This window comes from Thunnus maccoyii, chromosome 11 (assembly GCF_910596095.1).
Source record: "Thunnus maccoyii chromosome 11, fThuMac1.1, whole genome shotgun sequence".
In the NCBI taxonomy this organism is placed as follows: domain Eukaryota; kingdom Metazoa; phylum Chordata; class Actinopteri; order Scombriformes; family Scombridae; genus Thunnus; species Thunnus maccoyii.
In genome coordinates this window covers 24,607,661-24,818,042 of record NC_056543.1, presented here as the reverse complement: position 1 = coordinate 24,818,042, position 210,382 = coordinate 24,607,661, and the positions used below count along the sequence as shown (strand labels likewise).

Genomic DNA, 210,382 nt, shown 5'->3' with positions numbered 1-210,382 from the left:
ATCCAACATTTTCTTCTCATCCACTCTTTGGTGCTTTTTGATGTATGTTTGGGGTCATTATCCTGCTGGAAGACCCATGACCTGCGACTAAGACACAACTTTCTGATAAGGCTCCAAAATGCACTGATAGTCCTCTGATTTCATTGTGCACCCAGGCACCCAGTCCCTGAGACAGCAAAGTAAGCTCAAAACATCACTGAGCCTCCTTCAAGTTTCACGTTAGGCATGGTGTTCTTTTCTTTGAAGGCTTATTTTTTCTCCTGTAAACATAGGGTTGGTGTGATTTACCAAAAAGCTCTAATTTTGTTTCATCTGTCCAAAACACATTCTCCCAGAAGGACTGTGGCTTGTCAACATGGATTTTGGCAACGTCCAGTCTGGCTTTTTTGTGTCTCCCTCTTAGAAGTGGGGTCTTCCTGGGTCTTCTACCATGGAGCCCATTTTCATTCGGACAGCGATGGATGGTGCGACTTGAAACTATTGTACCTTGAACTTGAAGATCAGCTTGGATCTGTGTTGAAGTTTTCCTTGGTTCACTCTTGACAATTCAAGCAATCCTTCTGTTCAATCTCAGGCCAATTTTCCTCTTGCAACCACATCCAGAGATGTTGGCTACAGTTCCATGGACCTTAAACTTCTTAATAATATTGGCAACAGTGGTCACAGGAACATCAAGCTTTTTGGAGATAGTCTTGTAACCTTTATGTTGACCATGCTTGGCTATTACTTTTTTACTAGTCTCTTTGCACCATTCTCTACTTTTCCTTCTGTTTTCCATGTTTAATGTTCAGGGCGAATGGTGCATTATTTTAATAAAATGGAAGGGTACCAATAATTTTGGTCATTTTTCCTGTAACCTGTAAACTGAAAAATCTAATTAAGATGATGGTTATGTTTGTTCATAAATCATAAAATTACCCTGTCATGGAAATCCATTATTAGACCCAGCAAGCAAAGCTGGATGGAGGGACTGGTTCATAGCCTGCCTATGGAAAAACTTACATACATATATACACATATTCTTATACATATATAGTAAAAGCAAAATCCAACCCTTTTGAAAAGATTTGGGGCTCATTCATGACATTTCTGGAGGGGAAATGTAATTGTTGAGGCCTTGCATTGAACCTCTGTGAATTTTCTTTATGTTTTGTTTTACCTTGAGTTTTAAGTGAATACTATATTATCCACTATCTATTATATTAGATCATTGATTTTTATGATTTAAGTATCCTATCTACAAATATGACAGCCGAACGTAACTTGGCCAAATTGTATTTAAAGTGGCTTTATGTGTTTTGTTTAAGCCACTTTTGTGTCTTTTATGTTCAATGTAAAGTGTATGTTATTTTATGTTATGTGTAAATACAATAAACATATTTGGGAAAAAATAATTGCGCATTTGTACCTTTGCATATCCCTTACTTTATCCTCTAAACATATTACAGTATGTCTTGACTTTCTAAAACTGCTTTGATAATAATCCTTTAGCTTCTAAAAAACACGTTAATCATTGATTTATCTTTTTTTTCCTACCAAGATAGATATATCGATAGACACTATATTTGCCTCCACTTCCCATCAGCCCCTGCGGTGATTTCTCCGGAAGAAAACCTTCGCTTTTCCCTTTGCACTTCCTCTTTCCGTCTACGGAGTTTAGGTAGGACAGCTTCGGTCTTATTCCCTTCACAAAATCTGCTTTAAATCATGATTTTAAGATGTCATCCGCTTTAAACGGACATTTCTAAATGTGTAGAAAATGTATAAAAACAACTCTTACTGAGTATTTTAGCGGCAGAAGTTGATATTAAAGTATTTTTGTAGTTCTGTCCAGCTCGTTGGTGACACGGTGTTTGTAACAGTAATGTGTAGCCGCTAAAAGGCCTCAAACGGAGCATATGTGTTAAATGTGAACCACTGACAGAAGCTAGAGAAAGCTTAATTTGTATTTGACTATCAAATTTGACAGCAAGTTCATCTGTGACTTTGTTAAAGTACCGAAACATTTACTAAACTGTTAACTGTTAACGCCGGCTAGCATGCTAACTAGCAGTAGCTGACACACATTCGCTATTTATACCACACTTAAACCACTGTGTGTACTAGTTATATCTTATATAGTGTTTTCACACTCATACTTCTGTCTATAGTGTTTATATATGATCTATAGTGTGTTCATCGTATTCTGATAAGACATCGAGCTGTTTACTCTGCATTTCCTAGCGTGTATACTTCATACTGCTAAGTTACTAGTGTTCACACTGTATATATCTAATTCATACCTACCCTTACTGTTTACTCTATTTAGTACTACACTGCACTTTACTACTACTTTTGCAGTTCTGGTTAGATGCTAAATTGCATTTTGTTGTCTCAGTACTTGAACTTTGAGCAATGACAAAGTTGAATCAAGTTTAATTGTTGTGAACTTCTTGCTTCCCAAATCTTTTAAATCTATCAAACAAGGCCGTTTTAAATACAGACAGAATAATCCTATAAAAAGACGCCAGTCAGCCACTTAGTATCAGTTGTAGGACTCGGTCATCATACACATGCCTACTTAGTAAGTAATGTGATAAACTGTCCTGTGTTTCAGTTCACGATGGGACGTGTGATCAGGGGACAGAGAAAAGGTGCGGGCTCCGTGTTTAAAGCCCACGTCAAGCACAGGAAAGGTGCTGCTAAACTCCGTCACATTGACTTCGCTGAACGTCATGGTTACATCAAGGGGATTGTGAAGGTAAGTGATGATTTTGGGAAGCAGAGTGAACATCTTTCTGGTTGTGGGTGAGTGTACATTATAATGGTGGGTTACCCTCTCTCTCTCTCTCTCTCTCTCTCAGGATATCATCCATGACCCCGGCCGTGGTGCCCCCCTGGCCAAAGTAGCCTTCCGTGACCCCTACCGCTTCAAGAAGAGGACAGAGCTCTTCATTGCTGCTGAGGGCATCCACACTGGACAGTTCATCTACTGCGGCAAGAAGGGTAAGACGCTGAAAGTAGGCTGTTTAGGATTTAAGATTTCTTTGTCATTTCTCAGTACTCCCATACATTGAAATGAAATTCTGTTCCTTCCAGACCAAAAACAGCGCACTTAAAGAATAAACAATTTAAACGAACATAACTACTAAAAATATAAGACTACTAATAATGTTTCGCCAAACATATTAAAGTTTTAGAAAGATAAAGTAAAGGGATTACATAAACACACACAACTACACAAAAGTATAAAAGCCTTTAAAATAGCAGCAGAGTTTGCAGAAAGGTGTTTACAGTTGTGAAAGTGACCGATGCAGTAGATACTGATATTGCATTTTAAGTCCATTTAGGATTCTTGTAACATGGATCTGATGAACTATGTAAACTAGCCTACATACATGTAAGCGCACATCCCAGGTAGATTACACTGTTATAGTAATAATAGTGATAATGATAATACATTTAATTTGTACCGCACTTTTCATTCTCAGTGAATCTCAAAGTGCTACAGTGTTAAAAACGTAAAGGAAATAACAAGAGTGAAGATGAAAAAGCCTTCCTGAATAGAAAGGGTTTTTTTTAGGTCAATTTTTTTTAAGAGTCGAGTGTCTGTGCTGCCCTCAGATGGTTAGGACGGCTGTTCCACTAGCGTGGTGCAGCAGAGCAGAAGGCTCGATCTCCCATGGTGTGGGGGGGTACTAAGATCAGATCTGAGGGTGCGGGTGGAGGTTTGTGGTGTGATCAGTTCCTGTAGGTAGGGAGGCACATGTCTGTTGACAGATTTGTATGTGAGTAGCAGGACTTTGTGGTCAACCCTACCGAACGCTGTCTTTCTACTGTTAACCTCATTGTGATGAAAGAATAAATAGTTGTGCCAGGATAACTCAGTATTACAAACAAGTGTGAAGTGTTTTTGTTTCTGATGAGGATTTCAACATATTCCGTTACTCCAACTGGACGTCCTGGATCATATTCCACTGTCTCACCGCTATCTTAAACCATGCAGGGCTGTTTTTGGTCTGAATCCCCACTAACAGCTGACCCACAACACAGTACAAACAAAAAGCCCTTTTCAGACATGGAATATGCAGAAGTTATGGCTTTCGCTGTTTCAAACATACGTTAGTTATGCACATGTTCAAAGCTGACTGGACCATTACAAATGTAGTTGCAACGCTCGCACACAAATTGGCACCTGATATGGGAATGCTGGAGAACAATGGGATGAGTTGGAAAGTAAGATCAATTAATGGGTTTCAAACTTACTTTGCAGTTGAATATGATCTGTTGCTTAATGAATGAATGTGATGTTTCCAACCTAGTAAGACTGCAGAAATGACTTTAATGGAAAAGTAACTTTGGAGGCTCAATCAAACATTAGACCAACATGTAAGATTGGTGGCACATAAGGCACAACATGTAGAGTACAAATTAATAGTTCAGAACTGTAAGTATGGAAGACATTTGGGAACTCTAGTGTGAGAAATCAGGGTCAGACATGTTCGTCTGAGCCATTGTGGTGGTTTTAATTCACTGTTGATAAATCCTGAGTCCCACTTGGATCTGAAATGGAGAACTTTTGAGCTAGATTAGATGCATCTCTGCCTTATTTGCAGCATCTGCAGCAAAACTTTCTTCACTTCTTGCATCTTTCTATTAACCTTGGACACATTAATGTGGATCAAAATGTTTTTATTTGTATCTGCCTGCATGTTAACAGTTCACCTGCTTTTTAATGTACCAGCCTACAGCAAGAGGTGACATCAGAAGTATTGGAATAATGCTGACAAAGCAGGATGTGGTTCATCATCTTGATAGAAATGTATTTTGGTTGTTAGTGGGTTCGACTAATTAGATACTGTGTGGAGCCGTTGTTTTACTCCAGCAGCTAACCATTTGTTCATCTTGTCTCCCACAGCTCAGCTGAACATTGGCAACGTCCTGCCCGTTGGCACAATGCCTGAGGGAACCATCATCTGCTGCCTGGAGGAGAAGCCCGGTGACAGAGGCAAGCTGGCCCGCGCTTCAGGAAACTACGCCACAGTCATCTCCCACAACCCTGAAACCAAGAAATCCAGAGTCAAGCTGCCCTCAGGCTCCAAGAAAGTGATCTCCTCTGCCAACAGAGCTGTCGTTGGTATGGACCCTTACTGCATTTTAGAACTGTGTATTCTTTGATGATGTGAAATGTGTTGTGTAGTGATGCACAGTTAATTTGAATTTTGTGAATTGAATGTAGTTGCAGCAGTGCATGTTTTGACCAGCTCTGCCCTGTTTGTTAAAGGTGTGGTTGCTGGAGGTGGTCGTATTGACAAGCCCATCCTGAAGGCTGGTCGCGCTTACCACAAGTACAAGGCCAAGAGGAACTGCTGGCCACGTGTCCGTGGTGTGGCTATGAACGTAAGTGAACACGAAAGGATATTCTCTACGATGGCAGCTGAGTAAAACTTGTGGACATTCATGAATAATCGTGAGACTTCGTGCAAAGTCTCAGTTACTGAGTACTGTAAGGCCTGAGGTAGCGGTCAACACAGAGTGAGGAATAGTTAACAGTATTGAAAGATGAGATTGGGGACAGAAAGTAAGTGCGATTCACTAGGAGCATGTATGAACGCAGTAGAGCTGAGTAAGATTGTTAAATATCGATTCTGTTACATTGTGAATAGATATATCTGGGACTAGGCTTTTGTCATCTGTAGCTTCCATCAAACAGCCTTACTCGTAGGTCATGTCTTACAGAGAGATTTAATTATGAGGGACTTAAATAATTAACTGTCTAATGAAGGATGAGGGAAGTGTGTTAATGAGCTAAGAAAGTAGGAGCCTCAGTTGTGAGAACCTGCAGGAGAAATGAAGGGAGGGAAGGGATTTTCTGTTCTACAGGTGATGAAGTTTAAGCAACGTCTTGTAGTTCCTGCCTGGTTGCTCACAAGTCCTCATCATGGTCATATTCTCTCCAAACGTGTGTTAATGTATCTAAGACACGTTATAGGAGTGTTTCAGAAAGTGCGCCGTCTCAGTAAAGCTCTTAAAAGCACCCGAGGATGTGTGTTGGTATAGTGGCCGCCTCAGACTGCTCATCTGACACGAGGACTGGGTCTTGAATCTACGTCACTAAACTTTTTCCTGACTGGATTGTGTTCGTCAACCCTTCAAGTGTGTTCGATTAGAAAATCCTTCACGTTCATGAAGTCCATATTAGTTTCTGAATCTGAAGCACTTTGTTGTGACCATCATGTTGTTTTATATACAATGATCTTAACTAACCAAAAAACAGCGTTCAGGTGATGTCTTAGAGGACAAGACTGTATCGTCTTGGAAGGTGTTATACAGTTGTCAAAATGAAAAGCATTCTGCTGTATCGGTTAGTTTTCTTATATATTGTGTTGGGGTCAATCTCTGAGGCAAAGTATTGAACAGGGAGTTGGAGGTGGAGTCTGGCTGCAACTTCAATAACATTTTAAGTTCCTCAAACTAATAACGTTTTCTCTTCTCTCCCCTCAGCCTGTTGAGCATCCCTTCGGTGGTGGTAACCATCAGCATATTGGCAAACCCTCAACAATCAGGAGGGATGCACCTGCTGGTCGCAAGGTCGGTCTTATCGCTGCCCGTCGTACAGGCAGACTGCGTGGAACAAAGACCGTCCAGGAGAAGGAGAACTAAGCCTGACTTTCTTGATAATAAAATCTGTTCCAAAAGAATCTGTTCATTTGCTTCATTTGCGGGTCGTCACAGTTCAAATGTGGGACAGATGTAGTGGTAAAATACTCAACTAGATGATAAATGCATAAATTATCACAATAGTCTGTCATGGAAGACATTTTGACTCGTCACAGTAGAAAAAGCACAGGTGTAAATATTAATGACTGAATTCCATGTAGCCACTTCAGTTTCAGGGTCCTGGTGCTGGTGCATACTGGTTTACTGGGACACTTCAACAGAACTGAACCATCATTATCAACACCTGTGCTTTTCCTACTGTGATGACAAAATGCTGTGAAAAGGGTGGATTACAGTCTTGTCTGCCACTAACACCAAATGACAGACTGGGACATTTTACACTTAATATAAAACATTAGGTGGTGGGTTTGTCAGCTGTACTGTGTCTTTTATAAATATCTGATGACAAAGATGAAAGGACTGATGAGAACATACTCTCTTAAACTAGACCATACCAGGCTAGCACTATATAAATAGAAGTATCAGTCTAATACAACAACCCTGCAAGAAATCAAACTTTAGTGAAGGTTATATTCAGTTTTTGACTAAACTGATTAAGTAAATTGACTCAGTGGTTGTTTTGGAGGTGGTAGGTTGTGGAGCTGTATTGAGTTACACAGAGGTGTTTCTCAATATGTTTTAATTTGATAGAGAAAAGACCACTTACCTCTGACTAAATACTAAACACACTGTTAAACTGAAGTGTTTCTATGTTTTTTGTCTACATGATAAAAATACCTCTGCAGCAAAATACAGTTAAACACCACAAACAACAGCCTCCAAAATGACAATCAAGTAGAATCAGCACATCTCTGAAACAGTTTCAACAAATATTTCACATAAAAACCTTCAAGAAAGTAAAGATTTGTAGCAGACATTAGTTTTAAATTTAAAGAGGGGTACCTAATAAATCGGGAAGCGAGTGCTTGTACACCAGAGGGAGTCCGTGTTACAGGAAAAGGTTTAGTCATTTCATTCCTGTGTGAAATGCATCCATTCACAAAACATCTGTATGTGATTCAGTGGTTTGACCTTTGTGTGGACAGGAGTTGTGAGCAGTTCATTCAGTGATTTTCATCATTTCTAGAGAATGAAAAGGTGAAAGTCTCAAGAAACAGCAAAATCAGGGGGAAAGATTGTGACAGTATTTGTTAATCCTTTAAATGTTTCTTTGGAGCCCATAATGAGGGGCCCCCAGTGTAGGAATCACTGTAAAATATGATTTAAGAGTCGCTCAAAACGCAACTTCACAAAAAATCGTCTTGTGTTACTTACCAAACCATACATGTCATAACTTCACAACTTAATACACAGTGATGCAGAACCATGAAATGTCAGCTGGTGCAAACGTCCATGCAACTTTTGAACATACTGATCATGTATGTCACTACTTTCTGGATGAAAACTGGTGACGCTTAGCAGGTGTTCACCGTTTATATCCACAAGAAAAATGAGACACAGACAAGATTCCATGTTCTTTATTTGCTAAGGGCGCAATGCTTTTTTTTTTGTTATATTTCTGTGCACAAAAAACCTCACAAAGTGAAAGTCCACATCGCGACTGTAGCTCCAGAATTCAACGTCACACCATGGCCAAAACAAAAGTCGGCAAAAAACAGGGCGCAGAACTCTGTACAGTCAATATCTTCTTTAAAAATAACACAAGGACAAAAATGTTCCTCTTAAATCAAATTCTATTTTTAGTGAAATACAACAAAATAAATTCTATAAAATAAGAGCAAAATATTTAAATATAATACGGTGGGCAGAATATTTTCATTTGCAGGAGTATTTGGTATGTTTTAGACAAAAAAAAAAAAAAAGAAAAAAAAAAAAGAAATTCAAAAAAATACACGCATTCAAGTTACCAATTAAATACAGTATTTACTGATGTTTACCTTTTACTCCTACAGAATTACAAGTTAGCTCAAGTTGCAACATGACTAACCAGCTGGTACAACCCTGCTGTTGATCCTTTTCTCCATGGAGCCAGATTGGTGAGGGTCTTGCCACTGCTCAGGATCTGCGAATTCATCCCGAGCAGCAGCCAGACGCCAAACCTGACCGGCTCCATGACAGAAAGGAAGCCGTCTGGGCAACAAGTCTGTCTAAGACTAGGCTCTATTGAAGAGACAGAAGCAAACCACACAGTCTATTATACACCAGATAGCCCAGTGCAGCTATTCTGTTGCATATGTGTTTCAGTTTTCAGAATTCCTATAGATGAAAAGCTAAGCTGTCTATCCCACCAAAACTGACTGCCAAATGTGAAGTTGGAGGATTATATGTGCAATTGAAAAGCCACTTATTCATACATTGGTTCAAAATATTGCCCTCATTGTAGATAGGGTAGATGAGTAGAAAAGAACAAAAACAAAAAACAGGAAAAAAAAAAAAACCTTAGGGTAATTCCCCTCTGGAGATGTGGATTAAGAACAGCTTCAGGTTGTTATGATCACAAGTCTTCCCTTGGGCTACACTATTCTGGTGAGAAGCCATGCTAAATGTTACAGCATATTAACTAGAGCTTCAAAAAGGATTGAATTAATTACCAGAACAAACAAAAAAAAAAAAGAAAAAAAAAAAGAAAAAAGAAAGGCAATGAGTTTCAGAACAATGTTGCATCACTGCTTTTTCACATCAACCAAACACCGTAAAAGTCCACCCAACCATTCCATATCTCACACTAAAACCAACCACAGCTCGTGAGTTGATCTGGCATGGGTCATAAGGTTGCCAAGGAGCTTAAGAATAATATAATTATGATAATAACAATGCGTCCTTCTACAGTTGAATGACCAGTAACCGTCCGATGGTAGAACAAACTTTACTGCTGAGCATGGGTGATAAAACAAAGAGGAGTTGTTGTCTTCTTACAGTTTTTTTTGGGCATTTTTCTTATTTATAATATCCATTTTGTTTTCCATAATATCTGCAACATCTCCCAACAGCAAACCACACAGAGTTATGCTACTGGGGGATTTGAACAGTCAAAAACATTAACATACTATGTACACCTTTTCGTCGTGTAGACAAGCGCATCAGCATCGTCAGCTCTGGGTACATTTGTTTTTCTTTATTAGAACTCTTTATCCACTCCCTCGCCTCTGCAGCCGCCAGCAGGCCCCCGTCACGCGGTCAGGCAGCCCCAGGCCAGGGAAGAGCACCTCCCCGCAGGCTGACGGGAGAGAGAAGTGGCCTGGAGAGGGGATGGGAGGCCTGGCTCTGCCCTGCCCTGGGGCCAGAGAGAGAGAGAGAGAGAGGCCCAACGAGGAGCTCTGTTGACCGAAGGATGAGAGGAGGGAGAGCGGGACGATGGAGGCTCGAGGCACAGCAGAGGGGGAGGGGATGTTACTCCTTAGGTGGGGCAGGCGCTGGGGTAGAGGTGGGGGCGGGGGCGACCTCCTCGGTGCTCTCCCAGTTCTCTTGTGCTCGCGGGCCTGGGCCAGGAGTAGGACCAGGGGCTGGGGTCGGGGTCGGGGTCTGGGTCTGGGTAGGGCCTGGAGTCGGGGCAGAGGCAGGACCAGGACGCTGGGGGTTGTTCATGTGCTGGGCAGCAGGCCCGGTGTACGGCTGCCCATGGGGGTGGTTGTTCTGTTCAGGAGGAGACGGTAAACAAAAATCAGGTTGTGCTGACAAGAAAGCGACTGACAACAACGTCAAACTGAGAAGATGAAACGATTCACTTTAAAAGTAAGAGATCTTTCAGGACTCGGCAACTGTATTTATTCTGTTTTCAAAACTGGACAAGTCTTCAAACTCTTCTTGTCATTGTATTAATAGGGTTGCATGTTTGTTATTTTTTGATTTATATCTATTTTTTAAAATATCTGAATAATAGTAGGTTTTTTTTTTTATTTGTCTGCAGAAAAGGAAGCAAAGTATGGCATAAAACTTGGGTCAGATGTATTGTAGTTGTATCACCATGTCTGAATGTGTGATAACATTCTTATGAATACATTTAAATGTGTGAATGTATAAAAAATATCTGATTTAATTAATTTTTTAATCCGTAATGAGGTCTGTAGCTGTGCATGATATTTGGTGTACAAGTGAAAAAGATTTCCAAACAATTTCCATTGTGTGAGTGCATGAAGAAGATTTGCACAAAAGTTTGCAGTTACACATCAATCTGTTTGTGGGTGAAAAAACAGAACTCAACTGTATGTCTCCCGTTAACAGCTACAAATCAAATCTACAAATACAAATACTTTTGTCTGACATTTGACACTTCCTCCTGAATAGCCACTGAGAATGCTCTGAAACGCTGGGGGTGTGTCCTTTAGGTGCTGAAAGGATGCCCCAACTAACAGCCTTTAAACTTAATGCTCATGTTGAAGTCCCATATAAAAATACACAATTTAAAATAGGCCTTGTTTGTACATGGAGGACAAACATGAATGGTATTTTTAAAAAGTAACATTAGGAGCCATTGTTTAACATGTCACCTATTTTGTAGGTAAATGTGGACTTATTTCAGTAAAAATGTATGACTAGATAACAAGTGATCCATCACCAATCATCTTTATGTTAAATTGTTTTTTTCCCCAATGGAGTTCGGTGTTAACGTTTCTCTGCTGAAGAGTCTGCTGATGGCTTCATTTTGGCCACCACCCTTGGAGCAAAAGCCTCTCACGCCGTGTTTTTTGGTGAAGTGGCGTCTTCTTCATGCACTCACACATTGGAAATTATTTGTGCAAATCTTTTTCATTTGTTCACAAAATATCATGCAAAGCTACAGATCTCCTTACGGATTCAAAAATTAAATCTATTTGTTCAGATATTTTCTATACATTCACACATTTGAATGTTTTCATACAAAATGTTTTCACACATTCAGATATGATGACACACAGCTATGATACATTTGACCCAAATTTTATTCCATAGCAAGTGTCTTTCTGTGTTGTCACAAACAACACTCAGGCACGAAATAACACTGGCTGCTGAAGTCAAAATCATTGTTGCCATGACTACCAGCATTATTCATGGCTGATGTGAGACTGGCTGTGGGAGATGACACCGCTACCATGTTCCTACCCTCTACCCTGCTATAATAATAGGTCAGACACAAACAGTAAATCAATCCTTAACACCAGCAGTATGAAAGAAGCCAAAAATGTCTTCTTACATCACTGGGTGACATGATGACGTGAGGTAAACATGACCAAGTCCTTACCTGCTGAAACTGGGTAGTTCCAGGAGAATGTGGGTACAGAGAGGTGTCCTCAGGTGGGGAGGAGTCTTGATCATCAGGTGCTTCCTGTTCATCTGGCTCCTAGCATGTCAGATAAATGTTATTTGTCACAAATTAAATTCAAAAATTCAAAGTAAATTAGAATGATTTAGACTGTATAAACATATATCTATAGAATTTGCTTATTTATTTGAACAAAACAATGGATAAGATTCTGAGCTTTGGCAATTCAGTGTGACACAGCAAGTAGGTTGCATGGGAAAGTCAAATCTCCAACTGTGTTACATTATGAAGTCAATGATGTTTAAAAGAGATTTGATTATGTGTGTGGGTGGATTCTACACCTGAGAGCATCCTGTCAGCAGGAGAGCTGCTGGTAATTCTTTAGAAACAAATGCTGCACATTAACTTCTCTACTGTAGATGTTATTTCAAACACTAGTTATAATTTTTCTTATGCAATTTGTTGAAAGCAAAATGTACTAAAGTCAGCCTCATTATTTATATCTGTGTGACAAAGTTAAGTGCACAGGATATTCTGTGTTACATGTACATATTAACACATTACAATGTGATGTTAAGTCAAAAATAGATAAACAACAGAACCTGTCAGGCTATTGACACAAATCTGTAGTATGTGAAGCTCATGTACTAACATTTGCCATCACACAGACCATCCTTGTGTTGTTTTAAGCTCAGATCAGCTTTAATCCAGCCATTATATAATATCTACAGAGTGTCTGAGCTTATAAGTTTGTTTTTTAACTATTATTGATTTGATGCAAATAGAAAAAAATAAAGATTGACAACATTTGTTAGAGGCTGTTTTATCAAATGGTGTCCTCATTTTCTAAAGGAAAAGTTCTCCCAACTAACAGGTTAGAACATTTAGGTTTTATATTTGTATCATGTACTTAATTTGACATGTATACATGTCACTAAATAAATTTACAAAAGCCTATAAAAAGCCTAAAAAAAAGCCTATAAGAGCATATTACCTACAATGGCAAAATGGACAACAAAGATTTTCCTTAATGAAGTCTCACAGCTCAAATACTGTAACTACTGCTGAATACTGGAGTTTAGCTGCGGCTAAGAGTTTTCAATCAGATGCAGGTGGCTGTTTGAGTTGGGAGGGAAGCAAAAATTGGCATGGATTGTTAAAAGAGCGCTAGACTGAGATGGAAGACTGGCTATGTCAGTGCTGTTGCTTTGGCGAATCACTGAGACTGGGCAACAGGACAGCACGAGAACAAAGATAAAGATCTGTTCACTGTGTGCAGCTGTGTAACATGATTTCTCATGTCAGTTACACTATAGAGCGTCTCACATATCACTCACTGGTAGCCAGTCTACCTTTCATTTTACTATACTAGTGGACAACAGGATGAAGGATGACTATTTTACTTACTATACTTGCGTACATAGCATTAGCTTTTACGAAGTTTGAGAGTCAACATACTTTTACAATATAAAACATCTCAAGTGGTGACAACTTTAAGTGTTAATAATGTTAAAAACTGCTCACTTTAGTGAATCATTGACTATAAATCATTATCAGTTTGTGTAAACATAGCCTTACTCTATCCTTCTGCACTTAACTGTTTAAATAACATTTGTGTCACAAATACAAACCAAGAGTCCAAAAAGAAAATAAAGCAAAAGTAGACAAATTGGGATCAAGTATGTAGACTCAACAAGACAGTGTTTCTAGCCTTGGCCACTGATGACTATCCAAGCTACAGATTGTGTAGTTGTATCTAAGTGTTGGTTGTGTTGGAGGCCTTGCCATTGGCCAATTGTTCATTGCTTCTCTGCTGATTCTTTAATTCAATTATTTTATTTCCTTCCTTTATGTCGTGGTGCCTGGAATACTGACCTTCCCTGGGCTTCCCTGAGTACACTTGAGCTGTGTATGAAATATTACAGGAGAAGTGTGTCATTTGACTGGATTTTTCAACATAAACAAATACAAGTAACTTATTTTTAGTGAGAACACAAAATTACATATGCATACATTGCACACTGCAGCCACGAATCAATACAAAGCCAATTCACCTTAGTGAACAACACTTTGTATGGGAGATTTTGTGGAGATTGGCAACAGGTTTTCCAAATGATTAGAAAACTGGCACTGCTAGCATATGATCATGTTAAATTAATCAAACATTACAATTAATCGCTTCTTGGAAACACAGAAATAATAGGTCCATGTCCTTCCCTCTGGCTTAAATACTGTGTGATTATATTTTTCTGTAAAATGTCAGAGAAGTCATCGTTTAAACTAATTTGTTGTACTGGCTGTTATGCCATTCAGTGGTTGAAGGTCCTCTGACTTAGTCTTACAGTATGTCTGTGTGATTTTTCTGTTACCTTCACCACTGTACACCATTGTTAATATATTGCCTTAGCAACCATGAACATCTACGTATGTTTTTGTGTGGTGTCTTTTGGTAAATTTCAATATTTATGTGGCCTTCTTGATTCTATTTGTATATAAACAGAAACACCCCGACCATCCTGGTGTTTGACTTAATCAGAAAATTCAGACGGAACTGTTCAGAAATTCTGATGGGTGTTACTAAACGTTCATATAATCTAAACTATATATGTATACATACATATATAGTTTATGGTGTGGCTACCTGAGCACCAACACTTTAAGATCACGTTTATGTGAAATCAGGCAAAAGTGTGTGTGTGTGAAGAGTAAAATGTCAATGCCATTACCTCCTCAGGACAAAGTTCACAGGCCTTGGCGAGTGTCATACGTGCACTGTGTGAACGCTCAAGGAAATAGCCGTTGGAGGTCTCGTTGCTCTGAACCGGAGGAGACCAGTTGTTGTAGGTGTACTGAGGGTTCCCTGTGTATGGCCTCCTCTCCAACTCATCCCCTAGCCACTCCACTGCCCACGTCCACTTTCGTTTCAGATCACCATTACTCTGTGTGTACACGAAGAACATATGGCTCCACTTAAATATATTTGTGAATGCAGACAATACAGTTTACTTTTCTTAGCACTTAGTTAGCAAGTGTTTGGTTCAGTCTGCACCCACGGGAGAGACAGAAACCATAGAAATAAACAAGTAAAATAAACTTTATTGCAGAAGATAAAAGCTCTTCACCCAGGAAAGGTAACTGGGTCAACAGGAGAACTGCATTTAGCATGTGCATTTTTTCCTTGTTGTTTGGCAGAATGGTTCCTCGTCACAGTGATCTCGTCATTTCAAATCACAAAAAGGACATTGATTTCCCACGTGTGACATGTAATGCATGAGACAACAGGAGAGAGAGAGCTTCATCTGTGAGTATGCGTACCTGTAGGATCTGGTAGGCCACAGAGCAGTTGCTGAAGAGGGCCACCATGCACTTGATGCACTGGTAGGCCCGTTTCTGGTAGTGGTTCTTGGAGCGCTGAATGGTGTCAAAAAGCCCATCTCTGTCATCAGGAATGCCCTTCAGCACATTGTGGATCCTACACAGCCAAATGAGGAGAATAGAAATTTAAATGAAGTTCACATAACAATGCAACACCCATGATTTACACACTGACCAATCAGACTGACCTGTGTGTCTGCCAGGAGTCCTCAATGAGCAGGATCTGTAGCAGCAAGTCCAGGTAAGGCCTCAGCTCATAGGTGTAGGAGTACGCCACCTTCACACAGACAAATAAATACACACATCTTATAGACACATACAAGTAAGCCACCCACGGATATTTTGATGTCCTGGTGATGATGTTCATTTACCTGCCAGAGCAGCTCGCTGAGCACAGTGGAGGAGAACTGGGGGTTCTCCCAACAGCTGAAGCGAAGCAGCTTTACGGTCTCTTCAGAGTTGCTGCAGTCCTCGATGATCTTCTTAACGTAGCTGGTCCTCACAAACAGGATCTCTGCCACCAGCTGCTGCACAGGCATCACTGGGGCTGTCAGGTTGGTGTCGCCATACGGGTTAGGGAGAGGAGGGTTACCTGTAAGGGGTAGAGGAAAAGGGCAATAAATGTGAGTAAACGTAATCTGAAATACACATTTTATTGGGGGAAAATGTATAGGTATTTTCTTTGCACAGTGTCTTTCATTCTTCATCTCATAAAGCCCTCAGCTCCAAGCTCTGCCTACACAGCCAAAGCTCAGAGTGGCTGCTTTTTCAGTCACCAGATCCTGAGCAAGGATGAAAATCTTCATTGGGCTTCCCAGGGGGCTTGACGAGTTATTACTGCCTCTTAACAGTTGAGTTCATATCAAAGTTTGATACACTCACCATTGATGGAGGATTGCATGCGTGAGGAGACGTCACAGCAGCGCACCAGCTGGGAGACGACAGTGTAGAGTTTGCCCAGCTCAGCGTACTGGTATTTAATGGGAGGGCCGGGTCCCTCATCCAGAGCAACCAACATGAACGTGGCAGGGACATTCAGCTTCAACAGCTGAGTCTTTTCTGCCAGGCCTGTGTGGGGATGGTGAAATGAGGCGAAAAAAAGAAAGAATAAAAGCATTTTAGGAATCACATCAATTCTTTTTTATATCTTGTATGAACATCGCCTGTTCAATCTTAAAAGTCACACTGAGGGAGCAGATGCACATGACAGGTGGGCGATTGCTGTGTGCTCCTTACCCAGATTGGCATACATGACAAAGAGGTTGAAGTACTGCTGCAGGTGACGGCCGTGTTCAGAAACCTCTCTTCTGAGCAGGTTGAGTACAGCTCTCAACAGGTGGTCACTTAGACTGAGGTTATCACAGCCCTGATACAGAGATGGAAAACAGAAACAGGATGAGAAACCTCTCTGTGAAAATCTGTGATACAAACTAAAGCATCTTCCAAGAAACGTACTCAAACTGCTTTAAGAATCCATACTGCTTAAGGTCATATTCAAAGCTAATTTTTCTCAGATCCTAGCTTGAGACTGGCACCAACCTGAGTAGAGGGTCCAGGCGAGGCAGTGGGGGAGGGGCAGGGGCCGTCTTGCAGGGAGAAGTGAGCAATGAAGACGATGAGCTTGGCAAACGCGCCACGCACCTCAGCGCTCGGGCACTCAAGCAGGTACTCAGAGAACCGGTTAGGGTAAGCAAACAGAACGTTGTGTGCAAACCAATAGCGTACATTCTTACTGTGTCTCAGCAGGATGCAGAGGGCGTCATACCTAGAGGAGAAGAGAAGGAGAATATTTATAGAGAAGGATAAAACACAGAGTAAGACAAAATTGGGTGAAAATCAACAACACTGTGGTAGACAGAGCTTACCAGTCACTGGCAGGACCCCGTACTACTTTCTTGGTGTGAAAACCTGTGCTGAAGAGGAACCTAGCAGCCAGCTGAGCACTTATCATAGCAATCTCCTCTGCCTCTGGCAGAAGATGGTCTTGTCCTGATAAAAAGAGAGCAACAATTAGCAAAACATCTTCCAAGTCATTTCCATGGGATTTTCTTAATTCACTTTAATGTAAGCTGACAAAAACCTTAAAAACTAATGTAAAAGGACAGTGACACATTTCCTTTGTTTTGGCTATGTATTCCAACACATTGTATTTGGGGGGGGGGGATCACTGAGGTTTTATTACTTTTAGGGTGTTTATCCAATTTCATTTTAATTTCGTCCCCTAAAATTTGAGCACTATTAAATAAAAAGGTCAACAGAAGTAAACATCCTCAAATTAAAGCTGAAAATTGTTGTGAAGGTCATTTCAATTTTAAAATCATAAATATGTTGGATTACAGAGTCAACACAATGACAAATGTGTGACTGTCCAACTTCTTTAAGACATTACTTTTATTACATCACATACCAAATTGTGAGGTAAAAGATACTAAACGTCAGGAAATCACAGAGTAAGAAGGACAAATTGCAAATACATAAGAACATAGCGATGGGGAAGTAGTCGGTTCAGAATGTAAGACAGCAGTGTTAAGGCCAAGAGCAAGCTAAATATGTGTCCACTGATCTATGGGATCATACATCCAAACTACATACCGGCTCAGCAGGTTCATCATCACAGTCTAACAATATGTTCATTTTTTAAATCCATTTGCAGCTGCTGAAAAGGATTCTGACAGCAATAACTTGCTATCTCAACTTGATACAAGGTACTGGGTAGAAATAAAACATACTATCCGTCCTTACACTCTATGTCCTTGAAGATGTGAATCATTCTGAATCGATGGCTGCCCTCAAACATTATTTCCTGTGAAACATTATGGGGCTCCGGGTCCATTAATAATGCATTGCAGAGGCAGTGCAGTGCTTTGCAGCCTGCACTTAACGTTACTGTCCACCAATTCTTTCCACAGGAATGCTGTGTATTAGCATCACTTTGAAATGTAATTTTTTTTTTAGAGAACCAAGTCTGAGAACAGTGATAAAATTATTATGGCAGCTTATATCTATAAGAGAGAAGCTTTGAAATCCACAGTAGAGATATGAGGAGGAATTCATCACTGTGCAAAAGATCAAAGAGCCCCTTTGGGGGTATCGAATAGCACTGTCATAACTGGAAGAGTGGCTCCGTGTATCTATAACAAATCACATGCCTTACATTTTGTCACTCCCACAATCGTGCACACACAAGATTAGTGTACGTGCTAGTGTCAACCATTCATTATCAGGTATGTTGTCAATGTCTTTACCCGCATTGTGCAACAAAGAGACATATAAATGACAACTACACTGTGTGCAAAAATTAAGTTTGCACCATCTGTTGCACCAGGTTAGTTGCAGTTTGTGTTTCAAGTGTACAGGGCTTCCAAAACGTCCCCCGATGTTTTAGTCGATGTTAAATGGCTAACCTACCAAGACACATTTAGTACTTTCCATCTATATTATACAGTAAGTAAGCAAATAATAATTTAGTATCATGCATACAAATGCATACCTGGAGGAGGGTTTAAATAGACACTGTTACAGGTCAGAAGTTTCTTAATGAACTGGAAATATTCCAGGCTGTATTGCATTCGGTTGTGCATGAATTGGACGTTCTGCTTGCGGACGCTGCACTCGATGACACCAGGCATCTTGACCTGATGTGGCTTGGTGGAGATGGTCAACTCCGAGATGTATTTGACAAGCTCGCTGTCCTTGTCTAGTGAGTCCATACGCTCATAGAACAGGATGTAGGCGTTCCACCAGCGCTTCTGCCTCCGGTACGACATCCGTTTCATCATATGATCGAACACCTCGCCCATGTATTCCCCACCAAAGCACTGGTTCTTCATCTCCTCCTCATCGTCCATCTTGCACTCAGTCACATCACCATCATCAAACTTATACCAGCGGTTCTTCTCGCCATCACCCCCGTTCCTTTGGATTATGTAGGAGTAGTAATGTCCACCACTGGCCTGGCCTGAGTGGACCAGCACCCCCACCAGACGGTACTTGGAGCTGCCTGGAGGCGTGGGTTCCGAGGGCTCGTTCTGCTGGATCACCTGGTTCTCTGGGTTGACGTCGTCCCCTTCTAGCTTGGCCACACCTGCTACCGTGTATGGCTCCATGTCCAGCTCCCTCGGGAACTCAAAGTAGTCATTGAACTTGATGGCACACTCCCTCTCCCAGTCATAGTCGAAGCGCTTCAGCTGGATGGCCAGGACAGGTGGCAGCTTCTTTATCAGCAGGCGCTTCACTGTGTCCACCTAACAAGGAGAGAAATCACCACAGATGAACTCTTTGACCCTTTAAATAAATCTTCAAGAAGTTAATTAGAAAGAGAAAGGAGGGAGATACTTTTTAATAAACCATGGGACAGCCATTAAAATCTCCTTTATTTTTGCTGGCACTTTATGATTATCACATTGTTACACTGGCTGACAACCAAGCGGGTGCTCCATTCTCACCTTCTTATTACACTTCTCACAGTGGTAGGCGTTGGCTCCCTCCAGCAGATCTCCTTTAACATACTGCTCCATGGAGTCCAACAGGTTCTGGTGGTTTCTGATGTCCACATTGAGCGTTGTGAACGACTCCTCACACTCATATCTGAAAATACAAACATTGTTTGGTACAAGAAGGCAGTCTGAAGTTTGACTTTCTGAAACATGTAAAATATTTCCAGGAACTATGCGCAGAAAAAGGGCTGTGCTCACCTGTGGGGGCATCCCTGACAGATCTTCTGGTCAGCGAAGGAGCCTCCTAGCACCTTGCTGAGCATGGCAGGGTGGCCCAGGGCTTTCAGAGCTTCATCCAGACTGTCCACCAAAGAATTGAAAAACTCCAGAGCATCATGCTGCTCCCTCAAGTTCACTGGCTCACCCCATAACCTAAAAAGGTTGTAACAGATGTAAAGCAGACAGAAGACAATTAGACATTAACAGCTTAACAGACAAAGCACAGAGACCATAAAAATGACTGAGACTCTGAAATACCTGAACTGTTTCCAGAATCCCCTAGGGACATAGTACTGCAGTCTGGATGCAGCCAGATGGCCAAAGATGACCTGTAGGTGACGCAGTACCCCAATGTTGTACTCTTTCCTGTCCTCTGACTTACTGGAGGGCTTGTCATCAAACTGGTGGTGATAGCTGAACACCTCATCACGTGGATCCACATTACTCTGTGGAGACAAAACATTCAGAAAAAAAACAAACAAAACATAAATAACCACCTGTCTAACTACTGTTCATTACTTTGTGATGATCAGATTTGCATAAATTAGTCTCTGGAACAATTTATCACTTGGAATTTTTCCTGTAATTAGGATGCCCTCAGCTCCAAGATCAGCCTACATGGCCTGCAAGCCTGGAGTCGGCCATTTTGTCAGTCACTAGATGCTGAGAAAGGATGAAAATCTTCATCGAGCAAAAGCTTCATTGCACCACAAACTCTCACAGTACCTCATTCTCCTGTTTCTCATCCCCTGACATGTCATCATCCACGTCAGTGCCTGTTCCCTCGATGGCCAGGATGCCATTGCGGATTGGTGGGATCATGTACAGCTGCTGAATGACTGAGTTCATATAACAGGTGGCCCCAGCGTTCTTCAGACCTACAAAGCCTTTGTTGGGCCGTGGGCCCACCGGAGGCAAGTACTCCCACTCTGTCAATGTTTCACAACCTGGAGGGAGAAAAAATAACAACATCCTCATGCATGCCGCAACTTACAAATTGTCAAGTAGGATGCATATGTAAAACTGTCTCCCTACCTAAGTAGTACATGTCAGTCAGAGTGTCGACTATTTGTTTGAGGTTGCGGACACAGCCAACAGCCAGTGCTACCAGGAGCTCAAAGCCAGCATTGATGGAAGCAGGAGTGCTGCACACTGGGATGGCCTGCTCTGTGGGGAACTCCCCACTCTTCATGTACTGCAGGTAAACATTAGATGCCGGAAAGATAAAGTCGTCGATCAGCTCCTAATGAGAGAGAAAGAGATAGCACAGATATGATGAGAAGAGAATATGCAGAAGTAATACAACTTTCCAACTGTTTCAGGTGTTGTCTGCCTATTGTACCTTAATGAGGTTAGCTCCACCCTTCTCACAGCCGATGTAATACTTCTTCTCTGGCGTCTGGAAGGCAAGAAGCTCCTTAGTGACCCCCAGGTGGCCCTCCAGGATGGTCTCCTCCACACCAGTCTCCCCTGTCCTCTTAACCTCATCCTAGAAAACACAAATATATTATGTACCATCAACTCTTGCCCACACTCAACTGTGAGGGCCAAACAATAGATAAACTCAAACTGGGCACATAATACAACATAATGTCTAAAATAATTAGGGTACTAAATAAAAATACTGTGGTGAACAGGCTGTTTTACCCTTATTCGTTTCAGCCAGTCGATCTCATTGTTGAGCAGCACCTCAGCGTTTGGCAGGTTGATGTTGCTATTATAGGCATAATTCAGAAGATGTCTGAGCAAAGTGAAGTAGTCCCCAGCGTGTTTGGCCCGCTCCTTGGCTGTACTCTGGACATAGAATACAAATTCAGGTAAATTATGATCCCATCTGCAGTTTTAAAAATGATTTTATTTACAGCACTGTGGTGATACATTTTACAATCCAGCAAAAACTGTGGGTGTAAAAATAAACATGAGGCATATAGCTACTCACCCCCAGCACAGTGAAGAGGAGAGTGATAAAGAAGAGGAGGGGTCGATGGCCCATACAGCACCTCGTTGCCATCAGGAAAAATTGTTCCTGGGCCATCTGACGCACAGATCTGTTGAGACAGTTTTAACATCAGCAACATGATATTCTCAGACAGTTCAATTGGTTGGAACAGATAGTGGTGTACTTACTTGCTGTGGCAGTGTAGCAGCAAGTCTATGATGAAGGTCTGCCAAGCCTTCTCCTTACTGAGTGTGTCCAGAGCCGTGGGCATGAGGGCAAAACACAATGTCATCACTTCCAGGGCCTCGCAGCACACCTGCTCATCTTCCCCATCTGGCTCCTTCGCTGCATTTGTCTAACAAAAGAGAGAAGGACAAAAAATAAAATACATCTGGCTTTTCACTTTTTAAACTGCCGATCCCTGTCAAAGGTTTAAGACTTTCTGAGACCAAGCTTTTGCTGTCCTGCCTCAACAGTCTGCATGTCCGTAACTAATGTGCTTCGGCTTTTTATTCAAGTCATTACATTTGTAATTTTTTCTAAAACAGAAAGCGTACTGTCAACAAAATCTGAAACAAAACAATTCACAAACGGCAAGTGTATACTTACCTTTTCATATATCTTGCTGATTTCTTCATTAGAACTGAAGACGAGCTGCACTGTACCACAGCCTGATGCCCACACTATTTTCTGTACCGCTCGGATCACACAAATGTCAGGGATGTACTTAGATGCCTGGAAGAAATTCTGGTAAAAACATTGTCCCATAAAAGCCATTATTACAGAAACTACAACTAAAACAGATTTGTTACATTTGTTTAACAAATGTTAAGTCCTCTTCTCATCTTTATATGCAAACACCTACATATAAAAAAACAACATTTTCAAGTGTAGGTATTTACTTTTGTTACCAGCTTTCTATTTAGATATTTACAGATAAATAGTGCCTATAAAAAGCATTAATTAAAATCCATTATCATTACTAGTTCAGGGTGTTCTAATCTTTAAAACCCCTGCAAAATGTATTCCCTTAAATTTTCCCAGTTACCTCATCAGAAATCTGCTGGGCCAGGCGGATGGCTACGTTGCGCAGCATGCATTCTGAGGCAGGGTTGGGGATGTTTTGCAGGGCACTCTGGAGGACCAGGGCCTGGTCATGAGTGGCCTGATTAATCTGTAGACAATGTGAGACAGGTGATGGGGTTGTGGAGAAAGATAAAGACATGTCAGTAAAAATAGGGCAGTCAACTACTGAGGAACCAGTTTTGAAAGTATGCCTTTGTATGAGTTATGAGCGTGGCCTAACCGGCGAAACTGGTATATTTCCCTCAGCGTTGGGCTGGCAGGCTTCAGCCACGGCCTTAACATGCCCAAAGCCTACAGCAGTGAGGAGGAGTTTGGCAATCTTCAACGCATTGAGGTAAGCCCCACGACGTGTCTCCATGTCCGCTGATGGCAGGAAGTTGTTCCTAGTGAGCATGCTCAACACCAAGGGCAGCCCGCCGCTCTTCAGAAAATTGTACTGGAAGTCACTGGCGTCCTCACCCAGAGTGGCACTGGCTGGCATCAGCAAAGCATACACAACCTGGAACATGTGCAGAAATAGTGTAAACCACCTTATTGATCAACAGACATGATAGATACAGATAGATAGAAACTATAAGTCTCACACAGCAGGATTACTGCGTGGAACCCCATCAATTACAGAACATGGCTCCCAAATTTTATTCACTGTAGTAATTCAACCAACTTAGAAATCTGATTTCATGAGACAGGTCACCTTCCTTTATACAATATTGTAAGTGCTAATAGAGTTGTAGCGTAGCACTGCTGTTCACACATCAAACAACACTAGGGTTTCCAACAGTGTTTGATAGCACAGGACAGGTGGTCCACCTCCACTAACATCATAAAAATAGGGCAGGAATGACGCATTGATGTAATTGATTACATCAATAACATAAATATGTCGATTTGTGTGGAATGTGTCAATACGTCACACTGTTTACGTTATCCCCAATCATGGCAGCTCCTGCTCGTGGGCATGGTGAAAATGAGACTTTATCCAAAAAAGCCTGAACCTGATTGTCAAAGGTGTGGGAATTTTTTTATACAAAGACCTAATAAAATGGTGCTCTGCAGGCTTCGTAAAACAGAAATGGCCTACCACAGCAGCACAACTGCTATGCACGAGCATCTCAAAAGAAAACATCCTGGGGCTCTCCGACCTCAAAATAACAAGACGGCAGTGCAAGTATTTGGACTATTACAGTGAATTTTGTCTGACTGTTGGACGGTAGCCAGTGCCTGGGAGTTGTCGTCACATCCTTATCTGTTGCGTTTCAGGCAAGAACTCTACGAAGACTCCTTATAGCAGAGGCTAGTGGCTAGTATGGCAACGCCGCTTTCCAGCGCATTTGTAAGTTGTAAGCAGTTTGTCTATGCACATATGGACCTATAAAACTAACTTTCCACTAACTTACTGTTACAGGCTGTAAGTTGGTGTGAGCAACCGCTGCAGATAAATAATACAAGTGCATTTCTGATTGCAATCGGCACTAACCATTAAATCATACTCAATACCATCTACGGTAATTAATGGCTGAACATAGTAAACTAGAAATACCGCCTTGTGGTTGTATGCCTCCACCAACCAGTCAAGTTGTAGTTTACATCCATGTCTGTCCAGACTCATATTATTTGTAGTGAAGACGTTGAAGGAATTTAATAAAAAGGTTTTAAGTGTATTTTCCTTGTATGTGTTCACATGCTTGGCCAGTACAGCTGATTCTGATAGAACACAAAGTTGTAGCCTTGACAGTAGACAATGCTTCAGATATAGATGTTGCTGCAAAGAAGCTACAAATTCTAAAATGGATGCTTCACACACAGAAGATTTACACAATGACCACAGTTTCAGGGTGTTCACCCAAGATTAGTGTCACCAATTCAGTATCCTGAAATATGGTCACAATCTCCCCTTCTGTTCCTGAGTTATGGCGTTGAATAATGATCAGAAAAGTGTTTTTGCAGAACATTATGATGTCACAGTGAAGTTGACCTTCGACCTTCTGGATATAAAATGTCATCACTTCAACATTTTATCCTATTAGACATCTGTGTTAAACTTTGTCATAATTAGCGTATAAACTCTTGAGTTTTGGCCAAAAACATGTTTTGTGAGGTCACAGTGACCTTGACCTTTGACCACCAAACTCTTATCAGTTCATCCTCGAGTCGGACGGACATACAGACAACCCAAAAATAAAATGCCACTGGCCACGCTGTCGCTGGTATGGAGGCATAACACCACCTTTCCTGATTAGGCCTACACTGAATAAATCTTAACTTTTGTGATAAATAGTATCATTAGGTAAAAGTTATAAAATTTGAAATGGCTCCTTCATTCATAGATTTCATGTTCAATTATGTCACTGATTTTATTTTGTGTGTCTTTTTGTGTCTTAGGGAGAGGCATTAATAGGATGTCACTATATGCTCACCCCACATATTGGAAAATTTGTAAAATAAGTATTTTTAATCAGAAAATACTTGAAAAAAGGTTGAAAGACTAATGGTGGAAGTTATGGTTATTATTTTTTGGTAAGTGGGTGGATTAATCAACTGATCAGAAAATAATGGATAGAATAATCAAAAAAATAATCGATAGTTGCAGCCTTAATAAAAAATGTATACTCTTGAATAAAATAAAGCAACAACCTTCAGGGAAAAGAGCAGTGGAGCCATTTCACACAGCAAATGCTATTTAATGAGTGTGGCTTCAGTTTAGTCATCTTTTAACTTAATTGATCTTGACATCAGATGCGTCAGTACCCGGGTGGCTAACCACCTCTGCTAAAAACATTCCTGAAGGAAAGCCTGAACACACAATAACAGACAACTACATCACAGGTACAACCATGTGGTAAACAGCGCACAGAAAGAATCACAATTTGTGATGCAAATCTGACACCCACCTCAATAAGGTAGAGAACTTGTGAGGGTGAGGGGCCGAAGAAGCGCGAGTCCAGTGAAGGACTGAGGCTGTTCTCACCAAGCTTGGCATGGTCCAGACACACAGCTCGCAGGTTCTCCACTGTAGTGTTATCTGAGGAGACACAAACAACACAAACATGACATTGGGTTACCATTGCCTGTGTGTGTTTGTGTACATTTCCATCCAGTGAAATGGCTGAATAATATTGAAAGCATAGGTCCATGTGTACCTGGAGGCATGAGTTTCATGAGAACTCTGGCCCCATCTCTAAGCAGAGGCATGTTGAGGTTGCAGCCCAGGTCAGCCACCTGCCACAGGAAGGAGATGTAGCGCAGATGCAGCGACATAATCTGTGAAATAGGGCAGAGGGTGTTACAATGCTACTGTTCACACAATGACACACCACTATTACTACTGAGGGATGCCAACATTTCATTGAAAATTTGACTTAAAATAATGTAATGTGTGATATAAGGTTCCCTAATTGACTAAAAGATAATAAATAAGAAATCTAATAAAAAATGTTGAGTAATAAGAAAAAAGGACTAGGTAAATTGCTTAAAATTACATAAATTGCTCTCCAAATGGGTTATGAAATGTATACGTAGACTAATCACATTCTCATACGCAAGATCTGTCACAGAGTTACTGATTTAATCGAAACATCATTCAGGCTTTATTAGCATGGCACAACTTAAGTATAAGCCAATGACACTGAAATAGCCTCATAGTGTCTGTGCTGTAAACTCACCACACCAGGAAGACAGCTCTCCACCTCAGGGTTGGGCCCATCGCTGTAGTGGTTGCCATGGTTACCAGGAGAGCCAGTGGATGAGTCAGAGGAGCTGTCTGGGCTTGAGGGCATGTTGGCACTCACCTGGGTAAGCTTGGCCGTGATCAACTACAAAAAAAGATGACGGTGAGTTAATGCTGATCTGATTGATGGAATAAAACTAACCATCAATTCTCTGATCAAAATCATGATTCGGATGTGAACACAGTGAATAGGATCTATTCATGAATTATTAATGAACATAAAAAATAAAAGTTCTTATAATATGTATGCACATACAAAATCAGAACAGAGCACAGCAAATTTAATGGAGATTTTTTTAAATGCAAAAAAACAACACCAGTCCAACATTCTCACCGTTTTGTCCTTCAGATTGAGCTGTCCAATCAGCTTCCTGTCGTCAGCTGGGTCAACAACCTCCCCACCAATAAAGAGCTCTATTTTAGTATGTGCAGCATTCGCTTTGATTCGGTTCAGGATGCCACGCCGAACTGAACCAATTGTGTCATTGGTGTGTGACCAGATATCCAGGTCGTCCACCTGACGCCCCTGGTTGGGGAAACGTACGATCAATGTGATGTGTTTCCCCCTGAAAGCTCTGAAAGAGAAATAGGCGAAAAAGATGCGAACCGGTTAAGACATGTAGTCTAAGCAGTGCAGACAAAGACATTTTTGATTCTTTGCAATTTTGGTGTTTATTTTTGTGTCAAGTTGATGTCAAATGTTAACATCTATTCATGCTAAATGAAGCACTGTGACATTATACCTTGACATCGGCAGTATAGTCCGCTCCTCATGGTAGTCACTGTCACACTCATTGATGTATTCTTTGAGCACAGTGAGAACCCGCACCATGCGGATAGCCTCCTGACGGGCGCAGTTGATACTGTCTTTGTCTCCATCCAACACACACAGGGTGTCATAGGATGCCTTCAGACGGTCAAAACATGACTGGATGAAATCTTCATGAATTTCCACCTACAGGGAGAGGAAATAGATCAGCACCTTGTCATTATAGCAGATGTCGATGACTTGAATTGACCTCTAAACAGTACATTTATTGACAGATGTACATAGACAGAGAGGAGAGACAGGAACAAGAAAAGAGAAAAAAGTAGACACAAGAAGATTAAACTGCTGCTTGGAGACAGAACTGTTCCTGTACCTGATTGACTTGCAGTTTTGGTCCGAGATTGGTGTAGATCTCTTTCAGCAGGTCTATAGCTCGGCTGGCGATGTCATCGCTTCCTTGAATTACCACCTGGGAGGGAGGAGAAAATGGAAAAAAATAGTCTTTTTTTCCCCAAGCAGGGATCTCCGAGCTGGGAGTCTGCTTTTCATGTATACAAGTCTGTGGAGGTCCGTTGCACTCAGTGGAGCTTCATTATTTACCACTCAGGACACAAGAGGGGGCAAGACACTGTGTGCTAACAGGAGTACTGTTTTTGTACATTTTTCTTTTGCATAACAGTGGTAAACAAAAGGAGGAGAGGAGGAGACAAGATACTAGGGGGTCTAGGGGACTGAACATGAGTATTGTAGATTTACAATGATCAAGGACGGTAGTTATTCTCATCCTCCTTACAGTCACAGTTAAATGGCCACAAAGTAAGACAGGATCTCAAAAACATGTCGACTGAAAAATCTCTTTGTTGTTGACAAAGCAATTCCTATCTTAAGGATATAAGTGTATAGTACTGATAAACTGCAGGATGCTGCTATGGAAAGAGTGAGCGTGACATGAGCCTTACCAATTACTGGGAAGAGGACCAGTAACTGGTCATATAGTCAAAGCAGCCTATACATATCACCAACGTGTGCCTTTTTGCAAAACACAGTTATTTAAAACTAACTCTGACCAGAAGCTTTCAGAATCAGACTGTAACTCTGTTAGTTATAGATATCTAAGTGGTGCTCAAGGTGACTATATGGAGATGTCTTTTCCAGTCTTCAAGATATTAGATTTTGTTTCTAAACCATATTATATAAGTGTACTGCACAAAAAGGAAACCAAAATAGTTTTCTGAAACATGCCTCCATCTCAAATGAATAGAAACATCTGTTTATGTGTGCCTGTTGCAACAAATCCCCTCACCCTCCATAGGTAGTCCAGGCCTATTAGTTCCAGGTCATCCATCATGTAGGCCCTGCGCTTTGCTACCAGTTTGCCCTCCCTGCAGTTGACTGCCTTGAAGAACCTCTCAAAGCACTTCATGCCATTCTCTGTCAGCAGAGATGGGTCCAACTGCAGAACATTGTTCTCAAAGAAGTCCTTATTGATGTCTGGGTCCAGGTCAGGCTCATCACCCATCAGCTTGGAGTACCTGTATCACAGCATTCAGAGTGGACAAGTTTTCTGGTTAACGAATGTAAGGGAGATCATTCAAACCAAAGGCAAGAAGATATCAAATCAGACATTACCATTTGAAGCAGGCCTCACGGTCACAGAGAAACACTGCATTCTCAGCAAGACACTTCCAGATCTGCTTGGCCTGAGGGGCGCACAGCCACAGCTGGCCATCTTTTAGAAGGAACCTGGCAAAAAACAAAGAAAAGAGTTTACAGCCATTTCTGTAACTTCTGACAGATTATCTGACATTCACATCCACTTCATGTCGTGATTGGCCATGTGTGTGGAAGTGAAAAAGGAGGCAGGGTCTGAACTTCTCTTCAGCTCTCTTTTTCATGTGAAACACTATGAATGCCTTCCAGGAGAAACTGTCAGTGTCTGAAAATGTGCCCAGTTATCCACATATCTTCAAAATATCACGTCTTCCACCTCTCTATGACTTTCGGCTTTTCGTGCCGCCTTAAAGTGTAGTTGTTCAACAACTACAACATGAACAAAAACTGAATAAAGAAATACGGTTTTGGCTTAATACTGGATGCGTGTGTGTGTGTGTGTTGAGAGTGCAGAGGGGGCAAAACATCGATGTATTATAAGAGCAGGATACCAGACCGAAAATGGTGCCCATTCAAATCAATTCAATTGCTTGTCTGGTGCATATGCCAAAAAAAACTTTCTAGCCTCTGGGTTTGTTTCAATGTTGTGCGGCCCACTGAATATGCACAGTGGTGTTTCCCCTGCTGGCCCTGCCTGCGAGTTCCCGCTTGGCCCATAGACTTTAAAAATCTGTGACGTCATCACAATGTAAATGGCCTCTCTCCGCTCCAGGAAAGTTTTACAAATAAAAAACCTCCATGGAACAAAAATTCATAATACAAAGAGTCATAATTGACATTTTTTGCAGTTTGAGGAGGAGCAGAAGAAGGAGGAGGAAAAAAGAAAGCTACAGTGCTGTTAGGGGGCATCTCTTGTTGGGTTCTGAGAATGAAGGGGTGCCAGGGTGAAACCAGGATGGGTCAGGACAGCTGGGCCAGGGCAGAATTGTATTCATTTATTTTTTCTCATTATTATTTATGTCTAAGTTATTATACGCCCCTTTCTCTCCTTCTCCCCCTTTCTTGCTCTCATTGCTCTCTCCTGGTTCTGGGTCTGGGAGCGACCTAAAACTTTAAATACTCTTGATTTCCCACATGGTTAGACAACACCTCATTCAAAATAGTTCTGAGAAACACGGTTCAGTAAACGTTGAGTGCAGTTAGGTTGGGTGATTTGTCAGTGTTTTGAATATACCCGTTTTCACAGGTTCATGAGAATTTGGTCGGACGCATATTGACTAACTAATTGACCAGTCGACCAGGAGACTACAGCCCTAGTGCTTATAGGCTGCATGTGAGTATTTTTCCATCATCACTCAAGGCCTGAGCTGTAAGTCTGTTTTTCTTTCTACATTATGATAAATATTACCCCAGATTTCGACAAAGCTGTAAAATCAAAACAGATAAAAATCAACTATGGACTGTCTAGCCACTGTCAACAGTTGCACAAATACAACAGTTTTGTTTTTTTAAAATAACTGAACACTGATATTCCATCATTATACCCATTTCAACATTATCTGTGCTAATACTGGATGAGAGCTAATTTTATAAAACTGACAAATGACAGATTTGTCTTTGAATGGGCATGATAGTGATTGGATTGATCTAGTGGCAATGCACTGGCCATTTTTATTAGAGGCTGAAGTATGAAAATGCATAAAAGGCAGAATATGCTTGATAATAAAGATTTTCACATTTATTTTATTTTTTTCTATTCCTAGCTGTAGTCTCAGCTTTCAGGGAAATATAAGATCCTTGCTTGTATTTCAGTGTTTCAAAGAGTTAAGGTAATATTGTACCTCAGGAAGTTGAGTCGCTCCTGTACTTCCTGGACATGGCTGTAGCGGCTTCCTGGCCTGACCGTCTGAGGGTCAAACTCGGCCTGTTCTTCTATAAAAGTAGACATACAACCAGTCAGACTGCAGGCAGTGCACGTTCCCGATTCAACAGCTGTATGGCAATGAAATGTCCAACTAACACAAAGGGCTATTTCTGGCCCTGACAGTGTACCTTTGGAGAACTGCCTCATTGTCTCCATGTAGGCAGAGAGGTTCTCAGCCACCAGGGTGACCAGAGCATGGTTATGTTGCAGCTGGTTGATCAGGTCATGGCGATAAAACACATGAGGACTTCTCTGGGTTTGACTGAAGAGAGAACAGCAGGAGGAGTGGTCGATGTAAGGGGGACAAAAACAGATATTAAGTGAGGATGCAAGCAAGATTAAAAAACAAAGTGAGAGTGAAGCTGACATTGCTTACTTTTAGTAACAATTTCTGATTACAGAAAACATAGCATGACTGATTTCTCATTTGTTTCTATCAGGGACATAAAGAAAGCAGCTTTTGGTATATTTGAGTGTGTGTATATGTATGTCATAGAATAACCAGCAGAAGACGCCATATCAATAAAGGCCATTTCCTGCCTTGCTTCCACATAAAAGATTTTTGACTTGAAAATCAAACTAAAGAACCAAATAATCCATGATTTAGTTTTGATAGCCACTGTACTAGAAAGAGTCACATGGCAATCTGCAACATACTAAAATCATTTCAAATTACCAATGAAAATGGTATTATACAGGAAGTTGGCTCACATTTATCAAACTGCTGCAGATGCATTAAGACTCAGTTTACTGAATAGCAGTGGCTAGATTATGCTCAATTGCACAACTACAATCTAAAAAAAAAAAAAAAAGACATTCTTGTGTCAACAAGTACATTTCCCAAATAAAAAAATCTACATGCATATTAAATGCATGAAAACAAACTGTTGAGTTAGAATGATACAAGCATAAGTTTGGATAAGTGGGTTCAAGGCATGAAATACCCCTGATATTTTGCATTGAATCATTTGAGCTGAAAGGAGCTGGCATCAGGAAGAATTGGGCTCCATCTCAAAGGACCTTTCATTTAGTTGTGTAACTGTCCAGATTAAAAGGACTATTCTGTGTATGGACTATGGCTTGGGTTCACAGTACTGAAAAACTGCACAAAAACTCCCACCAAGTGCACCTACAGAAATTAAGCATGTTAGATGGAGTGCACCCAAAAAATTCTGCTCCTCAGAACAATGACCATGCCTTGCACATTGTTTTGGACTTGGCTTGGATTCAGTAATCACACATTAATTTTATCTAACCTGAAATTGCATTCAATATGTTTAGTTAGTTTATTGCATCCCTGTTAGCTGCAAACAGTGCAACAGCTGGTCTTCCCGGCATCCGTATGAAAAAATAACTACAACAATTTTTATGTGATTATGTAAATAAAGAGCTATAATAACACTGCATACATACATAACTACATGTACATACAATATAAACACTTGTGCTTCAAGCTATTTTATTATATTTCTTGATAAGGAAATCAAATTACATGAAATTAAATAATCTAAGAATAAACTAGTGATGTAATTACCAGTACTTATTATATCATAATCATACACTATGACTAATAATGTAGCTTTTAGTACTGATCTATCATCTATGATCTCTTTAGGCCTCATCTTCAATGTCTTAAACCTAAAGTCAGGAGCTCCAACAAAGAATATGATGGACGAGCAAACAATTCTTTTACAAACCTTGGCAACGCAGAAGGCAGGAGCAAGGAAGGTGTAATTTAATGTTCCCCTGGAGCCCCTAAATTAGAACTACATGCTATTATTTTTGTGTCTTGATATACTGAACTACACATGTGCAGGACTTTGGACAGGAGCTTGAATGAGGAATGAGTCATTTGAGATGAAACCCAAGAAAGGATTGCTTAAAGCAGATTCATGACAGAGATTTACATTATATAGTACATGTTATAAACATGTCAAAGAGAAAGTTAGACTTGACGTAACACAGAAATAGGTAGAACCCTGGAATTAGCACTCAACTTACCCCACTAAGTTCGTTTGTATGTTAATTGGCATTTTCTTTCTGAAAAACAACAGGCATGTATACTACATATTTTCTACAGGGACTAGGAAAAAAACACTACTTCAAAATTAGTTACGATTAATGCCAAACAATATAAGCTCAAATCAATAATTACAATAATTTCACAAATTTACCATGGCAACATTGAATGAATGCTTTTGTTTGTTAGGGCTGTACATCCTGATTAAAAATTATTTTTAAACTACTACAGCTCCCTGACAACCTTCATGTAGCCTATATAGTACAATTCAGAGACAGAACGAGTTTTAAATTATGCTAGACCTACACACCTCTTCTTATCAGCATGTATGTAAATATGCCTTTTTCACAGAAGACATTTTGACATGTCATAGTAGGAAGAGCACAGGTGTAAGTACTATGACAAGTCAAAATGCCTGCTGTGAAAAAGTCCTATCATTTAAAAAAAATCATGCAAACACAAACAGTAACTTTAATATTAACTGAAAACTGACTGAATAAGATCGCTACCAGATTTTAGAGCTAACTGGCTAGTTAGCCATCTAATCTAGTAAGCTAACTAACTAGCTAGTTAGTTGTAGAAAGAAATGTGCATTTTGAAAGGTTGGATGTGATTGACTGGTTGAGTTTATGCAAGGGTTTGAGGTGGTTAAGGGCTTAAATATATCAACATAACCCAGCTCCATCTTTCAACAGCAGTTAGAGTTTACTTTAAGTATAAAAAAGCAAACAAAGTTAGGCTCAATTTACACTTGTCATTTCAAGTATCTCGTATGCAGATAGAATCCAGATGCAATTACAATACAATTTCTTGTACACTTAGCCACATATATGAGTCTGTTGGCCAGATCACAGATCTGATTGCAATCACTCTTTGTTTGTAAGTTATATCATCTTCACAGGCCCTCCCTCACCCATACAGGTCAATGTTCTCAACTACATGGATCATTCAGTGATTGGACTGATCAGGGATCAGACAGAAGCCACAACAGCCAGGTGTGCCTTCTGTATGATTGTATGTGTTGAAACTGCTAAAGTGGTTTTTCCTCTTGCTTTGATAAGACAGGGAGAACAACAACTAATTTCAGTGTAATTTTAACTGACTTTTATTGACTAGTTAACACTTTGAAGGAGTAAGGCATTCAAATTCAAATACATTTAGAGCTTTTTAACATCTGGCTAGAATGCATCTCAAACCAACTCCAGAGGATGTTCAGGAAATCCGATTTCGATCAGTCTCAAATACCTCTTGGATACATTTACACGTTGCTCTTTTGATATCCGACAGCTATCTGATCGGCCAAAGACACATAAAGTGGCTAAGTGTAAGTGGGCTAAGTGCACCTTTCAGCTCTTGTCATTGTACTCAAGAAAAATTTGCATCCCTTGCCTCAAACCATACTTTCGCAGAAAAAAAAGAGAAAAAAAACAATTACCGTCCAACTGTAATGCTTGATTTAAGGGGACTCATGACATATTTTCAGAATATACAAAAAAGTCTAAATCAGGTAGTTGATAGCAAAAATAGGTTTAGTGAGACATTTTTAATCTCAGTAAAAACCAAAAAAATATTGGGTGTATTTCCCAGTCCTGTCAGTTAGCACTGATGTTTAATTAGTGCACTGGGATGAGTTGCAGAGGGAAATTCTGATGTTATCCTGCAGTGGTATGAAGCTAAACTGCTGGGCCATTTACTGTGGGCACTAAGCATAAGAGCTGACTGCCTCAGCTCTTGCGCAAATGTGATTAAAATGCCAGGAATGTCAAATATGTGACAAATTAAATCTCAGGTCTTGTTGCTTCTCTTATGAGTGTTCATGCGTTATGTGCAAAATAAATGGGCATTATTCACAATAACATACTAAAAATACCAAGTAAACACTTCATACTTGCCAACATTAGCATTTTCCGGCATGTGTTCCTGTAAAATAATAGGGCTGGGTAGCGATTCACATTTCCCGAATCAATTTGATTCCGATTCACAAGGTCCCAATTCAATATCGATTCGGTTAGGGATATTTCAGTTACAATACCGATTTTGCTTGGACATGAAAGTGATTCTCAGAGAACCAATGATGTAAATTGTGCAAGGAACCCTCTACCTGGTGCATTACTAAAAATATTGTTTATATTAAGAATTGACCCCAAAGCAGTTACATTAGTGTACTTTTTATTTAACATGAACACACCACAGAAGTCAACATAATATGGTGCAACTCTACAGACTCTACAGTCTGAGTATTGAGTGACCAGATAAGTGCTTTCTTTAGTGCAGTGTCACCAGGCAGCCAGTGTAAATAGGGTGGCTACAAACAAATGTAAACATCACTAATACCTCAGGAAAATATACACTTTGCTGTGATTACCTCACAATGCTTCTGTGCAACAGGCTTGGCGGTACCTTCAGTGGAGCAGCTCCTGCCATGTTTAGTAAGATCTGGCCTCAAGACTTCGCACAATGAAATCTCGTGGCCAGATCTTGTTAAACATGGCGGGAGCGCCTCCACTGAAGGCACCGCCAAGCCTAAGGGAAGATATCTGGATTCATTTCGGATTTAAAATCCACTGAAAAAGGCATATATTAAAAGACTGATCTCCGATTTTATGAATCGATATTGGAAAATTTAAATGAAGACCAATTTGAAACGGAAATATCAATTTTTTAAACCCAGCCCTATAAAATAAAATTGATTTCTGCCATAACCTTACCTGAGGTTCTGAGGAGCTTCTCCAAAGAGGCTACATATTTCTCTGATTTGCTTCAGGGCAGGGATCACCCATTTGTCATTGGTTCGTAGCTCCTCTATGAAGCGATCTATCCACTGGATCTTCTGTGTGTCTCTGTCCTATGGGTGAAAAGGAACAAACACTTATCAGTATTTGTAGAGTTAAAAATGGCATCCATGTGTCATTTTTCATGCCATTCCCCTCTAAACATTATGCCAACTACTCCACAAAATGTACCTGTGAGCAACTGTAATCCAATATTTTGATGTGAGCACTAAGAGCCTGGTCCATGATGTCTACAGGCACATCATCGCTGTGTGCAAGGTTCCACAGCAAGTTGAGGACCTTGTGGGCCATCACCCCATCCTTATCATCCTCAGCCAGGCGCCGGATAAGTTCCAGCAGTTTTTCACGCTGCTTCTTGCTGGCATTGGTCCAGCTTGCCTGCACAAGAGGAACAACCAAGTCCAGAGGTTAGGATAGCAGACACAACAAGTAGTTGTTGTGATGTTACACTTAAACTGTACTGTGATAAAGCCAGAACTGAATGAAACTGTATGTTGTGTACAAAAACCCTCATAATTTGTGACCTGCCTGATTATTGAGACTCTTACTCACCTTGAAACAGTCAAAAAGGTGATCAAGCTGCTCAGGTGAGAAATCCCACGCCAGCTTGGCCAGAAGGTCATGGACATTCTTCACAATGGCCTCATGCTTACCAGCCTGCAGATGTACAGACACAAAACACCCGACTGTTGGGTTAGCATAACTTTTTACTTAAGATCCCATCAGCAGAAAACTTTGTGTTTGCAGTATTTATTGCTGTTGCGTTAGCATTACAGTAAAGTAAACCATAATCCCTACTGTGTACTTTGACTGGATGTTATTTTACCAATTTACATTTTAAATCTATATATAATATTAATGTATACCTAACCAAAACATAAAATATTGAACAAAGCCAGAAGCTTAAAGCTATTTTCATCTTAAACACTTTGAGAAATTAAAGATTACAACATGTGTCCCTTCAGTATAACACAAAATAACAAGGCCACACTCTAAAATCATGTTATGTTTTATCATATCAATATTGAATCAAGTAGCAGTTCTGACGTTTTATTCTGAAGATGACGTCATCAACACAATAATACTAAAATATTTGTAGCTGCAGTGCACCTGAGCGGCCCAGATGTTGTCCAGATCCTGCATTGTAAGAGCTTTCTCTTTGATAACGAAGCGAAGGATCTTCTCCAGTTTCTCGACATACTGTGGCTGGTGCAAACTGTCCCTCAGGACAATGGACAGGATGTGGTTCTGCTGGATCCACTCCTGAGGTAGGAAAATGAGACACAATGAATGTTAGATAAAGAGAACTCTTCAATATGAAGCAGAAAGGTAAAGAACCAGACAGTTGAGCTTACCGCCATGCGCTCTGCAGTCAGCCATTCCTCCTCTTCAGGGTTATGCCGATGAGTGTAGTAGGACACACTGGAGATCACCTTGTTAACTTCATTTAGTGCATTCATTTTGCCGTTAAAAGAAGAAATTTGCAATAACCTGGTGATAAAAATACACAGTTTATTTAGTTTACATGAAATCATGTTATATGTGTATGATGAGAATTGCACTCAAAATTGAAGGTCCCCGTTTAGTCAAAATTGTGTTTTTCTTCCCTCACTTCCATTGTGCAGAATGATTTATGTACAGAGTTTGATACTAGAAGGCTGTTTTCACATTCATCTGCTGAAAAAGGAATTTTTCTCTGTGCAAGAATGATTTGTGACATCACAACTAGTTTGGAGCCAATCATGGTACAGTATGCAATTTACACAAGTGTGATGTGGAAACTTGAAGCCTCCAATGAACAAACACTGAAAATGGACTTTACAGTGAAGTAGGAGACGTCTTGTGTCCAGCCGTTACATTTTTAAATTAACAATATTTACATATTCATAGATTCTGTAGTTTTGAATGAGGGAGAAGGAGTAGATGTAAGTAATTTTAGGGACTTAAATTAGCTAATTGAACTTCAGACACAAATATTTATTCCAAGTAGAGTATTTCTAAATACTGTATCTTGAAAAATGTCTAGAGGCGATCTTTACCAAAAATCTTAATTTCATGAGAAGAATTTAATTAGGATATGATCTTTTCATACTCACCTAAGAATCATTTTTAACCTAAAAATCTCTAAATTCTTCACGGTCTCCTCCTGTCCTGGTACACGAGAAGCCAGATTCTTCAGAGACTTGATTATCATGGACAGTGCGTCGTTTTTGGCTTCATTCTTGGCCTCTTTCTTAAGCTCCTCATCTGTGAGATTCTCTAGAAACTGGGGAACCATTTCGATGACTGGAAGGAAGTACTTCTTTACCGTGTGCAATGTGAGGAACTCGTAACACTGGCCAAAAGGCCTGTAATGAAGAAAACACAAAAATCAGCTCGCACAAACTACTAAGTATATTGCTAGCCCATGATATGTTAGGGAAAGTCCGTTGACATGGTGTTGAATATTGTGCAACTTCCTTAACAGGCTTACTTGATAAGTGCAGCGATGATCTGGACGTTCAGTGCTTGGCCACTCATGAAGCGATCGTGCAACATTTGAAACCCGTTTAACGTGCCAAATTTGTTTATTAAGTCCACCAGCCAGCCCTGTAAATAGGAAATGAAGAGAGAAAAATACATTGAAGACTCAGTAATCTTTAATTTGGTAACTCAGAGCTGGATTCACAAATTCATTGTCTTAAAATTCCATTAAAAGAGATTTTAAGTGGGGTTGTAACTGGCCCTATTTTATGAAAAATCAAATTTCCAGATTTTTTTCTCCGACTAAGTTCCCAATTAAAAGCTTGAAAAAAACCATTTGAGTGCAGCATTTTCTCTTTGAGACTCATTTGAGAAGGAGATCCCAGGCTTAAAGCAGAGATATTGTGTTAGAGGGGGACAGGGAGAGATTTCAAACAACTCCTTTTTAGCTAATAAATAATCTTAAACTAATAAAATGTTTACATTCTGGTTTGATATTTAGGGATGAATGATTTCAACCCTAAAAACAAAATAAAAGTCTGACTTTGTTGCACAGTGAAGCCCTAAGTAGACCTGGGCCCCATGCCAACAGATTCAGACAGGCAAGCAGTGCTGCAGTGCTGTTCATAGTGACCCATGCCCACGCTATATTCATCACTCTTTCACTGTGAAATTCCTATGCCCTGGTGTATCCACCTTCTCTTTTACACAATCTGCTTTCTGACACAAGCACTAAGTGTCTTATTGACTTTGAGTTCCATATTTTTCATTATCAGGCTACTCCAGAGACAAATTCTCTTTGTTTCACAGGGGCCCTTCGGGTAAGACTAAAATGCCACTCTATGGATTCCGTCTAGAAGGAAAAAATAATTTAACTGTCCTCTAAACTGTCAAATAAAATAGCCTGTTTTCTGCATAGCCGCTACTGATAAGATGGTTAGAATGTACTACATGCTTATACATACTGTATATTATATTTAAAGGTAATTTGTTAAGGAATATCACAAACAATCCAAACTATTAAGGGTATATTTTCTGACATTTATATAATCAAAGAATGTAGGCAAAAATCAATAAGGTCAGTTTTACAAAAAAGTGGCCAATTGAAAGAATAAGAATGAAAAAAAGTCGAAGATCAGCCTCAAATCTTGAGGTAATTTCAAGGGTACAATTTTCATGTTTGGTTGAAAGTTGCAGTGGTTATTCACCTTAGGTGAGCGTGGGTCTGGTGGTCGGGCGGAGAGCTCATCGTCAGCCAGCTGTGCTCCAGCGGGGACGGTCTCAGAGGGCCGTGTGCCATTGTAGATGTGGAACTTGCAGTGAGGGTTGGTGGCCATGGCCAGCAGCTCCAGTAGGGGGAACCAGTCCTGAGAGAGCTTGGCCACACATAGCTCCACCAACCGGTGTGTGTTATTGATGATACACCTCTGTGAAAAAGGATATGTGTGTTGAGGAAAAGAGCAATAAATTAAACATTTAACTACGAGAGACATAGAAAGAAACAAGAGAGGATGATGAAGAGAATTTCAATTCAAACTGGAAAATGTTCTTCCTCAGGAATTAGTGAGATAGTGAGATCACATTAGGGGATAAACAACCATTTGACTTCTGTGTTTTCGCCCGTTATATACGTTCATCCATTATGGCCTGAAACCTATACATATTTTGGCTGTACCCAAATCAGAATTGAATAAGTTGAGTCTGACTGTCCAGTTTGGGTAAAGGTTTAAAATATGTATTATTGGTTCTTTTACCACTCATTTTAGATATACTTTATTTCTAAAAACACAGAATGTCATTAAAGATGCCATTTCAATAACACCCTGTACTTGGTATGAGGAGAAATACTAGATTATTCATGGCTTCTGCCCAATTACCCTGCAGTAAAGCACACCATGATAGAACAGCTGCCACAGACTTAAGTCCTAAAATAGACTACCTGTCAAGTCTCACATTTTACTTGTAAGACTTATGTTTTAGTGCCTTTACTGGCATCATGATCATTATATCACCATACAAATTTTATTGTCAGTTTACATTGAAATTCATTTTGTAATCCTTAGACAGTTCTGTTCAAGAGATTTACACACAGATTAAACATCAAACAGTCATGACAATCATACATATCACATAAATCCTCTGGATTCAGATCTCAGTTACCAGCACTACTGCTGGTTTAGCAGCAGGATAGACTGATGTATAAAAAAATTCTTCAGCCTGTTGTATTTAAAATGAGGGACTCTAAATCACCTATTAGAGGGCGGAAATTGGTACTCTCCATTTAAAACATGTGAGGAGTCAGAAGAAATACTATTAGCAAGTCTAAGCTTGCTCTTTTTGTGAGCTACTTGAAAGGAGCATGCCAGAGGTTAGCCAATAATCTTCACATCTCACTTCATCAACACGAGTAATGTGAAAACTTCACAGATCACCACACACAAATAAAAAGCATGCCTGCTAATTATGTTATTAGGAAAATGCCAATCCACTGCCCCTCCTGCACGGCCCCTGGCTAGAGATGTGCTGGTATCAAATTTCCTTGCAATGATTATTGTGGCCAAAAATATCACAGTAAGTGATATTATCACAATTATCATCAAACTTTCATGAAATACTACTATTAATGCTGCAATATATTACTTCACACCATGATTGGTTGAACAGTGAACTGGGTATTGCTGTACCCTGAAAATGAACTGACATCAAAAACACTAAAAACACCACAAACAAAAGCAGGCTGGTTGTTTTCTCTTAGATTATATACACATGTCCTGATTTGTTTTGGGTATCAATAGTTGTGAAAGAACCAAAAAAAAAAAAATCTTGCACATTGTTGATCACTTGTATTTATGATGGTTTGGTCCTCAGACTTTTACATCAGGTAAAATTCATGAATTTCATTTTGGTTCTTTCACAGTCGAAGTGTTTATCATCTGTCTATAGGACTTTCTGTAGATCAAGAACTCAAGTGTTTCCTGCTGTGTGTTAATAGTTAAAAAGCAGAATGTAAGCGCATAATAGTTATAGACAGCAGTGCAGTTTGGGCTCTTACAAGCCACTAGCCCGTCTGCACACCATCTCTGCATTACTACTAACAAACTCCTCAGCCAGAGATGAAACTGATCTGTGAGGAAGAATGTAATGTGTGCGATCTCAATGCAGCTCTCTCTCTCTCTCTCTCTCTCTCTCTCTGACTCTGTGTACACAAACTAGCTGCACTTCAATAGGTTGACTAGCTAATAGCAAGTTATGTCCTGTTAGCTAGAGCTAACCAGACAAGGAGCCTGGTTCTCTGGTCTTGCAGCAGCTGCTGTGTTTCTGTTTGATTGGTTTACTTTTGGTTTATCAAAGTAAAATTGATAATAAAGACAGTAGAGCTGGGCTGTGTTCATGGTGCTCGGTAACAATCATGGTAATGATGGTAACTGAAAGGCTTGGTGGTATTGTTACCATTTTATATAGTAGAAACAGTATATTGGCACATCTCTACTCCTGACTGGTTTACAGATCCGAAGTTATAAATTATGAGATATTACAGCATTCCAAGGCAATTTTTAGATATTTCAGTCATGTAGTTTACAAGAATCTGGTTGCTTCATAGATATTTTTTGAGTGACTAATAAGAATAATCAGAACAGCTGTGGATCATAAAACATACTTATCAGATCTGTAATATACAATCTTGTGTAATGTACTAAAATATGTTTAGATTTTATGTATTTTTTTTTAAACCTGGTCAACATTAGTTCAAGTAAGGTTGACAGGAGAAACAAAGACATTGTGCCCCCATGTGTCCTTTCCAACCTTTCTGTCTCATCCGTTTATTGTGAAAAGGTTACAGAGATCAATCTCCCTAATACAACACAACAGCCAACCTCAGCTACTTCTAACAAAAAGAGTATTGATTACTGCTGGTGTTGCCTCTTTCCTCAGCTCTAGGAAAACCAAACAGAAAACTCAATTTGCAGGCAAGACCTTGGTCTGAAAACTGCATACTTCCAATAAGATAAAGTCAAAGATGTCAAAGAATAAATAAAGCTAAGCTGACTATACTGAATCATGCCACCTGACAATAACAAATTTCTGTCAATAACACCTTTGATTCCTTCCATTTAAACCAGTAAAGATTAGTTGTTGTAATCTGTGGGAACTAGAGGCGGCGTCAAATTCCAAAAACTGTTGATCTACTGTAAATCAGGGCAATTTTCACTTTTGAAATTTAGCTTGAAGATATGTTACACACACCAGCAAGTTTTTCTTTCATAAAACTGGAAAGTTCAATTTTAAACAAAAATAAAGTATCAAAGCTAGTTTTCCAAGTAAATGTAAAGCAATAATTCAGACTCACATGAATCTCAAACTTCCAGCCACTGACTGCCTCGTCCGTCAGGATCTTTGTGAAGGAGATGGTCAGACCATCTCGGAAAAACCTCTGACATGCCTCACACTTCACATCCAGTCCTGCAAAGAAAGACATCACTCATATTATACCTTACAATTCATATAAAATGCAGGGATGTCTACAGACATCAAAGAGCTCAATTACATTAATAATTATTTTTAATAAATAACTTAAGACCAAAAACAAGGAAATGAAAGACAACTTTTTGGATTCATTAAGGTTTCAAGGATGGGTTTATCCTGGTGTGGCTTTAAAATAGGGGGGCTTCTTCTTGATGATGAACATCTGGAGTCTTACGTCAGTCTCAATACAAAATTTCATATCTGACGTACAAAATGTTGTCAAGATATTTGCGATTACTGTACTGAGTCAATTCAGTCAACATGTAATATTTACAAGCTCTGCCTATCACAGCCTAAACATGAAGCAGAGCAGTGATGCAATTTATTTAATTTCATGTCATTTATTTATGTGACTCAAGACTATGATCACATGGTATGAAGCACAAACAGAACACACAATAAAATGTTGGTGTACGGCATGGTTCAAGTACAACAAATGTTACTTAAACAAAGGAAGCATATTCTTCAAAAAAGATACCTAATTTACAAATAACTTTCGGTTCATCTGATTGTAATAAAATTCATTTAAACAGACGGACAGTTTAAATACTTTGGCAAATACTTTTCTCTATAATTCATTATGCTTACGTTCAAACAAAACATGATATTTGTTTCCTAAATGGTTGTCATTACAAAGGTTACAGATCCTCTTGTTTCTATCCAGCCCTTTATATCTTCCAATGACTTTGAGAATTCTGGTGTTGTTCACCTTAAAGTTACAAATAGCCTGTCTGTATTTATGGTTTTCATACAACAGATACTCTTCAGGTTTAAGCTCTTGTTTGAATTCTACATCCATATCACAATGTCATACTTCTGAGCTCAATTTGCCATTTTTTCATGAACTGATCTTTCAGCCTCTGTTCAACAGTTATTTTCAATCAGTTGAAGTTGCTCCCCTTCCACGGAGCCCACCATATTTCTACAGTAGCCCAGAACAGACAAACCAAACACTGGCTCTTGAGAGGGACTTTCAAGTTTTTCATGAGTTTTGCGGCCACCTTAGGTTCTCCTACATGCTTGGAAGGGGAGGATGAGGGGAGGGGTATTCAGTTGATTGCAATCCACAACCTCCCCGCTAGATATGACCACTAAATCTTAGCACTGGTCCTCTTATATAACCTCATTGCACTTAAAAATCTTTCATTAGAGTAAATTTTCAACACCAAAGGGCAAACATTTGTTGGGTCCAGTTTCTAAAATGTGAAGACTTTCTGACAGATGAAAATAAAAACAATTATTAGTTACCACCCTGCTCTCTATACTTTCAATTTCAATTTGTGATTAATCTGTGCTGCATGATGATTCATTTTGTACATTCTTACCTTTTTTACTCAGATCTATAGCAGCTTCCAAGAGGACTTCTAACTCTCCTTTTGGCAAAACTGGAACGACCCAACGAGGCCTACGAGGAAGAAACCCACATGAATCAACAGAAAACCAACACATGAATGTAAAAGGCACAGTAATGGATCATGACTACCTGCACCCTGAAGAGCCCAGTCTACCTTGCTTTCCAATACCTTCACTGTATGAGTGCAACTCTTATGGTATGTTCTTTAAGTCAATTTTAGAGGTGGCATACAAAATTGATGGATATACAAAGATGCACCCACTCAATTTAATAATTTGCACTTACCCAAAAATGTACCAATACACTTTGTGAATATACAAAGAGAGAGAAGGAGGAGATTCTGGGAGATTCGGTTTTCAAGTCGTTGAACATCAGAGTCAACAGAGAGGAATTTGCCTTTTCACTTTCACTTTACAAGAAAAGTGAAATTCACTTAAGAAGGTACTCTGTGGACTTTTCAACCACTAAGCACTGTAGAGCGATATTTTTATGAGCGGGTTCGCTTTTTGTTTGTATGTCCTCCGCTGAATTAAGAGTGATGTAGGATGCAGCCTCTGCCAGCATGCGAGTAAATACCTGTTGATCATGTCATCTAGCTTAGCTAGGTCAGTGTGGGGGAAGGCGGGCTCCTCCTCTTCCAGCTGAGGGGGCCCATCCCCCTGGCCCTGTTCATCTGGTGGGCTCACTGGAGAGTTCTCATTAGATGAGTTTGGAGATGATGTCTAGGGAGGGGGGGGAGGGAATCACAGACAATCAGAGAGTATTTCAAAAACAAATACAAAGAAGTAATCAATGATAATGTCATACATTTGACTAGAATCAACGGTTCAGAATTCCTACACATCAATAAAAAGAGACTTGTGGACATCCTGTATACGGTATATACACACACATTTAATGTCGGAAAAATATAAAAACACCTATAGAATGTAATATTCTTGAAACACCGGCACAATGTAATGTAATAGAAATTATACTTTCCAGATTGTTTGATATAGGACACACTGGAACACTAACACAGTATCAATACACCTGAGTATGAATACACAAATCGACTCAACAACCCCAAAAATAGCCAAACAAGGTTTGTATTGCACTAATGTGTACCAAAGCAGCAGAGTGAGAGAGCGAGAAAGAAGAGTTAACAATGCAACAAGCTGTTTTACGTTGGCCTACATGTGCGCCCTAACGTTACATCTGCACTCCAACCGCTGTAACAGTGAAATCTGTGTAGGTAACAAAAATATACTGCGGCCATTTCACAATTAATTGGTAGAAAACCACCTATCACTGAGCTAAACAGTTTTCCAGCTCAGTTTGTTTTGTACCCAGTTCTGGTTGAAAGGTTGAGTTTTATGGTGAGAAAATACACCAAATGTACATGTTTCCAGTATTGTATATTAGTCTTTCACTTTTCAACACTGAAGTCAAGAAATCCCCTCCTATCCACACTCACTAGAGCAGTGGTTCTCAACCTTTTTTGGGTACTGGACACCCCTGCATATTTTGTATTTTGAGCAGTCCCCCCCCCCCCCCCCCCCCCCCCGCTTTATTTTGAGGAGTCCACCACCACACACACACACACACACACACACAACACAGGCAACGTCCAGGTTGAGCAATGTTCCTAACAACCTTTTTTTTTCCCTCTGTGACAGTACAGAGTCAAGACAGCATATGCCGCGTTCACGTCGGAGTTACTGTAATTATGAGTTTCCAACTTGTAAATGGAATTCACATCAACCTCCAAGTTGTAATTATAACTGGGAAACTGGGATTCTTCTGAAAGCTCCAATATATCCTACTTGGCACTTAATATGGAAGCGCCTGAAAACCAAGCAAACATGGACGTCTCACATCCGCCAAAGTCTGTCATTTAATGCAATTACATCCAAATTTAATTGGATATAATGTAATTTTGCCAATGCGCGGTATTTTAAACCCTCATACAACAACTTAGTTATCATACAACCTTCCTGAGTTTTCAGATGATGTGAATGCTCACAAGTCCTTAATATGGTGATCTTTCCGACCCTTCCCAACCATCCGACATAGCATGAACACGGCATTAAAACCCACTGACTAAGCCAGGAAATAAAAATAACATTTAGATAAAGAAACGACATAGCAGCAACTAACAGTATGTCATGGCGTTTCTAAGGCTGTGTTTAGACTGTCTTGAGCTCTGCGTGAAAAAACGCAGCCGTCTTATTCATTTGAATGGGGGCAGCTCACTGACAGTTTTCAACCAACCACATCATTTTAAAGGTGTGAAGTAATGCTGAAATAACAGCAAAGCAACCATTTTTTAAGAAATAACAGCTTTGCCTGTTAGCTGGCTGACACTCACTGTTGTTACAAATGTGTTAACCTCGTTCTTTACTGATAAAGTTTCTGGCATCAGTAACCAGTTCTCTGAGCCTGTCCAACTCAGTCTGCCACTGCCAGCTAAGAGGGCCTCACCCTTCTCATTCTCCCCTCTGACCAAGGAGGAACTCTCCAAACTTCTGCTGGACTCTCATCCCACCACCTGTCCACTGGACCCCATACCATCCTACCTCCTACAGACCACTTCCCCCGCTCTTAACCCCACAGTCACACACATCAACTCCTCGGTTACAGTGGGTGTGTTCCCCACTGAATTTAAGCAAGCCCGGGTCACGCTGCTGCTCAAAAAAAAAAAAAAAAAAAAAAAACTTACACTCAACCCAGTTCAGGATGAAAACTACAGACCGGTTTCACTCCTCCCCTTCCTATCTTTAACCAAGTCTCTGAATTCCTTTCTAAGAACAACCTGTATGATCTGAAACACTCTGGCTTTAAGCAGGGTCACTCTACTGAGACTGCACTCCTGTCGGTAATGGAAACACTGCATTCAGCTAGAGCTGCTGGTCAGTCCTCAGCTCTATTGCTGCTAGATTTGTCAGCTGCCCTCAACACAGTTAACCCTCCTCAAATCCTCCTCTTCACACTCACTGAACTTGGTATCTCGGGATCTGCCCTCCGCTGGTTCATGTCCTACCTCTCAGGGAGATCTTTTTGAGCATCTTGGAGGTGGGATGGGTGTCCAAACTGCATGGCTTATCCACAGAGGTTCCTCAAGGGTCAGTGCTTGGTACCCTTTTCTTTTCAGCATACACCATCTCATTCGGTGCAATCATCTGCTCCCATGGTTTCTCATACCATTGCTATGCTGACGATACCCAGTTTTTCCTATCATTCCCGCTGGAAGACTGCCAATATCTCGGCATGGATGAAAGAACGGGACATTAAGCTTAACCTCTCTAAGACTGAGCTCTTTCTATACCAGCCAGTCCCTCTATACAACAACAGATCACATGCCCACAAAGTCTGCCCGAAACATGAGTGTCACGATTAAAGAATAGTTGGTCACCAAAGTTTACATGGCCTTGATTGCTCGGTTGTGTTGATTTGCCCTGTACAACATCAGGAAGATTAGACCCTACCCATCTGAGCATTAGGGCTGTAGTCAACCAAAAAAAATCTTGGTCAACTAAAATCGTACATAATCTTCAACTAATCGATTAGTCTCACATGCGCGGGGGGGTGTGGGGGTTGGGGGTAACGGGAAACTTGGCAGCCACACATTTCTCTGTTCTGTATTTCTCTGTTTTGTGTCAGGTTAGGCTAACCCATCATTGCTAACTTTGGCGCTAACCCCCTTTACTTTTCCAGCATTTGGGGAAACAACAGATGTGACTTTTTAGCATTTATTAATTGACACAATGTAGTCTGTGCTGTACTGACAACTTACTACTAACCTTTACCTCTGCCACGCTCGCATCCACCGTCACTTCTCTGCCCCTCACTCTTTCCCACTCGCTACACAAACATACTCCTTAACAGAGCCACACTACCAATAGTTTCCCAGGCAGAGGACAGAGGTTGACTCCCGTACCGGTACAGCGCTGCACAGAGACTCCCAAACACTGTCGATTTCCGAATGAATGAATATTCATTTGGATATCAAATATTAAGAAATATTTTTTTGGCCTGTTGGGGGTTCTCGTTGTTATCATTATGGAGAAACACAGATTCAGTAAATGTTCAGTACGGTCAATAAACGTTGAGTACAATTAGACCCAGCAATCTCCATTAGGTTGGGCAAGTTCAAAGTTTTGAAAACAACGGGGGTGTTTTGAATACACCCCCATTTTCACAGGTAATTTGTTAGTCTGTCCCTCCCGCCGCAGGAAATAATGGATTACTCCTGGAAAGCTATTGATGTAGCACTTTTCTCCTTATGAAAATAACACGGAGATTATTCGACCAATGAGAATTTAGTCGGACGAGTGCATATCGACCAACTAATCGACAAGTCAACCAGCAGACTACAGCCCTACTGAGCATGCAGTGCAAGTCCTGGTACAGATTCTCATAATATCACAGATTGACTGCTGCAACTCCTCACTGGCAGGCCTCCCCGCATGCATGTTCAAACCTTGTCTGCATCAAATTGAAAACCTTAACACTCGCTTACAAAACAGCTACTAAAACTGCTCCCGCCTACCTGAACTCCCTCATTCAGGTCTACACTCTCTCACACTCACTACGCTCTGCCAATGTAAGGCACCTGTTACTACCATCACAATATGGCCTTAAGTCACTAAGTTACCAAACTCCATTCGATCTGCAGAGTCCCTCTCAATCTTTAAGAAAAAGCTAAAGACTCAGCTCTTTCATGAACACCTCTGCACCTGATGATTTGAAGAAAAAAAATTTCTATGCACTCTATGCATTGCCTCTGTGCACTGCCCGTTGGCACCTACATCCTATCAGACTTGAATTTAGCCTTTTCAGTTGGCTGTCTCTTTTCCATGGATGTGACACCCCGAATCTACATTCTCCATACGCCTGCTCACCAAAACTTTGCTTTGCGCTCCATAGGAGTAGTTAGTGTTATGATTGGATTGGATAATAGAGATAAAATAATGTTAAATGAAACATGATGCTGTGATATTGTCGCACCAAGCACAGACACAGACTTAAAAGGGAGCCGTTGCTTGAATAGAGGAGACATTGTATTAAATAGAATTTGAGTGTTTTTTTATTTCAAATGAAATGTTCACACTTTTGTGTTTATTCACGTAACTTTAACTGTATTGCCTTCATAAAGCCATATTTAAGGTTCGATTTTTTCAAAGCTCCGTCAGATGCTGAGCCATGCTCAAGCTCACTTAAGGTGGACTGACCTTTAAGGTGGACCAGCTATTCCCATTTAGTGGCAATCTCAGCCACCCCTAACCCAGTGGCCCTAACAGCGTCTCTCCTGAGTTTTGCTTACATCACTAGTGTAGCCGGAACAAACAAACAAAGGATCAGAAAAAGGTCTTGATTTATGTAGCTGACACCAATCCTAAAAAAAGAAAGTCTGAACTGGCCCAAATTTCAATGCTGCAGATTGACTCATTACATCCCAACAGTAATGCTTTTAATTTTACTAACGGTAAAACTACTACTTACTAGTTTTCCTGCATAAATTAATCCAAAGCAGGTCCACTTACAGTATGAGTACAGGAAAAAGAACAAACCTCAACAAACCAACATCATTAAAAAGGTGCACAACACTGAGTATCTTATAAACACTAGCTGCAGAAGTTCACTGTTGCTCTCACTAAAATGTATCGCACATTATACCATAGACAACCACAATCTCTTAAATGAATGTTTTCTCCCAGTCATTCATTTTTCAATCATCATGGAAATCTGATTCGTGTTGATCTGCCAAACAAGAGTAAAACTTAAATTGCTATTATATGCACCTGTTTCTATATGCAGCTGTTTCTATAGTGGAAAGGCAAAGCCCGCTTCTTGTATGTGGTTAGGGTTTCTATTGTTCTGGTCACCAAGTGTATATGTATATATGTTTATGGTACAGAGGCAGGTGTCTCTCCTTGAAAGGCCTCTGAACAAAAGCCATCCAAGTCGTCATCATTATACTCCGAGTATTTGGCATACAGCGCAACTGCTTTCACCCTTATCTTCCCGAAGGAAACAAAAAGTGCAGGCCGAAATGGTTTTGTTAGAAGTATAAATGTGTTAGTATGTGGGTGTATCTCTGTAATAGTGCTGTCAAATAGGAATTTTTGAAGGAAGAGAGTCAGAGGAACAAGTGAAACAATGTGCATATATAAACGTGCATTTAAGCACCAATGTGACCATTCTTTTTAATTTCATTCCTCAGCTGATGAGTGTGTATGTACATCAATAGTGGTGTGAGCAGCTGTGGGTGAGAGAGTGATACACATAGAACTGAGAGATGCACAACTGAGAAATATGAAATGTGGGGGTGTGTGGTGAAGGCTCCTTCTGCTTGGCTGACCTACATAGGCAGCTTGCCTCTCACGTCTCACCACGGCTCATCTCTAACCAACACAGGCCTGCACATGCACACGCACAAAGACACACACACACACACACACACATCCTTTATCCATCACTCAGGAGGCTCTGTTCATTGATGCCTCGCCTTCACTCCCTTTCTCCCTCTTTTCCGCTCCCTCCTCCCTCCTTTTTCATCCCCTTGGGCATCTGTGTGTGGTTAGGTACGAGCAATATCTGTTAAAAAAACTATGCTGCAGTGTCTGGACCAACAAAAAGAGAGATATCAAAGCACACATCATTCTTTATCCCTTCACAGGTTAATTAAATTACAGGTGTCTACCGTTGGAGAGGAAGTGTTATACATTTAAAACATACAAGAAGAGGGAATTGGATGAAAGTGGTAGCCAATGGGAAGAAAATATCAGAAACGTCCAGTATTAAGGACAAAATATAGTGGGTGTATTAAAGACAGTATGGGAAGGTCTAATTTTGAAGCTTTAGCTGGAAAGATGATGCTGACCTGGTTCTGTGGCAGTGGGGGTTGGCTCTGAGCATCAGGTGCCTGGCCCTGGCCCTGACTGTCATTGCCCCCCACCGGAGAGCCACGCGTGGTGGCCGTCATGCTCGCCACAGGGCAGATCTTGGCAATCTTGGCCTCTTAGGGAGCGCTGGCCAGGAGGGAAATCACAGCCACCTCAGCTGTAGAGCAGAGGGAATAGAGCCCGAACACACGAGAGAGGGACACAAGCACCTGGAGATCTGGATGTGCCGCTGAGACCATTGCATAACCTGGAGCAGGGAAGAGGGGTAAAGGTCAGAATTATTCGCAGGCTGGTTAAGTTACTTGCAATACACAAGCAAAACAGGTTAACAGATCGTTATAATCTTGTACTGCAGAAAATTACCCTTTAAATAAACTGAATTGAGCTTGGTAGTTCACCACTTTACCTTGCAAGCTAGTGCGACCTGACAAAAGTTCGGTGTACAGTGACCAAGTAAACGTGTTAGGGCCGTAATAGGGCTGCTCTAGCCATTCATTCTGATGCGAAACACTGATTGAATATCATTAGTTTCAGAATATCCAATACCAATCAAAGATTAGTACCTGGATCATTACATCTTAATTACACAGGACAAAATCACCAACTGGATTATCTAATCTTTACAATTCTAGATATGTTTCCTGCACGCTTTTATTAATTACCACAGAGAAGCTTCAAAGCTCAAATGATACTACTTACAGCAATTTTTACATTTCTTTCCAACACCAAGTAAATATGCTAACCAGGAGACAACACTGGCCTACTAGCCCATCTAGTCTTCTAATAATAATGCTGCCCAAAACTTGTTGCATTTCATGTACTACTGTTTTTTTTGTCACAGCAGCTGCAAAACTGCAAAAGATGCTTTGAGACAAGAAGCACCTCAATAAGGGCATGAGTCCATATAGCGTATTTCTCTGTCAGAAAAGCACTGGCAGGGCACTGAAGAACACCCAGCACTTTTCTGATGAAATGCTGTGCATGGGTTTTGTTTCTATGACAACAATATCTTAACATATTACCACTCTAACTGCCGTTGTATAATAGACTAACATCGCATCTTTGCTTTTTATTATCCATTTGTTATTCTTAGGCTATAATCTATTTGTTTAAATTGTCATTTGACTATGAGCAGCAACCGGAGGATGCCATACCTAATATATGATTGGTTGCCTGAAAAGGAGCGACAGTGACGACACCAGCGCTTTTTGGAAAGTTCATAGATTTTCAACAAGCAGCACTTGATGTGGCCGCACAAAAAAGTCGGAGCGCTCTGAAAAAAGACATTGAGTGCAGCACTTTTTCTCTAGGCGGCTGCATGCTGCCGCATATGCTCTCCTCATTGGGAACAACTGAAAATAGATGCTGGCGCTGTATGGTGCTAAACGCTATATAGACACTCAGCCTAAAACTTCGAGCAACCCTCAACACACATCAAATTCTGATACACCCAAAGGGTAAACCTCCAAAAGTCAATTTTCATTTGAACATTGAAATTCTGTTGCATCATAGTAACACAGGCTCCAAACAGGCGCTATGAACTAGCAGTGTGAAGATACTGCATGCCTGAATCCATCTCAAGTCCCACCACATTCAACAGCACATCTCAAGTTTGTGTGAGGCCAGACATGAACATACAGCTTCAGGAGTGTATTGTGGCAATAGTGCAGCCATGATGCATTGTGAAGTGAAAACACAGTTTTACATTTATTTTGATACATGTTTCTGACTGTAATGCATGTTACTTAATTCTGATAAGTGTCTGAACAATTGATGCACCCCTAGTTATAAGCTATGTGCTAATTTAAGTGTGATAATTATTACCACCCTTTTAACAAGACACCTTGGAACAGTCTGAAGTCAGATTTGCTGAAGTCCTTGCCTGCTTAAAGGAAAATTATGGTTTATTGCAACCTGCATCTTATGTTTGTTGTTTTGGTTTCCTTTTTACCAATTAGAATAAAATTGTGCTCTCCAAAGTAATGGCTGAGATCTGGAAAAACGGTGACATTGCTATACTGAAACCCAATGGGTCAAGACCCCTGAGAGGTCATACGGTTTCAACCAAGCCAGCAGTTTGGACAGATTGTCTAAACCACTTTATTTGGTGGTAAAAGCGGTAATGTCAGTAATATTCCCTCACTACACAGGAAAAATGTGTGTGAAAATGCAAATGTGGTAAGTAGGGCAGGTCAAAGTTGAGCCAGGAAGTTGGTCTGTAAACAAAGGGTAATGTCTGTTGGTCAAAAGGTCAGACCTATGGTCATCAACATTGAGAAACAAAATAGAAAAACAAATCATTCAAAGACATCACTTATATGATGTAAGAAGCTGAAATCTTGGCAATCACAATATAAAATCTGGCCCTTTATAAAGCTAAGCTCCAGAGAAGAGGGGTCCATGAGTCATTTTGATCTACATTTCTTTCTAAATTCCCATTTCCACTAAGTCTTCTGCCCACATACACTGATAGTTTACCAGAACAAATGACTGAAACAGAAAAACAAAATTTAAGTAGAGTGTAAACAAATCAGAGATACAAACCAGACAACCCCAAAATTTGACGATATATAAACATCATTGAGAACTGCTGAGAACTGGTTGCCAAGGCTATAACCAACAGTCTGTTTGTATGTGTCTTACAACAACTTAACATGGGTATTCTGACTTGGATGATTTCACTTTTGGTGACCATAAAATCTATTTATAGGCACAAACAGTTAAAACTTACGTTTGGTTTATCTACTGTACTGTATATTCACTACCCCTAGTTTAGGAGTAGTGAAACTGCATTATTTCCCATTTTGCAGGTAACAAATGACATCTGCTTTAACATGACAGATATCCTAAGCAAAATCTTGCCTGTGCTTTCTGGTTTGCCCAGAACGAAATGTCACATCATTTATCTGAGGCTATCAGTGAAACCACTCGCTAGCTAACTATCTACTAATGGGGAAAGAGGGTGGGTTATGGTCATGACGCACAAAAACAGTGTTATGCTTTATCAAAAGCAAAGTGTCTAAAAAGTGACACATGGTAAAAAGAAAAACCACTATTACGACAAACGGGAGGTGCAACTGCGGCCTTTTTGGACTGAACCTGCCGTACAACGTTAGTGTTATTAAAAAAGATCTTGTGAACGGAGAAATCGGTCATGTAACAATGTGTGTTAAGTTACCTTGAAATGTAATCAAAATTTAGACTGTCCAGATGCACATCAACTACACGGCGACATTACATAACAACATATTACAAACTAACGTTAACAGCTGGTGGTTTTTAGTTAGTTAACGCCTGCTGTTAGCTAGCTGCGGCAACTAACGATCCACCCAGACAGCAGAGCAGCGAAGGCCTCGTCGTCCAAAAACCAAGCGCAGGCCTCATTATTCGGTCGGGCCTGACTTTATACGTGCCCAGGAAACCTTTACTGCATAACTGACAAGCTTAAGCACACAGAGAGTTTGGTTAATACCTAAAATCATTTACAATCTCACATCGTTATTGTTGACCAACTATGTTCCCGAGTCGCCATTTACAATGAGCGTCGGCCATGCTAACATGCTAACGAGCAGTAATCTATCCGTTACTGTTAGCCGTTAGCTTACGTGCGAGTAAACACCCGAAGGTGCATTTAGCTAACGTTTCTATTCTGACAAGCGGCTTGCTGATATGACTCAACAATTAACAGTTCCCACCATCTATATAACATATACTCTGTGACTAAGCTTAACTCTTCAACAATTTTCAGCTTTCAAAATAACTTAACCTAGCTAGCTATCTCGGATAACGTAAAATATGCAAGTGACAGGGGACTCGCCTATTTCCTGAAATTCACCAGAGTTCTAACCTGTATCATCTAACGCTAAGTTATAAGTTATCTGAAACAAACTGAAAATAAAAGCGTGAAAAGCCCAACTGATGTAAAAATGTTAATAGCAATGTGGTTTGTTAATGCCATTACTAATTAAACTTACAAAACTGTAGGTTGAAGATAGCTAAATTTCAGTAACTTGTAAACATGAAACGTTTAAAAGGAAATTGTCCCTTTTCTCACTGTGTAGACAGTGCCCGGAGACCATTTGCGGATAGCTAAGCGCTAGCTTGGCTTCAGTGAGCTAAATCAGACTACACGTAATGTTAACACCATGAATTGCAGTTTAATCGCATTGACATTGTCACAGGTTCAACAAGCGGTAGCTCAAGAGATGAAAAAATACCAGCAACTGGATAACACAAGTAACACAAATGCAGTACTGTTACCTTGCATCCACCAGCAGCTGACGCTAATACTAGCAGGAGCTAACAATCCCCTCTAGCGAGCTAGTCGGCTAACAACTCACCAGGAATTTGATATGACTTCCCTCCTCTATTCTCGGGCTACGTCCAGCCTTCAACGATGGAGTCGTCGTATATTACATAAACGTGGCCTATATCTGTGACAGTTTCGCAGGGACCCAAACCTGTTACTAGAAAGATCTAATTTCTACGGTTTTTTTTCTTCCTCTGCTTCTGGGTGTTTTTCCTGCGTCACCGGCGCGGTAACAGCCCCCTGCTTACTCTTATCTAGTCCGATGTCTGGGGCTTGTCACCTCGGTCCCAGCACTCAGTCACAACTTGAATCAGTTCAACATGGCGGAAGCGCAGTCGAATACACAAATGCTGCTCAGTAAAAAAAAAAAAAAAAACAGGCCAGACGACTGTGTGTGAACTCCCAACGATCAGCGTTGTCTATGTGCTAGTTTGCACTGCAACCGAGAGCAGCTCTCAGCAAACACAACATCAGCTGAATGGAAAAGGGCATAAAAAAAACCTCTCTCATTTCTGGTAACTGACTCCGGTTCCAGCCAAGGATGTCAAATTCCGTAGTTTAACCAAAGCCAGGCAACAGAAAGCTGAGCGACCTGACGAACTTGGATATATCGCCCCCCTACCGCAGGGGGTGGTCATACATGAATAAGCCTATAATATTTTCATACAAATTAAAAATATCACAACGCAAGCAAATTCAGACCTACATACGCAAACTGACATTTCAAGTAAGGCAACTAAAACACTTTGGCTGAAGATAAGGAAAGATTGTGATCATGGTAATGGACAGATTCACCTGTTTGGAGGCCACGAGGCAAAAAAAGGGCCCCTATTATATATGTATGTATATATATATATATATATATATATACATATATATAAATCCCCTGTCTACAGTTCACAGAATTGGTTTCACCCGTATATACTCATTCTTTGTGTATACTTCTGAAGATTATTGTGTTGTTATTTTGTCTAAGTACATTGAGAGCCACTAAACCAGAGTCAAATTCCTTGTATGCATAAACATACTTGGCCAATAAAGATGATTCTGATTCTATTATCCTCCCTGTTCCTCTCCCTCTTTGTGTATTGTGTATATTAGATAGCCCCCAATTAACTGTGTAGTCATTTAATTAAACATAAATTAATGTAACCATGTAAACACACTATCAGTTGCAGCCGCAGTTTGACACAGGGCCTCAAGATCAGATTATAAAGCAGGACCCACCTAACAGCTCTTATCATGTCAGTTGATATGGCACTTTAGTGGTGCAATTTCCCATATTCTCAAGCAGTTACAATAATTATATTACCACAATAAACCAATTGTCACACAGGGATTGTAGAGCTGGGGCCCTGGGGGCAGTTGCCTGCTTTGCATCACGTGTTCAATGAGGTTTGTCAAGTATTTCTTCACAGTAGTTATACCTTTCACTTTCTGTGACCATGTGTAATAAACACAGGTTTGATCTCCGACTACTCCAATGTGCCTAGACCTGACATACACATCCTTAATCGGACACCGAATTCTTACCTGCATAGTAGATGTAAATTACTCTGGATAAGTCTGCCAAATGGCTAAAATATATAGGAGCCATCATTCACTATACCTGCTGCATGCACTCAGTTGTTTAACAATGACCCACATTATTACTAAAAATATAGTGGGTAACCAGAGAAATAGAAACACCTGTACAGTGCGGTGAAATCCAACACAATGGCCCTGCAACAAATGCTAACTTACGCAAAATGTGTGCTTTTAGATGAGACTGTGGACACTCAAATAAAGATCCGATAGAGCTGGTTAAACTATACCCAAACACGCAACAGCACCACAAACTACACCCTCAAACATTACCATAGAGGTGAATAAACACCTCAAGATATAGTGTTCAAAAAGATTGTATTTCTTACAAGGCAATTGACGTTTTTATATTACTGTGCATAGGGGTTTTTATTTTTCTTTTAATTCTACTTTCAGTGTCCAAGCAGTTATTTGGAATGGAGGCATCAAAAGACGCAATTCATCTGTAACCAGTTCACTGACATCATTGCGGTCAGCAATGTATTTTTTAAATACCTGTTTCTTGGAGCCAGATGAATATGCTGTATATTGTTTGTCAGTCTTTTCTGCCACACCCCATGTGCCCTTTGTGTTCATAAATGCACTACATACTCAGGCCTTGGATGCCCCCGAGGGAGTGGGTGCATATGGGAACAGCGGGAACTGAAATTGGTCCCTTTTAGGCATTAATGTGTAACATTGCTGGATGCACTGTATGTGTCTGCTGATACATTTTACTTTACTTCTGAATATCTACAGAATGAGGCACAGGAAGTCTGAAAATGAGATAATAGAAAATACAGAGCAAATGTGGCCTGACTCGTTGCATAAATGCACATATGTGAAACTGATGTGTTCCCCATCTTTTCATCTGCTCACATTTCCAGATAAACTCCCCTGATGAGACAAAGAAATCAAGACCAATAGCAACTATAGAGTAATCCAGTGAACGTGTCACTTATACCCCTTCCTTAGTTTGCCCTGGTATAGAAGCCCCCAAACTTTGCTAATTACACATTATTTAATACCCCTCTTTCAAAAAGGGGTCATAGTAAGAGAGACTTATAGCTGCCTGTGGGTGTGGAATATCATACCATTGCTGCAGGATTTTATAGTATTATAATAAAATCTTTGTAAATAAATCTTTTGTCAAGCAGATATTAGGAATAACATGCATTTAAGATTGGATAAGGCAGAAACTTATGCCTGATCTTATCTCCAAAAGCTGCAGCCTACACATCAGAGCTAATGTTTCACTATGCGTGATTTATTGTTTATTTTGAATATGGGTTGTAGCCTAACAAATGGTGCCTCTATTATTATTGTTTTTTGTAAAGTAGCATTTTGTGATTTGTGATATATTTTGTTATTGGACGTTTGTCATTTTGTTTATTTGTTCATTTATTCTCTCATGTGTTGCCCTGGTAACAGATGAGAGAATATGTTTGCGGGTAATCACTTATCTGGCACTGTAACCTGACATTAAGCTAATTGTTTGATCCCGCAGTTAGTTACCCCGGTCGTGGAGCCAGTAAAACACAGTAATGGGGGAGACATTTATTTATCACTCTCACTCCTCAAGGCTCCTGTCTAGGTTTTCCTTCCCACCGTCGGTTCAACGGCAATTATTCCCGACAGCAAAGATGGCGGCTGAGCGGCATTGAGTCTTCTCCGTAATGAGTTACCAAATTGTGCGTATTTGTTGAGTTTTCTGCTGAACAAAGAAACCAAGTACATGCAGAGAAATTCGTCTAGAGAGAGAAATGTTGTGAGACTGCGAAAAAATATATTCACAAGGAGTTAGCCACTACAACTCACTCGATAAGTCTTCCGTTGTAGCGCTGGGTGTGCATCGCCGTACTAGCTAACTAACGCTAGTGCGTATCGTCATTGTAAAATGGCTCCGGTGCAGATCGGGTCAGATGGGCAGCTCGTCCCACTCGGAGGTCCGGTTGTCTCGGGTCCTCAGCCACCGCCACCCGGAGCCCCGGCCACACAGGGGGTACGACTGAGCCTGCTCATTGAGTTTCTTCTACAGAGGACCTACCATGAAATCACCCTGTTGGCGGAACTGTAAGTAACATTTTTAGCGTTGTAGGCCTCAAAGCTAACTAGGATAACCGGTAGGCTAACCGGCTAACGTTAGTAAACTCAAGAGGATGCGCCTCTTCCAGCCTTTATAGTAAACACTAATTGGCTCTTCAAAAGTCGACTGTTGGCACTAATTGAGAAGTTAGCTGGTGCGTTTTCATTTGACCTAAAAGCTATAATTTAGAGTGTAATAAACCAGAAAGCACAGATAACTACAGTGATGAGAGGGGGAGTAACTACACAACACATCATCAACACATCTTTTTATGATTCTAACGTTATAGCTAATAGTTAGTTGTCCAAGAAAAGTGTTTGGGAGGGATGACAAATATCTGCTACACCAGGTAGATGAAGGAGTACTTGCATTATTTTGCTGTTCCAAAGCTAGTTTTTTCCCCCCGCATTGGTCCCTTGTCTCTCAGCTGCCAACTGAGGACATCAGCAGTGTCATTTGCTGAGGTCAAAGCAGACTCAAAACTAGGGATGCACAGATTTTAGAGTAGTATTATGTTGGGCAGGATGAGGAAAATGGCATTAATCAGTGGTTTTAATGTTCTCTTTTCAGACTTCCCCGAAAAACGGACATGGAGAGGTAGGTTTCTTCTTCATGTACTTCTCCTTTCACGCATTTTGGTAATCTGTTTTTGTTTGCTTAAATTAGTATCAACATTTAATTCATGTTCCCTTTGCAGAAAAATTGAGATTGTCCAGTTTGCCAGTCGTACCAGGCAGCTATTTGTGCGTCTCCTAGCCCTGGTGAAGTGGGCAAGCAATGCAGGGAAAGTTGAAAAGTGTGCGGTACGTGTGCATAAAGACTATAATCACCCTATAGAAGTAGATTTTAATAATACACAGCACATGACCCTGCTCTGAACCTCTCTCCCATGGTATCTATGGTAACAGATGATTTCCAGCTTCTTGGATCAGCAGACCATCTTGTTTGTGGATACAGCTGATAGACTTGCATCATTGGCCAGGGATGCCCTGGTACATGCACGTTTACCCAGCTTTGCCATCCCCTTCGCCATCGATGTACTCACAACGGGGTCATACCCACGCTTGCCCACCTGCATACGAGTAAGTCAGTATTTAAACTTTCTTCGCTGCTTGCTATGACTGTTGATATACAGTCTAGCATGAAAGGATGCTGGGAGATCAAACTTATCACTTTAAGAAACTTTCCCTCTTGTATGTCTACTATGTCAGCACATTTATCCTCTTTTTGTCCATGTGTGTAGGATAAAATCATTCCTCCAGACCCCATCACTAAGTCTGAGAAGCAGACTACCCTGAACCAGCTTAATCAGATTCTACGGCATCGCCTTGTCACCACAGACTTACCTCCTCAGTTAGCCAACCTCACAGTTGGTAAGCAGCATGTGTACACCCACTATGGTATATTTTAAAAGTTTGCCATTCTTACAACTTCAGTACTGGGTCATTCTGTGTCAAATCAGACAGAATCCAGGAAAGTGATTGCGGCACCATCTCAAATTTTGTTCAAAGTTTGCCTATATAATGTTTGGCTCCCAAAGTCAAGGCCTGTAAAATATTTTTGCTCAGTTCCAGTGTTTTATTTTTTTTTTTGCACCTTGATATTTCTTAATTTTTACACTCACTAAAACGCCATATCAGGGAAGCCATGATTGGACATTAAGTAACCAATTTTTTGCACCTATATGGCACCAATCATTATTTTGTCTTCCAGTACAACCTTTTGTTAATTTTGTGCCAATATTTGAGGTTTCTACCACTAATGGACATGAAGGTATTATGAATAAAACAAAGCATGGTAGCATTTTTTGATCATTTTAATAGGACCAAAATGGTATGTGGGATAGGTAGTAGGAACATTAAAATGTATGTGGAAATAGCTTAATGTATGGTCGTTTAGTGTACAAAGTGCCAATATCCTTCCATGTTGCCTTCATAGATAAATACACATTGTTAAAGATATTGTTTTAACTCTAGGAAGAAAATGTCCATAATGAAGAAGCAGGGTCTTCCCTTATTATCTGTACTTATGTGTCCCGGCCTCTGAAATATTGATTGGAGTAAAGTAATACATGTTTTCTTTAGGCTCATTTTATTGTAGGTCAGTAATGGAAGCTATATTCTTTACTATCAGGGCATATAGCTTTCTTACATGCACACTGTAAAATTACCGTTATAAACACATCCAACATTTTATGTGGAAACACATTTAGATACTCGCACTGGAGCTTGAGAGGGCCATTTAGGATACCACTTCTTCCTCCTTATACCAGAGGTTTCATCAAAATATTTCACTTATTTTCAATATCCAAGACCTTACCAGAGACACAATTCCCATCTCAAATACCCTCCATTCCAATGAAACTGAAGACATATTTATCCTTTATTTCTTACAAATCATATGACACAGGAATTCAATAATCATGGAGATACTGATTCAAAAAGTGTAATCCTGAAATGGATGTTTTTCTGCTATAGGTAAAATGTATCTCAAATCTGTTTCTATTTTTGTATGAAGGAAAAACAGAAGGACATTGGCACTTTATACCCTTAATAACCATACATCAAGCAATTACATTTTTATGTTCCTACTAGCTACCCCATATACCATTTTGATCCTATGAAAATGACCAAAATATACTATCATGCCTTGTTTTATTCATAATATCTTCATGTCCATTGGTGGCAGAGACCTCAAATATTGGCACAAAATTTAATAAAAGGTTGTATTTGCAGAAGAAATGATGATTGATACCATATTGGTGCAAAAATGTGGGTTAGTAATACCCTCAATATGACTCTCATCTAGGAATTTTGCACTTTTTTCCAAACCTAGGACCTTATAAAAATAAAATGGCATGCAGTACTGGCTTTTAATGGTTTTGGCATACAGAAGACTTGTTTGTCTTCCATCCTACAAAGTTTGGTGAGACTCTGAACAATACTTGTCAAGATATTAATGCCCAAATATGGCTTCCCAGATAAGGTGTTTTTGAGGCTATAAAGACGAAATAATATCAAGGGCTGAAAATATATGAAAACAGAAATATTTTATCTTGGTTTTAGGACCCATTCATGATATAGACAAGGTTTGAACAAAATCTGAGACGGTGCTGCAACAATCTTATCTGATCTGACATGGAATAACCTACAGTTTTCAGCTGTGATGGTAATGAGAAGATTCTATGCGTATGTTTGCATGTTTGTGCAGCCAATGGACGTGTAAAGTTTCGTGTGGAAGGCGAGTTTGAGGCTACTTTGACGGTGATGGGAGATGACCCGGATATTCCCTGGAGGCTGCTGAAGCTGGAGATTTTGGTAGAGGACAAAGAAACTGGAGGTAAGGCATGCACCCATCAAGCTCTGTTGCACACCACAAGTGGCACCATTGAAAACTGATTGACAGTATACTGTATTGCTAATGCTTTTCCTTTAATTAATTTTTTACTTCATCCTGGCCCGCTCTCAACTGGCCTTTATTTGCTTGTCTATTTCCACACTCAAATTATTCTTCCCTCCCTTTATATTGACAGATGGCCGAGCCTTGGTCCACAGTTTGCAGGTGAACTTCATCCACGAATTGGTCCAGGCACGTCTGTGTGCGGATGAAAAACCCCTACAGGACATGTACAACTGCTTGCGTATCCTTTCTTTGTCTTTATTTGTCTGTCCATGCACATTGACAGGCATTTTGTGTATGTCCTGCCTGCATCCACTTGGCTTTTGTCCCAGTCTGCTGTGAACTACTGCAGTAGGACGGGAGTGTGTGTCAGAGCATATAGAGTATTGACTGGTCAAGCAGACAAGTGCAGCATTCCAATGAGAAACACAGCTGCAAAACTGCATCCTTCTTAGACCCCTCTTCCTTCATTCATTCCTAAACAACACAACCACCTTTTGTTAATGATGAAGGAAGGACAGCATTAGTCTCACTAATATCTGTCACTCAGCTGGGTCATGTGAGGTATAATTATTCCTTATGGGGATGTGTGTTTTAACACCTGTTGATACTGTACTTAGAAAGGAATCCATGAGGGATGGGCCATGAGATAGCAGGACACTTAATTAAAAAAAAAAAAAAAAAATTAATTCAAGTTTAATATAAAGTCGAGGATTTGTTCTCTCATGATGCCACTCATCAGTCTGTGGTAAAATGTAGCCTTCAGGACACCGGAAAAATAACAGCGTGTTAGCATTTATGCTAACATCAAAGATCCTAATCAAGCATGCGAACTGAGCATGACTGTGCTAATCACAATGCTAATCAGTACATCTCTTCTCTGCCTTTCCCCCACCATCACTAGCAGCGCAGCTTACCATGTCAAAGAGCAGTCTGTGTCGGGCACAAATGCCCCTTTTACCGACAAAGTGTAGGAGGATATGTGTGCGAGTGTGTTTTGAATGCTAATGGAAAGATGTGTATGATACTTTATCTCTATTCACCTGGACTTAGTATTTCCCACGCTGTGTCTTCTTTAACTGCATTGTTTCCAGACTCCTTCTGTCTGTCACTGCAGTTAGAGGTGCTCCACTCTCAGACTTTGATGCTGATCAGAGAGCGATGGGGAGATCTGGTGCAGGAGGAGAGATATGTGCCTGCAAAATACCTCACGCTTACTGTCTGGAAGTAAGACTTTAAATCACATTTACATGTATGGACATGTAGATGTATGCATTCACTCACTTAAACCTGTAAACACAAATGGTGCACCTACATTGCATTAAAAAATACCAGAATGCATTCATATAGTTTTCATCCCTTTCTTTCTTTTTGTTCCTCCAGCCAACAGGTGTTGGGTAGGAAAACGGGTACAGCATCAGTACACAAAGTCACTATCAAGATTGATGAATCAGATGGATCTAAGCCACTGCAAATATCTCATGAACCTCCTCTCCCTGCATGTGACTCCAAATTAATGGAGAGAGCTATGAAGGTAATTTGCACATATGTTTTCAATTAAAGTTTTCAGTGCTGTATAAAGTTATAGGCAGTGTGACTCGCTGTACAAATATCTTTCAATTTAATAACGTTTGTTTTCTCTCGCTCATTCTTTAGATTGACCATCTGTCAGTGGAGAAACTTTTGATTGACAGTGTTCATGCCCGGTCACATCAGAAGCTACAGGAATTGAAGGCCATTCTAAAGACCAGCAATCCCAGTGACAACTGTATGTATTTATTCTAACTTCTCATTATTAAACATTTCACAAATTCTTGGGTGTATATTGAACAAATCTGCAGAAACCAGTGTTATTTCCTGGAGCAACTGAAGCCTTGTGCCAACAGTGAAACAGTTTCAAAGATTAAAAAGTTCACTCTCCTTCAATTCAATAATGTTCCGTAACCATGGTTTTGTGTCATCTGCAGTGTTGAAAAGAGGTACTAGAGTGTGTTTCTGTTTATTTCAGCATTCATCGAGACTGCTTTACCCACACTTGTTATTCCAATACTTGAGCCGTGTGGTCGTTCAGAATGTCTACATATTTTTGTAGACCTGCACTCTGGCATGTTCCAGCCCATGCTGTATGGATTAGGTAAGTAGGAGCAAACATTAATTTAGAACAATAAATAGCAATATGCAAATATAATCAACCAGTGGTGGTTAATTTTTTTTCACATTTGTCCCTGTTGTGATCCTAGTTAAGGTTTCAGTGCGGGTTGTAATTATGTAAGATTAAGGGAATTAACAATTTGGCAAAAACAATCTAATTTCAGGCTTTGTTTCTCTGTGGTTCTACTTTTAATGTTTCATGTGCTCTGTGAACCTAAAACTGTTTTCTTACTCCAGATCAGTCCATGCTGGATGACATTGAAAAGACCATCAACGATGATATGAAGCGCATTATATCTTGGCTTCAACAACTGAAGTAAGTCAAGTACTTCCTTAATTTTTTAAAGTTGGTATAAACAGGAAATATATTTTCACAGCTAACATTATAAAGTCATTGTTGGCACAGGTGAAAGGGAGCAGTGGCCGTTCAGTAGATAGAAGTGACGGGAAGCAAAAAGCCAACAGTAGGAGACAGTCTGACACCTTGTCAAAACTGACAGAAGCAGTCAGTAACAGTATCTGTCATTTCCAACACTTGGCTAAGCTAGAGGCAAGATGGGTGTTAAAATGAATTGCCAGGCTGTGAGTCTTGCACTAGTCAACAGGGTTAATGCATTGACTAAGAGTATACAAATCTGGGACTATTTGCAACTTACTTAACATTGAGAGACTGACTTTTTTTTCTCTGTGGCCAGGTTCTGGTTGGGGGAGCAGCGCTGTCGACAGTCTGTGAAGCACCTTCCCACCGTGTGTACTGATGTCCTTCACCTCTCCAACTCAGCTTCTCACCCAGTTGGCAGCTTGTCCAAACACAAACTCTTCATCAAGCTCACACGTCTTCCGCAGTACTACATTGTGAGTTCCTTGCCAATACTCTGCTGAAAAGAGCTAAACCAAAATTACTTTGAGAAAATACTGCTTCCATTTTTACAACCTCCCTCTCATTCTCCATATCTGTTACTTGCTTGTATTTTTTTTAAAACTCTGTTTAACTCTCTGTCATGCATCTTATTTGTTCTTTGTAGGTGGTGGAAATGCTTGAAGTACCAAGCAATCCTACAGCATTGCAGTACAAGTACTCCTTCCTGTCTGTATCTCAGTTGGAAGGAGAGGACGGACCCATGTGCGCACAGCTCCTGCAGCATTTCAAGCCCAACCTAGAACATCTTGTCCAGGACAATACAACAGGCAGAGGGGCCCGACCTGGGACTAAGAGAAAGGCAGTCAGTGCAAGAGTACATGCAGTTTTTTATCATACACAAATTATTTTGTTTTTTATATGTTTTAAATGGATGTGGTGCTGGGCTTGAGCTTAGAACTAGGCTGATCAGACCATTGTATTATGTGACCAGACATATTATACAATGATAACTTTGCATAGTTGTGAGATCCTGCCTAATAGTTTAATAAACTATTAACCTCGTATTATAAATAGTATAAATTCAGCTTTTGGTAGTACTGGTCAGCTCCCTCATGTGAGGCAAGGCATTACCAGGGAAAAAAATGTGCCCAGCTAGATAAGGATACATATTTAGCTTTATTTAATGTGCATTTTTTGTAACTGTTGCTCTGTAGATGTCTGGAGACCAGGGGGACCCAGAGCCAAAGAAGCCTAAGCGGTCTGGGGAAATGTGTGCCTTCAACAAGGAGCTGGCTCACCTAGTGGCAATGTGTGATACCAACATGCCTTTCATTGGCCTCAGAACAGAGGTAAGTCACTGTACTTTGACAATTTGATTCATTCATGCCACTCCTGCATGCTCTTTGATAAACACATCAAGCTTGGCATTGACTAATGTTGCATGTCTCTGTCCGTCTTTGAGTAGCTGTCCAACATGGAGATTCCAAACCAGGGTGTCCAAGTGGAAGGAGATGGCAGCAGTCATGCCATACGTCTACTAAAGTAATACAGTCACAAGCACATATGCATGTATTTATGCACATACATGACAGCCAAACAATATTTCTATTCAAAGTATGAAAACCTGAAAAACTGTGATAAAATTTGTGACTCTAAAGTATATATCTTCTTTTATACTGCAGGATTCCTCCCTGTAAAGGCGTAGGAGAGGAGACCAGGAGAGCTTTAGAGCGTTCCCTTCTGGACAGCACCATCCGCCTGCAGGGCAGGAACAACCGAACATGGGTGGCTGAACTGGTGCTGGCCAACTGCCCGCTCAATAGCACACACAGCAAGGAGCAAGGTACACACCACATGTTCCCATTTCATCACTAAGAGTTTAGATATATTTCTTTAACGTACATTTTTATTTTTGAATCTAATTGAGATTTTTTAATCTTTAAAGTGTATATAATAGTAAAATCATTTGTAGGAATCATAAAAAAATTACACTCTAAGAGCTGCCTTAAGAGAGAACTGTCTAAAACCATAGACAAATGAATACAGCTGATTCTGATATACCCTATGACATACTAAATACTCCTGTAGCAATTTCAGCAAATGGTGTTATTGTTCTTCATAGATAGAATCAAAGATTCATAGATTCAAAGAATGTTTTCTGGTTTGTATGTAAATAAGGGAAACTGTCTGCATCTGCCACATAGCCCAACCCCTAAATTAACTGAAATCTGCCCCCTCTCTCAGCCTCCACACGGCACGTGTATCTGACCTATGAAAACCCTCTGTCGGAGCCGGTGGGCGGGCGGAAAGTTGTAGAGATGTTCCTTAATGACTGGAATGCCATCAGTCAACTGTACCAGTGTGTCCTCAACTTCTCTCGTGCACTGCCAGGTACGTGCAAAATCATCTGTAAAGCAAAGATTCCACTTAAATCAATCAATGCATAGCTCTTGGATGAAGATCAGTTTGTTTTAAATTGGTCAGTATGTTACTGGCCATTTTGTTGCAGATGTATGGAGTTGCAATGAATGAGATAGATGCAAATAATTACATACATTTGTAAACTGATCATGTATTTTTAAAGTAAAAAAAAATGTTTTATTCGAACTGGTTTCATCTTTGTGCTGAGAGCATTTCCTCAGTCAACTTAAAATAACAATAAATGATATAACATGTAAAAACCCAGTGTCATCAGTTTCACTTCAGCTAACTATCAGATCTTAATGTTGACCTCTGCAGGTTGTGTGAACATAAATGCATTGCAGTTTAAGTGTTATCCCAGGCTTGCATTCATCAGTGTCACTCTCTTGAATTGAAGCTTGGCAAATGAGACATAACCATCTAATATAGCTGCACACTGTGACTGTTTCCCTCCAGAGATGCCATCTTACCTGAGCCTGTTCTCTGAGGTGCGGTTGTATAACTACCGTAAGCTGGTGCTGTGCTACGGCACCACCAAAGGCAGCTCAGTCACCATCCAGTGGAACTCCAACAGCCAGCGCTTCCACCTCGCCCTGGGCACCGTGGGGCCAAACTCTGGCTGCTCCAATTGCCACAACATCATCCTCCACCAGCTACAGGAGATGTTCAACAAGAACCCAAATGTGATGCAGCTGCTGCAGGTACAAAGGAACATGGTTATGAAAATGCAGCCACAATACACATGTATTTTCTTGGTATTTTCAAGAGACTTTTAAGGTTCTTCTTCTAAAAAAAAAATTCCAATTTCTTTTTCTTAAGGGTTTCTGGTGCTCACTGTATTGTTCCATGTAGTTCTTTATGCAGTCTTAAAATAGTTTGAAAAATGTGCTATGTTCCCTGTTTCTCTAATCATAAACCATTCACTTTTACTTTTGCTTTTGGTATTTCTGTGTGATTTCCCTGGGTTACGTTTCATCTGTGTTTCTCTAGGTGCTTTCCGACACACAGGCCCCTCTAAATGCTATCAACAAGCTACCAACAGTGCCCATGCTGGGCTTGACCCAGCGCACCAACACTGCCTACCAGTGCTTCTCCATCCTACCCCAGTCACCCACACACATCCGCCTGGCGTTCCGAAATATGTACTGCATCGATATCTACTGCCGCAGCCGTGGTGTGGTAGCCATCAGAGACGGAGCATACAGTCTCTTTGACAATACTAAGATTGTAGAGGGCTTCTACCCTGCTCCAGGACTCAAGGTAAACCAGACATAGAGGCAAAGCAGTGGTGTCAAACTACTCAGTTTATCTTGGAGTTTCTGTTTAAACTATCTGCCAGAAATCAATGTGCCACTTTTACTTCTTACACACATGCATCTGAGAATGTTACAAGTATTAAATGTCACTGGAATAGTTGATATGAGCATTTGCTTTGCCATTTGGTATGAAAACTTCTGTTCTTAGGTTCTCTGTGCTCAGAACTTGACTAGTCTTTTTCTTATTAGCTGGACAAGAGTGCAATAATAAAATTCAGATTTGTTTAAGATTTTTTCACCAAATACTGTCCCTGTCTTTCCCTGTTCTAGACATTCCTGAACATGTTTGTAGACAGCAATCAGGATGCTCGCAGGCGTTCTGTCAATGAAGACGATAACCCACCATCGCCGGTGGGCGTGGATGTGGACAGTCTGATGAACCAGTTGCAAGCTCCACAGACAATGCGGGGGGGTGCAGGAGGTGTATACCCTCCTCTCACTTCACCGCCACCAAATTACCACGCCAATGTAACTCCTTCACCATCCATGATGCCCACACAGTCGCCAGGTAATAGGAAACATGGTACTTTGGTGTTTGTCCAAGTTCGTGTGAGTGAAAATCACCTGTACTGTTTGTGTCATCTGAGCTTGTCAGCCTGCCATACAGCATCGTGACCAACAGATCATTGTTTTTGAATATATCACATTACTGTCATCAACCTCTCTGCTAACCTGTGTATTTGTTGCAAGAGCAAACTGTGCGCATGTCAAGAGACAACGAGGAAGAGCAATGATGTGTGCCCATGTTTAATTTTGTGAAACCATGAGATCAGTTGTGTCTCTCATGCACCATGCACACACCTCACAGCCAAGAGAGAACAAAGCATGCATTTAGTCTTGCTCCTTCCATTTTACTCCATCTCAGCCCGCCAGCCAGAGACTACAGCCCTCCTGCCCAGCTTTAGCATGTGTGTCCATGAGCGAGTGGGTGTGTGTGTGCGTTAGGAGAACCTCAGTGGCTGACGAGATATGGTGTGTGTGTGTGTGTGTGTGTGTGTGTGCAGGGAACATCCATGCCTCTGGCTCCCCTAGTGGAGCTCTGAGGGCACCCTCTCCTTTCGGGCCCACCCCATCTCCGTCTTCTCTGGGCATAGCCATGGGCCAGACCAGCTTTGCCAGTCCCCACGGTAAGCAGCACGGTAGCCGTAAATGCTGGCCTGGTGGTAATTCTGGTCTGCTGGGCAAGGGCTGGAAGGGGCTGAACTGAACATCTTCACTAGCCAAACGAGCAAACATATGACAAATAGCCAGTAAAAAGTGGGCACACATATCTGAATTTGTTTTATCTGTTAATTGTTGAGTGTTTGTGTGAGTCTGATGCCTGTCTTTTACCCTAGGTGCTCTGGACCCCAGCTCTCCATATGCCATGGTGTCTCCCAGCCATAGGGGCCAGTGGCCAGGCTCACCCCAGGTCTCAGGGCCTTCTCCTGGGGCAAGGATCCATGGCATGTCCCCTGGTAACCCTTCGCTGCATTCACCTATCCCTGACCCTCATTCTCCACGTGCTGGAACCAGTAAGTACTGCTCTCTCCGTATTGTTTCAGATAATTTAAAATCTTAACTTTTCTCTAAATCTTTGTGTTTACCTTTTTTTGTAACATCTGTCTCTTTCTTTTATTTAGGTTCACAAGTCATGCCTACCAGTATGCCTCCACCCCGCAAGCTACCTCAGCGCCCCTGGGCTGCCTCCATTCCTACTATCCTCACCCACAATGCCTTGCATGTGCTTCTGCTCCCCTCACCCACTCCCTGCCTGGTGCCAGGCCTGGCAGGAAGCTACCTCTGCTCGCCTCTGGAGCGCTTCCTGGGTTCAGTTATCATGAGACGCCACCTGCAGAGGATCATTCAGCAGGAGGCCAATGTGAGCGTTGCACAAATAATCCTCTTTGGAGAAAAAATTGTTTGGTGTTTTGTTTTTCAAATGATATTACCTGTTCTGCACTTCCCTCACTTCCTCCTACTCTGTCACCTCTCTTCCAGTTATCTATCGTGAACTCTAATGAGCCCGGGGTGATCATGTTTAAGACGGACGTGCTCAAGTGCCGTGTTGCTCTAAACCCAAAGAACTACCAGACGCTGCAGCTCAAAGTTACTCCAGAAAATACAGGTCCCTGGTCACCGGAGGAGCTTCAGGTGCTGGAAAAGTTCTTTGAGACACGGGTAAGTACAGGCAGAAGCACTTAAAGACCAATTCATAAATTATCCAGACACAGAATATGGAAAACGTTTTCTCAACTGATCATGTTGTATGCATGCATTTTTCAAGTTGTAGTGTTAGATAGGAATTGTAATAATATAACTATTAATTTGATAATGATAAGCTGGTTTCAACCTTGCATTTAGATTTTTTTTAAAGTAATACCTTACACTTTTTTACATTTTGTATCATGGATTATGCCTTTAAGGCCATTCACATGCCCACACCTATGTTGTTACGCCATTTATTTATCTTCTTTTGTCCTCTTTTCTAGGTTGCTGGTCCTCCCTTCAAATATAACACTTTGAATGCCTTCACAAAGCTGCTGGGGGCGCCCACTAACATCCTTAGGGACTGTGTACGCATCATGAAGCTTGAACTGGTGAGTTTTTTTGTTTATAAGAGCAGTCGTTACATGTATTCATGTTTTTAATCATGTATGAGCCTTGTCAGTTTATTTGGGTTATTAAAGATTTTGATCTCAAAGTTTTTTGTATACACAATTGCTAAATAGAATCTACACACTCTTAATGTGTTATAAAATCCAAAAGTTTATGAATATGCAAACTGAACAAGACCAGCCCCTCTTTTGTTATGCAAGCTGTCAAATGACAACAACTAGATACAACAAATATACAATATGCTCTGATAAACCTGTCTTGTGTGTGTGTGTGAAAGTGTGCACACATGTTCTAGTTGTGTTGGAAAACTAGACCATATCCTTTAACCTTATTTCTCTTCCTCTAGTTCCCTGACCAAGCTGCGCAGCTGAAGTGGAACGTCCAGTTCTGTCTCACCATCCCCCCCAGTGCGCCTCCCATCGCTCCTCCTGGAACCATCGCTGTGGTGCTCAAGTCCAAGATGCTCTTCTTTGTAAGTCTCAGCAGTGCGTCACCATTAGCTTTCCACAACCAGGACACAAGTCATGTGCCTGTGTAGCATCGTTTGAAATGCGGTGACTTGCCTGACCCTGTGTTGTTTGGTCTGCTTTGCCCCACAGTTGCAGCTGACCCAGCGTATCCCGGTGCCACAGGAGCCAGTGAGCATTATTGTGCCCATCGTGTACGACATGGCCACAGGCCTCACTCAGCAGGCTGACATCCCCAGACAGCACAGCTCCTCTGGGGCCGCAGCGCTTATGGTCTCTAATATCCTTAAAAGGTTCAATGAGCTGCACCCCGCCAGACAGGGTGAGACTCTCAGCTGATGAGATCTGAATAATTTATTATACTGAAAAACAGATATCAAATTTCCCATACAGAAACTGATATCAACTAAATATTTAGTTTTGTTATTGAGACTTCACACAAAATGCCTTTGCTAACCCTGGTTGTTTTCTCTCTCTCTCAGGTGAGTGTACGATATTCGCTTCTGTTCACGAGCTGATGGCCAACCTCACTCTGCCCCCTGGCACTCGTCAATAAAAACAACAAACTCAGAGCCAGAACTGGAACCCAACTGGAGTCCCTGTGAGACAGAGGATGGGTCCTTCACTGAATGGAGAAGAAAACTGAGAATAACAGCTGTGGTCCCAAGATGTCAAAATCCAGCATGTGTCCTCTCAGCTTCAGCCACTGGACTTTTGACTTGATGTATAGTTGCTGTTATGAAAGGGAGTAAAATGTGTACAGATGTGGACCACAGTGTTTATTCTTGATACAGGCTTACAGACAAGATTTGCCAATAAGGTATATTTTGGACAAGGGAGTCATTTGATGCAAAAGGATATAAATGTTATTTTTTCCTCCAGGTGCACTTGTAAACAGAGGATTATCTATTGAAATTAAGGTTGTTTACGAAAATATGTACATTGTTGTATATTTGAGTGTTGAAAAGAATCAGGTGAGTTAGATTTTTGCTAGAAAATTATCATCAGTTTTTTTTTTTGTTTTTTTTTTTTATAACGCCATACTGATATTATTATAGTATCAGGAGATATATTACTTTAGCACACTATTTAAATGTCTTCTTGCCTTTATTTTGTCAAGACCTCTGCATTTTATTTCAAACTTTCACTTTGGATACTGTAAAACTGTGACAAACTTTATAAGCCAGTTGTATTTTATTAAGACCCACTTTGATTCCTGATTGAAGGATCCTGTCTGACTTTGCTATTTAATAAACCAAGCCCCGAGTTGGTTTGTGCCTTGAGGATCTTCCACTGGCAGTGCTAAAATAATCACATCATTTACTTCACCTTAATAAAAGTAACAACACCACACTGAAAATACTAAAGTACAAGTTTTAAAGGCCCTGCATTCAAAATTTTACTTAAGCAAAAGTACAGAATTATCACAAGTAAAAGTAATTATTATGCTGAATGGCCCATTCCAGTGTTATACAGTATACTACCAATCAATTATTGTTACACAACTGACTTTTCAACTGCTTTTATAGCTTTCTGTTAAACTGCTTTCAGTGCTTTAAGTTTAACTGACACTCAAACATATGCAGCTCCAAAACTGACACTTAAACTTAATTTCCTATTTACATTTATAATTACATTTTCAGCATTTCCATTTATTCAAATGTCATTTGAACTTCTTACAGTAATTGTAATTCAACTGCCACATTAACGTGCTCCATTTCAACCATTACAATTTTGTCAGCTGCAAATTTAGCCTCGAGCATGCATACATTTTCTTCAGATAATGGAGCATTTTTCTAGTTATATTATTAGATTATTATCATTGATGCGAGGTACTTTACTGTTGTAGTGCTTTATATACCTTGGGGTTAATCTGTAACAATGCATCATAATTTCTGAAAAGTAACAAGTAGTATAACAAATAAAATAAACGTAGTGGAGTAAAAAGTGCAACATTTCCCTCTGAAATGTAGTGTAGCCTGCAAGTATGTAGTAGTATAAAATGTAAATATTCGAGTAAAGCAAAAAAATACCTGCTGTTGTACTTTCTGCATCCTCACTAGTGATGCTGTGATCCTCATCCTTAAAACATGACATCATTGTGAAAGGCTGGTCCTCAGTCAGTGTGATGGGGGTAAGTAGGTGGGTGAGGGGAGGGGGGCATTCAACACTGCACATGACACACTGCGACTGCACGGCTGGTGTTGCATAGGGCGTAGGCATCGCTTTATCTCACCAAGCTTTCATTAGTTACATGGATCATCCTAGGCAAAAAACATGCACTCATCACCTTGCGGCTGCGTATGATCAACGTCACCTGCAAGAAAACGACGAACTACGGATAAAGAAAAACGCAATATCAGCGTTTATTTAACCCACTTGAACGTTTGATACTCTAACGCACCCCTTGCGTTAAATAGTTCCGACCAGATGCAATAAAATAAACAAATAGAGCCTTATCTACTTTTCTCCAGCCTCAACTAGGCCGCTGCCTTTGTTTTTAATGTGCTCCATATGGATTTTGTCAGCGGGGCAAAATTAGGAGACTAGTGTGTGAATCGCAAGCCGGTGTAAGTCAGATATGGCAGTAAGCACATCAGAGCCGCTCTGTCAGCCCTGCGTTTACCATGAAGCGTTTAAAGGTAAGTCTCAACACCAACGACTCGTTATGTTTTGTTAAATATGTTGCAGCGTTTTCGTGGGAATGTGATGTTTAGATTAAACTGCATCTCGGGAGGAGTGCGCCCTGCAGGTACGAGCTCCGTCTCATTTCAACACACTGACCACTCCCCTTCAGTCCTTAATCTCCAGCCTTCTGTTTGGACCTGTAGGATGGATGTCATATGTACATACTGCATATACAGTGTAGTGGTGCCCGCGTGTGTGTGTGTGTGTTAGTTGAGGTGTGAAGAGAAATGATGTCAGTACAGGCCTACTGATTTGGTTGCTGTGGTCAGTGGAGCTACAGGTGAAGAGACCTCTGATGCCGGTCCAGCTGAGTCCAGAGCAGGTGGGCCTGGAGATGCTGTGTCTTTGTGGGCAACTGGACCTCCTCATCAGAGCACAGATGCAGCAGGTAGGTCAACTTGAGCACTTGAGCATGCATCACTTCCATATCACTGTTGACATGTGTTACATCCCTCAACTTTCCCATCAGGTTAATCAATCTCCATCTAACTGACAAGTGACATTTAAGCAAAAGTCACATGTGCATCTGCAACGGCTGAACCAAAGCAAATAACATCTGGAAACACACCCGTTAAACGAGAGTCAATTAGCACTGGCTGTGCAGTGTGTTAATTATATCAGCTAATGTTGGCCATGCATCATGCTGAATTAAGAAGAAAAGAAATGTACTTGACGTTGAGTTGATGTATAACTTAATGTCCATACAACTACCATAAAGACTTGCACATGCATTTTTCCATCATCTTTAATTTGTTTTTCATCTGTTTTCTTTCATTTGAGGGAAAATAAAGCTTTTTTAAAAATTTGCTACACCATAATTCACATCAGATTGCTTGACTGGAAACACAGCAATAGAAAATGAAGCCAAACCAATGCAGGAACAGGCTCTACTTCTTTATACTGAGGCCGAACACTCACACTTTTCTTTTTTCTTTTTACTAAACCATGAGCAATAAATTCACACTTTCCTGTTTCTACTTGAGATGTTCTTGTGAGCTTGGAGTCCGTTTTACCAAAGTTGCAACGTACAAGATGCGATTTACAGCAAGAGATAATTTCCTTTCCTATTGATCCCAACACATTTGACTGAAGATGCGAGAGGACTGTGGGATTCAGTAATGTATCTGCAGTTTGCAAGTGACAATCATTTGTGAGATGGGTCTTTGCCACCGTTCGCAATCTGTGTATAAACAGTGCTCGCAAATTACTTTCATGAAACTGTCTCATAAGTCTAATATTTACAACTGCAATCAAAGGCAGCAGACTTGAGGAAATCATATCCAACTTCTTCTGCTTTGATTTTCTATGTTGTAGTTCCAGGAGCAGTTGGGGCAAGGCTGCAGCCCGGAGGAGTCAGACACTTTCCAGGCTCAAGGTCAGTGTGACAGCGTATTAAAGAGTTTAATTTGACTTGAGTAGCTCCTGTGTACTTAACTTTTTTTTTTTTTTTTGCTGTAATCTTAAAGGATCGGAGATTCTCGACCACATGCTGCAGTGCCTTGAACATCTACCAAAACCTATGCCACAGCTGGAGGTATCACATCTACTGTAATAACTAAGTCATTCACTCTACAAACCTCTCTAAACATGCTTGAAGTAAGAAGAACGTGACTGTAGGTGCAGAAACTGTACAAGAACTCAGCTGGTCTATGTGCTTCCTCAGGACTACCTGGACATGGTGGGTCTGTCCGCCATGTTTCCTCGTGTAGAGGTGTTCCTCATTCAAGGCAGCCCGGTAGACATGCTGGAGAGGCCGCCGATGGATGGTGAGAGATCTAGTTGACAGGGACATGAATTAATCCCCACACAAGAGGAAGAAGCACGATTCAATCTGTCATTGTTTTTGATTACAGATTATGAACAGATTAGATGCCAAACCTTTAAAACATCAAGAACTTCTTTTGCTACCTGGAATTCAGTTCAAGTTATTTATTTTCTCATTTATTCAAATACTTAAGTACAATTTTGAGGGATTTGTACTTTACTGAAGTATTTCAATTTCAAAGGAATATATTGCACCTTTTACTCTTTACATTTTGTTACATTTGTAACATTTATTTACAGCTAAGGTTAATGGTTATTTTTCATATTAAGGTTTTATATGCAAAAAATATCGTCTCATAAAAAATGATTCATTTCTATAGATTAAACTATAGTATATAAGTAGTTAAAATTAGCTCCACCTTGACTATCAACAGTATTAAAATGCTGCTTACATATTAATGAATTAGTTTTAATTATTGAACTATATTTACATGGTGGAATTCCTACTTTTACTCAAGTAAAAGGAACTATATTAAGGTGAAAATGAAGGTTCTGTTTGCACTTTTCATGTAAATGTGGAGGCCTTGTAGTTGACACAGTAACAAAGATCTTAAAATTTGTAGATGTGGACTTTCTAATCACACCTCTCCCTTTATGCAGGCTTATCACACAATCAAAACACACTCCTGTAACTAATGTAAGCCGATGCTTTTGTTGCAGAATACTTCTCCCACATTGCCAAATTGAACCAGCTCCTGGTGCTGAGTCAACAGCTAGAGGAGGATATCAGGCACCTAGGAAGTCATAAATACATCGCCCACCAGCTCTCGGTTATATATGTAAGTAACTCTATGTATCAGCTTTTCACCTATACTCCTATACACTTTTTTCTATCATGCATCAATGTTTTTATTTTACTTTGCAGCAAGTCATTAGCTCCTTCAGAGGAATTCAGGCCTTCTCTGAAATAAAGAAAGATATCGAGGCCAACTTCAAACAGATGAAACAGTCTCTAGTGATAGAGGAAGGCTCCAGGCATGAGCCTCAGCTGGCTGCTCAATACATCAACTGGTGAGTGAAAATCCAAATGTTATGTTGGCAGAGATCATAATGAATGCAGCAGCAACCTGAAAACAACATCCATGTGCTATTTTCTATATAGGATATTAGAAATAACTCACAGCTTGACATCAGTGGTGTTGTCACTACCGGAGGAGCTGACAGACGACCTCCACCAGGCCGTGACCTTCATGTCACAGTTCCTGTCCTGACTCGGCCCAAAGGGAACGCCTCTGTATCTATGAATCCTGACGTACTGGTGCACCAGGTTCCTCCAGGAGTCTCCGGCTTCTGATTGAACTGATGTTGGTTATGGCTGTGACAAGGTGCTACACAATTGGACTCAACTGATTGTAGAGCCTACTTCATTTACAACTCATGTAGGTTTTTATATTGTTCTTCTGAATGTGGTCTATATTAGTCTGTACGGTGAGTCAGCTGTTTTGAAATGAATGTAAGCTTGTTGAATCCCTCCTTGCACTACTGTTATAATTCTTTTTTTACTTATAGTGGGATAATAAAATTGAATGCAATAGGGAAATGTATTGTCCTCATTTCAAACTTCATGTTTGATACATCAGGCAGATGTGACTATAGCCAAGACTTTTACAGCAGACATTTTAATTTGTCATGCCAGATAAAGCACAGGTTTAACTAATAACAAAGACTCTGCCCTCATTATGCATGTAGGTGCACATCTACGCAGCAAGCTAAACATACTTCCAATTAAGGTTGAAGACGAGGAGCTGGCTTTTGACTTTTTACTGTATTGGACAATGAATTCAATGACAATAATTCACAAATCATAAAATGAGATATCGTAAACAATACTTAGGCTAAAGGTGTTGTAAAAACAAACTACTATGGCTTCAAAAAAGTATAGACCAGCTCTCAAATTAGTTACACTCTCTCTCATGCCAGGAAGAATCACCAGTGATAGAGCGACCTTAAGTACTCACAGTAATTCACATGGTAAACATACACATAGAGTCCATGAAAGTGAGCACTATAGTAAATTAACAGTATTACCACCATATTGTACTCCAAGCAAATATAATATCTAGCTTGGTTAACAGTAAACTGATAGTAGAAAATCAGTGGTGGAAAGTAAGTACTGTACTTAAGTACAATTTTGAGGTACTTGTACTGTACTCGAGTATTTCCATTTTAAGCTACTTTATACTTCCACTCTACTGCATTTCATAGGGAAATATTGCACTTTCTACTCCACTACATTTATTTGACAATTGAGTTTCAAGTGTGTGAGTATGAGTTGTTAACAGCTCCACCAAATAGTTATTTTTCCCTCTAAACTTCTCACATGGTTTCATTTCAATAAATGTTCAAATGATCCAATATTTCACCAAAAACGAAAAAACCAAAAACCAAAAACGGATTTGTGTATCAGAACTTTGTTTTTTCTACTTTCCTCTCCCATTAATCATCTCACGACCCCTCAGATTTATCTGGTGACCCTTTGGAGGGGCCCGACCCCTAAGTTGGGAACCACTGGACTAAACTAGCTAACTGTATATAAAGTAGTTCAAACTAGCTCCACCTCCAGCAGCTACAACAGTAACATGCTGCTCTAACGCTGATGCTTTAGTATTTATAAGCTAATGATGTCATATATAATAATATATCAGTCAGAGGGACCAAACCACTACTTTTACTGCAATACTTTAACTGCATCAAACTCATAATACTTATGTACTTTAACTTAATTTCTCATGCAGGACTTATACTTGTAATGGAGTATTTTTACATTGCTGTATTGGTACTTTAACTTCTGAACACTTCTTCCACCACTGCAGAAAACAAAATTAACAAGTCACATAACAGCTGTAATAAAACATCAGTCATCTGCTGAAAGTGGAAAGTTTCTCTGAGCTCATTGAAAATGAGATTTTTAGGTGTGGGCCAACGAGCAGCAATTATGGTCCAGTATGCAACTTACACATGTGTGATGTGGAAACTCGAAGGCATCAGTGCACATACACTGAGAATTGACTTTTCAGTGAAGCAGGAGACATCTTGTGTCCAACAGTTGAACTTTTGAAATGAAAAATATTTGTATATTCACAGATTCTGGAATTTTTAATGAGGGAGAAGGAATAGATGTCATTTTAAGTATTTCAAAGTGATACTTATTCTTTTTTTCCTGGAAAAACCATATCAGACACAGTAGATTGACAGAGTATTTTGATACAGACGGGTGACAAATGACAGGTGAAACCAATATAAAGTGTCTTAGTAAGGTTTTGGGCCACCACATGCCACCAGAACAGCTTCAATGCGCCTTGACATGCAAGTCTCTGAACTCTTCTGGAGGGTTGAACCCCCATTCCCTCATTTGGTGTTTTGATGATGGTGGTGGAGAGCGCTGTCTAACACATCAGTCCAAAATCTCTCATAGGTGTTCAATTGGCTTGAGATCTGGTGACTGTGAGGGCCATAGCATATGATTCACATCATTTTCATACTCATCAAACCATTCAGTGACCCCTTGTGTCCTGTGAATTGGGGCATTGTCATCCTGGAAGAGACCACTCCCATCGGGATAGAAATGTTTCATCATAGGATAAAGGTGATGATTCAGAACAACTTTGTATTGATTTGCAGTGACCCTTCCCTCTAAGGGGACAAGTGGACCCAAACCATGCCAGCAAAATGCCCCCACAGCATAACAGAGCCACCAGATCCCCTCACCGTATTAGCGAAGCATTCAGACCTGTACAGGTTTTTCCTTATATTTGTCACCCGTCTGTATGTCTTTTTAGATGTCTGAAGGGGATCTTTAAGATATCTGCTCGTATGTGAGTAAATGGCTCCTCCTGCTGTTCATTTCCTGCGACGACAGGTCCCTCTTAACGACTAGTAGTTAAAACATAATACAAAGTACTGGTTAATTTCATTTGTTAAATACAAACAGGCTAGGTTAATACACCTAACTTACAGCAAGAAGTATGAAATACGGTGCATTATTGTTTATTGGTTTGTGTGGCAGCAGTAGGCTACTACTCCTGTCTGCAGTACAGTATGTCTCTTGGGTCTGAAATGTCTCCTGCAGATGTTGACAGCGCTGAGGTATGCAGAAAACCCGACAGGACGCGGTCTGTCTGTGACAGCCGGCAGGGGCGGGACAAACGTGTGAGTGACGTGGCGGAAACCCAATCATGTAATTGTGTTTTGATTTGTCACCCAATCAGGACGTGTTAGGCTGTCCGACAACTTGACTGTGAGAGCCGAGGCGAAGACACAACAAGGAGGATATCCGTGGAGACATCTGAACTATTTGAGTCTTGACAGCTTTTGGTTTTAAAATAATACCTCAATGAACATCACAGAAGCACGAAGCAATGTAAAGAGGGTAAGTTTGAAAAGTTTAGGAGCGACTGACCTGTTAGTCTTACCCAGTGTTCATCTTTGTTACATTGTACGCACCAGCTCATGAAATTGTTGTTGATATTTCAGCTTTTGGATAATTATTTGTCAGCGAACAGACTGGCAGAATAGCAGACTCGCCTCTTAGCTGTTTCTCTACCGTTCAACCCTCCTGGGGCCAAGCAGCCACTCTGCCGAGGTGTCCTTGAGCAACCGTATAAACCCTCACTTGCTCCTACCTGTGGAGTAGACATGCAAAAGATTCATTTCATGCAAGAATGAAGCCAGAGGAGCCACCAGCCACCCTGCAACCTCTTCTCACTATAGACAGAGTCAATACGAGCCAGATAGTCATAATTGTAGTTGCACATTGTCTTAATAGCTGTCTGTTTTTTTTTAAAATTCTCAGATGAATTTCCAGATGCAGAGACACACACCTGAGCCCTGTGTGAAGAAGACCTGAGGAGGAGATGATACCAGATCCCACAGCTGTAGCTGCGTCCAGGCCCTCAGAGCAGGAGTAAGAATCTCTCCGGAAGTCATCTGCTTAATTGACAGTGTCCTTAAGAAATCATTTTTCTTTTCTTTTTTTGTAATCTATCAATTTCATGTTTTTGACTTTCCAGGAAGAACTCTCAGGGTGAAGCACACTCCTCCCGGGCTGTCAATCATTCAGAGGATGAGTCCGGGAATGAGAACAGACAAAAGAGTGTGGTAGGTGTTATTGATGATGTTATAATGGGGGGAAAAAAGGCTTTTGTTGATGCAGAGTTTTCTTTTTGTCATATATGATTGTAAACTGAATATCTTTTGCTTTTTGCACTGTTGGTCAGAGAAAAACAAGGTCTCTGGGATTTTATAATTTTTTTTATAATTTTTCATTATTTTATAACCTTTTGTACAGACAAGAAGATTAATAATAATTGGCAGATTAATTGATCATGAAAATAATCGTTAGTTGTGGCCCTTGATATTTTCAGATTTATCATTATTGTTAATCTCTCTCATTGATAGAGCTTCAACTTCAATTTAATAATTGATAATAAATGAAGAAGAGACATCATTTCTTGAAAGCTATTTCACCAAGTGCTGCTCAAGTGTGATGGAGGTCAGTATCACCCAGGTGGAGGAGGGAAGTGTCTAAGTGGCTCGCTTGAATTTGCACCTTGATCAACAAGAGACTTTGGCGATGACGCAGACGAGTCTGCCATTCAGAAATACATTTGTAATTTGGTCTGTTCAAGATGCGCTGGTGAAAAATCATTCATATAGTAATGTAAATAATTTAAAACATCCACAGTTTATCTATTTACATCCCTTTCCGTCATGTTTTCGAACCCCACAGAGAAGAAGGAAGAGAACACACAAGGGCTTAGAGAATGTCAAGCGCAAAAATGCCAAAGCCAGCCGCAGCAGTGTTAGCAGAGCAGGTGGCAGCCACAGCAGACGGAGGCATGTGGAGGCTGTCACCCTGTTCGAGGTTATCACCATGGGCAGAAGTGCCATGCAGGTAAAATTAGATAGACTTTGTAATGGATAAAGTAGTAAACAGTTTACAAAAAGAATGAGCCCATATCCTATTTATAAAAACACCTGAGTATACTAGCCTGGATAAGCTGATATTACCTGGTATATTTTGATGTGGGAAGGTGATGCCGTAGTAAGTCTCATTTTCAGAATATGAATAAAAACTCATTGACTCTGTTGTGATGTCTGAGCAGGCGGTGATTGATGATTGGATTGAGGCATATGTGACAGACAGAGACACGTCTCTCCTCGATCTCATCAGCTTCTTCATCCAGTGCTCTGGGTGCAAAGGCAAGCAGTCATCACACACACACACACACACATGCAGAATACAAAGAATTGCGTCTATGTTTCCCTTCTCTCTCTTTTCCAGGTGTGGTCACAGCAGAGATGTGTCAGAGCAGAGAGGACAGTGATGTCATGAGTAAGATGGTGGAGGAGTTGGATGAGGTAAGAGGTCTTCAATCTGTATTTCTTCCCCCTTTGTGTGTGTTGCATCAGTTTTAATGCTTTGAACTGAAACTGTGTAATGTTGTGTGTTTCAGGTCGCTGGTCTGCAGTACAAGAAGTTTCTGGCTTTTCCATGGATCCTCACAGTCACATGGCCAATGGATATGGTCGGTCGTACCTCCCTGCTTACTGTACTATTACAGTCATGTAGATAGTATTTCATATACATATCATCTTCCAGTTATTGAAGAGTCTAATATCTAAAGCACCTTTTTGCAAAATAATTTCTTCAGTTGGAGATAAACATATTATTTGTTTTGAATAATTAACCCATGGTGTGTCTGAAATCAATTACTGATTCACTTATTTTCTACTCTTTACACGATAAAATTCCATTGGAGCACTTATTAGTGAGTAGTATCTGACAATTATGGATTGCAAATAAATTTTGGATGTTGTAGTGTCACATAATTCATTTATACATCCATCAGGAGAAAAAGCATAGAATTGCACTGTGAGTGTTTTTGCAAAAAGTTGCGTATTTGCTATGGATGCAAATAGAATTCAGCCATGTAAATGGTTAAAAGCTCTAATGTATTCAATTTAGTGTTTTAATACCTTATACAGTGTTTTTTAAAATACTTAATTTATTCAGGAGCTTCTACAAAAACTTTTTCTGAGAATTGCAACTGGCTCCAATCTTTGCTCCTCATCGGCTCCTCTATTTCAAGAAACTCAACCTCTTACAATTTATGACATTAACATTTTCCAAATATGTACTTTTACATAAACGTTACAATTCAAAGAGGGAAATATTCCAGATCATTCCAGTTCTCATTATTTCACTCAGATTCACTCTTCATTCTTATTCAACCAGACATTCATGTAGTCTTTATCTTCACAAACATCTGGTAACCAGAGGTCAATTTTCAATCGGATACAGGGGTCCAAATTTATAGAAATACTGTTCTCATCATGTTAAAATGTCTTCTTCCTTTAAGAGGATATTTTAAAAAAGGCTTTAATTTTGGTTTTATAAAGACAAAATGCACAGTGCTCGTTCTGGTTCAGCTGAAGCTAATATGAGGTAGTATGAGGATGATATATCTTCTAGTGTTATGATCCCAACAAGGAAACACTGTCTGGGGGAAACACAAAGAGGGAATCTTGCACTAAAAACACGGTAACTTTGGTTTAAACGATTGAGTAATCCCTCATTTTGTTATGGCTCGGACCAATATACAGTTTAAACAAGAAAGGTCATGTCAGGGAAGATGCTCTTTAAATTCATTGAGGCCATTGCTGCTTTTTAAAGTGTTTTTCTCTCTTTTTCCCTTCCTCTCTACTGCAGGACAGTGTGGAGTATCCTCTCATACAGTCCGGACCGTACGGCCGCTGGTTTCACTCTGAGTTCTGTGACTTTGTATCGGTGCTGGTGGCTCAGTGTCAGCACAGCGTCATCTTTGACAGTTATCTGATAAACACCCTCATCTCACTGCTCACTGAGCTGTCCAACTCGTATGTACGAGCCTTCAGACACACCTGCACGCTGGCAGGTAAGTGATAGAAAACATACCCACACTCAGATACATAAGTATATTCAATAAACTAATCTGTACTCTGGGTTTTAATCTGGGGGTCCTTGATAAGCGGTGAAGCTGCTGAGCTCTCTGGTGAGTGTGGCTCTGAGCCTGAGCGTCGGCATTGAAAACAGTCAGAAACTGCAGGCGGTGCAGAAGACGAAGACCATGAGGCAGAAAAGCACGCCCCAACTGGAGAGAATACAGAAGAAGATCACAGAGGTAAGACCCGTTGTACACGATACCTGTGTAGAAAGAAGTAAGACACATCTTACTCACTGGGTGCCTTTACTAATGTCCTTAAGCTGCAGGAGAAGAAGGCAGAGATAGAGGGCATGATGGACATCATCTTCAAGGGAATTTTTCTTAAGCGATATCGGTACATTCACCTGTTTCTCTCATAGTGTTGGTTTCAACATAGCTTTAAATCTAATTCGGTTTGGAGCTGACTTTGTGTGTGTGTGTGTGTGTGTGTGTGTGTGTGTATGTGTGTGTGTGTGTGTCCATACAGTGATGTGCTTCCAGAAATTCGCTCTCTCTGTATGGAGGAGTTGGGTTTGTGGATGAAACTCTACAGCTCTGTATTTCTCAATGATAGTTACCTCAAATACATGGGCTGGATGATGCATGACAAGGTAAACAACAACAAAGACAAACTTATAAACATAAACGTAAAAATAATAATAATTTTGATACTTTTGTGAATAATATTTTTTTGAGAATGTTGGCTGACTGCTGTGAAACTAGTCATCATAACTAGAAATGTTTTGTCTTTGGCCTTTCTTGTAAAATTGAAAACCAGCTAAAAACTATATACGCTATTAATCTTTGACATGCGTATCATTTTCCAGATACCAGATGTGCGTCTGAAGTGTGTGTTAGGTCTACAGGATTTATATGGAGATCCTCTGCTCCTGCCTAAACTAGACCTGTTCACCAGCCGCTTCAAGGTAACCACTTCTCTTTAAAGCTGCATTAACTGATTTTTGACCACTAGGGGGCAGAAGAACATATAAACAATGACAATAATTTATGGGCGTAAAACAAAAACAATGAGCTAAAATAGGTCAAAAAGCTCTAAAGAGCCGAGGAGTTGGGTGCTGTGTTTTTGATGCTGCATGCGATTCTACAAACACTACTTTCACATTCCACAGAGTTGATGCAATGTTATTGTTATTCAAAATGATAATTAATACAGGTTTAAACAGAAATGTTTGTGTAAGTGTACATGTTCATGTGTGACGTTGACTGTCTGACTACTCCAGGACCGGCTGATCTCCATGACTCTGGATAAGGACAATGAAGTGGCTGTGCAGACCATGAAACTGCTGGTGCTCATCTCCAAGTGAGTTTCCAGCCTGTTTGTTGTTAGCATCCTTTTTAAATCATTATTTTTTTCCCACCATTGTTCTTTGCATCAAATTCCTTCTGACTCCTCAGAATGTCTGATGATGTGCTCAGTCCAGAGGACTACAAGCAGCTCCTCCAGTTTGTTTATTCCTCGCAGCGCCCTCTTGCAGCCACCGCAGGGGAGCTGCTCTTCTCAAGGTATGTCGATTTCCATCATTTCAAAAAAAAAAGAAAAAGTCATTATTATTTACCTGGATATTGTTGGCCTCTTTCAGGCTTCTCAACACCTTTGCTCCTGCAGCTGATAATCAGGATGGAATGAATGAAGAGGAGGCTCATAAAGAGCAAACATTTGCCAGACTGAAGGCTCTGCTGCAGTTCTACCAGGACTCTGAGGTGAAATGAACTGGCCCTTTCAATTCAAGGGATTTATTTTGGCAAATAAAAACATTTGAATGCACTTATGATATAGAGGGACATGTGGTATGTTTAGATCACAACAGTATGTGTGTTTTGTACATGATTGTAGCAGGTGGAGACAGTGTTTATATGGCATTAACATGTTTTTGTGTGCCTACAGCTGCACAAGCATGTGGTGTACTTAGTGGACAGTCTGTGGGACTGTGGTGGAGCACTGCTGAAGGACTGGCCCACACTCACATCTATACTGTTGCAGGACCCTTCTTCACAGAGCCCAGGTTAGAAAATGTGTGTATGTGTGTGTTGGTGGTGGTGAGGTAGGCAGGAGTGTACTGGAGTTTGTCAGTTGGTTCAGTTGAAATCATTTTTCCAGCAATATTGTTGATGAGTGCAGACATGCACAAGCATTCTGTTATATCTAGTGTTTATTGAACATTTCTGATGCCACAGACATGTAAGACCATGTTGATAAGGAGAGAACAGTTGGAAGAGTATAACAATGCACACTGAGATTAGGGACAGACAAAGACATGGGTGATTAGTCTCCACTGAAGTGAAGTATATTCAATAAATGTAAGCCCATGAAGACAGGAGATAGGACAGGATCACCAGCTGGTGGAGGATCGGCCCTCTCAGTTGAATCACTGCTGACATCCTAAAGATCACGGATGGTGGTATGTTGTCCAATAATAGGTCTGAAAAACAAAATGACAGGATCACGATGATGTTTAAAGAGCAACATCCAATGATGGAGTGACTCAAGGAATGTGGCAGAGAGATTAATGGCCAGACGGGTTGACACAAGGATTTGTGAATGAGAAGAAGTTTAAGCATAGGAAACGAGAAGAGAGAGAAAATCATAACATACCACTGCTAGTTATTATTATTATTCATAAACCTTACCATAAATTTTCTGTTCATCTCTGGGGGAGATTATGTCACATGCATTAAGTCTACAGCAGTCATCATCCTATGTGTGTGTGTGTGTGTGTGGGCAGAACAAGCAGTACTTGTGGAGATCTTGGTGGCGTCGGTGCGTCAGGCATCAGAGGGACCAGCACTGGCGGGGAGGAGCGGAGCCAAGAAGGTTAGTGGGACATACAGTACTGTATGTTCCCATGTATGAAACATTTCTGATAAAATCTATCTATCTACTGTCACCTGAAATCTGATGTGATAGAAATACTGAGCAATGCAGGTATTGAATTATATTTTACAAATGAGTGTTGTAGAGGAGTAGAGGAGTGTGAGGCGGGTCTTGTCTCGAGCAGCAGAGTCATGTTTATTAGGCTGCAGCTGGGAAAACTCACATAAATGATGCAAGAGAGGAGGAGACAACATATTAATATAGTTAGATCAATATAACTATAACTATGTAGAGTCACAGGGAGGGTTTTATCCCAGGCTCTAGGGAATGTTAAGGCATAATATTATAGGATAATAATTCATAGCAAGATAATACTTTCCACAATTGAATTAAATGTTCCTCCACAGTGAGTATATATGTGTCAATATGTGTTTTCACCACCAGGTTATGAGTGCCAGAGAAAAGAAAGTTCAGATTGATGACTGCTCTAAGCTCACTGAACATCTCCTCCCGGTGCTTCCAAAGTTACTGTCCAAGGTATTTAGTCTACACACAATTGTTATTATAATGTTTGTCAGTTTCATTTTGTAACATTCACACCTCTTTGTAGCACAATCTCTGACGTTCTTTGGTGTTGATGCAGTTTTCAGGTAGCCCGGACATTGTTGCCTCCCTGATGAAGATCCCTCAGTACTTCCTCCCAGAGTGTCCCGAGGCTGAAAACACGCAGGTCTGCATCCAAAACTTTCAACTTACACAAATACTGCTGTGGAAAAATGAACGGGATGACACTCTTAGCTCATCTTTAGTTAATTTCTTTGTCACCAGCAGCTCTGTAGTGTTGGACCAAAGAACTGGAGCCATGAAATCAAACTTTTGTTTTAATTGAGAATGTATTACTATTATTATTACTGGGCCACTGTTATCAATGTGAGTAGTTTAATTAAATAGTTAATAGTTATAAATGTATTATTAAAATAAAGGAAAAATGCTGAGAACATTGTGCATGCCTCAAGGCTGCGCTGGGCAGATTTTTAATGGTGAAATTATGACTGGAAACATTACTTAGTATTCATGAATTGTTAAAATTCTCATTTAGTTTTATGTCAATCAGCTAATTGTTTTAGCTCCTTGACATTGTCATTATTTGCGCAAATTGGTATTAGCTTTTGGGTACAAATATTCAAAGTAGTAGGCGTGTCTCTGATCCTCTTCCTCAGGTGGCATCCAGCCTGATGGCAGAGATGGGAACAGTTCTAAACCTCCACTCGGACCCTGCTGTCCTGGAGGCAGCGGCCCGCACGTACCTCAGTCTGTGTGGGGAGGAGACAGCCTGGTGCTCCATGGCTCAGACTGCCAGAGACACCCTGGTCCAGGGCTGGGTGGACCAACTGACAGCACTGCTGGAGGACTCAGTCAAGGTGAATTATACTATATGGCCAAATGTATGTGGACAGTTTTTCCATGTTTTTTGTGTTTTTCATGGTTTTGGCTAGAAACCTTAGTTCCGATTAAAGTAAATGTGAAAAGGCCTTAACCTGTGATTAGGGGTCTCTAGCAGACATTACTTTACATTAAGATGTCACAAGCGAAAAAGGTTTGGAACCACTGGTATAGAGGCATGACTTGACTTGACAAGATGATTTATTATTTCCTGTTCTTACCTCTCTGTCACAGGATGACAGTTTCTCTGCTGACGAGGAGAAAACAGGAGAAATTTTAGCCACACTGAAGAAACTCAGAGCTTTCCACAAGTACGATTTGACAGCTGTTCAAAATGAAATGTGAAATGTGAGCTTAATATTCTGCCAGTGATTTATTTATTATTTATTTATGTATTTATTTGCTGTACACACCTGTGTCTCTGCATGTTGTGATAGCTGTCATGACCTCTCCCGGTGGAATTTGTTTGACCTGCTGTCCCCTCTCCTGTCAGCGGAGAGCAGCCAGGGAGGAGCGCCGCCTGAGGTACCATCACTGCCCTCTCTCCAAGTTTAGCACCTGATAATTCCTGATAACTTTTTTAAAAATCACATATTCTCATATATCAACAATGACCTCAAGTTTTCACTGTCTTTCTATTTTAAGTTTACTCAGTCTCTTTCTCTTTTTTCTGAAGGTGCTACTGGAAGTACTACAGTGTCTGTGTTACTCCATGCTCTGGTCTCTCAACACGAGCGGTGAAACTCTAACATCCAAAGTGAGTTACCTCTGATTTACCTTTCAGGCTGAAGCTGAAGCTTTTAACTAGTGCAACTATGACAATTTAGCAATATGACTATAAAAAAGTTTGTAAGAGATTTTGAAAAATTGCCTAAAATATTGATACCTGTGTATTGAACAATTATAAGTATGTATTCTACTGATAAATATTCACATCTTAGTTCACATCTTATGTTTTTTATTTTTGTTTGTACCATCTGTGGCGTTGATTTTAATGCATTATCAGTGGAGATTAATTAAAATAGTTATGTGTTCCCAGCCCCACAGTGATAGTAGAAGGAACTTAAAGTCTCAGGTACCAACAATTACAACCAGGCAGTGCAGCGACTCACGTATCAGAACTTCAGCAAAGAAAGCGTCAAGTAAACAGGAAGAAGGGTGATGCAGATGACACATGAAGAAAAGAGGGGGAGATGACTAATGAGCAAGAGAGTATAATGTTTGTTACAATTTCAGCCCACCTGTTCCTCTCTAGAAAGCTTGTACATTAACCAAATTTAATGCAAAATGCAGCACAGTTTGTCAATCATCAGTTTTCCTTGCCCTAAAGCCCTGTGTGTGTGTGTGTGTGTGTGTGTGTCTCAGGATAAGGCTGTGGCCCAGAGGCTCCAGCTGCGTCTGCTCAGTGAGAGGAGTCATCACTATCTCTCCCACCCTGACCACAGTGTGAGGCTGCAGGTCAGACAGGAAGCACAGACTCTTGTTTTTATCGTTGCTTGCACCGTTTTCATTTTCTTCTTGCCTTTCTTACATCCTTTCATTCTTCTTAGGCTTTTCTGGGTGTCTGTGATGTCCTGACAGCTCATTCCTACCAGTTACACGTGTGGGATCCTTCCTGCTGCGGTCCACTGCTCTACACACCCAGTCCCAAACTGCAGAGGGCGCTGTTGACCTTTGTATGCGGGCACGTCTTTATTGGCGCCGACTGTGACAGCCAGAGCAGTGGTGAGACCTGGGCATACTTACCTGAATATTTTTTTTTCCACTTACTTAACCTTCCTTCAGATCTTTATCTACATAGAGTTCAAAACTTAAGAATAAATGCAATTCCTACACAGTATTTTTGTTTAGTTGAGGATACTTTTAAAAAAATTGTATATTGTATGTATTGTGTATTTTTACCCTTTTGTAACAGACAACTAAGGTCCCTCACTGGATTTGAACCAGGGACATTGTGATTACGGTTTATGGTATGTGTCATAACGAATGGTTTCACAGCTGCACTGCAGCGGTGTGTTTGACAAACACATATAACCAGGCAGTGTGTGAGACACTCAGGAGAAAACATGTTATGATATTGCACAGTAGATGGCACTCTCACTCTGTCAGAGCATCTTTTTTCGGCCGTTCGGTGCTCTGAGGGAAGAATTGATTCAGTGTAGCAGCTCACTGAGGTAAAAACATGCAGGTATTAAATGCACAGCCACATATTTGGCTTAATAACTCACTGCAGAGCTGCCTGCTGACTGTAAATGGGCTCTGATTTACAACCTGACCTGACAGTTGACCCTCAATTACAAAGGAAACCATGTTAATATCCTCAGACTGAAACTGGGTTGACTAATTTGTGTGAAAGGATGTTGTAGTTTGTTATGAAAAGTGATGCAGCCTTTAAATAGATGACTTCAGTCTGCTCCTGTCCATTCTAAAATGAAGAAAACAAGAAAGACATGTTGGAAATACATAGGTGGCATTCTCTTTATAAAGTCCTGCAGGTAAACTTATGAATTCATTCATGGCTGACTATAAGTAAAACATTTTATTATCCTTACAATAGCTTCAACTTTCAGAGACTTATTGCATCCAAATATGGGGTAGTCCAGAGAAGTCAATAACTGTCCTGGTGGGAATCTCTTAAATGTTCAACCAAATACAATATGGGACTATTGGTTTTTGAACATGTAATAAAAAGCTATTGTTTTATTGGATTTGCCTGGTAACAGTTTTGTTATATAGACAGTGTTTTCTATTAGCTGCTGGATCAAAGATCACTCGGAGGGCAAGGGCAGAGAGTTAAATCATAAAATCAGGGCAATCTCTTTCCGTGAGAAAATTCCATTAACTCTGGCTCACCTCGGAGCCTATTTTATTAGCCTTGTGAAAGATTGAAGCCACATGGTGTCACAACCATAACTCTACTCTTATGTTATCTTTGATTTCCACCTGCTAAAGCCATTGTCCTGAAACTAACTAAAACTAAAACACTCTTTCCCGCCTCTGCTTTGTTCTTTTCTCTCTGCTATATGATTTCTCATGATTAATCGCTCCTCTTACTGTTCCCCTGTCCCCGTCTCTCGCTCTCGACCACTTCACATCCAACCACGCGCTTCAACTCCATCTGGCTCCCTCAGTCAGTGAAAACTCTGAAGTGGAGAGGCTGGAGGACCTTCACAAACGAAGAAATCTGCTCGCGGCTTACTGCAAACTGATAGTACATGGAGTGCTGGAGATGAGCATGGCAGCTGAGATCTTCATGTATTACATGAAGGTAAAGGTTAACTCCTTAAAGAAATAGTTTGACCCTTTGGAAAATACACTTATTTGCTTTTGCGCTTAGAGTTAGATGAGGAGAAGGAAACCTCTCTCATATCTCTTCATCCAATATAAAGTTACAACCGGATGTTAGCTTAGATTAGTTTAAAGACTGGAAACAGCTAGCCTGGCTCTGTCCAAAGGTAACAAAATCTGATATTGTGATACCTGAAAACATGATATCTTGTTGGCGCAGTGACTTCCTGGGATTTCCGCTTCTGGCAAGACCTCATCGAAGAAACAGTCCCACACATAACCCTATGTAAAACCATAGCTTGTAGTTTTTACACTTATGTTTTTGGACAGATTAAACAAAAGAGAAATCAAGTGTTAGTCAGTGAGCTTTAGAGGTGCTAGTAGGCAGATTTTGTTACCTTTGAGCAGAATTAGGCTAGCTGTTTCTCCCCGTTTCCTGTCTTTGTGCTAAGCTAAGATAACCGACTTCTGGCTCCAGCTGACCCCAGCTTGTGCTTGAGTCACAGCACTAATCATGAAAATTTTCCGAAAAATAATTAACCACCAATCTTTGAAAAACCCAGAAAATCGCTGAACAACAAGAACAACTTGCATGAGAAGATGCACAACCTGGAGCTAGCTCCAACAGATATGTCTGAATGTGGCATCAATCATTTCATCTAACTGTTGGCGGGAAAGCGTATTTTCCAAAATGCAAACTATTCCTTTAATGTTTGTATTTCCTACAGATCTCTGGCTGGAGTGTCTAATATTATTTTCTTCCTCTTTGTTGGCAGCACTATAACAACTTTGGAGACATCATCAAAGAGACGATGTACAGGACCAGACAGATAGATAAGATAGAGAGCGCTCGTACGCTGGTGCTCTGTTTGCAGCAGGTACACTGAAGTCAGGTACACATCCTAAAAAATACACTTCAACAGCTGACAGATGCTGATGTGCATTTCCCCTCGTTCCTCAGCTGTTTGTGCGTCTCAAACGGGAGCAGGAGAGTGGAGGGAGGCCTCAACCAGGAGTCCAGACCTTCACCAGCATCAAGGAGCTGGCCAGGCGCTTCGCCCTCACGTTCGGGGACCTTGTCAAGTTTCGTGAGTGTGTCGTCATGATCCACAGGTCAGCACGGGCTTTTGTTTCTCTCGATGTGAATGTGTTTTGGTGGGTTTTTGTACCTAAGGTTTGTGTGTTACTGTGTGCAGGAACGGCATAGAATTTGTGTTCCAAGAGTTCAGCCAGACCCCAGAAACGCCCACACCTCTGTACCTCTCCTACTTGACCATACTCAGCGAGTTCTCCAGCAAGCTGCTCAAACCAGACAAGAAGACAGTGTGAGTGCTGCATGCAACATACAGTACATGGCTCGAAACAAGCTTTAAAACATCCTAAATATGGCCTTTTGAAGTTTCTTAAAGTGTGTTTGTGTCTGTGCAGGTTCTCCTACCTGCAGAAGCACACTGCAGAGCACATTGTAGACCTCAGGGAGGAGTGCTGGCAGCCACTTATCTACTATCGAGCTTCCCTATTGGCTGCCGCTGAAGGGGAGGACGCTGTGTCCTACGTTAGCTCTGATAGGAAGCTCAACCCACCCAGTCGTTCTCCCTTCTCCAAACAAAAACTAGAAGGTACTGCCCTAAACAAGAAAGTCAAACACAGATTTATGTTGTTGCTACCAGCTGCATCATGTGTGTATCTTTCTTGTTTAAAAGGAAGCAAGTCTCCCTGTCCGTTCAGCCCAGTCGAGTCCAAACTTAGTAAAGTCCAAAGATCCAGTTTTAGTCTAAGGTGAGGCTCAGGGATTATTCCTCTCATTCATATTATTATTCATTTTAAAAACCAGCTGCAAACCAAGTCTTCTTCATTTTGCTCACATTCATTCCTGTACCCTCATCTAACTCCTCAGCCTTCAAGAGAAGACAACTGATACGGATCCATTTTCTGTCCCCGTGGAACCTCCTGCAAGAAGACTGACCACTGAGGAATCTGTCCTCAGCACCGGCAACGAGGTGGATGATGACACTGTGGAAGTTGAACTTTAAGTATGAGGAGGTCGTGGAGAATTGGTGCTCCTGTCAGGACTGGAAATCACAAAATCTGAGAAAAATGGATTCCTTTTTTTGCACCTTGTAACTAGTGTCTTTGGTGTTCTGACGCCCACACATCCCAGTATCCAATTTTTGTACGTTTCCGTAACATATCTGGCAATATTCTATATTTTTCTTGTTGCCAAAAAAAATCCCAAACCAAGTCAGTGAATGTTATTCCTCAAACAAGTATTGCCTGTGTAGCCAAAGCTTGATATTGTTTATTCCTCTGTGCCATAAACTTTGATTGTTGCTCAGAATGTAATAAAAACACATAAATGAGACACTGTTGCACTCGATGACATGTTCCTTCCTTATGATGAACATGGGCAATGTAGTTTATTTTGAGTCAATCTCACATACACCGACTAAACTGACAATAACACCAAATGTGTATTAATTCACAGGCGAAAATAGTCCCCATGAAATGCATTACTTACTCCTGTTTTAGTTACATTTGCTAAATACTACAGTATCAAGCTGTTTTAGGAAATTACTAAACATTTAAAAACATGTAATTATAAATTTGCGTCTTTTCTAAATAGTGATGACTTAAGTAGGGACCAACCGGCTTGTAGCTGAGTGCCAGAGACAGGGTATGGAAGTCAGAAAGTGCTAAGAAAAGGACTAATGCACTGTTGGTTTTAGTCTTTTCATGGGATTTGTTGACAATACAAAAAATTGAGAATAATGCCTCATCCTTTAAAGAATGCCAGATTACATTTGACTAAGGTCATGTATTTTATTCACAAAACACTTTGATTTGTGGACCAACTGTATTAGTATATGAAAAGATGTTTTCCCCATATATAATTTTATACTGTACTTGAATGTAACATTAAATGATACATATTTTTCTTTTTTTGCTTGGCCCTGCGATCACACTCTGGTCCAAGATTTATTGCACAGTGTGAATTAAAAATTATGCTTTATTGTCCTGCCTGCCACTTTATTATTATTGCTCCTTATAGGATATTATTGGGTTAAGTTTTGCCAAACACTGCTTATATATTTAATGTTATTTAATTTAAATAAAAAAGTTTAAACAATCATGTCTCCCCAAGCTGTTTCCTTTAACATATTCATATCTACAAAAAACATGCATGCAGACTTTTTTTTACAAGACAGATAATATTAAAAAGCATTTCAATATCTTTTTTAATAACATAACATTTGTTTGAGTACACCAGCAGTTACTGTATTGTGATGGATCAGTATGAATCACCAGCAGAGTCGTCTGGAAACGTCATTGTGGTTCTGTGGTATTCAGCTGAGACATTTTTACTAGATGGATCAAACTGAAGTGAACACTCAATTTCATTAACTAAGGCTTTATTCATTTAAAGAGAAGCAAAACATTTCAAAATTGGTTCCTTTTGTTCTGTCAAAGTACATTCAAATTAAGCACTTTATAACATAGAAAAAAGAATCTGTCTAAAACACTTGCCCAAATCATTTACAACACAGCAAGCACAAATATTTACAGTTATTTATAAATTCATCTCTAATAATTTATAACCCCATCTCACACATACAATAAGTCCATGACATAATGAATACAGACCTGTACAGCATACACTGTGTGCTTGTGTGTGTGTGTGTGTGTGTACAGCAGGCTTAACGGTGGCTTGTTTGGCATTTACAATAGCTTCTCATTTAAACCAACCATATGACTGGATTTATGTTCTTATAAAGTAGCTTCAGTTATGATCACTGGAATGTAAAATTAGCCAATGACTTCAAATGATGATTAGTTGCAAACCGGACAAACATGGTTTCTGTCTGATGATTCAGGGAGTTCCAGTTTGTAACAAATGTGATTTAGCTCAAGTGAATGTGACTACTACCTAATACTGATGTTTAGACCAAACAACACTTGCTCCAAACATAATTGCATGCAAAACACAACTTTTCCTGTGTTAACATGTGGTGGATGGAGCAGAGGTCTAAACTTGCTACTTGTGACATACGAAGTCCGCTGTGGTGACTTCTGAAGCGTGACAGATGTGAATATTAAAGTGCGAAGAATAACCTGCTCCGACTACAGCTTAATGAGTGATTCACATTTCCTGTTAGTCATGTGTGATGAAGTGTCAGCACATCTGATCCCTTCAGTGCTCTGACTGTCTTCTGGTTTTGTGTTGACTCCCTTGTTTGGTGAAGTGTGTGTCCTGTTCCGCAGGACAGGACCTGAGCCTGAACCTGCGAATCTCTGGTTTGGTGCGATTCGACCACTAACTCTGCTGTCTGAGCTCTTTTTCTGGGAGCGCAGGTTGCTCACAGCAGGCTCGTGAGAAAACGCTTCAATATCAAGCATCAGTCAAAGTCGTCTTCGTATTCGTATTCATCCAGGTCCAGGTTGCAGTGTGGACTGGGGATCTCAAAGAAGTGTCTCTTTGTCAGACCCAGATCACTGGAGATGTGCTGCCCTAAAGGGCTCAAAGGATTATCATACCTAAGCAGACAGACGGAGAAAAAGATCAGTCATAAATCATTCAGAAACAGAGCTTTGAACATATGTTGACAACAAAACAGATAAAAAGACTGATAACTTCATTCAAACACATTCAGAGCGCTACGTACTCTGGTGAATGTGCTCAGTGATAACAGCATTAAAGCAATAGTTTGACATTAATGTGCTTATTTGCTCCCTCGGCAAGAAAGTGAATAAACACGTTTCCCAAAATGTGGAACTATTTGTTTAAACAGACAGGAAATGCTCGACAAACTTGTGTGACTGGAAAGGACAAAGGAACACCACATGAAGGAGTGGACAGAGACGGTGCAGGAGTAGAGCTTCTTTTCTTTTACAAGAGAAAGGATAAAAACAGAAGCTGTCTGGTTCAAAAACAGACTCCCAGCTCTTCAACATAGCCATATACACATGATACTGTGCCGGCCAACAAAACAACTATCTGCTGTCAACAGTGTGCTCAGATTGGTGGGGTGCGGGTGGAAGCTAGGAGTGGGTTTAGGACTAGACTCGCCCAGAGAGAAGGAGGAGGAGGAGAACACTTAGTCCCTGCCGGTACCCTGAGTGTCTTACCTGCTCTGGTTAGCAGCCTGTCTTTAGAAGTCGGTGGTGTTCCTATAATGCCACACAACATACCTGTCAACAGCCTCATCTATCACTGACTTACTCTCAGAGGGGCTCCGCTGCTGGAAATATTCCTAAGTCTTAGCAATGAGACATCGAGCTCTGTCAGTCTGCTATGTACATTGTCCAGTTAGACAGAGAATTGCTTGAAATCAACAACTACTTAAAAAACAGTGTAAGCTTTGTTATCTATGTGTACATGAACTTTGGACGAAACCTTCACTGTCTGACTGCACACTAGACTTTTTTTTTTTTTGCAAGTTTATCAGTTACACTTGTGCTTTTCCTGCCATAACATGTCAAAATGTTTACTGCAAAAATATTCTATTAAATGTATATATTAAATCAACATAATAACATATTGTTCCTAAAGCAGTGATAATCATGATTAACATTTGTAATTACAATAGCTTACACAATGATCAGGACTTGTATTCATCAAACTTCTAAGAATTGTACTTATTAGGAATAAAAAAAGCTGAAGACACATTAATTAAAACAACCTCTTCCTCTTGCACTGAAGTGCAGGAGTAACATGCCGTGTGGTCACATGATTAATCACATTTATGCTCAGACAAGGATTTACCTTACATCTGCCGTACTGTTAATTCTAAAAATAAATAAATAAATAAATCTATATCTGTGTGTGATACCCTTTTTATCTCCAGTAGCAATTAACATGTCAAATTAACAATGTATAACAATAACAATTTATTATTATATGTATAGATTATAATATTGTATAAAATATAACTATAATAAAACATTCTAAATAAATTCATTCCAAAATAAATTAAATGAAGTATGATAAAATAATAAGTGGTGTAACATCTTCCCAATAGGTTAAAACTACTCAATTCTGAATTATACAGGTTGCTTCAGCATCATTTTATTTATCATAAAAAATGATATTTAGTAAAATCACCCCAAAACATATTGTTGTTGTGTGCACACCTCTGTTTCTGTACTGCAGTTATCAAGCTCTCTTGATTTTAAAAGCATTTTTAAGTCATAAGAAAATAGTGAGAGTAACAGTGAAGATTTTTACTTTAACCTTTCATTGAAGTCCAAATTGTCCATTTTAACAGTTTGATAAATGTGGGTCCAGGCTCTGACAGACCAGTGAGTAAAGTCAGACTTACACATCATTGCAGTGATCGTTTGCAGCCTCCTCAGCCACCAGGATGTCGTATTCTTCTGCAGCATATTTCTCCCAGTCTGAGACCTCCTGGCCGTCTTGCTCCAGCTCCTTTAAAACATGACAAGTTACATGATCCACTCAACCTATGACAGGAAAACAAGTCATGATAACGTCTCACTCCTGGTGACGTCCTATCAGAGTTTAACTTTACCCTTATAACAGAGAATGGGTCCTTCTGCTCGTGGTCCAGATACTTCTCGATGTTGAAGAAAGTGTCGAAGAAGATGTGGGACAACTTGCACCTCTTCAGGTCCCGCAGAGTGATCTTACCTGGACGGGATAAAACAGGGACTTTAGAGTCAGTGACTTATTCAGCGACAGAAGATTTATGGCATAAATATTATTAAACTATTTCAGAGGTCTCATTACAGGGTTTTTAGCCTGACTTTTTCATCCAATCTAACTTATACAATTGGCCTAAAATTTAGCTGAGTCAGTAGATGTTGGCTTTTCTGCCCCGCTTATCTTACTGATCAAATCACAAAATGGTTGTGCCACAATATGTTGAACTATTTGAATTGAGGGTCTAAGGAGAGAAGATGTATTGCTGCATAGATCACACATTTGTTATTTGTGATATTGGACCATACAAATAACATTGACTCGACTTGACAAACTAGAGTTGCAACTAATGACTGTCCATTATTATCGATTAATCGTCCCCCAATTAAATTAGTCTCTAAAATTTTAAACCGTGTGTTTGTAACAAGTTGACAGAACCCAGTGTCATGTCCTCAAATAGTTTTTTGTCTGTAGTTCAAAACTGCAGATATTCAATTTCTACACATGTGAAATAAAAGAGCAAATTTTCAGATTTGAGAAGCTGTTACCAGCAAATGAATTCATGACATAAGATGAGTAATCACTGCTCAAAATATTAACCATCTTTTTTCCCCAGATCCACTCATATATTAACTGTGTCAAATCTGTACAAAGTGAAGCCTTTAAGTCTTCAAATAACACTCAGATCGGAGTTAAAGATATATGATTTTCCTAATGATAAGGTATACTTGTGCTTCCAAAGTGATGTATAAACTCTAAAACAACAGATAACTTGTTATAAGATGCCTGAAATGGATTTATGTGGTTCTCATCTCTTAATAGTAGCCAAAATCCTACTTTCTGTATTTGAAAAGAGCAGACTTTTGGTTGAAGAAAGAGTCCCGCATTCCTTGACGCTGCCATTTCAAACATACTCTGATTTGTTCATTTCAACACCATCAGACTTGTCGAATCTGCATATTACATCACACTCCTAAATCTCCATCTACAGCGAGTCTTTAAGTTCATATGACTGAACCACAGAGCAAAATCTCCTCAAGTATCTCACATTTAAAGTGAAATTTTAACCATTTTAAATGTGTTAAACTGATGAAAGCTGTGCTGTCCGACATCAGCCTGAAATACCCAGTGAAGTTAAGTTGTTACATCTAATATTACATGTTATATTACACAGCGTCACTCGTACAGCGCCCCACCAGGTCGACTAAGGGGCACATTCTTGCTGTAGCTATCAATACTAAACATGCATTCCCTTGCTGTTGACTAGTGTCTTCTAAATGGCATAGTGGCAAAGCAAAGTGCTGGAGGGAATCTGTTGACAGTGTGGATGACACTAACAGCTGGCAGCAGGCAGTCCAGATCAGTCAATCAGTTTGTCATCTATAACTGGTCTCTCAGCTAATGATCATTGGCCTGACCTTAAAATGTGTGTGTGTGTGTGTGTGTGCGCTGCTGTCACTGTGGAAAAAGTGGAACGTGTCCAACTTGGTGCGCAAACTTCTGAGTGTGTGTAAATGTAAAAAAAAGGTCTGACCTTCGACCTCAGGCTTGACGAGGTCAAGCATTTGGCAGAGGCAGTCTTCAAAGGGAAGGGGCTCAATCGCCATGGTCTCCAGCTTCTGACACTGCTCCTCGTAGAAGTACTCCAGCTCGTACATGCTGAGCACACCGTCCCCATCCAGGTCCATACAGCGGAACCAGTACTCTAAACTGGACACAGATAAAAAGGCAGAGAGCAGAGGGTGGAAGTGCGTGTGAGAAAATAAATAAATACTGTGAAGAAATAGGCGATGCGATCAGTGTGGCTGTGGGTCTAAATACCTAGTGTCAGTCTTCTTGTCCTCCTCAGAGATGAGGAACCACACAAAATCAGCGTAACTCAGCCGCCCCTCCTTGTACACCCGCCTGTCCCTGATGAATAAAAGCAGCAGTGAAACAAAAGCATAAGATGTGTCTTTTCTAAAATAAATAAATGAATAAAATAGCTGTTTGCTAGTTATGATGAGCTATGCTTTGAACTCAGTGACGTTCTTCACTTACCTTGTTACTGTTCCTGAGAATATTCTCTCAATCATCTTATGGGAGATGGCTGGAAAATATGAAACGAGAGATTACTTACGATCCAGACTCTTAGACAACAGTTTTCTCAGTTAATGTACAACTTTTTCAACACATGTAAACCATTCTCACAGACTGTAAATCCAGTCTGGCTAGTGTAGCTCTTTTTTATCTTGACAATGCTATAAATCCTCTGGTCATCATTTTGACCATAGTGGTAAAAATTGTTCCAGACATGGCGTCATTCCACCAGAGTATATATGCTGCTCTCTTATTGATCTTGTGTCTCATTTCCCCTGCCTCACTCAGACCATCAACCAAGAACATGTGGTGTGGAGTGTGTGGGGAGGAAGCGTCAAAGACAAGTCTTTTTCCTGAGTATGTGTTTGTGTGTGAGCAGTAAACCTGGAACAAATAACCTCCGCAGAGACGTTTGATTGTTACATGTACGGTAGTTTCAGCCAACAAGTGCCAGGAAGGTGACAGGAAAAATTAACTTTCATCTCTGTGTTCTGACAAGGTATCAGCACTCATCTTACATGACTTGCATTTATCTTTGCACCATGTATGCTGACATGCCATCCAGAATGATATACTACTGAAATTACTACAAATAACAAACTGATAAACTTTGAATAAACTAATAAACTGTGAATTTGTAGTCACTTCTCTTGAAGAGAGTGAGGTGTGTCGGGGCACCTTGGTCATTGTGTCGCGCCAGGTCCTTCTGGTCTATGTAGAGGTCATGGTCAGTGTCCAGCTCCCAGAACTTGCAGTAGATAACATAGAAATGTTCATAGGAGAAGAACTCTGTCAGCTGGTTTACGTCTTCTTCCTGCTCCAGCAACGCCACATTCTGGTACAGCAGGAAAAAAGTTATAGTCAAAACTCTGAATGTGAAATTATCTGTTATTAATTATTGGTAAAATTATAACCTACTGATATACCCATGCTACTGTAAATATCCATGTTCCAGGTTCAACTTGGACATACTCTGCTTGCTGTAGTTATATGCACACACTGTGCAATGAGGAAGTGTACCAACATTACTGGTGCGCTCACTTTTGATTTATGTTCAAGAACAGTGGTTTTGAGAATTTGGTTAAACTTGTTAACAACCAGTTTGAGTCTGACAGCTTGTGCTTCTTGCCCCATTAGACTCTCTGGATTTACTTGGTGGGTATAATATTATCATAACCGATAGAAACAAAGGCCAAAACTACGAAAATAAAATCCTAGTTAACATAAACTGGATTTTTCTTTAATAAACCTTACATTAGTAACACAAGTTTCATTTATGACAGAAAGGGTTACTGTACAAAAACAGGAAGTTTAAAGACATTTTTAGATGTTTTAAGGATCTATAGACACCCTGAGAATGAAATAGTCAAAATGTATTTCAGTCCAAATGGAAAATGACATTCAGAGAATTTGAAGATTTAGAGTCATATACCTGAAGAAAGTTACTTTTCCTGAGCTCAGAACATGTTATCTTTCCAGTCCATGACCGGTTCACATTGTAAAATATCCTCTGAATCACCTGAAAAACAGTTGACATGACAATGTTAGCATTTACAACTAAATAATGTGAGAGTGAAACCTTATCAATGCAGTGTCATTTTAATGTTTCACTACTTGCAACTGTTCAGTAGTAATGTGCTGTGATTTGTGTTACTGCACTATACCGTGGTGATGTATCTGGAGTGAAAGTCCGGTGCCTCCTTCAGAAAGGCCAGGCCTGCATGAGAGTTCACCACATCCTGAAAACATAAATCAACGTCAGTTAAAGTTGGGCTCAGACTACACGTGTTTTGGGACGAATTATCCCTGATTCACCCCCTCCTGACAACTGGAGGAGAAATCTGGTCTGGGACCTTAGTTGGTACTGATGTTCGGCCCAGATTATCTGGTAATGTGAGGGGTTTACAGATCCGATCTTAAACCTCCAGAACTGCTCGCAGACTCATTGGGACCACACCGATAATTTCAAACATGTTTGATATTTAGGATTTACGTCACTACTTTCTGAGCGGGACTACAATAGCCAATGACAGAGAGCTGACGGTGTTGCCAAGCAACGGTAAACATTCTAGCCCTTGAGGCAAACGTTAGCTAGCATACTACTGTTGAAAGATAGTAAAACTGACAATTAAAATCTTAGCTACAGTTCTCGCTGAATAACAGACAACCTGTGTTGATTGCATCTCTCCAACCATTTTTTCATACAAACTTGTTTAGCCTTCTGCTTTTGTTTTTTCTCACTGCAAAGCATTTTGTTTACATCTGCTTCTCCATGAGATCACATGTGGTGGTGCATTGCTCCCTCTGGCATGATAATCTTAATATCCTGTAGTGTGTGATGCGCCATTATTTTTAAATCTTGTAGTGTGTGCATGTTTGAGATTAGAGAGAAGAACATCTGTAAAGTTTGTCCTCATGTACATGATGCAACCCGATTTCAAAATGGGTTAGGATTTTAAAACTCCTGCAGTCTGAGCCCGGCTTTACTGCCATACCAAACCTCACAACCCCTACAGACACAAATGTGAAAGAACAACTCTATCACATGCTGCGCCTACTATAGTAACAAATACATATGTTCAGTTACATTCTGTTGTTACTTTCAGAGAGAAGTTAAATGGAAAACCACATCTGGCTTTCTTTTGCTACACAGAACGCATGACATTTGGAGTAGGCATATAAATGCATACTTATTCAAACGTCAGAGTCTATCTACATCACTCTGTTTTGCCATATGCTTTATAAATTGGCTAAGTGAAGAAAAAGCTCCAGGCCTTGTTGGGAGAGGCCATCAAATTTAAATGTTTCTTAGAAGTAAGTAAACACTGGGTCAACCGGTTTTGGGATGTGCTTAAGCCCCTCAGATTTGACAGCCAGGCGGTGTGAAGGCCAAAGAAAAGATGTGTGCTGGTGACTGCTCTTAACCTTCTCTCCTTCCTCGTGCCATAAAGTCACAGGGGGTGTGCTGCATTTCAAACAAACTGTAGTTATATTCTTGCCATGAAACTCCCCCATGTCTTTTCTTTATTCTACCCCCTTCCCTTCTGCTGGGGGAAAGAAGTGTTGACATAAATGCGAAGGCGGCAATGAAATTAAAAGGCCTTATTTCAGGGCAGCCGTCGTGCCTCTTTGACTCTTACTGTGAGAAATTAAATCATAGAGAAACACATAAATCACAGGGCACAGGAAACAGGCGGGGACAGTCAAATCTACTCCACTGCAATCCGCCTTTCATTCATCAAAACAGTCAAAAGCGATTCGCTGAGCGGAACCATACAAATTAAACAGCGTGTGCCACAAGGCATCTCTGCTGGTATGCTAACGGGTGTTCAGCTCAGGCTCAGCTGCTCCTGCCAGCATGAAAATGAATCAGGTGTAGGGCGGGGCAGGTGTGGTGCACCAACAGCTTGCCAGAAGGAATTAAGAATAGAAACAACAAGCACAGTAGTCTACATAGTAAGACCAATCAAAAAGTCAATTATAATATTATTTTTCTAAGCAATCTGATTATCTGTGCATGTTTTCTGGTATAATTTTGGTGCTAAATATGAGTATTACATGAGAAACATTTCCATTTCCTTTGGTTAATTTATGCTGAGCCTGAGTCCCGCACCAGTGAAATCTCCCTTTAGTATACTCCCCTCCACTATATTACTGTCTTACAGTAACGTCCCTGAATTAGTCTTCCGCCACATGAAAAAACACTGCCGCAGCGGGTCAGTCCAAAAATTAAGTCCAGTTCGCACAACCCAAGCCAATGCAATTTTGCCATCCCGAGTTGCCAAGTCCAGCCCTCTCCCTGGGTGTGCTGCAACCAGTACCTGCAGGAATGGAATAAAGTCGTCTTGTTCCAGGTAATTACAGCCAGGCTTGGCCAAGAGGTGCACAAATTTAGAAGCGTCATCGTGACAGGTCTGCAGAGTTCTGGGGAAGAAAAGAGAGAACAGATGGTTGCAAGGTTACTCCCTCTTTCGCTCTTATGTACGTTCCACCTTTTTCATGATTCTTGTTTGAAATCGTTCCCCTCAAAAGGGAAAGTGCAAGTATAATACATTCTGAAATTAGGATTCTGAATTGCTGCTGGGTAATTATAAGCGTGGAGTGGTATGGTAGTGACAGAGAAATAATGCAAGCGTCTGTTGTGGCCTCTCATCTAAGAATGGCTCAGTCATGAGTTCGAGTCAAAGGCCAGGTCTGTCCAGTTCTCTGGAGGCTCACACATTAATACAAGAGCATGCCTATAGCATACAACAGTATTCAGTCACACCCGCTATTACAAAAGCCCTATAGTATTCCTTTCAATTTAACATTGAAAGACACTGAATGGATGTTTTCATTCAAATACTGTACAGTCGAATACAGTGACGTTTCCCTTACGGGTGTTTGTGAGGCCTTTGTGATCAATGATTTCTGTTTCGAAATCTAAAGGAAAATGTCATAATAGCAGATAGCTGCTTTCAGTGTCTGTGATCACCAGAGAGTGGTCATTATTGTTCAGCGGAGATTGTATAGGCCATCTGAGTGAGTGCACTTGTGGCCAACTGAAATTAAGAGAAGCCATTGTCTTACTTTCTCCACATAGCCACGAATTTGTGAACAGACACGAAGCCCGTCCTGTCACCTCCAGCCAAGCAGAACAATGGAACTTTCCAGTAAAGAGGACACTCACAGGCCTGTGGAGACAAAGAAGAAGGAAAAATGGAGCAATGTTTGGTGTAGATGTTAAGAAGAGGAGAAAAAGATTAAATAAACACTTTAACTTTCTAGATATACATGCAACCTTAAATCTAGAAAAGATGACATGTGATACTGTTGAAAAACAGTGTTGCATCACTTAAAGACTTCCCTGAGGAAACCTAGCTGTCATTTCTCTCTGCATCTTAGGTTCCCCTCAAGCCATTGCTCACATTCCTCAGGGAGATGGGGATAATATTTTCCGTGGGGTTTAAAATCAGCAAACGTTCTTAAAGTCAGGATCTAAATAGTACTAATGAAAATAATTTGTTGGGTGGCAGCTGAACCCCCATGCTTCAAATCATATTCTGACCTTGGCAACCTGCCCCATGTCCTCAATGGTGGCCCTTTCATTTGGAAATTGGGAAAATATTTTCTCAATTTTGGAAATGAGGCTGTCGATGTTGAGGTTGGCTTGGGGCCGGCCCTGTGGGAAGTAGAACTTTGGAATGCTTTCACTTAGCGCTGTGGTGACGGGCTCCTCGGTCCTCACCTGCGCCTGAAACAAACACAGAAATAAACTGTTAGCTACTGATGCTAGCGGACGCTAACACCTCTCAGCTCAAACATTCCAGCATGTGCTAGGGCTCGCCTTTGCATACTCTACACTACTAGCACTCATGTAACCACACCGCTCAGCAGCCTCCGGGCCCATCAGCGAAGAGTTGTGATTACTCATTTATCTAATAGATACTCCTGCGATAGACGTTCCCCACTAACTGATTGTCCCACTGTAACAGATTTCAATTACGATGCGTAAACTGACATTAACATGCACAGACTGGAGACAATGATTTTAGTCTGTTGCAGAAAACCTAATTGACCCAGCAATGTGTGCAACTTTTGAATGACATTTTTATTCATTAAATTATGTCTACAAGAGTCAGGAATTTAAGAAATAAAGGGCAAGATAATAACATGATAATGCTGCATAGGGCTGAGAACATTCAGAAATAATATCTATACATGCTAATCTACTGACAGATGTACTACTCTATTTTTATATTATAAACATATGTAAATAAATAAACACATTACGGTAATGACCCATTTCAGTTAGGTCATCTAAAGGGTCTTTTGTTTGGGAAATTAGATAGTCATCAGTCATTACTGGAAAATGATCATCACATCTGTGGTATTGCAATAATATTTATTAAAAATAAAATTAAAAATATAATTTGATCTTTAACAGCATAATCTGTGATAGCCTGTTATACTGCATATATAACTGATATACTGTAATCAAAATAGCTTCTCTAAATAAAATGACATATGCTAACAAGACAACCACCATCACACCAAAATTTGAGTTACTCATGTTTTCCGACGCTATTAAAGGTTTGTTTTGTTTTTTTGTCACAGATCATTTACATTTTATTTATAAGTCAAACTCTTCATGTTATGATCCATGTTAAAATATTTAGAAATTACATGCTCAAAAAAATACTGACTGGATATTTAATAGGTACACAATTTTAACACATCCCTCTTAATGACTGCATTTATCTGGAGAGGAACAGTACTACTTTTGAAACATAACTGAATAAATTGGCCTTTTCACAAGAGACATTTTAACTTGACACAGCAGGAAAAGCACATGACACCAATAACATTAACAATGGCTCTGTTCCATTCAATTGTCCCAGTAAGCTGTCTGTGAGCCAGCATACACAATAAGAAGGCCATGGAACTGACACCTCTGAATGGAATAAGGGCACTATTAATGCTATTAATTACTCCCGCTAGTCCTGCTATGTCGTGTCAAAAGGTCTTTTAGTCAAACAAATCTTATCACTATTAGTCCACTAGTGTTTTATTTAGTGGAGAACAGCCCTGATAGATGACTAGAAGATTGCAATGTAGTGATGCAAGGATGTGTGTACCTCAAAGAAACAGAAATGGAACAGATAAAATGAGCACAGCCACCTTGACTAGGATAAACAGCATATCTGATTACAGAAAAACAGTAGCTGTCAATGACAGTCCTGAACATAGAAGCAGGCCGGGTGTTTGCTGTATGTGTGTGTGTGTCACTAAAGTATGATCTGCAGACAAGAGGTACAGTAGGGGTTTGGATTATTGGATTCAAGGCTAGGCTACAAGGCTTTAAATCTCCACGCTCTGCATCTATCCAGTTCAACTGTAACTCCAATGAACGTCACCCCAAAGTGCCACACACCCCAGTAACATAGATGTCAGAGCTTGGATGTCTGTGTGTGTTTCCTTTTAACTATTTACTCCTAGGACCCAACATGAGAGCTTTGAGTGTGAGGCTCTTCGATCATGACAGTGGAAAATGTTGTACGGTTTCAATTTTAACAATGACATGACATCATGTAACATGGAGGCCTGGTCTTATTCATTTGCAAAAAAGAAATTAGGATCCAAATGTGTTGTTATGTTGCGTAAATTATCCAGTTACTAAAAACAGTGTGAGCAACTTTGGTCTCAAACGTCATCTCATACCCAAAGACTATTTACGTGACTCAAGAATTTGCCAACTGGATCATTCTCTGTGGTCTTTAATAATAACACAAACACACCCACACAGTCCTCCGCTAAACGATATAAATACCCTCTTGGTGTTTGTTTTGGTCTCACACAATCTACCCATTGTTCGCACCTCTGGGTACATTTGACAGAGCTTACATGGAACATCACGTCTACGACAATTAAACATTTACCGATATGATCCAAAACCTAAAATTGATTGAGGTGAACATAAGGAGGCTAAATCTAGCCGCGTCAATTTCTACATGTATGTGCATTATCATTGATTGTTTGAAAATGTCTTTGTCAGTGGAATCCTGCTTAGTTAAACCTGATAAATGACAAATGCTGCTAATCCTCTGCTCTTCTCTGTCCTGTGTGTTGCTGTCAGCTATGGCTATAAAAGGACATAAACATCTTCTGTTGCCCTGCCCCGCACTGTCCCCTCTCGATCGCTTCATGCTAACCACTAGCAGAGCTCTTGAGCACAACTGCTAAGCCCCATGACATTTTACACATTCCCAATGATGTGGTCTGAAAGAGGACAGTCAAGCGGCTGAGCACAACATACCACACAAGACGAAACAACATGCAATGAATAGCACTTATGTCTCATATCTCTCTGTACCTTGCCCCCCCCAAAAACCTGCAAAACTATTCACTACAGTTGTGATTATGTCTAGAGAAGGTGATATAATTGCATATTTGTCCTGTGTGTTGAGGATCAGCTTGGACTACAGTTAAAGGTTCAAGTGGCCCCAACAATACTGGAACGAATAATTGGTAACAGTGAAGAATTACTACAATTACTGTAGTTTAACAGTGGTCTGTAATACGACAGATCAGTATTACAATGCAATGTGAATACCAAGACATGAAGCCCACAAATACTAGTCCACAATAATAGACCTTCCCATTGGTCGACAGGCCGGTAAAGCCTGTGTGGTAGACAGTACACTCATACAAACACCTGCCTGTCCTTGTTGGAAGGCTCTGAGCCTCTTCTTGAATCGAGAGGGCAGAACAAAGTCACAGCCACGTGCCAGCAGAGCCAACTCCTTCCTCAGGTCAGGGTCCTGACGCAGAGACAGCTCCCTCATCCTCATCCTTGCGCCAGACACGGCGGGGAACACAAACACAATACTCAATCCAGTGTTATCCTCTTGACTGTACAAATCAATCAGTTGCTGTAAGCACGATCAACAGAAGGTAGTTGCGGCAGTAGAAGTTCTGTGTGTCTGTGTCCCTGTGATTGTCCTCTGTCAGAGTGAGAGCCTCTTAATGCAAGAGAGCAGCTGCTACTGTGACTCTCTCTCCCATTCCAGATCTGGTCGCACAATCTCAACTCTGCCTGCTGCTCTGTCCCACTCTCTACATAACATACACATACGCACACAGAGACACACACACACACACACACACACACACTGCACAGGGTCAGGGAGCGCTTGCCTCAAAGCTGCTAGGGAGATAAGGAGTGACAGGGTGTATGTGTGTGGGACTCAGTTAGTGCATGTGTGGGATGGGAGGGGTGTGCGCAATGGATCTGCCCTTTCCAGTTTGCATTCCTCAGTGCTCATGGAAGGTTATGTAAAGAGACAGACCTGTTGTTGCAGCTTGCAGCAGCCACAGACGCCAATTGAAGGATGCAACTCAAAGCTATGATGACACTCTGTTCATGTTAACTGGCTTCCCCTCTGAAAATCTCTCAAATTACCAAATGATTCAAAGAAATGTTGCTGTGCTTTGAGCTCTGCAAACTGGACACCCCTCTTGGACAGAACAACCAGTTGCTACTGGGAAAATACAAAATAAATCCCCTGAAGTGATGGAATATAATAAAACTAGGGCTGTCTCAGTTAATGTGATAAAAACATGTTAATGCAAAATTGTTTTAACACCATTTTTTTGACGCAATTAAAGCAGGTTCTGTCAACTAGCAAGGGACAATGGATAAAGAAAAAGGTATTTTGAATGGTAAGTTCAGCTCCAAAGCCCTGTCAGACGAGTCTGTCGACAAGACCAAAGTTATTTGTAGGTGCTGTCGATGTGAATTGAGTTACCACTGGAGTACATCTAGTCTTAAATACCATTTGCTAGCGAAGCACACAGCTAATGCTAATGCAGGCAGCCTCGTTAGCCCCAAACCATCCCACTTGCAGCAAACCATGCTTGATAGTGTACGAGGGAAACCCATACAAACCTGTAAGCAGCAAGCTTTCAACAGCAATAGCTAAATGGATAGCTACAGCTTGCAGACCAATTAACATTATGGAGGATGAGGGTGTGCGTCAAATAATAACAACTGCACTTATGAAGTGGCATCAAGAACCAACACCATATCGAAGATACACAAACTTTATGATGAACAAAAGAGAGAGAGAAAAGTAATTTTCTTTCTTATCCTCCCTTTCCACTGTTTTCTGCTCACTTTATTGTTTGGTTTATTTTGTATTATCCTGTTTTATCCCATAGCACAGAGGTATGTTTTTGTGAGACTTTATTTTTCCCATGTGAGGTTGGACACAATTACATTATGTGATTTGCTTTTTAAGTGAGGGATCATGGGACTGATCTTTAATCAGTACTGAAGTAATGGAACATTTAACCGGCCAATGTGCCCATCTGTTATCTGTTGGGCTTGAGTTTGCCATAAGTTATGATTTATGCATATTTTAAGCTAAATGCTGTACCTGTGACGGTTTCTGACAATGTTTGTCATTGTTTTGTGTTAGTTTATTTCCAACATTCAATTGATACATTTACATAAAACAAGCATATCTTGTCCACTCCCATGTTGATAAGAGTATTAATACTTGAAAAATGTCACTTTACGGTAAATTTTGAACAGATAAAAAATGTGTGATTAATTTGCGATTAACTATGGACAGTCATGTGATTAATAGAGATTAAATATTTTAATCGATTGACAGCCCTAAATAAAACCACGTTACTTTACTAAATCTGCCTTAAAGTATAATTCATGAGAACAGCAAGCAGACAAAATATACTTTTTAAGGCATTGGAAAATAAAGAACTAAACCAAGGTATAACTACTTAGTTTTCCTGAGAGTGTAGATCAAATCACCAGATGATACATATACAACTATAAAACATAGGCCTACATATATTCAACTATCCTGCATCCTGTCTTATGGTGGTCTTTGTTTTGCCTTCCCTTTGCAAGCTTGGGCTGCCAGCCATTCCATGTCTTATTATAGTTGATGGGCAATGGCAGGGGAGGGGGGACATGTCAAATTCAAAGAAAGATGACCGAACTACTCTGCGCCTATTAAAAGCACCAACAAGAACTGTTTCGGCAATCCAAGAAACTAGATCTGGAGAAACAAGGTTGTATGTCTAGTCCTCAAACAAACATCCACTTCCGGTTGCTGCTGTCTTGGAGTGATGGCAATTACATCAATTCTCCATAAATTCACTGATCTAACAGCTTTGGGGTTACCTTCACTGCACTGACTGTACGTAGGGAAAGCCTAACATCTGTACGCCAGCTGTTGTTAATGTTAATTAAAGAGAAATAGTATAGAGATGTCCACATTATTAGACTATGTAAATAAACCAATATTTGTTCATGTTATTTTACACAGACGGTGAAAACACACCCATATTATTTTTAGATGACAGGATCACAAAGTCCACAATTTTCCACTGTTTTCTGCTCAAACCCAGTTCCTGTTATCCTCCACACAGGACACTGCACATGCTTGATAAGCCGTTTGTATGATGGCTTTTCACACCGGCTGCCTTTTGTTCACACTAATCAATTCAATCCAAATATGGACAGGAAAGCACCAAAGCCATAAAAACCTGGTAAATCACATGAAACTGTCAACTCACATTTGATACTGTTCGGTTTGTTTTTGGGGGCAAACAAAATCTGAAGTCTGTTCCATGAGCAGAGGTATTACAAAGCAGCAGGGATAGTGATATGTTAGTTTACATATGTGGTAACAGCCACATACACAGACATGTGCAGTGTATGTTTCTGTGTCTGTGTTATTCTCAGTCCACTGCTGTTCACACTGTGTGTAAACATCCTACGGAACTGTATGAAACATGTTCCCACTGAAAAAGCAGAATGGACAAGCTCCCTGTAAGCATTATCGCTGACCAAATCACCTTAGGATCATTGCAGGCAGGCTGTCCAAACAACATCACTTTCAGAGGCAACTATCAGTCTGACAGGCTGCTAGAGTAGTACATGTACACTCCAATGGGTCACTGTGACAAACACGAAAACATGAGAATTCAGGCTGACTCCACAGTATGTCATCATATAATCTATAAACTTCTAAATCTGACTTGTACAGAAACCTGTCTCGTCATGTTCACTTCATTACATAACAGATGAGATTATGAAACACACTGCCTGGAGTTAGTGACTATTGGCAGGTCTAGCAGTCAGATAACTATTTGCATGTTGTTGAGTTTGTCCTTTACGTGAGCTTCAATCAACATGGCATTCAACACTGTTGCTTTAAAACTGTAATATTCAAGAAACAACTTGCAGGGCAAACAGAAACCACAGAGGGGAGAAACATATTACAGAAGGGTGGAGTAAACCTGATCAAAATTCTCCTGAGGACTTCCTAATCTGTCAATACAAAGCATACATGGTGTCCCACGAACACTCAAAAACCGTTGCACATCAGTGGGGCAGAGCCACAACAGGTTCACGGCATGGGTCCAGAACCGATGCTGCTGTGAAATCCAGAAAACTCCGGTTCAATCCACCACAATCTGATGTCTGAGACAGGGATTTGAGATACATATGAACGTGGGCCAAAAATAGGCCTGATTGACTGACAACATGGTGGGCTCAGGGAAGGCCAACAAGCAGAACATGTCGTGAGCAGATCAGCTGCCTTGCATATGAGTTATAATGCAGCCGCAAAGAGAACAATTATCATGAAGGCTTTTTGAAAAGTCTTTGTAGCCTCCATGGCACCAGAAGTGGAGCAAAGGGTCAGGACACTAAAGTGAGAAGCTGCAGAAACGGATTTACAGTACACATGCCCACCCACGCTTACATAACACTCTTTCAGTAACCACTATGTAAATGTTGAAAGCTTATAATTTATAGCAATTAGTTGTTAAAGACATCAGCTTCTGATACCCATTACATTTTTGGCTCCTCATTGTATCACATTTTCCACATTTCATCATCAAGATTGCAGAGATGATCCTGAGCGCCATAATTTGACTAGGTGATAAGATAAATTTGATACGGTGACTTTGCAATTTCCAAAAAATATTTCCAGTCCTGGAAAACAAGTTATAAAATTACATCTCTAATATGGTGAGAGAGTCCAGATTATGTGGAAGTATAATCCCATTTATGAACAGGCTTGAAGAGAATGGGTGTTAAGTCTACAGTTTTATAAACATTTACTCAATTCAGTTGTAGGTTTGCAAAGGAATAATGCTGCACAAATAACAGGTCAACTGAGACAAAAAACAACAAAAACTAGGCCAACGACATAAAAATCTAAAATATTAGACTGACTTTTTCGAATTGTTTTAACACAGTTGGAATTTTGCTCAGAACTGATATAATGTTGAACCTGGAGTAGCATTTTAGAACCAATCTACTCCAATCATTTCTTTGTACTATCATTCCAAGGCATTGGTGAAACATCAAAACACATAAGTCCTACATCACCTGAATCCTAGCTGAAACCCAAAGTTTGCAATTGTACACTTAACACTCACAAGTGACCAAGACTCAAATAAAAGCACTTGCGGGACACAGTTGAACACCAGGTTCTCTCTGACATGGCAACTGATGACGTGACCCTAAACCCCCGCTTCAAATAGCTTCAATGTTGCTGAGCCCAACCAGGCATGTTATAAAAAGACATCTTGAGAAATAACCTGTGATCCCAAACGCAGCAGCAGGGAACAGTTATTTTAACACTTATTCCTACTGCTCTATACTACTAAAAATATATGTAATGTACATAGTGTAAATAAAACATCCACGACTACTTATTCCGACAATGAGCAGCATCTAATAGAAGTAGTTTCAGAGTAAATTACACAGAGGATGAATGTGCTGCCACACCTCATCTCACTGGCAGAGTTCTGGGTATCTAATGCCAACACAAGGGAACCAAGGGTATCTATATCAGTGTCTGATGTCAAAGTCAGACCAGCTGTTCCAGGCTGCATCAGCGTGACATAAATTGAATTTTTAAGTAATCCTTTGAAGAATGCATCTGTATACAGGAATTTATTTTGTTGTCTTAAAATAGAAGTATTACTTGATATAACCTCACAATCCCTTTAATATTGAGTGACACAGTGTGGCCACATGCCATGACGCATCACAGCAGAATAGAGAAACTGTCCACCAGTTGCTTTATATCAATCTGGGGTGAGAGGGAAGCAACTAGGGCCAATGCTCACGAGGAGGAAAGAGTCATGGTTGTTAAGATCAAAAAGTTCACATCCATCTGACAAACATCTTACTATTACATCATGGGGTCTCAAGTTAAACAGAAATACAAGAAGAGAGAAAGTTCTTGGTAAAGATTCAACGCCAACTGATCTCTCATGAGAAAAAATGATTCTGAAACCTACAGAGGAAACCAAGATGCTGTTGCAATGCTGCTGTTCTACATCCTCTCCCTCCTTTGGTCAGGCTGTTATATCTGAATCATTTCTCATCAGGTCACCAAAAGGCCTTGGTTAGACTATGTTTGTATCTTGACCTTGATCTGAAATAATCTATAAATAAAAACCCGTAATGGGTGTTTGATGTGTTTCAGTTTGAACATTTGTCATTGCTACCCTTTTTCTGGTGGGTTAAAACTATATATGCTTTATCAGTAATGTATGAAATTAATTGTAGGCATGATAGTCTGAAAATCTGATTAGGTAAGTTAGAGTATGTGAACTGGTATTCTTCAATTTTTTGGACTCTTGGTAGTAGTGGTAGTGTTTAAAATGTATTCTTGATCTGGTTTATATTCATTTGTGGTGTCTTATAAGTGCATGTCAGCTAGGTATAGTTATATGTATATCACAATAATAAAAAAAAACATCTTCAAGACACAAATGCCTTACTCTGAGTCTAACATTAAATCTAGTTCTCTCAAGCTCTGGTGTTTCAGTCAGAGAGAGAACAGATGTCACAACAGTGAGCACTTGAACGCTTCCTCATGCCTGTCTTTTGCATGTCAACAACATGTAGAAGGAGGAGTTTCTAAGAGCACATGCCCACAGCTGTCTTGCTGTCTCACTGTCATCACACTCACTAAAGTCCACAATCAACCACAAGTCCAGGCTTTCACTTTGCACTTCTCATCTTGACGGAGTGGGAGTCCTTGAACATACAAACACATGAAGCATTTTAAGCCTTAATTGTTTTGTACAGCTTGATTTCAACTATAATTGAAGCAACCCAAAGCAAAATTCTTATTTGCCTCTGGAGACCCCAGTCAAAGCTTGACAGGATCTGCAACACACAGGCTGAAAGGCGTTACCATAGTGCCAGGGACAGGCTAGCTTCAGACACTCCCACCTCTCATACCACACTAATGCATGGGCGAGGCCTGAACATTTGGAAAGTATTTGACTAATAATCACTACATATGCCTACAGACATGGAGGCTCCACTATGATAGTGCCGAATGGAAAGACCTTCAATGCCTTTGATGCTGTAGGCTACTCAGCAGCCTCTTGTGGCCAGACTGGGAAGATAAGGATCCCAGAGGATACAATAGGTCCAAGAGTGAGAAACTAGAAATCAGCCAGGATATATTAAATAAACTGATTAAAGCCCCTATGTGTAGGATTTGAACATTTTCCAACTTTGGGGACTTCTTGTGTGACACTGCAGCAGATGGCAATGATTTCGCAGCAATGATGCAGCAGATGTCACCACCAACATGAAAGATGCTCTGATGGAAATTCTACAAAGCTGGGGGTTGAGGTAAAAAAAAAAAAATCAACCATAAAATCAGCGACTCAGTTAGTGAACATGAATTTTTAACTAGATATTTATGCTATGTAGTTGGGGTGGTTCCACTTATCAAACCCATGAAAGAATAATTAGCATCAACATAATCTGAAGCAGTGTTTAATTTTAGGCCTTTTTCAGGCAGAAAATTTTGACTTGTCATTGTACAAAAAGCACAGGTGTTACTAATTACATTAAAAATAGCTGTTCTATTCAAGTAAGTGAGCTATGACAGTGTGATATCATGCACAATAACAAGTCCCTGAAACTGAAGCAGCTAAATGGAACTTAGCCATCATTAATCCTATTATTCGTACTTGTGCTTTTCCTACAATAATATCTAAAAATGTCTTCTGTTAATGTCTTCATTGACAACACACAAACATTGTGTTTGTAATGAAGGTTTGAATTATATGCTTAACAGTGAAATGTTTTGAGCAACTCAACCTCTAAAAAAACCCCATAATGTTCAGACACCTGATTTTTGCAAGTGTAAAAAATCCTTATCTTCTCAGTCTAATTGATAGTAACAAGCAAATTAATATGATTGTTGTTAAATTGATTATTAACATAGCTTTCCAAATATGAAAATTATTTCAGGCTACTGTATTGGATTGTATCAGATTGTAAAGGTGTACCAAATAAATTGGTAAATTGTGAAGCTTAGTGTTCAGTCAATTAAAATACAACCATTTAAATCTATGTTGTGGATACAAATTTGAATTATATTTAATACACACAACAAAATAATCATATATCCCCCATCTCAATCTGCAACTTAGATTTTACTGTTAATATCTGCTGCCAAACAGAGACAGGGCTTATTGAGAAATGTGATTTAGCAAAACACCCTTCAGTCACAGCTACCTTCTCCTACCTGCTTCCAGGTAAATCCTGGAACTTCAGGACACACCTTGTTTTTGATGTTAGATGAAAACTCTGTGACAGGACATCTTAAGAACCTCTAAATCTTGTTTAAACCAGTGAAAGTCTTTCATAACAGTTTGGATAGGAGGTTCAAAAATGATGCGCTGCATGAAAAATCATTTAAATGTTGTTCAATGCTTTAACTTACTCTTTCAATAGATAATTTACCTTTTTAGTGCTGACAGACCTCCGTAGTATTCTGCCATTGGGTCCTGTCACTCTGGTACCACTGCTACTACCAGAGGGCAGGGTACTGGTAGAGGGGGGGCTGGAGGGAGTACTGAAGGGAGTGGGCTTCTTCTCTGCCAGGTTCCTTTGGGATGCCACGTTGTTATTCTCATTGAAGGTCAAAGACCTTTTCTCCGTGGCATCCCCACTGCCCAAATCAATGTGTTGTCCACTTTTGATTAGGTCAAGATAATCTTTCAGTAGTGACTGGGTTGCAGGGTCACTTAACCAGTTGAGAAAGAGCTCGTCAACCTTCATTTTAAGAACCGGTTGGAGGACTTGTGGTGACGGCATTTTGCTGTATATCTGCTAACTGGATTCTGTGGCAATAGTACCTGTGTAGAAATAAGAGCAACGTTAATGTCCCAACACACTACTATGGTTCTGTATTTCCAGCATAACGTTAATGAATAATAGCAACAGGACTAAGTTGCTTTAAATGCAGTGACTGTTTGATCAGCCCCAGTTTGTGCCTCTTATGTATAAGCATACATTCAGGTCACAGGTTTCTCTTAAAGATAACTAACCAGCAGAAGGTCGTTTAAAAACACTTGCTTGATATTATCAGAATCACTCAATCAGAAAGACTCTTCTAACCAGGGTTTTTCAAACACCGCCGACTGATTATCTTGAACAGAAACCAATGGTTACCTCTGTGAGCTGAATGTATGCTGATACATGAGGGGCACAAACTGGGGCTACTGTTTGATAAACAATTGACAAATGCGATAGCCTGCTGTCAGCCGACCTTGTTTCGAGTACACACCAAACAATCACTAATGTTATTGAATTTTAGCGCGAACCGTCAAAGCTCTAAATCCCCCAGGCAAAAGCAAACGTGAACCCACAATAACACCCGGTAACGTTAGCTATTTTTAACTCCATTGTAGGAAATACATTTGCTTAACCCCATTGTCTACCTAGCTACAGCCACTTATAGCTATTCAACCACCTAACGTTAGAAAAGAGTAGCCCGGGTGTAAATAGCTAAAGTTGGTGATGATAGCTAAAAAACTAGAAACAGCAAGCAGCAACAGCAAGCTAACGTTAGCTATCCAGCTAAGGTACTAACCTTGGAGTGAATGGACGTTGATGTCAAACGCGTTGATACGGCTCTACATTATTTCCCTCATTAAGGAAGCAGTTGAATGCATGTCTGTTTACATGTGATTTATAAAAGTAACGATAATGCTGTATCTCCGGTGTTCGTTTTCGTTGAGCAATGGCAGACAAGCGCAACTTTCCGAGATCGCGTTCCCCTGGTAACCACAGGTGTTAACGCGAGATCGTCCGAAGGGTGAGAGTTCATTTAACCCGGTTCCTCTGAGCCTCTTTCCTCCAGGAGAAAGTCTGGTCTGGTCAGCAGCCACCTCTGAGGTCTGTGCTACACCACCAGGTTACTTTTCTCTTTATTTTCTCATTATACGCCCCACTTTGGGAAAAGTAGATTTTACTTTAGTGCAAGTAGCAATATTGCAATGTAAAAACAGTATACTGAGTATTTTCACTTGATGCTACATATTGTAGTTACTACAAAATGTCAAAGAATATATAATATTGTTACATTGCTGTTTTTTTTTTTTAAGTCAGCCACATTTATTTAATAGCTATGATATCCTGCAGATATGTATATATACACCTTCCCATTCACTTGAATGAGAAAGTGTGCCCAAACTTCTGACTGGCAATGTATATATTAAATATGTTTTTTTTTTTTTCTTAAATTTTAAACTATTCATCAATATATAAGGTAATTAAAATCAGCTTTTCACTAAATTTACATGTTAAAGCACAAGTAAAAATAATATATACATAGCAATACAACAGTATGAGAGGGACTATTATTAGCATTATGAGAACTTTACTTTTGATACTTTAAATAGGCTACTGATAATACTCATGTACTTTTAATTGAGAAAAAAATAGGATGCAAGGATGGATTTTACTGTCATAGAATTTCAACTTTTTCCCCAAATAAGTAATTAATAAGTAATTCTTCATTCAAAATCTTCCTCGAGTAAAAGTATTATTATCAAAATATAGGCTACTTAAAGTGTCAAAAAAGGAAATACTGATTATGCAGCAGCATAAACCCTGTAAATGTTAAATTAATGTAGTGTTGTAGCTTTTTCTAATGGAGCTCAGTTTAATTACTTTACAAACTGTTGGACAATTGAATCTGTAACAATTCATTATATTTTATAAAGTCATGTAATTTGTATATAAGATCTTAATCTTAAAGTAACTAGTAAATATAACTTCCAAATACATGTTGTAGAGTAATAAGTAAAATATTACCCTCTGAAATGAGTAAAATGGAAAAATCAAGTAAACTACCTCAAAATTATATTTGAATTACAGTAGTTATGTTCCACCTCTGCATCGAAGTCCACTTTACATTAACGCTGTCAAAACACCACTGATATAAACTGAGCATTGTTGATTTTTGCAGGCTGAGACACACAAGCATACATACCTTGTTTAATGCAGGTATATTCACATGTTGTGTTACTCATTTTTATAAATGCCACAAACATTCCTTTCTTAATTTACACTCATTTCCAGTAAACCAATCCTGTGAGTTCAATTTAGACTCTTATGAACTGTATCCTGACTCTTTTTGCATGAATAACAATGATACATCTGTGCCTGATTCCACTCTCCTCTTTCTCTCCTCTTATCCTTACTTCTCAAAGCAACTGGGCTGCGCACCTGGTGTGTATCGAGCTGGACATCCTTATTGATTACTGTAGGGAGGAGTGGTCCCAGACATTGTGGCTCCCTCACTGCATCCTTAGCATAGAAAGCAAGGACCATAAGGAAAGGTCAGTTTAAATAATGGGCACCATATTTGACACTCAGAGCAACAAAAATGGAGCAGACTGTTTTCAGTAGGAAGGGACTTTCCAACTATGCATCTCATACCAGTCCTATAAAGCAGGCTTCAACCCCCAACATAATTTAATGCATGTTTAAGAGATGACACAAAACACACATTGCTTGCACTGACATGTAACATGTAAATTAGTAAAACTGATTTCATAATCTTTAATGGTACAATAACAATTTCTCTAGGAATTATTCTTATTTACACAAACATTGATACTAAACACAACAACTTAATCACTGTATGTCTCTGTGAATACAGTGTTGCTGAGTAATTGTACTTGTAGGCAGCATTATACATAATACATAATAATGCAGGCAACATGATACATTTTTGCTAGACTAACTTGTCCTTTCTGGCACTGAAAAAATATAGTCCTCAATAAAACCTTTTGCATGTATATGTTTCATTAAAGTATTTTTTGAATAATTTATTATGTCAGTATTTGTTGCTAATGCTTCTATTTCATTTTACATTAGCATTATTACTGAGCTATGACATGAAGGACGGTAATACAGGCATTTATATCATTTTGAGGCAATGAGGAAAAGAAGAAAATGTTGAATTTTGATGAAACCCATCACACAGTTGTATGTTGACTTACCAAAAATTACATGACATAGACTTTATAGATATATTATGTTCCTCTGTATATTTAGAATGAAGGACATTAGGGACACCTATCACCCGAGACATCTAACTCGTTAACTACCCCACTCAGAGTGCCTGTAGCCTTTTTGTAAAGAGCAAATTAACGGTGGTTGCACGGTTGTGAAAATTATTGACTGAATTCTCCTGATTGCTTCCCTTGATAACACCAGTAAATCCAATCTAAAACATTCAAAGTTGTCTGAGGCGCAGCATGTAATGAGAAAGCTCTTTGTTCTTTAGAACGGCGAGTCTTACATGTGTTTTAGAACCTAATCAATATCAGAAATGAAAAGAGAAAAAGTGAAGGTCTTGAAACTTTAAACTTTGCAACTTTTCAAAGTGTAATTACAGTGTACAAATAGGATTTTACCCAAAGCAGTGTGCATGTTGTTTTTTTCACGCCTTGAAGGACATTTCAAAGGTTTGGCCGAGGCTGAAACCACAGGGGGACAGCTGGTTAGCGTAGGAAAGTGTTAGTGAGGAGTTAATGTGTGTAGCTCTCCCTTACTGCTGTCAGCTATGCTATATGGGCGCTCTGTGAAGTAGGCGATAAGCAATCTGCTCTAATAAGGAGTGAATAAAGTTGAAAGTGTTGTGTTGTAGCGATGCGCTGTACAGAGTTATTTGGACCATACCATAGTCGATGCACATAGTAGAATAGGCAATATTTCATGGTTATTTTAAGGTTCAAGTCTCTTCCAGATTGCATAAGTTTATATACAACTTTGCTCTCTTGATTTTTTATAAAATTTTATTTCCAGACTCAAATTGAGTTTTTAGATTTTTAATTGAACCAAGTGCAACATAAATTACAGAAGGATAAAACATTAACATACCACACAAAGGTAGAAAACGCTTTAAGAGAACACCTAATTTACATTTAACTTTTAGCTTATCTGACTGTAATAACACATTTATTTAAACATAGATAGACGGTTTAAATAGTACTTTGGCAAGTTTTTCCCTATTACTCATTATGCTTACATTCTCACATTCAAACACAAAGTGATACTCGTCTCCCAGATGGTTGCCATTGCAAACGTTACAGAGCCTTTGATTCCTATCTAAGTCATTACTGTATATCTTTAAAATGACCTTGGGGGATTCTGCTAAACCTGAAGTTAAAACCCTGTAATTTTGGTTTTCATACTTTTCCATTTAAAACTCCGGTTTATATTTGACATAAAGATCACACAGCGACATACATTTGAGCTCACTTTCGCTCTGTTCAGCAGTTAGTTTCAACCAGCTGATGTTGTCACATTTTTGTGTGAGCCAGAGTTAAGACGAACCACAAACAACACAAACAAATGTATTCCATATGTGGTCCAAGTATTCAAAAATTGTTAAATCATTTTTATAGTTTTCCTCAAATTCTCCAAAATGGGAAGTTTTGGCCATTTCAAAATGCTTGCACGATGAAGACTGAAAACAGACAGAAGGGTTTGAACATGCTGTGAACAAAATGTTACATCAGTTTAGCTTTTCTTTTTGCAGAATGGCTCTTTGTATTTGTACCAGAGAGGGATTATCACTCTTAAGATTGGAACATAAAGACAGAGATAGGAGCCAGATACTATTCAGTCAGTCTAATTAGTCTGAGCTGTATTTATACCACACACAATACCACATTTTCCTCACCGACCAAACAAGTGAAATTTCCTTCCTATTACAATATCAATAGTGTTTGGAGAAGACAATGAAGTGTACAACATCAAACTACAATTAAATGTTATCTTGTTTTTAAGACTGTATATATTGAACACTATAAAACATGTGCTGAAAATCAGCAGCACTTCTAACAGTGAATATATGTACACATAATATTAATGAAGACAGACTTATCTTTTTTTTTTTAGCAGCTTGCGGTCACCAGTGAGCATTTAGGGCCACATGCATGTTTTCATCTTCTCCAGTCATCTGCTTTTCTTATCCAGACTGTGCAGAAAAAAAAATGTCTGTTGTTCCTTTTGGATAAAAAAAACATCAACATTGTGAGACACAACTGTACAGCAATCCGGTATTAGTGATTCTACTACTTCAGAATTTTTAAATACCCTGTTTCACTTATCATTAAAATGCTTGTTTACTTTAAATGTCCTGATATAGTTTTACCTAGAAATTATAATGACTTCATCCTCACTGACCCTTATTAATAAAAACAATGCAACTTGTGGGTAAAACATTTTTTTTTAATGACAGAATTTATATCCAATAGTTATTTTTTATAAGGGGACTGATATAATTAGAAATATTCATACTTTTTGTAATTGTTGATATACACCACATTTTCACACTTGATATTTCAATAATATTTCTATTAGGATTTTTCTAATTGTGAACTACACATTCCACTGTGTAAAACTCATTTAAAAACAACATCAAAATTTCAAAAAATGTACACTCTCCAAATGCCTTAAAAGGTTATTGCATTGAAATGATGTTTCTACTTTGTTACACAGAGTGATAATGCAGGAAAAGAAGAGGGATTGCATAGGCTGATTTTAACTCTCAGATATCAGTCGTTATACACCTGAGCCAGCATGATGGTCCTGAAATGTCACTTTAGTTATTTATTCTGCCGCTGCCCATTGTGCACAGTACACAGCACTACTTCAAAGTTAAGATGCAGGATAGATTTGTCGATATTTCTCTTCTCTGTCTGGTTTCCAATAATAGCCAGACATTGTTGAAATACCTGCTAGCATAAAGTAACAATTTTACAAGAATGTTGCCGGTCTTGCGATATTTTTGACCAGGAATCGCTTTGATCTTGGACTTAAACATTCTCTGTTTGATATGGCTTTCAAATGAACTGTGGTATGAACCTCTCTTTCCGCCTCCCAAAATGGCATCGGGTAGTGATGAGCCTTCTCATAGCCCTTTCATGGCTACACTGTAAACACGCTACACTGTTTTTATTCCTTAAGAAAATCACAGACAGAGAATCAAACTGTCTTCAGTCAACATTTAAATTCCTAATACGCTGTGCGAAATGGAGCCGCAGAGGAGACTTCTTTCATTAGACACTTCACTAACGCTCTGAAGTTTGCTCCTTCCATCTGAGATGACTTTAAAAGAGAAACAATGCCTCTGCCTATTGAGGTCTTTAGAGATTTTCTCTCTCATCACATATTAATGAAAGAGGTGGCATATAAGGAGTTGGAGAGCTTAAGCAGGAAAACCTGGTTGTGAGCTTGCCAAAGAGAGCTGCCTTTATGGACAGACTCATACACTTTGTATAGACGACATATATATGCTGTTTCTCAAGAAATTCTAACTTCAACACTGATGTGCTTTTCAAAATCTGCACTTTTTTTTCCTCAAACTGCATTGATATACTTGATATATAGTACATTCAATTGATGTACAAGCATGTAGACTATATAACAGCTGCCTGTAGAGGGCAGACTTCACTTAGTGTGCCTCAGGACTACACCTTTCCCAATCTCTGTTCCCATGCACATACACACACGCATTAACAATATTCACTCAAGCACAATCACCTTATATCAGGCACACAGACGGCATGAATTAGAGGTGAGTTCATGCCAGTTATCCTGATGAATGTACTGTACATCAGTTTTGCACACGTTGGCCTCCATTTCTCCTTTAATGAGACAGGCCCATCAAGAGGAGAGCGGGAGCTTTTTGATATCCTCAGAGGGGCATGGCAGGCAGAAACATTAATGCTCATAATTCATAGCAAATCAAGAAAGATTTTTGTTGGAACAGAGGATCACACCAATTACCAGTTGTTTATTGTTTGCTATTGTTGTGTTTACTGCAGTCTAATCATATTTGGAGGTCGGCCACAGCACTACATCAGCTCCAAGTGGAAAGGCTCTTTTGAAGCCTTTCATTTCGTTGTGCCATATTAGCTGCACTGAGCAGCCCTAGACAACATGCTGCCTGTGCTTTCAAGATAAAAAGAAACAAGCATTACATCACTTTCTAAACAACTTCATGAATTAAGGAAATTGCACGTAAATTGGTCACCTAAAACAACGACCAGCCCATTAAGAAAAATGTGTTTCATCTATTAGTTTGCCTGGAGATAATAATCGTTTACATAATGACTTGAACATGGGAACAAGGGTTCGTGTTCGATTCTGGCCTAATGCTGCTGGCTGCTAATGTTTGGCCAGACAAAGCTCCCTCTTTTCCCATCTTGCCCCTCCTATGGAATAGCAGAGTCGTGGCATGAAAGTAAGAAAATCATGGAAATCAGCAAGGCCTTCATTATACCAAGGTCATTACAGCAGGCTTTTATCCTCCTGTGTACTTATAGGAGGTAAGGGAATCCTATTCTCCATCACCCAAGGCCTCACCTTTGAACACACACAAGCTTACACCAGGGCCAGCATTTGCTCATACATCCACACACACACACACACACACACACACACACACACACACGTAGACACACATCGGTTTCTCTTTCATTTGGCCTCCTTGAATTTCATCATTCATTTTTACATCACATTAGCGTGGTGTGTTAGTGGTCGGTGTGTCTGCGTGTCGGGGGCTGCTGTTACTTCAGGAAAAGACTGAATAATGCACGGGAAAAGGCAGGAGAAGGCTTGAAGGGGATCTGCAGCAACACAGTTGATCATCTACTTATATATATATGACAGCTACATAAAGTGAGATAAATAGATTATGGAGCTTGGATTTTGCATTGCTAGAAACAAGATAAACTCAAATGTAGGTGAACAATTTTTATGCCATACTGTAGGGTAACAGTTCCTTCATTGAGGTTTTCTTTTATAAGATATAACACACTGAAATGATTGAAAAGAGTCATAAAAGCTTAAGTTTCTGTAGTCATATTATGTCTCATTACATTCACCACAAAACAGTTTGAAGATCAATAAAATAATTTGAACGAAATGTGATTTAAGACAAAATGGTAGAACTACTTTGTACCGTAATGCCAGATTCTTGGAAAACATTAACAGAGATTTGTTTTTTGTAAAAGATGGAAACAAAGCAGTCAGAGTTACCAATTCAGATCTTTCCAGAGATGGGTTACTATAATAACGCATTAAGTTACAGTAATTAGGCAATTACTTTCAAAGTAACTCAATCCCACAATTTGGAGCAAGAAAACCTCTTAAAGTTAATATTTTTAATGAGCTTCACAAGACAGTTGAGTCTTGCTCAATGGCTCCATCAAAAAAGGAATAACTGTGATCTTGAGGGGAAGGAAAGTGTTCTCTTAATGTGCACCAAAGATGGTCTCTTCTGTCTGTCTCAGCGGCTGTGTCTGATTTGAAACTCTCCATTGATCTGATACCACCAAGAACTGGCCTGCATATTAAACAAAAGCTGTGCTATAGCTCCTCGGATACGGATGGATTGTATGTGTGTGTATTATTGTGCACACTCTACAGTAGGTTCATGGCTGTAGTCCAGGTTCAGGGTATTACAAAACAAGCCCAAGAAAATGTATTCAGAGTTATGTGCTGTCCACTGATAGTCATACAAACTGTAATATCCCTCAAAGGTTCCAGCTCAGTGCCTGCCAACACATTTGGCCTTCACTTCTGATGCTGACATCATAATCTTTAGGAGGAGCTTGGGGTTTCTGTCCCAAATCCTTGATCTGGTTCACCTTACAGGATGAGCCTTGCTGTCTGTCCTCCAAAATAAACAAAGACTCATTACTGTGCTCTCCCTTGGCTAAAGCACACAGACTCTCCTCTTGTCTTAAGGTAATGAAGCCTCTCTGTGTGGCAGTCCGTCCACAATGCATTGAATTTATTTAAAGCAACAAAATGAACACAAACGTCCTCATCTGGTCTGTATGGGAACTGAAAACAGGCCAGGAGATATCCTGTTTCATGCAAGAACACGTGTGAGCCCATAAACACACGAGCAAATGTTCCCCTCGTAGGGTTTTCGGTGGAACCTTTTTACAGAGTATGAAAACAAAACCTCCGCTGGTTTGTTCTGTGTGTTTTATAACCACTGAAAAGGACGCACAGTTCACAGATCAGGACTGGCAGAAGTGCTTGTGATACAGCGTTGGAAAAGGATGAGCGTTAGGCACCTGATCGGACAGGATCAATAAAAAGCAATTAGATGATAGGACTGTGGGAGCAGGCCTGCATGTGCACGACTACCGGGGCCAAGACCTTTACAGCGGCGAGAGGACAGGGCCAGTAATGCAAGGAGAATGATGGGATAAACTGTAAAAATGTGTCAGATTTTTTTCTCTTTTAAGATCTTAAACCGGAGAGAATTAGATCTTCCTCTTCACACATGAGGAGGAGTCTGTGCAGCTGTGATGATATGCATGGTGTACAGTATTTATGTGTGTTTGTCTGCTTGTGCTTCTGTCTCCTTGTGTGATTTGCACGTGGCTTATGTGTTTTGCCTAACATCTATTGTCATAATGATGTGTGATTATTAAGGGAACAGGGTTTTCACAGCAGGGAAAAAAGGGGCTGAGCCAACAACAGGTTGGGCCTCCCTTTGTGTCTTTGTTTGAACGCTCAGCAAATACATATTCATGCTCCCAATATGCACACAATAGCGCACATTTTGTTTATAATCTTTGTTTATTTGGGTTGCATACATTAACGAGAATACTTTTCTTTGCGGCTGTAATAAAACAGGGTTACAACATAATAGCAAAGAAAGGATTCTTGTAAAAGAAGGTGGCCGATGCCTTGTTATTTCAGTAGTATCCCTAGAGGTTAAGCTCTCGCAGCAGGCTAGCTATTAGGCTAAACCAGGGTGCGCTGTGTTTTGTGTGGGCTGAAAAGACGAGTTCTGACCATTAGCGTACCTCCTGTGCTTGGTTCCAGAGTACAAAAGCGCATGAGAGTTTTTCTTCCAATTTGTGGTTGTAATGAAGACACACAATAAATAACAGTGCTTAATCCAGACTTTATTAGTCTATTGTGATATTCTTCTGTTCCGCTCCAACAAAAATATCCCTCATGTGTGGCCCTTAAAACCAAATGAAGGTCTAAACATGGTGTATAGGCTGCAATCAAGTGTCTTTCCCCCTTCACTGGTTCATGCATTTGCTCATTTCCAACACTAGATGGCTGTCTGTGCTGTGTAGCAGCACTAGTGCAGCCTCTTCATGCTGTTTTATTGGCTCTGGAAATGCAAGGCTGAGCAAAGGATTTTTGTTAATAATGCTTTGAGACACTTGGGTTATGAAAACACACAGCTGCACAGACATAGCACCCAACTTACTGTTTTGATGTTTGAATTTGCCAACCCTTCATTTTTTTATGAAGTCATGAACAATGGATTAAATATACTGTCATCAGAAAAGTCAGGTACAGATGCACACTCTGTGAGGTGAAAGTGCATTTGAGTAGATTTAAAAATACTTATTTCAAACTCTATGCAATGTCAATTTTAATATATATACCACAAATCTAGATTTATTTTTCTGGTAGATCAGGAAAGACTTCAATTAAACTGACAGATTTCAAAACAAGTCAAGGGTACTATTAGTGTCAAAAGAAACCACTGAACACATTATTTATCATCCCAGTTATTGTATAATTATTCTGGCTACAGCTCCATTTCCATGCCTTTATTTTCTATTACTGTGTCCACTGTGTGTGTATATTGTATAAGAGGCTATTTGTAGTTTCATTATGTGCAGTAAATGCGACCACATAGAGCACTTGGTTGCACTATTGACTTTGAAGATTGCCTTTCTTCTTCTTCTTCAGAGGCCGTCCGTCTCTTTAGCCTGAAGCTCCCAAACCGCACAGCTGGCCAGTTCGTGGTGGCCTTTTATTATGATGTCAGCACTTCGCTTAAAGAGCATTCAATATCTCCAGGACGACCGTTGGAGGAACATCAATAGAATAATACAGACACACACTTGATGGCTATTCCTCATAGCCGGTCAGTTCATTTGCTCATTGATTTATTGGTAGCTGACACTGTAATGGAATTAAGTAGCAGTGATTATCACGAATGAACAGGTTGTTTGTTTGTTTTTTCTGCATCTGATCGCTGTGGTATAAAGAGTTTCAACACTGGCCGTGTAGAAGTAGTCAAATACACATGCACATATATACGTACATGCAGTCAAACCAGCACATAAAATAAGTTTTAATGAATTGTTTGAAGGAAATGAGAAAGGTCCTTCCACTGAAGACTGAAGGCCCTGAGGCTAAAAACTAGGTAATACAAAGATAGGATGAAAGAAAGAGCAGAGAAACAAATGAGAACAGCACTGGAATAGAGGAGAAGGCTATTAGGCCCAGTCTCATTTGTAGGCCTATTAAAAGATGGTGATCTTACAAAGCCTTGTAAGACAGTTGTACCAAAATCACCTACATAAATCAGGGTGTGATTACTTCAGGAGCTGGAGTTATTGGGTGCTAACATTGCTGTGCACACTTTTTAACGTTATTAACACTCTTAATAGTCAGCAACAGCTTGTAACAGAAGCTTCGCGTAATCCTGGTCTTCCTTTTACAATCCCAACAGCTCGAACAACAACAGGAAACAAATAATGGGATTAATTCATTCAACTGGTGTTGACCCTTTTCGACTTGATATTGTTACCATGGTGCTGAAATCAGAAGATTTAAGAAAGAGTTTGATGATTCAGTGCTGAATGCTTTGTCTGGTGTGTTTGTGTACATGTGTGCAATCACACCTCCCCATCTCGATCTACTACTACTGCATCTCTGGCTCTGTAATTCATGCAAAATGAAATGAAAACCTTCTTAGCAATATGCAGATTTCTTTATGCAAAGCAGCATTACCTATGGTGCGCGGACGGCAGCTAATGCCTTTGATCAGTCTCTCTGACATTCTCTAACTACTGAGAAGAAAAGAACTTAAAAATTGTAAAGGCTCTTAATTGAAGTGAACATAAAAGAAGATACATGGTGTTAATTGGTATACGCTAAGAATAATCTAGACCTTGGAGACCACTGTCCCTTACCGGCCCCCCTGCCAAAGTGTCAGGATTTACATCTTTAATTCAAGATTTCCCCACATTAATTACCTCGCAGGCAGCGAAATGCGGATCACTTCATTTTAAAGTATAATAAACATCCAAATAGTTTCTCCCCTCCTCCCCATCCATGAATATCAATTTTGGTTAGTGTGCAAAAGCCTCGCTCTCCTGTTCTTAAAGGAGGTTGTGCAGAAAGTAGCAGTTTGTGAATGTGGTCCAGAAAGAATTTTACAGTAATTGAGATATAGTAAGAGCATAATTGAAGGGAGCAACATTGGACGAAAACGTAACTTTAATCATATTTGTTAAAAACATTCCAAATATATCAAAACAAATAAAGATGAAGAATTAAAGATGAGGAATATACTCAGAGGTCACTGAAAGATGCTGTGTTTGCCAGTTAGCTGTGCAGGTATTGCAGTCTATTGTTATGGGAAATATACAACCTGTTTAAAGATAAAATATAACAATTAAAGCAAGTTTAGAGTGATACCTGTTCCAGAGCATCATATTTAGCATGGCATAAATTTGGCATGGCAACTAATTTGTATGTATGTGTGTGTGTGTGTGTGTGTGTGTGTGTGTGTGCGTGTCTGCTTTGCAGTGAAGTAAAGCAATTTGAACACTTGGCCCCCAGCATGACCTTTGATTATGAGAGGAATACAGCAGTGCTCATATCCCAGGCCTCTTCGTTCCCTCTCAACATGATGAATGGGACACCATGAGCTGGACAGAACAACCATTTGAGGATCCAGGGTGAGACACAAACACACACACACACACACACACACACACACACACACATACACACACAAGCAGATAAATGTACATGCACATGCACACATATAGAAACGCTGACAGACAAATGACACTCTGATGGAAAGTGAAGCACTTTTAAGTCCTTAAATGCCATCAGCAGCACACACACACACACAGTCTGTAATATTACACTTGCACTTATCTCCTCCTGTTTAAAGCACATTTAACACTGTGCTGCCCTTGAAAATAACCAGCTAAGTTGGGGCTTTTATCTTGTGAGCAGGTTCATGTATGGATTTATTAGAAGAAAATAGAAACATCTATTATGGCTTATTGAAACAGTTTCAAACGCTTCCCAACGTGGTTAATATTATGCAGTTTATTAAGCAACAATAAGCAATTTATGTAAACACAGTTCAAACGAGAGCTGTTCCTGTACACCTTAAAATCCCCCTTTTTTGAAGTGGTTTTATTTTGGGGTTTCATTGTAATTTATTGGCTCAAAGTGCACGATACAGTGTTAAAACTGATTTGATATGGAAACCTGCAGGGACATATTAATTAAAATAGCAATCTAATTAGCATTCCACTGTGACCTAAAAGTTGAATATTATTAGAGCTGCAACCGTCGGCTGTGATGAAAAGAGCTTACATGACAGTGAAATTGAAATTCAAAGAGCTGGAGATAATGTACACACAGATCAAAAGAACAAACGGTGGGGAGAAAAATAACACACCAAGAAGTTTTACATTTCCTCACAAGGGGAAAACACACTCTCGCGCCCACACGCACATGCACAGGCACACACACACACGCACAGGCACACAGGCGCACACATTCACACTCAGTATTAGACAGTTTGGTGTAATTCCATCCAAAAATCTGCCAGATGCAAATATCGCCGCTGTGGCAATAAGTTGACACCTGGAACACACTGCTTTTTATTTGCTGAACAGAATTTGGCTAATTTTTAAAGCTGATATAAATCTTTCTTCTGATTGTAATTGTCATCACAATCATTATAATCATCATTACAATCTGGTGCCAAAGTCAGGACTGAACATAAAAAGGTTATAAATGTATCAATAACACAATGAAATCAATATGTGAATTATTTTTTATGCATAAACAAACGCTCTGCTCATAGATTACTTACTGAAGCTGTACTTAGCTTAGTGATCTGCCGCAATAATGATGATTCATAACTTTAATAATTGATATGACAGGCCATTTTGTCAGCCAAGACATAACTCAGCACTAGCAGGAGAAGAAGGACTCAGATTCTTTGTTTAAATAAATGTAGCAATACCACAATTTAAAAATGCGCCAAGTAAAAGTGCTGTTTTCAAAAGTACAGAAGTATCAGAATCAAAAATTAAAGTACTAACAATGCAGAATGCCTGATTTAAAGTGCTTTTAAAATGTATGTATATTATATGATTGGATCATAATTATTGATGCATTAATGTGTAATCAGAGTTTTAGTGTAGCTGTTTGAGGCTGGGGCTAATTTGAACTACTTTGCATACTGTTGGGTATTTGAATCTATAGCAATGCATCATGTTTTTGAATGAGAAATCACAATCTGCAAAGTAACTAATAACTATGTCTCTCAACTACATGTGATGGATTAAATTACAAGACAACATTTGCCTCTAAAAGGTAGTGGAGTAGAAATATGGAGTAGCATGAAATGGGAATGCACAAGTACAGTAAAATAGCAGTACTTGAGTAAATGTATTTATTTATGTTTCGTCATTGCTCAGCATTTTCACTCTAGAGTGATGCAGGATGTTTGCATTGATCTGTCTGATACAATACCCTGTTTTCAAACAAAATAAAAAATATCCATATTTCTTTGACAATTTTATCCACATATCATCCCAGCCTTGTTAAAAACATCCATCAATGATTTTCTGACACAATTTTTTCCACACAAGATGCTTTATGATGATCGTTGACTTCAGGTCACAGGTTGTCAACCTTTTTATTCACCACTTTGTCCCTGGTTGAAATCCAATAACCAGCCCTTCCCAGTCCTATTGAAGTATAGCTTTCCTACTACAGTACAGCTGGAGGAAGCAGAGCATAGGTTTCCATTGGTCCGATCGTTGACACTTCACTTGAGCTGACATGTTTCATCATATCACCAAACAAGCTGCTGCTCAGAGTCTCTCAGCGTCTGGTTAACCTATATCAACTGCCACAGCACGCCCCGATATACATGAATCCTTATACAGGTCGTGACAATCAAAACAGTCCTCACAGGGGTCAGTGCGCTCTGTGTTGCTTTTGTTTAACCTTGAGGGCTTCTATGCTTCCTCCTCATCCCTTCAGGGAGACTTGCATATTCCTGCGCAGCCTTGTGTGCGTACTGAGATGCCTGTTTTCTGGATAAGGGCCTCTATGCTTTTACAGCTCGGGTGTGTTAACATGTGTCCCTGCAGTGGGCCGGCGCGCCAGCCAGCCAGTGATAATTATTCATTAGTATTCATTAGTGTGAGGTGCTGGCCGGTGCGGGGCTCATGTTGAATCAGTGTTCTGACGAGGCCTTGGCCCGGCATGGGTCAGCGAAGAGCCAGTAATTAGGCCCACCAGTCAGGAGGCATTTTCCTAAGCACAACACGTGAAGTTGAGAGAGAGAAGATGCACCCACCAGGAGAAGGGCTGCAGAGCGAGAGAGAGAGGAGGAAGGTTGAGAGAGGATGTGTGTTTTTTTTCAAAAGAAAGCCAACCTTGGCCTCCTTGCTTCACTGTCTGGGTGCTGTTGAGTACTTTAACCCCTCTCCATCACTCCATCAGTGATTAAATTTACTTCTCTCTCCTCTCCTCTCCTCTCCTCTCCTCTCCTCTCCTCTGCTCTCCTCTCCTCTCCTCTCCTCTCCTCTTCTCTCCTCTCCTCTCCTCTCCTCTTCTCTCCTCTCCTCTTCTCTCCTCTTCTCTCCTCTTCTCTCCTCTCCACTTTACCCCTATTGAATCACAGATGCATATATGTGCCTGTTTGTTTCATTGTTGCATGTTTATTTATGGGTCTTTGCGTGTCACATGGTTGATAATAACAGCAGTTATTACCACTTACAGACATAATTGTGTAATCGTTAACATGACAGAGTGGTCGCCTCCCAGGAATGCTGCTAGTATTGTAAATGCGACTGAGGTCTAACTGAATTAATCTAATCGGAAGATAATTACACTGGCTGGAGCAAAGCTGGACCAGATTCATCAAACTGTTTCCTGCCCCCGTGAGCCATTAAAGGAAGAGATCTGCAATCCTAGTAAGGTTAAAGGCGTCCGGCACACCTCAAAAGGCTGTGTCACAGCTGTCAGTACATATCTGACATAGAAAAGGGGCTTTGACATTGACTGACAGCAATTGAGAAAACAAGGGGTCAAGTGTTGAGCTTTTGTGAGACAGGAGAGAGGAAGGCGCAAACCCCCCCCCCAGATCCAAATCCCTGTGGAGAACAGCAGAATCCAAGGAGATGATAGCTTGTCCTGTCAACACATAATGCCAGTTTACCTTGAATTAAAACAAAGAGCGTAAGACATTGACAACCTCTCTCTCTCTGCTTCTCTCTCTATAGCTTTCTATCTTCCTGTTTTTCTTCTTCCTTCATTCACTCGTGTACAAGTGTGGATACACATGGGAGGGGGAGTGGGAGTGCCTTGCGTAGCCTTGCTGTATCCTGACATGATTCCAGATTAGACAAATTCCCTAAACTACAAGCGGATGGCATGACACCCTCCCCTGCCTCAACATAACCCCCCCACCCCCACCCCCTTCTCCCTGCTCTCCTCCTCTACCTCCTCTCTCTCCTTGTTCTCCGGCGTGCACATTCTTCTCCTTCAGATTTATGACATCGGCATATAGGTGCACTTGACAGCTCTAAGATTGCTGCGGTAGAAGAGGGAGATCCCAAAGTGAGACGGGTTAGCTGGGTAAATCTATCAGGGGTCCGTCCGGGAGGAGAAAGAGGAGGGGGGGGAAGGATGAAGAGGGTGGTGGTGGTGGGGAAGCCAAGGGAGAGGTGGAGAGGGGGAGAGGAGAGCGAGGGAGAGAGGCTTGGTGGGGCCCCGCTGAGCACATAAGCTTCCATGCTGAGCACAACCGTGGCTGGCTGACAGTTGTGCTCAGCCTTCACTGTAATAATGAATAAAAGGAAACTCCCTGCAGATTACACATCTTCCGTGTTTTGACATTGACCTTAATACATAATTTAACCACAAAGCCTGAAGAGTGTGTAACGAGATAAGAGAGGACCAGAGGATAGAAAAAAGATGCCCGGCCTAAAACATACAGAAAAAAAAAAGCCTCAGCTGTAATGGCTCTAATATGATCAAGCCCGTGAGGACTGTTGCCACCAGTAAGTTTTTTTTTCCTAGCAGGATGGGGAAAATTTGGGGAGAGGACTTGGAAGATGGAAGGCAGCAGAAGAGGAAAATCATGGATTTGTGTGTGTGTGTGTGTGTGTGTGTGTGTGTGTGTGTGGTGTATGTGAAAAATGCAGTGGTTTTCCTGCTTATCAAATTCCCAATGGGAGGAGAAGGTACTGCTGCTAAACCTAAATAGAATAATAATGTGCCAGCCCCAGCTGTTGTATGTGTATATTTGTGTGTCTGTGCACCTCACTTGGTGTGTGTGTGTGTGTAAGTGTAAACTGACTGAGAGATACCTGAAAGAGGTATTTGTCACTGTCAGTGTCACTTCCTGGTTTGTGAGTGTGCGTATGTGTGTGTGTTTGAGTGTTTTCCTCGGGGCGTGTGAATGTTGTGATGTTTTGAGTGACTGTTTAGAGCTGTGTTTGCTGAGCCAGCGCTCCCCGCCACAGGTTATGTCACTCCAGCTGAGGTCACCATGTCACACACACTGTCAGGAAATGCTTTCTTTAGCCGAATTCCTCGAGGAGAAAACTACCAGACTCACATAGTGTTTAGGGGAATATTTCCAACCATACATAATGCTTAGAGTCAGTTTTACAACAGAATTTTGATTCTATTTTTTTTTTTAAAACAACACCATTTTCTTGTCTAGTTTGTGCATTTGGTGCATTCACTTGTGCATTCTCCTGATGGGAAATGTTGCCGCACATGATTCATGCATTAACAATCATTACTACCCAATTAAGGAGGTGATTACGTCACTGGTGGCCTGCTAGGTACTGTGAAACACAGATGCAGATATTAAATATGAATTACAGAGGCCGTATCTGCCCCCCCCACCCCCCTCCAACCCCCGTCTCCCCTCGCTCTCTCATCCTCTTAACTCCTCTCAAACCCTTTCGTCTTTGGGTTCTACAAAGACAGACTGTTCTGTAATTGAAGCAGCGTGTCAAAGCCGTCTTCCTGTCCGCATGTAACCCTCTGATTCACACTCTACTCATTAGTGTCATAATTACTGCTGGTTGAAAAGCAAGGGGTCTGAGCAAGCCCCTTGGCGGGTGTTAAGGTGAGAGTGCGTGCCCGTGGCGCTCTCAGTAGGGGGTTGAGGCTGACCTCCAACCCAACAGGGGGCAGTGGAGATGTACTCAACCCAGTCTGCATGGTGCACACAGATCTGCACATGTGGTCTTTTTTAAGGCTACACGCTGCTTTGCATGGTAACAAGCTGTTGTGAATCAAAAACTGATTGGTTGATAAATGAAACATGAAGAATTGATGAGCTCTGCTGCCTTTTTTCTCTCATTTTGTATTTCTTCTATCTTGCGTTCATCAATGAATGTGTCTCCTTTTCTTTATATTGGGACTCACACACCTGTCAGTCTGTCCCCAGGCCTTGGCCCCAGTCTGTGTCTCTTGGAGCTCTTCAGGGGATTTGCTTGGCTGCAGCCTAACCGGCCCTGAACAGCCTCCAAACTGGTCCAGCTGGGTTGGACATCTAGTGCGTGTGTGTGTGTGGACTTGTGCCATCATGGCTCAGTTACCACACAGAGCCACAGAGCCACAGCTATGACTGTGGTGGCAATAGTACTTTGGTGCTTTGCCATCAGGCTTACCTCCAAGGGCTGTGTCAAGACAGAGAGTCTTGGTCTGAGTGTGCATACATGTGTGTGTGTGTTGGGTGATGCAGGGCGGTGCTCTACTTCTGCAGCAGTAATCTAATGAGCCTGTAAACACACTCATTTGACATCATTAATTGGAGGGAGATCAGAGATCCGAGAGGGGTGTGTGTACAGTGTGTGTGTGGTAGCGGTTGGAGGGTTCTCCCATCAGAGAGGGTTCTCCCAGATCAAAGATTTAGAGTGTGAAATCCTTGATTATGCGACAGAGAGACACATTAGAGGCAGTTTTCTGCCAAGCTGAGAGAGCAGCAGAGTGTTTGGTCAGTGCCAGCAGCAGGCCTTGATTTCGGCAATGAAAAGTGCTAAAATAAAACACACAAAGCCGCCCTCTGTTTTGTCAATTTTAACGATGAGTGGACAAATAAAAGTTGGAAGACATCAGGGAGTTTGTCTGGTCCCAGTTTATGGATTTTCAAGTATCATAGCAAATTTACCACATGAAGCTGTATTTTGGATGCGTGGCGATGAAGCGTTTACTGGCGCTTTTGAAAAAAGTTTGGGTCCTCTTTGTAACTGTCACAGAGTATGATCCATTAGCTCTAATTGTGCTGCCATACTAGTTCAGTCACATTTGTCAGCTGGATCTAAGCTGGGGGGAAACACAGGTGCAGTGCCGGAGTTGCTAGCTAGTAGTCCTCTGCTCCGACTGTAACCTAGTCCAGTCCTTAATGATCTATCTGTCTACCACCCGCACAATGGCCCACACCGCTGTTCGCTTTCATTTACAGAGTGCCAGTCTCTGAACTCCCCTCATCAACCCTTTGTTCCTGGCTGTTTCATGTTTTTTATGGGAATTGAATGGCGTAGCTGTGTATGGGATACTTTTGAGCGAGTGGTTGAGAGAGAAAGCTAGAGCAGGAATTTTCCAGTGCAATACATTATGAAGATTTCACTTTCTGCCTTTGATTCTGCACTGACAGTTATCCTTCAGCCCTCCTTTAAAGTCTCACTTTCAATCCCTAATGGCTGTCATGTCGCTGCGCTCTCTGGACTCTTACTCAAAGTGTCATTGGCATAATGGTCGGCAGCCGTTGGCCTCTTTTGATCATCCATGCTGTGCGAGAGCAACTGGAGCCGAAACAGTGAGGTGTATGAGGTGTGTGTGTCTGCGTTTGTGTGTGTGTGTCTGTGTGTGCGCTGCTTGCACCTCTGCTCGGCTGCCACTCCCAGGCAAAGCTCCACGACCGGATATCTAAAATTCACTTTCAAATAGTTTTCCTCCTGTTCTTGGTGCCTAATAGCCAAGCAGTGGAAAGTGTGTGTGCATGTGTGTGTGTACTCATTAAAGGGATAGAGCAGGTTTCTACTGTATCAGCATCTCAGGCTCAGCCCAGTTTGGCACTCCCTCAACGGTTATGCATACTCCAACAAAGGGATGAGGGGCCGCAAGGGAGTGAGAGACCAGGAGAGAGAGTGAAAACTGGTGTATGTGTGTGTTTGTGCGAGAGTCTGACAGTGAGCTGAGGCCTTGGACAGAGCCAAACTGCACTCAAGTTCAAACACCCTGGCCTGAGTTTAAATGTGTCAAGCCAGTCCAAGATAAATTTACACTCACCAGGCCAGAGAGAACACATCTAAGCAAGATGATTGGGGCCAGAAAACATCCGGAGGAGCTCTGACACATTCAAACAGATACGTGTCTGTAATAGACGCCAGTGTGCGTTTACTGAATGACATTATGTTCAAACATCCTGGGTTGAAACCCTGCGTGTGGATTCAAGTAGTGTCACGCTTCCAGGACCAGCATCCTCTCATTTCTTGCCTAGTTTACCTGCCTCCCCCACAACAGCTCAGGCCCTGGTCCAGGTGTTAGCCAGGCTGGGTCCAGAGCCCAGGGCACTAATGCTATCATTGTCCAAAGAGCAAGGCCAGAGACATCAGGGTGTGTGATTTTCTGAAACAAGAACAGTTATTCTGGTTTGATAACATTCATTCAGAATATGGCTAATGAATTTGACAGTAACACCATGTAGATATGGGTGGCAGAGCAACATATTTTCCATCATTCTTTTGATTCTTTTGATTTTGCTTTGGTCCTGGTCAATACTGTAAGCTAATATTGAATTATACAAAGCCCGCTGCGTCCTATAGTCTGAACTTTGAACTCTCCACATTTGATGCATACAGCAGCAGTTTGTACAATCATTTTCCTACATTTACAATAATATAGTGTTTCTATTGTGGTAGCTCCGTAGAACTTTTTCTTTTTTCTTTCCCTAGTTTCCCCTGGAAAACTTCTTCACTTCTGTGATAATCGATTTGTCTTTGGACTTATTTATTTAATACACTCACTTGCACACATACATGTGCAGCCCTCCCCTCCCCTTTATCCACAGAGGGATTCAGATCAGAGCGCTCGGCCAAGATCGTGTGTGATGTAAAGTTCTGGAGAATAAAAGATGTCTCTTCCAATAACATATTTCCTGCATGTATCGAAAGATGTGTCAATTTCAGTTACACCTGGCGCAGCAGTTGGAAAACAGAGAGTTCTTCCCTTCTAAAAGACAATGCCATACCAGTCACTCCCCACCTGAATGACTGATACATTAAACATGCAGAAAGCAGCGGGAGGACACTAGGGAAAGAGCGTTCAAAGACGAAAACAACGCATCCAAAAACAAAAAAGAAAAATATGTCGCTTGCTACAGTACAATACAACGCAGCTGTCTAGTGCTGAAAACTAGCACCAACATTGTTAGTCTTTCTAGGAACAGAGTTTTTTTTTCTGTACAAACAATAATGAAAAAACAGGCTGAAATACGTGCGAACAAACTCATTTAGAGTACCATTTAACTGTGCTTTGAATTCCCAGGTATTTTCTGTTATTTTCCAGCTGCCACAAGAATCTATTTCTGTATCTCTGTAACATCCCAGCAATGTCTGACATCGCAAAAGTGAGCATTTCTTAGCTTTTCTATACTCTGAAAGCTATTCCAGAGAGGCAGCTGATCACACAGGCTTTTGTAAGAGGAGCAGAGGAGCATCTTCTGCCTTCTAGTTCCCTGACAGGACTGTCAGAGTACATGCGGGCCTATAGACCAGACGTGCTAAAATCCGCAGACCTCGCCATGCTCATAAAATGCTGACACAGCTGCCCTAGGCCTGGCCTGTTGTAGAAAATTAATTCAGGCAAGTCAGAGGACACTCCAGTCAGTGAGACAGACAGACAGAAGGCGTCCTGTAAGGCAGGTAGTGTGAGGAGAAGTAGAGTTTCTGGTCTTTGTTCACTGCTGGACACGTTAAGACTCCATTAGGAAGCCTGACACAAAAGGCTGTGGCTGTCTCTGTTCTGACTGAGCAAGCAACTTAACTGGGACTTCTGCTCTGTCTCTCTCTCTCTCTCTCTCTCTCTCTCTCTCTCTCTCTCTCTCTCACACACACACACACACACACACACACACTGAAACACAATCACCAGTATTTAAGACAAAGAGAATCGAATGAAGTGTATTTTATTTGTAACTTTTTGTGACAGAATAAATAGCTGACAATTGCATGCCTGACATTTCTCTATCTGACTTTATGACTAAATGTCTCTTTTTGCCAGTAATCTAATCTAAAGATGTGTGATTTTTTTTTTTTTAATCAGCTAGCAGCTTCTGTTGCTAGATTGCCGTCTTAATCTGTAGTCTTTAGTTAGGCCTTGGGGAATCCTTGTTAATAGATCCTCTTGCTTAGGGCCTCTGGCTTAATCCTTACCATTTACCACATCCTATGCTAGTTTGCTAAATACTCTCAATTAGGTGGCTGGCGGGGCATTTTGTATCACTCCATGCTCTGACCACTCCTCCTTTTTTTTCTGGTAATTTTTTTGGAAAAGGGGGTGGTGGGGGCTTGACCTTGGTTCTTGTAGACATGGCCATGATGGGACCTTCGAGCTTCATCTTCAACATCTCTCTGGATATACTGCTAACTTCATAGTGAAATGATAATCAACTCCCAGCACCAATTAGCATTCAGCATGTAGAAGGGTAACGAGAAGCCAATTACAAGAAAATATACATAATCAATTATTTATTCATTTTTAATTACAGTGAGTTTTACCCTGTTACAGCGGCGGCAGTTCCATTAATGACCTTCAGCTATCTTCATTTGAAATTGCCATGGAGTGGAGGAATTTACCCAAACCCCATAGTGAAACAAAGCAGCAGAAACACACACGCACACAAACACACACACACACACATACTTGCACAAACTCAGAAAAAGAAACTTAATACGCAAAAGTGAGAGAGAGAGAAGGAAGAGCAAGGAAGACACGTAGCAAGAGAGAGGGAGAGAGAAGAGAGAGAGCAGAAGAGGGAAGGGACTGGCACTGTCTGTCAGTCAGATGCCCAGAGCTGCGGTGTACACGGTGTCACCCACACGACCGAGCGTCTGTCGAGGCCACCTGCCTCATTATGGGAAATGTATGCATCTGGGGCAGGCTCTGGCTGGCTCATCCTCAGCATGGGCAGGGAAAATGGCACTGGCAACTATTACTGCATTATGTTAGCAAGCTGTACACGCCGCATGCATACATACTGCACTGAGAGAGAGAAAACTAGCGAGCCAAGAGTTTTACTGAATGACCTCAAACTGGGATAAAACTGGTGTCATTCTTGGACAGGTGGTTTATTGCAAATGTCACTATCATACATAATATAATACAAGATGAGGTGGAATTTAGATTAAGTGATGCCTTATATTATTCAAACTTAAAAATGAGAGGGTTGTGTGTGTGAGAGAGACGGATGGAGAGGACAGCATGTCAGTAAGTGGACGGCTGAATGTAGTGGCTGTCTGGACCTTGTGTAAATGTCCTACTCTCTGGCCACATAGTCCTGCAGAAACCAACATGCACAGATATCAAATGGAACAAACTGATCACAACAGAAAACTTTCTCCCTGTCCACCCCTGCTCCCCCTCTTGCACCCGCCTTCCTCCCGTACCTGGCCTGAATACCATTAGACCTAATGGAGCACGGTGTGAGGGACAGCCAATCATGATGGCGTCCCGTCAGTGACACCGACATGTATCTTGGTGCTCATTATCATCCTTGAACAGCGCCAATTTACATCTGATGCTCTGACTAATTCTGCTCCAGTGTTGTCAAGAGGCATAGGAAGTGGCCTGGCCGTGATGACAGCGCGGCTGTCAGGAGCCTGTGGATGGAGGATTCCTCGGGGCATGATTTAATGCCCATGTCAAGCCCCGCTGTCAGCCTCTCTCTCTCCCCGCTCCCTACGCACCTTCTCTCCATCCAGCCATTAGGATTCAGCCAGCGGAGAGATGGAGCGATAGTTCTGGCGATTGGCCTGCTTAGGATTCACACTCTGGGCAAGAAAATAACACGCCCTGTTTCACAAGTGATTACCCTTTCCCTGTAAACTGCAATTAAGGCTAAAAAAGAAAGGCGGCAAAGAGGTGATGGAGAAACAAAACGTGCACGACCGCTGAGTGAAGAGAAAACCTTGAGCATTTTCCCTCGCTGCTTTATGGCTGCTTATTTGTCTAATTTTCGTTGACAACTTTTGTGTGGTGTTTTGTCGAGTTGTTCTGGCTTTTGTTTGGTTGTATATCATCCACAGATGTCGTGGCCCATCGCCCTCCCTCTTGTAAAGTGATGAACATATTGCATGCTGTCTCTAGATGGCTCCCTTTCAATGTTGGGCATGTTACTTGAAAATTGTAATTAATTACTGATTACACATTACTCATTGTAAAAGTAATTACATTATTTTACTTATTACTCAGCAGCAAAAGTAATGTGTGACATTACTTGTTACATTACTTTCGTCATCTCTGTCAAAGTTGCCAGTAAACAGCTCAAAATCCTTCACACGCACACACTTTGTCTTTTGCTGTTAACACATGTAGAAATAAAAAATGAAGCGTTGTGGTTTAACAAGTAGGCAGGATACAGTTTGGAAGGATTTACTGACCATCCAACAGCTAGCGGTAGCGTAGCCTCAGCGATTCCAGACCTCAGCTGCACACCCTCCAATTCTGAACTAAACTAGCATTTCTAATAACTAATCGCATTTCTCCTCCTCTGGAGTCTGTCAACTGATCGCAAAGACCACACTGATATCAGCCATGGATGTAGACCACCATTGTAAAAGAGACATCTGTAAAACTGTTGACAGGACATCTTGAACTGCAGACGAGGCCAATTATGACTCTTTCTATTATGAATTTTTGATCCATGGAGGTTTTATATTTGTAAAACTTTCCTCGAGCCGAGAGAAGCGATTTCAAAATCTGTGACGTCATCACAATGTAAAGTCTATGGGCTGAGTGGAAACTCGCTGGTGGGGCCAGCAGGAGAAACACTACTGTGCATATTCAGTGGCAGCAGGTGAGCAATTCTTATTGGACTGAATAGGCGCTATTTTCGGTCCAGTATCCAGCTCTTATAATACATCCATGATATTAACACTCTGTTAATCCTGGTAAGACAGTAAGAGCACTGACCCCCAAGTGTAAAAGTAACAGAGCGTTACTGGGATTAGTAACTGTAATATAATTCGAATTTCAGATTGTAATCCCCAACACTACTTGTTACTGAAAAAAAGTAATAATATTACTGTAATGCTTTATAAAGTAATACCCAACACTGTTCCCTTTGCACTATGCAATCCTCTCTCGCTCTCTATATATTTATTTTGGTTAGGATGTTCGCAGTTGTCCAATTTCAGTGGAGCACAGAACAACCATGTTGTAAAAATGTATTCAGTGTGAGAATCCTAGACATGTTGTGGAGTCAAGGAGAAAGCTGCGCATATTTTTGCATGTGTCTGTGTTTTCCAGAATGAGACAGACGCTGTCTACTTATCTGAAACAATAGCCAAACCTGAGACGCCTGACCTATGTTGACCCCTGCTAAAGGTCAAAGGTGAAAAGGGCCACAGATGGCTGGAGATGGCTGGCCAGGACAGAGAGGACAGAGAAACAGGGTGCAGACATTTCACAATCCCACAATAGGAGAGAATGGATGTTATATGAGTCTGAAACAGATCTGTATAAAATATACATTTGGCCGTTCTGTCTGTGTGATGGTATTCCTTACAATATGTTGCTGCAATATGTTGCCTACCCTCAGTCTCTACCCTCTGTAACAAGGCAGTGATGGATGACCAGAGATTTTGCTGTCTGGTGGGCAGAGTCTAAGCACATATGGCCCAGTTTGATCCGTCCTTGTGAGTGAGCTCTCTTTAAACATGAGCAGAGCACCACAGCACACAGCAGAATACCGCAACTGACTCAAAATAGAGGCCAGCATGGCTTTGTGTGAGTCATCAGGCTTTAAGATCACAGTAGCAGAAATTAACCTGGCCGTTTCCCCTGCTTTAACTTTTAATGAACATTAATTAGATTCGGTCTGCCTTGTGCATGTTTTGGCTCGGTTTCATATCCTCTTTGGCCACATTAGGCTGCACTTGGAGCCGCTGATTACAGCATTCACAACGCTTCAGCTGTATGGGAAAAAACACATTCAGTTCACAGCATTAGCACTGGAAACCAGTCCAAAAAAAAAGGAACGCTTGTGTGTGATTTAGGTGATAGATGATAGACATTTTCATGAAGTGTTTCTTTGGTATTCCTTTTAGCTACGGCTCAGCAGTTGGCAGACTGAAGGAGGCAGACTGGGGAAGTGGGCTGGACTGGTTTGGGGCTTGGGCCAGATAGCATTGGCTCTTACTAGTAAGTGTCTGGTCTAACCCTCTAAGCCTGGATTCCTCAGTAGACATTCACCACGAAAGCCATGCAGATAGTTATAAAACAATCTAGTACTTGTATGTTTAATAGGATCACAAAAAGAGAAATCAATAAATTGTTAAAAGTTAAAACGATATCTCTGAGAAACAAGAAAATATTTTTTAAAAAATAGATTAAACAAGAATAAACGCATACCTAAATAAATAGTGGAACATGTTAATCATTGCAACAATAGTTTTAAAAAGGAGAATTAACCATTAGGTACACTCATTTATGTCATCATAGTGGGCAACTGTAGCTCCTAATCCCAAACTAAATAAGTAAGAAAAAAAGGAAAATTTTGTTTTTCTTTGGTTTATGTTTACTTTTCCATATTCCAGCTTTATTATCCTTTATGTGGGCTTGTTGAGGTTTGCTATCATCACAGTCTCAGTCTCCTAATTACAGTAATATACACAACCTGCTATTTTGATCACATACATGACATGTAGACATCTACAGTACTGACGGTAGCCTAATAGTAGAGTAATGTTTATAGGAGTGGTTTGTTTGTTCTCATGCACATGTAACAGGATGTACATGCAGATGAACGAGCATGCGGGTCACACGTAACATTTCTGCCTCTTCTCATAATGATTTCACACCTCTCCATTAATCTACAGGTGGTGGTAGGAAATAAGAAGACTACTAGCAAGTAAACAGATGTAAACAATGCAGGTTTAGATTTAAAACAATCAGCTTTGTAAATATTTTATGAGGAAGGAAATGCATTCAACATGTTTGTCAGACCTCAGTGGCACAAACAATTTGTTTTTAAGGAGTAACGCTGAATGTAAACAGAAACTTTGTTTACAAGAAAACCCCACATGGGGGCTGTTAAAATAGAGGAATGACACCATAAACTGCTACAAAATTCACATAAAACTGACTCTGTGTATTGTTTGTTACAGAAATATTGTATACCATTTCACCGTATAATATGTACAGGGGTTTCTATTTTTTTGGTCACAGTGTTGTGAATGTGTTTGGGTGAATATGCATGTCCTTAAAGGTCAGGTCACTCAAATCTAAACAAAATCTTTTCCCACTTACCGCATGTGGTATCTAGCCAATGCGGTTTATCACCCCAATTTAAAGGGGTGAATGGAATTTAGTTAGTGGTGCTTAAAGCATGACAAAAAAATTACATTTGACTCAACATCAATGTGTCTTTCCAGAATAAAATGACCCACTTACTCCTGGCTACATACTAGAATTAACTAGGGGTAATTGTTTAAATTGTTTTCTTTGTAATTTGGTTGAAATGACCCTTTAAAATGTTGTTTGTTGTATGTGTAAACCATGCATTTGCAGTAGTACAATAACAAACATTTGGGACAGATACAATGTGTACAGTGTCATTCGGAAGAACTGTTGTGGTAGCAAGGTGTCAACTAACCAATGCGGTTATTATTTCCAGTTTGTGGTCAACTTCCTGTCTGAGAGTAGAGATTGATGGATACCCAGAGTGCTCCTGTGTGTCTTGAAGGGAACTATTGATCGCTGTTGCCGTTAGTTTCAGCCTCCATTTGTTGATCTGCCCATGAAAGCCCAACTGCTTGGATCATAGAAATGACCCGGCTCTTTTTAATGATGTTTGAGCCCCAGAGAAAAAGCTGCTGGACCCACTAACAGTCAGGCCAACCACACTGCATTTTCTCTCCAGCTGAACTTGTTCTGTTTGTTTCACGGCTACGAGTTTCGGTGGACGCTGGCGGACAGTGATGCTAAGAAATCGGAAGATACTTATGTATTCATAGATGTATGAGTGCACAACAATTGCAGCAATTTTGATAATGATGCTCTCTGAATTATGACACTTCGGCTCTCCGTTCATTTTGCTAAATTGTGTTTAGTGTCGTTTTTATTGCAATTTTCATCACTGCTTTTTTTCTCCGCTTTAAGAAGAGAAGGGATCATTAGCCCAGGACTGTTCAACCATGCACAGAGGAAAAATGCCATCAAAGTTGTCACAGAAAATGTCCTTGTTCTCTAATTTATAAACAAAAAACACAGATTTTTCCTTTCATGTGGCTTCTTGGAGATAATTATGACAAGATGAAAGCAGTTAAATTCCTCCCTCTGTTCTCTGCTCTTCAGATGGTTCCCCCATTGTCAAAAATGGAGATGAGATTTCATGTGGCTGTCATTGCCTGTGTCCCTGTCTCGCTCTGTCTCCCTCTCTCGCACTCGTGTCTCTTTGCCTCCTCCTTCCTGTCTCTCTCTTCCTTTCTGCCTCGCTGCTTCACTCTTCTTTGTCAGTTTTTTATTGAACTCTGATATCCGAATCTGTAGTGTTTTCAGAACTGTCAATCAATCAGTCACTATCTGTCTCAGAGGTTGCTGTCCCCTAATGGAAGAGAATGATTAGCTTTTATCAGCTCACTGATTTATATGGTTTAAAGCTTTTGCGCACAATCAAAGGGACGAATAAGTCTTGTTTATGTTTCACTCTCTCTCTCTCTTTCTCTCTCTCTCTCTCTCTCTCTCTCTCCCTCCCTCACACACACACATAGTGTTGATGGGATGTCTACAGACCCCTCCCTCCTCCCCTCCCTCACTCACACACTCTGAGGCGACGGGCTGCGAGTGTGTCGTACCACGCTGTGGTGTCTGCTAGTGTTTGTGTGTGTGTGTGTGTGTGCCCTCCTGGGAGGTAATTACCAGAATAAATACAGTAGAGGCCACGGCTGCTAATTTATGCCTGATTGTTGACAGTCAGAGTATTGTTTAACATGCACAGAGAAGGCCCTTGGTGTTGTGTTTCATGATCCTCCTTGTGTGCGTGTGTGTGTGTGTATTTGAGTATGTGTGTGAGAGGGATGCAATGCATCCTTGTTTTCTGTTTGTCCTCTTACTCCTCTCTGTGTCTGTGACCCTGGCGGTTAAGAAACCACACTTACAGTTATGTCTGACCTACGTTCGCTGCCTTTTCTTGCTGACAACCTTTGATCACTCACAAAGTTTCAAGCCTTGTTATATTTGTTTGCAGCACCTGTTACAGGACACTTTGGCACTTTTACTTCTTCAAAGGGCTGTTTGAGGGTTGAAGTCCAACTGAAATTAAATTGCATTTTCTTTGTCTACTACAGCATACATATCCGTTCTTGAAATCACTTGACGTGTGTTCTCATTAGAGAAAAAATTAGAAACCAAAAGGGAGGGAGCGCACTAGCCGAATGGTTACTGTGCATGCCACATAACTAAAATGTCCCTTGTCATCTCTTTCCCCTTGTTTCCTGCCTCCCACTTGAATATCCGCTATATATCCAATAAAGGCAAAATTGTTCCCAAAAATATTCTAAAAATGAACCAAAAGGGAGAACTTTATAATTTATATTTTTTGGTTTCATGTTCTAGTTATGCATCAATTTTCACAGAATACCGTTAATTATCCATCGATGTAGATTGAGAACTTGTTTCCATACAGCCAATCAAATCTTTGCATGAAGCAGTACCATCAGTGGTCAATCATAGTCAGAACAAACGGTCACACTGAGCCTGATAGCATCCTGCTACACAACACAAGAGCCACAGACTCTGTACAACAACCCACATTAGCTTTCCTGCTGAAGTTTCCTTCTTATCTAACTTACAAACATGACCACACCTTTTGTCCTGCACCTTAGCTTGTTGAATGAGCCACCAAAAAAAACCACCAGGGAGAAGTGCACTGCTAAAGTCAATTAGCAATCTAGTTAGCTAATTCAGCTGCAGCCCATTAGACAGCATCTAAATGTATGTGAAATGTATATATGTCACTTTGGTCCGGTTAGATGCTATGATCCTTACTCTTAAAAAGCACTGCTAACAACACACTGTTTGTAAGCTAGAATGTAATTTTGTTTACTTTGTCCCTTGTTCCCTATGTGATATTGACACTCCTAACACTCCTTAATAGTAAAAAATTATTTATTATACATAAAACAACACATTGACATTATTTTTGACTGCAAAAAGGGACGGCTAAATGTGATTTCATTTGAACTTTAAGACTTGGTTTTAGGGTTAAGATTAGAATAAGCTTTAGTTTGAGGAAGTTAGGGTAAGGGGTGGGTTTACATGTAGCTATGATGGTTAAGGCTGTGTTCACACAGTCACTGGCAATATGTGAAAAAATTCTACTGTTTACATCATCATTATCACAAATAAGAAAAAGGTGATTGTTGCCATGATAACTTTGAGGAGTAAGAGTAAAATCCTATCTCAGAGTATTATAAACCACTATGCTGTGTTTTGGCATGTGATAAACCTTTATACTTATGGATCTATTATTCTTACAGGCCTCCGTCTCTGATCTTATTTCATTGTCTTTCACTATCAGCTATAACAGCCGCCAAGGTTGGTAAGGTAAATGTGTGTATACATGTGTATAGATAAGATTAAGATTAAGATTTAAGATTAATATTTCTCTATTGTCATTTCTCAGCACTCAAATACACTGAAAGAAATTTTTCGTCTACATTTGACCCATCCTTTACACTAGTGGGCAGCTGCAGTGCAGCACTTGGGGACCAACTCCAGTTCTTTTTGCCAGTGGTCAGGGGTCACTGACAGGAGTATTAACCCTAACATACATGTCTTTGATAGTGAGAGGAAACCGGAGCACCCAGCAGAAACCCACACAAACACGTGGAGAACATGCAAACTCCACACAGAGAGGACCTGAGACAGTTGGGGGTTTGAACCCAGGACCTTCTTGCTGTGATGCAACAGTGCTAACTGCTGAGCCACCTGACTCAGTGTTTCAGTGTTTAAAGGTTTTTAGACCAAGAGTGTGTTAGTCCATCTCTCATAATTTTCTTTTAATAGTTTTTGGACAACAGTGGAGGTCTGTGGCACAGAGGAATAAGATATCAGTCATATCCCTTTAATTAGATAATCAACATAATTATAGTAAGTGAAAGGAATGATAATTATTTACTATCATTAAAGCACATCAATTAAACCAGTGGCAACCTACTGATTTAGTGTGACCACAACAGCTTTACATCTTGTGCGGTTACACTGAAATCGTCTTTAGCTCACTATTCCACCCAGCATTTCCCTGAAATCCCACAACCACTTCCTATTGACTTTTCCCTCTGTTCCTGAACCACACAGTTGTTATCAGATAGCCCAGCTGTGGCTGTGTGGCTGAGGAGCTTTAAACGCCTCATAGACACCTCATGAGCTTTATGAGCATGGCAGGAAAGAGAGTACACAGAGCTGCTAAGACCCGGCGTAGCCCAAATTGGAGGCAGTGGAAGTTCAGACGCTGCCACCCAAATGAGACTAGAATGAAGTTAACTCTTGGTCCAGAACTTTTAACGATAGCCTAGGTCTACCAAAGATATTGGGTATTAATTCATTAATAATAGATACTAATGAGCTTTGAAGTGGGTGTACAGTTGGACTTTAGAAGTCTCCAGTGAGTAATGAAGCCTGTGGAAACACCTTTGAGGTGCTGGGGGCTGGGGGGCCTGGCTGGAGGAAACACTACAAGTCTTTGTATTAGAGCTGATTGAGCTGGTCTGCGCCCCAGCTTCGTTACTGCCGACCACTTACACGCCCCGAATCCTACTGAGGCGACCACTGATGAATTTGTTTAATTGAACGTAAATAATGAATTCCCAAGGAAGAGATTTGGCCCAGTTGTAATTGCCGGAGATCAGAGGGCACAATACCAAACTTCAAAACGCCCGAGCCAGGCGGTCGTAAGAGCCATAACGATGACTTCGAAGAAAAAAGAAAGGAGTGATATAGGAAGGGGGGGACAACAGAGGAGGAGTAACAGAGACAGAGAGGGAGAAAAGAAGATGAGCTAATGAGGAACAAAGACCTAACGAGTTTTGCGAGGAAAATTAAGTGTTTCCAAAGTCGTCTTTAAACTTGGTGAGATGAAACGAGGGAGCGGCAGTTGTTTTTGACAGCTCGGGATGAGATGGGCCACAGCTCAGAGAGAGAGGGGTAATTCCCTATTCCTTTATATTACCCGCTCTCTCCCTCTCTCTCTGCTGGGAGCCCCCTCATGCCTCTCTCCGCTTCCCTACATTGATTCTTGAATTAGACTGTTTTATTGAATAATTAATAGACCTTTTCCCATGATTGATGATTTGCATGGCTTGAATATTAGCTTTTCAATCAAACGCAGCTTGTTCTAATGTAACCATATTGAAAACATGTCAAACACTGTTTACCCACTTTGTGCGCAATGTTGTCTTAAGTTCCGGCTGCCGAGGCCTCACAATGCTCAGCGGTGGGGAATGGCCTTGTCGAGCGCTCGCTCAGTGCTGATTACAAGGCCCTTGAGTTCTGACACTCATACTGAACATGCATATATACATACATGCATAGACACACTGTTTAGCATGCTAACGCGCATATTCACACGGTGAAACACACACAATTCTAGGTGTACATGTACAAGTGGGCATGCATGTGCACATACACACACACACACGCACAGACACACACGCGCCGGCAAAAACATACACAAAAGAGACATGATAGTTTTCTTTCCACTGAAAAGCCATCAGTTCCCCAAAAGAGCCCGTCTAATAGCTACAGTAGCGCTCTGCTTAGTTTGAGTGGCAGCGAGGCCAGTCTGGGAATAGATTGTCAGGCATATTGCATCTACTATCTCAGCGCCATATCACAGGGAGAGAACACATCAATGCTGGGAGAGAGACACATGCATTAAGATTCCCTTTTAATTTGACTGGGATTGAAGTCGAGTGCTAAATTACGCCGTCATCCCCCTGCTCAGGCTCCCCCCCCCCCCCCCCCCCACTCCTCCCAGGCTTGTTTTTTGTTTGTTTCGCTTATTTATTTATTTCTCGCTCTTACTTATTCATTCATTCCAAGAGTCCGATTTTCTGAGAGTGTGTCAGCGTGTCGCTCGGTGCATGAAAGCACTTTGCGTGGCGTTGTGTCTGGTGTGTTTAGACGCTTCCAAACATGTGCATGGTTAAATAATTTACAGCGTAACTGACTAATGACAGGCAGTGATCATGTCGAGACGAGGAGGCCTGGGTGCTGATCAGGGACAGAGCTTGTCTCTTCCCCTCACACTCACTGTTGGTGTGTTTGTGTGTATGTGGCTGTGGATTTGGCTATGTTGTGGGTGTGGGAAGGGAACTTGTTTGTGTTGGTGTCTCAGCACTGCACAGAAGTAGCACAGATTACAGTTCACTCTGCTATATATGGAGTGGATGAATCCCTCCCAAGACATTTGTAGAAAATTGATTTTGAGTTCCATTCATCACTTGGGTTTTTTGTGTGACAGTTCATTCACTGTGTATACAAGGAAGCAATGAGCTCTGCATACTCTTTCCAAGACATTTCACAAAGAAATGCATATGAACCTGAGATTGAGTGCTGTGCGTATTTTTTTTGTCTGATGTTTATGACAGAGATTTGTACTATCATGCTACATCGCCAGTAATGCAAACAGACGATGCTTAACTATTGCTCAGAGCTCATTATTTCTGTTTTTTATGAAAGAAAATATTTATCAGTGTTTATTTTGAATATTTAGTAAGAAATGAAAATCCGACAAGGAAATCAAAAATCTCAGTGAGAATCAGATTTTAAAACACAAGGTTGGTGGTGGTATTCTATATTTTTTTTACTGTTAACAAATCCAACAAATCCAACAAATGATAAGACTGAAACAAACAACGCGTTAGCCTGTGGCCCATGTCACCAAAGTTGCACCATGCAAATTGCAATTTGCAACATGTAATCATTTCCTCTTGCTCATTGTGACAGATTTCAATACGAGACAAGCATCAGCTTGCAATGGCCATGTACTTGCAAATTTATCTGCAACTTGTTAGCGACAATCATTTGTGAAATGTGATGCCATCACCATTTGTGATCTGCTTGTAAACAAGGCTTGCAAATTTGTTTTCTCTCAATACTTTCTGACTGATGACTGACTTTCTCAGGATGTGTTTCTGTTGTCAAAGTCTTGTGTTTTGTACATCTACCATCCACCTCAATCACTTCCCTATGACTTAGTGTGCGCAAAAATCACAACATAGTATATAGTTTAATTTAAACAAAAGCAAAGTATCTAGTTTTCAGCAAACATTACTCAAATAGGAGTAAATAGTGCATTTATGGGAACTATTTTCAGCAGATTTGGTGCTGTGAGTATTTATGGCAGCAGGGCCAAGTATGTAGGATCAACTCAAAATAAACTACAGTCCCCATTTTCATCATAAAGAACATATCACCAGATGCAGCTCTGTGGCTCACTGAAGTGTTTTCAATAGTGTTTAAATGACAGTGGAGCTCTGTGGCACAGAGGAATAAGTTATATCAGGCCTCCTGCAGGAAACACTCATTAGGAGGATAAATTTATTGTTGGTTTTGATCTTTTCATGGGATTTGGTGACAATAAGAAAAATATAGAATATCACCAGAATACCTTATCCTCATCTGAAAATGAAGAACAGTAAAAACCAAAAATGATGAGACTTAATATATGCAGAATAACTCAATCTGCTTGAAGGGCTCCGGGTTTTCACAGACACAATCAATTACCAACAAAGATATTTAATAAGAACTTAAGCAGCTGAAGAAAGAAAAGCAGAATTAAACAAAAACACGTATAGCACAATAACAACCTCCCAAACCTCAGCTCCTCTCACTATAAAGGCACCTTGAAGAGAAGAGCTGCTCCCTAGGGCTTACCAAGTATCTGATCTATTATGCAAAAAATCATTAGGCTAAATTAAAAAGCTGTTTGAGGGTAACCAGATCCTTTAATGAGGTCAGCGAGCAGAGGAGCGACATTAAAACACAACCCCAGAACAGAAACACGAGACAAGAGGAGAGGGAGGCCATCGATTATCAATCACGCAGGTCATTATCTCGCTGACTCTCTCTCTTTCTCTCTCTCACACACACACACACACATGCGCACACACACAGAAACACACTCAATTACAAACACATTCCATTCCTTTCACTTCCTCCCTCTGTCTTTATTTCAGACAGGTAAACTTTTTATTGTTTCAGTAATCATCTCTTTAAGCTTCCTCACAACTTCGCCGGTCAGCCTGTGACAATCGCAGTAATCAGGACAGATTCCGCTTCTCTTACTGGCAGGATCGTTTGTTTTGAGGTGTGTGTGTTTGTGTGCGTGTGTGTGTTTAGGTTCATCTGACAGTCTTCGTAGAGTTCCTGGGAAAAGACATCAGTTTATTTGGCATGGTGAGCGCCTCTTTCTATTTAATTAGCGGCGTTGAATCTCAAGCAGGCTGCAGATCTAAAAATACAACCAAAATGATGTTAAACAGACAAGATACAGTAAAAGCTGACAATTATGTTAATACAGCTCAGTTTTGATACAGATATACAGAAAGATGTGTCCAACCTGCCTCCTGAAGCAACGCAATACTGGGTGCTGAGTGTGTGCGTGTGTGTGTGTGTGTGTGTGTGTGTGTGTGTGTGTGTGTGTGTGTTTGTGCTAGAGAGCTACAACAAAAGCCTCTGCACATTAGCTGCAGTGAGTTATAAACAACACACATGCTCCTGATTATATTTACATCTCATAACCATAAGACAAACACATTATCTGAATCTTAATTGGATGACACTCAAAGGCTTTAAAGCTTAAATTCATTTAGCCTGCATCAAACAGGACAGGTGGGCCCATAAGTCATGCAGAAAGCCATTTGACTAAAGGTTAAACATGATCAGCTCCTGCAACTTATTGCACTTTGATATTGTTTCTCTTGTAGCTGCTGGGGTTAGTTATTTCTTCTGATTCACTGCAAAAAGAAGTCATGGTATCTTCCTTTCTTTTTTAAGATAAATATGAATCATTTTTTCAAGCACCGTTCGCATGAGATTATCAAAATTGTTCCTTGTTTGTTCTTTTAAGGATTAAATAAATACAATAAAAAAGGTAAGTGGTCTTGATATTCTGACAAGAAAAGAGTCAGAAAAGAGGACTTCATGGTTGTCACAAACATTTATAAAGTAAAACGGCATGGCTTTGCTTATTTTAAGAACCAGACCAATCTTAAAAAAAGAGGAAACAATACTTTTTTTAAAAAAAAGAAAAACTACAGTATATATATCTAGCAACGTGGAATAATCTTATATTTAAATCTAGCTTGACTTGTGTCAGATCACTGCACTACTACAGTAAACAGAAATATTACATTATTCTGACATAAATTACTTTAAAGGAAGTTATTTTAAAATGACGCAGATTGTATCTAGTGCTGTTATGTTGTGTGTTATATGTTATGTGTTGTGTTATGTCTAGAGCGTCGATATTGGATGATTCTGCAAAACACCATATTACATTCAATGACAACATCTCCAGTATCTGCAGGGCAACTACTAAAATATGGATAAGGTTAAGGAAAGATCATGGTTGATGTAAATAAAAATGCAAAAAGTTGTGTGAAAGGAGGAGAAACTCCAGTCTACATGAAAGTCAGACATGCTTCACACTCATCCCCCCCCTCAACTTCCACAACCTTACTTTCACCTCCCTACATACACGGCACACTACTTCCTCCATTGGTACTGAAAATTGGCATTTGATGTAAATCGTAAGGTATGGATTCCTCCAATCTGAACGTAATACCTAAGCCATCACAACCTCCTCTTGTTAAAGCTCTTTGCCTTCAGATGTAAAGAAGCAGAACAATTCATGTAGTAACCTAAATTGAGCTGAATTAATCTGGTTTAAATTTATATTGAAGTTTTATTACTACTATCAGGTCTTTTTTTTAAAAAAAAAAAAATAGTTTCAAGGTCAGAGACTATTTCATATTGACCTAATTTTTTGCAGTGTGACATAGACTCCACTAACACTCCCTGATCCAACAATAGCTTAAAGCATTTCTTGGTCCTCTGCTGTGGCACTCATGCCTCACTGGTGATGTCTTGTGTATGTGTGCACATATATCTGGTTGCTTGTGTGTGTGTGTGTGTGTGTGTGTGGTGTTTGGAGGGTTGATTAAAACTTAAAATAGCTACCTGGTGATGTATCCATTCAATCACTATCACCCTCTCCGACCTTGTGACCCATCCTCTCTCCAATCCCTTTCTGTAACTCTCCCTTAGGTCTCCCCTCCGTCCGACTGAACGTCTACGTCCATTTTCTCATCTGGCATCTTCCCTCCGTCACCTGGCCGTGCTCAGGGGACGGTTTATGCTTGTCTGTCTGTGTCAGTCGACCCCTTGACCCCCGGCGAGCTGAGTGAGAGATCTCAGCCCGGGGCCTGTATCAAACGGTGCAGTTGGCACAGCTCACATCTTCTATCACTGGCAACTGTCAGCTGTAGAGGCCGTGAGACAGAGGAGACCGTGGCGGCTGAAATACCTAAAAGGACACACAGCATTGATTTCACAGGCTGCAGATCTTTGATAGCAACAGTTGTCAGTTGATCTGAGGAAAATTATTGGAACACCTGCTCTATGCTTTTGGTAACATGTGGCCCCCTCTCTATCTCATGATCACTCTCAAAAGCCTGACTTGAATGACACATAAATTCACTATAGTTCACACACACACACATATACACACACATACACACACATACACATGCCACAATCCTGCCATTTTTTTCATCTTTCAGATATTGTCCTTTCTTTTTGTAGCTTTTTTTTTTTGCCATATTGACTGTGCCCCAATTAAGAAAACCCCTGACATAGTTTCCACAGCGACAGGGGGTCATATGCCAATCCTCCATTCTCAGCCTTTGATTTTGTCCTCACAATGTGGCTTGATTGGTTCTGATCTATCAGATGTGTGATGGTGATGGTTGATGACATTAAGGTGTGTGCGCGCGTGTGTGTGTGTGTGTGATTAGGGGTTTGTGTGAGGCAGTGTGTTGCAGAGCCCCCACGTACTTTAAAAGTATGATTGCGCACATGCTTCACGGTAGTATGCTATCTGTGTTCTTGGTTTTTGAGTGTGATCGAGCAGTTCACCGTGACCTTTAGGTGGTAGGCCTGCAGCTTCATGATTAGAGGGTCACTGGCTCAGACCCGGCTCCAGCTGTTCCCCTTCAATCCCTGCACAGTCCCAGTCGCAAATGCGAACATTTTGATGACATCACCAGTCACAGAGAGGCCAGTGGGAAGCCCGCCCTGCCCCTTCCCCTTCCCCTCACCTCTGGGATAGCACTAATGAGGCGTGCCGCGCCTCACTCTCTCTCTCTCTCTCTCTCTCCCTCTCTTCCTCTCTGTCTTGTTCTGTTTCCATCTGCTGTACTTCCACGCTCCTGCTCTGTTTCAGAGACGTTGCTGGATCACCCTGTAGACCAGAGACACCCTACAGCTCCTGCTGCTGCAGCTCTCTAATGACTCGCACACAGGAGACTGAAAACTGCGCCTGTAGCTCGGCCAGCGAGCAAGCCGACCAGCAAGCCGGCTCCGCGCTTTCTTGTCCCTCAGATCTCCTTAAAGCTGCTCAGTGGGAGGTAACCTCCACACACTGTGATCTGAATAACTGGCTCATGTGTTTGCTGATTTGTCGGCCAAATCATTCCAACAGGAGTGCTTTTTGATACAGTTCAACTAAATGTATTAGCTCATTGTGTGAAAGCAGCATGTCCCTCTTTATTGTCTAGGGGTGAAACATCACTTAGTGCTGGAGTCGAGTAGTAATTAGTCACAAGGGACAGTCTATAGTAAAAATAAAATGGCTTGTTTGGTATTGAATTAACTTGAACAATGGCATGTGAAGGCACGAGCATCAGCAGGCAAAGAACAAAAGCTAAAAATGCTATCAATATGCAAAATTGACTGATATGTTTATTCCAGGCCTGTTTTGTTGTGTTTAAAGTAGAACTCTTTTTCTTTTTTTTTGGTAAGATACAGCGAGGCTATTGGGATAGTCATTAGAAATTCACAAACAAAATAATGATTGTATCATATTTATCAGATGTTGCTATTTATTGCAAGCAAGCTGTTTTATTTTTTCATCCCACTCTGGCAGTTCCACGGAGAGTAGGACAAGCTGCTCTCCTCTCACATCTGCCTGTGTACACCCTGTTTAGTGAATTCACTTTGCCATGATCGAAGGAGCTGCAAGGTTTTGAACTCCAACCACAGTTAAAAGACAATGTAGTTGCGGTTGCATGTGACTTTGAAAACTCAAATCTTCTCTTTTTTCTGAAGGGAGCACTGACAAGACAGGGAGCGAGGCTCTCTTTCGTGCAGTTTTGTTTTTCCGTTAAAAATCAAAAGACGTTGCTCGCTGTATTTGCCCCTAATCAGCATGCAGCTGCTTTGGTGGTGGATTGCAGAGGTGTAAACCATGCTCTTTTCCTGTATGGTGTTGTACATCTTTCACAAACGACTGTTTTTTGTACTGTAAATCTTTCAAAAAGGGGAAAAAAGAACAAAGCCACGTCTTGGAAATCAACTGTAATTCATTTCCACAAACGTATAGGTTATTTTCATCTGATATCAAATATTTGTGAATCATTTGCTATGCTGTGATGCTGGTAAACCACTGTGCTTCATATGCCTGATATACTCCGCATAACATACCATTTATGTCCTATAAATTAATCCCTCACCTCTTAATCACCTGTGAAATGTGATTTGTAATTATTGCTGAATAAAGTCACTAAAGACAAACTGAATCAATGGAAGCATTTTTACATATCTCAATCATTTTGATAAAGTGATGACATGTTGAACCAGGATTTGTATCACTATGTTGAGCATGACATCACATGTTGTAACCGATGTAATCAGGACATCAAGATGAGCTCAAAGCAGATGTTGTGTTGGCCTTCTTCAAATCTTCTTTCAAACATGAGTCATTTGGCAAATAGTTTTATTAATAACCAGCTTCTCCTCCTTCCTAGCTCTGTGTCACTGAAAAACATTAGAACATCTTGTCTTGATAAATATAGAACTGCACAATGTCTTTAGAAATGCAGCTGGACAGAAGAGTGAAGTCAGAAATTGGAGGTGTCCCAGTTGATGTTCAAACCAGAAAAAGTCACTGTGAATGAACGAGACCATTCATCATCATAATGTTTGGATGCTCTTATATTAGCGGTAACTGGGATCTGTGGTTAGCATCAACAATAAATCGATGTGGCGGTTACAGTGGTTTGTAACTGTTTATAGTCAAAAGTTAATTTTGAACACTGGGCAAACAAACTGCACCTACGCTCTAGCAAGCGCTCACTAAAACATATCTAACATGTGTGAGAGAGATGATTGGAAAGGGACAGAATGAAAGAGAGAGGGAGAAAGTGGAGTGAAGGCTTTTTGCTCCAGAGCTCCAACAGCGCCGCACATTTTTCATTTCCCACTGAGTTGAAAAGATCAGGTAATTGAAAAGGAGACAATCCAGCAGCCAAGGCTCCACAGATGCCAATGAAAAGCTTCAGAGATATTAGAGTATTACACTTTGGGCCCTGTCTTTGTATTTCTTTCACATGGGGCCTATGGAAAAAATGGCTTTATAATGACAACACCTGAAAAGTGTTTTCCATCAGGCTCATGCATCATTGTCAGCACGGGAGATGAAACCGTATTGTTTCTCTTTGGATGGGTAATGTCAGTGGAGAGACAGCAGGTTGAAGAGAGAGAGAGAGAGTGAGAGAGGGGAAGGGAAGATGAAGGGATGGAGGGAGAGGAAGAGAGATATAATATGTTCTTCAAATGCAAAGTACATTGAAATGTGTTAAAAATCTGATCACCTTCTCACACACACACACACCCCCCAAATAAAAGGCAGGCAGTTTGAGACTTTTATTACTTCGTGGAACTGTGCGTTTTCTCTGGCCAGTATCTGATGATTTATACTGCTGGCTTGCTCTGGTGAGCACATCAAAAGTTGTGTCCTGCAGTGCAGTCCCCCGCAGAAATCTACACAGTTGATATTCATTATCAAATAATGAATAACTCAAGGAACATGAATAAGTCAATTGTTGGATCAGAATTCATGAAAGACTAAACAAAAAGAGATGAGACTAACTCAAAAGTGGATCATTTATATATGAAGTGAGTTATAAGAGGACAATCCTCTAATCATTTGGTGGTATCTCGTTTATCAGATTTGTTTTTTATATGGAGGAAGGTTAAATGCAAATCTAAACAAATGAGAATACATTCATCTGCACGAGCATACCTGAAGACTTAACATGCATGCCAGAATCCTTCATATTTTGGATGGATCTCATTTTTCCAAACTCGCTGCCCTCCATCAAGCCTTCCGAGTGGGATTTGTCTAAGATTAATAGTTTTATGATTTATAGGCTGGCAGTGTGCGAGCACCGCCGCACCTCCAAACAGCCAGATATACAATTATCCCCTGCTCTTGCCCTATATGAATGCCATTTCCCCGGCATCCCTCCTTAAAAGAGACACGGGCCATTTGTCTCCCTAGCTGCCTCCTCACCCAGGCCAGTAATAAGCCATCTGCTGGATCTGAACATGAAAGATTAAAATGATATACAGTATGAAAGCTCTCTATTCAGTTGCTAATGTCCAAGATTCAGGGACGCAGAGGCCAAAGCTGTCATCTCTCTCAGGAAGAGGTAATTATCACTCTTCCTCCGAGGGGCGGCCGCTGCCTCCGCCTCGGCTTCACGCAGGACCCGGCCCCCGTGCCGGCTGCCACCGGCCAAACCTCATTTAGTAGGCCAGAACAATGCCCGACCAAATGTCTGGCTAATCCCCACAATCCTTTGTATTCATTGAGGGCTGGTCGTATGGGCCTGAGGAGAGGGCCCTGCTGCTTGTGTGTGTGTGTGTGTGTGTGTGTGTGTGTGTGTGTGTGTGTGTATGTGTGTGTGTTTGAGGGCAGGGGGTCAACTTCAAGCCCACAGTGCTACAGGCGAGGTGGGTGATTATTTCACTCACTGTCATTAAGTCTTCGTTTGTGTGAGTGTGTGTGGGGACATGCACGTGTGTGTGTGTGTGTGTGTGTGTGTGTGTGTGTGTGTGTGTGTGTGTGAGAGAGCACATGCTTGGATTGTGGGGTATCCCGTGTAAATAAATGGGAGATTAGAGTGAGACACATTTGTTGTGTGAGTTTGATCTACATCTGAGAAATGGAGCAAAGAAGGATCAAGTTAAATTGGCCGTGTACAGGAGGGGATGGAATGATGGCAAGAAAACTGACGAGAAAAGGGAAACAGTAACTGAGTTTGCCCCTTTCAAATTGAATTTCATGGTTTTATTTCAGCAATTGTTACTGCAGGTGTATTTTATTGTATTCGATGGGCAGCTCTTATGTATTTCACCAAAAAAAACCCAACAAAAAAAACAAAAAACTACACATGAATCTATATAATGCATCAGACTGCTGCACAATATCAGCTGGATAATGGCCATATCAGACAGACATAATGAAAATGAATGTTGGGAAGGACAATGATGTTTTATCGCATTTATTGTGTGGCAGACAACTGATTCTGTGGCTAGAAAGGAAAAACTAGCATTAACATGTCAGAATTTTTGTTTGCCTTCTCAAGCATAGTTTAACAGTTTCTATGATGTGCTCTGTTATGCATGGGATGTCATGGCTGATGACATTCCTGATCACCAAAATTACAAAAAACTTCTTTTCTCACTTAGTTTAGTGGTATCTAACCATGATACATTTTATTTCATTAATCCAGGTTTTAAGATATCCTTTTATATTCGCCCAACTCAACACAGTGGAAGTGAATGTAATTTTAATTTGTGGTGCTCATGTCATTGAAAAATTCAAAAGCATCATATCTTTCCTGTAACAGTGTCCCAGTTACTTATATCCAAAACACGTTGTAACCTTTTTACATAGAGAGAACATTTCTTCGGTAGAAAGTAATCAAACTGGAGTTCTGTGGATTATGCAGAGCAACGGGGGCATTGTTTCTAGAAAGAGGTGTTTTTCTTAAACTTTTAAAATACTTTTTCTTTCAAGATATATATTTTGGGGGATTTTTTTGCCTTTATTAGACAGGGACAGTACAGAGAGATGACAGAAAATGAAGAATGAGAGATGGGGTAGGATATGCAGCTAAGGTCCGCTGCCGATATTGAACCATTGCAGTTATGTGGCATGTGTCTTAACCAGTAGGGTACTGGCGTGTGCCAAATATAATTTTTAACGCTGTAAGCACTGGAAACAAAATTCCATTCATTTCCATTGTATTGGGTTGGTGGCAGAAATCTCAGAAACAGATGCCTAAAAAAGCTGGACAAATATGGGCCTTCTGGCAACTTAGTGGTAATGACACCAACCAACTGAGACTAACTGCAAAGTCCCCGTCATACCTCACTCTCTCCCACCATGTTTCCTGTATTTATCCATACTGTTATCTGTCAAATTAAGGCAAAAAAGCTTTTTAAAAAATGGGGCAAACTATCTGCATGGCTGCGGTAAATAAGAAAATAAATATAATGCTTTGAATATATAGTGGGTTTGAATTGCTTCTATTTTAGTGAAGCGATCATCACTTAATCTTACATATTGACCATCTTGAAAGCATAAATTGCTAATGTAGTGTTGCCCTGACACAACAGCCAACACCCACAATGCATGTCAGACATTTAATGCTTGATACTGTAATGTGGTTACACTGAAACAGAGAAGTCTTTCCTCATCAAATCCAAAGACACATGGTCTCCTCCTTCTCTATTCTTTTCCCATGACTCAAAATTTCTTTTCTCATCCCACACTAGAGTTATGTGGTACTCTGGAGCGCCAGGCTCTGAGCCATGAGCGCCACTGAGAGAGTAAATTAATTTTCCTCACAGGGCTTAATTCACTTACGGTCCCTAGAGCTCATCGCAGCCAAGCCTCAGTGGAGGTAGTTTGGGGGGCTCAGTGTGTAGTTGGTCTGGGTGAGGAGATCCAGCAGAGTTCTCCCCGTTAGGTGAGCCTGGCTGTCTTTGCTCCCCACCTCCATGCATCAAACATCAGCCTTTTTGACATCCCCCAACTCCCCTTCTGTGCTTCCCTCCTTCTCCCCCATTTCGTCCTCTAGACCAGGAGAGAAGCTGCCTCTATTTTCAACCCCCCCCCATTTTCCCTCCAGCTTCCTTCATCCCCCACTCTTCCTCCTTTCACAGTCAGAGAAGAGACGCTCCCCTCATTCTCTTTTTCGTAATACAAGCCTCAATTATGCATAAACTCGTCAATTTGGCCGTTCAAAGAGGAATGACATGGAATCCAGGAGAGGGCTGTCTGAAGATATATCTCAGTCGATGACAACGGGAAGCTTAATGCACGTCTTAGTGACTGTCCTGTCGCTCACACCCACTCCACGGTGTGACCCATCCTCAAAACCATATTATTGAACATATGTGATATAACTTTAACCCAACCAGTAACTGAAATGCCACAATACACCCCCATGATATATTTTTTACATCCGCCAACTCTGCTGCTGTTGCTGCTGCTGGGCTTCATTGTTAGTCTGGCTTAAATAAAGCTGCCTGCAGGACTTTTCTTGACCTCAGATTTCCACCAGCCTGTTAAAATCAACATTATCTAAAGCTGTGGTGAACCCCACGCTGAACAGCCATCAAAGCTTTGTTGCTACGTTATTATTGTGGTACAGAATGTTTGAATCAATATGTTTGGCTCCAAGCTCTATTGCATTTACATTTTTTTCTGTTCTTCACTTTTTGCATGTTTGAATGAGAGATTGTGAGAGGGAGAGACCACCCCAATCTCTGCCGTCTTGTTGTCTCTATCTTCCTTTCTCTTTTTTTTTTTCCTTTCATCTGATTCCAACTGTACCTTCTCGGTGCGACGACATGAGTAAATGGTTCTGTCAGGCCTCCTGAGTGGATTAAAGTGGCCTTCAATTACCTTCATCATTGACCTTATGAAGCTGGTTAACTGCAAAATCCTTAACCCTAAACTCAGTCATTGTACACTCTAATTCAGTTTTACACACAGGGCGACAAACACATTTGTGTTCATAACATTATAAAGGGGATGAAAATGAGTAGGAAAGATCTATAATGAAAAAAAATAGGTTAGGGCTAAAATAATTCATTCTGGAAGTTTCCTTTTTTTCTGATTTTGGTTGAGATCAAAGCTTGGTTTCAGGTCTAATTAACCAAACGAATGCAGATCCCAGACCTTCTGGCTGCGAGTAAGGCCTTGGAGGGATCCCTCGCTGAAAATCCACATCAGATTTAAATAATTAATATGACACCTTGAGCTCCGCAGAGAAAGAGGGGCTCCATGTTGGAGTTTAGAACAATGTCACTGCCAAGTGTAATGCTGTTTGTCTCCATGAAAATGAGCAGCGGAGAAAGCAGCCACTCCATTGTACTGCCTCCTTGGCGGATCAGGGGACTGCTCTCCCCTTTGTCATGCTAACGGAGAGCTTTAAGGGGCCATTGGTAAAGACGGCCTGCGGCCTGCACTCCATTCCTGCCTGGGCCAGGCTGAAGCAAGCTGGGCCTGGCTCTTGGGACTTGGAGCTGGGGTCATTTTATGGTTTTTAATCCTCTTAATCCCCGTTAGAAGGGGCTTGGTGGAGACAAATCCGCTCCCAGAGGTCCTTAGGATTCAAACGCTGCGCTTGAGCAACTGTATCATTTGATAACAACAATGGTGGAGGATAGAGAGAGAAAGGAGAGGGACAGACGGGGAGAGAAATAGGAAGAAAGATAGAAATTTACATTGTGATTGAGAGATATAGATTTTTATCTTTGCCCTCTGGTTATTAGCTCTCCTCCTCAAATGATACCTTTTGCACTTTTTGTCTGTCGAAGTTTGTGTCAAGGTGGATAAACCGTGCCAGATCCATGACACATGCACACATAAACACTGGGTCTGAATCTCATGCTAATGACCCTTATGTTGCCCTGTGGTCCATTAAGAAATGCAGTGTGCTCCAGGTTCCCCATGTGGACAGCACAGCGGCCTGTTTTCGGGGCTCGGAGAGACTGGGGAGCCGGGGATAATCCAGAGAGCCCTATTCAAATTAATACACTCCTGTTAATCTCATCTCAGACAAGCTCTCTTCATTATCACTCAATTAAAAGTGCATATATGAACAGGCCTGGGCTGGAGAAGAGGCCTGTCTGTCTGAGGTTAGTGACTGAACAGTCGAGCCAGGGAAGGAGGGCATGCTGGGACATAAAAACACTGACTGATCATTACAAACAAGGGCTCGTAGACTAACTAAAGAGAAAAGTGATTTTAACAGGAGGAGACACAACCAGCTGGAGTTCTGATAGTTACCAGATATCAGAGGGAGATTGAGGGTTATTTTGTATTTGCACTGTGAATGACATAGCTGAAATTCTAAGTTTAATTTTTTTTCAATGCCCATTTTAAATGCCAGGTTTAGCATTGTACCTAGTGGTCGGGCAGAGAAACAGTGGGACGCTACTGAAAAATACTTCATTGCAGACAACACTCTGGCTTCTCTGTCATTTCTAATTGAAAGAATATGACAGGGGATGGTTAGCTTGAGTCACAATTGCCCGTGGCTCACCGAGGAACCCAAACATAGTCTTGAACGTTCCTTTTGTGGAGAATGACATGAGACAATGTGCGTTTGTGGTCAGCCATTTTTTGACGGCAGAAACCAAAGCATGAAATGGAGCAGAGGAGAAAAAAGAGATGGTGTGAGAGAGAAAGTGATCTTCAGAACTGATTCTGATACTGTGCTTTAATCTTTTGGGTGACTTGAAATTCTTTAACCCTATTAACTTGTTTTTAACCACTCTCATTCTTCTTTTATGTTTATGAATAAGTACACAGCTTTTCGTACAAGGTCTTTCTGTTTTTCACTGTCTTCTTCCTTAACTCATCCTTTTTGTTTCTTTTCCTCATGCTGCCCACCATTTTTTTTTCTTACAAATGTGTCCAGAGTTGAGTATGGGGTTGAGCACCTTCAGCGCTGAGCCCTGGTGTGGGAACAGGCTAGCTGTCTGTGTTCTGCATATAGCCTGCAGCCAAAGACTGAGAAGGAGCAAGCAAAACAACAACCACAAGTCTGGCCTGTCTGCAGAATGCCAGGACTGCTTAGTGGTTGGCAGCCTCCAACACACCAGGGGTACACTGCTGTCATTCGCTGGGAAGAAATGCTTGAGATCCCAAATCCCACAGACGGAGCACATGTTACTTATAGTAGAATGATGAGGGTAAATCACTCCCCCAGTTTGCATACGTAATGTTGGGCTTGGATGATGATAGTCTGTGCTCGCTTCATGGCTGAAATCTCCAAATGAATATGAAAAGTAAGCGTCCTGGAGTTGGTGTGGGCTAGCTGGGAGCAGCAGTGTTCACTCGTACAAATCTGTATATTGTTTTTTAAGATTTTTAGAACAGCTACACCTGCCTCTCTAAGTGCCTGGTGTCAGGTGTCATTTTTTGTTTTACATGAACAGTGACAGTCTATTACTTCACCAAATATTGGGCTGCTTCCTGCTTTTGACTAAATTTGGAAGACACAATCGGTGTGTATCCTTTGTGGCCTTCAGTATCCCTGAATCCAATACCTGTTGGTGAATGTCTTAGTGAAGTGTTCGGGGAATCCTTATCAACCTTCTAAGTTAGGAAACATATGATTATATAATATTTACCATGTATTTACCTTCAAATGGTCATTAGTCAGTGGTAAATATATATCTTGAGCAAGATCATAAAAACAGGGCAAGATGTAGATAATAGAGGATCTAAACTTGAATTGATCACATGGCAGATAAATGGAAATAAACCATTGCACTTTCAAGAATTAACCATTAACCACTTTATTGAGCAAATTGTGAGGGCAAATTTGGTGATAAAATAGTTAATTTATGACTTTATAAGATTGCGAGTACCATCCAAATAAAACATTTCTGGTCACAATGCAGGTTTAATCTGAACCTTGAGGTCCTCTTCTGGACCACTGTAATGTGCTGTGTCTCTCAAACCCCTGTGGAGTATTTGACCACTTTTTGACCACACTTATTAGTGCTATGGAGTAGTAATTTTAAGAGCAAGTCCCTGTTTTATTTGTATCATGCATGAGCACATTTTGCCGTCAGTTTCACAAAGAAGAAGCAAGCATGTATTTAAACAATGACAATTTAAAATATCTTAAAAAGTTGGTTTTGCAAATGATTTACGAGGAACGAAATGCACTCAAAACATTTATTAGACCACAAGTACACAGACAATGCATTTTGGTAAGAAACACTGAATGTAAACTTAACTTTTCTTCTTAACTTACAAGAAAACGCCCTAGGGTACCTTGAAGGAATGAAGCCCTTGATCAGGGACACAGCTTATGACTAAATATACAAAAACTTCCCAGTACAGGACTTGTTTAATACAGTAAACAGCATTTGGGAAGCATAGTACATAACTACATGACCACTTTTCACTAAAAATCTCAGCCAGATCAAAAAACAACACAAAAAAATCAAGGCTTGCCACTCTAGATGTCTTAAATATCATTAAATCTGATAAAAATGAATGAATCCACACATTTAACGGTCCTGACACATTTTAAATGGGAATCTCTTGCTAAAAAAAGTAACAGTTGTGAGTTCTTTCCGAGGGGGCAGTCTTTCAAATTGCCTGCTAATGAATTCTCTGAAATAAATTCCCAGTGTCTACAGAGTTCACAGTGCAAGTTTGACTCCATTGTCCTCTCCACAGTAATAGCCAAAACTAAAAACACCATTCGGAGCACCAGATTGCAGTTTCCATATGGTGGGCACAGGAAGACGTGTGAACATCTTTTCGTAATTGCGATATCATAAGGAATGGTGGTGTCATTTGTTACTCTGCTCTCGCTGCACACACACTGTTTTACACTGTGGGTTGTTTCCCTTTGTCAGGTCCTAAGTCCTAACTCTACATTCTTTGATCAGGGCTACGTTCACCACCCTCATGTTTCTAAAGCCTTTGAGATAGACAAACACAAGCAAGAAACCTGTGTAATGAGCATAGTGTGCGTGCTTGTGTGTACGTGCGCTTTATGAATCCGAGTTCATTTCAAACCCTTGGTTCTTACTGGGAGTGCAGCTGAGAGCGAAAACACTGCTTGTTGGTGTGTGTATGTATGTACTGATGTGTGTTTGTGTGTGTGTTGACAGCCTTTGAGCCAGTTCTTACCTTCACTAAAAACGCTTAGGGCACAAAGCAGCCTTCCCCCCTCTGCTCCTGAGCACAGGCCCTGCTCTCGCTCTCTGACAGGAGCTGAAGGTAAGCACCAAAGACATCCTGACACACACGCGTAAAAGCACTTTTGATGCAGGGAAAATGGACCGCTTTGCAGTGTACAAATAATAGCAAAATGTCAACAGAACGAGGCGAGTCCGACGGGAGGCAACAACACAAGCCAGGTTCAGATGATATTACAGTGAACAAAACATGAGTGTCAACCACCAAAGGCTCTTTGCTTGTCTACCTCGATCTTCACATTGTTTTGACTTTGTCTGTTTATCAAGCCGTCATTGTATCCCTCATTCAATCAAACATTTTATTATAACTTTCAGAAACATGACAAAGAAAAACACAAGGGAAAATAAAAAGAAGGCAGACATTTTAGCTGAGACAATAATAGTGGTTGTTCACTAACAAAGTAAAATTTTTTTAATACCAAAGACCAGTACTCCAACACTCCTTTCATCAGTCATTGTTACACAATTGTTACTGTCACTCCACTAGGACCTGTATACTTTATATTATGTGGGCATTTATTTTCACTTCAAGTAAGTTGATTTTTTCATGAAGTGTACTCAGTTATGTTTCACAAAAATCATAAAGTAGCAGACTACTCTGTAATTCAAGTAATGCTGTTAAAGCACATCAGAAAGATGTGATAATTAAACCAATCTTCTACCATAATAATACAGACTTTAAAAATGCCTTATTACAAAGAATTGCAGACTTACAGGCCGTACTATAAATAACAATGTAGTAACAATCAGTAGCTTTTAAAAGAGCTATTTTTGTACTTAACTTCACTAATTAATAGAAATCATGGTGCAACTTTCTAAATAGTTTATAAGTTATGAGTAAAAGTTCTGTTACAGGTTGATATATTATTTGCTAATGGGTTATTGATCACTTATAAGCCATTATTAACAAATTTTGAGTTACTTGGTTGTGAAAACTCCCTTTGACTACTTATTCCTGGAAAAGGGCTGGAGACAATCATATCAATCAATAAAACAAAATCCATTTATCAACAACTTATTTACACCTACCCCCACTGCTGGTTATGAAGACTGAAACCTGGACTTGACTCATCCTCCTGAACTTCTGTTGCTGCTGGTTATAATTTACAGTCTGCATAAACAGGACTGAATCATTGACCTGATTGTCATCATAGAACTGATTGTCAGAGGATCCAAATGGGTGATAGGAGGAGAATGCCTGCGGTCCGGACAACGACTACCTCTCATCCATGCCTATATGCACGACATGACAACTCTGACCACAACCATCACATCCACAAAGCAACTCCTGGAAAATCTTCATTCCAACATAACATGAGCACAGATGAAGTTCAAGCCCAGCAAGTCCAGGACCATCTCCATTATCAAAGGAAAGCTCAAAGACTAGAGATTCCACATTGATGGAACACCCATACTAACGGTATGGATGCTAGTCAAGAGCTTAAGGCGGTGGTTTAATGCAAGCCTTAAGGACTCAGACCAGAGTAAGCAATTGAAGAAAGAAACCATCAAAGGCCTTGCTAACATAAACAAGACCCTACTTCCTGGTAAGTTGAAACTTTGGTGCTTGCAGTTTGGATTGCTCCCCCCTCTGATGTGGCCTCTGACGATCTATGAGGTTCCCATCACCAAAGTCAAGAAGCTGGAGAGAACAGTCAGTACATACATCAAGAAATGGCTCAGACTCCTACGATGCTTCAGCAATATCAGCTTGTATGGGAATGGGGCTCTAGAACTGCCTATCACTAGCCTTACTGAAGAACATGAATGCTCCAAGGTGAGGCTGGACATGACCCTGACATAAACTCAGGACACAACAATATGGGCAGCAGCACCCAGAGTGGAACACATCTGAGGTGGTGCAGCAGGTGAAATCTGCTCTAAGGCATGGAGATATTGTGGGCCAAGTGCAGCATAGAAAAGGGCTATTGGGCTAGGCACAAATAGACCCACATGGCACAGAACAACACCTGCCCAGAAGAGAGGGCTGTTGGTAAAAGAGATACAGCAGCAGGAGGAGGCAGAACAATGTGCAAAGGCAGTCTCACAGGCAAAACAGGGCCAATGGACAAGAGGGGGAAACCTCGAACACTGGAAGCTTGCCTAGAAGGATCTTTGGGAAGCAGAAGAAAGCAGTCTTAGCTTCATATTTGTCAAACACCACTAACCCTACAGCATATATTCACCGACTGCAAGACCAGCCTCACCCAAGGACGCTACACCTGGAGGCACAACTGGGTCCTTTGGCAACTAGCACTACTGCTGGCAGAAAAGAGGACCAACAACAATGCCCTCTCTCCCTCAACCCCTGGCTTCTCAAACACCATGGTCTCTGTACTCGCAGGAAAGGTACCAAAGAGGTCTGCAAGAAAAGAATCAAGCCTACTGGATACAGCCTGGGATTGGAAGATGAAGGTCGTTCTAGACCAGAAGCTCACCTTCCCACTGAAGATCATTACAACCAGTCTAAGGCCAGATCTGAGAATGTGGTCAGCCTTACAAAAGGCCCTGTTCATCATAGAACTGATGGTGCCATGGGAGGATACAGTTGGTGAAGCGTATGAATGCAAAAAGCTGAAATACTCCGATCTAGCAACTGAAGCAGAAAAAAGGGCTGGAGGACACAGATTCTCCCTGTGGAGGTCGGCTGCAGGGGTTTTGTGGTCATGTCAACCATCAGGCTGGTGAAAGGGATGGAAGTCTGAGGACAGGCCCTTCAACAGGCTATCAAGTCACAGGCAGAGGCTGTTGAGCGAAGCAGCAACTGTGTTTACCCCTACCCCCACTCAAGGAATGATCGCTGATTATAGTATCGGATTGTAAAACCAAGTCTTATGAGCTCAACTACAATTGTACATTTGATTATTAAAACCCCTTACTAATGATGTCTTAACTATTATAACTGCAGACTTGATGATTAATTAGAAAGTGAGAAACCCATGAGCCTTTATCAATAGGCGACCCACACGCATAACTGCATTATTAATAGAAAAGACAAACACCTGCAAATGGGATTTTCACAAACTGGCAACCCAAAAAGCTTTTGGATTATAACGGATTCATTACGCATTAGTAAATTATTTATTAACCCTTAATAAAGCAATTAGTTACAACTATGGAGCAAGAGGTTAAGAGCAGTACAGTCTTCAAATCCAGCACTGGTTCCATATTTACAATATAATGACCTTAAATTCATTCAACATGTGTGGATCCTATTTGATTTGGCATGATATTTAATTATTGACACATTTGTGTTCTTCATCACCTGTCACCCTTTAATTTAATTTTCATCTTAACCTCATAATCCTCTTCACAATGGAATGACTGCCATTTTATTTCCCATACCCATCTGTGTTTACCTGTCAATCTACACCTCAAAACACGTTTCCTGTAGCTCCTTACCACTTACCCTGCAAAACCTCCCTCATCTGCTTGTCTGTCTTGGCTGTTTTTCCCGTGAGGTGTGTATGGTGAGGGCCGGGGTCAAGGCCCAGTGATGCTCTGGAAGATAAGTGTCTGCTCTAACCCAGGGCTACACCTGTAGGTCACTGCAGGGGGATGCTAATCCCTCAGGCACCCGCTAATACTGATGATCTGCATCTGAGACCCTTTCCCCTGGGAGTGTGTGTGTGTGCACGTGATGCTAGTGTGTGTGTGTTTGGTTGTGGGGGCTGACAGATGAGGCAACAGGGGGCCCAGCAACCCGTGTCTGTGTAATATGGGGGATGGGAGTGTTTATGTGTGTATATGTGAGTGCGCCGAGGGTGGAGCTATCTTTAAGGGATGCTGAGAGGGTAACTGGTGCATTTTCCTTGGCCTCCACCTTCAGTAGGGGCTTGGATGCTTAGATCTCGGACAGAATAATTTGTCACCTATTTACATGGAGCCAAGAACTGGAGAAATGGCATGAGCAGGTGGTATCTCTTTCAATCTTCTTTGTGCCACAGACAGATGTGCCTGGCTGCAAACATCCCCCCATCCTCTTGTCTTCTCCCGAGGCTCTCCTTCCATGAATCGCACTTGTTTAAAATAAGTAAAGCATATCACTACTGCTCAGATTTTGTGACTTTAACATACAATGCACAGTAGATTTGCAGGACCATTGCTAAAACTTCTAAATGCTATATAAAGAGTAGTTCGCTAGAATCATTCCTCCTGTCCATACTGGCTATGAAGCAATCCTTTCCTAGCTTGACTATGCTATAAAAGATAGGTGACGAAATCTAGTCCTACTTTTGTGAAAGAATGCATTCTAATGTTCATCTGAAGCTAATATGATGCTTCAGCAGTTTGGTGAATAGGTTTATTGCCTCTATTTTGTCCTGGCAACAAACCTACATGGGACCACCACAAAGTACTGTATCCTGCTGCGACTCTGCAGGGAAACAGAGGGAATTTGCTACTAAAGAGACTGTTTTTCAGAAGATACCCACATGATTTGGCTAACTCAGACTGTTGAAGCCTCATATTAACTTTGGATGAATTGTAGAATGCATTTTTGCATGGAACTAGGATTGTGGATTTGTTCCCTATCTGATATAGTGTAGTCTTTCTTTGAGGGGATCACTTCATGGCCTTTCAATGTACATATGGCATGTCAGTTTTGTATTACAGTATGACAAAGTTGAAAAATCAAACCTATCAGTTTAAGTCTTTGGCATGATGACACACTATACAGTACAACAAGTCCTCCAAGTTAAACAAAAAAATATGTTTGGTCCATGCACTCCCGAATCACACAAAGAAGTGTTTTCTGATGACGACATATTTTGTCTTTGCCTTCCAAAGCCATTACAAATCACTATTGAAAAATAAATATGTTTAATGATGTGACAACATTATGTTGGGAAGATAGTGGTCATGATTTTTTTTAAAAAACAATGTTAACTTGTCAATAGAAATGGGAAACAAACGGTGATCTCCTGTGTTAAAATCTGATCCATCAACACATTCTCACTTCAACTATCCAACAGCTGAACAGATTACAGTTAACAGGAAGGCTCATGCCAACTATACACCTGATAAAAGGTGAGGGAAAGATTGTGGTCACAATTAGGGTGAATGTTAATTGTAGACCTGTGATAGGACACAAACTCTGGTCTCCTGCATGGAAGTCAGACGTGCTACACGCACATTTCCCACCCCAGACTTCTACACCATTACAATACATTCTGCCTCGCCTAGTTCCTGCATCGTGTTGTGCAGAATTGTCCAATATGGATGTAATTCCTGGAGATACTGGCTTGCCTCATCTGAGCTAACTTTACAGAACATAATTAATAAACATATCAGTCTCTCCCCATATCTGTTACAATATATATCATATATTCTTGTAGCAAGAAAAATTCTAAATGTTAGAGTGGAAAAGATGGAGAGTGAGAGAACCTGAAGCAGTGAGAACAGGGATAACATTACTTGCTTAGGTGCACAGTTGGAAAAAAGGTGATTGGCTCTGTCCTCAGGCTAGCTGACTCCATGCTCATGCACATGCACACACACACACACACACACACACACACACACACACACACACACACACACACACACACAAACACACACACACACACACACACACATGCTAGTATTGCACACTAATCACATTTCACCCCAATCACTAAACACACATTCATATTTGAAGGTTTATCCCAGGCGGCCATTTCAAATTATTATGTATGTGATTCCAACCACACAGAGCACAGAAAGTGTTTACTCTCTTCATTGAGGCGCTGGATAAGTTGAGAGCAGAAGCTAAGTGTACTACAGTCTATGGCAGAAGAATAAACATTTTCCTTTATAGCCCGAGGACCCACTTTTCATCTGTCAAGCATGTTTTAATAATTAATCTGTTTAATACACACACAGCATCTGCTGGGTACAACTCCCATCCTCCCATTCAAACTGACTAGCACAGCTGCCACTGTTTGGGTGTACTGTACAGGTCTGGAATATGATAAGATGTGTTTTTTTTGTCCTTTGCAATACATGCACTACACAGATAGAATACTGCTATGCATGCTTACATACAGTATATAGACACACGTGCACAGACTTGTACATGCAAACACTCCACACACACACTACTGCAAACTAGTTTATGCTGAATTGGTGAAGCCATAACTATGAGCCTACTTTCCCTATGTATTTCTCCTTGGTGAGCAGGCCAAATGGGGATTGTGTAAATTAAATACATTTCTTTTTCCGGCAGCAGAGAGAAATGATGCCAGATTAAGCCCATGAATATATACATGGGCCAGGGCTGACCTGTCTCCAGACGCCTGATTTCCCTGGAGGGGTGCTGACATGGTGAGGGGCTCCAGGGGTGTGTAGGTGTGTGTATGCGTGCATGTGTGCCTTTGAATGTGTGTGTGTGTGTTGCACAGTGCACCTCAGACAGAGGTGAGGAGATCTCTTGAACAGGTCCAAATTGAGCTTAATCTCATTCCTTATTGTGCTGGAACAGGAATGAAATTGCACAATTGCACTTTAATCGATGATCGAACCCCCACCCCGCACCCCCCTCCTCTCCTCTTTCTTCCACTCTCCTCTTTTTCATGTCTTTTGCTCTCTCTCTCTCTCTCTTTGTGTCCTTGGCCTTAAATTCCTTACATGGGCTGGTGGGCATGATTGCCTGTTAGCCTCTATTTTCTCCTCTTTCTTTTTGTTCCACTGGAAGCATCTAATAATGTCTGTTCAAGCAATCAGGAGGTTAATGTGGTTAGGATAAGGGCAATCATAAACCAATAAATGCCATCCGGATGCCCCGCTTCTCTTTCATTCCACGTCTAATCCTGGGAGATTGTGATTTCGGGAATCCTGTGCTGCATCCGTTGCACTGGAGCGCGTCTCCATCATGGGCAGGAAGGATTCAGTCAGTCCCCAGGGGCTGATTACACACACACATACACACAGAGTCATTTGCAGCACACAGGTGCTTCCGATTATCTAAGGTAGGAAGCCTTTGGTCAGCTGCATATAGGCCATATGAAGGACATTTGCCAAGAGTATAGAGAGCGAAAAAGAAAAGAGATTTATTTCAAAAACACTAACAGTCATGGTCTCCCAATCCTCACAGAGTAATCATATTCAGCAGTTTGCCTTTTTGGTTCTCTCCCTGAGACATCGCTCGCAAAATCAAACAAACCACAGTCTCCAGGAGAATCTATTTTTGTTATGAGTGAAACAAGTTGAGGACAACATCTGACTCCGCTAAACTAACAACGACTGTGCGAGGATTACAGGGATCCGTGTCAGTAACCACAAAAAAACACCCGCTATGGTTGAATGCTGCTCAACTCTTAAGTCAACAGTCTTCCATTTATGCACTCATGGTGATATTAGAGAAGGGAAAACCTGTGGCAGCAACAAAAGTGCAAGAACTGATGCCATAAAATGTTTAGAGGTTGTAAAAAAGCACCCATCTAGCTCAGAAAACTGGAAATATTTTCTTCACAAATATTATGTATTGTTATTTGGTTACAAATTGTACAATTAAAATGATGTTGCTTGAACTGCAGTCAGTTGGAATCTGTCAAACACATGTTTCTTACAGTAATTTGATCATGTTATAGCAGTATACTCTGGTGATAATGATTTCTGCACGTCAAAATGTGTATGCAAGATAATGAAAGGAAAGTGTGGAAAAATACACTAAGGCAAGATTTACCCCTGTTACATATTTTGAAAAAAAATGCAGGTACTTGAGCCATGTAAAATGTGTTGATTTGTTGCTATAGGTGTTGGAACAAAACAATGCAACAAAGGTTCACAGACTGTTGTATCTGGGGTGGATGTACTCATTATGGCCCATAATGAAGGGCCCTGCTTACCGCTGTGCATCTACTCAGCAACACTGACGACCTACACACAACCATATACACACACACACTCACACACACACATACATACACAGGCCAGGCTGCTGCCAGGCTGTCAAGTCCAAAAATAATTAGGCATCAAAATGAGTTTCCCTGTTTTTTTTTCCTCCCCTTGTTCATTTTATTCATGTGCTGGAACTCGGGAGACTGGCTAATGCAGTTAACATGCTCTCATCATGAATTTTCATTACACCATTACATGGGTACATTACAAGAGCAGGGGAGCTGTGACTACAGGGATGCCATCAACATGCACACACTGACAAGAACACACACACACACTCACATAAATCCCAGACACACATAAACCCATGCATTTATTCAGATGCACGAATGCAAACCGAGAGATGCTGTACTACTCTGCTCCGGTATGTGTGTGTGATGTTTGTAGCTTTTTGAAACTCCACCGTCTTACATTGTTAGTAATGCTACAGATTATGGTGAGAAGTGTGGTTAAAGGAATACGCTCTTTCACTTTCTTGATGTTGATGTCTTGAGTTGATGATGTATCTTGTTTGTATAATCTGAAGAATCCCACACATAACCCCTTGTAAAACCAAAACATTTTGTTTTTTGTACAGATTAAATAAAGTCATTGAGCTGGCTTTACATGGTGAAACTTTCACGCAAATTTAGTTACTTGAAACTTAGGTGAAATTAAGTTGCAATTGAGTTGCATGGTTGAGCTGCAAAGCTCTTGAAACTTGTCTGCAACTCATCTGTGACATTTGCAAAACTCAACTTTGTGAGTTTCATGCAACAGCCAATCAAAACACTGATAACGTGCTAGGTGATGATGTCGAACTGCTGTTGATGCGGTATCATTTCAACTGCCTGATTTCAACTTGATAACGTGGCTTATCGCCAAAATGGACAAAATAATAAAACAGAAGATGGTATCTTGGATGCTTCAGAGGGAGATTATCCTCATAGACTTCATGCAAGGTTGGTAACGCTAAAGTTTTTCATTTTATCAAACAGCTAAGCCATGTCAACAAACAAATGTGAGCTAGGCAAAGTTTGTTTACATTGCAGTTAGCTGGTGACTAGCTAACCGCTAGCTTAGTTAATGTTAACATGATGGCTGTTTGAACATTTTGCTAACGTTTGTTGTCTGTTTTGTTAGCTAATCTGAAATCTACTGCTGTTATTGTGATCCACATAACATTAGGTTATTAAATTCCTCCTCTCTTGACACAAATTTTACACAAAGCAGAGATTCCTTTGGAACTCAAAGGATGAAACCGTTGACTGTATATAAGTATGGATGACATGTCTCCCCTTCCTACCACTATGCAAAAATGAAGACAAAATATCTCCTTTCCAGGGGCTGCCATCTTGCTTATGTGATGTCAGAGTCCGGCGCCAGGATGACGGTCTGTGGGACACACCCCCTCGGCCGTCCTGCTTCCTGACGGAGGTTTGAAAGCAGCTGTCACAGCTGTCAATCATGACATCACACCACTTTTTTATATCATCAAATAATTAATTAAAAACAAACTTACCAGAAAAATGAGCACTCGGACAAACACCACATAAGGCACTGGTGTGGTCCTGGACAACAGAGGTTTTGGGTCTGTTAGCTGGAGGGTCTCTCTCTGGAGAGCTGTCCCAAGGTTGTTCTTGTTCCATACGCCATCATCACTGACTCTGCCGTTGGTGCCCATATCCACATAGATGAATCTTAGATCTGCATCCACAAAAGCCATGTGCGTAACTGAGTTGGTGCCCTTTGTAGTTGTGGAAATGAGACCTGCTCTGTTTAGGTGACTGCATTACAACCTGCTTCCCATCCAATGCACCCAAACAGTTGAGTAATTGCCACTGTTCCTCAAAGCCTTGGGCAATTGCTTTCTATTCAGGACTGCTGCTGGGCACTTTCAGATAGTCTGGCCTCAGGACCTTGTACACATAAATGGAAAGACTGATCGTTATAAGTCAGATATGCATCCTGGTATACAGTATAATCAACAGTCCCTCTGTTAGTTTTTTTTCCCTTCTATTATCAATATTCCCATTCAGTTTCTTGATTTAAGGGTTAAGGTGTGTTTTGGCTTTTACACAAAATGAGTTGTTAAAAATGGTGGGGGAAAAAAGACCTTGTAGATTGAGGATCTACATGGGGTAAAACAAAATAATATTAACATGTTGTGACATATAGTGGTTACATTCAAATGTTCACTAATGCTATGATATAAATTTTGATAATCTAAAATACAATCATATAACAAACTACAATTTCATACTGATTTCACAATGTGGAAACAAAGAACTATTTATGTATTTATTTTCCTTGAATCAAAGGGACAATGCACTCACCGGAGGCTCATTGGATCGAGCTCCTCGACTAGAGTGTGAAATGATCCATTGGTCTGTCTTTTGAGTAGCCAGTCCTTCACCCACAGGCATTTAGCCTTTTTAGGTCGTGTTTCTCCCCCAAGCATATCAATAAACATTAATGCACCAATAGCTCTCTTCCTATTCTCCGAGACAGCCATTATGAAAAAAAGTAGCCAGCCAGTGCCAGAAGAAAAAGTGATACAACATGTCCTAATTGATATTATCCAATGAGAAAACGATACAAAATAAGATACAAAGACACAAATGTAGTTACAATGACACTTCCCACTTGATATAATAGCGAGAAAACAATACCAAAGATGAAAAATTACCATCTAGCTGAAAAATGACCAACTAGCTAGCTAATCTTTGTGAAATAAATCAAGTGTGTTGCATGAGACTTTGATTATTTTTGAATTGCTTTGTGTAACTGAAAAGTTGCATGGAAATGATGTTTCATGCAATTTGCAACCTGTAACTAGTTGTGTGAAAGTTTCACTGTGTCAAGCCAGCCTTAGTATTCATCATCTGGGGAACATGAATATATGTAACAAATTTAATGGAATGGCAATAGTTGTTGAGGTATTTCAGTCTGGAACAAAGTGGTCGACCAACAGACAGGCCGACATTGCCATCCCAAGAGCCACACTGCTAGTCTAGCTAAACATAAACAGCTAGTTTTATATTTTTTGATATAACATGTTAGTGAGCCTCAGAAGTGCTGGCAGGCAGGTTTTTTTCTCTTTGTGCAGAGCCTGGCTGGATAAGCTAAGCTAACTCCTGCTGGCTGTAGTGTTATATTTACTGTACAGACATGAGAGTGGTCTTGATGTTATCATCTAACTCTCGACAAAAAAGAGAATAAGCATATTTTCCAAAATATCAAACTATTCCTTCAAAGACCGGCAGGGCATTACATAGTTCAGTTAACATTATGTATGCTGTACGAGTGCATGTACTGAACGGCAATTTTTGCTTTAAGCCAAGCTCCCTCCCCATCCTAGTATTGCTTCTAAGTGTATAATATTAATGCTCTCTCGCCTGTCTAAGTAACATCACATGGTTCACATCAGAGTGTTATCTGAATTGCCTTAACACACTTGCTGGACTCGAAGTATATTTGTCCATTTTGTCCCACAGGGGGAATATCACTACAATCACAACACATCCGTCTTTTAGCGCCATGCACATGAACTAAACTAAACTGAAAACACTTTTATGCACCGCTGCCTCCAAGGACAGTGCATGAGTCAATGAGCACCAAGGGTGTGTACATATGTAGGCACAAGTGTGTGTGTGTATGTGTGTGTGTCAGTGCTATCTGAGCATTTTGGAGGCGTGTGTGTGTCTCTGTGTAAAATGGGTTTTCTATTGCTGATCTGCTCATGCTCAATTACCCAAAGTCTCCCGGGGCTTAGGGAAGGTAAACACACATCAGCTGGGCCTGATTTATTTCACTGTCCCACTGCAGCCTGGAATTAAGGCATGCATGCTTTCTCTCCCACACGCACTCCTGAAACAGATATGTGTATAATATTCTAACAATTATTTACTTACAGAGACGATAATGATCATAATTGTTGCTTTGTCAGTTGCAGATTTCACATGGACAAAACATCTCAAGTAGCCTGCCGTACCAGACATTAAATCCCCAAGATCAAACAATGAATTATCATCAAACTGTAATGCTTACAATGCTTACACAGCTAACTTATAACAGTCCTCATGCTGCAACAGATTGAGAGTGAGTGAGAGAGTGCTGGAGCCTTTGTTAGCATGCCAAGGCCCTGCATCCCCTAAAGCTGAAATCTTCTGCCATCCCTGCCCTCCTTCCTTCCTTCCTCTCGCTCTCCCTTCTGTCTTACTTTACTTTTTACCCAACAGGTATATGTGTGTATGTGCACCTTACTGTCCTGTGGTTGTCATGCATGGTGTATTTATTGATTTTTATGAATAGCTTGTTGACTGGGAGCTTGACCCCATTAGATCGTCTGATCTAAAACCAGTCAAGGGACCAGAACAGTATCCCTGATGAAACATGTCTTCGCTAATCACATGGCCAAAGCAGAGACGGAGGGTGAGAAAGGGAAGAGAGAGAGACCAGGAAAGAGGAATTTGGCCTGTTGTTTAGCTTACCTGTTTACTTATAAAATTATCAATCTGTTGGTCAGTCTGCCACTTTGGTCCTGACTGGAATATAATATCTAAACTGTTCAATGGATTGTCAAGGAATTTGTTACATATATTCATGTTCCCCAGATGATGAATCCTAATGACTTTGGTCATCATCTAGCTTCTCATCTAATGCCACTAGCAGGTCAAACTTTTCACTTATCCAGTGAAATACCTCTACATCTACATGATAGATTGGCACAGATTTTGGTACAGACATTTGTGCTCTCCAGAATATGAATCCTATAACTGTGGTGACCTCTTTCCTCTAGCTCCCCAGCGGGTCAACATCTGACTCTGTCCAATACTTTGGTTTATGACCAAATAGGCTACCTACAAATCTATCGACATTACCATTAGCCTCAGCTGTACTTTGTGTTTAGTGACAAGCAGCAAATGTTAGCATGCTAACATGCTAAACTTAGATGTTGACCATGATAAACAGTAAACATGCTAAACATCAGCATGTTAACATTTTCATTGTGAGCATTTGGCTCAAAGCACCACTGTGCCTACATACAGCCTCACAGAACTGCAAGTGTGGCTTATATGATAATAACAATGTTTACACTGAGTCTTTTATTCCATTAATAATCATAATAAGAGTTCAATAAGAATAAAAAACATCTCTATAAGAATTCCAAAAGAGAAATCATTACATTTGAAATGGGAAATTTAGCACTTCATAATCTAATCAAAGGATAGAATATTGTCATGTGAACCCCTTTTTTCCAATTTCTCAAGTCCAAAACGTTGTCCTGGAAAGATGCCCGACTCTCTCTCAGCCCTAGGTGATGTTTGTTCTTTTGGGGAGGTGCTCCCTCTGTTCAATAACTCCATTAATAGTTTTTCATGATGAAACTTACTGTGGTGCCAAAATCATAGCAGTAAATAAATACTGTAAAAGTTCAAAGCACCATCTTTTCCAAAGGTTTGCTCATAGTGGAAAGCGGAATTTGCTTTTTGGCATGTTTGAGCTGTTCTCTCTGATTACTTAGCTGTACTGCATGTAAACAAGACTCATCCAACCATTGTATGCAGTGCTCAAGCAAACACTTTTGTTGGATATGTCATTTTGATGGAATACATTCAGATGTAAAAAATGACCAATGTACTCCCAGCCAGTGAGGAGTTGTAAATGTGCACATGCTCCTCTGATCAACCAGTGGGAATACAAGTTTGGTGACAAGGCTTATGTCTAAGATAAGAACATGCTTCCCATCTATGAAGACTGCCAGTTAGGTTCACTGTTGAGCTTGGCCGAGCCAGAGTCATTGCTTCTGGGATCAAATCCTGGTATCTACAGTGATGGCCAAACACTTTTTCTATTGGGGTAATTCCAGTAGCCTACATTCACTTTTACATTGGCTAAAGGGAGAACTGACCAGTGGATCATCAGGAGGCACCCCCTATATAAATGCTGGGTAACAGTTACCTGCACAAAAAGATGAAAAGATACCCATACACTGATATCTCATTCCCAATTCTTCTATTATTATACATGGAAATTACATCGTTTTGACCGCAAATGAACTTTCACACAAATGGACCCACCTGAGGAAGACAATTTGTGGCTGAAAGCTCATGTCCATGTAGAGTCATGGATAGTAAGAATGGGAATGAGATAGCAGGGTGTGGGTATCTTTTTGTGTTTTTGTGAGTTGACCAGTGGACCAATGGTGGACCTAAAAACCAAAACCTTACCTTTGCGGTAAAGAATGAGGATGCAAGGGCTAGTGCCTTGGGATAACAACATACATTGTATAACCAAAGTTTTACAGTGTATACTGTATAAATTGGGTTATAGCAAAGGGGACAGCCACAGGATGCCATTCAGATAGAGTAATGACAAAGAAAAAAGGAGGAAAGAAGTATAAAATCATGGTAGAATAGGAGGAGCTTAAGGTGGGAGCAATCCAGCATTCTCCTCCCCTTGGCTCCCTTCTGCCCATCTTTCCTCCTCCTCTTCTACCGTCACTTTCAAGCTGTCCTGTGTGATTGTTTGTCTTCAGAACGTCCCTGAATGCCAGACAGGACTGTAACATCAATGTTAGGAAGCGTTCCTTTCTCTGGTGTAAGGCTGCAATGACAACGTCTGCCATGTTTCACTCTGATCTCTCCATCAGTGTGAATAAGTGTATCGCCATGCTTCCTCAGACTGTCACTCACTCCTCTGGGGAGACACTCACACACTGCTCCTTATTATCTCTGCCGAGATGGACGCCTTCAAATGGAAATGCTGCAGATGTAGATGTACAGACACACACACACACGAACACACACACACATATACTGCATATTATATGTGTGTGTATATATATTATAAGCTCATGCACGCTCAGCAGTCTGCAGAGGTAGATGTGCACATGGACGTGTGCAGATGTAAATGTAAAAGTGCTAATCAAAACAGGTTGTGTGTGTGTGTGTGTGTGTGTGTGTGTAATAGAGTGCATCTTATGTGTGTTTTTTTTACAGATCAGTGGGTCAAGCTTGTAAATAGAGACAGAAAGTTGTGACAGACAAGGCCAGAGTCTTGTATTATGTGTGTGTTTATGCACATGAATTTCATTGTGTGTGTGCAACTGGTTTGTAGAGGCTGTGTTTGTGTGTTCATGTGCGCATGTGTGTGTGAGTGAGCTGACCTGTAGTGCAGCCGCGCAGCACAAGCTGACTACCTTTGTTAGATCCCTCTGTCTTTTGTGTCACATCAAAACACCTCATTATCTCCTCCTCTGTCATTTTTTTTACTATTAACCAACTCAATATGCTCTCTCTCTCAGTCTGTTTGTCTCTCTATTTCTCACTGTGCTCTCTCTGTCATCAGCTGCTGAGACAGTGTTGGGCATCAATTTCTCCATTCTTGTTTGAAACCATTATTGAAATGACAGAGAGAGCTCGTTCAGTGAAGGACAGGCGAAGAAAGTGGCGCACTCGCACCAATTAATTCCTTACATAATTTGTCAGGTGAAGCAGACCTTTGCAACGTAATCTTCATCAACCCTTCAGCTGCCTCTCAGGCACTGGCAGACCCTATGAATGCTATGCAACATCCTAAAGGGGACACTGGTCCGAGGATGAATACACAGAAATGATTGTTAACTTCAAGTTAAGACATAATCAAGTATGAGAAAACTCAGGAAGTGACTTCACACCGTTAGCTGTGCATCACAGCCCAGAATTTTAAAAATCTGTTTAAAAAATTTCTATTAGCTTGTCATGTTGATGTTATAATATTTAACTGTGTCTTAACGTTGAAGGTTAAGAATGAATAACTTTGCAATGCCAACTGTTATTAATAGAAAATAGAGTAACGAGTGAGCTACCCGGATGGCCCGTATTTATCTGTTGCTGGAGGCAATCTCTCTATTCATTTGTTTTGATTTACAGATGGTGATATGTGAAGTCTGGACAGGGCATTTTTGTAATGAACTTGTCCACAGAGGCACACAGTAAAGCAGGCTGCAGTAACTGTAGTTGAGGCCCCGGCCTCTTAATTACAGTACAAGTCAAACAGGAAATAAGAATTACTTGAAACAGGAAGTTCATATTACCCTGTGAGCCTGGCTATGTCAGCAGTGATCAGTCTCTCCTCATTAGTGTGTTATTTCACCTCATTGAAACATTCACACACACACACACACACACACACACACACACGCACCTGTAGACTGTAGGCGCCAGGTGTCCAGAGAATGGATCACTTTCTCTATGCCTCATTTCAAATAACAGCTGTGTTTAAGAGGAAGTCCATAGAGCAGGGACTTCCTGTAGAAGGATGCGTGGGGGTTTCTTTAAAAATTCTCATACTCTGTCATTTTTGCTAGTTGTGAATATGTACATATGCTCTGCAGGTACGAATATATATGATTTTAGATAAATGTAGATACAGTAGACATGCAGATGCAGATAGACAGATAGGTTTAGTAATTGCTTGCTTTTTCTTCTCGCTCACATCTTTTTGATGGTGGCTGAAGGGTGACATGCTCTCCTCCTCCTCTTCTCTCTGCATGGAGGATGGAAGCCTTCTCCTCCCTTCTTCCCGAAAATGAAAGAGTGGTGCGGTCGAGCACAGGGAAGGTGATAACCCTTTTGTTTAGTCTGAGCTCCATCACAGGCTCTGTCAAGCCCAACAGACAAGCAGACAGAGCCGTGACAGGCCCACTAATCTGACAGCTCCTCCACATCACAAAGCAAAGAGCAGCCATCACATCAAAGTGGCGCGAGAGAGGCACCAGCGGTGAGAGATTGACGCCACTTCTTTGCTCTGCCATTTTCGCTGGTATCTTCATAGCGCCTCTGACATGCCGCGCACCAGGAACCTTCAGAGGAAATAACCAGGTGGCAAAGGGGGAATCCTGAGTTAAGGGACTCCCCTCTGGCTGAGTGGTGAGCGTGGGTAATCTTCCTGGAGGATGAATGTGTGATACATTCAGAGTACATGACAGCCTGTTTAAATGGATTTGTGTTTATGTGTTTGTGTTGTTGACGGGGGGCTGTTTTGAAGAAGGGTGGGGGTCATACAGCAGCTGGGACTCTTCTCTGTATCGCTTCAGTTATAAAAAAGAGACATTGTCCTGTGTTAAATTACATGTGGAATACTGGTGATCAAATACAGTGTCAGTGTGCTGGAACAGTTACGTTGTTACAGTTATTGTTATAAAGGTGTTTGAGATACAAAATACATTAAAGAAAGTCAGTAAAGTGAAAATTAAAGTCTAATGCTCCTAGGTATGTTGCACATTTTTGATATAATTACAGGAAAATAAATGTTTTTTCCATATTATCTGAACCAATTAAAGGATTTGAAAGTGAAAACAAAGCTGGCAGTTAAAGTTGTTACCCAAGATGCTGTCCATTGCCTGTAAGATCTTCCAGAGATACTTTGTGGTTAAATTTTGACCCATTGTATTAGTCCCAAGATGTAAAAACAAAACATTTCTTGAGATATATATATATGTGTATATATATATGTATATATATATACACACACACACACACACACACACACACACACACACACACACATATATATATATATATATATATAGTATCTTTAATACTACCTGGATTTCTTTTTTTTATGGTATGATGATTTAGGCAGAAAATAGGCTCTGTATTCACGCAACGATTTGGCGATAAACTAACTTTTAGATGCACATGCAGCCATTTTTTCAGTAAAAACCTGAATTTATTTTTTTTCTTCTTGCAGTTCTTCAATTAAATTGTCCATATTAAGTTAAGTTAATTTTTTGTAAAACTAAGTTTTACAAAAAACTTTGTGAAACACATTTATGACACAGAATACAGTTAGATTTGACAGACAGCCTTGTTGTAGCTGTAACAGAAGTTCTTTCAGCTCTCTCATGTTAGTTTACAGCCCAAAAACACTTTCCCAGTAAGTGTCCAGCAGAATATAAGATCTTCCAGGCGCTCTGTTCAATCCAGCAACACTGAAGTTTTTTTTTTGTTCAGAATTCAAGGTGTACATTTTTGACCCAATCAAATGGAAACGCATTTTAAGTAGTGCGTAGATTTTCTCGATTATTCCCATCAATTCATCTGTTCTGCCTTTATCAGAAGTCCCAACAATCATCTGCCACTGCTTACAACTTCTGCTGCAGTTACTGTAGCACTCAGAGATGTGTCAGAGAGTGGGGTTACACACCAGTTATGTGGGTCACATGTGATCTTCCTCATCCAGATGGTTTGCCAGATGCAGAGTTGCCAGTCGTCTGACAGAACACACACCCTACCTGCATACAAACTCAAACACATTAAAAACAGAGAGAGGCATTCATCAAAAACTGCGGCTTATTCCGACACAGTACTGATGTTTTAGTAGAACCTAGTTGGTGTTCAGGCAGCTTGGGATGTTCACATGTCCAAACACCTTGCGCACAGTTTATTGAAGGTTTTCTACTTCATGTTAAGTAATAGAGTTGATGCATATTTGAGTTTTGGGACTGAGATGAGGTAATGGTCTTGTAGCGCTCTGAAGTGCCCTGAGTCCATCTAATAATGTAAAACAACACTAATTTGAGAGAGCTGCTTCATCTCTGCATGTTAATCAATAAACTCATTACCTGCGGTGCTTAGTGAAGGATTCCCTGATGCCTGCTCACTGATGTAGACAGAAAAAAAGAAAGAGAGAGGGAAGGGAGATGTAGATGAGGGGAAGAGGGAGAGGTGGAGAGAGGTTGATTATAATTACAGATTTTAGCAGCCTGTGCCTTAGCATAACCTGCTCATTACAGTGAGTGAGAGTATGTGTGTGTGTGTGTGTGTGTATGTGTGTTGGCCTCACACTTTCAACACAGCCCTATAGCCACAGTGCTCCCCAGCTTCCCCTTCTGCAGAAAGCCAAGAACGGCCAACACAAATGGCCCATTTAGAATATAAACACACAAAAACCTGTTATTTCAATTGACCTTCGTCACATCAAGCTGTCAATGATCTCAGCTCTGTACTCTTCGTCGTTTTCTCCTTCTATTTCTCCGAGGTAGGCTGCATGGTAATGAACATTTGGTTCAGAATAGGTGAGAGAGAGAAGGAGGGAAATGATATGCCAGGGCATTTAGCCTAGCAGTGTTGCTGGTGTAGGTGAGACAGCCAGCAGCATTTATGGAAATGGACAGAGCTGAGGGAGGCACTGTGGCTGCTGCTGTTTTTTTCCCCAAACTCCCAACAGAGGGGAATTGGAGAATACTCTGACAGATTTGGTATTCCTTTGTTAAAGGGATCAGCAAACTTTCATTTTGCACCTGATTTGGGGTTTCTTTTGTCATGAAACACAGGCAATCTCCTCTATTTGCTTACCTCTAAGATAAGATGAGGGCACAGCGGCAGTGACGACATATTCCAGAGTTTGAATCTTCTGTCACGTCTGTGGATCTGAAAGTGTGTGCGCCCGTCCGTGTGCTTGTGTTTGTTGCATATTGTCAGTGGTTGTTGATCATTATATTTGTCAGTGTTGTGCCGTAGTGTATCTAGCAGGCATCCCTGGCCTGCTTCTGGCTTGTGATTATGAGATGAGAGGTGTTTATGATTGACTCAGCCATGCGCTGTCACTGTACACATCCATTAGCATAACTCTCCAGCCGTCACTGTTTATCCACGTACTGTAGAGACACTTTATAGGGAGGATTGATGCCAATAATTATGAATAAAAACCATCCGCATCCTGCATTCCATCAGGACTCATGTCATTTAAACCAAAGCTGACATGAGTTCCTGTGTCCAGCTTCATTTTGTGATGGCATGTGTAACATTGAGTCAGTTGGACGTGTGGCTTCGCTCTAAATGTTTTCCTCAGGACAGGTACTGTCATTGAAGTGTTGTTGGCAGAGGCAGTCTGCTGTGAGATTAGGTGATTAGAAAATGCAACGTCACAATCAGTTTTACCTGTAATGTTCAATGTTTTGTAAAGCTCGCACGAAGAGAGAATCATTCATTTTAAGCTCCTTGCTTTTTGTTTACCACTGTCAACGTGTGAATAAAAGCTAAGGTAAATGGAGGTAATGGAATTTATATCTGCATATCAACTCACTTTGAGGTTTTAATGGTGCTCGGTGGTTTCATTCCAAACCCATTAATATTCTGTTTAATACGGCTAAATGCTGCTAACTGTTTTTAACAGTAGGAGACAGTCTCTGGGCTGTCTGTGTTTGTGCTGCCAGCACATCCACAACATCAGGTCGATGGATAGGGAGGCCATAAATGACTGTGACAGCCAGTTTACAGTCAGTTTAGACTCTTCTACTTTTCCATAAAGATACATTACATCTGCATGCAGCAGGATACAAATTCACTCAACTGCACAGTCCAGTCAAGTCAAATAAATTAAGATTTTACATACAAAAAAATAAGATTGACTCATATAATATGATAAATTGCCACAAACTAAATAGTTTTACCACCGCCTTTACAAGCTACAACATTTAAATGCTGCTTACACTTTAATGCATCAACAATTTAACACTCTGAAAATGGTCATACTGAGTACCTTTACTCTTAATAAATGAGTACATTTTGTGGCTATGCGTAATTTAAGAGGTGTTGCCCGTAGTGACAAACCCACAGAGAATTAGCACCCAATTTTACAGTCCCTTTTCAGCCGCAACTTTAACGTTTTCCAGCAGCTGCACCACTATACACTACCTGCCCTGCACCAAACAGCAGACAGTCCAGGTTAGCGACCAGCTGGCAAACATAGTGGAGCATTTAGCAGTTAAAGAGCCACATGTATTTCTCAGGAGAAGGTGGAACCCAAAACAGAGCTAGAAGGCAAGTGAATATTGAACTCACATTCACCATGTGGACACAAACCTGAGTCCAAATGAATGATGTTGCTCTGTGTCCTCTGGATGTGTAATTAGGCAACTGATTGCTAGCACGTCAGCAATATAACTTTATAAGGACATAATAAACATGTGTATGATGTGCAGCCCAAACTGAGTCCATCCAATTCCAATTCTGCCTGGTTCCAGACATATGAAATGATGCCCATTTATTTCAGCGATTCAAACATGTCTCTTTTTGTACTCACTGACAGCTGTTTCCCTGGTCAGAAAACAATCGAGCCAGTCGGAGCTTTGTAGGCTGAGCCAGAACTGCAAAAATGGTGACAAGCGTGGATGAAGTTGACATAGCTATCTATACAGGTTGCTGTAAATTGACTTACAGAAATACCATATTTCTTCAACTGACATGACAAACATGAACTACTCTAATGAGCTTCTGTTGCTTCCATGCTGACTGTAAATCACAACTGGCTGGTTAGGGCAAAAATAAGACCCCTTCCAAAAGAGAAAACAACTAACATGAACGTAGTTGTACTGAATATAATTAAGTGAAAACAAAAGGGCAATCCAACCAGGCTAATTCCAATTTATTCCAGTCCATTTGTTCTAATTTAGGCCATTCTATCAACCCTATCGCCCGACAAGAACATTTATATTGGATGATTCTGCAAAACCCTGAATTACAATTACAATTCGATGCAAATGTTGTTTTTTACACCCAAGGCCACACTTTTAAAATTCTTGCATTCTGCTTTTTTCTGCATGACATCCACAGAATGGTTAATGTTAGAAAAAGATTGTGGTTAAAATGCAGTTAACTATAATTTAGGGAGAGATTGTGGTTAATAAGAACATAAACATCAATTACAGGTCCAACCCTGGTCTCCATCATGAAAGTCAGATGTGCTAGACTATTCAACCCCCTGACCTCCACATACTTACTTTCTGCCTTGGTTGGACGTTAATTGTGAGGTGCAGAATGTCCAATATGGTTGGACTTACTGGGGGTACTGGGCTGCAGTTTATACATCCCAGAGTAACCTGCTCTGTTCCATTCTAACCTATTGCATCCTCATTTCGTCACCACTATTCAAATTCCACTTCAGTTTGGGGTTTTCTGTTTGTTTAAACTCCACTGCTTTTCATTCCATCACAGTTCAGTCTCATCCATTAAATTATATTCAGATCCACTCAACAATTTTTGGTAATTTAATTTCCACCTTTGTCTAATCTTGCTCCCATCACCAGTAGCCTCTGTATCTTATAATTTCTGCCCACACAGTAGCGCTGGCTGAGTTAAGTCTGATACTGGGAAGCTTAGCTAAGAAACCCATGAGACTGAGTGATAATTTTATGTCCCTCTGTGTTTTAGTGGTTAGCCAACCCTCCCAATCCCTGTGGTGAGAACATTATCACCATATCATCATCTGTAAGTCACACACATACACAGAAACCATATGTTAAACCACAATAAGTAAAGGATGTAGTGATGGGATATGTTGCCAACACAGAAAAACTTTTATTCAAGTCGTAAAAAAAAATTCTCCGTCCTTGCCCATGATTTTTTTTTAAATTCCAACCTGGGCCCAGTTCAGTGGTTTCTGGGCAGAGGAAGCTGGCACTGTGGGGACATCTGGACGCAAGAGGGGAGCGTCCGCACAGGCAAACTACAGGGACAGCCGTGCCAGAGAAACAGGCCCCCAGATCTGACGCCAGTGTTATGTTAATTTGATTTGTTAATTCAGTGGCCCTGTTTGAGGGAAATCTGCCACCAACACCTGCCACTGCTTCCAAAGGCAAGGACGCAGATCTGCTGTGACACTGGCTTCATTAAATAAACAAGCCAGGTCCCCGATCACAGCATTTGGTGGAAGGCACCATCAATTCTTATACATTTAGATGACAGCGATTAGAGATGACACTGAGGAGCTACATCCCACTGTTTCACAGAAGCACAGGGTGAAGCCTGCACGCGAGTCAATGTGTCTCTGTGTGCTGTGTCTATGACTATTTCTCTATCTTTCGCCTTTGTGCACGCCGTGTTATTTGCGCATGTGAGCGTGACAGGGTGTGTGTGAACGCACCAAGTGTATTTTCATTCTGTCTCGCAGCTTCTCCGCCAGAAGAGATGGCGACTGATGTATTTTTCAGGCATAGTTCCACAATCAAAGAGGCTCTTGTGGCCTTTCTGATGCGTCATGTAAATTTTATAAAGTGTGGAGCGGAGGAGAGTCAGAGAGAGCAACTGCAGCTCTGGAAAGCCTAATGTCTGTTTGCCTTTAACTCTGACGGGCTGTCTTTGCTCCTGTCTATCTTACTTCCCCTCCACTTACTCTCTCCTCTGTGGATCAAGGCCGGTCAAGGAGCATCTCACCACAGGGCCCGATGTCAGACAGAATGTGTGGACGTGTGTGGATGTCAGAGCTCAACCCCGGCTCTCAGGAATGGGGGGGGGGGTGAGGTGTGAAGAGATATCAAGGCACAGACCCGGCTACAAGCACACAACCTAATGTGGGGTTTGCATAATGGAAGGATGTCATACCGTATGAGAAATGTGTGTTTTAGTGTGTGACAGTGTCGACGTGTTTACATGTTTCATCTTGGTAACAGTCTTGGACAGGGAATCTAGGCCCTCACATATTTTCCTCAGCTGCAGTTCTGGCAGGTCCTCAGCCTACTGTGTGCTTTTCTAATGATTCAATTGGCTCAATGAGCATATGCTCTCCTCTGCATCATAAACTTCAATTAGATGTGTTGTAATGTAATTTGAGTGTGTATTTGTGGGTGCGAGCGCATGTGTGCACGTTCAAGGGGGAGAGAGAGGCAGAAAGAGACAAAGTTTAGCCATTTGATTTATGTTTTTGTGTGAATTTAAAGACAACTAATCATCTGTCATCTGTAGCAGAAAAATCAAATCAAAAATCAAAATCAATATATCATCATTATATCTTTCTCATGGAGTGTGGTGAAATTCTAAAAATGACAATGATCTTGCTATTAAGAAATTTTGATCAGTTTTGTCATGTTTACAATGCTCATGCTGTCTTGGTTGATGACATTATACCAACAACAACAATCTTTCCTGTACTTCAAACAAACAAAGATTATAGGTTGCTGGATCATGACATTATTCATGATATTAAAGGATAGTGTCACAATTTTCAAGTCTTTCTTAAAAAAATAGTCAGGTGGCCAAATTAACATTTAACCAGGTTTTGTTCGCTGTAATCATTCCTCCAGATCCCTTCCTAATGCTTCCAGTTTAAGGGATGGGGGACAAAATCTACAGCCTTCATTGTAAAAATGGATACCAAAGCTTTTCTGAAGTTAATATGAACATTTGGCAGCCTGAGTTAGCGGAACGAAATGATTATCTTTCAACATAACAGTCTTGTTAGTTCAAATTTCCCTTTGTGTGTTTCCACAGACAGTGTTTCCATGCTGAGCTGCGGTGGAGCGATAGTAACACAAAGAGTGAATTTTGAACTAAAAGGTTGTTCGGCTGGAAGATAATCACTTGGTTTTGCTAACTTAGACGCTGCTGAAGCCTCATATTAACTTCAGATAAACTTTGGTATATACTGTTGCACAGAATGAGGACTGTGGATTTTACATTGTGGAAGGGGTCTTCTGATGGTCAGTATGAACAGGTGGAATGATTACAGCAAGCAAAACCTGTTTCATTGTTCATTTGGGTACCTGACTATTGTTTTAAGACAGACTTGCAAAATTGTGAACCTATCCTTTAATGAAGGATTTTCACACTGTACATGCAAGGAGTATTTTTGTGACCTTGTGTATTCACACATGTGCATGATGACCAGTGTTGTATAAGCAGAGGTCATAAGCTTCAGTTTCTGTTTTTCAGAAAAGGAATTGGGAATGTATCAGCTTTTTTTTGTTATTGAAAAATGTTTTTTTTTAAAAATGTATGAATGTGTTAACTTGATTATATTTTCACTCTAATTTTCTCTTCATTTTTTATTACCAGAAGCATTTCCTGTCATCGTGATCAAAAGAGGACCATGATTTCCATAAACTTGTAAACACAATTGTTGCATGTGTGGGGACAAAGGATGTCAAGAAATGTGAGTAAGATGACCCCGATCCTTTTAGAAAATTCTGGATATTTTTCAGTTAAAATTTGTAAAAGGTAGTATCCTACTGCGAACAAATCTGAGAATGCAAATTGTCACAGCTGTGGTTGGCACTGGCAGCTTCAGAGGGGCTTTACCTTCCAGTTTATCCAGTTAAACTGAAAGTCAACAGTTCAGACCTGCACCACCTCATGTTCTCAGCTGCCACGTTGCCCCGCCTGCCTGGGATGTTTACTGCTAAATATTGATAGACATCTGGAGTGCCATTCATCCACCATCAAACTTCAGCGTGCCAGTGAAGTAGGCCCAGCCCTCTTCTCAGTGTGCGAACACACACACACATGCAGACAGACACACATGTACACAAAAGCACCTGGTGTGAGCTGTTTGGCATCGTTGCAAATCAGAGGCCTTGGCCACCAAATCATGCCCCTTGCCCCTTGGAGATTGGCTGCTGCCTCAAAGGTACAATGTTTTGGCAAAAAGCTGATTGGCTGAATATACATTTGCTTGACAACTGTATTAATGCAGCATCTATATCACAATATCTTCACAAGCACAGGTGGTAGAAACATTGTGTAGCTGCCTAACTAGCCTGAGAGCTCCACAAATATTGTTTTGAGAAGCGATTGAATTCGGACACATTTCTTTTGTCTCTTTGCGTGTACCAGCAAAACAAAACAATGTTTCAGTCCTTTGCCATTGAAACTGTATTGTTTGTGTTTGTCATCCAGAGCAATGGTAGAGGAAAAGACCTGATGTTTGAGGGAAAAGCAAATTCAGGATAAACTGTCGAAATGCATCAGTGGGATTGACAGAGTTTCAGCAATTCTGTTTTCACCGCAAGCCGCTTCACGTTAGAGAGAGATACTTGTACAGGGTCAGATTGGAAACATGTGTTGTGTGAGCACCATGGAGAGAATGATCCTCCATCTTATTAGTGGAGAACTCAGAGTACACTACACTGGGGTTTACTAGACACACAAAAGAAGGAGATACAGGAGGAAAAAAAACAAGGCTCTTTTGTCTTTTCTTAATTATTCATGCCCGGGAGGGATGCTCTCTCTCCTTTGTTTTTGTCAGCTGACACATGTACAGGTACGATGGCGCAGGCAGTGTGTGTGTGTGCGTGTTTATATATTTGTGTTTGTCCCTGTCTGTGTTTTTGTAATTGCACGGAAATGCCAGTTAAAGGCATGAATCTTTCTTTGTCTGCGTAAATGTGTGTGTGTGTGTGTGTGTTTTACAAGCACACAAAATGTGTCCCTCAGTGTCTGTGCACATGGGCGACAGAGCCAGTTCAGCCATGTTGGAAGCAGCAGCTTTTCTTCTCTGTCCGAATCAAAGTGAGGAAGGAAGCGCAACAATGAGCCCAGCAGTTTGAGCTGATGGGCTCTTTAAATCCACCACAGACAACAGCAGCTCCGTGACGACCCTGCCCCACGCTCTAATCGCTTCAAATGAAGTCATGAAGGAAACACAGCACAGCCTGCCTGAGCTTTCCTGTTCCGCAAGGTGCAGCAGCACTTGTTTGTGCAGAATGTCTGGCAATTAAAAATAATTGGGAAGCAGGTTTGCCTGCGAATCTTCCAAGAGTGCCAGTTATGATCTAATGAAGCTTCATTAGGCATGCTGAAAGCTGAGAGCGCCGTATGACAACGGCAATTAGCCAGGATCATAGGCAAAAAATAATCATTAAAAAATACCTTGGCCAAGATTAGCTTTTCACTTAATGACCAATTCATTAGCTAATTGATTTCTTATTAGTTACAGGCAGAGACGACTGTTTGGGGTACTGGTGCCGGTAATTAACAGCATTTACGCCATTAGTCAATCGCCTAATTTTCCAGGAAAACAACTTTGGAGGGGAGCATAGCTGGAGGCTTTGGGCCATTTGCTTTTTGCTCCTCTGCTGTGTTATCTCTTTAATATCGAGAGGGGAATCATCTTTCAGCTTAGGGGTTGTTAACACGCACTAATACCTACTGATTACCCATTCATGTCATGTGACCATGTGTTTGGTGCCCGAATCCATCTGAGCTGAGATGGACGGATGAGGGTATAAGAGGAAGGGAAGGAGGGATGAGAAGGGTGATAGATCAGGAATTGCACTGCAAATTTGTTATATTATATATTTAGTATGACACTTGTTTCAGTATCACATCTGTGCTGCCTATAGATTTGGTGTGTCAAATGAATTGAGAGGGAATTAGATTAATTATTGCTCTCAGCCAGCGAGGCTGCTGTGGTCTTCTGAGGGTCTTCTGCCTCCCATCAGACCTGAGTTAAAGCAGACAAGGATGGATGGATGAGTAGTGACAGGTGCTCCCTGCCTACAGCAGCTCACTGAGCTATCAACTGGCAGCTTATAATGACTGTCTAGAGAGGGTATATACCACTGCCCACTTTACTAACATATCAAACAACATAGAAGAAACATAAAATCTAAAATGTTGCTGGATACCAATGTTTTTTTACAACACAGCTTATTACTAACGATGGGCTGTCTGAGATTTTATTATTACTGATTAGTAAGAGGACATAGTTATGATTTTATGACTTGTTTATAAAGTTCTCATTGCACTCTTTTAACTGATGGCTGCCTCTACGTTTTGATATTCTGACAGCCTTTATTAAAAACATAGTATTTTATATCCCTGTTGACTAACTGACATCTGACTCTTTCATTACATTTCCACTGGACTGCCTCACCTACTTCCAGTACCAAAAATTCCTGTTTCCTAACTAAGCAATAGTGGCAGCGCTTGTCTGTGTGTCCAGAAGATGCCCAAAATGTCAAAGCAGAATCACCGTGATAAGTCAGAAGTATTGCGTGCCATTCTTACCTGCACTCTGTGTCTAAATGCCAGCTCTGAAGATGTCAAACTAGGTTTGAGGTTTATGAATAGTGGACTCTGGGTTGACTGTAGTCACTGGGGTTCTGGCCTCTGTGTCTTTGGAGGAGAGCGGGGAAATTCAAAGGGATGAGATGATAGACATGTCTGATATAAGAGAGGCAGTGATTTGGCCCATCAAAGTCTGCCTTCAGCCAACAGACACAGCCTGGGGCACATGCCGGATCAGTCTTACAGTGAACACACTTGTGACACACCAACACACCCACATATTGTGTGTACAGACTCTAGTTTGCGCCCCAAATGGGCCACTGAGCTGTATGTAGCAGGTGAACTGGTTTTGTGGGTGAAATTTAGCTGTGAGAGTTCAGAATCTCCCTATTTAGGCTCAAAAAGTCACTGACTCTATTAGATAACCAGATACCAGATTGCATATGTCCATGTGTGTGCATGTGTATGTCACAGAGGGCACTCCTGTCTGATCACACACTAACCTCTCAAGATACTCACATGAAAACAAGCCTCGTTTTTATGCATCACCATTCTCATCCTAATCTCTGGCATCTGTTCTCCATTCGCCCTTTCTCCCACTGTTCTACCTCTCTTTTTTCCTGGGTAGACCCCCTTCACTGTGTTTTGCTCACCTTTTTTTTTTTTTTTAATCCCTCAAATCCACTCTCTCCCCCCTCTGTGTCCCCTCTCTCGGCCATGTCTCCTCTGTCTGTGTCGGGTCTTTCGTTCTGTTAATTAATTCTAATGAAGTCATCTATCAAGGACTCCTCTTTTCTCAACACCACAACATAAATCACCCTCTGTAAAAGATACTATCCCTCTTTCTCCCTCTCTCATGCTCTCTGCACTGTGAACACAAGACAGTCTCTCTCTCTCTCTCTCTCACTCCAGACCAGCCTTTAATTGTGTGATTGAGAAAGTGTAGCATCACTCCATAAAAGCCAGTCTGCCTCAAATGGCCGCTCTCCGGCTGACACCAGAGGGACCCCTTATAGCCTGCTGTGGTGAGACGCGCACATGCACACACGCACACAAAGCAAGCGACTTAAAACGGACACTTATTGTAAATGGGCCTCATTGGTCTCTGAAGACGTTGTTAACATGTCTGTGGGATGGTTCCCCTGCCAAAAGGGAACTTGATACATCTCCACATTTACAAAATTAATTTCTATTACAAGCTGTGACTGACTAACACTGTCCAAATTGGGATTTATTTGCTCCCACAATGCACACAGCGCAATAGTTAATTCAAATGGACAACACTGTGTGAAATCAGCATCAAACCGACTGCTATGCTGGTTGTTGTTGTGTGTAATATTTCTTCTTCTTTTTCTTCTTCTTCTTCTCTGCTGGTGGGTGAACAAATAAAATTAGGCAATTACATAAGTATCATTTTTCCCCTTATTGTTTTGGGGTCATCGCGCGGCCCCCCCTCCCCACCTCCGAGGATGATGATGCAAAGCTGATGTAACGAAATGTACATGAGAAGCCCAGACACATCTAAATAATGTATAAATGATGCGTCTTGTTAGCCTTGACTCACAGGTTCAGTTGTCTTCTTGTGCACCAAATGATCAATGTCCTCCTATTATCCTCATGCACTCTCTCCAGTCCCATCCCCAATTCTCCCCGCCTCTCCCCGGGTCTTTCATGTTGCCCTCTGGGAGCCAAACAAAACATGGTTTTCTACTGCAAATAAGGAGCTAAAATACCATGTGATCAGTCATGAATTATTTGAACGCTATTGATTTGTATAAATTGTTGCATTTCCCCAGAGTATGTGACCATAACAGCATCTGTATTGAGACTTGATATGATAAAATACTCTCTTCCTTGGGTTTTCTGGCAAAAATTAAAGGAAATGATTTCATGTTGATGCTGGTTATTAATGAGTAGATTTAACCTGAAGAGCAAACTTGTTATGGAAAAAGGGAGAGAGAGAGAGAGAGAAGGAGTATGAGAGAGCGTGTTTGATTTTTAAGCATTGTCAGTGGATTACTGTGTTTTCCCTGCAAATCTGCACTGCATTTAAGGGTATAATGTCAATTTCATGCCTTTTTTTCAACTGGAGGCCCCGGTGCCCTGTGGGTAGAAAGCAGTTAGAGAATACACAGGGAAAAATAACAATCCAGAAAGGAGAACCAACATATTCCCAAAACATCCCAGTCGAGTGCAAGCTAATGTTCTGCACATTGTGTTATTTTCATGTTGAATTTTTTTTTTTTTTTTTTTTTTTTTTGCCCCGAAAGCCTTATTTCAATGGCAGACAAGGCTTTTGAACACAGAACAGCCTGTAGTCTCCATGGACTGCTGCAGCACTGGAAAAGGACCTAAATGAAGGCGCAAGACAATGTAGCAACCACGAGATCTCTACACCCTGCAGACAAGCCAGAGGACTCTGATAAACAAACACACAATCACTGTCATTAACATGGCTGCGAGTTAAAATCCTCCTCTTCCTCGTATGGGAAAAGTTTAAATTTTTCATACCGGGGGAAGAATCCAATTTTCTAGTTTCTGTACAGGGGCCACATCTGTACAGCATCTCTGCATTGCTGAATCAGATTCAAGCATACCGCTTTATTGCATTTTTTCGCTGTTCCCTGTCCCTATAGTATGAGATGATGATATTTGGAGATACATGCTGCTCTAAAAGAAGCTTTATGGTCATAGAAATTATATTAGAAGCTAGAGGTGCAGTAGTTGCTTTTTAAGTTAAATTTTCAAAACTCACTCTACTGTCCTAGGGCCAAGTATAACATTTAGACAATCATATCTGTCATATATTATTATTTTACTGAAGCATGGTGCAGAAAGATGAGGATGGGTGCATGTAAAAACATAACACTCTTTCCCTCTTTCTTTCACACACACACACACACACACACACACACACACACACACACACACACACACACACACACACACACACAGACGCTCAGTTATAATTTGTTATGTAAAAGTATGCAGTGATGTGCAAAAAAGGTCTTCCTTTGCCTTTTTTGTAATTCCAAAATTTTGTGTACCTTAATTTAGTAATGACTTCTCACATGCGGAAAAAAAAAAGAAATCTTGGTAAACTTCCAAAAGCTGAGACCTGCATTTAGGATCATCCATCCCTTCACACATGAGGGATTAATGTGACAGAGGGAACAGGTTGAAGCAGTGTTGTGGCATTTATTGGAGTGAGGACTTGTGTCCAGGCAGGCAGCAGCCGCTCTGACACTCTCTCTTTATTCCCTTCCCTTCCCCTCCTCTCTTAATCTAAATCTGGATACTGGCAGGTCCATGCTGCAAAACAAGAGGTATTCAAACCTTCACACAGGCCATGATGCACTTTAATTCTAATATTTAACATCCAACCCAAAAGTCTGATGTATGATCAATGGGGGCAACACAGTCCTAGTTCGCTCAGTGCTTTGCATTGCATTTGTCTCCCACTTTCTCTCCCTCTCCTCCACACCATCTCCTTCCCTCCTTCCCTCTCTCTCTCTCTCTCTGTCTCTGCTCTCCTCCAGCCAGCGCAGACTCATTTAAGTCTGCTGATGTCTTGATAATGCTCCAAAGCCTTCACAAGCAGGTAGAGAAGGAATTCCTCAGCTCCCTAATTATCTGTAAATGGACGACCAAGACATGAGTAGGTCAGTTAAAGACAGCGCTTGTCACCTCCTGCCACTTATAGGAGATTGTGTTTTACTTGTACCTACAAAGAAACATGTAAAGAAACATGTTTCCAGCTGCAGCCATGTAGAAATCAGTGTATCACTCACAATATTTTTATAGATTAAATAAAGTGAAAAAAAAAAAATTCTGTGCAAGTATGTTGAGTTTTAGTGACTATGTGTCTTATTTTCTCAGGTAATTCAATTTATAAAATGCAGTAGGTGAAAGGAGACATAAATAACTGTTTTAAATGCTAAAAAGTAAACATGTAAAACAACAGTTTACGTAGGCTGATACCACATTGATCAAAGCTGATGATCAACAGTGATGAATAATCCTTTAAAATAGAAATTAATTGTCCTGATAATTGTAACACATACTGTTTTATAATTAAATTTACAGTTTTCTCACACTAAGGAACTAAATAAAATAAATCCTGAATGATAAAAAGGGAATAGTATTATATTCCAAAATTATCACTCTAATAATAATATTAATAATAATTCAATTGTAGTTACTTTTCTGTTTATAATCTTTATAATATATAATCTTTATATTTGAGTACTTTAACCTTAAACAGTGGGATGTGATTCTCACCTATCAGACCACAGATCTGTATGGGGTTGTTATGTGTCCCTTTCCTGTCCTGTGGTCCGCCAAACTGGATAAAACAACCACAATAATACTAGTATTAGGCCTAAATAAATAACTGAATAATTAAAAATAACATTCAATGCATTGTGTTTTTTTTTCCGGGGTGCACGTGCAGCAAGGAGGCGGGGTGTTGTAATGGTGGAGAATGAGCGGCAAGTGAAAATATGATTGAGGCTCCTTTAAGAGTTTTTGGCCACTAAACTGTAGCGACACCAGCGTTGGTGCGTAAAGCGCATCCCTCCTGGATTTCTTCTGATATTCCTGCAGGCTGCTTGGTGATTGGACACCACGTGTCTCAAGTCGATGAGATTACTTGCAGTAGTTTTTTAAATCTTTAGAGAAAATGGAGATGTAAAATCCACCGTTACTCCTGCAACTGAGTAATAAACTAAAAAAAAACAAATATCATGAAATGTAGTAAAACCAAAAAATTAAAAAGTGACATGGATGCATGCTGCTGTGCGTTAGTCTTATTTTAATTGGCACTGTGTTCATCATTCATATTAAACATGCACTACCAACAGGCCTTCTGGTGATGTATTTTCCTTTATTGTTGTGGATGAATATTTTGTTGCACAGAAGAACAGAAAATTAGCTTTGGGATGAGATACAACGTTCAAAATACCCAAATTATACTTAAAAAAATAAGCATAACAATATATGTGGTTGCATCTATGCTGGTAAATAATAAATGTATTTTCACCATGTGATTAAAATGTCAGAATCTGGTTTTTGGTGTCTGCATGTTCTCATATCCAGCATGGATATATTTGAAATTACGCATCAAAAATGACCACACAAAAATAAAGACGAGATGGATGGAACATGCAGACACCGTGCGTAAAAGTTAGATTTTTTTCCCTTTAATTTTATTTTCAGGAAGCCCCTGTTGGTGGATTATTTCGTTACACACACGTGCGCCTTTTGTAAATGCCACTTTATTGTGGGATGATCGAGGCACACGACTGGGAGCGCAGATTTGCGTCTTAAAGAGGATTTAGGTCTATTAACAACAAAAGGCGCAGTTCATGGCACGAGGGAGAGACCTCGACTTATGCGTCAGCCGCAGTGATGTGAAGCGGGCACACTGATAAATGGAGAGACATCAAACCGAGTCATTAGAGAGCTGAGATATGAGACTTTCACAGTGGCGGGCCGCTCAGGGCGCCAGACCCAGGGGATCACACTCCTCTCCCGGCCTTTTGTGTTTGTGTGCTGGACTGATGAACGACTTAGATAACGTTAAGCCATTATGGGCTCAGTTATTCCCATGAAAATCCTGTAAATAGAGGGAACATTTTTTCACTGCTGATATCTATTGATTTGTTGCCCATATTTGTAACCGGAAACCACAAAGGATTACAAGTAAATACTCAAAAGGGAGCAAAATTTGCAACAGCCAAATATTAATTACAATATTATCTCACAATGTATTTGTTGCTGTTAAGTGTTGGCCACTTCTCCCTCGTGATTTCCAGTTTGCGTTTAGATTCATGTGAAATATATACATGTGCTGAAAATAACTTTAAAGAATTTTCCTGCAACTAAAATGAGCAGAAAATAAAAAGTTGGGGCCTAATTAAATTTCTACTGATATTAACGGAACGTAACTGACATCTGTGATGATGTTTTAAAATATTTAGGATGGAGAAAGTCCATATATCTTCAATTAATTCACCATTTTTAAATTGTTGAATTGATACAGTTGATTCTCTCCTTGCATGCATTTTTTAGAGTCAGACTCAAACCCTACATTAGAGGTAGAAGTATAAGTCCAATCAGCTGATACACCAGCTGTTATGGGTGGCTTATGGACCAAGTCGTGCACAGATTAGCTTTCAAATACATTTGTCAACTCAACAAACAACAAAAAAAAAATCAAGGAGCAATTCCACAATCCCAGCATTTGTATCTCCGAATCGCGTTAATTAAATTCCCGTCGAATTAATTAGATAACAGCCATATACAGCCTTCGCGCAGGAGTGAGCCACCGTAGGCATTTTAATGACCCCGTAATTCAATTAACCGCCTCCATCAGCTCCATCATTGATTTGTGGAAGAAGAGGGGGGGAAAAAAAGCTGCTGAAAGTTGAATTCTGCAAAGTCGAGCCGGCCTATAATTGCTCAAGACACAGAGATCGGAGGGAAGAGGGGGGTGGGGGGGCTGGGCTGAGGTGGCCGTGTATAAATAGTGTGCTCTCAAATACACAGTCACAACAGCAGGAGTGATCTCACCTCCTCTCCACCCCTTCTATCTATCGCTGCTGCCAGCCTCCCAAAAAAGAGCGTATCCGTGAGCAGACTGACGGTAAGGTACATACTGAGAATTCACGGTGGATTTCCCCTGACCAGGACCACTACTGAGCGACACACCATGGAAGAACTTACGGCATTCGTGTCGAAATCTTTCGATCAGAAAAGCAAGGAGAGCAGCAAAGAGAGTATCACGTACAGGGAAGTTTTGGAGAGCGGCTTGAATAGGGCGAGGGAGCTGGGCAGCCCGGAGACAAACCTGCAGGACATAACGGAGGGCAACCACTGCCCGGTGCATCTGTTCAAGGACCACGTCGAGCTGGAAAAGGAGAAACTCAAGGACTTTAATGTTTCGAGGGCTACAGAGGGTAAGGTTTTAAGAAATGTCTCGTGTTGTGTCGGGGGGGGAAAAATGTCTCAAGTTCAGTTGTCTTGTGTCGGGAGCGACATTTGCTTTTACAAATTCTTACGAATCCGCGCGTAAAAAGAGTTGAATTTACATTACGCGTTCAGTTGGTGAAGCTTCCCAAAGTTAACACACAATTCTGCTATTACAATGATTATTTTACAGAGCAGGAGGCGGGCCCACTGCCTGACCGTCATTTTAACTATTTGATGATTGTTTTCAGACATTCAGTCTTTGGCCCAACGAAAAAGCATTTCTTCTTATTATTTATAATATAGTTTCATTATATCTGCGATATTTAATAGCGTTTACAGCATTAGTTTAATATTTTGTACCAACACGAACATATTTGGCAAATGTAATAATCATAGGAGGATGCACTAGAGAGTGTATGGACACATTTCCCACTCCACTTTATTTTCTTTTATCTGTTATAATATTATAAAATTTCTGAGGAACGTTTTTTATTAAATTATTAATTATTTAAAAGTTTTGATGGATTACAATTCAAATCTATAGCCTGTAGGGTTGCTACAGTCTACTCATGCGCACGAATGTCACATTAAATCCAGTTTCAGCTGTTAAATTCCTTTAAATTGAAAAATGTTTCAATGAACATGCTCTTAAAATGGAGCTACCTTAAAAAAGCCTGTTATCTGCTAAGTGCATTGAACCAACAGGAGAGGCCTCCTGTCACTCAGCAGTCAGACAATGTGCAGCGAGCAGATTTTTAGACATTTAGTGAGTAATTTTAACTTGTCTCTATATTTATCCTACAGCCCGAACATCATACTGTATTATTCTGTCTTACAATTTATTTGAATGCAAGCCGATAGAGAAGAGGACTGCTTCTGTCTGTGTGGGACTAATTTGACGAGCATTTATATAAAATCAAAAGCTTTTCAGTTGTGGGGGAAAAAAACATTTTTTGACGTCAGTACACTACAAACAGCAAAATGCTACCGAACAGGCCGGTAATTGCATCAGTTGTCAAGCCTGTTACTAAAAATAACACAATGATAACACCTAATAGTACACTGCAGCCAATATACTGACAGTCTGACGCTGTGTGAAATCTATGTATTTTGAGCTTTTGATAGAAAAAACAATGTAAAGGTTTCTATTAGGAGAAGATGTTGAGGCAGGCCATTTTTTATTTATAGCCTGAAATAACCTCAGTCTGTTTTACGGAGGCGAGTAATTAGACCTAAATCTTCTCCGTTTAGCCGGAGCTTAATTCTCTGCTCTTTAAATCGCTTATACCCTTATTAGGCTTACATGCCATGTATTGACTGATTTACTTTTATAACGGCACTGACTGCACGCTGACTTATGGAGGCTAGAAATGCAGCCACAGGCCTCTCTCTCTTGAAGAAGTAGGCTGTGTAATATGTGTGTGTGTTACTGCCAAATTGCAGGGCCTTAGGCCCCTGTCAGGGCCCAATGTGGGCTATGGAGGTCCAGTAATGTGCATGTGTGGTGTGTGTGTTTTTATGTGTGAATGAGAGAGAGAGAACGAGAGAGAGAGAGATGAAGACTGTGTGTATATGTGACTTTTCCAGGGAGGTGTAATGCCCAAAATTAAACTAATCTTCTCTCTCTCTCTTTTTCCAACCGTGGACTGTTTAACAGGAATATACGAGTGTAAGGAGAAAAAGGAGGACGTGAAGTCTGAGGATGAGGATGCACAGGGCAAGCTGAAGCAGCGGAGGAGTCGCACTAACTTCACCTTGGAGCAGCTGAATGAGCTGGAGCGGCTCTTCGACGAGACGCACTACCCGGACGCCTTCATGAGAGAGGAACTGAGCCAGCGGCTGGGACTGTCCGAGGCCAGAGTCCAGGTGAGGATGCCCCCGATCAGCCTCACCTCTGCAGGGATATTTACACTTTCTGATAATATTCCTGCAGCTACTGGCAGTGTGTCTGCGGCGTTTACGGTTTGTTTGTAGCAGTATTCTTGGTGTTTAGAGGTGAATCCAACATTGTAGAGCATCAGGCTGTTAGAGCTCTTATAGCATCAGATGATGTGAGTAAACTGTTCAGTGGCATCAAAGCGCTTTGTGGGACTGTAGTTAACTGCTGCCATAATTAGGACAACATCAAAATCCAATGCGCTAACATGAAGGAGGAAAAACAGATTTTATGAAGTGACATTATTTTCTTATAAAGCAATTAACACTTGAGAAAAAATGTAGTAAAATATCGGGAAATGTTTGCACAACAATCCATTTTTCTCTCTCTTTTTTAATAATCAGGTTACACCTCATGAGTTCGACCTCATGTTGATCATGTTTACAAGCGTGTTAAATTTTATGTCAAGCTGGATCACTGCGTGAGCTCTATTTTATGCTGAAGTCACACCAAAATGTCTAAAACGAGATTTTTCTCTTGTTTCATTTGCGATATAAAGAGATCATGGAACATGCAAAAAAAGAAAAGACGAAAAAATAGAGATGAGTTTACCTCTGTTGTAAAAAAAGTCTGTAATATTCATAAAATATCCCTCTAAGGATTTAGAGAGTGTCTGTAGCACAAAACAGAGGATTTATTGTGATTTTATCGCAATCTATGATTTTTAATTCCTTTTTTTTAATCCTGCAGAGAATTACAGTTTTATTTGTATACAATTCTGCAAAAATGAACCTCATCATTACTGTGGAGTTTACAGATTTTATAGACTTGCAAATGACAAATTTATTAATTCGGACTGAATATTTTTCTCAAATGTATCTTTTGTGATGCAATTTAAAAAAAATAACAGAAATGCCAAATTAAATAGTTTATACTTTAATAATACTTAATACTTTGATTTTATAAGTGACTTAATATCAATCTGTGATATCAAACAAGCGAGCAGTGTATCAGCCTACTGAACCTGCAGCAGTTGGGGGAGAAAAATCCCAACCAATGATTAAAATGAATGAAGAGCCTGAATGGCTGCTTCAGGGGACGCACTCTTATGTCAACTCGTATCCCTCCTCATTTTCTTTGTAATATCTGCCATTGCTTGATGTAGTGTCCCCATAAAAGCAGATTAGAAATAACTCAATTCTGGCCCAACTCTGCTGCTGTTCAGCTATCTAATCGGATGAATAAACCCCATCATAGAGGTTTATATGCCCACCGACTACCATTTTGAGCAGAACACTGTCGGACTTGCTTAACAGTAGTAAAATACAGGATTACAGCGTAATTATCACTAATAAAGTTCATAGCGTGTGCGTTAAAATAATTGCTGGTGTAAATATGGCTGATAAACAGACTGACTGTGTGTTTTTCTGTGATCAAAAAGGACTGTCAGCGCACACAACCCGTTGATGGTCTCTTCTTGCAAAATAAAGCATCTGAAAAGCTCTTTTTAGGCACGTTCAGAGGGGACGGGGACATGTTTTCTCCAGCTTCAGTGAGAGTGAATTGCAGCGGGGCTGTTGCAGGCTCTGAACCTGCGCTCCGAGCAGCTGTCAATGAATCTAATTGAAAGTTATGAGAGCTTGGTGAGGAGCAGGCAGTAATTCAGTTAGGACTAATATCTTTGGGTTTCTGGCGCGCTGCTAAATTAAATGTCATTATTCACTGTCTCTAATAAAAAAACAAAAAGGAAATGAGATTAGGGTATTTGTGAAGCGCATCATTGAGTGGCCCTTAATGAAGAAATAACTGTCTGAACCAGTGTAGTTCACTTTGCTTAACATACTGGCACGTAATTGGAATTGATCTCCGGAGCGTCTAATATTAGCCTTGATTTATCTGAGGGATTACTGTGCGTCTATGCAAAATCACCTGGGATTCTCATAAACACCTTTTCTACCATCATGTATCGCTGTAGAGCTGAAAACCCACAGCCTGTACAATAAGGACAATTCATAATGTGTCATTTTATTCAATAATAATAACAATAATAATAATAATAATAATAATAATAATAATAATAATAATAATAATGCTATTAATAAATATGATAATAATTATATAACGAAAATATTTCTTTAACATGCTGTGATATTTGTAAACATAAACATATTTGTAATCTTATTATTTGACAGGTAGAACAATAGATTATTATTCTCATGTCATTTTGTCTCAGCCTCTAATGGACAGTTTATCGACTGGCTGGTTGTTGCAGTCAAATCGACACAATGTTAAACGACGCTCCACGCAGCTTAAAATGGCTTCACGGCACCTTGAGTCATCATCATCATCATCGTCGTCGTCGTCGTCGTCGTCATCATCATCAGTCTGCGCCCTTTGTGGTCCGACCAGTCGCTAATTTCGCATCTGTAAATGATAATCATTGCGGGGTCGAAGGGGAGGGGAGATAATGTTATTCACCGAGGCAAATTAGGTTGATGATGATTAACAATAGCCTGCAGCTTCAAAGACAGTCAGCAAATTGGAAGGTGGTTAACAAAGGTTTCTTTTTTCTCTTTAAAAAAAAATATCTTAACGAAATATCCTTACAGTATTCATATAATGTTCCTGCATGGTCTGTGGTGACTTACTGCTTTATTTTATAGTCATTTTTGTTGTGTTTTATTATCTACTGTGACAATGTTCTTATAATAATTCAAAATAATTTACTTTGATGCTGAATATTAAGTTTATATTGATATCACGGTGTTGTCTTATATCCTATTGGATTTTCTGAGGTTTATTTTTTCAACTTGCATATTTTAAAATGTCCCTGCTGTAAATATATTTTATGGATTCATCTATTTTTGTGGAACAACTTTTAGGTTTTATTTCAAACATCTGCATACAGAATTTGAACAGCTAAAGATAGAGATTTGATTTGATCTAAGTTATTTTTCTTTTTATTGGTTACAAATAAGTGGCCTGTCCATAAATTATAATACTATTCTAATAATATGAATATGACAACAAATAGGTCATCAATCATTTTTTGATTTAAAATTGAATTTAGTGTTTTTCTTTTTTTTTTTTTTTTGTCTAACAGATAATTTGCTTTCTCAATTCTAGGTTTGGTTTCAGAACAGAAGAGCGAAGTGTCGAAAACAAGAAAACCAGATGCACAAAGGTAAATATCACTTCTTCTATCATTTGGAATGATCTTACTAATATTTTATTTTTATTTCTACAATTTGACCATTTTTTTAACTGCATGTGGAAAACTGTGACCTCCTCATCTCACATAACAACAACTGTCTGGCTGTCTGACAGACATCTTTCCCTTCTCCCCAGGTGTCATTCTGGGCAGCGGCAGTCACCTCGACGCTTGCAGAGTAGCACCCTATGTCAATATGGGTGCCCTGCGGATGCCCTTCCAACAGGTAGGCCGTGTTCTCATATTAGCAGGAGCTGACAAAGCATTAAAGATTTAGAGACATCTTATGAGTGAATATGGTTTTTACTGTGGCTGATTATAACTGTAAGAATGTTAAAAATGCAGGCTAGAAAAAAAAAGATGATTGCTCAGCATCTTGGACTGCAGGGGCAAAGATGGAATTTATTAAAACAGGTCAAGTGAGTGAACAGTTTAAGAGCAAGTTGGAGCTACGTGTGTGTGTGTGTGTGTTTCCGTCCATGCATGTATGTGGTGTGGTGGAATCAGAATCTTCTATATTTGTACGTTTATATTAATCTATAGGCCATGTGCAGTTATTAGATGCAAGTGATGAGAGATTCTGTTAGTGTGTGTGTGTGTGTGTGTTGGAGGGGGAGGCAGCAGCTCAGACCTCGGTGCACCTTTCACCTCCTGGCTGTGTGGAGAGGGTCGGGCAGGCTCGCTGTACAGAGGAGAGGAGAGTCGGACAGACATTTGATCTACTGCTATCTGCTTTTGCGTCCTGGCTGCTGCGTTGTCTGCTTGACCCTCGTGAAAAGCAGCGGCCTAATTAAGCCAACAGCGCGGCAGGCGCGAGCACATAAAAGAGATGATGAAAGCAGGGAATGGAGTGGGCTCTGATGGATATTGGCGTTGAGCTGCACTGGCAGGGGTGGAGGCTCGCGGCCTGCGTACTGAGAGAGGCTCGGTTGAAACAGGCGGTGGGCACAGACACTGCACAGATATCACAATGCAGCTTGTAACACGAGTGAATGGGTAGTGGTTTGTCTTGGTAAGGTGCATGAGTTGTAACTGCAAGGTCTGATGGTTGGATCATATGACTCCGTCTCATCCATCTTGTCCTTCTTTACTGTGAACTAGCAAAAATAGCGAAAATACCAAAACCATCTGTTTGAAATATACGAAAAGCCACATGCATGTGATAAACTTCCATACATATGTGTGTGAAGACATAAACAGTTCACACACAAACACGTCAAACGTCCACCACCTGTTCGGTCAGGGATGGATCAGTTTCTGTCATGTCCCCCCAAACAGGATTAAATCAAGTTTCAGGAAGTTTGTTTGGTTTTCCATCAGTGCTTATGCATTTTGATCACATGTCATTCGACCATACATTTGGAAATTATCAGTCAAAGCTGCAGCTTGTTTGGACATGAAATATGTGGAAACGCTTATTGTTTGCAGGAGGTTTTGTTTGGATGCCTTTGCAGTGCTGAGCAACTATGAGCTGAGAGGTTCATATTCATTTTCTCTGTTATTGGACAACTTTAGCTTAAGTCATTTTCAGTACTTTAGCCAATATGAAAGGGAAAAGTGAAAAAAAAATATTTAGTCAAGTTAAAACTTTGACTTTATATCGTTCTATTTTGGTTGGAGAAGAAAGCATGAAATACTTTAGTTTTCCCACTTCTTCCTGTGGTGTTTGAAACACATGAGAAATGGCAACAGGCTCAGCTCTCTCTCTCTGAAGTGAGCGGATGCTTAATTTTCACCTACTTCTTATAAAATAATTGCCAAGAATGTGAAAACTGATATTCTATGCTCCTTATGGTTTCTTTTTTTCCCCTTGACTCAGGAATATGTCTGGATAAATATTTATAACTCCAAATATGTGAATATCTTTTTAGTGCAAAATTGTTTATTTATGCAATTGAATACATAATCAGGATAACAAGATTGTATATTTCCAAGGGTATAACGGAGTCCTCAGTCTGAATTAAACAAATCTGTTCTGGGTCCTAGAAAGACTTTGATTCTGACTAACTTTTGTGTTTGGCTGTTCTGCAGGTTCAAGCCCAGCTCCAGTTGGATGGGGTCACCCACTCCCACCCCCACCTGCACCCTCACCTGGCTGCTCACGCTCCCTACCTGATGTTCCCGCCCCCTCCCTTCGGACTACCAATCGCATCGCTCGCCGACTCGGCCTCTGCAGCGGCGGCGGTGGCGGCAGCTGCCAAAAGCAACAGCAAGAACTCGAGCATCGCCGACCTGCGACTCAAGGCAAGAAAACACACCGAGGCTCTGGGACTCTGACCCCACCGGGCTGCCCCTCCGCTCGCCTGATGCCCATAATCGCCTCTCACACAAGACTGAGCCTGTGAAAGGGCCGTGACACTCACAGCTAAAACTAAACAAAAACACTGAGTGAGAATGAAAGAGAGGAACACATACAGAGAGGGGGGAGAGAGAGTGTGTGTGAGAGAGAAAGGGGGAGAACAGTGGAGGAAGAAAATAAAAAGAAGGAGGGAGCGAGAAAATTGTCACAAAACCAGCTGCCAAAACAAACCACTTGTAGAGAACGGTAATTAAATACCAATGAAATCACCTTTTACTTTTCGCCCCAACAGGCAGGACTTCTGCGGGGCCAGTGGCTCAGTCCACTCCAGGCACAGATCACATCCCAAGGACCGTACAAACACATGTGGATGTCTGTCTGAGGGCCAGGCCGGGGCCCGTCAGACCAGAAGACGTTAGAACAAAGCAAACTGGCAGGCAGCAGCAGGGCCAAAAGCAGAGCCTCGCTGACGCTGGCTGCCGCCATGTTGACAATGCAGAGGGTTGAGCATGGGGGAAACAGACCCACACACCACCTCCCTCACCGAGGCATTGGAACAGCTCTCACCTTTACACCCCCCCTCCCCCCCTTGCCCCCCACCACCCTCACTAAAAAAAAATGAAGAAAAAAGAACATTAAAAAATGGCCATATTTGTCTCCAACCACTGTGTTCCCTGCTGCTGCCAAGTGCATGAGCTCTAATGGAGGACGGTTCTGGGACTGGCCTCCATCCACACCTGACATAAACGCTCCACAACTGTTTTTAACACTGCCATTCAACATCCCCGCAACCCTCCAACACCTACAAAGTGAAAGGTCTCCATTACGGTTTGATATCCTTCTTCTTATGGACTTGTGCTATAACAAAAGCAACAACTCCTTTTTTTTTTTCTCTCTCTTTGCTGCGGAGGAGAGAGACATTATTCTGTGTTGCTGGGAATGTGTCTGCAAGCCTTTGTTTGCATTTCTCCTCACAGCGTGCTCTCTCTCTCTGTCTTTATTTCTTTCTGTTTATTGTGTTGTATCCCGGGTAAAGAAGTGAAGATAGCCTTTGCACTTCAGGTCTTGTATGTGGGTGTTTACAAATGGCACTACAAGCAGATGCTACTTTACTAATTAAAGGGGGAGGGGGATTTGATATCGTCATGTGATCAGCAAAAGGACATTATCTTGGATAAAGGGTATAAAACTGCGTTCGTTCTTTTCTTTTTTTTGTAATTTTGAAAATATGAAGAAAGCATCAGTCAAACTGAAATGCAATGGTGTGCAGTTTAAGTGCAATACTGTAAATAGCAAAAAAGTAAAACAGCTAGCAGTTAATCCTCAACGA

The 210,382-nt window shown here is 40.7% G+C and overlaps 7 protein-coding genes and 1 long non-coding RNA gene across 23 annotated transcripts; 6 read left to right on the top strand and 2 right to left on the bottom strand.

The window, feature by feature from the left end:
• The first annotated feature begins 1,570 nt into the window (after positions 1-1,570).
• Positions 1,571-6,680, top strand: rpl8 (ribosomal protein L8). Its single transcript, XM_042427146.1, has 6 exons — positions 1,571-1,660; positions 2,597-2,740; positions 2,844-2,985; positions 4,898-5,116; positions 5,264-5,379; positions 6,484-6,680. Exons 2-6 carry the CDS (start codon positions 2,603-2,605, stop codon positions 6,640-6,642), a joined length of 774 nt encoding a protein of 257 aa, XP_042283080.1. The 5' UTR covers positions 1,571-1,660; positions 2,597-2,602; the 3' UTR covers positions 6,643-6,680.
• Positions 6,681-8,161: 1,481 nt separating this feature from the next.
• usp9 (ubiquitin specific peptidase 9) lies at positions 8,162-56,071 on the bottom strand. Of its 7 annotated transcripts, none has more exons than XM_042425670.1 (48): positions 55,426-56,071; positions 51,064-51,332; positions 44,775-44,920; positions 44,170-44,249; positions 42,669-42,781; positions 39,529-39,747; positions 38,331-38,446; positions 37,954-38,205; positions 37,213-37,348; positions 36,968-37,120; positions 36,410-36,514; positions 36,029-36,235; positions 35,774-35,910; positions 33,047-33,085; positions 31,174-31,307; positions 30,963-31,053; positions 29,140-29,253; positions 28,814-29,042; positions 27,884-27,979; positions 27,485-27,696; positions 27,076-27,316; positions 26,677-26,826; positions 26,155-26,275; positions 25,906-26,036; positions 23,235-23,513; positions 22,977-23,102; positions 22,538-22,663; positions 22,117-22,283; positions 21,929-22,037; positions 21,637-21,783; positions 21,332-21,478; positions 21,025-21,232; positions 20,716-20,936; positions 20,248-20,435; positions 19,969-20,142; positions 19,720-19,861; positions 18,765-19,518; positions 17,140-17,263; positions 16,814-17,039; positions 16,511-16,640; positions 16,157-16,342; positions 15,646-15,866; positions 15,463-15,551; positions 15,215-15,371; positions 14,626-14,838; positions 13,775-13,804; positions 11,879-11,977; positions 8,162-10,293 (listed from the first exon to the last, which is right to left on the bottom strand). In XM_042425670.1, exons 2-48 carry the CDS (start codon positions 51,163-51,165, stop codon positions 10,051-10,053), a joined length of 7,830 nt encoding a protein of 2,609 aa, XP_042281604.1. In that variant the 5' UTR covers positions 51,166-51,332; positions 55,426-56,071; the 3' UTR covers positions 8,162-10,050. The 7 variants fall into 7 exon arrangements, with proteins under 7 accessions (XP_042281604.1, XP_042281602.1, XP_042281603.1 ...); XM_042425668.1 differs by having other exon boundaries at positions 22,538-22,675; positions 55,426-56,069; XM_042425669.1 differs by lacking the exon at positions 55,426-56,071 and adding an exon at positions 55,346-55,425 and having other exon boundaries at positions 22,538-22,675.
• A 2,328-nt stretch (positions 56,072-58,399) lies between these two features.
• med14 (mediator complex subunit 14) lies at positions 58,400-73,039 on the top strand. Of its 3 annotated transcripts, none has more exons than XM_042426982.1 (29): positions 58,400-59,030; positions 59,614-59,640; positions 59,741-59,846; positions 59,952-60,125; positions 60,287-60,416; positions 62,254-62,382; positions 62,576-62,683; positions 63,537-63,669; positions 63,826-63,976; positions 64,099-64,210; positions 64,451-64,576; positions 64,831-64,909; positions 65,289-65,448; positions 65,619-65,816; positions 66,169-66,303; positions 66,420-66,496; positions 66,637-66,797; positions 67,199-67,345; positions 67,832-68,076; positions 68,366-68,635; positions 68,962-69,199; positions 69,696-69,818; positions 70,029-70,205; positions 70,314-70,552; positions 70,672-70,851; positions 71,163-71,270; positions 71,636-71,761; positions 71,889-72,078; positions 72,239-73,039. In XM_042426982.1, the coding sequence occupies exons 1-29, from the start codon at positions 58,855-58,857 to the stop codon at positions 72,310-72,312; spliced, it is 4,299 nt and encodes a 1,432-aa protein (XP_042282916.1). In that variant the 5' UTR covers positions 58,400-58,854; the 3' UTR covers positions 72,313-73,039. The 3 variants fall into 3 exon arrangements, with proteins under 3 accessions (XP_042282916.1, XP_042282914.1, XP_042282917.1); XM_042426980.1 differs by having other exon boundaries at positions 65,619-65,828; XM_042426983.1 differs by lacking the exon at positions 69,696-69,818 and having other exon boundaries at positions 58,401-59,030; positions 65,619-65,828.
• Positions 73,040-73,129: 90 nt separating this feature from the next.
• si:ch211-218d20.15 lies at positions 73,130-77,795 on the top strand. 2 transcript variants are annotated; one of them, XM_042426987.1, is made up of 8 exons: positions 73,130-73,890; positions 74,714-74,832; positions 75,759-75,819; positions 75,911-75,978; positions 76,108-76,210; positions 76,929-77,047; positions 77,134-77,279; positions 77,371-77,795. In XM_042426987.1, the coding sequence occupies exons 2-8, from the start codon at positions 74,740-74,742 to the stop codon at positions 77,477-77,479; spliced, it is 699 nt and encodes a 232-aa protein (XP_042282921.1). In that variant the 5' UTR covers positions 73,130-73,890; positions 74,714-74,739; the 3' UTR covers positions 77,480-77,795. The 2 variants fall into 2 exon arrangements, with proteins under 2 accessions (XP_042282921.1, XP_042282920.1); XM_042426986.1 differs by lacking the exon at positions 73,130-73,890 and adding an exon at positions 73,934-74,398.
• Positions 77,796-80,492: 2,697 nt separating this feature from the next.
• On the top strand, positions 80,493-94,144 carry si:ch211-269e2.1 (cohesin subunit SA-2). Of its 2 annotated transcripts, XM_042426984.1 has the most exons (32): positions 80,493-80,637; positions 81,061-81,171; positions 81,278-81,365; positions 81,997-82,161; positions 82,373-82,469; positions 82,552-82,628; positions 82,724-82,795; positions 83,980-84,184; positions 84,279-84,430; positions 84,514-84,587; positions 84,720-84,843; positions 85,060-85,158; positions 85,474-85,553; positions 85,649-85,756; positions 85,834-85,954; positions 86,139-86,256; positions 86,977-87,065; positions 87,510-87,602; positions 87,709-87,795; positions 88,286-88,486; positions 88,743-88,819; positions 88,946-89,033; positions 89,185-89,265; positions 89,874-89,966; positions 90,059-90,233; positions 91,640-91,776; positions 92,573-92,674; positions 92,758-92,909; positions 92,993-93,121; positions 93,225-93,415; positions 93,500-93,575; positions 93,694-94,144. In XM_042426984.1, exons 2-32 carry the CDS (start codon positions 81,122-81,124, stop codon positions 93,827-93,829), a joined length of 3,537 nt encoding a protein of 1,178 aa, XP_042282918.1. In that variant the 5' UTR covers positions 80,493-80,637; positions 81,061-81,121; the 3' UTR covers positions 93,830-94,144. The 2 variants fall into 2 exon arrangements, with proteins under 2 accessions (XP_042282918.1, XP_042282919.1); XM_042426985.1 differs by lacking the exons at positions 80,493-80,637; positions 81,061-81,171 and adding an exon at positions 81,666-81,759.
• An 859-nt stretch (positions 94,145-95,003) lies between these two features.
• On the bottom strand, positions 95,004-118,151 carry ppp2r3b (protein phosphatase 2, regulatory subunit B'', beta). 3 transcript variants are annotated; one of them, XM_042426976.1, is made up of 15 exons: positions 117,969-118,151; positions 116,837-117,231; positions 105,581-105,766; positions 105,103-105,206; positions 104,355-104,457; positions 102,198-102,272; positions 101,966-102,052; positions 101,212-101,368; positions 100,495-100,543; positions 100,276-100,365; positions 99,989-100,164; positions 98,324-98,442; positions 98,114-98,220; positions 96,921-96,962; positions 96,243-96,329 (listed from the first exon to the last, which is right to left on the bottom strand). In XM_042426976.1, exons 2-14 carry the CDS (start codon positions 117,188-117,190, stop codon positions 96,944-96,946), a joined length of 1,626 nt encoding a protein of 541 aa, XP_042282910.1. In that variant the 5' UTR covers positions 117,191-117,231; positions 117,969-118,151; the 3' UTR covers positions 96,243-96,329; positions 96,921-96,943. The 3 variants fall into 3 exon arrangements, with proteins under 3 accessions (XP_042282909.1, XP_042282911.1, XP_042282910.1); XM_042426975.1 differs by lacking the exon at positions 96,921-96,962 and having other exon boundaries at positions 95,004-96,329; XM_042426977.1 differs by lacking the exons at positions 96,921-96,962; positions 117,969-118,151 and adding an exon at positions 108,732-108,864 and having other exon boundaries at positions 95,004-96,329; positions 116,837-116,975.
• Positions 118,152-118,203: 52 nt separating this feature from the next.
• LOC121907424 lies at positions 118,204-157,482 on the top strand. Of its 3 annotated transcripts, none has more exons than XR_006098869.1 (4): positions 118,204-118,292; positions 119,593-119,721; positions 129,992-130,143; positions 143,000-143,067. It is a non-coding gene; the product is annotated as an uncharacterized LOC121907424 (long non-coding RNA). The 3 variants fall into 3 exon arrangements; XR_006098867.1 differs by lacking the exon at positions 143,000-143,067 and adding an exon at positions 156,201-157,482 and having other exon boundaries at positions 118,205-118,292; XR_006098868.1 differs by lacking the exon at positions 143,000-143,067 and adding an exon at positions 143,800-143,944 and having other exon boundaries at positions 118,205-118,292.
• A 43,784-nt stretch (positions 157,483-201,266) lies between these two features.
• shox (short stature homeobox) lies at positions 201,267-209,512 on the top strand. 2 transcript variants are annotated; one of them, XM_042426979.1, is made up of 6 exons: positions 201,267-201,653; positions 203,324-203,532; positions 206,669-206,726; positions 206,891-206,979; positions 208,785-208,997; positions 209,345-209,512. In XM_042426979.1, exons 1-6 carry the CDS (start codon positions 201,407-201,409, stop codon positions 209,432-209,434), a joined length of 906 nt encoding a protein of 301 aa, XP_042282913.1. In that variant the 5' UTR covers positions 201,267-201,406; the 3' UTR covers positions 209,435-209,512. The 2 variants fall into 2 exon arrangements, with proteins under 2 accessions (XP_042282913.1, XP_042282912.1); XM_042426978.1 differs by having other exon boundaries at positions 206,870-206,979.
• Positions 209,513-210,382: the final 870 nt, after the last annotated feature.

Excerpts from the sequence above, each read along its gene's own strand:
- rpl8 (XM_042427146.1), top strand. The coding sequence starts at position 2,603 with ATGGGACGTGTGATCAGGGGACAGAGAAAAGGTGCGGGCTCCGTGTTT. Across the intron at positions 2,986-4,897 it reads CATCTACTGCGGCAAGAAGG|CTCAGCTGAACATTGGCAAC; the intron begins GTAAGACGCTGA and ends TGTCTCCCACAG. Across the intron at positions 5,117-5,263 it reads TGCCAACAGAGCTGTCGTTG|GTGTGGTTGCTGGAGGTGGT; the intron begins GTATGGACCCTT and ends TGTTTGTTAAAG.
- med14 (XM_042426980.1), top strand. The coding sequence starts at position 58,855 with ATGGCTCCGGTGCAGATCGGGTCAGATGGGCAGCTCGTCCCACTCGGA. Across the intron at positions 59,031-59,613 it reads ATCACCCTGTTGGCGGAACT|ACTTCCCCGAAAAACGGACA; the intron begins GTAAGTAACATT and ends TTCTCTTTTCAG. Across the intron at positions 62,684-63,536 it reads GGACATGTACAACTGCTTGC|ACTCCTTCTGTCTGTCACTG; the intron begins GTATCCTTTCTT and ends CATTGTTTCCAG.
- shox (XM_042426978.1), top strand. The coding sequence starts at position 201,407 with ATGGAAGAACTTACGGCATTCGTGTCGAAATCTTTCGATCAGAAAAGC. Across the intron at positions 201,654-203,323 it reads TGTTTCGAGGGCTACAGAGG|GAATATACGAGTGTAAGGAG; the intron begins GTAAGGTTTTAA and ends ACTGTTTAACAG. Across the intron at positions 206,727-206,869 it reads AGAAAACCAGATGCACAAAG|ACATCTTTCCCTTCTCCCCA; the intron begins GTAAATATCACT and ends GCTGTCTGACAG.
- si:ch211-269e2.1 (XM_042426984.1), top strand. The coding sequence starts at position 81,122 with ATGATACCAGATCCCACAGCTGTAGCTGCGTCCAGGCCCTCAGAGCAG. Across the intron at positions 81,172-81,277 it reads TCCAGGCCCTCAGAGCAGGA|GAAGAACTCTCAGGGTGAAG; the intron begins GTAAGAATCTCT and ends TTGACTTTCCAG. Across the intron at positions 84,431-84,513 it reads TACAGAAGAAGATCACAGAG|CTGCAGGAGAAGAAGGCAGA; the intron begins GTAAGACCCGTT and ends AATGTCCTTAAG.
- ppp2r3b (XM_042426975.1), bottom strand. The coding sequence starts at position 117,190 with ATGCCGTCACCACAAGTCCTCCAACCGGTTCTTAAAATGAAGGTTGAC. Across the intron at positions 100,544-101,211 it reads GGCGCGACACAATGACCAAG|CCATCTCCCATAAGATGATT; the intron begins GTGCCCCGACAC and ends CATATTTTCCAG. Across the intron at positions 98,443-99,988 it reads CGTCAAGCCTGAGGTCGAAG|GTAAGATCACTCTGCGGGAC; the intron begins GTCAGACCTTTT and ends TATCCCGTCCAG.
- si:ch211-218d20.15 (XM_042426986.1), top strand. The coding sequence starts at position 74,338 with ATGGCAGTAAGCACATCAGAGCCGCTCTGTCAGCCCTGCGTTTACCAT. Across the intron at positions 77,048-77,133 it reads ACCAGCTCTCGGTTATATAT|CAAGTCATTAGCTCCTTCAG; the intron begins GTAAGTAACTCT and ends TTTACTTTGCAG. Across the intron at positions 77,280-77,370 it reads GCTGCTCAATACATCAACTG|GATATTAGAAATAACTCACA; the intron begins GTGAGTGAAAAT and ends TTTTCTATATAG.
- usp9 (XM_042425668.1), bottom strand. The coding sequence starts at position 51,165 with ATGACGGCCACCACGCGTGGCTCTCCGGTGGGGGGCAATGACAGTCAG. Across the intron at positions 44,250-44,774 it reads CTAGATGACATGATCAACAG|GCCTCGTTGGGTCGTTCCAG; the intron begins GTATTTACTCGC and ends TCTTCCTCGTAG. Across the intron at positions 15,552-15,645 it reads TCAGCGAGCTGCTCTGGCAG|GTGGCGTACTCCTACACCTA; the intron begins GTAAATGAACAT and ends GTCTGTGTGAAG.